Source organism: Myotis daubentonii, chromosome 16 (assembly GCF_963259705.1).
Source record: "Myotis daubentonii chromosome 16, mMyoDau2.1, whole genome shotgun sequence".
Classification (NCBI taxonomy): Eukaryota; Metazoa; Chordata; class Mammalia; order Chiroptera; family Vespertilionidae; genus Myotis; species Myotis daubentonii.
The window spans coordinates 23,110,336-23,354,128 of NC_081855.1; the positions used below are offsets into that span (position 1 = coordinate 23,110,336).

At 46.3% G+C, this 243,793-nt stretch overlaps 3 protein-coding genes across 5 annotated transcripts; 1 reads left to right on the forward strand and 2 right to left on the reverse strand.

Annotated features, from left to right (window-relative positions):
- The first annotated feature begins 48,615 nt into the window (after positions 1 to 48,615).
- Positions 48,616 to 51,762, forward strand: LIAT1 (ligand of ATE1). Its single transcript, XM_059668250.1, is given in 3 exon segments — positions 48,616 to 48,704; positions 48,706 to 48,917; positions 51,194 to 51,762. Coding segments are annotated over 3 exon segments (786 nt in total). The 3' UTR covers positions 51,679 to 51,762.
- Positions 51,763 to 63,616: 11,854 nt separating this feature from the next.
- Positions 63,617 to 70,164, reverse strand: RFLNB (refilin B). 3 transcript variants are annotated; one of them, XM_059669202.1, is made up of 4 exons: positions 69,829 to 70,164; positions 67,025 to 67,134; positions 64,254 to 64,624; positions 63,617 to 64,180 (listed from the first exon to the last, which is right to left on the reverse strand). In XM_059669202.1, exons 1-3 carry the CDS (start codon positions 70,042 to 70,044, stop codon positions 64,288 to 64,290), a joined length of 663 nt encoding a protein of 220 aa, XP_059525185.1. In that variant the 5' UTR covers positions 70,045 to 70,164; the 3' UTR covers positions 63,617 to 64,180; positions 64,254 to 64,287. The 3 variants fall into 3 exon arrangements, with proteins under 3 accessions (XP_059525185.1, XP_059525184.1, XP_059525183.1); XM_059669201.1 differs by having other exon boundaries at positions 63,617 to 64,204; XM_059669200.1 differs by having other exon boundaries at positions 63,617 to 64,624.
- Positions 70,165 to 83,584: 13,420 nt separating this feature from the next.
- VPS53 (VPS53 subunit of GARP complex) lies at positions 83,585 to 243,343 on the reverse strand. The gene is made up of 22 exons (XM_059669205.1): positions 243,106 to 243,343; positions 240,137 to 240,217; positions 231,484 to 231,533; positions 228,375 to 228,441; positions 196,285 to 196,371; positions 193,825 to 193,940; positions 191,443 to 191,562; positions 185,809 to 185,887; positions 182,787 to 182,930; positions 182,180 to 182,322; positions 179,552 to 179,693; positions 152,112 to 152,213; positions 145,767 to 145,861; positions 134,459 to 134,701; positions 129,959 to 130,106; positions 124,610 to 124,692; positions 123,079 to 123,157; positions 105,738 to 105,886; positions 101,277 to 101,346; positions 90,440 to 90,577; positions 88,095 to 88,199; positions 83,585 to 87,627 (listed from the first exon to the last, which is right to left on the reverse strand). Exons 1-22 carry the CDS (start codon positions 243,190 to 243,192, stop codon positions 87,457 to 87,459), a joined length of 2,499 nt encoding a protein of 832 aa, XP_059525188.1. The 5' UTR covers positions 243,193 to 243,343; the 3' UTR covers positions 83,585 to 87,456.
- Between the last annotated feature and the right edge of the window lie 450 nt (positions 243,344 to 243,793).

Genomic DNA, 243,793 nt, shown 5'->3' on the forward strand with positions numbered 1-243,793 from the left:
GCATCAGCCTGCGGACGGAAGGGTCCCAGGTTCGATTCCGGCCAAGGCCATGTACCTCGGTTGCGGGGATCCCAGGAGGGAGTATGCAGGAGGCAGCTGATCGATGTTTCTAACTCTCTCTCTCTCTCCCTTCCTATCTGTAAAAAAATCAATAAAATATATATTTAAAAAAATATCTAGTCCAAAATTAATACTGACCACCTCTAGAGAGGGGATTATACTAAGTAATTAACAATAAACATTTTTTTTTAAAAACAACACGTCTGTAGTAACTGTCACAGGCAAGATCCATGGCTGGATACTAAAATTAGGAGGCAAAAGTTTGAGGAGAAACAGGATAGGTGCACAGTCCCCAAGTATCTTCCCCAAGATATTTATTAAGTGCAAATGAAAACACAGAGCATCGCAGGGGAGAAACGGGCAGACATGACCTCAACCACGTGATCAAGACTCACATCAATCACCGGAGACACGATACATGGACACAGCGTACCTTCTGAGAAGGACACAGCATCGCTCCCACGGGATTCCTACCCGAAATGCCCAACCGCAGCCTAACCACGAGAAAATACCAGACAAACCCAAACGGAGGACACAGCATCGCTCCCACGGGATTCTTACCCAAAATGCCCAACTGCAACCTAACCACGCTGACCTGGGTTCAAGACAAGGGAAACAGAGTGTAGCAAAAGGTTAAAATAACTGGCCAGTACTGTTAGGAGCCAAGATCAACAGTAATTAATATAAATGCGAGGAGTCTGGTCAGAAGGCTGAATGGGGCTTTTGATAGTCACAGGGCTGAATATCTGCGTTTTATTACCTGCTGATGACTCAATGGCCTAAAGCAAACTCCCCCAACCTGATAATCTCACTGTTCACTAAACATCACCTTTGATATGCCTGTTTGCGTTCCTAAAAGGCAATTGTGTATTCTAGTAAATAAAAGCAGATGGGAACGGAGACTCAGTGGAACTTGGGCCCTTGTACCAAGCTCACAACTGGCTTCCCCCATAATTTCCAAATTTCCATTTCTTGTCTAGTGTATTAATTTGCGCGTCAGCCCTTTCTCCACATCTTTGAACCCGAGGCGTGGCTTCACACAGTCCTCTTCAAAAATGTGAAGGTTGCGAAAGATAAGGAAAAAAGAGGAGCGGTGTATTGTCTGTACCCCAGGTGGCCCTACCAAGGGGTTAACAGGGCAATAAGCAAGGGACAGGGTGGACAGGAACTCTGTACCATTTTTGCAGCTTTTACGTAAGTCTAAAATTATTTCAAAATAAAAAGCTTTTAAAGTTCTCATACTTTAAAAAACCTCTTTGTATTGAAGGTGTCTATTGTTTGGAACTGCTTATACCAGTGGTCGGCAAACTCATTAGTCAGCAGAGCCAAATATCAACAGTACAATGATTGAAATTTCTTTTGAGAGCCAAATTTTTTAAACTTAAACTATATAGGTAGGTACAATGTTATTACCTTCATTAGGGTGCTCCTAAGCTGGCCTTTGCTAAAAACGTCCTCAATCTGATTGAGGTATGTTCGCTGAGGTCGACCCCTTCCAACTCTCCCATCCACACTCGTCTTGCATCCTTGTTTCGTCTATCTCCTTTCGTTCATCCTCTCTGTATGTCCACCCCCACTTCTTCTAACGCCTCTTCTTCAAAATAGACTCGCCCAGGCCGAAAACCGACTTCTGCGCATGGGCCACGAAGTTTCCATTGCACTGTACGTGCGTGTCCGCACGTGGTATTTTGTGGAAGAGCCACACTCAAGGGGCCAAAGAGCCTCATGTGGCTCGCAAGCCGCGGTTTGCCGACCACTGGCTTATACCAAAGGCTATGTGATGTGATGTGGCTGATAGGATGGTGCCGGCGGGGGGAGCATCCTCTCCCTGCTGGAAACAGTGGCTGATTCCCACCCGGGAAAGGTGAGGGGGGACTCAAGATGTGACTGTGGGTGCCCCCACCCATGGCATCTGGGCTGGAGGGAGCTGGCATGCTGAGGAAGAGGTGAGCGTGTCTGCCAGGGTCTTTGCTTATTTCTGAGACGAGGGAAGGCTCCACGAAATGAAAAGAAAGAACAATCATGTAGAAGTTCACAGATGGGGCCTTCTTTGCGTCAAGCAATTGATATGACTCACTGTTTGAAACTACTGCATTTGTTATTGTTTCTATACTTTAAGATGGCATGGATTAAATATTGGATGACATTTTAAATAGCTTTCCAATCTACTTGGTAACTTATTTTAACTAGTTGTGCATTAAGAGTGAGTAGGATCATTCAGGACCCTTTGCCTCTCCCATCGCCCTGGTAATGCAGACCACCTCTGCCTCCTGGCCACTGCTGTTAATTTACTCTCTCATGGAGAATTTACGGTGAGCTCGTTGACCACCAGCCAGAGACCACGCTGACCTGGGCTCACGACAAGGGAAACAGAGTGTAGCAAAAGGTTAACAACAGACTCTAAGTGGTGGGTGGGTAGGCATTTACTGTAAAATTCTTTCAACTTTGCTTCATATTTAAAGTTTTTCATAATAAATTACTGTTGAAAAAAAGTCAAACTTCCAATGGGCATTTTGGGCATTCAACTCGCAAACGCAGATTCACAGCCTCGGTGGGAGAACACGGGCAACGAGCCTAGGAGGCCCCGTTTGCAGAAAACCTCGCCCACGCCTGTTCCAGCAGTGGGACGGCCTGTCGTGGCAAAGGCCTGGGGCCTGTGGAGACGGTCTCCACGTCAATACATTTTGGCTCTTCTGGTTCAAGCCAAGTCAGAACACGGGCAGCAGCCACTGTGTTTATTAGCTCCAAATGAATCTGGCGGTGGATGCCAGGGCTGACCAAGCAGCCCCAGCCCTGTCTGTACCCAGGTGGCTCTACCGAGGGTTGATGAATTCTCTTCTTCTGCCAAGTAGTAAAGGGCAGTGGCTACGGTCTGTCCTCTGGGCCACGGATCTGGGGTGTGCATTCTGGCTCTGTGAATTGGTAGTTCAGTGACCTTTGGGCAGCTTCATTTACTTCTCTGAGCTTCAGCTGCCTCCTCTGTACAATGAGTAGTTGGCTCCTGGGAAGAATACATTAGATTGGTGGTTCTGAGTTAGGGTGATTTTGCCCCCCAGGGGACATTGGGGGGGAAGGTGTGACTGGCTACAGCCCAGTGGGCAGAGGCCAAGATGCTGCTAAGCATTCTACAATGCACAGTACAGCCCCCTGCAACTGAAATTATCCAGCTGAAAAGGTCAAAGTGCCAAGTCTGAAAACCCTGACTTAGATGGTACAAGTGACACACCCAGCACAGGACCTGTAACACTGTGCAGTGCAGGTCTGCCGCCACCACCACCACCACCATTGTCATTGTCATTATCACCATCACCACCATCACCATCACCACCATCATCACCACCACCATCATCATCACCACCACCACCACCACCACCATCACCATCACCATCACCATCACCACCACCATCATCACCACCACCATCACCATCACCACCACCACCATCACCACCACCATCACCATCACCACCACCACCATCACGACTACCACTGTCATCATCATCACCACCACCGCCACCACCACCACCATCACCAACACCACCACTACCACCACTAACATCACTATCACCATCATCACCACCATCATCACCACCATCATCACCACCAACACCATCATCACTACCATCATCATCATCACCACCATCATCATCATCACCACCACGACCACCATCATCACCACCATTATCAACACCAGCATCACTTGTGGCAGAATGCACGGGAGAACGATCAGCCAGCACTCTGAGGGAGGAAAGTTTAACCTTTATTTCGCAGATCTGCTAGTCCAAGGGAATTCCGGATCCAAAGCCTGAACTGAACTCTGACCTATATCTCCTCCTGTGGCGGCCCCTGAGGGTCCCTGCAACTCTGCCCAAGTCGGCTGTGGCGGGCCCTGGGGTTCGGCTCTGCAGCTCTGCCCAAGTCAGACAGAGTGGGGAAGTAAGACACAGTTTTAACCAGATACTGAACTAGGTTGCAAGCCCCCCCCCCCATTTTCCTTTTCATCACCATCACCACCATCACCATCACCAACACCAACACCAACACCACCATCACCATCACTGTCATCATAACCATTGTCATCATCACCATCGTTGTCATCATCATATTGACCACCACCACCATCACCACCATCATCACCATCATTGTCATCATCACCATCGCTGTCATCATCATCAGCATCACCACCACCACCATCACCGTCACCATCACCATCACTATCACTGTCACTTAACCACTGTCATCATCACCAATGCTGTCATCATCATATTGACCACCATCACCATCACCGTCACTGTCATCATAACCACTGTCATCATCACCATGATCACTGTCATCAGTATTACTAGCCCTGGAATTCCCAGTACCCAGAAGAGCACAGGCAAGAGGCCCTCACAGGGGACACAGCCTCGTGCAGAAGACTGAAAGGTCAGTAATACCAGCTCTCGATCCTTTTTCTTCATCGCATGTATTATGATTGGAATATGTGCACTTATTTCTTTGTTGACTTGTTCACCACTGTAAGGTCCACGGGGACAGAGGCGCCCCCGTTTTCTTTGCTGTGTACACTCAGTGCAGGTTGCACATGAGTGGATGAATCCCGATGAACCAGACACTGGCTCTAATAAATGCCGGACTGTACAAGGAATAGCAAGTGCAGGTGCCGTTAAAATTCCTCTCTGAGGCAATCCCAGAGGGCCTCAAAGAAGAGAAGCGCCGGGTCGAGGGCTAAAGGGAAAAAGCAGGGACTTGGCAGGCATTGGGCAGGCATTCCAGGAAGAGAGCCATCCTGGAAAAGCTGCCAGAAAGGAAGAGGCCTCTCGGAATCTCAGAGCTGGAAAGTAACTCAGAGAACAGCTAGCTAAGGTCATGGGCGATTCGGACACCAAGCTCCCTGGCACCAACTTTGGGCGGTGAGATCAGGACCTGGGACCTCCTGGGAGCCCATGAAAATAGCAAAATGCACCTCGATTCTCAAGTTTTCATCTAAGTTAGGCTAATGACCGAGGAAAGTGAACATAGATTCCCCCAGCCCCTACACACACATCCCCCAACACCCAGGCACCAGGAGTGTGGCCACAGACAGCTGGCCCAAAGGCGCACTGTCTCTGACGTCATTCTATGCTGTATGTATTATTTTACAACAATGCTCTGCCCCACCTAAGTGATACCCTCCCAAAGTGTCGTCCAGTGAAACTGATGTTCAGAATGATGCAAACTCTAGCTTTATGCAACAACAGCAGTAACAGCCACTAACACGTGTACAGCACCTTGCCTGCACCGTAGCTCATGTAACCCCCACCAGAACGCTGTTGGGTGCTGTCGGTGCCCCCACCTTACAGAGGCACCCAGCACACTGCACGGTGCGGCCCCACACCTAGACAGGGGGAAACCGACCGTGAGTTATTTTCCCAAGTTGCAGTCTCACTCCTACCGTCAGTACCAGTGCGTGAGTTTGGAATCAGGCTCTGCTCATTCCAGCCGTACAATCTTGGCCCTGAATCCCCCCACATCCTATTTCCTCTTGTGTATAATGAAGGTAAGACAGTGATGGCGAACCTGTGACACGCGTGTCAGAGGTGACACGCGAACTCATTTTTTTGCTTGATTTTTCTTTGTTAAATGGCATTTAAATATATGAAATAAATATCAAGAATATAAATCTTTGTTTTACTATGGTTGCAAATATCAAAAAATTTCTGTATGTGACACAGCACCAGAGTTAAGTTAGGGTTTTTCAAAATGCTGACACGCCGAGCTCAAAAGGTTCGCCGTCACTGAGGTAAGAACACCTCCCTCCACAGGCTGTGTCCAAGGTGAACTCCGATGATAGAGTAAAAGTGCCCGACACAGTGCGGAGCACACAGTAGATCCTCCAAGGAAACCAGAAACACCCACCCTGTTTTTCAAACCAAGCCCGTCTCTGAACCCCTGGTGAACGTCTCTGCGCTGGAGGGAAGAAATGGAAGAGGGAAACAAAAAGATCCATGACCCAGATGACCGCAGGCCCGCTGGTGAATGAAATCTCGGCCGGGGGCCCTCAGCCAGGCTGCCTGGGTCAAACTGTAGGGCAGGAAACTGCGAGCTTCCTCCTCAGGAACTCTGCGCTCAGACAAGAGCTTCCTCCAGCTGACCCCACCCACTTCCCCCAGAACATTCCACACTGAGCCAGGAGCTCCAGGAAGAGGCCAAGGGGTCCGGCTGGGAAAGATGGGCACCTCCCTCCCAGGTCACCTCTGACCTGCCCCCCTGCTCAGCTCCCACTGCCTCCCCCCAGAGAGACCAAAGCTTGGCCCCTGCACCGCAGACCAGCCTCTCTCCAGTGTCTCTAAGCTGCTACTAGAGCCAGTGGGAGGCAGGCTGGGTGGCTGGACTGCTGATCCTCAGCCATGGCCCTAGTTTGGCCTCTTACACTCTTTCCTTTGACCCCTGGCTGGTCATCCTGCTTCTAGTCTGGGGGCCCGCTACAAACAAATGAGTCAGTTCAGATACCACTCCCCTCCTCAAGCGCCTGCCATGGCTCCCACTGCCCCTGAATTAAGGTCAGAGTCCATACCCTGAGATTCATGGTCTTCCACAGATAGTCCAAACCCACCCTCCAGTCCCCCCAGGACTCACAGGTTGGAGCCAAAATGGATTATGCCAAGATTTGCACACCCATTTCTGAGTCTGTAAGTAGGAATTCACCTCTCCCATCTCCACCTAGCTGGATCCTACGCCTCCCCCACTCCACCTGACTCTCCCACAAGCCCTTGCCTTCCTCGTCTCTGAATCCCTCCACCACACTGTCCCCACACTTCAGGTAAGGCCATGCCACCTGCCACCCCCCCCCCCATGGCCTCCGCACTGTTCTTTACTTACTATTTCCCTTTAAACCAACTCCCTCTTTTACATAAATTTATTTTCAAAGGAAAACTTATATCTCCACCATAAATAGAAAACCATATCATCTCCCATAGACAGAAGGCAAATGAAAAAAAGACGTATGTTCAAATATACAGGAAAATAAACACAGTCATTAAAATGTTTTAAACGCTTCTATTTGTAATAGACTTAATACTGCTGTACAATGATCTTCAAATCCTCTCACACTCTAAGAAATACTGCCCTTGTTTGTCTGGCCCTGTCTCACAGTTACCTGGGGACTTGTAACGGCTTTGTCCGGGTTGATCCCCAACAGCACTTGGGGCTCAGATCCTGCCGCCCCTCTCACAGTGCCTACACATAGCATGACACGCAATAAAAATATTTATGGAACAGAATGTTCCAATTTGCTCAGTCATATTAACACGGTCCCATTCTCTGCCGGGCCCTAAGCCCATCTGATGTCCAACTTTTTACCAAAATGCTATACACGCCCTCCGCGCGCTACCCCCAAGTCAACCCCTGACCACGGGGGTCTCTGGGAGCATGACACAGGACGTGTAGCAACGGTCAAGGCGGTGCCTGGGACGCTCCCAGATCTTCTCGGACCCCTGCTGCCTCTTCCTCTGAAGCAGCAGGACCCGACAACCAGGAAAAGCAAGCCTCCAGTCAACCATTAACCAACACTCCCCCAGCAGACACACACCCTCCCCGGAGCTAGCAACGTTCTGGGAAAACCCTGTATGAACTGGGCCCCTGGCTCCGGGAAATGCAAGTCACCTTCCTGTCCCCTCGGGGCCAGAGACCCCAAAACACCTACCAGGAACAGAGGGGGGCTTCTCCCGGGCCTGACCGGCCGGTGCCCCAGCCGGGAGGAGGCGGTCCCTCCCTCCCACCACACAGCTGGCAGGGGCGACCCTGATGAAGATCTGAATCACTCAGACTTAAGTCAGTAAGTGGCAGCCACCCGGGAAGGCCCAGCTGGAGCCAAACCAAGGCCTGGATTCTCCTGGGTGGACGGAAGCCTGGCCACGGCCGGCCACGGCCCATGGGCTGCAGACCGAGTGCCCTGCCAGCGCAGTCTTCTAACAGGGAACAGACACGGGATATTTCTTATCAGAGGGAGGGCTCTGTTGGGGGCGTTTGAATTCTTTCTGGTGTTACTGTTTTTTTGTCTGGCCACTTTTAAGACATTCAACGATATTTTTATTAGGGTGCATTGCATGGAAAGTCTCCACAATCTTTATCCCCAGCGGACACGCACGGGGCGGCAGCATCTCATCACTGCCTGAAGCCTCAGCGGCCGGGGGTGGGACACCGACCCAATTAGTCAGGTGTGGCTCCCCAGGAAGAAGGTAAACTGAGGCACGGATAATGTGACCAATGTCGTAAGCAGAACCTCCCAAATGCAGCTCAAGGGGGACAAGGGTGATGAAGCGAGCCTGTGCGGAGCTGGGGAGGGCCTGCTCCCCGACACCTGCCTAGGTGAGAAGGAAGAGGACACGGGGTCTCCATGCTGACCTCACAGTGCAAACAAGCTAATGACGGAAAAAATGTTGTAGTGACTAAAAAAAACAAACCAAAAACAAAAACCCCACCACATCCGGCAACCTGTCCCCCTTGGAGAACAAAAGCAGGTGCTACTGAGAGGGACAGATCAACACCCCTCCTCGATGTGAATGTGGCTGAAGTCGACCAAGTAGAATATCCCCGCCCTCCGGGCACAGGGACTGGCTGAGGGCTGAGCGAGTGGCCCAGGCCCAGCAGTACGGAGTCCTCCCTGGGCTCTCACCACAGTTACTGGAAAATGCCCTCTTTCCCTGCGAGAACCACGTTGGCCTGGGATGGCCCACGGCCACCTTGCCGTCTCTTGGAAACAGCCTGAAAATGGAGCCAAGCGGAGCTGAGGGGTGGAGGGCATAATCCCGATGGCACTGCCAACTGCTGGGTCCAGCCGCACCCGAACCACCACGTTGACTCCCAAGGGCATGCCCTTTTTGCCTGTGTTGGTTTGAGTTGGATCTTTGGGATGTGCAATCAAGGGTCCTACGTACGTCGGCTATTCAGAAACGGGGAGGAGTAGGGATGCACCACCCAGTGAGCCTGGCTTTAGTTATTTTCTTTTTTAATCTTCACCCGAGGACATGCTTAGAGAGAGGAAGGGAGAGAGAAACATAGACCGCTGCCTTCTGTATGCTCCCTGGCTGGGGATCAAACCAGCAACCCAGGTATGCGCCCTGACCAGGAATCGAGTCCAGGGGGCAAAGGCCGTGTGCTCCCCCCGGGCCGGCCCCCACCCCTCCGGGGCCACTCAGCTCTCCCCCTGCCTGCCTGGGCCCTCTCACCCCATCCCTGCTCCACTCACAAACCTGCTGCCTCTCCCTCTGCTTGCCCGTGGGCCAAGCCCCCACCTTTCCTGGTGCAGCTGCTCCTGCCCCCAGCCCCAGCCCTAAGGGCACCCCAAGCCATGCCGTCTTCTCTCACTCCAGCCCCGCCGCGCTGCTTCTGCTCCTGCCCCCCACCCCGGGCCCCAGATGTCCCTCACCTCCACCTCACCCTTCCGGACCCCCAAAGGGTGCTGTGCCATGAAGCCCTGACCTCCCCTTCCCTCTGGAAGCAGCGCCTCCTCCTCCGAGGTCCCCTGGCTCCCCACCTGTCCCCTCCCTTGGGCTCTGAGCATTCGCCGCCTGTGTTACGTTTATGTCTTTATCTTCTGCTGGGCAGTCTGCATCTGCTCCATGTTCATGCCCTGTTTATCCTTCCATTCATTCATTCATTCATTCATTCATTCCACAGACAGACATTGAGCACCAATGACATGCTGGACCCGGGCGAGGACTGAGGACACCATGAGGAGCACGCCAGGCGCTGTCCCTGCCACCCTGGAACCCAGTCTTGGGAGGGGGAACGCTAAACAAACAAACATAAGTAACTGCATCAGTACAGGCTGTGATACCGGCTGCAGAGAAAGGAGCGGGCACAGGACGCGGGAGTTCTGATGTGGAGGGAGAGGCAGGGAGGGCAACTCTGAGGAAGTCGTTAAACTGGGACCAGAGAGCTGAGCAGACTGGGTCAGGCGCCCCTTCTCGCTAAGTATCTGCGGGCAAGCGGGGGACTGTGGGGAGTCAGACGCCCCCCCGTGCGTCCCATGTCTCTGCAAGCTTACCCCCTCATCACCCTGACAGGTCACTCCAACTGGCACCTCGGTTGGGCGGGGGGGCGGGGGGTCCCAGCAAACACAGATCAACAGGACATTCCACGATGCCACCCTGCAGAGGTGGCCTGCGCACGGCTCCCAATATGGCACCACGCCCAGTGCTGAAAGGCAAGGGGGCTTCGTCCTGTGTGCCGACTCCAAGTCACGGCCATGGCTGCCTGGCACACCATGCTGGCACTGTGCGGCCTCCCGGGCCTCCGTGGGCACCGGCCGTGAGTGATCCGTGGGGTCCACACAGGAGCGGGAGCGGGAGCAGTGGCATATGTGCCACATATTTCCTCCCTCTCGGGGCCGCACAATGACCACCCAGGCAAGAAATTTCCTGCCGATTAATTGCCTGGAAAAGCACTGGGCCTCTGGCATCCTTTGCATTACGGGCCCCATGGACCGTGCACATAATATTTTTTTTTCCTGCTTGGATTGCTAATTAGCTCAGAGCTACATCTGTGGTTCAAATAGAGAAACGGCTCTGTGGCCTGAGGATGTATCTAACTCTTGCCCCGACTCTGACCTTCTAGCTCATCTGCATTTTTCCTCATCTTACTTTTATGGGTTTCTCTGTAATGACATACACATAGACATACGCAAACACATATAAAATAGCTATGTCTGGCTCTGGCATATAGTACCTATTTTATCTTCTTTTATAAAGACACTAGAGGTCCGGTGCACAAAAATTTGTGCACTCGGGGGGGAGGGGGGGTCCCTCAGCCCGGCCTGTGCCCTCTCGCAGTCTGGGACCCCTCGGGAGATAACGACCTGCTGGCTTAGGCCTGCTCCCGGGTGGCAGAGGGCAGGCCTAATCCCTAGGTGCAGCCCCTGCTTGGGCTCAGAGCAGGGCCAATTGGGGAATTGGGGCCCCGCCGCCTGTCATGCACAGAGCAGGGAGGATTGGGAGGTTGCGATGCCACCCTCAGTCACGCTCAGGGTAGGGCTGATTTGGGGGTTGGGGCGCCACCCCATCACACACAGAATAAAAAAGCTCTGAGGCCTCTGCTGCTGAAAAAAGGTATCTGGTTTGTTTTGGTTCTATAATCGAAACAATGTATAACTCCAGCTCTGAGATCCCAGCTCGCTGAAAGCTGGTTTCTGGGGTTTTGTTTAGCTTCTATATTTGTTACAATGTTTTTTAAACTGCAGGCTCAGAGGCTGGCAAGGCAGGTGGGGAACATTGGAGTTCCCGTCACACACAGAGCAGGGCCAATCAGGGGGTTGGGGCGCTGCCCCCTGTCACTCACAGAGCAGGGCCCATCAGGGGGGTTGGGGCTCCGTACCCTGTCACGCACAGAGCAGGGCCGATCAGGGGGTTGGGGAGCTCCCCCCTGTCACACACAGAGAAGGGCCAATCAGGGGGTTGGGGCGCTGCCCCCTGTCACTCACAGAGTAGGGCCGATAGGGGAGTTGGGGCACTGCCCCCTGTCACACACAGAGCAGGGCCGATGGGGAGGTTATGGCTCTACCCCATCACACACAGAGGAGGGCCTGGGGGGGCGGGGGTTGGGGCGCCGCCCTCTATCACCCACAGAGCAGGGCCGATCAGGGGGTTGGGGCGCCGCCACTCTCACACTCAGGGCAGGGCCGATGGGGAGGTTATGGCTCTACCCCATCACACACAGAGCAGGGCCCATGGGGTCGGGGGGGGTTGGGGCGCCGCACCCTGTCACACACAGAGCCGCAGGGCGATCAGGGGGTTGGGGAGCTCCCCTCTATCAGGCACAGAGCAGGGCCGATTAGGGGGTTGGGGTGCCTTCCCCTGTCAGGAACAGAGCAGGGCCGATAGGGAGGTTGTGGCCCTGCCCCCTGTCACACACACAGCTGCAGGGCGATCAGGGGGTTTGGGCGCTGCCCCCTGTCACGCTGATCCCAGTGCTGGGAGGCCTCGCGGCTCCACTGATCCCGGTGCTGGGAGGCATATTACCCTTTTACTATATAGGGTAGAGGCCTGGTGCATGGGTGGGGGCTGGCTGGTTTTCCCTGAAGGGTGTCCTGGATCAGGGTGGGGGTCCCCACTGGGGTGCCTGGCCAGTCTGGGTGAGGGGCTGAGGGCTGTTTTCAGGCTGGGACTGAAGCTCCCAACTGCTCCTTTTTTTCTTTTTTCTTTTTTTTATTCTGGGCCACCTTTAGCTCTGGCTCCAGCTCTGAGGCCTCTGCTGCTGAAAGAAGGTATATGGTTTGTTTAGGTTCTATAATCGAAACGATGTATAACTCCAGCTCTGAGATCCCAGCTCGCTGAAAGCTGGTTTCTGGGGTTTTGTTTAGCTTCTATATTTGTTACAATGTTTTTTAAACTGCAAGCTCAGAGGCCAGCAAGGCAGGCGGGGAACATTGGAGTCCTCCGTCACTGAAGCAAGCAAGCCTCATGTTAGTTTCAAGCTGCCTGGCTGCTGGCCGCCATCTTGGCTGGCAGTTAATTTGCATATCTCGCTGATTAGCCAATGGGAAGGGTAGCGGTCGTATGCCAATTACCATGTTTCTCTTTTATTAGATAGGATATTTCTGTGTTTCTTACATGTCCAAGCAATAGACAGCTCTCCTGTGGGCCTCTTGCCTCCTCTAAGGAACAAGGTGAGGGAATTAATGACTAGACGGATGGATGACAGACAGGAAAATCCAGGAAAAAGGAGACCGTCTCTGCCGGAAAGAATGCAGACCCTCACGGCTCTCGGTGTGAATAGAGTCTGGGATTAGCGATCGGAAGCCCAGCTTTCAGCCCCAGCTCTGACCAGCTACGTGACTGTGAGGGGAAACATTACTCACGCACACCCCTCCCCACGGCCGGGCAGCCTGAGGTTTCATCAAGTATTCGATGCGCTGGCAGCAATCTGCCCCACTCGCTTACTCGCTTACTCGGTTGTAACCGAGTGGAACAGAGAGGTAGTGACTGCTCATTGACGGTGAGGCGCCGGCGACGTGCCCGCCACCCACTGGGCTCTCCTCGGTCCTGGGAGCAGCGTGCTGGGCAAGCACACGGCTGTCCCCAAGAAGCCACCGAGCCACGCGGCCTCCCACACACGCCGCAGGGATTCAAAGAGAAATGAGCCTTCCGAGGCCGTATCTGCATGCGGCTTTCTTCCTCCTCCCCCGCTCTGATGTCTGAGAGCCCTGTGACCAACGGGCTTCAATTTCCTGCTTCTCACAGCAAGAGAAAGGGCCCCATCCGGATCAACCACACTGCTCAGGACTGGAAGTGGCTGCCCCTGCAGAGAGGGCGGGGGCTCCTGGTCCCCTCCACACCCTCCCCGCTCCCCCACTCCCACCCAGCAGTCTCCTTCCTGACCAGTGCCCCCTGCAGGAAAACAGAGCACACAGCACGCATTACCTGCAGACCAGCTGAGCGGGAATGTGCTGCGTGGACACAGCGGGGCTCTGTGAGGTCCCTGGCAGCCGACCCTCCCACCGGGGCTTCTCAGACGCCACCTGTCCCCTCCTGTCCCCAATCAGAGGCCCATTTATTCCACGATCCCCAGGGTTCCCAGGACCTGAATCAGCACCACTGAGTTTCACACAGCAGGTGAGAATGAGACAATGACAATAACCGGGGTCCTTTTCAACAAGTTTTTCAGCCGGGCATGGGAACTCACAGAGCTCACAGTCGCAGCGAGACTAATTCTACATCCCAGGCGGTTCCCTGCCCAGTCAGGGTCGAAAGTGGAGGCGACAGGGGAGGGGATGGACAGAGGGCTGTCTTTGTTCAAGTGACAAAATAAGGCCTCATGTAGTCTACCCCTCAGCGAACACGGACCCCAGGTGGTGAGTTAGCAAAGTGGGGGAGGGCCCTGGCCGGTTTGGTTCAGGGGACAGAGCGTCGGCCTGTGGACCAAAGGGTCCCGGGTTCGATTCTGGTCAAGGACATGTACCTCTCTGGCCCAGGCCCTGGTTGGGGTGCATGCGGGAGGCAACCAATCGATGTATTTCTCTCACATCGATGTTTCTCCCTATCTTTCCCTCTCTCTTCCACTCTCCCTACAAACCAATGGAAAAATATCCTCGGGTGAGGATTAACAACAACAACAAGGGAAAGCAAAGTGGGGGAGGGACTTTGACAAAAAGTGACAGGTAGCCCATCTGCTGTCCCCTCTTCTCCTGGCCGTACTGTGGCTGCTCAGTTGCCCAGAAGCCCCGAGTTCATACTGTGACCAGCCCCCCTGGGCCCAGCTGACTGTGCTAGGGGTGCACCCGGCCCAGGCTGGTGTGCCGAGGTCTCTCCCTTCACAATCTGGGAAAAGGGCTACGAGACCGAGTCTCGACTCAAGTGCCCTCTGGCACAGTTGGATGCAAACTTAGGAGCTGATGGAGGGGCACTTCCCCACTGGGAAATGCCATGGAAATGAAAGGTGGTCTCTGTGAGAGGAAGAAGAGGGGGAGCCAAAGGGGACTAACGCAAAGGCCAGGCGGCGAGAGGGCTCAGGGGTCCCCCCTGGTCCATGTGCTGAATTCAGCCCTTCCAGGGGCCTGGGCTTCTGCGGGATACTTCGTGTCCCGGCAATAAATCCCCATTTTTGTTCAATCTCTTTCCATAAGGCAAGAACCAGGCCTGCCTTGTTCAGCACTATATCCCCAGAGGCAGCATATGCCTGGCACACAGGAGCCTTTAAAAAAAGACTTACCGAGCGAATGAGTAAAGCTCAGCCTAAGGCAAGCTGAATGACTGGTGTCGATTCTTCACCCCTCGTAACAACATGAGATAGCCACGCTCTGGCACGGCCTCACGGTGGGCAGTGGACTCCCCTGCCCCTTGGCTTGAGAATGGTCGCATGGCTTGCTTTGGCCAAGGGGATGCTGATGGATATGATGCGAGCAAAGGTTTGAAATGGGCTTGTGTGCAACTGAGCTTGCTCTCTTGCACTCCTGCCTGTCACCATGACGCACATGTGCCTTGGTGGTCACCGGGCCAGTGGGATCACCGGTACATGGAACAGACCTAAACCCAACTTATAGCTCGAAACCAATCAAGTCCCACTGCCGCAGCCTAAGTCAGCCAAACTTCACCCAACCCACAGGTATGTGTGGGCAGATTAAATGCTTATTGCCATATGCCAATGGGTTTGGGGTGGCTTGTTATGAAGCAATATTGTGGCAATAGATGACGGAGACGTATGTCCTGGCAACTCTGAAGAATGGGACAAGTCCTGGGGTGGGTCTTACATCTTGTCCTCCATGTGGCCCACAGCTGAGTCCTCAAGGATTCTATGGATAGATCCACACCCCTCCTCCAGACTATGAGATAAACTTCCCAGAATTCCACAGTCCCACAGCTAGCCTCCTGGAGCAGTCCAAAGCGTACTGAGCACTTACACAGTGCCAGGCGCATAGTAGGTACTTGATGAGAGTTAGTTTTTGTCTTCCTCTCCCCACCCTCTCACCAATTCCATCACTAGGCCCCTGAAAGCACATCTTCAAAGGCAGAAAAACCTTCAGCTTTTTTCTTTGCAGAGGCTAGGGAGGAGGGTGCACCCTAACCCACCCTGGGGCCTCCCCCTCCTTACCGCCTCCACTAACCCCCCAAACGCAGGTACCGAGGAGGGGACAGGGACACAGGCAGGCAGAGCACGCCGCCTTACATTGTAACTATGATTCACTGTGTGATCTACATTATATTTTATTCATTCAAAATTTATAACTGTCTATTGCAAGGACAGCTTGAGGCAGCGTAGGGGCTGAAAGTAATAAAAAATAAACAACTTAAGGATCAAAGAGAATAGAGGCCAGGCCGAAAGCAGGAAGAGGAGATGTCACCATAAATCTGATGATTAAACTGAGCAACACATCTGACTCTCAGCTTCCCAGCAGCCGCCGACACAAGGCAACTACGTGGGATACAGAGTCAACATAAAAGCCAAGAGCGGTCCTCGCGTCGGCATGTGAGCCCCACTCACACGGAGCTCCAAGCCCAAAGGGTCAGGCCAACTAGGAGGACAGCAACCCTAACAGTAATAACCACATCCACGCGGCAAGCGCTGCTCTACCGCTTTCCCAAGACTTCTCATCGACACAGATCCCAGCATTCCTTCCATTTTACAGGTGAGGAAACCGAGGCCCACCGAGTGAGGAAATGGCGGAGCCAGGACGAAGAGCTGCAAGTCTGAACCCAGCCCTTAACCACGAAGCCACCCAGCTTCTGCTTTGTTCACGCTGGACCCCCTGCCCCCACCCCAGCCTGCGGACCCTGAGCACTGAGCCTCTACTCTTCCCTGCTGAGGTCTCATCCCCCTCAACTCTGAAGAGCTCCATCCCTAGACATCAGTCACAGGCTGACTCGCCTGTTTGTCAGGAACCATTACCTCCTGGTGAGCCCCCTGCAGATAGCCGGCCTGGAGTCCCGCCTCCAAGCTCTGGAGATGCATCCTCCCCCGATGACACCTGCACTCAGCGCATTCTGCCTGCCACCCACCCTCCTCTGAGCGCATCTCCCCCCAGCTCCTCCCAGTCCGCCTCCCTGTGCTATCCACCCGCCAGGCATGTCCCAGATTCCAACACTATCACCCAAAGACGCCACATTCTACATGGGTCAGCACAGCCACCACTGACAGTGATGGGCAGTGAATGACCTCTGAGGCAAGACCCCTGAAGTGCAACCCTTCACCCCCTACACGGCTGCTGTGCGAGCCCACACTCGAACGTCAGGTCCACAGAAGGCGAGGCCCGCCTACACTGAGTCCCGGCTACCCCCTTGGCCCGTCCTCTCTGCCTTGACCTCAGAGAGGGACTGGATGCAAAGTCTCAATTCTTTAAAATCAATTTAGATTCCACGTAGGACTTCCTCGCTTCCCAGATCACCCCTTTGCTGCACAAATGATCCCCATCACCCTGCCAGGGGCGACCCAGCTCACCGTCTGACACCCAGACCAGAAGACGGGCCGGTGGGACGTCTGAGGCCATCCCAGCCCTCCCGCCCGCCCCTTCACGGAGAAGCTTCTCGTCCACCTGTTTGAAACCAGCAGACCAAACTGATGATCCTACAAGATGCTCCGCATTCCTTTGCTAGAAAGTCTCCATCATGAGCCACACAAATCGCAGCCCTCTTCCACATGCTGCCCTCGCGTGACATTCAACCGCAAGCATGACCGGCAGACCAGCGTGTCCACGGGCACCTGCATCGCTGGCCAAGCAAGATCCCCAGAGCAGTTAGTTAGCTCCCTGCCCCGGGGTACCCTCAAGATGGGGAGACTTTATGGTAAAGAACCTGTTTCTGCTGAGCTCAAGTCAAAAGCCTACGCAGCCCAGAGTGTGCGAGAACGGTCTGGGCTGGGTCCTCAGACCCCAGGCTGTGGCTCCTGTGAACGAGGAAACCCCGCAGCAGGGCGGGGACTGGCGGACAGAGATCAGGAACGGGCTCTCGGGAAAGGCCAGGGAAGGACAGCCCGGGGAGACACAGACAGCCTGGCGGCTGCTCCGAGCCATCAGGGGTGAGAGAGCCTTTCCCATTCGCCCCTGACCTTTGCCGGGGGACTGCACCCGTGGCACCTTCCCCTGGATCAAACACGTTCCCAGACCCTGACGCTCACGAGGACAAGCGCTGTGACGACTCAGAGGCCTGTCGAATTGGGTCATTTCCTGTCACTAATCCTGGTGACGCGATGATATTAAAAAAGAAACAGGAGCGAATTCATTGCATTTTTTACTTTGGATTTTGTCTTTGGGTGGTGTTTATTTTAGACACCGGAAGAGCCGCTGGGTCCTTCCTTTTTTTACTTTTAAATGAGGCCCCACTTAGAGCAGAACAAGTGCGACGTTGAGACTTCTTAGGCAAATGGTCTCTGGGGTCTGGCCACTGTTTTCTGGTAACTGCGCCCAACACCCCTCATCTGACCCCCTGTGCTCCACACCAAGGAGCAGGAAACGTGAACCTGCTTTCCACAAATGGAGTCCAGAAAATTACATGCACGCCCACAGTTCACCTTCTAAATTAAGTCCATGTTCGCCATTAACTGTCCACAGGGGACTCACAGGAAATTGGTCCAAAAGTGGGAACTAAATTTAAAGTTAGGGGGGGGAAACCTTCATCAGGCCCAAATGTTTGACGTAGCTTTACCACAAGCTTTTAAAGTTAGATGTGAAGTGACTACCTGCTTGAGAGTTCACCCTGTGAGCCCAGGAAGCCAAGTGTTCTATGTGAAAACCCGGGGACCTGATTAAAGAGCTTCTGCCCTGAGTTTTAGCAATGTGAGCGTCACTCTCCACTGAGGAATGGAGGGAGGGAGGGAGACAGGGAGGGGAGATGGAGAGGGCGAGGAAAAGGCAGAGGGAAAGAGGGAGAGGGAGAGGGAGAGAGAGAGAGGAGAGAGAGACACTGATGTGAGAGAGACACATCAATTGGTTGCCTCCCGCATGTGCCCCAACCAGCGCAGGGATTGAACCTGCAACCCAGGTACGTACCCTTGACCGGAAATCGAACCTGTGACCCTTCCGTTTGCGGGCTGATCCTCTAATCCAGTGATGGCGAACCTTTTGAGCTCGGCATGTGAGCATTTTGAAAAACCCTAACTTAACTCTGGTGCCGTGTCACAGATAGACATTTTTTGATATTTGCAACCATAGTAAAACAAAGACTTATATTTTTGATTTTTATTTTATATATTTAAATGCCATTTAACAAAGAAAAATCAACCAAAAAAATGAGTTCGCGTGTCACCTCTGACACGCATGTCATAGGTTCGCCATCACTGCCCTAGTCACTGAGTAACACTGGCCAGGGCGTCCACTAAGTTTTTGATGCTAGTGGTTGGGAACACTGTAAACATCAGGACTTTTTGGTTGCAAACAACAGAAACCAGGTCTGGTTGATATAAACAGAAAGGAATTTTTTTTAACCCTCACCCAAGGATATTTTTTCCATTGATTTTTAGAGAGTGAAAGGGAGGGAGGAGTGGGGGAGAGAGAGAAACATCGATCTGACCGGGGTGGGATCATCCGAACCTGTAACTGAGATACACGCTCTTGACCGGGAATCAAGCCCGAGACCCTTCGGTGCGCGGGCCGACACTCCAACCGCTGAGCCAAACCTGCCAGGGCAAGCGGACAGGAATTGGCTGCAGGGATAGCCGGTAGCGCCGATGGATGAGAAGGCTGAAGGTCCTGATAGAGGAGGAAGCGAACCCTGGGGCTTGCAAGAGGCTCCAGTCTGATCAGCTGCCACTCTGGGAACAGGTAGCTCCAATATAGACCCTTCTTCCTTTGGCTCAAGTTTCAGATCCCAGAATGGACAGCCCAGCTGAGCAGCCCAGCTCGGGGCGAGGCCCGCCCCTTGACCTGGGTGATGGCTACATGGCTGTGTTCACGTTGTGAAAATTACTCAAGCAGGACACTGAGGATCTGTGCAGTTTCCTGAGTGAATATTATGCCTCAACAAAAGTTACACCTAACCTAGGACCCAGCAATCCCACTCCTAAAAGAAGGAAAACATGTAAGGGAACTAATATACTTAGGAGAAATAAAAACATGTCAACGAAAAGATGTATGGCCACTCCACGTACAACAGCCAAAACCTAAGAATAGCTCTATCAACGGGAGAATAAACAAACTGTACATATTCACACGATGGAATACTACTCAGCAATAAAAAAGAAGCAACTACTGATACACACAACAGGATGAACTCAAACATGATGTCAAGGGAGAGGGAAAGAAGGCCTTTATGAGAGAGTACATACTGTATCATTCCATTTATATGAAGTTCTAGCACAAGCAAAACTGACATGGTGGAAAATCAGAACAGTGGTCAATTCTGGGGGAGCAGGGGCAGAGGTTGCCTGTGAAAAGGCGTGAGGGAGCTTTCTGGGGTGACTGTCACGTACTCTTTCCTGACAGGGTTTGGGTTGCATAGGTATATGCATTTATATATCTGAGCTCCTTGAATGGAAAACCTAAGATTTTTGCATTTTGTTGTATGCACATCTTACCACAAAAGAAACAAACAAACAAAAATATTGGACTTTACTTAATGATAAGCTTGCTGACTTAAAGTTCTGACTGTTTCGTTCATCAAAAGATGCCATTAGGCCCAGGCCGGGTAGCTCCATTGGTTAGAGCGTAGTCCTGATATGCCAAGGTTGCAGGTTCAATTCCCTGATCAGGGCGCACACAAGAAGCAATCAATAAATGCATAATTAAGTGGAACAAAAAATCAACCTTTCTCTCCTTCTTTCTCCTTTCCTTGCTCTCTCTCTAAAATCAATCAATCAAATTGTTTCAAAGACACCATTAAGATAGTGGAAACACTAATACTTTTAACAATAAAGAATTTTTAAAAAGATAATGAAAAAGCAAGCCACAAACGGATAGAATTGCAACAGGTAATAAAAAAAGGATTAGTGCTAGAATGTGAATCTGAGAAGATCTGTTATGAAGCAGTTATAATCTAATATGAAAAAAGGGGTAAAACAGTACAGCTGTGTCAATGAGGAAACACACAGCGTCCATAACATGGCCAACCTAGAAGATGAAGGATTAAGAAGCACAAATTGGCAGTTACAAGATAGTCACAGGGATTAAAGCACAGCACAAGGAACACAGCCAACAAGCCCACAAATAAAAGGGTGACATGCAAATCGACCGAACGGCAGAATGACTGGAGCGCCCGCGGCCCCTCGCCCCGGCCACTCCCGATGGCCCCCACCATGCGGGCCGATTGGACCCCACCAGTGCACAGGTTCGTGCAACGGGCCTCTAGTATTGTAATAACTTTGTACGGTGCCAGGTGGGTACTTGAACTATTGGGATGATCACTTTGTAAATTATATAATTGTCTAATCATGATGATGTAGACCTGAAGCTAATATAAAATAATATTGACTGTCAACTCTAATTGAAAAACAACCACCATGTTCAACCTTAACAGTCAGTAACCACTAAAACTCCAATTTGAACCACAGTGAAATACCAGATCACACTCACCAGTTTGGCTAACACCGGTGAGGATGTACTAAGAATTGGTGAGGATGTACTAAGAATTGGTGAGGATGTAGACTGAGCACAAGCACTGACCAGGGCGGGAATAAAATACACATTGCCCTGGAGAATAACAAGAGGTGACCTTATCATTCAGCTCCCAAGTACACATCCTGGAGAAACTCACACACAGAAAGGAGGTTGATAAAAGTCAAGAAAAGTGGAGACAACCCAAATGCCCATCAGCAAATGGAAGGGATAAACAAACTGGGTATCTTTACACACAGCAGCAAAAAGAAGGAACTATAGCTACAGGCAGCGACAGGATGAATCACAACCACACACACACACACACAAATGTCTCTAGTCAAAATATGGAATATAGTGTGAGTCACTTGTAAAGGTTCAAAAGCATACAATACGTTGTTTAAGGATATAAATGAATATAGTCAAGCGATGAAGAACAATAGGTTAATGATGATAACAAATTCCATGGGGATGAGGAGAGAGGAAGAGCCACTTAAGGAGAGAAATAAAAATATTTTCTAAAGGGTTGCTGGTGCTCTCTTTCTTAAGTTAGCTGAGTAGATGACTGCTTTCTTCTTCTTTAAACTGAACATATGTGTTGTTGTTTTTTTAAATATATTTTATTGATTTTTTTACAGAGAGGAAGGGAGAGGGATAGAGAGTTAGAAACATCAATGAGAGAGAAACATCGGTCAGCTGCCTCCTGCACACCCCCCACTGGGAACGTGCCCACAGCCAAGGTACATGCCCTTGACCAGACTTTAACAGGGACCCTTCAGTCCACAGGCTGACAAACCGGTCATGGCAAGAACATATATGTTTTATATGTTCTTTTGTATATATGTTTCAGAATAACTTTTAAAAAACTCATTAACTTCCTTATATTCCAACATTTCACATAGAAGAATGAATAAATAGGCAAGCATAACCAAGGTTATTTTGAGAAAGAATTTGCACTGCCAGGTGTTAAAATATATAAAGTCACAACAAAAAAATGTGATAGTGGGAAAAGAGATAGATTAATAAAAAAGCAAAAACAGAAAGCCTGGAAGCTAGTATGTTTTCACACTATAAAAAAAGTTAGTCAGGGGAAGGGGGATGGAGAGCTAGTGTCTAAGACCAAAACCTATAACCTGGCAACACCCAGCTACTGACCCTGGGCGGCTAAGGGATAAGGGAGGAGGAGATCCTGTTTGCCTTTTATACTTTTTGAATTTTAAACAACATGATTGTAATGAATATTCAAAAATAAATTTAAAATACAGTTGGTGGGGAGAGAAATTATACTGAAAGAACTGGTCGACAATTTGGAAAGAAATAAAATCAGGATCTTATCTCACATCATAAACCAAAATAAACTTCAACTGGATTAGAGCTGAACATAAAAGAGAGCGCTGAGTGGAAAAGCTGAAACCAGATAAAGAACCAGAAGAAAATATAGGTGAATACTTACCTGACCTTGGGGTAGGAAAGATCTTTTAAACCCAGAGGCAAAGGAAGACATGGTAAAATGAAAGGGCTTAACCAGACGCTCAGGCTGCCATAACAAATACCGTAGAGGCTGGGTCACTGAAACAACAGACGTTTATCCCTCACAGTTCTGCAGGCTGGGAGTTCAAGATCAGGTGCCACGGATTTGCTGCTTGGTGTGGACTCTTCCTGGCTTGCAGAAAGTGGCCTTCTTGCTGTCACTGACATGGCCTTTCCTTGGTGCATGCACAGGAAAGAGTGAGAGAGCCAGCTCTGCTGTCTCTTCTTATTAAGGGCACTAATCCCATCATGAGGGCCCCACCCTCATGGCCTTACCTAACTCTACCTCCCGAAGGCCCCATCTCCAAAGATCATCACCTTGTGGGATAAAGCTTCAACATATGAATTATGGGAGAACACACACATTCAGTCCACACCACCATACATACATTAGAAACTTCTCTATGTTTTAAAATAATAAAGAGCCCTGGCCAGGTGGGTCAGTTGGTTGGAGTGTCATCCCGTACACCAAAAGGTTGCAGGTTCAATTCCTGGTCAGAGCACAGACCTTGATTTCAGGTTCCACCCCGAGTGGGGGCACGTATGGGAGGCAACCAATTGATGTTTCTCTCACATTGATGTCTCTCTCTCTCTCTCTCCCTCTCCCCCATCTCCCTCTCTTTCTGACTCCTCCTCCTCCTCCTTATCTTCCTCCTCCTCCTCTCTCTCTCTCTCTCTCTCTCTCTCTCTCTCTCTCTCTCTCTCAAAAAAAAAATCTATAGAAACATATCCTCAGGTGAGGATTGAAAATCCTATATAATAAAGATGTAATAGGCAAATGGTTGTTACATAACGTCCTACCTCGGAACGACCTGATCACGGATCAGCAGGAGGGTGGGGCAGAGAGCTACAGGAGGGGGCAGGGCAGCAAGCTATGTGGGGGGGGGGGGGCAGACGGGAGGGGGGGCAGGAGGAGCTACATTAGGGGGACAGGGGGAGCTACAGGAGGGCGGCAGCGAGCTACTGGCACACGGGTTCATGCGCAGGGCTACTAGTAGTAATAATAATAATAGAAAAACAAACACTGAACTGAGAAAAAATGTGTTTTATATATAAGTCAATCAATATTTGAGAGAGAGAGGAAGGGGGAGAGAGAGAGAAACATTGATTTGTTGTCCCACGTATTTATGCATTCATTGGTTGCTTCTTGTATGTGCCCTGATGGGGAAAGAACCTGCAACCGTGGCTTACTGGGATGACGCTCCAACCAAATGAGCCACCCAGCCAGGGCTCTAATCAACCATATTCCTATGGATAAGTAAGCACGTTAAATAAAATGCAGGTTATGAAATCGTTTATATAGAATGATCTCAATGTTTTAATAGCAAACAGTGGTTATCTCTATAGGTTGGGAATCACTGATTTTAATGTTCTTCTTTGTCCTTGTGTATTTTCTAAATTTTCCACAATGAACATGAGTTACTTTTCTAATTAAAAAAAGAAAGACCATTATTTTTAAGAAGTGTTATGTCATAGTCAAGCAACATCAGGGCAGAGAGTCCAATGCTGCCAAACTTTAAGGGTGGCTGGCAAGCCAGGTGCCCAGGCCGGAGTCTGGAATGCATGATCCATCTCAGCCCAGGAAGGAACCTGAAAGAGGCGAGTACTTCTTCCCCGAGGAGGCGGGCATGATGGGCACCTGGCACCAGTGAAAATCGTGCCCGTGGCAAAGGGGAGACTTACTTGAGGTGGCTCCAAAGGGACCGGATAGACTCAGAGGCAGAGCAACAAAGAGGCAGATATCATCAGTTCATGTAACTATTGTGCCACCGGTGACCCAAACTGTCACAGAGAATGTTCCAGAACCTCCCACCTGGGCACACATGCCAGCGTTTCTTTGGGGCAGATCCTCCTGAGAAGTAGAATCCCTGGGTCGTAGGGAAGATGCATTTTTCAATTCAACGAGTCCTGCCAAGCTGATCGTCAAGCCTCAGATCCCATGGCTTTATACATCTGATCCCTGCGAAACTTCTTCTTGTCAATTACAGCCTGGCATTTTGGCCTCCTGGCATCTTCCGAGCCTTGCTTTTGTTCCAGCCTTTTCCTTACTATTCAAATCATCGCCCAACAATGAGGTGGGCTGCCCTGGTCCCTGGCAGCATCCAAGCACAGGCCAGGCGACCGCCGCCCTGGCTACTCATTGAGGGGACTTTTGCGTGGGGAGGGGGCCTTTTTACCCCAAGATGGTGCATCTCTGTGAATCAGAGGATGAGGGAATGAGAAGGGGATGGAGGCTGAACAAGAGGAAACTTCACAAACCCGGCCATGAACTTCACCCCTTGGGTGGGCCAGACCCAACGATGAAAATGCGCCAACAGGTAAGTCAGGCAGGAGCGCAGCTGGGGGCCTCAGGCGGGGCTAGAGCCTCACAATGGTTCACCCCCCTCACCAGGTAACCCCCCCGCCAACTTCGGATTGATCCCACAAGGGCCACTGCAACACCCAACGGATGAACTGCCCGTGATTTCCTGAGTGCTTTTGCAGAAGGTGCTAAACCATCACTGAGCCCTTATGTAAGGCGCCCGGTATTTTTAGCAGCACACAGCTGCCCTGCGAAAGGGCCGCTCTCCCAACGATGCCACTTACTTCCCAGGCTGGCGCAGTCCTGCAAATGCGGCGTTGTGCAGGCAGCTCGCTGCTGTCGGCAGGTGGAGGGTGTCTGTGCGGATCTGTATTCTCTCCGCATTCTGCAGTGTCTCCAGGCCAATCTGACATCTCACAACAAGCAGAAGGCCATACACATCACCTCCCCCACCCCAGGCCTCACAGCAGCAAGAAAAGGTCGACCTCACAGACTGGGCAAAACCTCAGCCCAATGGAGTCAAAGAACGGAGTGGGGGGAGTGGGCATGGGGTTTGGGGGACAGGAGGAAACCAGAACTGACATGGCCCTGCTCCCACATCCTCGGAGCTGCCTCCTCCCAGAACCAGGTGTCCACCCTCATGTCACCTCCCGCCTCTCTCAAGCAATCTGAGATTCCAGGTCCAGTGAAGTCAGGAATGTGGCCCCCTGACGTGGCCGGTGTGGCTCAGTTGGTTGGACCTCCTCCCATGCACCAAAAGGCTGCTGGTTCAATTCCCGGTCAGGGCACATGCCCCAGTTGTGGGCTCAATCCCCAGTGCGGGGCGTGCTGGAGGCAGCCGATGGATGATTCTCTCTCGTTAATATTTCCCTCTCTCCTTCTCCCTTCCTCTCTGAAATCAATGAGAATATTTTTTAAAATCTTAGCTATTGTAAAGAACACTCCTATGAACATGGGGTGCACATATTCTTCCTGATGGGTGTTTCAGGATTCTTAGGCTATATTCCCAGAAAAGAAAGAAAAACATAATGTGGCCCGTACACAGGAATGCAGTGTCTAAATTCATGTCCCAGGTTTAGGGTCACTGCTGCCTTTTACCCCGTTGCAGTAAATTTGACTAAAGTGTGACACAGCCACACAGAGAAGTCCCTGTACCAAAATCGATGAATTTTGAGAATATAAACACACGTACTAGCCTATGACCAACACCCAGGTAAGGAAACCAAACACTGCCAGCCTCCCAGAGCCTCCCTGGTGCCTCCGGGAGCCCACGGCTCTGACGCCCAGCACCTCATGTTCATCTTGCCCGTGTGCCCGGGGCCGGAATGGAATCCTGCGGGGCGTGCTCCGCTCCGTCCGGCTGCTGTGCTCAGCGGCGTCTGGGGATTCACTGTGCTGTTCTGTGTGGCTGTACCTCGCTCACTCTCACTGTGTTAGAGTGTGCTGTTGTGTGCGCTCACCCCAATTTATTTGTTCACTCTACTGCCAATGGATGTTGGGTGATTTCCAGGTCTTGCCTATTACAAACAGTGCTGCTGTGAACATCCTAGCACATGCCTTTTCACTGCAGCCTTTTGCCCAGCAGAAGATATACAGAATTAAAAACTAGTTTTTTAAATTTATTGATTTTGGAGAGAAAGAGGAAAGCAGAGGGAGGGAGGGAGGAACTTCAATTTGTTGTTCCACTTATTGATACATTCATTGGTTGATTCTTGTATGTGCCCTGACCAGGGATCGAACCCTAGAACGTTGGCATATCAGAACAACGTTCTAACCAACTACCTGACCAGGGCGAAAAAGTTGAAAACTATTGCCTTAAGCCTCAAATCTTGAGAAAGCCAATCTGCCCCATCTCTTCAGCTAAACATAATCCTTCCAATAATGGAAAGCGCATGATTGGCCACAGGAGTCAGACTGCCTAAGACGAAAACCCTATTCTGCCACCTCGTCGCTGTGTGTCCTAGCGCCAGCCCTTAACCTCTCTGGGCATGCGTCCTTGCCTGTAATGGGGGAATAAAAATAGTACTTCTAAGTTCGTTTGGTTGAGGATTAAATATGGAAACAGCACCTGCACAGAGCAAGCACTCATCAATGTCAGTAGCTATGATCACTGCCAAGGACACTCAGTCTCTCCCAGCACCGGGGGCCCCCACCTTTGGGGGGGCCCTGTCAAAACAGCCGAGCAAGGCCCTCGCACAGGAGACCGGAACTGAAGACAAACCATTTCACCACCTCCAACTGAGGTGGAGCTGCCCCTCCAAGCCCCCCTGTCACAGCAGCTTACTCTGTCTCCCTCTGCCCCTGCGGCCATCGAGGGGGCCTGGCGGCCATGGCTCCTGTCCTTCTGCCCACAGGGCACTGGATTTCATTCCAAATGTGACCTCAACTAGGGGCACCGTTCCGGGGCCATTACTAATGGGGTGCCGCAGCCCACGACAGGCTGCTGGGGCACCGACAGAGCCCAGGAATTGCTGCCTGGAAAAACGAATGCTTCAAGTGTCTATGCAGAGGAGAGGGAAGTGGACTCGTTCATTTTTTTTCGGTGACAAAGATGGAAAAAGCCCCTTGAAGCATGCAGTGCAGGGACTTAAGAGCCAGAGACCAGCGCCTCACACGACTGGTTGCCATGGCAACTGTATTTCACAGCAGGAACTCATTTTCATATGACAGTGACCTGTGGAGGGAAGGGAAGGACAGCGCCTCCAGAAACTTAGGTGAACAGTAGGCTGGGGCGGGAGGGTGGGTTTTATTTACCAAAAGAAGCATTTGAAAGTTCCTTTTGAAAAGGGACAGAAATGACCTGAGGGCCCCTAGGGATTCTCTGTTCCACAACTCTTACTTAAGACAGACAGACAGACACACACACACACACACACACACACACACACACACACGCTCATGCATGAGGCTGGGCCTACGGGGCAAAGGTCACTGGTCCCACCATTAACCATCTGTGGCTGTCACAGCGTCCCGGAGTCACTGGTCTCAGCATTAACCATCTGCTCCGTGACAAAGTCCTCTCCTGGAGTCCAGCAGACTCCCAAGCAACCGGCTGACCAAACCACCAGGCTGTCCCACACACCTGGGCCAGGTGCCGAGAGGACCCGGAACACACTCACTCCTTGCCTTCCTGGAGAAACAGCAAATCCTAGTACTGAAAACAGCCTCAGGAGTCAGACTTGAGTTCCAGCCTCTGCTCTGCCACCTACAGGCTGCGTGGCTCAGGCAGGTGCCTGGACCCCCTGGGCCGCGTCCTCCTGGGCAGAATGAAGGCAGTAAGGACAGCTCCTACCCCTCTGGGCGCTGGGAGGATAACACGCCCGCCCGCAGGAGGGAACGCCTGGAAAATCAGCACACGCCCTACGCATAACGCATAACGACCACTCAGTAAACAGCTGCGGTAATTAAGAGCCAGCAAAGTAACTCACACCCACCATCTGATGGGAAGCTAATCGCGGGGAACAAGGTATTAACTTGGGGGGCCCCCACTGCAATGAAGCCATCAGTAAGCCCCGCAGGAGTGCAGACCGAGGGGACCTGGGAGGCTGGGACAGCCCAGCAGGGAGGTGGCGTTTGAACCACACTCTGAAGGGTGATGGGAGGTATTCTTGGAGGTTTGGGGGAGGAGGGAATTCCTAAATCAAGAGCCTACAGCAGGGGTGGGCAAACTTTTTGACTCGAGGGCCACGATGGGTTCTTCAACTGGACCGGAGGGCCGGAACAAAAGCATGGATGGAGTGTTTGTGTGAACTAATATAAATTCAAAGTAAACATCAACACTAATAAAAGAGAAAAATGGTAACTGGCGTACGAGCTACCCTTTTCATTGGCTAATCAGGGCTATATGCAAATTAACTGCCAACTAAGATTGACAGTTAACTGCCAACAAGATGGCGGTTAATTTGCATATGTAGGCACAATGCAGGGAGGGGAAAGGGAAAGCAGGAAGAAGCCCCCTGCCACTGACAGTGATTGGAAACCCAGGGGGGAGCTAAGAGCTGGGGGGCAGGGCAAAGGCGGCCCTGGGGCCGCCTTTGCCCTGCCCCCCAGCCATGATCGGAGAATCAGGCGCCTTTTCCGCCCTGGCCAGTGATAGCAGGAAGTAGGGGTGGAGCCAGCGATGGGAGCTGGGCACGGTCGAAGCTGGCAGTCCCAGGAGCTAGGGGTCCCTTGCCTGGGCCTAAAGCGAAGCCCACGATCGTGGGGCCGCTGCAGCTACGGGTCCCCGCTGCCCGGGCCGGACGCCTCAGCCAGAGGCGTCCTGCAGGGGCAGAGCCCGCCGATCGCGGCACCCCCCGCTGCCACTGCAGGTCCCCCCTGCTCGGGCCGGATGCCTAGGCCAGAGGCGTCAGGCCTGGGCAAGGGGCCAATCCTGCGATTGGAGGGTGATGGGGGTCAACGCCTGAGGGCTCCCAGTATGTGAGAGGGGGCAGGCTGGGCTGAGGGACACTCCCCTCCGCCACCCAGTGCACGAATTTCGTGCACCGGGCCCCTAGTCATTACATAAAAGGGTGCGGTCTTTTTTTTCAATAGTTTGATTCATTTCAAACGGGCCGGATCTGGCCCGCAGGCTGTAGTTTGCCCACGGCTGGCCTACAGGGTACCCATCCCAGGGAACCAGGAGGAAGGAAGAGGCCTTGGGGACACAAAGGGACCTGCGACTGGCAGGCAGGCCGACAGCTGTGAGGTGCCAGGTGGAGTGGGAAGGCCAAGGAGGGAGGGAAAATGGCCTCTGGGCTGGGTCCCAAAGGGTAAGGGCTGCAGCCCGGCCGTGGGAGGGGGGAAGCAGATGCAGAGCAGGAAATTGGCTCTGCAGAGGGAGGCCACCTGGGGCAGAGGATGAGCTGGCTTTGTGTGGGAGGAAACCCCAAGCTTATGAAAACTTCTTAGGGGAGAGGTTTCAGCGACAGTAGTCAAGGATCATGAGACTGGAGGCAACATGACAGAGGGATTGCGGGGGCTGGAGAGGATCCTCCAGCTGGGGGGCTCTGAACTCTGGCCTGCGACGTTCAAGGCCAGGCGCGGCAGCGGCACTCGGGGAAAAGTGTGCGTGACAGGGAGGAGGAAACCTACTGCTCAGTGAGGGCAGCTGCCCAGGAGGAGACGGCCAGCCTTGGACATGCTGAGTCTGGGGTGTCACCGGGCACCCAAGGAGCCAGGACTTCAGCGAACCTCAGAGGGGGAGCTCCCTGGGAAGCGAAACACAAGGCCTCACAAAAGGCCCCAGAAAAGAGGGAAGCGGGGTCAGAAGAGGAGAAGGAAAATGGAGACATAGGCAAAAAGCCAGGAGGGAGGGCTGTCCCAGACATCACAGCAGGGAAGGCTGCACAGAGGACGCGTGCACACGGGGTCTGCTTCCCAGGCAGCTGGGCAAGGCGGGCAGCAGTGTGAGAGACAAGCTGACTCTCGGGGAAGCAGTTTCAGCAAAGGGGTGGGGCCGGCATCCTGGCTGCGGAGGGTGAGGAGGGGCGGGTGGAGCCGAGGCAGCAGCAGGTGCGGAGCACTTGGTGGGGAAATGTGAGGAAGAGGAAAGGAAACCATGGCTCCCATGCATGTTTATTCCCCACCCCCCCACAAAGGATGGGAGGCCAGGGGATGTCAGAGGAGGACGGAGGGACATGGAGACCTGGGTAAGGGCACAATCTCTCACGGCGTGGGGGTGGGGAGGGGCAGAGGCTGGACTGCAGCCCTGGCTCTGCCAATGCTCTTAATGTTAGGGGCAGAAATAGAATATTGGGGACCAGCTCAATGCTAAGAAACATTAATCACGCTCTGTTAACCAGGATGGTGCTGTTCTGCTTAGAGAAAGCACGTTCTAACCTGGCTGAGAGCTGTACGCCCTGAGACCTGGGAGCTAACATCGGAATGCAGTCCATCCTCCAGTCCGAGAACTGCCTGTCATGATGGAAAGGTTTAGCACCTCGTGGCTGAAAGTCTAATCCTGAAGGCACCTGCTCTTTACGCCCCCACCATTACCTGTAATGTGGTCCCAGGGTGCCCAGAGGCAACCCCTCTACTCCCACCCCAACCTGCATGACTGGTAACCTGTGACGATTTCCCGTGCCTACCTCCCCATGTCTGTAATTCCTACTTCCCCACGTACTCTTTGTCCTTCTGCCCAATGTAAGCAGCTGGCTATGGAGGGGTGCAGAGCAGATTTCTGTGGATGACCTCCTGCTCTCCCATACTGCCGGCAGTTGGGGAATAAACGCTCATGTATGATTCAACCCTGTCTCTGCTGAATTGGCTGAAGAAGTGACAAGCAGCCCGGACCCCCTGGTTGTCTGGTTACAATACCAGGGTGGCCAGGGACACCCCCTGACTCCTCCAGACTGCTGGGAGGACCAAGGTTCCCACCGGTCTCAGAGGTAATCTGATCTTTTTATATATATATATATATATATATATATATATATATATATATATATATATATATATATGATTTTTTACAGAGAGGAAGGGAGAGGGATAGAGAGTTAGAAACATCCATGAGAGAGAAACATCAACCAGCTGCCTCCTGCACACCCACTACTGGGGATGTGCCCGCAACCAAGGTACGTGCCCTTGACCGGAATCGAACCTGGGACCTTTCAGTCCGCAGGCTGACGCTCCATCCACTGAGCCAAACCGGTTAGGGCAGTAATCTGATCTTTAACATGAACCCCCTCGGCCCTGGACCTCCCCCTTCCACATGACACCTCTCCTGGGGCAACCTCTGGGGTGGGGGTGGGGGGGCGTAACAGACCACCCCTGTGGGGAGATCTGATCCTCAGCCCCTGAGCAGCCAGGCAGCCGTGGTCAAATTCCCAGACTTCCCAGCAGAGCCCTCCTGGCAGCTTCCACTTAACAACGCAGGTGTCATGGGCACCATTGTGAGCCCAGAGCCTTCATGGCGAGGTGCACGGGGTGGGTTTCAGCATTACCTCCCAGCCTCCCGCCTGGAGGGACAGAGGTGGGCCTGACTGCTGGGAGGACGGGAAAACGAAGTCGGGCATGACTCTCGGGCTGCAAGAGGTAGGCAGGGTGACCGGAGGAATCCCGGCCAGCGAGAAACCCCTCCATCCCGCACGCACACACTCCCGGCACCTCACCATGGGCGGAAGTTCAAATGCCCGGGGCCCACCGCGGCGCCGGATGCCCATCCTCACCAAAGGCCAGGCCGCCGGGCACCACCCCGGGCTGCCTGCCCACGTGCGCCCCGGCGGCGCTGGGTAAACAGCGCACCTGTTGACTCGCTCGCCCGCGCGCTCAGCCCAGCGCCGCCTGGTGTCCGAGGCCGCCCTCGCCCGCCCTCCCCCCTCCCCCACTCGGCCACTCCCGCGGCTCCCACCTCGGGGCACCCGACGAGCTCCCCAGACGGCCCCGGCCGGGCTGCAGCCCAGACCCAACGCCCTAACCGTCCCGGGGCCCGGCCCCGGCGCCGCCCGCGCCCCGCCGCCCCGGGCTCGCCCCTTCCCCGGCGCAAAGAGCTCCTGTTCCGTCCACCGCGCCAGGGCCGCCCTGCGCGCCCGCCGGGCCCCCGCCGCGGAGCCAGACGCACTCCCCAGCCCTCGGAGACTGGGCCCCGAACGCGGAGGGGGTGGGGGGGGTGGCCCCACTTTAGCCAGACTTACCTGCGGGTTCGGCCCAGCCGCCTGGCGCGCTCCCTGGCTGCCCTCTGGCGGCGGCCGCGGGGACCCCAGCGCCCGTCCCGCCCCGCCCCGCCCTTCTCCCACCTGGAACCTGCTGCCAGGGCGGGAGAACCCGGCCTCGGGTCACCTGGTAGGCGGGGCCCCTCTGAATGGCTGTGCTGGGCAAGGACGGGTCTCGAAGGCCCCTTCTGGTTATTGGTTAACAAACACACGATCTTTTCCTTAAGCAGCTTCAAGCCCTTGCTTTCTAGCACTACCAGGTCCCCAAGCTCAATTTCCTGCCCGGTCCTAGAATCAGCCATTTCTCTGGACGGCCGTGCTTCCTCTCACTGGGGAATAGAGTCGGAAACAAGACCTGGGGTTAGGTGTGCTCTTTGCCACTGGACCCATTGCATGTTGTCATTAATAGCCTACAGCAGGCCAAGGGGCGTTAGACCTCCCTGTCCCGGGAAGTGTTCTTGTCTGCTTCTTCCCTGAGGCTTGGGGTCATAGCTGCAAAGACAGGCCCTGGACCCCAGGCCCTGGGAAGGAGGCGAGCACTGAGGAGGTGCTCTCAGTCCCCCGGCACAGGGGGGGGGGGGCCTCGGGGTGACCTGCAGGCCAAGGTGACGGTCTGGGTGCCGCAGAGCCAGCTGAGAAATGAACATGCAGCCGGCGATGGCTGCAAGGTTGCGGGGCCTAGAGATAAACGGGTCCATGAAAAATAAGTAGCATCAGGAGGCAGGGCCCAGTAGGCATGGTGACTGCGGGTTTCTTGGGCAAGAGGTCTTTACTGTGGGTGTCGGGCTGAGAAGGATTCTAGTTGTGTGTGTCTGTTTGAGAGATGTTTATACTTTTAAAAAATATTTTTAAAAATGTATTGATTTATTTTAGATAGAGAAGAAGGGGGGGGGGAGAGAGACATCCATTTGTTGTTCCACATTCTTATTCATTCATTGGTTGCTTCCTGTATGTGCCCTGACCCGGGATGGAACCCAAAACCTTGGGTCACTGGGAGGACACTTTGACCAACTGAGCAGCCGGCCAGCCAGGGGCCCTGATGTTTATCCTCTAAACCAGCTTCTCAAATGTGGCCTCGGGGCTCTGGTGTCAGAAGCACCTGAGGAATTATTCAGCATGCGGAGCCACAGGCCCTCGGATTGATTCTCGAGCTGGGGCCTGGCACCACATCAACACGTTCTCCCAGGGATTCTGATTCCCACCAAAGGTGGCCCTTGCCGTCCGCAGTCAGGGTGTCACGGGGGAGAGAATCTCCGTCTGTTCTCTTTCTCCAGACGCCAACCTGACCCCATGTTGCCTTTGGTTTCTTTTCTTTTTTGTCCACGTGTAGAACATTGGAACAAACCTATTGCTCCTCTTTGAGCCTCTAACAAACCTCATCAGAAATAGCCTCGCTGACGTTGCCTTCCTTTTGACAAAGATCCTCCTGGGCCACATTTCAGTGGGGTTTCTCTGAGCCCTCTCCTCCGCGAGGCTGCCACCTTGGCCCGTCGTAACTGCTGCTCGGCACAAACGATTCTGTCCGCCCCTCCACACGCAGAGGCTTGAACACACAGCCTAACACTGCTCCCAGCAGCCTCGGGCCGCGTGTCCCTGTGGTGACCCAGCCCCACCTCGAGCTCCTCTCTGAAAAACACTCAAAGCTTCCAAAAGAATGTCTCATTTGTCCCAGCCAAGATCTGCTGGTGGGCCCCTGACCCGCGTTTTCTTAGAGCATTTATTTTTTTAAAAAAACTTAATGTTGTAAATTCTTTCCCGGTGCCTTTGAGAGGTCCGTGTGTCACGGGACGGGGACCCGGGCCAAGGCTGCCTCGGGCCGGCGGTAGGGTGTGGGCTCCTGAGGTTGTGCAGGAGAGATTTCACAACACGAGTCCAGGTGACCTGGAGAGTGTTTATGAAAGCTGGGACGTGCGCGGTGAGGAGAAGAGGGTGGACGTGCCCCACGGCGTTCCCACAGGCAGCCTTTGTCCTGGGGGCTTCGTCTCTCTTTTGCAGACGAGAACACCAGGGGAGACCCCCGGGGAGGGTTTCAGCAGGACAGCCACCAGCTTTCCAGGTGTGTGCTCTTAAGCATGTGGACGAGCCAAAACGAGTGCGTGGAGGGAGCAGTCCTTTCCTGGTCAGCTTTGCCTCTCTCTTGCATTTGCTTGACTCTAATCGGATTTTTTATTATTTATTCCCCTGCCTTCATCCATCCTTGGGTTTGGCTGGTGCTAAGGGCACTAACTGGGTCTCTGTTGCCCATCTCGTGCCCAGGGCCATTTAAGCTATTGACTCTCAGGTTAGGGAGGAGAGGTGTGAACTATTAGCTCTCGGGTATCCTTGGTTAGGGAAGGTAAGATTGAGGATTCACTCGCTGACTTGCTTGGCTTGCTTGGCCCTGTTTGTCTCACTGTGGAAGGCAGTTAGACAGACAGGAGCAGAGCAGGGCCTGGTAGAGAAGGTCCGCAGGGGAGAAAGCCCCAGATGCCTGCCAATGGACGGCTGGAGGATGGGACCTCGTCCGAGGGTGTCCCTGTGATGACCCTAGCATGTGGAGGTTTGGAGCGCCTGACCTTTCCTCCTTAGAGATAACATCTAGGCTCCAGGCCCAGAAAAGAGCAAAACCAGACCAGTGACCCCACAGCTGCCCAGTGGCATTGAATAATGACTCCCTGCCCTGGTGCCGGCCAATCAATCAGTGGAGACCACAACCCTGAAAGGACACTCCTGGGAAACTGCTGAGTATCCTATTGCTCTTCCCCTGGGACCTCCCGAAAATCCCCACCCAAAACCCTTAGGACAGAGGACCCCAAAGCCCTGCCTTTTCCTTTCCCTTTCCCTCCCCTTCCCCCCTTCCAACCCCCAGGCCTGTTACCATTAGCTTCCTCACTCCCAAGCTCCAAGGAACCTTCCTTTAACTCTATAACTTATTTCCTAAACCCGTTTCTAATAGGAATTACTTTTTCTACCTCTGAGATTTTATAAATAAATGCTCTCTTACAGTTTGTATCTTGGCTCTGAATTCTTTCCTAGCCAGAACCCAAGTAGGGAGGTTGCTGAACCCAGGCTTGGTCTGACCCCACCGGTCAGGCACCAGGTGCCATTCCTGCCCCCTGCAGCATAACCATTCGCCTCAGTTTTCCTTTTTCCACTTGTCAAAAAAACAATTCTCCTAACATCTAACTAGCCGCCCAGCTGGTGTGGCTCAGTGGTTGAGCATTGGCCTATGAACCAGGAGGTCACGGTTTGATTCCCGGTCAGGGCACATGCCCAGGTTGCAGGCTAGAGCCCTAATGGGAGGCATGCAGAAGGCAGCCAATTAATGATTCAATGATTCTCTCTCATCATTGATGTTTCTATCGCTCTCTTCTTCTCCCTTCCTGTCTGAAATCAATAAAAATATATATTAAAAAACAAACAAACAAAACAACATCTAACTATCCTGCCTCCGTGTATCTCCCAGGACCCAGGGTGCATTCCTGAAGGCCCCGGGAGCCAAGCCTTCCGAGTGGAGTTGTCAGGAAGGACAGCACCCTGTGTCCCAGTCACTGTGGGAGGGGAGGAGCCTAACCTGGGTAAGCGCCAGTTACCGGACACAGACGGCCTAATCACATTGACATTAGCCACTTACAGTTTTTGTAATGTTTCACTTTCCTGACGACGCTGGAGCCCCTACTGCTTCCCTTTCCTACTCCCTCATTCTCTCTTTAAAAGGCCAAGTCACGTCCTAGTCGATTTGATTCAATAGATAGTCGGCCTACGGACTTGAGGGTCCCAGATTCCATTCCCGTCAAGGGCATGTACCTCGGTTGCAGGCTCGATCCCTGACCCTGATCGGGGCATGCGTGGGAAGCAACCAATCGATGAGTCTCTCTCACGTCGATGTTTCTCTCTGTCTCTACCTCTCCTTTCCAATCTCTCTAAAAATCAATGAAAATATATCCTCAGGTGAGGATAACAGCAACAACAAAAATGGCCAAGTCACCTCTACACAGTCAGAGTCAGGCTCAGTGCTGTACTACAGAAGCCTCTTGGCCCGGTAGCTCCGCTGGATAGAGCAGCATCCCCATACGCCAGGGTTGTGGGTTTGATCCCCCGTCAGGGCACATACAAGAAGAAACAGATGCATAAATAAGTGGAACAACAAATCAGTCTCTCTCTCATCAATTTTTTACAAAAGAAGTCTCTTTTTCCCACTGCTGCAGCAGTACTGAATAAACTCTGTCTTTCCCACCACTAACGAGTGTCCATCTCTGTTTTCCTTGAACACTTTCCAGGAATGCTCCTGGTGAGACGGAGTGTTGGAGTCCCCACCTCAGGACCAACAGCCTCGGACTCAAAGTGAAATAGCAGCCCCCAAAGGCGAGCATGAGGGCACTCGTTCAGCTGTCACCCAGCAAGGCCTGGATCCGGGCGTTGCCCTTGCTTAGGCAGGGAAACAGGAGCACAAAATAGCAAAAACTAAGACAGGAAGAAACTTCTATCTCTGAGTTCTGGAAAGAGCCTGGAAGTGTAGACACAGTCCATTAGCATTGAGAGGCCCAGCCTCCTCACCTGTGCAGCACCTACAGATGCTGTGAGGAAGGGGCTATGCAAACAGAATCTGAGGTGGGTGGGTCCCAGTTCCTGGGATTTGCAGTGTGAAGAGGCTGACAGAGATGGCCCAGACACGGATAGCAGATCATTACACTCAAGGAGCACACGGACCCTGTGTAGTCACTTTCTATGTACTATCTCGTGGGTACTGTTACTGTCCCCAATTCGCAGGCGAGGGAACCAGGGCTTGGAACAGCTAAGCTTACTTGCCAGGCTGTGGGGGCCTGAAGGAGGCCAAGGTTCTGGTGGGGGCTGTTCAGGGCTACCCGGTGAATGACAAGTGTCGTTTCAATGCCCCCAGAGAAACAGGAAGGGAAAATACTTCAGGAATAGCCAGGCCCCACCACTGGGCCAGCTGAGCTAGTCATGGGATCACTGCATTGCCAAGGCATTGTCCTGAGGGCTGGAGCAGGGCCCTGACCAGGTGTCACTCTCATGGGCTTTCGCAAAGTGCATAATGTGTTCTGAAATCCGTGTTTTCAAGGGACAGATGTCACCCTGTGAGATCAGCCAGGAGTTGAGAACGTCTCATCACTAACACTGTACCCAGGCCCTTTTGTCTGTTAGTTGGAAGTTCAAAACAAAATATGACATTAGATATGCACTAGGAACTATGCTAAATGCTTTTCAAATAATAATTCATTTAATCTTCTTAACAAGCCTACAATGGAGGCATGTATTATCATAACTATGTTGTTTTCTATTTATTTCAGAGAGAGAAAGGGAGAGGGAGAGATGGATGATAGAAACGTCAATGATGAGAGAGAATCATTGATCAGCTGCCTCTTGCATACCCCCTATTGGGGATCGAGCTGGCAACCCAAGCATGTGCCCTGATCAGGAATCAAACCATGATCTCCTGATCCATGGGTTGATACTCAACCACTGAGTCACACTGGCTGGGCTATCATGACTATTTATTTATTTATTGTTAATCCTCACCTGAGGATATTTTTCCATTGATATTTAGAGAGTGAAAGGGAAGGGGAGAGACAGAGAGAAACATCGATGTGAGAGAGACACATCGATTTGTTGCCTCCCACAAGCACCCTGACCAGGGCCAGGGATTGAGCCTGCGACCGAGGTATGTACCCATGACTGGAATTGAACCCGGAACCCTCAGTCCGCGGGCCAACGCTCTAGCCACTGTGCCAAACCGACTATTTAAAAGAAGAGAAAGTTGAGGCACAGAACGGTTAATAGCACGAGGTCACGCAGCAAATAAGCAGCAGGACTAGGAGTCAAACCCAAGCAGTCCGGTTCCAGAACCCATGCGGCTGTGTGGAAGGAAGACACCCTACCCCCAAGGTTCTTTCGGATGGTCTAGTAACCAGACAGACAGGAGACAGATCAACAGGAGCAAATAACCAAATTTAATACATACAAATGTACGGAAACCCCGCGTGCAGGAGAGAGTCAGAGAGCCCACAGGCAAGAGAGGTTCAAAGACAGAAAGAGACCCTGAGCAAGTAAGACATTCTGAGCCAGGGAGGAGCTCCGGGCCTCGGGCTCCTTGCAGGCGGGTAAGAGGAGCAGATGTTGGGTAAATGGAAGCTTGCCCTGAGGTACAGCTACGTCAGAAGAGGTCATCTCTGATCATCTGTTATTATGGGCAAGGTCCCTACTTCAAGTTCTAGAGCGTCAGGGAGGGGCAGATGTTTCTGTAGAGCCCGTGGCTAGAACTGCCTTTAGTTCAAACACTCCACATACCACAGAGGCACGCCTTGGGGCGTGAACCCAGCCAGGAGCTGAGAACGTCTCATCGCTGACACCGCACCCGGCCATTTTGCCTGTTCGTCTGAAGTTCAAAGCACAGCAAGTAAGCAGCAGAACCAGGAGTCAACCCCAAGCAGTCTGCTTCCGGAGCCCATGCGAATGCGGGGAAGGAAGGAACTTTCCTCTTTCCTCAAAGCGCTTTTGGCTGGAACCCCTGCCTTCAGAAGTGAGCCTCCACACAAGGAACCAGGGCGTGACACAGCCTGCCAGAGTAGGGGGTGAGGGGGGCAGCTGGGGGGCTTCCTCCCCTGTAGACCTTTGGTCAGCGGAAGGAGTGAGTTCTCTAAGCCCCTGGCATCTTCATTGTCAATTTCTCCCCCGGGCCCAGGAGCCAGGCCCAGGTCTGAAAGATTTCTGTCCAATGCTGAAGATGGAGGTAAAGGGACTGTCCCTCAGCCAATGGCACATCACTGGGCCCTCCTACCCTTCTCTGTGCTGCATCTGTCTGCTCTGGTAGCCAAACACACTAGATGAGGAGCCACCACAAGGTGGAGAATATAGGGTGTCCAAAAAAATGTAAACACACTCTGAAGAAGTATAAAGGCAGTGTTTATTAAAATACGTTTCATTGCCTGGGTGGCATGGTTCAGTAGTTGAGCATTGACCTATGAACCAGGAGGTCACGGCTCGATTCCTGGTCAGGGCACATGCCCAGGTTGCGGGCTCGATCCCTAGTGTGGGGCAGGCAGGAGGCAGCCCATCAATGATTCTCTCTCATCACTGATGTTTCTATCTCTCTCTCCCTCTCCCTTCCTCTTTGAAATCAACAAAAATACGTTTTAAAAATAATTAAATAAAATACATTTCATTTTCAAAATTGAGCTATCGGCTGTTTAAAGTGTGTATACATTTTGGGGGGGTTAGGACTTCACCATGTGAACTTGAGAGGGACACAGTCCAGCCCATAACAAGATCCCAAGGAAATGTACAGGCTGGAGTTGTGTGAGGTTTTGATTGCTAGGAGAAAATATGTTAGACACACTAAAAGCTATAAGGAATAATATAAACATACGACGTACCCACTGCTACACTGCTCAGCCTAAGAAATGAAGTGTTCCCAGTACAGGGAAGCCCCTTGTGAAACCTTTGCAGGCATGATCTCCTCCAAGCATTTCTCGGCTCCCACATTTCTGTATACTTTGACCACATGCCCATGCACCCTCAAATACATATAATACTGTTTTTGTGTGTGTGTCTTAAACTTTATGTGAATGGGAACATTCTCTCTGCTTTTTTTATTGGGAAGAAATTCACATAACATACAATTAACCATTTTAAAGTGTATGATTCAGTGGTATTTGGTGCATTCACAGTGTTGTGCAACCACCATCTCTGTCGTTTCAACATATTTTTATCGCTCTGTAGAAAACATCATATGCATTAAGTAATCCCTCCCTGTGGCCCCTCCTCCCACCCCTGGCAGCCACAAGTTTGCTTTCTGTCTGTGGACTTGCTTATTTGTTTTCTTCGGTAACTTACTTTTTTGCTCAGCCTTTGAGAAACACATCCTTGTGGTCCATAGTGTGAGAATAAGCGAGTAATCTTTTCTGTCCAAGAAGGGAGTTTAGGCAACTGCCATTTTGAAACAGCCAAGTAAACCTCTCCCTTTTTTCCTTTAAATTAGCCAATTGCACAAGAGTGTGAGCCTAAGCTCTGATCAATCAAGAGTAAGGGACAGCCCTGGCTGGTTTGGCTCAGTGGATAGAACATCGACCTGCGGACTGAAGAGTCCCAGGTTCGATTCCGGTCAAGGACATGTACCTTGGTTGTGGGCACACACCCAGTAGGGAGTGTGCAGGAGGCAGCTGATCGATGTTTCTCTCTCATCAGTGTTTCGAACTCTCTATCCCTCTCCCTTCCTCTCTGTAAAAAAAAAAAAAAAAATCAATAAAATAAAAAAAAATTTTAAAAAGAGTGAGCTCAACGGGACCACCCGCTCAGTGTGCGTGCTGCCAGACTCTGCGTTGGTGCACACCCTTCTGCAGAAGTAAAGATACTTGCCTTGCTCTCTGGCTCCCAAGTACCTTTGTGTTCTACCAGGACCCCTCAGTTTGGGGGCTCGCCTTATTTCTAAGACATTGTTGTTGTTTTTATTCCCACATAATAGTCCATCATGAAACTCAATTACACATTTTTAAAATTCTAACTTCAGTTGATGATTTATGGAACTTCTAAGTATTCATTTTAACGAACTATAGAAATGATCCCTGAAACTATAGTCTTTTAAGTATTCATTTTAAAATCAGTATTACATGCATGTAGTAACAAAGTCAGCGACCACAGAAGATTGAATGAAAACTGTCTTTCCCTCCTTCCAAAGAGACCACCACTTACCTGTGTCTCATGCGTCACGTTAGCACCATGCCAGGCAGCTCCATATACATGCATCTATGGCATATACATCTTTCACACATATGTTATTTAATAAGTATTTGTTAATCCTCACCCAAGGATTTTTTTTCCCCATTGATTTTTCAGACAGAGTGGAAGGGATGGGGAGAGACACACAGAGAGAGAAACATCAATGTGAAAGAGACACATCGATTGGCTGCCTCCCCCACATGCCTGACTGGGGCCTGGGATCGAGGTATGGGCCCTTGACTGGAATCGAACCCTTGGTCCTTCAGTTCCCAAGCTGATGCTCTAACCACTGAGCAATTGGCCAGGGCTTTGATAAGTATTTATTGAGTGCTTGTTGTATGCCAAGCACTACTGAGGTGTTGGAGGTACAGCAGTGGACAAAACAAAGTTTCCAGATAACACGTAAACGAACAACTAGATAGAAAAATAAAGGACACGAAGGGACATGGGCGTAATAGTCAGTGACGGCTTCTCTGATGAGATGACATTTGAATTGTAGGAGACCCTCCTGGGTTCAGTGGCTAGGGGCCTATGAATCAAACTGATAGAAGACAAAGTCACAAGAGAAAAAATTTTCATTACATACATAATGGAAACACAGTGTTCATGTACAAAAAAAAAATGTGGCTCAAGGAAGGGGCCAATGGAAACAACCTGAGAGCCAACTGGATAAAGACAATGTGGTACACACACACACACACACACACACACACACACACACACACACACACGAATACCACTCATCCATAAACAAGCTGAAATATTGCCATTGTTGACAACATAGATGGATCTCGAGAGTATTATGCTAAGTGAAATAAGTCAGATGAAAAGGATAAGAACAATATGATTTCACTTATATTTGGGATATAAAGCAGAAAGTGAGAAACAAATGCATAGATACGGACAACAGAATGGTACTTACTAGAGGAGAGAGTTGGGGAGGGCGAAGTGGGTAAAGGGGGTCAGATATATGGTAACAGGAGATGAGACTTCTGGTGGGGAGCACACAGACATCGAACTATAATCCTCAACACTGAAATTACATAGTTATTCAACAATATTACTGCAATATATTTAATTTTTTTAAGTTAAAACACACACACACACACACACACACACACACACACACACACACTGAGGCCTGATGATGAGGCTTATATACTATATGAGGCTAAACAAAGCTCGGAAGGGAGGCAAGTTATAGGAAGGTGACCAGAAAAAGTATGGTAAAGGAGGTTTGTTTTTCCAAAAATTATTGATTTTAGAGAAAGAAAGTAAGGAAGGGAAGAAGGAAGAGAGAGAGAGAACTTATTTTTCCCTTTACTTAGGTATGTATTTTTAATTTTCACCCGAGGATATTTTCCCACTGATTTTAGAGAGAGTAGAAGAGAGAGGATAAGACAGGGAGAAATATTGATATGAGAGAAACACATTGATTGGTTGCCTTCTGCAACATGCCCCAACCAGGGCCTAGGCCAGGGAGGAACCTACAACCAAGGTAGGTGCCCTCGACTGGAATCACCCAGACCCTTCGGTCCACAGCCCAACGCTCTATCCACTGAGCCAAACCGGCTACACAGCTCACCACCAACACTCTTGGTGTTGGTCCCGGATCAGCCTAAGTCAAGCTGCCTAATTCTGGTTTAGCAGCTCTTGGGTAGTCCACCATATGAACACAGTGCAATTTATTGAACTGGTTGTAGGTTTTTTCTTTTCCTTTTTTTTTTTTTCTAAAGTACCATGAGGTATGATGTGAAAATCAGAAAGTGGTTGGGATGGGTTTTAAAAGGAGGAAAAAACGAGCCTGGCCAACATGGCTCAGTGGTTGAGCGTCGACCTATCAACCTGGAGGTCAAAGTTCGATTCTCAGTCAGGGCACATGCCCGGGTTGTGGGCTCGATCCCCTGTGTGGGGCCTGCAGGAGGCAGCCCATCAGTGATTCTCTCTCATCATTGATGTGTCTACCAGTATCTCTCTCTCCCTCTCCCTTCCTCTCTGAAATCTATCTATATATATATATATATATATATATATATATATATATATATATATATATATATATATATATATTTTTTTTAAAGGAGAAAAAATGAGCAGCAGGCCTGTTCCAACAGTTGCAAAGCCCAGAGCAAGAGTAGAAGTGGAGACCCACATACCATATGTCTGAATAGTAAAAGTGATAAATTAAATTGACAGACTGTTAAATAAAACATGTACTATCTTCCTACCTTGAAAATAGACCATCCTAACAATCTGCAAGGCCAGATCTGAATTTTGAATTTCAGGCTCTTTGGGGTTCTGCGCCCAGCCCATGGCCTGCGCCCTCCTCCTCCCGCTCCTAGCTCCGTTCTGCACTGAGAAGAACTCAGACTGCACAGGTCTGGACACCGCGGCCAGCCTGATGAGTTTCCCCCCATGATGTCCTTAGCCTGGGTCTGCTCCCAGGATGGACTCAGGAAAGAAGCCCAGAAAGATCCAACTAGCAAGCTGGGGTGCTTTGAGCAAGACATTTCAAGGTGCCAGGTACTCGGACTGTGGGCTAGAAGTGGGGAGGTGGGAGATAGGGGCTGGTGGACAGGACCCCTTGATTCCGCAGACTGCCTGCCCCTTAGGAGGGGTACGGCTAGGGGAGAGTCCCGGCAGGGCTCTGTGACGCCCACGGTCCAGAGCAGGGTCCCCATTTGCCCGCGTCTGAGGCCGCTGCCGCTGAAGAGTAGACGCTACCTGTCTGAGCCGGCAGCAGGAAGGGACCAAGCTGTACGCTCTGCCCGAGGTGTGCCCATGTCTGCACTGGACTGAAGGGAAGACTTGCTCCGTATAGGGCAGGAAAGCTCAGCTTTTACCTGCTCGTAACAATAACATCCAATGTGACCACAAGCAGAAAGCGTACACGAGGAAGCTGCAACGAATAATGAAGATACGCCGAAACCGGTTTGGTTCAGCGGATAGAGCGTCGGCCTGTGCACTGAAGGGTCCCGGGTTCGATTCCGGTCAGGGGCATGTACCTTGGTTGCGGGCACATCCCCAGGAGGGGGTGTGCAGGAGGCAGCTGATCAATGTTTCTCTCTCATCGATGTTTCTGACTCTCTGTCTCTCTCCCTTCCTCTCTGTAAAAAATCAATAAAATATATTTTTTAAAAAAAATAATGAAGATACGATGCTCTCTCTGGTTGGCCAATGACCATCATTGTAAAGTCGACTGCTCGCCTGGCAAGATTTGTAGAACTGGGGATGTGGCTTCCGGGCCCGACGTGGTGGCTACTGAGCATTAAGAGGTTGAGCCAGTCACTTTGCAGTCTGTGTCCTCCTCTGTCCAATCAGGATGATTCTTGCTCAATCTCCTTCTACCTGCAAGGGGTTGGATTCCTTCACTGGATACGAATTTTCCCTTCCAAAGCTGACTGGCCAGCTCAACATAACCTCGCTGCACCCTTCACTAAAGTCGGGAAGAGAAATGGCCAAGCTGCCTCCTGCCAGAGGAGTGTCCAGGCCGGGGGACTGGCTGAGAGGGAAGACGGGCCGGCCTTTCTTGGAAACGGGGGCAGGGCAGCCAGCACCTGTCCGTCAGCACCAGGAGGAATGGGGCAGGGCATCTGGAGAGCAAACCCTATACCTCTCCGCCAGCAGGCGGCCACTTGCAGGGAGGACTTCTGTCATTTACATCTCACTTAGCTCCCAGGGACAAAAGCAGGCAGGCCAGGGGCAGCTTCCCAGCACTCGCTATATGTGGACTGTGCTGGGCGCATTAAGTTGGGGGCGTTGAGTCTGTAAGCCAACACTCTATCCACTGAGCCAAACCCGTCAGGGCTAGGTTGGGGGCGTTGAGAATGGCACCAGGTGTTAGACCAGACGGGTCAGACCAGACCTGGGTTCAGCAACCTCGGTACTTGGGTTCTGGCTAGGAAAGAATTCAGAGCCAATACTTAAGCTATAAGGGAACATTTACTTAGAAGATCACAGGGGTAGAAGAAATGGGCTTAGTGAATAAGTTATAGAGGCACGGGGAGGGCCCTTGGACTTAGAAGTGAGGAAGGTGAAGGTGATGCACTGGGGGGAGGGAGCGGGGGGAGCTTGGGGGGAAGAGTGTTGGCACCAGGGCAGGGGGTCTTTATTCAATGCAGCTGGTTCTGAGAGCACCCATGGTGTGGCTTGTCTGGTTTTGCTACCTTTCTGGGCCTGGAGCTGAAACACAACTGAGGCCTCGATGTTATCTCTAGGGAGGAAAGGTCAGGCGGTCTAAATGTAATGACCAGCGATATGCTGGGGGCGGAGCGGTCACCCTGGGGGCAGGTTCCACGCTACAACTGTCTGTTGCTAGGCACCTGGGCTTTCCACCCTGCTGACCTTCTGCTCCTGGCCCATCGTCCTTGCTCTGCTCACGTCTGTCTACCTGCCTCCCACGGTTAGTGGATGAGAGGGCTCAGGACACACAGAGCAGAGGAGTCCTTTACAAAGCAATGTGTCCACACCAGCCTGTGTATGGGCCCGTACTAATGACTGCAATTACTGAGTTTCAGAGTGCCAAACTTTATAGATTTGATGAAACCCCCATCAAAATCCCAGCGGACGATTTTGAAGAAATAGACAAGATTTTTTGAAAAATGTATATGGGAAAGCCAGTGTTCTAGAATAATCAAAACACTGGACAAAGTTGGAGAACTTACACTACTTTATATCAAGACTTCTTTTTTAAAAAATATGTTTTTATTGATTTCAGAGAGGAAGGGAGAGGGAGAGAGAGAGAGAGAGAGAAACATCAATGATGAAAGAGAATCATTGACTGGCTGCCTCCTGCATGCCCCGCACTGGGGAGCGAGCCCACAACCCGACATGTGCCCTTGGCTCTATCCATGGAGCCAAACCAGCTACAGCTATATCAAGACTTCTCATAGCCCTTGTCAGTGTGGCTCAGTTGGTTGGAGCGTCGAGTCCCATGCAGGTTTCGGGTTTGATTACCATTCAGGGCACATACCCAGGTTGTGAGGTCAATCCCCGGTTGGGGCATGTACCAATCGATGTTTCTCTCTCTCTCTCTCTCTCTTTCTCTCTGAAGACATACTAGTATCCTTGGGTGAGGATTTAAAAAAAAAAAAGACTTACTATAAAGCTACAATAACTAGGAGGTTGTGGTATTGAAACCAGAACAAAGCCCTGCTGCTGGTGGCTACTAGAGTCCATTAAGTAGAGATGGGGTTGAATCTTCGTGGTGCTGTTTATGATTCAGGTGGCGGCGGTCTGAGAGAGCAACAGGTGCAATGCCCTGAAAAGACCACTCTGACACTTCATTTCAAGCCAGCCCTTATGTAGGGTTAGGGGGTGAGGGGCAGGGGGGGGGGGCGGGGGACTAACACTAGTGAATTCCCACGGTCTGCTTTCTATCATCATCCTTGCAGAGATTAGCCCAGAACACGGTCTCTCCCTTCAGTTAGTCCTGTCCTTGACTCGCACTTAAAGTGTATCTTCTTTTCTGAGTAATGGACCCATCTGGGCTTGGAGGCCGCCTTATCTTTATGGCCCTGTTTTTCTTCTCGCAAAACATCCTCCAGTTTACCAGAGTCTATAAGAAAAAAACCCGTTTCTATTGTTAGTGTAGCGAATCGCTATTAACTATAATTCTGCTTCTATTACACGCCCTTCCCCTATCAGTACTGGTGTAAGGAGCGACAGATAGATCGAGGAAACAGAATCAAGTCCAGAGATAGATTCACACGTATACAATCAATTGGTTTTCTACAAAAGTGATGAGTAAGTGAATAGGGAAAGGGATGTTTTTCTAATGAAAGTTGCTGGAACAACTAGAAATCCACTTTGGCGCGGGGGCGGGGGGGGGGGGGAGGAGGAAATCTTGACCCCTATCTGACTTTATTCACAAAATGAATTTGAGGTGGATCATGGACCGAACCTAAGACCCCAGAACTGTACGGATTCTTGAAGAAAACGGAAGACCATCTTTGTGATGTAGGAGTAAGACAGATTTCCTTGGGCAAAATACAAAAAGAAAAAACTGAAAAAAAGTGTCTTCATCAGAATTTATCCAAAGACGCCATTAAGAAAATGAAACCAAAATCTGCACATCTGGAAAAAGATCTTTGCAGCTGAGAAAGGATTTTATATCCAAGACATATAAAGAATTCTTACAAATCAACAATAAAAAATATAAACATTCCCATTACAACATGGGAAAAGGCCTCCACAGACACTTTATAAAGGAAGACATTCAAATGGCCAATAAGCAGTTTTTAAAAAATGCTCAACCTCATTCGTCAGCAGGGAAACGGCACTTAAAACCACAGGGAAATACAACTCCACACACACTAGGATGGCAGAAATCAAAGATTGGTGCTCTGGTTCTCCAGTGCTGCACAACTTCATCACACGAAAATGTAGTAACTTCAATAACAACAACCATTTCATTATCCCTCACAATCCCTTTGAGTTAGGAATTCAGGAAGGGCTGGGGTAGGGCTGGCCTGGGGCCTGCAGTAGCTGGGGGCACCTCCCTTCACGTCCTAGGGTCTCTCCCTGTGGTCTTTTTGGGCTCCCTCCCGGTCTAGTGGCCTCAGGGTGCTCAGACTCCTTCCCAGGAGGCCGGGAGCAAGTCTTCCAATAATGAAGTGGATGCTGCATTACCTTTTATGACCTGGCCTAAGGAGTCACAGTGTCACTCCCACCACACACTGTTAGGAGTGAGCCAACCAGCCCACGCAGAAGGGGACTGGAGTTGACTGCCTCCTGATGTGGAAATGGCAGAATTCTAGAAGAGCGTGTGGGATGAGAGATGTTATTCCTGCCATTTTCGGGGATCTATCTATAATCTGTGGTGAATAAATCTGGAGAGAAACGCCGGGCTTTGTGAGCCACACTGAAGTTCAATCTCAGTATGAATTGTGAGGGGGCCCCATTGGAGGGTTTTAAGCAAGAGAGGGAAACTATCCGTCTTCAAAAATTAATTCTAGCAGCTGAGTAGATGAGGAATTCTTGGAGAGAGTTTGGAAGTAGAGATCATTTAGGAGGGGTGTCCGGACGTTAGATGTCCAAGTGCCAGACACTGCGGTCAGCCCCAGCCTAGGTGAGCGGGTCGGGGGAGGACCGCCAGGTGTCTGCTGGTCCAGCTGTTCTCTTCCCGGAGAGCAATGAAGTAAGTTTATTTTGCACATCTTGGGCTTAGAAAGCCAGGGTAGATGTATGAGACTGGAGCTTGGAGGACACACAGTGAGGCGAGAACAAACAGCATTGGAAAAGGTGCTGGAGTATACGAGTACTGACAACCTCCCACTCTTCCCCATTCTGCCAAGGGCTCAGACTGAAACGCGCATGCGCACACCTAGTCCGCGGGCGGCGCCCAGGCTGAAGCTTCCTGAATGCGCGCGCGCTGTGTGGCTGTCGCCATGGAGACGCGTGGGTCTGGTCAAGCCCTCAGCGCCTGGAGCCGCCGGCTGGGCTGCAGCGGGTCTTGGGCTGACCCACGCGCAGTTGGCGGCCCCGCAGGGGCGGATGGACGGCCTCCGTGGGGCCAGGGCGGCGAGGTATGGCGAGGGTGATGAGGATGAGGAAGAGGAGCTAGAGGGCGGCCCTGCGGCCACAAAGGAGTCCACACTGCCTCCCATCTCCAGCTGCGCCCCAGAGCCCAAACGGAAGGGGAAGAAGAAAAAGAAGAAGAGAAAGACTGAGAGGTCAGGCAAGGGAGACGGTAAGAGGAACAGCCAGCTCGGAAGCCTCAGCTCCTGTACCTGAGATTTCTCCCCCTAAACGCCCCCCCCCCCCCCCCGCCAGGTCACCCACCCGCGTCCCTCACAGAGACCCCCATCTACCTGGGGACCAGTTCAGACCAGAAGCAGACACTCACCCGTCCCAGATAGAGGTCCTCCCGCTCCCCACTTACCTGCACCGCGATGCCCCTCCCCTGCTCATAAAGACCATCCATGTGCACAGAAACCCTGCCCCAAAGAGCACAGAGATCTCAAATCCTGCATCGAGAATTCTCAACATCCATGGGGACACTCTACCCCAAACAAAGACACTCCCATACCCAACATTATTCCCAGTCTCCCAGCCCCACACAGCACCTCACCTTTACTAAACGCTCAGCTGAATTGCAATCCTAAACCTCCCTACCTTCCCCACAGAAATCTCAGCCCTCCTACAGAGATCGCCTCATCCTCACAGACTTCCCCCAAGCCAAAGCCACTAAGGCACTAGAGGCAGACACTCCTCACACACAGAAACACAGACTTCTGCCTTCTGTCTAGAGACCCTCCTTGCCTCCTCCTTCCTCAGGGGTAGCTGGCCTCTGGATGTCATGCAGACACCCAGTTAATGCATATGAAGTCGTATCCTCCCTGCACAGACGGTCATCCCCACCACCCGTCCACCAAGGCCAGCCTTCAACTGCACACACACCATCACATCCGTCACTGCTACATACTTTTATAATTCCAAACATCCTCAACAACACCCCTTTATGTCACTATAAGCACCAAATAAAACTAAAGCACAGATACCCCGTCAGGCACACACAGCCACAGCCTACACACACATACAGATACTGTTTCACACTCACATGCAGAGACCCCCCTCCCAAGCTGTTCCTGTACACATACAACTGTATGCATGCAGGCCTCACTCCAGTCTCTCTCAAGGACACATCAGATCCACACACCAGCCGCTGCCACACACCCACGGAACCCCTACATCTCCCTGAACTCTTCTCATAGGACCCCCTGATTTCTTGACAAAGGCACTGAGCACCTATTTTATGGAGAGAGAATAACTGATGTAAAACGCTATCTCCACTGTCACCTGGGTGGTCTCCCTCCAGGCTTTGGCTGTCTGGGGGGGCTCTCGCTGACCCTGGCTCAGCAGCCCTGACCTCTAGTGTGGCTAGTCTTGGGTCCAGTGTCTGTCCCTGGGCCTTTGTGTGCAGAGCTGGCACCCTGGCGAGCTGGAGGCAGAAGGAGTGGCAGCCGGCCCCATGTCAACCTGGAAGTTTGGGGAAGGAAACAATAGGAAGATCACAATTACTTCATCAGGTGGCATCGTAATAAAAAGGCACACAATCAATTCTGGAGGTTAGGTCAAAAAGCCCTCCTTTGGTTTTGTGTCTGCAAAACCAAATTAGGAAAACTTATTGTCTTTTTGGCTTAGCTTCTGACTCTAGAAATTAGAGTGGCACGTACTTCCTACTGTCAGCAGGGGACACCAAATAGTTCTGGGGGAGTAGAAAGGTACAGAAATGTCAAAAGAGCATTTTTTTCTCTTTTTTTTGGGGGGGGGGGAGATTTCCCTCCCCACCAAAAGGAAGGCTAAGCTGATGAAAGAACCACCGCTTATGTGTGTTATATAACTCAGGAATCTTATTCATGTAAAAAAAACAGTACAAGCCACACAGCAGAAGTATTTCCTGGCTTGGCATGATATTACTCTCCACAGTCAGATGCAGGAAGTTTTTCTGTTCTCCATTTCTCCATCATAAAGAAGTCTAGACGGAGGGCGGGGGGCAGAGTCATGGGCGCCTAGAACTGAATGAATCTGGGTGAGCATGTGGAGAGGTGAAGTGAGGGGCAGCATGGCAGAGGAGAGAACAGGGCACTGGGAGTCAGGCCTGCATTCAAAATCCTGGCGCTAAACATACACATGCACGCACGCACGCACGCACACACAAACACACATCCTGGCCCTCCCACCTGCTATATAACATTGGCAAGTTACTGAGACTTTCGGAGCCTGTTTCCTCACCTGGAAAACTGGGCTGATAGCCTGTATCCAGAGGACTGGCTCATAGTAGGTGCTCACCTAAAGCATATGGCAGTGGAGTGCGTCCCAGGCTGGTGGGCGTGGCCACTGAGCCCTCGGTAAGGAGGAGCCTGACTCCCCACCCCCTTACATCTTTGGTGAGCTTGGCATCCTTCCTGAGCAGGACGGGGCCGGCATCACCGCAAACGCTAACACTGCTCATCTGCTCTGCAGATAAACGCCAGAGCCGAAGCCTGAAGCAGCAGCAGCTGTCTTCATCTTTCCACGATGTCCTGAGTCCCGGCAAAGATCCTGGCCCGAGACCAGAACACAGGCAGGACAAAGAGCCAAACCAGCTCGTCCCTTCTTTCTCCTCCTCCGTCCATCTCCCCAACTTTGGCAAATTAGAAGAGAAACTCTCCAACAAGATCAACGAGAGTCTGCGTTGGGATGGAATTCTCGCCGACCCAGAGGCAGAAAAGGAGCGGATCCGCATATACAAACTCAACCGGAGGAAGCGGTACCGGATCTTGGCCCTCAAGGGCATCCACTCTGACCCCTGTGCCGAGGAGACGCCGGAGAACCCAGCCTGTCCCCCCCAGGACAGCACCAACAGCAGGCAGCTGGCGTTAAAAGTCGCCGGCCCTGACGACTTCCTGGGGGCAAGCCTGGCTCCGGGGCCCCCACACTGTGATCTGGCCACTACTCTGCCCGAGTGAAAACCCACCCGTGAGACTGACAAGCTTATCCTGTATCCTTACCGCAAGTTTATGTGTTAGAAAAAGGAGAAGAATAAAAGGAAATCAGACCTACCTCTGCAGGAAGCAGACCGCTGCTGTGTTGTTGATGAGGTCGACCCTCCTGCCACCGCGGTGCCCTCAGGGGCCCGGGACAGCCACCGCTCCTCCACGCACGCAATTTAGCGAACGAGGTCTTTTTCTGCATTTCCTTTTGCTCAGATAAGCTGGCATCTCTTTGTCCTTTCATTTCTCATCACAGTTAGATAACTTGCCGCCTCCCCCCTCCCCCCCCAAAAAAGGGAACGTGTATAGATTCTAGCAATTCTAACTCTTAAACGAATTTCGTGGGTAAAGCTCCAGACACAGCACCCTTCTGTGGGCTCCAGGAAAATGCTGCAAATATCCTGGAGACCTTTCCTATTCATTAAACGCGCTCCCTGCCCTCATGTGGTCTTCAGGACAAGTGAGGCCCAGACGCCATTCCTGGGAGGTTATGCTGAGACGTCGAAAGTGCATATTGCTTCTCTTACAAACACGATCCTCCCGAGTCCCCCCAAATGGCGTTGTAAGCAAAGTTTTGCAAAGGCTCTGCTATGCTACCTGTCCCCGGTTACCGTGCTTCCCTTCCACAAATACCGAGCGAGGGCCACTGCTCTCTTCGTTTGGGTTCCCCCAGAAGCGGACCCTGAGTCGAGGACTCGGGTGCAAGTAGATTATTTGGGAGGTGAAGGAAAGACCGACAGAAACAGGGAAGAAAAGGCAGCCACGCCCTGGCCGGCGTGGCTCAGTGGTTAGAGCATTGGCCCGCACATCGGAGGGTTTGAGGGTTTGATTCCAGGTCAACGGCACACAACTGGGTTGTAGGTCCAATTCCCGACCCCCGGTTGGGGTGTGTGCAGGAGGCAACCCATTGATGTTTCTCTCTCACATCGATGTTTCGCTCTGCCCCCTCTACCTGTTTCCCCCTCTCCCCTCCCTTCCACCCTCTCTCAAAATCAATGGCAAAAACATCCTCCGGTGAGGATTAACACACACACAAAAGACAGCCAATCCAGGGACACTATTTTTGTAAAATTAGTTATTGTTGAAAGTATTACATGTCCCCTTTATTCCATCATTGACCCTCTCCAGCCTGCCCCTCCCCACCCCCCCACCCCAGGCTCTTGCCACCCCATTTTCTGTGTCCATGGGCCAGTCCTTGGTTGATTACTTCCTACCCACCCACACTCCCCCGCCTTCCCTCCGAGTTTTCGCACCATGCTTCCACGTCTCTGGATCCACATATGAGTGCGATCATGTGATACTTGTCTTTCTCTGACGGACTTATTTCACGTAGCGTGATACTCTCCCTCCATGCTGTCTCAAAGGGTAAGAGATTCTTCTTTTTTCCCTGCTGCATAGTATTCCATCGTGTAAATGTACCACAGCTTTTTTATCCACTCATCTACGGATGGGCACTTGGGCTGTTTCCAGATCTTAGCTATTGTCAATTGTGCTGCTATGAACATAGGGGTGCATACATTCTTCCTGGTTGGTATTTTCGGGTTTTTAGGATATATTCCTAGAAGTGGGTTCACTGGGTCAAATGGAATTTCCATATTTAATTTTTTGAGGAAACTCCATACTGTCTTCCATAATGGCCGCACCAGTCCCCAGACACTATTAAACCAACTTCCATGCGGGACAACTGGGGCTTCATCTCACAGGGAAACACTGTCAGGATTAGCTGCCCGCCTTCCGGTAGCTGAGGGTTGGGCCTGGGGTGCTCCTTTCCTGGCCTCCAGCCTGCACACCTGTGGGCCCCTAGACGCTACCTCAGTTATGGGAGAATCACCCTCAGATACAGAGATGCAGACCGAAAGGACCAAGACACGGGGGTGGTCTCTGGGGTAGTATTGGCCACCTGTGTGCAACCCCATGCAGGGCCTGGGAGGGACAGAGTGGAGGCTTAAGACGAGGTCCCTGCCTGCCAAGGAGTTAAAGACATCCAGGATTCTAAACACACACACACACACACAAGACATGTAGGATTCTAAACACACACACACACACACACACACGCACACACGACATGCAGGATTCTAGGAGAGGTTGGAAGTCAATGCAAAACACCATGGACTGCTTACCTGACCTTTAGGCAAAAGTGCTTACCTTGGTCAACGCTGGCAGAGCAGCCCTATCCTCGCCCTTCCTTGAAAGGCCAGCGGCAGAGTTTTCACGTGTCGGCCTTTGTAACCTGGCAACAGACAGGGAAGGGACTTTGGGAAGAGCCCTGTCCTCCCCGGAAAGGAGGTCGGCAGCCACGCCCGCAGGGTCCCTGAAGCCGACGGGAGTGGCCCTCCCTGTGCGGAGGCCTGTGCCGAGCAGGTTGAGGAGGACCTGGGAACTCCAGGGATGAGGACCAGGGCTTGGCGTGGCTCCCTGAGGAAGAGAGAGGGGAGACGCGCACAGGGCCTCGCCCAGCGCCCCAGGCTCAAGGGAAAGACAGCCTGGACGAGACACCAGCTAAACTACCCCAGGTCCCTGACCTACGGCAACTGTGAGATGATGATAAAGTTGTCTTAAGCCACTATGTTTTGGGGTAATTCTGTTACACAGCAGCTAGCATGCCGCGGGCCACCTCCTTCACCTCAGTTGTGCCTCTCGGCCAGCTGCCTCGCCCTTGATCTGAAGAGTGGAAAACCCAAAGCCAACCTGATCGTAAGAAGCCACTTGTCACCAGGCACCACAGACACCCAGGGCCAGTGCTCCCAGGAGCGTTCATTATCTCCAGGAGCGATGCTGCGCCCTGCGCAGGGTGCGGGGGAGGAGCTGCGCCCTGCGGGGGAGGAGCTGCACCCTGCGCAGGGAGGAGCTGTGCCCTGGTGCGCCCTGCGCGGGGAGGAGCTGCACCCTGCGGGGGAGGAGCTGCACCCTGCGCAAGGAGGAGCTGTGCCCTGGTGCGCCCTGGAGGGGGGGGAGCCGTACCCTGTAGGGGGAGGAGCTGCACCCTGCGGCGGAGGAGCTGTGCCCTGGAGGGGGAGGAGCTGCGCCCTGCGGGGGAGGAGCTGTGCCCTGCGGGGGGAGGAGCTGTGCCCTTAGGAAGGAGGAGCTGCACCCTGTGCTGGGAGGAGCTGCACCCTGCGCGGGGAGGAGCTGCTGGCTGCCATGTGCTCGATGGGACCACGTGGTTTCTACTTGCCATGCCTCAGCCCAGAGCTGGACAGAGCTAGTCACATGTATTTTCATGGTATGCGATTTGTGTCCTGCCCCTACATTGTAATTACAATATTTTAGATCATCTCATAAAGTTCTTCTATCTCATTTGTTCCTCACTTGAGTTCCCTCAGAATTATCTCCATTTTATTTTCTTTCTTTTTAAAAAATATATTTTTAATGAATTCAGAGAGGAAGGGAAAGAGAGAGCGAGACATCAATGATAGAGAAGCATTGATGGACTGCCTCCTGTGCGCCCCATTCAGGGATCGAGTCCGCAACCTGGGCATATGCCCTGACGGGGAATCGAACCGTGACCTCGGGGTTCATAGGTCAATACTCAACCATTGAGCCACACCAGCTGGGCTATCTCCATTTTACAGTGTAGGCTTAGCGAGAAGAGGTGACTTACTCAAATCACACAACTTGTAAGAGATCTGCCTTAAGGTCACCAATTGTCCTTTTAGGAAATGTTTATCAAGCAACTGCTCAGTACGATAACGGAGTTCACCGACAGGCTCCGCCTGTCCCCACATGGTGTTAGGCGTTGAACATTCTCGATTCCCTTTCATCGCCACAACGTCTTCGAGGTGGGAGGGTGTGAGAGCCCATTCACACGGGAGGAAAGGGGCTCAGATGGGGGGACTTGCCCAGGGTCACCCAGAAGCTAAGGGCAATGGGTGACTATGCTGTGGCCCCTCCGACCGGCTCTCGCAATCTGCGCCCAGAGTTGAACCACAACAGGAAGAGACAAAGACAGCAACCGGGCTTGTGGCGGGTCAGTGGCTAAGGCAGGTGGGGTGGTGCTGGGAGGAAGAAGTGTTTCTGCGAACTGTGGGGGCAGAGAAGCTTCCTGGGGAGGCAGAAACCTCTCACACGTGGGCTCCAGAGGGCCCTGGGTGGTGGGAAAACACTTTCTCAGGCCTCCTGGCCACACTGTGTACTTGTTCATGGTCAAATCCAGCCTTTAGTAAACTTATCGACACCTCCCCCTCTGATCATCACCGGGAAGGGCTTAGGAAGGGTTCCACCTCCCTCCACATCCCCACTTAATCACAGCCCCCCGCCCAGCACTCTGGCCTGCGACCGCTGCCCAGGCCTCGGCACGGAGGGGCTGCCCAAGGCCTCGCTCAACGTGTGGGCCTGGGGCCAGCAGCACCGACGTGGCCTGGAGCTTGTTAGAAACTCTCCCGTGAGCCAACGCTCAGGCCCCACCCCAGACTTCCTGCATCAGACCCTGCAGTTTAACAAGATCCCTGGGTGACTCACATGCCCATTAACATTTGAGAAGCTGGGGTTGTGGGAGCCGGTTCCCCCCAGGTCTCCGGGTGTCTGTACATCTTGGGAGGGGAGCCACCGCTGGCCCGGGCGGTCTCCTGAGGGATGCCGGTCTGACGCACAGTCTTGGGAGACGGGAGTGCCCCAGAGCTCGGGGCGATTTGCTTACTGCTTGTTACAGAAGATTCCAGTTCTCGGCTCGGAGTTCCTCTGCGGTAACACAACCCCTGTGCCCGGTGCCACCTGGCCCTCTTCACGCCTCTCTCCGGGAGCCGAGGCTGGAACCCAGCACAAACGCCGATGAGACGCTAGCGATTGCTGTGATGAATAAACTGTCCTTTGTCTCTGACCCAAGAGTCTCGTATCTGTAGCAACAGCCACGGAAATGCGGCCGGCTACGCTGCTAAACTGCAAATAGCATCACAACCTGACTCTTCACTGTCCTCCGGCCTCATCCAAGGGACAGACAGACTCTGTTTCTCTACACTTACCTCACCAGAAAGCTGTGCACAGTTCCACACTCAGGTTTTACTTTTCAAGATAGACAGGAAATGTATACTTATCACAGACAAATCAGAAAACACAGATAAGCAAAAAGTATTTGAGAACATGTAATAGTCCCTCCAATCGGAGAGAGCTGTCCTCATCTATTTGGTGTCCAGACTTCTAGTCGTTTTCTTTTTATAATATACTAGAGGCCCAGTGCAAGAAATTCATGCATGAGGGGGGGGGCCTCAGCCCAGACTGCACCCTCTCCAATCTGGGACCCCTTGGGGGATGTCTGACTGCCCACAGGGATTGGGCCTAAACTGGCAGTTGGACATGCCTCTCAGAACCCAGGAACGCTAGCTCCTAACCGCTCGCCTGCCTGGTTGTCCCTAACCACCTCTGCTGGCCTGATCACCCCTAACCACCTCTGCCTGCCTGCCTGATCGCCCCTAACTGCTCCCCTGCCGGCCGGATCGCCCCTAACCACCTCTGCCTTGGCCCTGCAACCACTACCCAGGATTCCCTCCTCCGGCAGGCCGCAGGCACCCGGGATCCGGGCTTCTCTCCCTCTGGAAGGCTGCCGGCGCCTGGGACAGGACACAGGCAGCTTTTCCTTCTCCCGGGCCACAGCCACAGCCGCTAGCACTCAGGACTGCAGGCGGGTGGCTTCACCCGGGCCCGGCTTTGTCAGGAAGGACGTCCGGAAGACGTCCAGTCTAATTAGCATATTACCCTTTTATTAGTATAGTGGTTTTCTTTATCAATTTTAGAGAGGAATGGAGAGGGAGAGAGAGAGATAGAAAGATGATGAGAGAAGATCATTGACTGGCTGCCTCCTGCACTCCCCACACTGGGGATCATGCTTGCAACCGGGGCATGTGCCCTGACCGGGAATCAAACCACGATCGCCTGATTCATAGGTCGACGCTCAACCACTGAGCCATGCCGGCGAGGCACATATGTTGTCTTTTAATGGTTTTCTTGAAAAGACAGCATGGACATCTTTCCAAACCACTAAACAGACACCCACATCATGCTGGGTAATGCTTGCCTAGTGCTTCATTGTACAGACAGTTTATTCAGCCCCCACTTGTGGACATCTATTTGGTTTCCTATTTTTGGCTATTCTAAACAACTTTGCAAGGAACGTCCATATATGCACATTTCAGTGCAATTTTCCAGTGCTTTGGGTACATTCTTGGAATTGAAAATACAAAGCCAAAAGATAATTAAAACAATAAAACACTTACATAGCCTTTAAACTAATCCTGCTCTAAGCAGTTTGCATATATTAACTCATTTAATCCTCACAGCATTTCTATGGAGAAGCTAACTCGCTGCACCCATTGTACAGAGAATTTAAGGGACTCCATGCAAGGTCACCCAGCTAAGACAGGATGGAGCTAGTTTGAACCCAGGTGGTCTGATGCAAGGGGTCTGCCATATGCCACAGCAAAATATGCCACTTTGGCATAAGGATTCTTTTGAGCTGAAGGCGTTTGAGAATCAACAGATGTAGGAAAAGTTATTTGCTTCCCCCTGAATTGTATAAAAGCAGGACATGAATTTCCCTTTGTGAAGGGGGTACAGGTTCCCACCTCCCTCTCCTTGACCAGAATGAGGAGAGCAACTCTGACCACCAGGACAGAGAGCCAGTACCAAGATGAGTTTGCATAAACTGACCTTATTAAAATCACCCTTATCTTCCATTAGATCCCAAAGATGTTTCCTAGTTACTTTCCCACAATTCCTTGGCCCTAGACGCCCAAAACCCCTTTGCTTTGTCTCCTCACTTCCCAATTGATCACACCGTCGTCAAAGTGGTATGTAAGCTCCCAACTCTAACCACCTCTTTGGGTTTTTCCTTCTTTTCTGCGAGGCCCTCATGCACATAAAAATATTAACTTCGATAAAATTGTGTGCCTTTCCTCCTGTTGATGCCTCTTGTCAGTTTAACTCGTCCATAAAATGCTCATGGGTTCTCTGAGCCAACGTGTTTGGAAAATGTTACATACTAGGTTTCCCCGTTTGAAGATTCTTAATGCACATGAACATTAATTAAAGGCTATTTTCCAACAAATACCCAATTCTCCCCCATCCAAGGAGGGAAGGATGGTACCCTGTGCCAGTGATGTTAGGTTTGGTCAGGCAACTTGCTTTGGCCAGTAGAACGTGGGTGGAAGTTGACAGGGCACCAGTGTAGAACGTAAGAGGCATTGTATATTTCTACTTGCTTTTCGGGTATCATTTGAACTCTTCCTTGAGACGAATGTGCCCAGGCAACCTCCCTAGCCTGCTTCAGAGACCAGAGGGGCAAACCTGAACTCAACATCCAGCCTTGGGCGGAACTGCTCAATGGGACCCATGAACTTGTAAGCGAGAAATAACTGCTTACTGCTGTGTGCCACTGCGATTTGTGATGGTTGTCAGGCCACAAAAGCTGGTAATACAAGGGTTCCTAGAAGCCCTTCCATAAACATGATTAGCATTGTTCAACGTTTAACCTCCCCCAAGTCATTTGATCAGATGCCCTTATTTATTCCCTAGAAAGCACAACGGGACATAGTAATGTAAACAAACCACTTGGTGGTGATTATACGCTACAAGCATTAGGATTTTTAAAAAAGACTTTAAATTGATTTTTACAGAGAGAGGAACAGAGAGGGGGAGAGAGAAACATCGATGTGAGAGAAATACATTGATCGGCTGCCTCCTGCACTCCCCGCAACCGGGATCGAGTGGCAACCCAGGCATGTTGGGAATCAAACTGGCAACCTTTCGGAACATGGGACGATGCCCAACCAACTGAGCCACACCGGCCAGGGCTAAAAGTATTAGTATTTAATTTTGAAAAGAGGCATTTCTTGCCATAGGATTCATTACTTAATCCATAGAATCATTCACTTTTTAAATTTCTAGGAAGTATACCAAAAGCCTTCCTAAGATTTATCATTATTAATTACTATAGGCCTGGTTCACGAAATTTGTGCACAGGGTGGGAGGGTCCCTCAGCCCAGGCTGCACCCTCTCCAATCCAGGACCCCTTGGGGGCAGTCGGACATCCCTCTTGCAATCCGGGACCGCTGGCTCCTAACCGCTCTCCTGCATGCCTGCCTGATTACCCCTAACCACCACCTCTGCTGCCAGCCTGATTGCCCCTAACTGCTCTCCCTGCTGGCCTGACCGCCCCTAACTGCTCTCCCTGCCAACCTGATCACTCCTAACTACCTCTGCCTTGGCACCCGCTTTGTCTGGAAGAAATGTCCGGTTTAATTAGCATATTACCCTTTTAATAGTATAGATACCTACTACTTCTTCTCTTGAGGTCATCAGCTTAATCTGATATACTTAGAAAGGTATTTTTTTAAGGGAAAATTATATAAACTAACATTATTAGTTTCAATACACTTTTGCCTCTCTCTCTACACACACCACACCACATACAATTATTACGTTAATATCTTACACACAGTAAACATTTTTTCCAACAAAACCTTGAAACTGCTGATTAGCACTTTTGTTTTATGGAAAATTTACACCATATGTATAACCTAATTGGCAATATTAGGCCTCACTGTCATCCCAATCAGCCAAGTTAGACTTAATTTCTGTTAAAAAGAGATTGGCTTAAAAAAAAGTTATAGGATTTGTAATATGTATTCCTGGGACATCTTTCTTTCTTTCACATTATTTTATTTTTTTAAAAATTTATCTTTGTTGTTGAAAGTATTACAGACGTCCCCCTCTTTTCCCCTACTGACCCCCTCCACCCTACATTCAATGCCCTGGGACATATTTCTTTCTGAGTCGTAACTTAAAGACTGACAGATAAGGCACAGAGCCTTGCGATGAATGTGATGCTTGAATGAAATTAAGATGCCGTCACTTTCAGTATTTCTTATCGATCCTCTCTTTGCTTGGCCCCAAGGGACCTTCCCTCAGGGAGGACATTAGTCTGAGATTGGAGAGATGTGGGCATTACATGAAAAGCGTTACCACTCCAACTGCCGCCCTTCAGGAGAAATTGGAAGTGAGGGCTTCCCTTGCTTCTGCCACCATTCTTCATCCTTGACAAAATCATGGCAGGACGTTGGCAGACATGAATACCTACCGTGGGGTCCTGGTACCCAGACACGTAGGTTTGTACTGTTCTCTTGTCTAGTACCTACAGGTTTTACGATACCAGAGGATCACCCCAATAAAATTAAAGATGGTCGGCCTTGCTGGAATGGCTCAGAGGTTGAGCGTCGACCTATGAGCCAGGAGGTCAGGGTTCAGTTTCTGGTCCGGGCACATGCTTGGATTGTGGGCTTGATCTCCAGTAGGGGGCATGCAGGAGGCAGCCAATCAATGATTCTCTTTCATCATTGATGTTTCTATCTCTATCCCTCTCCCTTCTTCTCTGAAATCAATAAAAATATATATTTTTAAAAAGATGGTTAAACTAAGACATGTATTTCTTCTGCAAAGTAGGAGAAGGGCCATTTGAAAGGGGAGGTGGGAAGGGAGGACCGGCCTTCCATCATTCACAGCCACATTTTCAGGGCAGATGGGTCTTAGGAAAGAGTCTGGGAGCAAATTCCTCAAAACCATCCGTGCCCAGGGGCCCCTTGAGAATCTTGTAGCCCCAAGGAAGGAAAGGCATATTCCAGACAGAAATATTCTATTAAATTACAATAATCTCCTAAAAAATGTTAAAGACAAAGAGCTGTTTTTCTCATTTTTCTTAACCAAAACATTATAATTTTACTTTAAAAAGGAGAAGCGTCTCTAAGGTTTTTTTTAAAAGATAATTTATTGTTAAATGAAGAAGTCACCAAGCGAAATGGAGGGGGACAGAGGTCAAAGATAAATTTAAAAAACAGCTTCTGTCCAATGCTGCCCTGGGTTTCCTAAGGTTAGAAACAGGAAAGCGTCCAATGGCCAGGCCATCGCTCTTTCTTAAAAGGTCATGAAAATAAAACAACTTCTCTTCTGAAAACACCAATCATCCTTCTTACATGAAAGCCATCACTCAAGAGCCTGAGGAAAGACGTTGATTCATAAGGAAACGGCGTCTCCCAGGTGCACCCAGGAATGTTTGGTTTGAATGAGTGAGTTTTAGGAAGCGCTGCTTCCGCCTTGCAAACCAATGGGAATCCACCATCCACCGGCGTCATTCATCCGCCCGAGTGTCCCACTGCGTCTTCTCGTGATTGCTTTTCTGCTATGTTCAGCCAAGCAGGTTTGAAGGGAAAGGATTAGGAAGAACTCAAGTCGGTTCCCTAGTGAATAACTTAAAAGAAAACCTGCTTGTCCATTTGCATTACACATTCACAACCGCTCACTTCTACTTACTTTCCAGATATCATTCCGATTCTCTCCCCACCTAGAATGACTTGCCTGAACTTAACCCAATGCCCCTAAAACGAAATCCCACGTGGACATCTCGGCACGGGGCTGTGCCTACGGCCCTGCTCTCCAGCCCGTCTCTCCTGACGGGCTGCCCACGACGGCGTCCTGAGCTCACTCAAGTTGTCCCCATGGGGCTGGAGCAAAGCCTTGGGAATTCTCTTAACATAATTTAAAAATCACATTGACCATGTGTCTTACATGATAGGACTATGGAATTGGAGTGAAAAATCCACGCTTCTCATAAATGCCATGACATTTGCTTTTCCAAACACAGGAAGCATTTGTTGCTCGGCGTGACTAAGGAGACTGTAGGACCCCAGAGGGGACACCCCCCCTCCCCTGACCCCATCTTGGCAACCTCAAGAAGGTCCTGCCCCCTGCAGGCTCCACAGGCGAGGGGGCACGGGATGCTTGCAACCAGCTAGGAGCACCACCGACCACACATGGTTAAGCATGAAGAGGACACCAGACAATTTGGCTGGATAGGCCTCCCAGGACTTTAAATGGGTGTGATCATCATCTCACCCGCTCACACCTGCTCTCCTCAGAACAGAAGTCCCTGCTGTGGCTCCAGGTGCCCACACAGCTATCAATTCTGCTTGCAGGGCCGATGGACAAAGCCCTCAGCAGAGACAGCGGGAGCCCAAGCTAACAGAGCTCTGTAGCCCTCAGGCACTTGACAATTCGGATGTAGTCAGAGGAAATAGTCAGGGTTTGTTCTTTCCAGCACCGGGAGAGAAAAAGCCATCTGCCGCTTTCTTCGCTCAGAAACCTCAGGGATTGGCAGGAAGAAGGAAGGGTTGGGTGAGGCGGGGCGGGCAGGGGTGAAGGCAGAGGCAGCCTGGCCCCCTGCACCCTCCTGGCCCAGCCACCGCCCTTGCTTCTGAGGCCAGTTCAGCTGAATTCACCAAGTTTCTTCAGTTCACACTCAGTGCTGTGTCCCTTACACTAAAATGAACGCTTAAGGGAATGGAACCGTCACAACAGCACCCAGGCCCAGGTTTTGGAGTTGGACTTGGGGCATCAGGCCCTACTTTGACTTCACCTTTTGCTTCACAGGAGGCGGGGGGCGGTGGGGGTCGGAGGGGGTGTCCTTGCTTTCGGCTTAGACCTAAGGCACTGGCAGAATTCCTCTCCGATGTGGACACAGTGGAGGCCTAGAGCAGCTGACCCAGGGGCCCTGGGGGGGGGGGCGGGGGGGCACCCATCCTGATGGACCAGATCACCAGAAACATACATATCTGCCCCCAGGTGGGGTCAGGTCCTGGGTGAAGCCCCCTGGTGGAGTCCCCAAAAGCCTTTCTCCTAAGCACTCTTTTCAAATGCCGCTTCTCTCTGCTATGCTTTGCCTTGTGAAAAAATAGGGAAGTATTTGGGAGCCCCAAATACACAAGCCTGTGGCGACGTCACCAGATGCCAAGGGTGCGAGGCGCTTTGCCAGGGCCTGGGCTCAGGAGTGACCAGAGGGACCGGGGCGAAGCCCCTGCCTCCAGACTCCGCCATCGTCCACCTGGCCCAGCGGAGGAGGTGAACGCAGGACGAGCCTTCCCTTTCTTTTAAAAAAATTAATTCTTATTCTGCGGTTTGGGGCTTTTTGATGTCGTGAAAAAGACTGAGAGAATCCCAGGCTTTGGGGTTAGCAGGGAAGAGAAGTGGGAATGGAAAGAGAAAATGGCATGGACTCGGCTCGGCACAGATTGGGCCCACACGGGCGTCCCAGGCCCGGAGTGAGCGCCACTTCGCTTCGCCGCCGCGAGGGCCGGGGCTGAAACCCCTCCACACTCGCTGCTTCCATCCGAGGCCTTCTCCTCCTCTTTCTCAGACCCACAGTCCCCCGGAGAGGCGCGCCCCTCCCTGGTTCACACCGTCGCTCTAGTCGTCTCTCTATGTTCTCATCAGATTGAGACTCTGGGGGAAAATGCACAGCAGCAAACTAGAAAAGACACTCCTTTTCAAAACAAAGCATTTTAAAAAACCAAATTCTCTCGATCACTCTAAGATGCCGTGACACATTTTTTTCTTCCCCAGGCCGGGCTTAGAGGTGTCTCTAGGTTAGATTCCTCTGGGGGCACGAGTGAGACTGGAGGGCAGCGGGGCCGCGGAGACCAGGGCGGAGACCAGGGCGGTGACCAGGGCGGAGACCAGGGCGGTGACCAGGGCGGTGACCAGGGTGGAGACCAGGGCAGAGACCAGGGCAGCGGAGGAGCTGGCCCGCCCCGGCAGCCTGTTGAGTCAGCACTCGTCCGAGAGGTAATCCCCGCCGCCGCCCGGGAACTCGGAGGCCTCGAGCTCCACGCTGGACAGGAACCGCCTCAGCGTCTTGCGGCAGTTGTAATCCAGGGTGGTGGTGTAGACGGTTTTGGGGCACTTGGGGTAGACGATGGTGGTGCTGAGGAAGCGGGTGGCCTTGTGGCGGGGCTCGAAGCGCAGCTCGGCCTTGTAGCTGCGCCACGTGCAGTTGGGGATGCAGGTGACCGTCTGGCTGCAGGAGGCCACGGCCAGGCCCAGGGGCAGGCGGACGTCGTCGATGAAGTGCCGGTCTGAGTCGTACTTGACCGAGGAGGTGTACCTGGGCGGGAGACGGAAGGCAGCACGGTGAGCCCTCTGAGCTAGGGGCACTGGAGTCCCCGCTGAGACCGTGAACCTCCCGCAGGTGCACACCTTCAGATGTGGCTGCTCTAGCCAGAAGCATCAGAGTTAGTGCAGCACTTACTGTGCGGTGCTATGGGAAGCACTCTACTTCCAGGGTCTAATTTAATCGTCCCAACAGCCCTGGGAGAGGAAACGGACGTGCAGAGGTCAAGGTCACAGTGGGAGGAAGCAGTGGGGGCTGGTGTTTAAATGCAGGCGCAGGATTCCAGAGTTTACCGGGCACTCACTGCTTCTCGCTGTAGGCAGCGCCCCCTTCCTTAAGCCATGAGAGCTCGGTCACGTTACTGACCTGAACTTTTCCAAGGCTCAGTTACCTTTTTTCTGTACAAAGTACCCAATAAGAACTGGGCAGAATGTTAACACAGCAAGTGCTGCGGGTGGTAATCTATATATATAAAAGCCTAAGCAGCCTTTACCGCAGAACGACCGGAACGACCGGTCGCTATGACCCGCACTGAGCAGGCAGGCAGGCAAGGGGTTAGGAGCGAGCAGGCAGGCAGGCAAGCGGGTAGGAGCAAATGGTCCCAGATTGTGAGAGGGGTGTGTCCGACTGCCGATGTCCGACTGCAGGGATCAGGCCTAAACTGGCAGTCAGACATCCCCTGAGGGGTCCCAGATTGCAAGAGGGTGTAAGCTGGGCTGAGGGACACCCCCCCCCCACACACACACACACTTATGCATGAATTCGAGCACTGGGCCTCTAGTTACTACATAACAGCGTGAGTTCTACCGCTACACCACGGTGAACAGTTTTGCTACCCCCTAAAGTGATCAATTAGCTCTTTAGAGAGAGGATGAAGGAACCCAGAAATCTTAGATGCTGCTTTTGAATGCTTGCTGATACTAATACCTGTGCCCTTTAGCCTTCAAGCTGGCCAATTACAATCAAAGCCAATTACAATAGGTTTTTTTAAAAAAATATGTTTTTATTGATTTTATTTTAGAGAGAGAGGAAGGGAAAAGGAAAGAGAGAGGAACATCGATCAGTTGCCTCCCACACATATCTGACCAGGGATCGAACCTGAAACCTGAGTATGTGCCCTGACCAGGAATCGAACCTGCAAACTTTCGTTACATGGGGTGACGCTCAACCAACTGAGCATCGGCCAGGGCACCCATTACAATCTCGACTGCCATAAAATAAACAAACATCAATATTCCTCAGCAGCTACTTTATTTTTTCTTAAGTCTTTCTTTGGTAATTCGGGAGGTAAATCTTTTTTAATATAAGCGAAGCATGAGTTCATTTTCCTGTAGAATTTATTATAGCTTCATATGTACTGAAATATACATGAGCATCACACACAGACACATCTAACAGCATTGCGCGCCCCTTCCTTCGCCCTGTGTCAGGGAGTAAGAATCAGCATTCTTCCCAGTGAGCGGGAGGGACACGCCCATTCTCCCCGGGCGAGTAGGTAAGAGGCTGGTGAAAGCTAATGTCATGAAGTCATGTCCTCATTTTGTTCAAAATACAAGCTCTGCAGGAATAAAGGGCTGAACTGCTCACCTCCAAAGTGGTGAGCCTCCTTTGTTCCACGTCAAAGGGCCCTTTGTGTTAAGGCAACTGAAACTCTAGCTATAAAACCACCGGTTCCCAAAAGTAAAATTCCTTTCTCTAAAAAGACAGATCTTGAACAGAGCCTCTCAGTGAATCTGCCCCCAGATAATCCTGGATGAGATAAAGTCCCAAAGGGCGGGTGGTGCTGTCCCAGTGAAATTATAACCTAAAACAGGGCGACAGCACCTTGAAGCAGGGTTGGGAGGTGGGGGAGGGGGGGAGTGGGGACCAGCTCTTGGAAAGAGGAACTAGTTTATTAGAAAACTTTAAACCTCTGATGGCCATGACATATGAGGTTCAAAAAGCAAGTTGCAGGACTTTATGTGTAACATGATCGTGTTTTTACTTTAAAAAGTGTGTCCATATATTTAACTCGTTAGAATGCAGAAAAAAATCTGAAAGAGTGCCCACCAAACTATGACTAGTCTTTGTTTTGTTTTTTATAGAGAGGAAGGGGGGGGGGAGGGAGGGAGGGAGGGAGGGAGAGAGGGGGGGAGAGAAACATCGATATAAGAAGGGCACACAGATCGGCTGCCTCCTGCACATGCCCTGACCAGAGATGGAACCTGCAACCTGGGTATGTGCCCTGACCAGGAATTGAACCCACCACCTCTAGGTGTACAGGGCCATGTTCCAACCAACTGAGCCACATGGGCCAGGACTGATTAACTAATTTTTTAAAAAATAATCATTAATTTCTGGAATAAAAAGTGAAAAATTTAACAATGAATTGAACTCGGCGCCCGCTATATTTACCTTACTTCCGTCGGTGGTAAAGGGTCAAACTCCACTCCTTCGCCGAAGGACAGGGGGCAGAGCCTCGGTGCGCAGGCGGAGGCCGGAGGGGTGGGGAGCGAGGCCGGATTCTGGGAGGATGGAGAACACAGTCAGACCGCAGGCCAGGCTGATACACCCCCACAGCCGGTCCTGGCTCTGAGCCTGCAGCTGAGGGCCCAACTGTGCCTGTGTCCCCCCTCCTGGGAATGATGCCAGAGAAGGTCTGACTCAGCATGGAAAGAGCAATGGACATTTCAGACTTTTTTCCCTGCCAAGGGAGCCCAGAGGTCTGGGTTCGAGTCCCAGGTCTACCAGGAATGGCTGTGTGCCCCCACACGAGTCACACCACACGCCCTCTGAGACCTTATCTGCACACGACGGGGCGCCCCCTTCCACGCTGAGGTTCCGTGAAAGGCTGAAAAGAGGAACAGACCAGGGGCTGCCGCGCCGTCCCACAGCAAGGCGGTCAGGAAACCTCGGTCAACTGGGGCTCCGCTAACCAGAACCCTCAATTATGTGCCCCCAACCCTGTCATTGTCTCGGCAACACTTTAGAAAAGGCCAAAACAAAATCCTCCTACCAGGGGTTGTTTGCCCTGCAGATTCAGTACCACGTCCTCCACCTCCCTGCCCTGGGAGAGCCACACCCCACCAGATGGAGGACCTGCACCCTCCCTGGCCGATGAACGCCCCAAAGTTCTCTCTGTCACTGTCCACTCTCCAGACACTCAGAGAGCCAGAGCAAGCATGCCCGGAGGGTCCTGGCTTCCCGTCTGGTCAGAGCTTCGGACTTTCTGACTCATCGAGCAGCCTAGGAAGACAGTTCCATCCTAGACACAGGTGCCCGCCGCCACCGGACTTGACCGGGGCCCATGTTACCTGGGCAGCAGAGGGCAGCCCTTTGGGTTCCCGGGTTTACCGGGGAATCTGTCATTGTCTTTGCCTAATTTGAGAGAAGGATCCACACTGGCCGGGGTGTGGAGGAGGCAGCCCCAGCCCCACATCTTCCAGGGCAGAGAAGGAAGCAGACACGTCTGGAAGGTTGGCTCTAAGACACTGATCGCGTTACCAGGACAAGGTGTCACTGGACGTGTAGGTTGGAAATACAGAAGCCCAAGGGGTCAGGATAGGTCAGGGGGAGGGGCAGGCCCTGAGGGTCCGGCACCTGAACGTGGGTGGGAGTTAATGACCCCGCTGGGGAGGGAACCAAGTGGGCGGGGGGAGGGGGGCGTTGGCTGCTGCAGAGCTTTTGGATCCAGCCCCCAAGTCCTGACAGTGGGCCCTGCTCTGCCCCCAGCTCTCTGGCTGGCAGACATTCCCCAACCTCAGCGGCACCTTCCAGACAGTCCTGGGCTGCAGGACGACACAGCCACAGGAGCGGGCAGGTGACGCTCCAACACACACACACAGCCTGCTCTCAGCACTCAGTTCTCTTCCTCTGCCTTCTCTGCTCCCTCATCCCTGCCCACCCAACTCGCTGAGCACACACACCTTGCTCCAGGTGCAGGCTGGGGGTGGGCCAGGGCAGCGGGGGTTATAACAAACACATGGACAAGGTGCCACCAGGGACCGGGGACTAAGCCACACACTCCAGCATGAATCTGGGAAGCACCAAGGAAGACTTCCCAGAGGAGGTGACGAGTTGGGCATTGAAGGGGTGCCAGCAGGACTTTGACGGGTGGAAAAGCTGAGTGGGTGCTGAGAGCAGAAGAGGATGGGCTTGGAGAGAAAGGCAAGCCAAGTGGGGGGAGCAGCAGCAGAGGTGACAGGCTGAGGCCAGGGGATGGGGACGATGAGGCTAGGAGGGGCCAGATCTCGGGGCTTCCGAAGGCCACGCTGAAGCTAGTGCTGGCTTCGTATGGAGACCAGAGAATGCACTGGTGTCCATGGAGAGACAGGGTCAGCGGGTCTCGAATGCCATGCACTATCTAAGTGTGTGGCTACCACCCCCGGGGGTGTGGGTGGGGGGTGGGGAGGGCTGGGGTGAGAGCCGCTCTGAGCTTTGCCTGCAGGAGGATGTGGCCTCCCTGAGCCCTAGGTAAAGGCAATAACCACCACCACCTGAGCGACTGCTGGGGCAAGAGAGACTCCGTGTTTTTCTTTCAATAAAAAAAGTAAAAGAAAATAAAAGGACTCATTTTTTAAAGTTCCCTCCCACCTAAAGGCCTCCCACCCATCATGTGCCAGGCAAGGGCTGTTAGGTGGCAGGACAAGGGGGACCACAGGAGGCCAGAGGCTCGCGGGGTGACCCTTCTCAAAACGTCCCTCCAGGGCCAGGAACATTCCCCAAAGGCGGGCCCCACGTGCCCTGTGAATCGGGGAGCTGGGAGCCGGAGCACAGCCCTCTCCCCAAGACCAGCCGGAGGGGAAGACCCTTGGGAGCCAACGTCTGCAGCGGCAAAGCGGTCCGGCGAGACTGGGGTTCCCTCTCGGTGTCCCGGGACCCCCTCCAGCCCGGCTGGGGCAAGAACGCGGCCCACTCCCGCCCCAGCCGCAGCCAGGCAGCCTCGGGGGGCCGCCACCCCGAAGGGAGGAGGCGGCGGCTCGCCTCTCCCGGGGCTCCCGCGCCTCCCAGGCGATGACAATTTTCCAGCCACCGGCTCCAGCTGGCCGGGCGCTCGCAGCTCTCCCGCCCCGGCTCCCAGCTCTGGCCACGCCGTCCCGACGGGCGGGTGGCGGCGCCGACAGCGCGCCCCGAAAGGAGCCGCAGGACCGGCCGGTGGTCTCCTGGGGCCCGGCTGCGGGTGGGACGGGGAGGGAAAAGGCCCGAAGGGTGCCACTCACCGGGACCGCGGGGGTCGCCGCCACGTCGGGCTCCAGCGCTCCGGGCGCCGGGGCGCGCTCCCCGCCGCCGCCGCCGCCCCCGGCCGCCGCGAGCCCCCAGTGGCTGGGGCTGGGGCTGGGGGGCAGCCCCGAGTCCGGGCTGTCCAGGACGCCGTCGCCCTTCTTCTTCGTGTCCACGAGCTCGGGCACATCCTGCAGGTTCAGCCGGCCCACCATGGCTGTGCGCGCGGCGGCGCCCGGAGGGGCCGCGGACGAGCGAGGGGCGCAGACGCGGGCCGGGGCCGCTGCCCGCCCGCCGACCGGGTCTGGCCGTAGCCGCGCCCGGGCCCGCCTCCGCCCTCCGCCCCGCCCCGCCCCGCCCGCCGGGCCGCCCCGCACCGCGGAGCCGCGAGGCCGGGCGCCAGGGGCCGCTGCGCTCCCGCGGAGAGCCGCCCGCGCCCGCCGCCCGCCGCCCAGCCCGCCCCGAGCGCGGGTCCCAGCGCGGGGGCCCCGTCCGGCCCCACGACCCGGCCCCCGCGCCGCTGCAGGTGGACGCGAGACCCCACTGGCCCCGGGATCTCTCCCCTGACCCCTGTCCCCTCGCCCTGCCCCAGCGGGCCCGGCGGGAGCCGATGCCTCCAGCCAGGCGGTCTGGGGGAGCCGGAGCAGAGCCGCCTGCAGAGGCGCGGGGAGCCGCCGAACCCAGCGAGCAAACAACTGGAAATTATTAATAGTTAATGCACTTCGTATGGCTCTCGCCGCCTCTTGGCTCAGCAGGGCGGGCTCTGGGGCGTCTCTGGCTCTGGTTTCTGCCCCGCAGGAGAAGGGGGCCTGCTCCCTTGATCCTCGGGGGACGCCCGCGGGGACACATCACTCCCTGGCCGGACGCTCAGATGAACAAACGGTGGCCACACCTGGCGGCCTGGGACCTCCGTGGTGACCGAGCTCCGCAGGCTCCCCGGGAGCTGTTTGAGGGGCCGTGGGCTCTCTAGTGAGGCCCCAGCTCTTCACTCATAGGAGTTCCCCTCTAAAACCCAGCCGGGGCGGGGAGGGGGGTCTCCCCTCCTTTTTATTCAACAGAAAGACCCTATCTGAGTGGGCACTCGTTCCAGTAGCTGCCAGCTGTAGACCTGGCTGTCCTCAAACCCACTGCTGTTTCTCACAGAGACCTCCACGGCGAGCAGTAAGGATAGGAAGTCCCCACCCTCGCCGGCCCCACGCCCCCTAACCTGGGGTTTTGATGTGTGTTCAGCGCACAGCCTCAAGCTGGAGCTATGCCCAGACCTAGCCTGCAGGTGCCAACTCTAAAGAGAAGTCGCGCCCGGGGTTGGGGGACTTCCGGGCTAGATAAGAGGTGGGCTCTGTGCAGGCCCCACGTGGGCAGCCTCGTCTGTGGCCTGCAGAAACAAAGGGTGCTTGTCCTGCTTGCAGCCTGTTAAAGTTAGCCTTTGAGCAGGTAGATGTTGAGGTCTGTTGGCGAAGTGGGGCCCCCTACACTCCCCACTCGTCATTTTCAGGTAAGAAAACAGAGAAGGGACTTACTTGCTTTGCTCCAAATCATACAGTTGGTACAAGGCGGCTTGCCTCGGGTCATCCCCTCCGCAGAGATAAAACCTGGTACGTGCCTGTGTGCCGGCAGGCCGTTCCTTCATTTAGGGCCCGTGGGGATAGACTACAGAATCACAGTCCTGGATGAAACTGGCCTCCCTACCCCTATGGCTCCCACCATCTGGGCATCCGGAGCAATCAAGTGCTTCTGGGGTTATGGAAAGAGTGGGAGGACTGGAGGCCCTGGCAGGCACGTGCCCAGCAGCCGACCCTGAGAACTCTACCCTAAGCCTGGCCAGGTGGGAAAGGTATCCAGGAAGATGGTGATTGCTCCAAGGAGGTGGTGGCCTTCAAGGTCACCAGCCTGGAAGAGGGGGAGGAAGACTGAGGGAGGTCACCGTATGGGCCGGTTTCAGCCCCTCTCCGGTGTGGGTTCCCGGAGAGCTTGGGAGGGATCTCCACCTGGATTTGCTAACACGGCGCCCGGGGGTGAGGGGGCCTGGCAGCCTGGCCCTGCTACCTTCTAGGGGAGTTTTGAAGGGCTCAGAGCAGTGGTTCTCAACCTTCCTAATGCCGCGACCCTTTAATACAGTTCCTCATGTTGTGGTGACCCCCAACCATAAAATTATTATTTTTAAAATATATTTTATTGATTTTTTACAGAGAGGAAGGGAGAGGGATAGAGAGTTAGAAACATCGATGAGAGAGAAACATCGATCAGCTGCCTCCTGTACACTCCCCACTGGGGATGTGCCCACAACCCAGGTACATGCCCCTGACCGGAATCGAACCTGGGACCCTTGAGTCCGCATGCCGATGCTCTATCCACTGAGCCAAACCAGTTAGGGCCATAAAATTATTTTAGTTGCTACTTCACAACTGTAATTTTGCTACTGTTATGAATCGTAATGTAAATATCTGATATGCAGGATGTATTTTCATGGTTACAAATTGAACATAATTAAAGCATAGTGATGAATCACAAAAACAATATGTAATTATATATGTGTTTTCCGATGGTCTTAGGCGACCCCTGTGAAAGGGTGGTTTGACCCTCAAAGGGGTCGCGACCCACAGGTTGAGAACCGCTGGCTTAGACGATCCACTTCTGACAAAAGATCCAGAGACAGACATCACAGTTGCCAACATGAACAGGGGGGTGTGAAGCTGCAAGCGTTGGAGGGTCCGGGCAAATCAAAGGGGCATCTTTGAGGCGCCCCCTTTCTCCCTGGCACTGGGGCCATCCAGCAGCATGGGCACCTCGTCCCTCCCACTGGACCAGGACGCACCCACACACTGTCCTCCATCCCATGAAAGTTCTGTCTGATCCCCAAGAACACCCGCCCCCCAACTCCAGAGGGCACCTGGCAACCCCTTTGAAGAATGTCTTCAGAGAACATCGCCAGGCCTCAGCTCCTGCAGCAGAAAAGGATCACCTGCCGCCTCCTTCCTTAGGGGGCCCAGCACGGACACACAAGAAACTGGAGGGGCGTGAAGAGGAATCCAGGCCTGCGACCTGACCTGACAGAGAAGCAGAGGTGGGGCCGTGGGCCCCATGAACCCACTCAGGTGCCCCACCCCCAGTCACCTGCACCAAAGTCTGACCTCCACTGCTCCCAGAATTCTGTAAGCCAATCAAAAGCCAACAAGGAGCCTGGCCAGTGTGGCTCAGTGGTTGGCCATCGACCCATGCACCAAGAGGTCACCAGTCCCATTCTGGTCAGGCACATGCCCAGGTGTGGGGCTCAGTGCCCAGCAGGGGGTGGGGGTGTACAGGAGGCAGTTGATCGATATTGATGTTTCTCTCTCATCGATGTTTCTCTCTCTCCCTTCCTCTCTCTCTAAAATCAATAAAACACATTGTTAAAAAAGACAGTAAGGAGAAGCCCCCCAGGTTTGTTCCTTCTTGTCCAGACTGCAGTCGAAGAGCTCGGAAACCAGCCTGAACGGACTGAGGCTGCATGGGGACCGAAGGGAAGGTGGAAGCGCATTGGCCTGGCCAGGCGCCCTGCCTGCGCGGGCACCTCCACCACGCATGCACTCCTGGTGGAGGTGAGCAGAGGGTTCTCCACAGGAACCATCCAACTCCCACCTGCCCACGTGTCCTCTGGGTAGGACTTCCTTCGTAACTGCGTGGGAGGTGGGCTGTGTTTCTAGTCCTCGGCAATGAGCTCACTTCCCCTGCGGTCCCTGGGAGAGCCTATCACCTGGGCTCCTCACTGTCCTCCATCTTATTCCAGATCGCTTTCCAACAGAGGTATCTTTCACAAACTCTAACCATGCCCAGCCGGCGTGGCTCAGTGGTTGAGCGTCGACCTATGAACCCGGAGGTCACGGTTTGATTCCCGGTCGGGGTGCATGCCTGGGTTGCAGGCTCGATCCCCTGTGGGGGGCATGCAGGAGGCAGCCGATCAATGAGTCTCTCTCATCATTGATGTTTCTATCTCTCTCTCCCTCTCCCTTCCTCTCTGAAATCAATTTAAAAAAAAAAAAAAAAGAAAGGAAGAGTGTCCTCTTCTCCAAGCTGTGCTTTGAGAGCGGCCACTGTCCCCCGGCCTGGATCACAGCGACCGGTGTCCTATAGGACTCGGCTTCCGGCTTGAGGCCTTTCCCAGCAGGGTCTGAGGAGCACAAGATGCCTGACCGTGGATGCCAGGCCTGCCGTTTCCCTTCTCTGCACCAGGTTAAGCTGACGCCTAAACAGGCGTTGAGTCAGACAAGAACAGGGCAGGACCCCCACACGGCTGCTGCTTATTGTTTCAGAACAGCTTGCCTTCAGTCAACGCAGCCAGCCAGGGGGTTAAAACGCTGCCGCTCCGGCCTGCTGGCCGCCACGCAGCTGTGCCACGGCGCCTTGCGGGGCATTTGCCTCGGTGCTGAGTCAAGCCCCCTTTCCTTCCTATGCACCGTGTCACCCAAAACGCTCTGAGTAACTGCATTTTGTTTCCTTAAGCGTTTTAAGATTAAGGGTATAGCTTTCAAAGAGCATTGAAAGGGATCTACCATATTCAATAAAGAAAGGAACTGACTAGAAAAAATGTACTTGGCCAGGCCCGCATGACTCAGTGGTTGAGCATCGACCTATGAACCAGGAGCTCACGGGTCAATTCCCGGTCGGGGCCCATGCCCAGGTTGCAGGTTCAATCCCCAGGGTGGGGCGTGCAGGAGGCAGCGAATCAATGACTGTCATCATTGATGTTTCTCTCTCTTGCTTCCTCTCCCTTCCTCTCTGAAATCAATAAAATATATTGATTTTATAGAGCCAAGGGCTTGGCAGTTTCAGAGGGAAGTGGGCCTGGGAGAACAGGTCAGGGGCAGAGATGGGGTCTGGCCCAGCCCAGCTGGCGACACTGACCCAGATCCCTAATGCGGCAGCTTAGGGTGAAGTCAGGCCGATGTCCCCAGTGTGGGAGCCCCATGACCCCAAAAACAGGCTCCACCCTGGAGGCCTCCTATTTGTAAGCTGAGAGCTACTCTCCCACATGCTCCCTGGTTACACAGAAAAGGGCTTTGGCCTCTGCAAAATAAAACCCAGATGGGATTTTGCAAAGAGCTGGGGCACATGGCCTCCTTGGAACTGCATCCGTGCACTTGCACTCCTGGCTCCGTCCTGCATATTCACACTGCACGAGGACTCGCGGCCCAGAAAAATAGCCTTCAGTTGAGCAATTGAAGTTAAGACCCTTGGCTCCTGGGCTGAAAGGCGTGATAGAAGGGTGTGCTGTCGTTTCCCCGAGGAACAAGTGGCTGGTCTGCACGGCCACGCTCCAAAGGCAGCCTCGAGCCTCCGTGGTGTGGCAGGACCACCTGGGATTCGGGTCTGTGGGCCTGCGTGGGAAGGGATGGAGAATGGGAGCCGACTGCTCCACCGTGACTGTCTGCCCTGCCATGTCCTTCTGGGAGCCATGGCCCCTAAGCGCATTCCTCTCCTACCCCAAATTCAAAGCAGAAGACACGCAGGCAGGAGGCGGCTGTGGCTTGCCGCTCAGTGCCGTTGGGAACTCCTGGTCCTTGCCGAAGACATTTACATGGCTTGGGAAAATGTTTTTCAATTTTGAGTCTTTCCTGAAAATTCGCCAGGGGTGGGGAAAGAACTTGGGGTGAGCAGAGAGGTACCAAAGGAAAACTCTGTGTGTCTCATGTTTTTCCAGGCTGGGCTTGGGGGGATGGGGGTGAGGGGAGAGGGGGGAGGGGGGCTGTAATTTTATTGCCTCTTGCCCTGCACTTTTGCAGGATGACCGCAACCACTGACCAGTATTTCTGGAAATCTCTGAAGGTGTCGCACATAGGTTCATAAATAAATCTGCTCATGCACCAGGACGCCTGCTATTCATTTTCCTTCCCTTTCCCTGCCCCACTGCCCAGCTTCTGCTTCTGCTAAGTTGTATGGCAATGTCCCATCACGGCCCTGGGAGAGGCTGTCCTTGCTGAGACCACCGCCAGCCCCACCAGGCACCTAGGAGAGGCTGCAGCCTGCTGCTGCGGGCACCATGCCTGGCGCTGCCCCAAGCCCCGGCACTGCTGCCAACACTGGTGGTGGGGGAGGTGCCAAGCTGTGCTGCCGTCTGCAGCTACGTGCCTCTGGGCCCTCCTGGTTCTGTTTACAGGGTGGTCCTGAAGCAGTGTGGCTTCCTTTCGGCCTGCCTCCCACCCTAGGATTCAAAGGTGAATCCTGCTGGGAAAGGCCAAGAGATAAATAGTAAAACAAACAAAGTCCCCTTTGAATCCCCCCCCCCCCCCGCACCCCCCTTGGAGCCAGGCCTAACCTCCCCGCCTTGGGCCTTGGTAGTGGCGACAGGCTGTTAGTCCCTTTGTAGTTGGAAGGCTATTGCTTTGTGGCTGCGCTCTGGCAAGCAAGACGTGAATGCTCTTTCTATTCTTTTAACTGAACTCAAATTAGTCCGAAGGCCTCCAGTTGGTCTCAAACCTGGAAAACTGTCTTGCTAACTCTGTGGTTTCTTATCTCCTGGGCAAGAATGGTTTTGGGGTAATGACTACCCCGAGCCTTCCCTCTGCCCGGGTGGCATCGGGGGAGGCTTACGTTACATCGTTACATCGTGGCAGCAGGGAGGGCTGGTTGGGGGTGACGGTCCATGGCCGTCTTCCCGCCCACCGGGCCTCTCTGAGCGGCAGCTGGTTCTGTTTGGCGGGGGAGGCCATCCTTGGCTCTTGAGGACGACACGCCGAATGTTCTGCCTCCTAGTTGTCCCATCCTAAGGTCTCTCACAAGGAACTGGCACTTGCACTACTTGTGGGGGCTCAGGGACTTGGGGGCCACCACCTGCCCAACCGGGTGTGAGGGGCTCGGTGAGGTGCCCCCTCCCTGAGGCCTCTCTGGGTGGACAACCTTCTCAGACACTGTGGTGCCTCACTGTTGTGTGTTTTTAATCCTCACCTAGAGATTGACGTGAGAGAGACACATCGATTGGTTGCCCCCCACATGCGCCCCTACCGGGCATGGGAACCTGCAACCGAGGTATGTGCCCTTGATCAGGAATCGAACCTGTGACCCTTCGGTCTGCAGGTGGCTGCTCTACCTACTGAGCAAACCAGCCAAGGCTGTGGTGCTTTGTTGAACACGGGACTTCTCCATGGGGCCTGCAGTTTCCCATAGTAATTGCTGGAAGCCAGGCAAGGGCTTCTAGACCAGGATTCCCCTCAAAATTATGGGGGTTATCTCTTATCTTGGAATTCAGCCCAGAGTGGTGGGGTTCTAGATTTTTTTTCTCAGGGGCCTACCAGTTTCTAAACCAAGTCATATTGCCTGTGGTTTTTCCTAGTGGAAAAAAATGTTCAAGTCAAGATGCACTGTTCCTATGATGATGGTGTGGGTTGTAGCCAAAGTCCTCCTGAATTTTGGCTCTTCAAACTTAAAGGTACACTTTTAGGCCAAGGAACAAAAACAAAAGAAAACACCGTCTTGCATCGACAGCCATGGCGTTCAAGCCTTTCTTCTCTAGAACCACAGGTCTCTACAGGAGTTCAGAAGCTGAGAATTTAATCTTTGTAGCATCACCACCAGAGCACAGTGCACATGGGACGCGCTGCCTCCTGCTGGCTGATGGGGAAGAGGCAGAGGAGAAGAAGACAGGGAAAGAAGCCCAGTTTAACATCAAACTGTTACCTCTCTACGTGCACAAAGGATGCCACTGCGTTCACGAGCAAAACAACCAAGCGTGTGGCCCAGGAGCCCTGGCCGTGAGGGAAGCCACAGGTCTTTTGCTCAACAAGGAAGCTGTCTTGCAGCAAAACACAGCGCCGGTGGGGTCACGCTCGGTTTTGTGCAATGAAAACCAAAGGGGAACTTCTACAGACAGTGCTGCAACTCCATCCTCTCGATCAAGAAGCAGGAAGAAACATGTGGGGCAAGCGAGGATGCGAAGGGGGTACACACGCTACCGGTGCGCGTGTGCAGCAAGACAGCCTCTGTAGAGGGCGTTTGGGCAAGAGGTAGCCATATTTTAAATGTGCACATCCTTTCATCTTTCCAAATGGGAATGGGACAGTTCTCAGGGCGCAGCCTACAGAAAGGTGAGCACAATAAGCAAAGATACTCATTTATACACTAGAGGCCCGGTGCACAAAATTTGTGCAGGGGGGCGTCCCTCAGCCCTGCACCCTCTCGCAATCCAGGACCCCTCGGACATCCCTCTCACAATCCGGGACCACTGGCTCCTAACCACTCGCCTGCCTGCCTGATCTCTCCTAACCTCTCACCTGCCTGCCTGATTGCCCCTAACCATTCGCCTGCCTGCCAGATTACCCCTAACTGCCTGCCTGCCTGATCACTCCTAACTGCCTCTGCCTGCCTGCCTAATCGCCCCTAATGCTTGCCTACCTGCCTGATCACTCCTAACTGCCTCTGCCTCAGCCCCCACCCCCACATCTTCATCCGGAAGGATGTCCAGAATGACATCTGGAAGGTCGTTCAGCTGTCTGGTCTAATTAGCATATTATGCTTTTATTATTATAGATTGATAGAACTGCTAAATAAACGATCTTAACTGAGACCACTGTCAGCGGTCATTGAAAAGAATGAGTAGAGGGAGCAAGTGAAATCTTGTTCCCTGGCACATGTCATCAGTTTGGCTCAAATAAATGCTTATAAAATTCTCACACACGCGTACAAAGAATGAGTAGATCTATGTAGGCTGAGGAAAAAGATGTCCAAGATATATTGTTTAGCAGCAGAAATGTATGCAAATATGCTTAATATAATTTTGTTTGCAAAGTGCTCCTCCCCCACAGTATAGACACAAAGTCTGGAAGGAGAAGGGACCTTTGATATATTTCCATATTGGTTTAACTTATTAACATGAACATTCATATTGTACTTTAAAAATTAGTATTACTCCCTGATCGGTTTGGCTCATTGGATAGAGCGTCGGCCTGCAGACTCAGGGGTTCCAGGTTCAATTCCGGTCAAGGGCATGTACCTTGGTTGCGGGCACATCCCCAGTGGGGACTGTGCAGGAGGCAGCTGATCGATGTTTCTCTCTCATCAATTTTTCAACTCTCTATCCCTCTCCCTTCCTCTCTGTAAAAAAAATAAAATGTATTTTTAAAAAATTAGTATTACAATCGGCTGGTGTGGCTCAATGGTTGAGTGTCGCCCTATGACTGTTGTTTGTGTAATGATTAATAATTAAGAATTTTTATGATAAACTAGCCATATTGAGTGACAAAGAGAGTTGAGACTGAGGATCTAGGAAAGACAGGAATTCCAGGACGGGAGCTGAGCTTAGCGGGAGATGTCACCCAGGAGCTAACAATGGGACAAGTGGACTGGAGTCAAATGAAGGGGAAGGAAGAGACAAAACACCTGAGAATCTCAGAAGGCATGGCTGGTGTTTCCGCCTGTCGTGGCAGCTATATTCCCTGAAGGAGTCTGGAGTGAAAACCACAGGGGCCCTAGGACCTTGGTCAAGGCTCAGAAGGACAGGAAAGTCAGCGAGGGGACCAAGGAGTATTGCAGCCAAGAAAATAAGGTATCAGAGGTGTTAAGGGAGAATTCCTAAGGGTAAGGGAGACTCATCACATAACGGTGAGAGCAAAGGGAATAAAAGTTCAGCAAGAAGATCGTTGGTGACCTTCAAGAGAAGTTCCTGGAAGGTACTTGAGATGGATGCTGAATGCGAGGAAATGCACGGATGGGGGGAATGGTGGCGGCGGCTGTACACTTACTTTGAAATGGGAACAAAGGCCACAAGAGTGGTCACCTGGGCCGGGGAGCGTGGCAGGACCAGGGAAAGTGTGAAGGTCCCTGCTCTGGTCTGCGGACAGAGTAGGATGGGGGCAAGCTCTGAGGAACTTGCGGGCGGCGGGTGGACTCGGGGAAGGATAGCAGGGCAGAGTGGCATGGGGAGTGGAAAGTGGGATGGACAGGCTGGCTTCGATTCTGCCAGTCATCTTTCATCATCTTTCAGAGTAACGGGCCAGCAAGTGATGGAAACTCTCGGGGCCTCGTTTCCCTCTGCAAAATGAGGGAATTTGACTTAAGGTCTAAAACAAATAAACCAACCTACCACCCAACACTGACGCTCCAACTCAGAGCTTCTCACTTAGAGAGCTGGGCCACTGCTACAGTGCCCAGCAAATGCCCGGGGGTTGTGGGAGGTGCGGGTGCCCTGACCCCCACAGTCCCCAGGCGCGATGCCTCTGGCCCCAGCAGCCTCTGCAGTTGATTTGCCCAAGTGTGAGGCAATGGAACACAAGTGTTACGGTTTTCATGCCTCAGCCCTGAAAAGGCTGGGGGCATTGCACACAGACATGCAGGGACACAGGCTGAAGACTTGGGGCGTGCGGGGGTGTTGGAAGAAGGTTGGGCTTCCTTTCAAAGGTTACCCAAGCCCCCTCCGCCCGTCCGGTGCCCTGTTTTGTTCTTAGAACACAGCTGCCGTGCAGGGGGTGGGGGAGGGTTCCTTGCTTTCGGTTCTTCTGAAGGCAGCAAGGATGAACCCAGAGGTGGCCTTCAGGGCGATTGGAACAGGATTTGGGTGACCGTTCAGACGTGTTGTTGAATGGACAGTGAGCTTCAAATGAAATGGTGCCCTTTCCTGTACAAAGATCAGAAAACCATGCACAGAAGCTGTTCGTGACGGCAGCAGCTTCCTGCCAGGGCAGGGCTGTTCACGTCCAGGCCGACCTCAGGATGGAGTCCTTGTCACATCTGCATAACTGAAGAGTATGTGGGCTCGAAAGAAGGGCTGTTTAAATTTTTTTTTCTGTAATCTTAGAAAGAGAGAGAGAGAGAGAGAGAGAGAGAGAGAGAGAGAGAGAGAGAGAGAGAGAGAGAGAAACAGTGATAGGTTGCTTCCCGCACATGCCCCAACTGGGAACTGAACCGGCAACCTTTTGGTGCAATGGATGATGTTCCAACCAAGTCACCCGGCCAGAGCAGAAGGGCTGCTTAAAACAAACAAACAAACAAACAACAACTATTTGCAAATTCTTAGCTAAATTAAATCAAGTTTTCTCTATTCTATGCAACCAAAGCAAGACACAGAAAGAAACCGGATGCTCGGGTTGATAATATATAAGTCCATAAACATAGACTTAAAATGCTTTCTACTTACTGAAATAGTCTGTGTTCTCATGGATTTGCTTTGAAAGATATCTGAACTCATAACATATATTAATCAAATACTTTTATCAGTTTTGTAGAGCCAGAGTCCCACCTAACATTGTATCTCATAAACTTAAAACCACTGGTATAGTGTGAAGAGCATGGAGGATGCAATGAGACCCGGGCCGAATCCTGGCCCAGCCACTCAGTAGCCAGTGGCTTTGGGCATGTCACATGTCATCTGCCCTCCAGGCCTCCAGGTTGGTAGCTATAAAATGGAGTCAATCATGCCTACTTAACAGGGATTTTTATCTTATGAGAAATCATAATGAATGTAAGAGGCAATAAATATCAGTAACTAGTTCTCTCTCCCTACCCCACCCCTACTCCCAAAGTGTACAGGTAGCATTAAATGGTCCAGACCTCTCAGTCCCCCTCGCGAGCAAAGATATTATCCGCATGCCAGACAGTAGCTGGGCACTGGGCAGAGCTAAGGCCCAGGGCTAAACCACCTTGACCTTTACCATTAGCATCCTCCTGACAACAGAGCCAGCCGACACCTGGGATCCTTTAAGAGCAGTGCTAGCCACACAACAGGCATGGGGTGGGGGTATCTCTGCGTGTGAACTCATGTTTTCTTTATACAGTATCTGCTGTTTTCTCCACTCGCCTGCTATCGCTCTCCCGTGGCTGCTCCAATAGCCCAATCACAGTTACTGGAGTTGGTGAAGAATCCTGTGGAACGCGTCTCTTTAGCAGCTGGTCTGCCTCCCCGCTCCGAGGAGCGCCCTCCTTCTCCATCAGCACAAAGCAAGCAAGCGGGAGCTTGAGCTTCTTGCCACCTCACCTGGTGCCCCTGAAAGTTGCAGCCGCTTTGCAAATACGTTTCTTGGCCCCAGAGGTTGAGGGAGGTTTGTTGAGAAGCTGGCCTTCATTTCTCACTTGTTGGAAAATGACCCAAAGCAGGAGGAGGCCGGGCAATTGTGCAAATTCCATCTGCTTACTGAGCAGAAGCTACCAGAGCCCTCAGATGAAGTGATAAGCATTCCTGGGGGACACCGCGTTTAACAGTTTTCATTGTAACATTGCTCTGAGGCCCAGCATTCCTGCGCCACTAACCCGAAGGGGCCTGGGAGAGCCAGGCCAGTGCTCGCCAGCCGCTCGCGGGGATTCAGCTCTAGCCTTCTCTAAAGGGCAACCGTAAAGTAACCCCAATAGCTGGGGACCCTCAGCCTCCCAGCCTGTCCCAGGATAGTCCTGCTTAGAGTTCTTTGGGCATGGCAGGTTAAAAACAAAAAATAGTGCAGTCAAGAATTTTGTCCCTGCCAGGAATGGCCACTGGAAGTCTGGTCTGTGGACACCGGACACCAATTTTGAAAGATTTTTTTGGAAGGGAGCCTGCAGCAACTCTAATTTGCATTCGGAGGAAACGTGCCACATTTTCCACAGCGGGCAGCCCCGCCAACACCGCTGGGAGGGAGGAAGTTCTCTCTCAGTGTCCGCAGGTTTGTCCCTAAATGCTACGGAAATAACAGCTGCTAGGCAAGAGGAGCAGAGGATGGAGAGTCTTCAAACTCTCGAATAAGTTGGATATCACAGTCATGACCTAAAAAGGCAGAGACTGGCTATTCCGAGGCTCGCTGCGCATGCCGCCTGCACGCAGCAGCAGGGTATGTGGTCACTTGGCCATTGTGTTCAAGCCCGCCAGCCCCCGGCCTTAAACCCCAACCACCCAGGGCGGCCAGCTGCTTGTGGTTCAGGCTTGGCCGGTGACAATGGACACGTCACGCCTTACACTGCTGCACGGCTTACAGAGCATGTGCACACCACCCGGTCTTGTGTGCGCTTCGCAGCAACAGTGGTTATAATCGCCTTCACAGATCCTGAAAACTGAGGCTCAGAGGGTCGTCTGGAGCAACATCAAAGTGCCGGAACCAGACCTGGAGACCAGGTGTCCGCAGGCGTCTCCCATCCCAGGCTGCTTTTGCTTCCAATGGACACATGCTGCATGTCCCACCGCTTCCGCCCGGTGACGTGGGGGAGGAGGAAAGCTCGCAGGTAAATCACCTTGCATCGCTCTCCTAGGCGGCTCATCCGGAAGTGTTTCTCTTCCCACCCTACTGAACCCTGGCTCCCCTATTAAAGCGGGGGCTGCTGAAGAGCCAGGATGGAAACGAGGTAATGATCTCGAAGCCAAGCTAATGGAAGCGCTGCAAGACTTTCCACGGCTGGAAGAAACATAAGACTCCCCCAAAGTTAAGTGCCCACCCGGTTTTTAAGGAAGCGGGATTAGCTTGCTGCGCGCAGGGGAGAATTCCCGGGCAGGCCCATGGAAAGCGGCTGGGATTGGGACGGTAGGCGGCGGAGGGAGTCAACAGGAGAGAAACTGAGAGCGCAAGGTTTCCAAATCAGCAGCCGAGCGCTTTATACATCGTTACAGAGGTTTCCACCTCGGCGGGACGTGCCGGGACCTCGCCGAGGGACGCATGCTTCGTGCGCGGCTTCCCGAGGCATCAGGGAAGGGGCACAGCCTCACCGGGGAGAAGGGCAGACGCCGGGGGCGGGGGTGGGGGGACGGGGGAGCCCCAGGTTCCTGGGCTTGCTAATTCTTTCCTATAGTCCATTCTGTTTTCTGTCAACAGTAAGGAAATACATCCTAGCAAATGACAACCAGTAATGCTTTAATTAACTGCAGTATTTCATGCTCCAATATGCACCAAGAAATTACTTCCAGATGGGGAAAACGAAAGCTATTTGCACGAAACACCAATCTCTCCATTTTAAGGAAACTGGTATCGCGCACAGGTATAGAACTGTACAGAACGCCGAGGGCCCGGGGGCTGTCTGTCCTGACAGCCACTAGAATGAGCCTGGAGACGTCTATTTACGGTGTGAATGCAGCAGTACCCTCTGCAGCCAGTGTCGCCTGTGCCCGTGTCTCCCAGGCCTCGTTGATGTAAGTGGCCCGATGCAGCGCTGGCTCGTTTTATTTTTAGGGGCCTCACTGGGGCGCAGACAAGTGTGAGACACTCGCTTTCACCCCCAAGCAAGCGCGGCACTTTGATTTCTCCTCCTAGGCAGGGGGATTGCACTCCCAGCTGTGAGCTTTTGGCATTTTCCCGAACATTCCATAAACAGGGAGCTAATTTTCCTTGCCCGATGGCAGCTCAGGATGAGCCGGTGGAACCTCCCTTGGACCCTGGCATCGGGCTGCAGCCTCAGACCTGTCGCTCGCCCGGGAACTGTCACCGTGGTCGCTGGCAGTGCTCTCAGTCCTGTTTGGTTACCCTGAGGAGTCACCCTCGGCATGGGAGAGGGGGCACCCTTTTCTGGGAGGTGGGCAGGTCCTAGGACGGGTCCTTTGTCAGGAGGGGAGGAGTGCCGGCAGTCAGCCTCAATGCCACAGCTGAGCTCGGAGGTCAAAACAGCCCTGTCTGTTGTGGTTGTGTGTGACGACCAAACCGAACTTTCTCTAGCCTGGGCCTGGCCCAGCCAGCTCTCGGGAATTCTGTCCATAATAAGAGCAGCAGCGAACTTTTTTTCAATGACAAATTACTAACATTTATTTTAACCACCTAAAGTGACTTCAAAGTTTTTTTAAGGGGCTACAGAAAATCAAAGGAACGAACAGTATCTAAGTTTAGCTTAATAACAGAGTTAGCTACCGTTTTTACCAATGTCCACCCCCTTATATTTGGAAGTGACAGTAATAAATAAGCTTTCTTTTGGGGTTGGCTCATCAAAACAGGAAGGATCCGCATCAGGATGGGACAGCAGTTTCTGGCATGGCCCCTCCTGTCAACACAAGTGTCAATGACACCTACTGGCTCCAGCTAAGGATCTCCACCGTGTCGGCATCCGGTCAATTGCACAGGCATCTCACTTGCCTGGAGAGCCAGGAAAATCACACATTTATGAAAATGTGCCGCCGGAACCGTTCAGTAAAGCAAGTGTTTCTACTGCAGTGGTGTACACCCGTGGCCCCTCCACCGTTACTCATCGAGAACCTCCCGGCGTCTGTGTTTGTAACACGAGCCCCAGGGATTGGGGTGCATTCCCTCACCCCAGATACGTGCTCTGTCCCCACAGGACGCACACGCAGCACTCCGACCCCATCAACGAGACATTTACCACACACTCCTGCTGACATCCGGGGACTCCCTGGAGATCACCGACAGTGTAATAAATCAAGAAAGCAACTTCCCTGGCTGTGACCACCAGACGGCGGAACACAGGGCTTGACATCTCAGCGCCACTACGGAGACATCCAGAAAATGACTCCCCGTGAACGAACCAGCAAGAAGTGTGGATCTGCAGACACCGAGCGTGACAAGAACCAGGTGCAGCAGCTCCCCGGCTTCCCAGGTGGACGACAGACCGCTGAAGTGACTGCTGTCTGAGACGGGCCCGCTGCCCCTCCCTGCACACGCGGCAGAGAACGTGACCTCCATCAGTGCCGCCGTGGAGCTTCACCGGAGCAGCGGGCACTGCCAGACCCACCCACTGAGCCGCACTCTTCCTATCTAGCCATCTTTTTCTAGTTGAGCTCAGCAGAGGCCACACCTCTTTCCTCCATCACTGACTTCCTTCTCGGTGTTCTCGAGTCTGAGCTGCTCAGTACATGAAGAAGACGCACTAGCAACAACAGCTGGAAGCGGGTGAAGAAACGAGGCACAGGATGAAAGCTGGGCCACAGGGGGAGTCTGGGCGAGAGGCTGATGGAGGGGAAGGGCAGAGGCAGTGGTTACAGTGGGAAGACAGAAGGGGAGACAGAGTCAGGTTCTGGTCACATTTTCAAACCTTAACGTTTCCTATTGGACGGCTATCACAAGTTTTATGAATTTTTTTTTTTAAAAAAATGGACTTCAGAGAGGAAGAGAGAGAGAGAGAGAGAGAGAGAGAGAGAGAGAGAGAGAGAGAGAGAGAAACATTAACAATGAGAAAGAATCATTGATTGGCTGCCTCCTGCATGCCCCCCACTGGGGATCAAGCCCGCAACCTGGGCATGAGCCCTGACCGGGAATCGAACCGTGAGCTCCTGGTTCATAGGTCGAAGTTCAACCACTGAGCCAAGCCAGCCAGGCAGTTTCATGAATTTTTAGGAAACGTCCTCTCTCCTGAGTGCTATTTGCTGTCCCAGTTTTATCCTGGGGCCTGATGTGGACATCCTCTGTAAGAAGCTCCACTGTCCTCCTTCGCTCTCGCCCCCCCTGCCAACATCTCGTTCAGAATTCCTGAACAAACGCTGAGACGACGGGTCTCTGAGGCCATATCAGTGAGTCCCCGCTAAGCTCTGAGCCTCCGGCCGGCCGGCTGCACCTGCAACGGGAGGAACCAGGTGAACCTGGGCAACTCCATTACCCGTCCTCCTGACGCGGGGTGAGGGGCAGACTGAAACAGTCCTGTGGGGCGATTCTCTCCTGCAAGCTGCACTGGCCCAGAGCGTGGAGGGCAGGACGGTAGGGCCAGGTCAGGGGCGCCTGAGGTGGGGGTTAAGGTAAGTGTCCGCTCCTCAGGACCTGGGTCTTTCCGTTGGTCATAAAGTAACACATCACTCTGGCCCTGCGCATCGCCTCTGCTGTTTTCAGGCGATCCTGCAACGTACTTTGGATTTGGACATGGAGGGGCAGGAAAGGAATTAGAGGCCGCCTGGGCTGCCCCAGAGCTTCATCTAAGGAGAAAGCCTAGGACATTTTTCTAGGAAAAAGGCCACTCCTCCCCTCGAAGTCAGGCGTAGAGTAGGAATAAAGAAACGGAGGAAATAACCTTCTGTCAAGCAGTGAGTGCGCCCAGCCTGGAACTCTCTCCGTCAGACATGGGCCTGCCCCGCAGCCGGGCCAGGAGCCCAGGGCACAGAGGGCACCTGCTTCCAAGGCCGACATGTGCCGTCCTGGGTGAGAGACACAGGGGATCTTCTCGGATGCACATAGAGAGCGAACTGGAGATGCGTGAGAAATGAGAATACAGGGAGAACCTGGCCAATCGAAAAGTACCAGAAACAAAGTATGTACCCAAACTGGGGTTCACACGCAAGAGTGGTCCTGCTTCCATTTCCGTCATAAAGAAAGGCTGGTTTCCTACCCGGCACCTGCCATTTCATGAACTCGGGCCCTAGAGCCCCCTCAGACAGCAGCCGACGGAGGAAGGCGGAGACCCAGGCTTGGTCACCGAAGCTGCCTGGACGGGTGCATGTGAGGAAGAGGGCCCCTGGCCAGAGGGTGCGGCTGCAGAGGGAGGGAGGCTACGGAGTCTGTGACAACGGACCAGTGAGAACAGCCCAGAAACAACAGGGAAGGGCAAGGCCGCTCACCCAGCCTGCCTCTGCTGCAGGATCCAGAGCCACCGAGACTGCCTTCTGCTAACCGGGCCCTGACGGGGCTTTTCCGATTAGGACAGGAAGTAAGACAGGGCTTGGGAGACACACACTAGCAACCCAAAAGTCCCGGGAAGTTTCAAGATGGACATCTGAGAGTCAGGCTGAGCACGGGAGGGTGGGGCTCCCAGGAGCCGGGCGCTGCGGGCCGCTGGCCGGCGCCCTACAGTCTCTTTTTAATGAGCTTCTCCAGTTTGCGGATGCGAGAAGACTCCTGTTCTGGTGTGGGAGCCAGCAGGGACAGTGAGCTGGAGGCTTCGGGCCCTGCGGGCGGGGTGGGGAGCCGCTGGCGGAAGAGCTCCAGCATGCTGCTCTGCTCGCTCCTCTTCAGCCCCTGAGGTTGAAAGAGAAAGGAGGACAATGTGAGGGGGCCCAGGAAGGCCCGAGGGGCAAGCGTAGCATCCGGGATGCTCTTAGCCGAGGGCTGAAAACTCCAATTCCTGGGGGCTGAGGACTCACACTTTCTTCCTAGGCAGTAGCCAGGGAGAGAAGCAGGGGAACAAAAGCAGGTACTAGGGTAGGAGAAAGAAGAGGCTGAGAGAGAAGAAAGGACAGGTAGACAGGGAGGGGAGGTAATATCCCCCTTCAGTCCATTCCTTCCACTGAGCAGTAGTTCTCCATGGGCGTGGAGGCAATCAGGAAGGTCTTATGCCAGGATCCCTCTCCTTAAAGGGCTTCTGGGCATGTGATTTGCAGCGTGGGGCCAGGCACCGGCATTCTGAGAGAGCTCCCAGGGCCCAGTTAAGAACCACGGGGTGTGAGAAGGCTGTGCATGTGGACCAAACATGACCCCGAACTAACCTTCATGTCCAGTATCTTCTGGAAGGTTTCTGTGTTGCAGTCTGTAAGGAGTTTGATGTAGTTGTCAACAAACACCACCGAGGGTTCATGAGGGGCCATCACTACCTACGAGGGAGAGACAAGAGCAGGTTCTCAGGGAAAGCTCAGGCCAGAGGGCAAGTCTCACTTGCAAGCCGACCACAAAGTGGACTCTGCAAGATATCCTTACAGCAGCAGCAACCTTAATGCAGAAACATCCTGATGGCTTATTTCATCTCAACATGTTAGAGCCATGTTTCCTAAAGGTGCTGAATCATAAACACCTAGACTGTTCTTTTTAAAAAAATATATATTTTGTTAATTGATTTCAGAGAGGAAGGGAGAGGGAGAGGGAGAGAAACATCAATGATGAGAGAGAATCATTTATTGGCTGCTTCCTGCAAGTCCCACACTGGGGGATCAAGCCCAAAACCGGGCATGTGCCCAGACCGGGAATCGAGCCGTGATCTGGTTCACAGGCCGATGTTCAACCACGCCGACTTCAGAGAGAAAAGGAGAGGGAGTGAGAGATAGAAACATCAATGATGAGAGAGAATCACTGATCGGCTGCCTCCTGCACCCCCCTACTGGGAATCAAGCCCGCAACCTGGGCATGTGCTCTTGATCAGAATCCAACCCGGGACCCTTGAGTCTGCAGGCCGACGCTCTATTCACTGAGCCAAACCGACTAGGGCTAGACGGCTTTTTAAGTGCAGATCCCTAAGCCCCTCCTCTGAAGATTCGGAGGGCCGGGATTGGGTCCCAGATGATGTTTGTAAATGTCAGGACCATCTGGGAAACACTGTGTTAGAGGATCTCCTATTTGAGATAGTTTGTGGTTTTGTGGTACCTGCTCATGTTGTCTTGACATATCATTGTTCCTGAGGACTGGAAACAAAAGGCACTGACTTAAGTAGATTTTCTCAAAATCAAAAACCCCAAAGCTGCCTCACTCTTTTCAAGACTTAAAATCTGGAACTTCATTTAACTACATCCGAGTGATATACAAGCCGAAGGGAAGTAACGGCATCCCAGTCCTCGCATTCGTTTCCACTTGGTTTTGAAACGCAGTGTCTGGCTCTCTTCCTCCAGCAGACTGGCTTTGTTTTGAATTCCTGAGCATGGAACTCAGAGTGGCAAGTACTGAGTAGTTCACTCAGAAATTCTCTGCAGAAATGTCTAAATGTCATTCCTCCATTTCAAAGTACAAAATTCATGAAGCAAAGATAAAGTCACATTTTTTTAATAAACATGAAACTTGAATGACTCTCTTTTTTAGCCATTAAAATATACTCAAGATTGTTTTTCTGTCAGGGAATAAAATCACAATTGTTTCAGCATGTGTTCGCTCTCACGCTAATCTGGGGAAACTGGTGTTCATTATTTTATAAATATTTGTACCTAAGGTACAAATTCACTAAGGGTGATATTTTATTATACTTAGGAAACATGGAGAAAATATATGTTATTTGCAAAAAGCTAAAAAAATTAAAAGGAGAAAGAAATCCTCTGCAGATAATTTGCAAACTCTGCTCTGCCCCCTGGGAGTAAACTGGCTGCAGGAGACTGCTGATCAGGCTGTCTCCCATTTCCTCCGGCCAGAAGCTGCAGGTCCGTGCAGGACCCTCTCCTGGTCACCTCCTGTCTCAGGTCCCACTGCTCCTTTTCCTCCCGCTGTCATCCGAGTCATTCTGTTTGGGAGACAGACCTGGAGAGCCTGCAGGCCCTGGAATTTTAGGAGCATTCCCTGATAGTTCCATTTGTTCTATAGCTTTCTTCCCTCTCTTCTCAACAAGTACAGGTGAAAATCTGATGCAGATGCTTAAAGCTTCAGCCATTCACAACATCACCCCACATATAATATTTTGTTAAATGGGGCTTTAGAAAGCCCATTCGCTGATTAGTCAGTTACTGAAACATCTGTTCGGAGTTCTTGTCAAGTTGCAGAGTTTGGAAGCCAAAGGGCTTATGTGAAAGGGAGTAACTGAGAGTTGGGCTGGAAATTCCTGCTGAGCAGCAAAGAGACCCCTGACTTAGACACTGATTCTCAGACACCCACCTAACTTCCAATCTTGGCCAAATCTTACAACAAGGGAATCCCATTACAATGAAGAATTCATTTGTCAGGAAGATTTACTGACCCCCAAGGAACTGTCCACTGATTTTCAACAATGTCTGATGAGGCCAAATCCTAGTCCCGCCAAAGAATGTGGACAACCCTTTGGGACTGGCGGGGATAGGCGCTGATCCGTGCTTTCAAAACCAGTCCTCCTTGGAATAAGCAATCAGGCAACCAGCCCTCTTTGACAAGGAAACACAGGCCCTACCTTGAGGATCATCTCCGCCCGGGTCATGCCTTTCACAACAATCTTAGTGTAACTGGCAGGCGCTTTCCTCACCACCTGGGAGCCAATGGAAGGCAGATCGAGCAGGACCATCTTCAGGGAATGGGTGTCCAGCAGCAGCTGTGGGAGCAAAGCAGAGTATTACTAGTCACTTCCTATGGACAACAACATCCTGTGTACCCATGCTGATTAATAACATTGTCCTGATTTTAAATGTAATACATCCTCGCTGGAGAAAAGTTGGAAAATAAACAAATATAAAAGAAAACACATTAGTTATAACTCCCATTACCCAGGAAAAAAGTAACAAGAAGCCACAGTAACAATGTGGTATGATTCCTACCAGTCTGTATGGATGTATAAAAAAACTAAAATTACACTGTACATAGTTTTATGATGTTTTTTCCACTCAGTATATGAAGTTTTTGAATTCTATTTTCCCCATCTTAGCAGTCTTTAAATATCGTGATTTGTAATGGTTATAGAGTACTTTCTCTGTGTGTAACTTTAACATATTTAACCATTCCCCTATAATTTGTTTCTAGATTTTTATTATAAATAATGAATGCTGTGCTGAATGGCTTTTTACATAAAATTCCAGGTCTATCAATCGCATTTCCTTAGGCGAGAGTCTTTGGGACAGATCAAAGGACAAGAACATTTTTGAGGTTCTTGATACATATCTTGAACTGCTTTCCAAATGGAATGTACCTGTTTACATCTGCCAGTGGTGCAGACTCACCCTCCCTGGCACAGAAAACTCATAAAAATCTTGCTTATTCAACAGGCAAAAACGGTACTCAGTATTGCTGTATTTTGAATTTCTCTGAACGCTAGTGAGGATGTAGGAGACAAAGCCAAATTTAAATATTAGTCTCTTAGAACAATCTGCCCTTTGTTATTGTTGTTCTCCTTAATGCTAACTATTTGGAAGGAGGTCAACTTTCCTGATTGCCCACCAACTGCCAGGAAAGATGCTAGGAATGTCTTTATAAGACCCTGACCTGTAGGTATTTACTATTCCCATTTTATAGATAAGAAAATCAAAGGCCCAGAGGTTAAATAATTTGCTAAAAGTATCTCGAAGGATGGGTGGGGTCAGGTGACAGGTGGACAGGCTATAGCGCCCTCCCCAGCTGCTAGGTTAGGTGCCTCAGGGCAGCGTTGGCTTCGACCTCATACTGTTTCCCGTTTCCTGCTGATGGCGGGTGTACTGCTCACCTGCTGCTGCTCTTGACAACCAGGGGGCACTGGTATGGCTGAAGCCTAATACACTGTGGCCTGTTCAGATAGTCTAGGACAGTGGCCGGCAAACCACGACTCATGAGCCACATGCGGCTCTTTGGCCCCTTGAGTGTGGCTCTTCCTCAAAATACCACATGCGGGCGCGCACGTACAGTGCGATTGAAACTTTGTGGCCCGTGCGCAGAAGTTGGCATTTTGTGGAAGAGCCGGTATTTTGTGGAAGAACCACACTCAAGGGGCCAAAGAGCTGCATGTGGCTCGCGAGCCACGGTTTGCTGAGTTGCAGTTTGCTGACCACTGGTCTAGGAGAATGGAATCGCATGCCCACCAACCAGACAAGGTAGCAGTGGGGTGACAGTCCCGTCACCACCACCACAACTCTGATGGCCAATCTTATGTTCAGGACAAGGCTTGCTCTATCTGCACTGTCGGCGCCTCTAGGAAAGCCTTGCATAGCAATATCAAGCAGGGATGAAAAGGGACCCCTGGGCGTTAGGACACCCACAGGTGCTCATTCTCCCTGCATTTTCTTACAGACGGGAGAACTAATGACTAGAGGTAGACACTATGAATGGTCATGGTGATTATAATTTTGGTAATAGTATAAAATTTGGAGAACATATTAATGTTTTACTTGGAATAACTTAAATGGAAATATTACTCTCAAAATATGGTGATGTATTGACAAACTGATTCTGAAGTTTATATGGAGATACAAAAGACCCCAAAACCCAATACAATATTGAAGGAGAAGAACAAAGTTGGAGAACTGACATTACCCTGACTTCAAAACTTATTATAAACAGTAGTTAAGAGAGTATGTTATTGGTGCAAGAATAGACAAACACATCAACAGAGCAGAACAGAGACCCCAGAAACAGACCCCGCTAATGTAGTCAGCTAATCTCTCACAAAGGAGCAAAGCAAGACAATGGAGCAGACAGTCTTTCCAGCAAATGCTCCAGGAACAACTGGACAACTACATGCAAAAAATAAAAAATAAATAAAAAAGAAGAGATCTTACACCCTTCACAAAAATTAATTTACAGTGGATCACAGAGGAGAAAACCTAGATGACCTTGGGTATGGTGATGACTTTTTATTTTTTTTTAAATATATTTTATTGATTTTTTACAGAGAGGAAGGGAGAGAGAGAGAGTTAGAAACATCGATGAGAGAGAAACATCGATCAGCTGCCTCCTGCACATCTCCCACTGGGGATGTGCCTGCAACCCAGGTACATGCCCTTGACCAGAATCGAACCCGGGACCTTTCAGTCCGCAGGCCGACGTTCTATCCACTGAGCCAAACCGGTTTCAGCTGGTGATGACTTTTTAGATATAACCTCAAAGCCATGACCCATGAAAGAAATAACTGATAGGCTGGACTTCACTAAAATGAAGAAGTTATCCTCTGCAAAAGACACTGTCGAGGGCATGAGAAGGCGAGCTACGGACTGGGGACACATCTGCAAAAGGCACATCTGAAACAGGACTGCTATTCAGCGATCCTGCTCCTAGGGAGAGACTCAAAGGAGGGGAAAACTTATGTCCCCACAAAATCTGCACAGAGACTTTTAATAGCTTTATTCATAACTGCCAGAACCAAGATGTCCTTCAGTAGCTGAATGGATAGATTGTGGTACATCCAGAAAACAGAGTATTATTCTGCTCTTTAAAAAACAGTGCAGTCATGAAAAGACATGGAGGAATCTTAAATGCATGTTGCTAAATGAAAGAAGCCAGTCTGAAAAGGGTACATACTGTATGATTCCAACTATGATACCCTGGAAAAGGCAAAACTATGGAGACAGTAAAAAGATCAGTGGTTGCCAGGAGTTGGGGATGGTGGGTGAGACAAACAGGTGGAGCACAGAGGATTTTGAGAGCAGTGAAGCTACCCTACACGATGCTATAATAGTGGATACATCATTATACATTTGTCCAAACTCATAGAATGTACAACACTAAGTGTGGACCCTAATGTAAACTATAGACTCTGAGTTAATAATGATGTTTCAAGGTAGGCTCATCAATTGCAACAAATGCACCACTCTGTTGAGGACGCTGATAATGGAAGAGGCTATGTGAGCGCAGAGGGTAGACAGGAACTCTGTACCTGCCCCTCAATTTAGCTGTGAACCTTAAACTTCTGTAAAAAAAAAAAAAAAAAAAAAAAAAAGCATCAATTTTTAAAAATGGTGAGGAAGATACACTAAAGAAAGAGCAATTTCACGTAGTAATGTGGCCAATGCCCTAAACTCTGTAGGTCATTCAACTGCAGACCAGGAAAGTGCTAGGGCATTTGGATTTTTCTAGGTTTCCAGATACGGAAATTCTTACTTTCCTAGTATTTGCTTTTTGAAAAGGCCGTAGGCCCACAGAGAAAGGTACTCAAGTATGCAGAGGAGAGATGAGTGTAGGGTGACCGAGGCCCACACAAAGAGCTCAACATTAGAACACTTCCCAGAGCCACTCTCTTCTTCAGGGGTAACCCTGTACATGCCTCTAAAGAATGAGTAAGCCTGGCCAGCATGGGTCAGTGGTTGAGTGTCAATCTATGAACCAGGTCATGGTTTGATTCCCAGTCAGGGCACATGCCCAGGTTGCAGGCTCAATCCCCAGTGTGGGGCGTGCAGGAGGCAGCCAATCAATGATTCTCTCTCATCATTGATGTTTCTCTCTCTCTTCCTCTCTGAAATCAATAAAAATATACTAAAAAAGAAGAGAAAAGAATGAGTAAGCTAAATTCCAGGTAGATCAAGCACCCAGATATAAAAAGACAAACTTTAAGAAGAAAATAAAGATTATTTTTATTACTATGGGTAGAGAAGAATGTGAAACAAAGGAAAGACAGAAAAATCTACTTAAAATAAGTCTGTATCAAAATAAAGTAAAAGCAGAAACTGGGAGACAGTATCTGCAATACTGACAAAGAAATAATATTCAAGACACACACAGATTTTAGTAAACCCATAAAATATCAGCAAACCCCAAAGCAACAGTAACAACAATAATGGGACAAAGATCTGAAGAGACAATTCACAAAAACAGAAACTCAGGTGTTCACAAGGCATGTGAAATAATAGTTAACCTTATCAATAATCCAGTAAGTGCAAATTAAAACCACAATTGTATACCATTTCATACTCATCAGATAGGCAAAAGTAAAAGGTTGATAATACCAAGTGTTGGCATGGATATAGTATAAGAAAATTCATACTACAGTGAGAGTATAAATTAATTAAAGCACTTAGGGTAAAATTCAGTAATACACACACACAATTTGAAGTTGTGCATAACCCACAACACAGCACCCATATCCTTTAGAGAAATTCTTGCCCATGTTAAAAAATGTTTCCTGCATCCACTGTTTGTAAAAGCAAGAGACTGTAAATAACCTAAAAATATCCATCAACAGTAGAATGGATAAACAAATGGTGGCACATTCATGCAATGGAATGATACTGGAATTAAAATGAATGAACTCAAACAACATATATCAACATGGTTAAATCTCAAAAAACATTATGTTGGGCAAAACAAAGCAAGTGGGGAAATGATATACAAAGTACCATTTTTATAAAGTTCAAATATATGTAAAACAAAATTAAATATCATTTGTGAATATATATGTAACATATCAAAACACATATGGGAATGATAAAAATCAAAATCAGAAGAGTAGTTATCTCTGGGTATGCAGGGAGGGGAATGGCAGGATAGGGTCCCAGGGGGCTTCAGCAATAACTGTGGTGATTTTACTTTATATGAAACAAATCTAGAGCAAATGTGGAAGCGTATTAAGATTTGACTGAGTGGCGAGCTGGTATGCTTGACATTTTCTATACTTTTGTTAACTGAAAATATTTCTTTTGTTGATAGGAAAGAAAATCAATGATTATATTTAAAAACTTAATGGGAAACTTTCTATTTTTTCTATACTTTCTACTTCTCAGAGATATATACACAAAAAACTACATAGACTTATTTATGACAGAAAGCGTTTTGAATGAACCAGACATAATTTTCTACCATCTCCCATACCAGGAAATATGACATTTGCAATCCTTGGCCAACCAATAAAATTCTGTCCACACCAGACAGCTGAAGTGAGAGAAATCTTGGTCTTAGGTTTTACATAAAGCAATGCAGCCAGAAAAGGCAGGACCTAGTCTGACAGACTAGTTGTCTGTGGGAAGTGAAGGTGAAAGGCCCCATTTATCTTGAAAATCTGCTGATCGTTATATTTGAAAATAGCTAAGAGTTCATCTCCTTTGGCATGAGGCACTGGGCAAGAGGGGGCCATTGGCCAAATTTGTTGGAGTCTTAGAGATAATTTTGGGGGTAGTGGCTCATGTTTTTAAAGGGCTACTGGGGTACAGGGCTGGCCAGGGCTATGCTTGGGAAAGGTCATCATTACCCAGCAATGGAAAGCTTAGCGGGGTTTACTTCCTAATGCACCTCCTATTCTTGTGGGGACACTATAACTATTGGTAGTGATGAAAAGCTTGAGTAGATAAGATGAAGGCATACTCCTAGAAGCTAAAGAACCATATGTATTGCAAAGTTCTTCAATGAGGAAGCACAGAACAGACAGTGCAAGATATGATAAATGGATGGGCTAAGTTTTGAGGTAAAACTTACATACATTGAAATGCACAATTCTTTTTTTTTTTTAGAGTTTTTTTAAAAAAAAATGCCTTTAATGAAAAATGTAAAAATAGAATACTGCAATCCTTGAAATATGAATTGTATGTTCAGCAAGTCTTAAGAGATTCCCAATGTAAAATAATCCTGTGTTTACTATATGTGTATTTTATTTACCCACAATTCTTTTCTTTTCTTCCCAGCCCTATTCTCTCCCTCAGTCTCTTCTGGGCGCTCGAGGAACCAGTTGGACCAACCAGAAAAAGAACAGGGCGGGAAGGGTGGCAGCAGGGACCAGCAACCACATGACCACGCTCGTGCCTTACCCGTGGCTGCTTCCTTACCCCACAATTCTTAATTTTACAATCCTAACAAATGAATTTACCCATGTAATCCACACCCTCTCCTAAGATTTTTTTATTTTACCGTTTATCAGATTTAACAATTTCCTTGTGTCTCTAGTTTAAGATTTTTTAAATCTGTCGTGAATATGGGAATTAAATTTTATCAATCCATGTTTTGTTTTGTTAAAAGAGTGCTTAAAAACACTCTGCCACCTGGAGGTTTACTGAGAAGAACTGAACCTGAGAATAACCATCGTACTTGCTCATTTTTCCAGCTGCCATGTATACAATCACCTGATTCTCCTTTCTCTGTCCTTGGTACTTGGGCTTTTAAAAAATGTCTAAAATTTTCTCTAAACATATTTTTTACATATGGTTTTGAATTATGTGAATTTAAAAGTGAGTATGATCAAATGGAATATTATTCAGCCATAAAAAGAAAATTCTGAAACATATTACAACATGGATAAACCTTGATGACATGCTAAGTGAAATAAGCCAGACACCATAGGACACACATTATATGATTCTACTTATATGAGGTTCCTAGAGCAGTCACAGTCATAGAGACAGAAAGTAGAATGGTGTTTGCAAAGGAGGTGGGGGAGGGCAGAATGGGAGTCAGTGTTTAATGGGAATGGAGTTGCAGTCTGAGAAGATGAAAAGGTCTGGAGGTGGGGATGGTAAAACAACAATGTGAATATACTTAATACTACCGAACTGTACACTTAGAAATGGCTAAAATGGTAAATTGTATGTTTTACCACAATAAAAAGTCAATATAAGATATAAAGATAACACAAAGGAAAATGAGATAACTTTGCAGACATGCATAATGTTGCTTTAAATATTTAGACTCCATCTTATGACAGACTAGGAGGGCGTATGAGAGCGTCTGGTTCGGTGCTCTTATTTGAACACAAAGAAACTGAGCTCAAAGCAGAGAAGCAACTGCTTTGATCAAAGGGACCATTAACAGCAGAGGGAGCACTGGACCCCGTCTCAGGGCTCTCTTCCCTACACCATATAGTGCTGCTTCCTCTATGGTAAGTTTCGCGAATGGATTCCATTTCTGCTGTACACTCAGTCATAGATACCATGGCCATAAGACTAATTAATGACCCTGCGAATCCCACAAGATTCTCTGAAAATCACAGCTAGCAAGAAGCATCACAAATACCAGTATGGTTCAGTTCTACATGCCTTTGCAATTGCTCAAGAGGACTCTAGGGCCCCAGATAAAGAATTCACTTTCACAGTAATCAGGGAGAGAATGAAGAGGAGGGAAATGTCTCCGTCCCTATTTTCAGCACAAGCATTAAAGTAGAATCTAAATTTAGGGTGCAGTAGTACCTGTGTGGGGAAGCAGAGGCAGCTGAGACTGGGCTAAACCTTAGCTTTGCATTTCACAGTTTTTATTAAAGGTTGGATTCCAGCCACTACAAGACCTGAGGCAGAATGTGTTCAAAGACCTCAGCCTTTGACCATCTCTTTGTTAACTTCTTGATTCCTATGGTTCTGCTGCCTGAGTGATCAGACCTCTGGCTACACGACTGCTTGGATTTTTAAGCCCAGACATTCAGGGCCAGCATGGACCCAGTGAAACCTGAACTTTACACGGGACTCCTTTGAGGACCACGCTGCCCTTTCGTTCCCACCCATGCCCTCCCCCAGGCTGGGCCTGCTGAGGCCCAGGCTCCTTACCACCCACTCATATTTGTCTGAGAAAGTAAAACTCCACTTTCACAGATGGTTTTCTCATTCATATCTCAAAGCAGGAGTCAAGACTGGCTAAATTGATATTCTTCTGAAGATACGAGCTTTGAAACTGAGCTGATTATTTTAACATACTTTTTAAAGAAGAGAAAGTCTGGGGAAAATAGATATGATATTGGATTTATGTGACAATATGAAAATACCATGGTTATCGGACACTAAGTCAGCTAGTGAGGCCTGGGCAAAGCTGCACTCTCTGGAAACATGTTCCCAACGAGTCAAATGTGTCCCAGTGGCTTCATCATGTCTGGAGACAGAAACCCCGTAACTGAGAATGCTGAAGCCTCTTCCAGATACACCGATCTAATCGCCCAGCATCCTCTCTGATTACACACAACAGTGAGGTGAGCAGAATCAATTCCCAGTAACCATGAGCTAATGAACCATGTGCTAATGAGACAACATGTTGGGCCATTAGGCTGCTGTTTCTATTGGAGAGAATTAGTTCTATGCTTATGACACGCAAGAGTCACTGACACGCTACAGACACAGTGTCGGAATCCATGCAACCTCCTAGGACATTTTTCTGAGACATTACAGGGTGGGGCAAATGTAGGTTTACCGTTGTGAGTACATAAATGTGTTATTATTTATTAATTATTGTATTACAACTGTAAACCTTCTTTTGCCCACCCCTTTATTTTTGACTCTGGTCAAAGCTGGCCGGCCAAACAGCCAGCAAACATTGGCTAGATGCTATTCTGCAGGGAGGTGGGAAATGAAAGCAGAAACAAAGTCATTCCCTGGTCTGAGGAAGCTTAACTCAGTAAGAGCTGGCATGTGTTGAGGGCTTGTCCCATGCCAGACACTGGGCCAAGCACTTTAGGTGCATTATCTGTTTAATCCCTGTAACCACGCTGGGAGGCGGTACCAGGATTATCCCCATCTTATAGATGAGAACTCTAAAGTGCTGGGAGGTTAAGGAACTCGCCTAAGGACAAGCAGCTGCTACGCTACAGACAGGATTCAGCCTCAGACCTCTGTGATTCTGGAGCTCATGACCTTAATGCTCACACCATTCTGCCTTTTCATAACCTAGGAAGGCCACTCACTCACAAAGAATACAGAACTTATCAGATTCGAGAGATTCCTGATATTCACAGAGATCACATCTCCGGCTTTGATGCTTCATGAGACCCATGATGCACTGGGGCACATGCCAACTTGCCGTCTTCCTGAGGCATGCTGGACCAGCACAGCCAAGAGCCCAGTGTGAGGGCAAGTCACTGAGCTGGGAGAGGGCTGAGCCTCTACCAAGGTAACTAATTTGATGGAAGAGCAGGAGCTCTAGAAATGGCCTGAATTATAGAAACTTCTTACTTAAAAATGTAGTTTGAGTTCTTTCAAATATAAAGAAGTAACTGAAATAGGTTCACTAAGTATTGCTAGGTAGAGGCCTGGAGAGGATTTATTTCATTGAATATATGAGAATCATTTATGATCAGTATATGAATAGTATGCATCTAAGTAGATGTTTTTTAGAGAATTAGGGGCTGAATATTATTGTTTCTTTAACAGTAGCTTAAACTGCTCTCTGAACTCAAACTGCTCACACTTTGGGCAATCTGAGTAGGTGGGAGTTGAAAAGAGATGACTTTGCTGTAGCTTATAACTCAGTTCATTAGTGCTGAGCTGATATAGCCTATGAAGAGATGTCGTGAGGCACAGCATCCAGGTGAATGAAGTAGGCTAATCAAGGAAGGCTTCCTGGGGGAGGTGGACAGGGTTTCTCAGTACCAAAAAGATAAGCCTTTCTTTGCTACTCTCAAGTGGTCTCGGCCCCAGCACGGGATCCAAAATCATCCAAGCCTCTGCTGCTCCCTCCACCTGGACTTTGCCTCGTCCTTCTCAAGCCCCAGATATTCTTTCACATAACTTAGTTTTATACACTTTAGCATACTTACCTTCTAATTTCTTGTTAAACTGTACATTATCTGTCTTTTCTTACTAGAATGTAAATATCATAAAGGTGAGATCTTTTTTTTTTTAATTTTATTGATTTTTTACAGAGAGGAAAGGAGAGGGATAGAGTTAAAAACATCGATGAGAGAGAAACATCGATCAGCTGCCTCCTGCACACTCCCTAGTGGAGATGTGCCCGCAACCAAGGTACATGCCCTTGACGGGAATCGAACCTGGGACCCTTGAGTCTGCAGGCTGAAGCTCTATCCACTGAGCCAAACCAGTTAGGGTGATCTTTTCTGTCTTGTTCACTGTGGCATTAACCCTGTACCTAGAACAATGCCTGGGTACTTGGTAGGTGCTCAACAAAAAGCCTATATAATAAAGAGGTAATATGCAAATTGACCATCATGCCCTCACACAAGATGGCTGCCCCATGTGGTCACAATATGGCCATACCCATGTGGTCACAAGATGGCTGGCAGGGGAGGGCAGTTAGGGGAGACCAGGCCGGCAGGGAAGTGGTTAGGGGGTGATCAGGCTGGCAGGTAGAGGCAGTTAGGGGCAATCAGGCAGGTGAGTAGTTGGGAGCCAGCAGTCCCGGATTGTGAGAGGGATGTCCGACTGTGGGATCAGGCCTAAACCAGCAGTTGGACATCCCCCAAGGGGTCCCAGATTGGAGAGGGTGCAGGCTGGGCTGAGGGACAACCCCCCTCCAGTACACGAACTTCGTGCACTAGGCCTTTAGTTTTTAAAATAAACAGATGACTGAATTAAGCCATCAATGCCCAATTAGGGAAAATCAGCAATTTCATTTCTCCAGAGCAGATCTGTACTAGGAAGATATGTGTTGGATCTACGACCAAAGCCATAAAGAAAGACCCTACACCAATTTCATCTCACCTGTTCTGCTCCCACCATGCTAATTGGCTTGCACTTGAAGAGGTGGGTGATGAACTTGGGAATGAAGGAGCTGTGGATAAAAAAGAAGTGACAAATTAGGCTTATTCTGTCTTCTGTAAAAACTGTAGAAAAAAAATTCAAGGCACCACTTCTTCCATCAGGGAACTGAGAAACCAAGGAGACAAGTCTGTGGCCTACCAGCATCCACTGCTTTCTTCTTCTTCCCAGCCAAAGCCCTGGTTGTATTGAGGTACACATGGCCTTGGGATGCCAGGGGAAAGTTGGGCCCTCCTAAACTAGAGCTGAATTCTAGTGAGCCCCGTCAGTCAGAGTGTGGGATGCCCTTGGCAACTGTTGTTGGTCCTGAGATGGAAACATGCTCTAAGAGGCCCAATCAGACTGGAGGGAAGGGTTTTACTGCATGGCTGAGGCAAGACTCTCTCCTTCTTTAGGGTATTCTTGTATTTGTTTATGAAAGCAGCCATTTTGCCACCATTCTGAAGATGAAGCCAATCCCAAGGAGAGCAGAGTAGGGTAAAGAACCTGGTCCTTAATGACACTGCTGAACCACTGAACCGACCATCCTTGCATTTATATGGAATAGAAAGGTTACCTTCTGTATGCATCAGTTCGAGTCAGAGCTTCTATTACCAGTAACTGAAAACATCCTAACAGATATGAGAGTGACATATACATGAGGTAGTTATGAGCTCTTAAATATAAAAACAGGAAGTAATTGTTAGGGGAATAACTGTCAGATCAGGAATAGACTATATGATCTCCCCCAACTGACTGGGGATTGAAGGGCAACCTGGGTCAAGTGAACTAATAATGATGCTTGTTTGGGGAAAAAGACAATGAAACTTTAATAGGTCAGGGGGGCTTTTAAGAAAAAATTATAGAGGCCTGAGTAGGGAAAGCTGGTTGTGCTGGTACAGAATATAATCAAGGCCAGGTCCAGAGTGACAGAGCTGGAGGTGTCATAGGGCCCATGACCAAAGGAGGCCCAATGGCAACAAAGCAGGATTTGTAGGTCAAGACAAAGGCTGGCTAGCACCTCTCTTCTCACTCTTTAAATGCTGCTCTCAGACGTGTGACTTCCTTCCTCTCTGATCTCTCTGCATCTTTTCCTGTACGCTTGTGCCTGCTCTGGTATCTAATGACTTACCGGACATCCCACTGGAATGGCCCAGGGACACCTCAACCCCAGCACATCCACGACGCAGCCCCACCCCGGAATCCAGGCTCAGCAGACTGGATCTCATCTACCCACTCACCCAAGTCAGAAACCGAGAGCTACCGAGACAGCTCCCCTGCTCTCAACCCCAATATCCAATCAGCTACCAGCTCTTCCCAAAACTCCCACATCCACCCCTCCGACCACTCCCAATGCTGCTGCTCTTTCTCACTGGAGCTCTTTCCATTGTTTCCTAACTAGTCTCCCAGCCTTCAGCCTCATCCTTTCTAATCCACTTCTGCCAAAGGGATTTATTTCAAATGCAAATATTTTCAAGACCTTCCTCTGATCAAAACTCTTGTACGGTTGCAGACAAGGCCTTCCTAGTTGTCTAGACTCTCCGTCTCCAACCTCATCATGCTCAGCACCCTACGCTTCAACTGGCTGAACTACTTGCAGATCCCATGGTTCTGTGGGCTCCGTAATGCCTCTGTGCCGTTGCTTACACCATTCCCTCTGCCTGGAACGCTCTTCTCCACGGCCTTGTGGGTCAGTGCACATACGTCTCCTGGACTCTGCTCAAGGACATGTCTTTTATAAAGCCTTTCCTCAGTCACTATATTCTTCCTACCATATCTAGAGTCCACAGACCTCTCATCTAACATCTAACCTACTTTATTTGCTCACATGTCTGTTTCCCTCTACTTGACTGTAAGGCAAATGAAAATAGGGACGACGTCTATTAAGTCAAAGCACTTAATTCTGTGACTGAGTCATAGCAGGTACTTCACTGAATGCATGTTGAATAAATACTAAATAGTAATGATAGCAGCTACCACTTTTTGAATGTCAGCTTGGCACTAGCACTCTATCAGGAAGTTTACACCTGACTTCTTATTTCATCCTCCCAATGACTATAAAGAGATTTGTCTTATTATCTCCATAACTGAACAGAGGAGAATCAGCTTAGCGGACAAGAAGTCACTTAGTAGTTTCAATCAAGGGGGTGATCTTTCTTCTTCTTCTTCTTAATATATTTTTATTGATTTTAGAGAGAAAGGGAGAGGGAGAGAGAGATAGAAACATCAATGATGAGAGAGAATCATTGATCAGCTGCCTCCTGCACGCCCCCCACTGGGGATCGAGCCCTCAACCTAGCCATGTGCCCTTGGCCAGAATCGAACCTGGGACCCTTCAGTCTGCAGGCCAACGCTCTTATCCACTGAGCCAAACCAGCCAGGGCTTTTCTTCTTTTTTAAAAAAATACATTTTTATTGATTTCAGAGGAGAAGGGAGAGGGACAGAGTGATAGAAACATCAATGACTAGAGAGAATCATTGATTGGCTGCCTCCTGCATGTCCCCTACTGGGGATTGAGCCCACAACCCAGGCACATGCCCTTGTCCAGAACTGAACCTGGGACCCTTTCAGTCTGCAGGCCAACGCTCTAGCCACCGAGCCAAACCTAGGACTCAGGGGGGTGATCTCGATGTCTAACCAGGAAAGGCTGTTGCTGCAGAGACCAAATGGAGGCAAAAGAACATCATAGCTTTGCATTGATGGGAGAGGAAAGGAAGTTAAAGGGAAAGGAACTTAAACTCCAGAGATAGCTGATCAGGAGGGAGAATAGGGACTATTTAGAAGGGATTCTTCAAACCAGAGCCAGGCCAAATAAGAAAATGATACTGAATCCGTGACTAATTGCAATGGTACACGTAGTATATAACCTATGTCACTTTACACTAGAGCAGGCTTCAGCTGTACCCTTGAACTAGCTCTGTCTGCTAGTCTACTGGGTTGGGTGAGGAAAACAGGGAGACCAGGAACATATTTTTTAAGGAAAAGTACCAGCAATGGAGTGGGTAACTGCTAAGCACTTCTCCATCCCCTGGGGGGGTGGGGGGGGAGGTGAGGTGGCAGCTATTGCTCTTGGCTGGGGAAACCCTCACCTCTGAGATTTCTAATCTTCCACTGGGATTCTAGAAGGATGAGAGGGTACCACAGATTAAATCAGAAAGCCATTTTCTAGATCACAGGTTAAACTTTTCCAGATGTGAGAGATGGGCATCCTATTCCCAGCTCACCCAGGATGGGCTTAGTAATAAAATGAAAGGGCTCTGAGAGATTGTGAGGCTGGTGCCGGGACCAGCTGAGTAAATTCACTCAACGTTAGCTCAATCAGACCCCGTGCGACCACACTGGAGATTTTTGGCCACAGTAAATTTTCACAGATATACTGTTTCTACCAGGGGCTATGGGGAGTGTCACCATATGATTTATCAGCCATACTTTCAACACACAGTAATGAGCACCCAGAGAGCGAAGGCAATGTCAATCCCGGTCCGTCGCCATGCTGCAAACATTAACGCCTCCCTGGAGAGGCCACTCGATCTTTTCTTGACAAACTGGAAACTGAAGCTGACGCCACAGCCACTCCATAATTGTTGCTCCTTAGGGATTTATTTGTGAGGGAGAAGAAAAGCCTTAATTGAATACAAACAGGGAGATATTTGGGGAGGACAGAAACTTGGAGTCCTAAATCATCCTTCGGGACTTGGATGAGAACAACCCAAATACAGTAGCTTGGACTGGGCTGACCTTCCTGAAGCCCTTTCCTGAGGAGTTTGCCAAAGTGCTTGCTTGATAATTGGTCAGAGGAGGCACTGACCCTCTACATTATCTGGTCTCGGGGGAAATAGCGCTACAGCCAGACGCTGACTAAACTATTTCCCTGCTTCAACACACCAAGCCGAAATGGCCGCACCCCAGGATGCGGTAGGAAGACATCAGCTCAGTGCTTGCTCCCTGACTCTCCCGTCCTAATTTCTAGTACTTTCCCTGGACTCAAGGACATCCACAAGTGGATGAATTCTGGAGCCACAGTAATAGCTACTATGAGGGAGGAAGAGAAGAGTCAAAAGAAACAGAACTGATGGTTCCTACCCTTAAAAAGCTTATAATCTCATTGGGGAGACAAAATGTATATATGAAATCACTGAAAAAGAATTTTAATTATTCAAACCGGGGCTGGGGACATAGTTATTTCCACATAATTCCAAATAACAGGATCCCCTCATCGCATTTCTATTTGCCTTGACGTGGTTGGTGATCACATTGCTGTTCCTGTTATCTATGACTTCAGTGGATTTATTACTATGCTTCTTTTGGGTACAAAAAAATTAGTTTGCCTGCTGCAACCAGAATAAGCCCTGGCTGGAGGTGGGGACACCTGATCATGAGCATGGCCCCAAATAACCCAGTGATGAGAATGCTCCCGGACTTACTTTGCAAATTTAATGCAGAACTGAGTGAAGTATTTCCGTGTTGAAGCCAGGTTGTCACGGATGATGGGCACGTTCTGCTTAATGTGAAGAATGACAGAGGTGACATAGGGGCTCTGGTCACCAACGTGCTCCACGTTCTGCCACTGCATCTGAAAACAAAGACAGGACGGGACAAGCCTTTAGATGCCTCCCAGGAGGACAGCCTTACCTGTTCCCAGGGAAGGGGCCCCGGCAGTGGAAATGAGGCCACAGCTTGCTATCACGGCTGCCATTTTTTTTTTATAAATATATTTTATTGACTTTTTACAGAGAGGAAGGGAGAGAGATAGAGAGTCAGAAACATCGATGAGAGAGAAACATCGATCAGCCGCCTCCTGCACATCCCCCACCGGGGATGTGCCCGCAACCCAGGTACATGCCCTTGACCGGAATCGAACCTGGGACCCTTCAGTCCGCAGGCCGACGCTCTATCCACTGAGCCAAACCGGTTTCGGCAACGGCTGCCATTTTGTTTCGGGGAACATGTCTTACCAGGTTGGTAGCGGACTGTGAATCAAAACAAGTGCGCCCACCTTATCTTTGACAGCGAGGTGTGACTCAGGCATCTTTTCCATCCCTGTCCCCCTCATGCTTGAAGCAGCCTCCCTTCCCATCTAAGTGGCTAGAAACCTGCACCAGGCAGGTGGCCTGGATCCTGTTCTTCTGTCAGCTGTTCCACCAGAGGGGACTGTGGGAGGGAGGGGAGGTACATCCACCTCTGTGCAGACTGGGGGCCTGGGAGGCCAGAAAGGTGCTGGGATGAGAGTTAACTTATGCCTTTCTCTCAAACAAACTGGGAGGAGTTCTTAAAATTAACAGAGAGAGAGAGAGAGAGAGAGAGAGAGAGAGAGAGAGAGAGAGAGAGAGAGAAGAAATATCACATTGATTGGTTGCCTCCCATATGCACCCCAACTGGGGATCAAACCCACAAACTGGGTATGCACCCTGACTGAAAATCAAACCCACCACCTTTTGGTGCATGGGATGATGCTCAACCAACTGAGTGACACCAGTCGGACAGGAGTTTTTAAAAAAAGGAAAAACCAGAAATGATATGTGATGTGAGAATTGCTTCCAAATGACCTGGGGTTAGAAGGAGTAGATGAAACAAGATTGGTGAAGCTGGGTGATGGGTACACGAGGTTCAATATACTGTCTTCTCTACTACTGTGTATCAGAGACATTTTCCACAATAACACATCCAGATTCTTTCTCCTAAACCTTTGGGGTTATGCTGGGATTGCAACCAAAGAAAAGGAGAGGGCTCCCTGGCAACCCGAGAGCAGGTCAGAGGGCAAGACAGTGACGGGAACAGGCAGGAAAGGCCCAGGGCCTGTGTGGATAGCAAGGGCGGGAGAGAGGCGGTCACTGAGAGGACTGAGGTGGTCCTAATCAGGCTGTGGACAAAGTGAGACCTGCTCTGCTCAAGCTCCGACAACCTGAGGAGAAGCAGGGAAAACATCTACAATAAGATGGAAGAAGAGCCCTAGCTGGTTTGGCTCAGTGGATGGAGTACTGGCCTGCAGACTGAAGGGTCCCGGTTAGATTCCCATCAAGAGCACATGCCCGGGTTACAGGCTCGATCCCCCTAGGGCAGTGGTTCTCAACCTCCTGGCCCTTTAAATACAGTTCCTCATGTTGTGACCCCCAACCATAAAATTATTTTCATTGCTACTTCATCACTGTAATGTTGCTACTGTTATGAATCGTAATGTAAATATCTGTTATGCAGGATGGTCTTAGGCGACCCCCGTGAAAGGGTCATTCGACCGCCAAAGGGGTTGCGACCCACAGGTTGAGAAGCGCTGCTCTAGGGGGTGTGCAGGCGGAGCCGATCAATGATTCTCTCTCATCATTGATGTTTCTGTCTCTCTCCTTCTCCCTCTCCCTTCCTCTCTGAAATAAAATATAAATATATGTATATATATTTTAAATAAACAAAATGGAGAAGGAGGTGAGGCTGTAATGCCTCTTCCCCGTGGGTCCGCACAGGAGAAGAGAGGCAGCATCGCCTGCCCGGAGGCTGGCGGGGGTGGCCGCCAATCCCGACGACATTGGGAATGTGCCGGAGGAACTCTGCTGAGTCAGCCTCTCGGAATGGAGCTGGGCTGTCTGTGAAAAGATCCTAAGCCAAACGCAAACCATATAATGTGTTCATAGAAGGAGGGCAGTAGTTCTGAGGCCTTGATGTCTCTGGCAAGAAAGCACTGTTTTTAAAGAGCTCTTGGGGAGAGGAAAAATTCAATACGGAGCGAAAGTGTTTAAAGGAAGCGTACTGTACACAGATGATTCCCCAGCTCCTGGGAAGCTCAAGTGACTTGTTTTGTCTTAATGTTTCTTTAAATCAGCAGATGTTTACCTTCTAAAAGCTTCAGATACGTATAAACAAAGAACCATAAAAAAGCAGGAAGGAACCTCCACCTTCGTTTTACAGGTAAGAAAACCAAGGCCCAGAGACAATAGGTCTTGAATGAGCTTTCACAGTGAGGCTCTGGATATAGAAGGTTTCTAATTTTTTACTGGGGAGAAATTAGAAACAAACACTGGAGCAAAAATGGAAAGTCTAGTATGAACTGACTTTATATTCTAATGCGTTGGTTATGTGTAATATTTCCTTCATTCTCTTCGATCTTTCAAGAGGCTTCCTTTTCCATCTGATGTTGGAGATTCGATCCATCCCAACAATGGCATCCCAGGCGACTAAATGAGCTCATGGAGCGAGGCCAACTCTGACAGGAACTGTCCGTGTCTACACTTCACCTTGTTTCCCCAGCGCTGCAGGAACACCGGGAGCAGAACGCTCAGGTAAACATGGCAACTGGGAAAGGAGCCTGATACCCTCCAAGCGACATGAAGCGCTTCCATAGCAATGACTACTGTTTTCCAAGTTGGCAGCATTTTATATTTCAACATCCCAAAAAGTGAATAAACAATTGTCTAAACATTACGGTTCTCCATTAATAGAAGACCACAAAAGAAGGTGGTGACATGCCCTGTCATTGGTTTCAAAGCAACTCTGAAGCAAGACAGAGCCGGGGACATGGGATGTGGGACTTCAAGTTCCTGCTGGTGAACTAACTTCTCTCTTTTTAAAAATCTTTTTAAAAATATGTTTTATTGATTTTAGAGAGAAAGGGAGAGGGAGAGGGAGAGGGAAAAGGAGAGAGAGAGAGACAGACAGACACATCGATCAGTTGCTTCCCATACCCACCTCGACCAGGGATCAAACCCGCAACGTGGGTATGTTGCCCTAACCAGGGATCAAATGTGTGACAGGATGACGATGCTCAACCAACTGAGCCACACTGCCCAGGGCGAGCTAACTTCTCTTGATCACCACTGGCCATGTCAGTGTCTGCATTTGGAATACATGTGAAAAGTTCTAATTTGCTTTAATACTTTAGCCAGTTATGATGGCTAAAGTATTAAAGCAAATTAATACTGGTCAAGTTAACAGAAGTATTAGCAAAAGTCAAGTGGATTCATGATTTTAAATTTAAGTCAGCTTAATAATGAAGTACTGAAACACCCTAAAGTACTGGAGAACAAAGAAAGTTATCATCATGTTTTCTATTTTATTTTTATTTTTTAAAAAATATATTTTATTGATTCTTTACAGAGAAGAAGGGAGAGGGATAGAGAGTTAGAAACATCGATGAGAGAGAAACATCGATCAGCTGCCTCCTGCACGCCTCCTACTGGGGATGTGCCCACAACCAAGGTACATGCCCTTGACCGGAATCGAACCTGGGACCATTCAGTCCCCAGGCCGATGCTCCATCCACTGAGCCAAACCGGCCAGGGCCTATTTTATTTTTAAATTGCAAGATATAGTTCACAGTGATTCAGTCTAGTCATTGCCTCAGATGGTTAATGCTTACCATCATCCAGCCTGGAAGGCTTGGGTTTGGGGTTGTAACTTGAATGTCCCTTGGGACATTCCTGCATTAGACCTACTATGTGCAGGTCTTTGCCTGGCACTTTGTACACATCAATCATCTCATTTACTATTCATACATGATCTCATATAGCTCTCCTCACAATCTTATAAATGAGAAAACTCAAAGACGTTAGGCGACTTGCCCAAAGTTACACAGCCGGTAAATGGTGGGGACAACCCAGATCTGTCTAAAGACCAAGTACTACACCAGGGTGCTCCCTAGACACTTACTAAAAAGCAATTACAAATAAAATAAAACCATTTACTGGGCCTTAGTTCAAGGTAAGCCCAGTTTCTCAAAAAAAAACACCACAAAAAACTAATGAAATATATAGCGGTCAAGCAAAGTACTCTTTCAGAGAGAGAGAGAGAGAGAGAGAGAGAGAGAGAGAGAGAGAGAGAGAGAGAGAGAGAGAGAAGAGCAGCTTACATTGGAAGAACAAACATCATGAAAAGCCATCCATAGAAATAAGACTCCCAATTTTCCGGTGAATGTGGCACCTGACATTTAAATGTACCTCTGCATACTTAAAGCTTTCTTGTGTGTTTTTTTCTTATTAATCCTCACCCTAGGATATTTTTCCATTGATTTTTAGAGAGAGTGGAAGGGAGGGGGAGAGACACAGAGAGAAAGATCTATATGAGAGACACACTGATTGGTTGCCTCCTGCAGGCTCCCCAACCAGGGCTCGGGAGCTAGCTTGCAACCGAAGTATATGCCCTTGACCAGAATTGAACTCGGGACCCTTCAGTCTGCAGGCTGATGCTCTTTCTTTCCATTGAGCCAAACTGGCTAGGGCTCCTTTTGTGCTTTTTGTTAGGGTCTGGGGTGGCATAGAATACTACTGACACTATATAAACCACAAGGAAAACAGTTTGCAAAGAAGTAGAAACTAAGATGTAGGTTTGATAGAAACATAAGCAAGGAAACGACCAAGGTAACAATGCTAGAACCTTCAGGATCCCGCATGTAGCCACAGGGAGAGGTTGTGGAGCCCAGACATCACCGCTGCCCATGGTTTCTGCTGCTTGAGGAACGAGTATGTGGTTGATGCTGACACTTCACAGGTTGTCACAGGAAGGTTGGGGAGACAATCACTTCCTATTAAGAGCCTATGGTAGCAGAGAATTCTGACCAATCCACTCATTAGAGAACAGAGCTCCCAACTAGCTTATCATGAAGCTTTGCTTTCTCTATGGCTATATAAAGATTGGAAAGAGGTCTCCTCAACTGAGAGGTCTCCTCAAATATTATTCAACTTAAAATTCAAGTTTCCACCTATTCATTTTGATCACAGGACTAGAGACATAGAGAGCACAGACTCAGACATTTGGATTATGGGAACATTTCAGGCAATAGGAATCTAGTGTTAGAGTTTAGACACTGGCCCAAGCAACTGCCACACACAAACATGCACACACACACACACACACACACACACACGCACACTTTAGTGCTTGTCTGGGTTACTCTTACTCATACAACAAGCATCTGCTATATTTATAGGTGCCTTCTGCATGGACAGCAGTAGACCAAATACTATCCTATATAATAAAAGAATAATATACAAATCGACCGAATGGCGGAACGACCAGTTGCTATGATGCACACTGACCACCAGGGGGCAGACGCTCACCGCAGGAGCTGCCCCCTGGTGGTCAGTGCGTTCCCAGAGGGGGAGCACCGCTCAGTCAGAAGCTGGGCTCACGGCTGGTGAGCGCAGTGGCAGTGGTGGGAACCTCTCCCACCTCCGTGGCAGTCAGACATCCCCCAAGGGCTCCCAGACTGTGAGAGGGTACAGGCCAGGCTGAGGGCACTCCCCCCAATGCATGAATTTTGTGCACCAGGCCTCTAGTATGGGAAATAAAAAGGGAGAAGGAATATTTTCGACCACCTGTTACATACCAAGCATCATGACTGCCATTTTCACATGAACTTATTGCTTATAATAATGCAGCGAAGGAGGTATTACTCCTACTTTATAGATGATAAGATAGGCTAGAGGACAATAAATGACTTGCCTAATTAAGCATAACTGGGAAGTTAGCAGGGCTGAGATTAGAAATTGGTTTATCTAACTCCAAAGTCCATGTTCTTTCCATTTTACCATGTTGGTTTCCAAAAGAAGTGTGACCACCCTAAATGAACTTGGCATTAGCTGAAGGACCTGGAGCAAGCAAAATCTACATGTAGCAGGAGGTTGTACATATGTAGATGATGTGCAAGTGGTGATGGTGGAGCAGAGGATGAGGAAGGACTCTCACCTCTTTGGTCAAACTCCAAGGGACAAATAAAGACCCAGAAAGTGGAGTTACAAAACACACACACACACACACACTCTCTCTCTCTCTCTCTCTCTCTCTCTCTCTCTCTCTCTCTCTCTCTCTATATATATATATATATATATATATATATATATATATATATATATATAAATAATAAAAGCATAATATGCGAATTAGACCAGATATCCTTCTGGACAACCTTTCGGACAAAGCCGTGGCAACAGGGGCTGAGGCAGAGGCAGCCACCGCAGCGGGTGGGGGCCAAGGCAGCTGCCAGAGGCGGCGGGGGCTGAGCCCCTTTCACAAATTTTTTTTTAATTGATCTCAGAGAGGAAAGGAGAGGCAGAGAGAGAGAGGAACATCAATGATGACAGAAAATCATCGACTGGCTGGCTCCTGCACGCCCCATAGTGGGGATGGAGCCCACAACCCAGGGATGTGCCCTGACTGGGAATCAAACCATGACCTTCTGGTTCATAGGTCAACGCTCAACCACTGAGCAACACTGACCAGGCTATATATATTTCATTGGCCCACTGCTGGGCCGATGGAAAGGTGAATTCTTAAAAGCAATTTGAAAACACCTATCAAAAATCTTAGCATTTTACATAGCTTTGATTTCTACAATTCCCTTTAAGGGAATTAATCTGACAATAATAATTATGAATGTTTAGAAAAAAATACACACACATACATATACACAAGGTTGTCCATTGCCAGACTGTTTATACTGGTAAATGTGAAAAATTGAAAATAACTTAAAAACCTATCAAAAGCAAGTTAATTACATAGATTTTAAGGGAAGGAGTAGATCACAGCACTTAAAATGAGGAAATTCAAAGTCCGCCAGTCATGAGTTATATTGTCTGTGCAACCTGCTAAGTGTGTCTTTGGCAAGTTAACCTAACCTCTCTGAGCCTCAGTTTTCTCAGCTATAAAATTGGGATAATAATAATAATATCTAAAATCCATAGAGTTATTGAAAGATAATGCATGAAATGTTCTTAACATAGTGCTTGGCATGTATTAAACTCCATAGCAAACGTTAACTATTGTTATGGTTTTAACAATAAATACTCTGTACTATGGAATACTATGCAATAATATTAAAGTTCTAGATTAAATGACAAAAAAGTATTAAGACCTGTTAAATGAGAAAATCAGGTCATAAAATAGTATGTAAAGTATGAACTTATTTAAAAATTCCCTTCCTTTCTGTAAAAAATCAATAAAATATATATTAAAAAAAATATATATATATATATATATTTGTAAAAAAGACTAAAATATATCCACTAATTGGAATTATGGGTGATTTAAATCTTCTTCTTTTTAAAAATCTGTATTTTCTATAATGAAAGTGACTTGCTTTGGCCATAATGAAAAAACTCTCTCCTATGGAAAGGGAAGGTATGCCTGGATTGAGGGTGGAAAGTGAACTGGAGGATTTCTTAACCATGCGGTTCCGTGGGCCTCCTGAAATAGATCTGCATTTTAATGACTGAGGAAAAAAAGAACAGATTTGAGGACTGTTCTAGCTATTTCAGAATGTCTTTGGGGGATAGGAACACCACCTTCTAAATTAGTACATGTTCACAATCTTGAAATCTAATAGAAATTACATACTAGACTGTAAGAATATTTAATTTGTTCAGTTTCTTCTTTCTGGTTTTTTCTAAAACTACCACTAATGAGCAAAAAGCTAAGTGTGTCTGACTTTAGAGACTAGATTCTTTCAACCAATGATGTGTACAGCTCTAGGAAAAAGGACATAGTGAGGGGCCCAACGGTCCCTTTAAGCAGGGGTGGGGAACCATTTTTATGCCCAGGGCCATTTGGACATTTATAACATCATTCCCAGGCCACTCAAAATTATCAACTTAAACATTAGCCTGCTGTATTTGGTCAAACATCTATTTAACTCACCCCTAAAGCCTTGGCAGGGCCAGACCAAATGATTTCGTGGGCCTTATATGGCCCACGGGCTGAATGTTCCCCACCCCTGCTTTAGAGAAAGCCATAAATTAAAAAAAATAAAAATTCTACCTGTAAGGCCATATTTAGTCATACTGATTTCTAAAGATTTATGGAACTTACATTTAAAAAACAGAACTCTTCCTATTTCCACAAAACACTTCAAACAACTCCCCTTTTCAAGAATCAGGAGACTTGATTTTATTTCTTGCTTCACTATTATAAAGCTTTATGGCTTTGGGTATATTATGAAAAAAAAAACAAAAAAACAAAACAACTAAATAAACACACTCCATGATAATTACTCTTGAATCTTCAGGGAGAAACATACAAAGCAGACTGGGATACTTGGGTGGGCTGCTCAACCTGTTTTCTTCCCTGTAGGGAAGTCATGGTGTCAGACCAAGAAAAGCTGAAGACAAATATCTACCAGGATGCGTGGGAATTCTTGAAGAGCTCATAATCAAGGAAGCATGAACACTCCTGTGAACCTAGTAGTACTGGGCACACACTGACTTACTGCTCCTCCACTTTTGAGCAAATCACTTAAGCTGCCTTGCCTCAGTTTCCACATATTCCAAAATGACTTACTACTATTCTGTATGTATGATATGGTGCAATCCTGCAGAGAGACCTGAGTTTGAATCCTGGTTCTGCCACCTGCTGGCTAAGAGATCATGGACAAGTGACTTAACTTCCTATCATCTCACAGAGCTCATCTAAGAAAATAAAGCAATATGGGAGGGAAAAGAAGTCTGAAAAATAATTTTAACATCACTTTTCAGCAACACTACTATAATCTCAAAGTTACAATTTCAGAGGAACCACTAAACTCTCATATTTCACTTCCTCCCCATGGGCCTGGCCTGCTTAAGGCCATTTGTGCGTATGTTTTCTACTAACTTTGCCCCTCTGTGTTTTCCTCTCCTTTTCCAGCAGCAGGGCTCTTGCCCGCACCTGGGGGAGCGAATAGGTGGGTGTGGGCATTTCCTGATTTTGACCTTTCTTCAGTCAGCGCCAGATGCCACTTAATGAAGTAAGAAGCCCTGCTGTTAGCACCATTGAGGAGCATCACATCCTCCTCAACAGCACTCGTATGTATGCACCTAAAGACCCCAGGGCCCACGATCCTGACGCTTCCTATGACTCAAGTCTCCTGCTCTAGCCCACCAGCTCCACACAGCTCAATCTGTTCCGTACGGTTACCCATCTTTTCTGTTGTCGCCATCCTTTGGTCAAATGGGTGTCTACAAACTTTACTAGTAGTTCTTTCTTCTTCCTGCCTTCTTCAGCTTCAAAGTCATTCAGGGAGTACAGCAAGTCCTCAAAGAACATTGTGTCATTCGGTGTCGTTTTGTTATAATGCAGCGGGAACTTAACTCCTGTTTATATCAATTAGCTTATGTAAAATTCGTTTCATTATATGTCATTTCATTTAAAGTAGCAACATTAAGTGAGGACTTACTGTACTACTGTTAAGCAAGGACTATGCTATGCTATGTAGACCCAAAATAGAATAAGCTTCAAGTTGTTCAAAGCATAACAGGGGAGGCAGAAATGGAAAAATAGAGAGGTAGTCTATATACTGTGGTGTCTTGAGAGAGAAAGACACGCTGGTAAGACAAAACATGGTGACACTGCAAGAGACTTAAAAGAGCCAAAACAATCTCGAGAAGGAACAAAGGTAGAGGACTCACACTTCTGATTTCAAAGCTTTCTACAAAGCAGTATAGTACTGGCCTAAGGACAGACATATAGACCAAAGGGATAGACCTGACTGTCCAGAAGTAAACTCATATATCTATGGTCAACAGATTTTCAATAGGAGTGTCAAAAGGGTAAAGAAAAGTCTTTCAACAAATGGTACTGGGAAAGCTAGATGTATATATGCAAAAGAATGACGTTAAATCCTTGCCTCACACCATATACAAAAATTAACGCAAAGTGGATAGAAGTAAGAGCTGAAGCTATAAAATGCTTAGAAGAAAATATAATTTTGGATTATTATTTGGTGTCTTAGATGTGGCACCAAAAGCACAAGTATCAAAAGAATAAAATAGATAAATTGGACTTTGTCAAAATGAAAAACTTCAGTGCTTCAAAGGTCATGAACAAAAAAGTGAAAAGACAAGCCATAGGAAAAAAAAACATATTTGCTAATCATATTTCAATTAGTGGTCTAGTCTCAGACTATAAAAAAGAATTTTTACAACTCAACAATAGCAAACCATCTAATTTAAAAATGGGCAAAGTATCTCTCTCTCTCTTTATCTTTCTCCCCCTCCTTCTCTCTCAGTCCCTCTTACATCTGCTATGTCCCTATCTCTGTCTTTGTTTCTCTCTCCCTTCCTCCTTCTGTCTCTATCTGTCTCTGTCTCTCTCCCTCTGTGTTTCTCTTTTCCTTCCTCCCCTCCTACCCACTTCCGTGCTGTGTATCAGGCCAGAATCAGCCGAGGCAGCCATAAATAGCAATATACGCCTGCAGGGTGTGTATCCAGCTCTCACTAGTTCCTAGAAACCTCCCTCTGAGTTCCTTTGCACCCTACAGCCACCTGCCCATACCCTTGGCCATCTCTCACTTCTTGGCCTCTAGGGCACCCAGGTTTTGGGCTCCTGGCATTGGCAAGGTGTCAGAAGGTACTTCCCCTGCTTCACCTCCTCCCACCCCCTCCACTGAAGAAAAAAGCTGAATTAGAAAAGTATCCCAGATCATGTTAAAAAAAGAAAAAAAAATGGGCAAAGGATTTGAATAGACATTTCTTCAAAGAAGATATACAAATGGTCAATAAGTATATGAAAGATGCTCAACTTCTTAGTCATCAGGAAAATGCAAATACAAACTGAAAGCACAATGAGATACCACTTCACTATTATAATGGCTATAATTTAAAAAATAGTGTTGGTGAGGTTATGGAAAACTGAGAGCCCTCATACACTGCTGGTAGGAATGCAAAATGGTGCAGTCACTTTGGTAATACCTCCAAATGTTAAACATAGAGCCATCACATGACCCAGCAGTTTCACTCTTAGATATAATATATGCAAGAGAACTGGGAACATATATTCACACAAAAACTTATACATGAATATTCATAGCATTAGTCATAATAATTAAAATGTGGACACACCCAAATGTCCAGTGACTGATGAATGGATACACCAAATGTGGTATAATCACACAGTGGAATATTATTCAGCCACAAAAAGGTACGAAGTACTGATACATACTATCCCATGAATGAACATTGGAAACATTAGACCAAGTGAAGGAAGCCAGTCACAAAAGCCACATACTGTACGACTTCATTTATGTGAAATGTCCAGAATAGGCAAATCCATAGAGACAGAAAGCAGATTAGTGATTGTCAGGGAAACAGGGCATGACTGCTAATAGAAAAGGGTTTCCTTTGGTGTAGTAAAGACATTCTGGAATTAGACAGTGGTGGATGGATGGCCCTGTGAACACTGAATTATAGATTTTAAAAGGGTGAATTATACCTCAATTCTTAAAGTGGGGCAGACATTTCTTAAAGGACGTGCTCACTAGGCAGACAATAGTGGGAAGAGAATTCTAGAAAGAACAGAATGAGAAAAGGGATGGAAACCACAAAAAAACAATGCATTCAGGGACGTGAAAGTGGCCTGGAGACTGTATTTAGGTATATACACAGGAGTTGCAGGACTAACAAAGTAGGGAAGGGACAAATAATGAAAGCCCTACATGCTAACCAATGAGAAGGTCACAGGGTGCCTTCAATGAGAATCAGGTGTCCCCTCAGGAGAAGGACGTAACTAAATTGTTTGGCTCAATCCATCTTGTCAAACTCAGTATCATCCAACACCTCCACGCTACTTTGGTAAGCCCAAAACTCTCTTTCTTATCATTTATAAAATACATTTCTTTTACACTTAAAAATTTTTTATTTTATTTAAGAGAGAGAAACATCAATTTGTTGTTCACTTACTTATGCATTCATTGTTTGTTTCTTGTATGTATCCTGACTAGGGATCGAACCTGCAACCTTGGCATATTGGGACAATGCTCGAACCGACTGAGCTACCCAGCCAAGGCTTATAAAGTACATTTATTTACAGCACCAGTTATTCTAAGTACCCCCTCCCCTGAATATAAACTTCTTGAGGGCAGGTTTCCCTTGTAAGTGCAAGTACAGAGTACCCTGTGGAATTCTAAAGGTGTGTAACGAGAATGGCAATTTTGACAAAGTTCTGATTTTCCTCACTTTGCAAACCTTTGTTCATACTGTCACCCTGTTCAAATGCTCTCCTAATCACAAGTTAGTTCAAAACTGCACCATCCTTCATGGCCTATTTCAAATGCCACTTCCTTACAAAGGCTCTTATCTCCCCGTCGGGATATAAACTCTCCCGTCTTTGAAAGAGGGAACATTTTGTGCTTTTCTATGGTACTGATTTTTTTTACGGTACTGTATTGCAGTTATTTGGGCATCCCTCTCATCTCACACATCTCTTGCCCCACACCTTCTGGAATCTCAGAACCTTGAGATAACATCTACTAGTATATCCTTCCCAGCTTTGCAACTCCCAGCACCGTGCTGGGTAGAGTCTGATTTGAACTGTTCAATTAGCGGCAAAAATGATGGAATCAGAGATAGTAATAAGCATGATTACCAAACAAAAGTTTTTTAAAATCCTAGAAGAAACTACACAAAACAGGATGCAGGCACCAATAACAGGCTGTATGTTGAATCACTCTGACCACTTGGCTTGTTTATATCTAGTCATTTTCATCACATGGATTTCATTTTGCTAGAACTCCAGAAGACTCAGACAAAGAGCCATAGCCTCCCAGCCTCTGCGTTCCCAAGCCTGTGGTTTTCCTATGATATAAACAAAAGATTCGGGAGGTATGGTCTCTGTTAGCATTTGCTGGTGTGGGTCTGGGGGAGAAATGAGCGGTAGGGCTAGGGGCAGGGGGCTTGAGGGAAACCCACCTAGTGAACTGACAAGTTCATATAAGCAACACCTGGAGTGTTAAATCCCCTACAACTGTTGTTTTACTAAAAGAAAAAAAAAAATCCCCTCTTCTTTGGAAAATGTAAAAGTTCTTTCACCAGCTGCATTCCGATCTACAGTGTGTGGCAGTTCAGGAGAGATGGCAGCTGGAACGGATCATGCTCAGGATACAGTGAGTGTTCACCAGCAGCCAGGGATGAACCCACAAAATGGATCTTTAGAGCTACGTTCCTTTAAGAAAATGGGTGAGCCTCAACCTGCCTGCTCAGAGTTGTCTGCTTGTAAACACTGAGAATACTGGAAATGCACATTGCCAGGATTGGCGAGAGGATCCACCTTTTGAATAGAAAAGCTGTGACATCAGCTTTTCAGGACTCCCCACTTAGCTTCATAAAACCCTGAAGTCTAAGCTTCGGGTTTAATCCTATTTTTGTTAAATATTTACAATCTACTACAAAACCAAATTCAGACCAAATGTCTGCTAACAAAACCTCATGACACAGCCATTCCTCCTGACAAGAGGGAGAGAGGGCTAGCATCTGCTGGCACCGGGTCAGTCACTCCCTTTGTGCTCCATCCTCACAGCGCCGGAAGCAGATGCCTGACTTCTCATACAGAGAAGGTAACTTGGGCCCTGAGAGGTTAAGTCATTTGCTCAACCCGCCCCCCCCCCCCAGAGGAAAAATGAGGGGAGTTAGGCCTGTCTGACTCCAAAGCCAGTGTTCTTTCCACTGTGCTCAGTCTGCTACTGACCAGTATACCCCAGAGAAGTTCTTTCTCCAGAATCTGTAAGAATGCTACAAGAGTCTAAGACTAAAATAGGCATTGGCAAACTTTTTCTGTAAAGGGCCAGATTGTAAATATTTTAGGCTTTGCGAGCCATATGGTCTCAGTTGCAATTACTTAATTCTGCCCTTGTAGCCAAAAAGCAGCCACAGACAATATACAGGGTGGGGCAAGAGTAGGTTTGCCGTTGTATGTGAAACACAGAGTTTATTCTCCTCCCTTTGACTCCTTCTAGCCCACCCCCATCCTCACCTACACCCCAGGCCTTGGGTTATACATATATGCATACAAGTTCTTTGGCTGATCTCTTCTCACCCACCACCAGACTTTATTCTTGTATTATTATTTATTAATTACTGTATATTTTTCCAAACAAACAACTGTAAACCTAATTTTGGCCCACCCTGTATAGTTAGCTGAGTATGGCTATGTTCCAATAAAACTTTATGTACAGTGGGGCCTTGACTTACGAGTTTAATTTGTTCCGTGACAGAGCTCGTAACTCAAATTACTCGTATGTCAAGTCAAAAAGTGAATGAATCAGACATGTGATGCTGGGCTGATGTTGTGGCGTTCACTGTGACGTTCGCTGCGCCAACTAGCGGTGGGGTATCTGAAGCTGGCTCGTAATCCGAATTTTAGCTCACAACTCAAAGCAAAAAATCGGCCGAGAGACGGCTCGTATCTCGAAAAACTCGTTAGTCGGGACACTCGTAAGTCAAGGCCCCACTGTACACCTTTATTTAAGACTTTATTTGCACCTTTCGGCTCTTTGAGCAGCACCATGGCAATCGGCAAGAACAAGTGACTTACAAAAGGTGACAAAAAGGGAGCCAAGAAGAAAGTGGTTAATCCATTTTCTTTTTCTGTTAATCCTCATCCGAGGATATTTTCCCATTGAGTTTTAGAGAGAGTGGAAGGGAGGGGGAGAGAAAGAGAGAGAAACATCGATGTGAGAGAGACACTTCAATGTGAGAGAGACACATGGACTGGTTGCCTCCCGCACACGCCCCGACCAGGGCCAGGGATCACACCTGCAACTGAGGTATATGCCCTTGACCAGAACTGAACCTGGGACCCTTCAATGTATGGGCTGATGCTCTACCACTGAGCCAAATTGGCTAGCGAGGTCGACCCATTTTTCAAGCAAGATTGGTATGATGAGAAAGCACCAGCTATGTTCGGTATAAGAAATATTGGAAAAGTACTTGTCATGAGAGCTTAAGGAACAAAATTCTATCTAATGGTCTCAAGGGTTGTGTTTTTGAAGTGAGCCTATCTGAAACACAGAATGATGCAGTTCCATTTAGAAAATTCAAGCTAAGAATGTTCAGGACAAAAATTTGCCTAATTTCCTTGGCATGATCTTACCATGGACACTACATGTACTCCATGTCAAAGAACGGCAGACCAGCCCTGGCTGGGTGGCTCCGTTGGCTGGAGCATTGTCCTGTACCAAAAGGTTGTGGGTTCATACCTAAGGTTGTGGGTTCAATCCCTGTTCAGGGCTCATACGGGAGGCAACCGATTGATGTTTCTCACATCGATGTTTCTCTTTCTCCGATTCCTTTCTCTCTCAAATCAATAAAAACATATCCTCAGGTGAGGATTAAAAAAAAAGGTAGACCATGATTGAAGCTCATGTTGATGTCAAGACTACTGATGGTTATTTGCTTCATCTATTCTGTGTTGGTTTTACTAAAAAACGCAAGAATCAGATTTGGAAGGCCTCCTTGTGTTCAGCATGAACAGGCCCACCAAATCTGGAAGATGATGATGGAAATCATGACCCAAGAGGTGCAGACAAATGACTTGAAAGAAGTGGTCAATAAAGTGATTCCAGAGAACACTGGAAAAGTCTTGCCAGTTCATTAATCTGCTCCATGATGTCTTTGTTAGAAAAGTCAATCCTGAAGAAGCCCAAGTTTGAATTGGGGAAACTCATGGAGCTTCACGGTGAAGGTAGCAGTTCTGCAAACGCTACTGGGGATGGAGACAGGAAAGTTGAATGAGCTGATGGATTTGAGCCTCTAGTTCAAAAATCTGTTTAAAATTCGGACTTAATGGTGACAAATAAAAAATCCTATTTGTGATTACAAAAACAAACTTTATTTACAAAAACAGGCAGTGGGCCTAATTTGGCCCACAGGCTGCAGTTTGCTGACCCCAGCTCTAGAAGGTTCTACAGTGGATAGCTTAATGTTGACTTATAAATCAATAAAGAATTGCCTGTTCCAACTCAATTAATCAACAAACATGAGTCTTCTATGTTCTATATGGTCCATGCATTAAGGAATTTATATCCCTTTAGGAAGAAAGACACAGGTACATAAAAGCCAAATAGCAACACGAGGCAGCATGTGGTAGGTGTCAAAGGAGGGCTGAGAACTAACTGATGGGCAGCTAAGGTAACAGAACACCAGGGTCCACAACCTGATTAAACAATCCTGCATGGGCACCAGAGCTCAGAAAGAATGAGAAAATCCTCTCAGTGGGCAACAATGAAGATGAGCCAGAAGTTACTAACAAACCCATTCTGGTGAGACCACTTAAAGTTTTCATTAGCACGTGTCAGATGCTAACCAAAGTTAACTTCTCCTTTCGACTTACCAAACCCATCTGCTCCCCGTCTTGTTCTCAAAGGACAAGAGATGGGCCCTAGCTGGTTTGGCTCAGTGGATAGAGCATTGGCCTGCAAACTGAAGTGTCCCGGGTTTGATTCCCGCCAAGGGCACATGTCCAGGTTGCAGGCTCAATCCCCAGTAGGGGGCATGAAGGAGGCAGCCAATCAATGATTCTCTCTCATCACTGAAGTTTCTCTCTCTCTCTCTCTCTCTCTCTCTCTCTCTCTCTCTCTCCCCCCCCCCCCCCACCCATCTCCCTTCCTCTCTGAAATCAATAAAATATATATATATTTTAAAAAAGGACAAGAGATGGACCTAAGGTATAAGATAAAATGAGCGCTTTGGGAGACTCCTTGAGGTCCTCCATTCTCCTCCAGACTGATACTCTAAGCCAGGGGTCCTCAAACTACGGCCCGCGGGCCACATGCAAATACAAACATTGTATTTGTTCCCGTTTTGGTTTTTTACTTCAAAATAAGATATATGCAGTGTGCATAGGAATTTGTTCATAATTTTTTTTTAAACTATAGTCCAGCCCTCCAATGGTCTGAGGGACAGTGAACTGGCCCCCTGTTTAAAAAGTTTGAGGACCCCTGCTCTAAGCACTGAAGAGCTTGAAGATGTTCCAGGCAAGAGCTGATAGAAACCATCTGGGGTCACCCTTGGATGTCTGGGAAGCAACTTCCCAAACCCTTACCTTGCTCATGGCAGTCAGGGCCGGGTCACAGGCAGCATCCAGGTCCTGAACCAACAACTGGATGCTGTTCGAGATGACACTGCAAGTCAAACAAATTCGTAGGTCAGAACTTTCCAAAAGAGGTCTTTTTAAATGACACAGCCCTCCCAAATGTTTTAGGCACCCGTGTAAAATGAGATTCATCATTTCATCAGAAACTCAGTACACTCGAGTTTCATTTCAAAAGGGAATTAGTGACAACGAGGAACACTTGGCTCTTTCTTCATTCTTGCTGCATGTCCTGGTCTTATTTAGGTGTGTCCTCACTGAGGACACAAAATTCCACAAAATTCTATTTGCTGCACCCAGAATCTCTCTTCACTTCTACCTCCAAAAGTACAAAGGAGAGGAAACAACTTAAGAAAACTATAATTTTTCCTCAAAAAGTGATGATGAGAAAGCTCAGCCTATCCCAATCTCATGTAATGACCACGAAAAAAATACTGCTAAGAAACACCAGGGAAAGAACTACTTCGAGAAGGCTTTTCAGTTTGAACTTCTTGGACAGACACCCCACCTCCCCCAACCCAAACACACACACACACACACACAGCTAAAACCTGGCTGCTTACAGTGTATACCAGATATTTCCAATCAGTGTGCTACAGCACACTGGTGCGCTGCAAGATTTTTAAAACAGGGAATACCTGACTATTTAGCCAGGGACACTGACCTCTTTTCCCTTCGATTGGCAAATAAAAAAAAATGACAACAGCCAACACTAGCCTTCTGGTGCAATGAATCAAAATTATACCTACTTTTTTGTCAGATCAGGAAAAATATATATATTTATACTGTTTGGTGTGCTGTAAAAATTTAGTAATTAGTTTATGTGTGCCAGGAGATAAAAGGTTGAAAATCACTGTTTTATATTGTATTACAATTTTTTTTTTGTTTGTAATCCTCACCCGAGGATATTTTCCCGTTGGTTTTTTTAGAGAGAGTGGAGGGGGGTGGGAGGGAGAGACAGAAAAAGAGAAACATCAATGTGAGAGACACATCGATTGGTTGCCTCGTATGCGTCCAACCAGGGCCGAGGATGGAACCTGGAACCGAGGTAGCTGCCCTTTATGAGAACAGAACCTGGGACCCTTCAGTCCGCAGGCCGACACTCTGTCCCGAGCCAAACCGGCTGGGCGCTGCTTTATATTCTAAGACACTGGAGGCGGGGCTGGCCGCCTGTGGATTTAGGAGGCAGATAGGAGGCCTTGGATCTGACCTTCCCTCAGGGCTGTCCAAGGGGGCATTCTTTTTGCTATTCTAATAGTGAAACAATATAAACCTAGAAGCTAAAAACGGTTCTATCTGAGGAGACAGAATGGGACGCAGCCGCACCAGCTCCTCATGGTTCTTGGTGGCTGGTGGAGGAGGACCCCGATCCATCAGAAGGCCCTGGAAGCCTCGAAGGCTCTGCAGTGGCCTAAGGCCCCTAGCCTGAGACATGCCGCTCTGTGCAGGGCAGACCGTGAGCAAGTGAGTGCGAGGTACATACGTGCTGAATGTGTCCATTTCTCCAGTCAGATTGATTCGTTCAGTCAGACTTACATCAACTTTTTCTTTGAGTTTTTCTTCCAGCTGTTAGAAAAGAAAAACATGCTTAATGATTATCCAAATAAGAACCGTAATAAGAATACTTAACATGGACTGAGTTTGATGATTCAAGCATAATTCCAGGCCCTTTTCCTGCATTGACTCATTGCATTCGCACAACCCTAGGAGGAAGACTCTATTCCTATCCCCATGTTACAGATGAGGAAATGGAGGGCGACCCACCCAAGACAGTAAGCGGTGGGACCAGGAAATAAATCCTCTAGAACCTGTGCCCTTGAGCACTGGGTTGTAATTGTCTCTTATGACACTCTGACAATTTATTTCACTGATTATTTTTAATCCTCACGTGAGGATAAGTTCTTATTGATTTTAGAGAGAAAGGTAGGGAAAGAGAGAGAGAGAGGGAGGAAGGGAGAGAGGGAGGGAGAGAGGGGTGAGGGGAGGGGAGGGGAGAAAGAAAGAAAGAGAAAGAGATTGATTGGTTGCCTCTTGGATGCTAGATGCTCCCCAACTGGAAATTAAACCCGCAACCCGGGCATGTACCCTGACAGAATCAAACCCGTGATCCTTCGGTGCATGGGACAACGCTCCAACCAATTGAACCACACTGGCCAGAGCCATTTCACTAATTTGAAAAAAGACCCTGGTTTTTAGGATACTCACTACTCATCCTTTGCAGGCTCACTCCCCAACATTGGAAACCTCTGGTGGTGGGTGGCAACAAAATCAGTATTAAAGTCTTCACTGAGTGCTCCTACACACCACCCACAGGGTTAAGGTGTTGGGGATACTGAGGTGAAGCAGTCTACAGCCTAAGACAAAAACCCTGGCCATGCTCCCAGCTCCTCGAAGAAAAATATAACTGACCCGGAATTGTAAATATCTCCAACCATCCCAGAAACTGATTCACCGAGCACTCCCAGACCTATTTATTACACAAACTAACAAATGTGTTGCCTTAAATTTAAAAAATGCTCTTAGGGGTGCATAAATTAGTGTAATCTTTTTGGAAAGCAATTTATTTAAAAAGCAAAAAATTAAATATACACAGCCTTTAAACCAGCAATTTCAGATCTAGGAAAGTACTTTAATGAAATAATGAGGACAACGTACAGAGATATGCAAGTATTCTTTGCAGCATTCATGAACTCAACCAATATTTACTGAAAACTCATTTTGTACCAGGCTCTGTAAAAGAATAATGGAGTTACTCAATGAACAAAACAGTAAAATTCCGTTCTCATAAAGCTCACTTTCTAACGCTGTTTGTTATTGAAAAACTGGAAACAATGTACACGTATATTTACAAGGGACTGATAAAACAAATTATGGTGCAGGCTTACAATGCTTAAACTCGTCAGCAGCCTCTGCCTACCACACTGAAAATGAATCCAAACTTCTAACCCTGCTTTGGGTCCTGTCTCTCTCTCCTGCCACATCCAGCTTCCCCCCTTGCTGGCTTGGCTTCAGTTACATTGACCAGTTAAAGTTTTGGAAATGCCAAAGTCTGTCTGTCCGCCCCCCCCCCCCCCCCCCCCCGCCCAGCTTCTCACTGGGCAGTCTCCTTCCCAACCCTCAGGTCTCTGCTTCAATGTCACTCCTCAGAGAGGCCCTTCTCTATTTTAAATAAATATTTTTAGAGAAAGAGGAAGGGAGAGGAAAAGAGAAAGAGAAACATCGATATGAGAGTGGATGAGCTGCCTCCTGCACACCCCCTGCTGGGCACTGAGCCTGCAACCTGGGCATATGCTATGACCGGGAATCTAAGCAGCAACCTTTTGGTGTAGGGATGCTGCCCAGCCAGCTGCCCCAGAACAGGCCCTCTGTCCCCTCTACTTCTCTAGGCAGCTCCCTCACTAGCACTGCGGCACCTGTTTCCTTCTTAGCACTTAGCACAAAACTGAAGTTACATATTTATTACCTGGGGTCTTCCATCAGTTCTAAGTTCCACGACAGAAAGAAACTTAGCTACTTTGTTCACCACTGTTAATTAACATCAACCACAGCACCTGCTTCATAAAGATCTCTTGAATGAATGGATTAATGAATGAATGAAATACCCCATGCAAATATTAAGTGTAAAAGTGTAACAATTCATGAACCAATATTGATACATTATTGGCTTTTGTTGTTGTTAATCCTCACTGGAGGATATTTTTCCATTTTTTTTTTTTTATTGAGAGAGTGAAAGAGAGGGGAAGAGACAGAGAGAGAAACATTGATGTGAGAGAGAGACATCAATTGGTTGCCACCCACAAGCACCCTGATCAGGGCTGGGGATCAAGCTTGTAACCAAGATACGTGCCCTTGGCCAGAATTGAACCCAGGACCCTTTAGTCAGCAGGCCGATGCTCTATCCACTGAGCCAAACCGGCAAGGGCTTGGCATTGTTATAAAATTTTATTGCTCGGATTCCTTTTTTTCTTTTTATAGTCTTTTTAATTGATTTCAGAGAAAGAAAGGGAGAGGGAGAGAGGGATAGAAACATCAATGATGAGAGAATCATTGATTGGTTGCCTCCTGCATGCCTCCTAGCAGAGATCGAGCCTGCAACCCGGGCATGTGCCCTGACCGGGAATAGAACTGTGACCTCCTGGTTCATAGTTGAATGCTCCACCACTGAACTACACCAGCAGGGCAGATGCATGATGTGTGCCTGTCTCTCCTTTTGTAGTATCAGTAGCCATTGATGGTCAATGCCCAAATCCATTATTCCACTAGGAAGTATAAACAATGATATTCTAGCCCGGCCAGTGAGTATTGTCCCATGAACCAAAAGGTCAGTTTGATTACTGGTCAGGGCACATGCCTGGGTTTCAGGCTCGATCCCCAGTGAGGGTTGTACAGGAGGCAGCAGATCCATGTTTCTCTCATCAATGTTTCTTTTAAAAAAAATATTTTCATTGATTTCAGAGAGGAAGGGAGAGGGAGAGATAGAAACATCAATGATGAAAGAGAATCAATCATTGATCAGCTGCCTCCTGCATGCCCCCCACCAGGGATCGTGCCCAAAACCCTGGCATGTGCCCTTGACTGGGAATCGAACCCGGGACCCTTCAGTCCACAGGCCGACGCTCTATCCACTGAGCCAAACTGGCTAGTGCTCATCGATGTCTCTCTCTCTCTCCCTCTCCTTTCCTCTCTGAAATCAATAAAAACATTAAAAAAATTCTAATTCTATCTTTTCTTCTTCATTAACTAAAATTCAGCTATAAAGGGGTACTTCCCATTGTCCACTATTTGATTATCCTGAGGTACAAGTTAGCTAGGAAAGGCAGGACAAGAATGTCCCCTTTATTTGCCACTCTTTAATTTCATTCCCACGGTTTCTTAGGATCTTCATCAAATGTGAGAAACAAATTTTTAAAAAATCATTATAATCAAACGGATGGAATAATATTTGCTATTTCCATCCACTGTGGCTCATGTTCTCACCGATGTCCCATCTCTGACCAGCAGGACTTATCCAGGTTGGCTCCCCCATGAAAAGCCACTGGAACCTCTACCCTGCTGCCAGCTCAGCGGCCAGGCCTCCATCCCGATAGCTACGCTGTGGGCATGATCCGGCCAGGGAACACGTGAGAAGCAACCAATAGCTGCGTAAGTAAATGGAACAATAAATTAATGTTCCTCTCTCCCCCTCCCCCGACACCTTCCCCTCCCTCTCAAATCAATACATTTTTAAAAAGTTAAAAAGGAAATAATTAAAAAATAACACAACCCTCCAAATTGCTAATATGATTATTTGAGGGTGATGGGATCAAGGGTCATTATTTTTATAGCTTGTTTTTGTACCACAGTTATTTTACTTTTAAAATACCATTATTTATCTGTGTGTATTCTTTCTAATTCTGCACAGAATAGTTCACTAGTGCTTCTTCCTCAAAGAACTCTGGGACCACTTCCTTGGAGGTCCTCACAGATATTGGGAGTCCTGGGGGTTAAGTGTGTGAGAATAAACCAGTCGTCATTTCTGTCCAAGAGCAGTTTAGACAGCCACCATGTTGGACTGCGTGACTTGGCAGCTGCCATTTTGGCCGCATGGCTTGCAGCTCCCCTGGGGGCCAACATCTTGAAATGGCAAAGGCCAACCTCTCCCTTTCAATCAGCCAATCTCGAAAGACTGTGCACCTGAGCTCCAATCAAGAGCGCGGGACAGGTCACGTGCGCCAGGATCAAAAAGCCGAGCAGACCACGGGCTCAGTGCGCGTGCTCCCAGACCACGTGCTGCACACCCTCCTGCAGTAGTAGACATTTGCCTGCTGCCTGGCTCCCGAGTCTGCTTTGTGTTCTACCGGGACCCCTGAAGTTGGGGACTTGCCTTATTTCTAACAAGTGGATTGCTGTCTCCGGCTCCAAGGCCAAACCCTGACAGATCATCCCCTGTGTGACTCAATCTACCCACGTCCCCAGGCAGAGCATGCTACTGCCTGGCCTCTGACTGGCTTAACTCCACTGTGAAGTTTTAGGGGAAACACTGCTTATCTGGCTGTTCTGTATTCTTACTCTGGCTCACAGGGGTTCCAAGCTGTCCCGTCTGAACCATAGTTCATGACGGCCTTCCTATGTTCTAGACATGTATAAATAATAAACCCCCAAAAGGGGAAGAGCAGCACCTTCCCCAATTGTGTCCTTTCTTTGGCTTTAGGTGAATTCCAGAGCAAATGTGAAAAGGCACTTTTAATCCACATCAAGGCTGAATGGTAAATTATCTGGGTCTTCCTTCTTTTAATGAGGAACTCCAGTAGAGGCATCACCCTTTCCTGCCTCACAGTTCCTGAACGTCAACATCCAAACAATGGTTGGTTGTTTAGGCAGATTGAGACTGCTATGTAAATTCCAGGAGACACATAAAAGCCCAAAGGATTCTGCTTAGCCTAGTAAGACTTCTGAGAATGGAATAACTGCCATGACTCATCACCACCAGAGCCTGGGTCCTAGTACCCTTCAGTCTGTTCCTGCTTGTCTCATACAGGAGATGGGGCTACTGACCTACTTTTGGGAGGGCATGCCCTTTATGTAGCTTACATAACTCTGGGGAAGAGATCAGTCATACTTCCTTGCCTGGGATCCTTTAACAAGGCCCTTCTGTGATGGCCGTCTTCTGGCTGGACAGCCAGCAGTTTTCCTCTGTGGGAGGCCAACTAGTCTGCCCAAGGTTTTATGAGACCTTGTTAGGGCACATACTTTTTTTTCTTTCATTTTTAGGGCCCATACTCTTACCAACTGAGCTAAGGGGCCGAGATGGTCCTGGGAAAGGAGGTGGGGAGCGGGCGGCCAGGCGGCTCACCTGCTGGGTAGTGGCCAGACAGTACTCTGCTGTGCTCAGGATGCTGCAGATGAGGCAGAGCTCCTCCAGGGTGAACTTGGCTGCTTCGGAGCCCTCCTTTTCCTTGAGGAGGCTGCTGATGGTCAGCCCTCCACTGCTGCTTGTGGTTCTGAGGAAAGGGAACAGGAAGTAGTCAGGCTGGGACTTCTCATTTGCTTCCTGAACTGGAAACTGCACATTTTAAGAAAAGAAAGGGGGGAAGGAAAGGCTGGACATGGCCCAAATAAACCCACATACAACAAGTCCTTTCCTATTGACCTCACCTTGACTATCATCTGTTTAAATTCTCAGACCATCAGAAATAGGAAAAGATGTTTCCAACAGTGAGCCAGTAATCAGTCATATTTACTGTGAAGACTCTGATACAGAGGAGGCTGCTGAACACTGGCTGCTTAGCTTGGCATTTCCTGATCTGTTGAGCTCATTCAGGATCATCTGAAGCACAAGAGCTGGCTCCCCAATTGTTTCTCTCAGTCAAGCAAATTCTGCACAGGAATTTGCACGTGGTGGTGGAGGGGTACAAAAGTGCACGTTAAGAAATGGTTCCTGCCCAAACCCCCATTGTCTCAAGAAACCAGAAGACATCTCATCGCTTCCTACTGGGGTCTAATCACACGCTCACAAAATGTCAAAATGCAGTTATAAAACTTCCTGTTATTTCAACCATGAGTGTCTAATTTTTTTAAAAGTAGATAGAATTCAATGGCATTTATCTTAAAAATTAGCCCCAGCTGGTTTGGCTCAGTAGATACAGCGTCAACCTGTGAACCAGAGGGTCCCAGGTTTGATTCTGGTCAAGGGCACGTACCTTAATTGCAGGCTCCTCCCCAGCCCCAGCCCTGGTCAGGGCTTGTGTAGGAGGCAACCAATCAATGTGTTTCTCTCACACTCATGTTTCTCTGTCTTTGCCTCTCTTCCACTCTCTTTAAAAAAGTTTCAATGGAAAAATATCAAGTGAGAATTAACAACAAAAAAATTAAAGAGAAATTTCTTCTTTAAAAAACCTGCCCAGTTACTGATAATCAAAGGTATGAAAACACTTTAATTCCCAGGACATGTAAGAGTGGGAGGGCGCTGGCACTCCTGTCCACTATAGGTTAGGAGCGTCACACCGGACAACCCTTCTGGAGGTGTGTTTCAGGAGCTTATGAAAATGTCCAGGTGATTTAAGCCAGTAGTTCCACTTCTGTTCAAGAATGCTTTTCTGAGTGTTATTTAAAATACCAAAATAGTAAACCCAACCCAAATGACCAATTAAGAGAATGATCGATCATAATCCTAGAAGTTAACTGAGGTTCTCCCATATGTTTGACTGCCATGGCACCAGTAAACATGTTTTGATGAATATTTACTGTCAGGAGTGCCCATTATTCTCTGCTGGCCTCCCAGATCCATTTTCTGCTCTTCCCTTCTCTATGGCTCAGGAGACTGACTTCCACAGACTTATCATCATCCAGGTTCCTGAGCCCTCAGGCTTCCTCCTGTTGCGTTCAGCCAATGGGAGATGCAGCAGGAAGTCAGAGAGGTACAGGGGAGAGAAGTCTGAGCAATAACAGTCCTCCAACTCCCTCTGCTTCAGTGTGGTCCTGGCAGTGACTGGCCCTCTATGACTAGTTTCTGTGGGGCAGACCTTTGTCCTCAGCCCTACCTCTCAGTGAGTTTCAAAGTAGTAATAATCACCCACTACTATATGGATGCCTCGGAGTCCTCTGTTGGTTCCTTCTACCTTACCCTCGTTTCTGTGACTACTCAGCAGCCTCAATCCTAATAACATCCCAGCTGAGCACATCATTGGCTTCCTGCTGGGACACTGGCTAACACACATGAAAAAATGCTCCCAGGATGAAGTTAAGGGAAAGCAGCAAGGTATAGCCCTCACTGGTTTGGCTTAGTGGATAGAACATCAGCCTGTGAACTGAAGGGTCCTGGGTTGGATTCCAGGTCAGGGCACATGCCCGGGTTGCAGGCTCGATCCCCAGTCGGGGGCATGCAGGAGGCAGCCTATCAATGATTACCTCTTATCATTGATATGTCTATCTCTTTCTCCCTCTCCTTTCCTCTCTGAAATCAATAAAAATATATTTTTTTAAAAAAGAAAGAAAGCAGCAGGAAATAAAGCTATAATAAGCAGTACAGTTCCAATTCTGGTAAACAAACAAAGAAGAAACACAAACACACATATTATATCTACACTAATAAAAGAGAAAAATGGTAATTGGCGTACGATACCCTTTTCATTGGCTAATCAGGGCTATATGCAAATTAACTGCCAACTATGATTGGCAGTTAACTGCCAACAAGATGGCGGTTAATTTGCATATGTAGGCACAATGCAGGGAGGCGAAAGGGAAAGCAGGAAGAAGCCCCCTGCCACTGACAGTGATCGGAAACCCAGGGGGGAGCTAAGAGCTGGGGGGCAGGGCAAAGGCGGCCCTGGGGCCGCCTTTGCCCTGCCCCCCAGCCATGATCGGAGAATCAGGCGCCTTTGCTGCCCTGGCCAGTGATAGCAGGAAGTACGGGTGGAGCCAGCGATGGGAGCTGGGCACGGTCGAAGCTGGCAGTCCCAGGAGCTAGGGGTCCCTTGCCTGGGCCTAAAGCGGAGCCCACGATCGCGGGGCCGCTGCAGCTGTGGGTCCCCGCTGCCCGAGCCGGACGCCTCAGCCAGAGGCGTTAGGCCTGGGCAGGGGTGGAGCCTGCAACCGCGGGGAGCTGGGGGTCCCCTGCCCAGGCCTGACACCTCTGCCGGAGGCCTCAGGCCTGGTCAAGGGGCCGATCCGGTGATTGGTGATCGGAGGGTGATGAGGGTCAACTCCTCTGGCTGAGGAATCAGGCCTGGGCTGGGGGCAGAACCAGTGATGGGGGGAAATGAGGGTCCCCTGCCCAGGCCTGACACCTCTGTCAGAAGCGTCAGGCCTGGGCAAGGGGCCGATCCTGCGATTGGAGGGTGATGGGGGTCAACGCCTGAGGGCTCCCAGTATGTGAGAGGAGGCAGGCTGGGCTGAGGGACACTCCCCCCCTCCCCACACCCAGTGCACAAATTTCGTGCACCGGGCCCCTAGTATATAAATAAAGAATGGAAGAACATATACCAAAAAGTTAAACTCGTTTTCTCTGGGTGGTGAGATTATTGGTGATTTTTCTTTTCAATCTTAGTGCTTTTCTGTGTCTTCTATGAACTTCTATTATTACTTTGATCATCAGGACAAAAGTTACTAAAAACTTTTAAATGGTTTCTATCACAGTCAAAGAAATTCTCATTGGTAAACGTATCTGCTACTTCAAATGTCTTGTAGAGCACATGGATTTTGTTTTCTTTCCTCCAAATCAGTGGTTCTCAACCTTCCTAATGCTGCGACCCTTTAATACAGTTCCTCATATTGTGGTGACCCCCAACCATAAAATTATTTTCATTGCTACTTCATAACAGTAATTTTGCTACTGTTATGAATCGTAATGTAAATATCTGATATGCAGGATGTATTTTCATTGTTACAAATTGAACATAATTAAAGCATAGTGATTAATCACAAAAACAATATGCAATTATATATGTGTTTTCCGATGGTCTTAGGTGACCCCTGTGAAAGGGTCGTTCGACCCCCAAGGGGTCGCGACCCACAGGTTGGTGACTCACAGGTTGAGAACCGCTGCTCCAAATAATGTAAAACTCCCATGTAGGACATCTTTTAGTGACAACGACAGAAACTAATTCCATAATTGTTGAACTGAGCCACGGGGATGATTCATAATCACTAAATTTCAAAGCCTTACCTTAGATCATATTCTATAACAACTGAAATTGCTATAGTATAACCAGAACATCTAAAACCCTTGTGTAATGATTCATTTATTTCAAGCAATAACAATGTAACAACATTAGTGACTATGGTGAAGTCACTATAATTAGGAGCTGTGCTATGCAACTCCCTACCCCCAAATCTCACTACGTCTTTAAACATTAGACTCTATCCAGCATAACAAGCCACACATACCATAGGAGAGACTTGGGAATTTAATTAGACTAAGGGAAGGCAGACTCATGCCTCTTGTCTATTTATCATCCCAGGACATACCCTCATTGAATGGGGCCTGAGTGAAACTGCCCATGCTGTGTATAAGTTATCTCCACCACCACCTCACTTTTTTGGCCAAGTAGCCACCGCTGAATCCACGTAAATTAAATATACATATAATGGGCCGACTCCCTCGAGCCCACGGTGGTAAGATCTGACCTATCCTGGCAGCCAGCAAGGGCATTTCCTCTAACGGTCTTGAGAGCTGTGGAATCCCATTTAGAGAGGAAATAGTTTCAGGTCTTGTGAACTCAATCAGGGTGTTTTCTTCCTTGATCCTCTCAGCAGTTCAGGAAATAACTTCATAGTGGATTTCCTTAAAGATTCCCATATTTAGTTGTGTTTAGAAGCATACTTCCCCACTCGGACCAGGGAGAACAGGACTCACTTGGGCAGGTTGCCAGAGAGGATTTTCCAGGCATATTCTCGGAGGTACTTCTGGAAAATGGTGCTCAGAGCGATCATTGGCTCCCCGGTGCTGAGCTGAGAGCATTGCACCATGCACTTCTTGTAGTACACAAAGAGGTCAGCACAGCTGGGGAGCACGGCACCCCCTTCATCAGTGTTGGGCTTAGGTGGCCCCTGGGCTTTGAAATCCGCCACAAACCGATCTATCAGCTCCCCGAGGTTTCTAGGAAGAAGAAAACTTGAAATGTTATTCTATTTCAAGAAAGAGAAAGTAAATAAATGTGCTTGGCAGCCATGAGTAAATTATTCCTAATGCTTTTTACATTTAAAATTAGACCCATTTCTATCAGTATCATCACCACCCCCATCACTCCTATAGTAACAGCAGCAATAAAATGTGGCACTTGAGGCCCGGCCAGGTGTGGCTCAGGGGTTGAGCATCCACCTTGGAACCAAGAGGTCACTGGTTCGACTCCTGGTCAGAGCACAAGCCCGGGTTGTGGGCTCAATCACCAATAGGGGGCATGCAGGAGGCAGCCAATTAATCACGGATGTTTCCATCTCTTTGTCCCTCTCCTTTCTTCTCTAAAATCAATAAAAAAGTATTTTTTATAATGTGGCACTTGCCAACTGCTTTATACTTTCCAAAGCATTTCATGACCACATATGACCCCATCCCCTGTGAGGGAGATCAGGTCTAGTGAATGCTCTAAAAGATGAAAAAAGTAAGGCCAGAAAGTCTGTCATACTTAGTGGCAGAGTTGAGCCCAACATCCACCACTTAAGTGCATGCACTGGTCCTACTATCATATAAGACCATCTCCCTTTTCCACAAATGAAAACTCTAAATAATGGTAATGATCACTTTTGAACACTTGCACTATGTCTATATTTTATGTGTCATTTCAATGAACTTCACTAAATGTTCACAATAACCTTATGAAGTAGGAAACTATTACTAATCTTATTTTCAAAAAGCAAAGTGCAGGAAAATTAAGGACCTTGCCATACAGCAAGAGAGTGGGTGAGCCATAATTCAAAACCAAGCAGCCTGGCTCCAAGCCTCAAACCTTTAACCACTCTACCCTGCGACCCCCTAAAACACAAAAAGATTATGATGTCAGCAAATATTTAGGTATCATTAACTTACTTGTGCCCACAAAATAGATGCCTAAACAAAGACAAACTGTGAGGAAATATTCTAGCCTTGGCCAGTGTTGCTCAGTGGTTAGAATGTCGTGGGTCTGATTCCCATCAAGAGCACATACCTGGGATACAGGTTCAATCCCTGGCCTGGTCGGGGCGAGTGTAGGAGGCAACCAATCGATAATGTCTGTCTCACATTGATGTTTCTCTCTCACTCTCTCTCTCTCTTTGTTTCCCCTTCCCTCCTTCCCTCCCTCCAACTCTCTCTAAAAAAAAATCAATGGAAAAAAATATCCTGAGGTGAGGATTAACAACAACAAAAACCCACACAAAAACAAAAAAGAAATATTCTAATGCTTTCTTTCTCCTTTAATGCAGTTTTTCTTGGAACTACAGATGTAAAGGCATACTTCTTGGGAGAAGAGGGTCTGAGCAGCTCCAGGCTTGCCCCAGGTTGCGGTGGTGACAGCGGCTGCATTTTTTTTCCCATTTCCCATTCAAACACACTGACTTTGCTTCAGTTGCAGTGAGTCATCACAAGTTAGAACCCAGCAGGCCTCGGTTGTTCCCTGCACAGTTGTGCAGTGTGAAGAATGGGAGGAGGGGGTTCCCACCCCTCTTGACATTCTGCATCTTTGTAGGTGGCTGTCTAAGGCTACAGGAATCCAGCTGTGCTTTAAAAATGTATTTATATAACAGTCAGGAAGAAAAAGACAAGAACCACACACAGCATCAATTAGCAGGAACAGGAGAAAATTGACATTTTACTCCAGAGCCTTTGTTATTGAAAGTTTATTATATCCAGATGCCGCCATTCTGCCCTCAAAGAACTTCATGCCAAGGCTCGGGCTTTGTGATGATGGTCAGCAGCAGGGAAGGAACTCCAGCCTCCCCACCCCCATTCCTCACAGCCTCTTCTTGCCTAACCTTTCCATGTAATCTCCCACACCTCTCCTCCAGAGTGACCCCCAACCCCCTGCTCCAGCCAGACTCACCTCCACCACCCCTTGCTCCATCTCTATCCCTGACTCTGGGCCTTCGCCTAGATGCTTCCCTCCACCAAAATATACTCCCGACACTTCTCCCTTCAGCTCAGGGTGCACCTGACGATTAACAACAGCAAATTCTCTATCTTCACAACAATCCTCTATCTTCACTTCAACATCTGTCCTGTCACACACTGACACTTCTTTTTGTTTTGCTTTTTTGTTACTCCTCACCTGAGGATAGTCTTCCACTGCTTTTTTAGAGAGTGGAAGAGAGGGGAGAGACAGAGAGAAACATCGATGTGAGAGAGACACATCGATTGGTTGCCTTCTGTGTACACCCTGACCAGGGCCAGGGTTCAAGCCTGCAACCTAGGTACATGCCCTTGACCAGAATCGAACCCACAGACCAACACTCTACCCACTGGGCCAAATCAGCCAAGGTGACACTTCATTATTTTACACTTAAATATACACTACAAGGCTATGAAATATTCAGGAAGCATGTCGACTGCCTCCCATCCTGGGCTCACGGTGCAGTGCTCATCAATCATGGCAATCTTTTTCATGGGTCTTTGGTGTAATTTCAGAATCGTTCTGAGACAGCACTCTAGACAGCCATAAGAAGCTGAAGTTGGTACAAAAAGCAGAAGCTCCTTGCTGGAGAACAGTAGAATCTTCTCTGTTTCGTGTATGTTATGATAAACTCCGTGAGAGTAGGCATCATGTTTATGTTACTTCTGCTCCCCCTAGGCCCACCCCTCATGCTTATGTGCGAACCTCATCTCCCAATTATGTCGGCCCAGTACAAACTCAGCTGATCAACCTCCACACTTTGTTCCTAAGGGATGGGAATGAAAGGGTGGGAAGGATCCAATCCAGTCAAATGCTGACTGAGTACTTATGTTGACAGTCCACAGTGCAGAGCTCTGTGGGCTGTCAGTATAAGATATAAATGAATTCAACGATAATAACAAAAAAACAAAGGTTACCATTTTTTCCAAACACCGAACACTACCTGGAGTTTTGGCAAGATCATCTTGTAGGACTCCTGGAGAAAGGGATGTGTGGCACATCGACCAGTTTATTGACTGGAATCACTAGGAGGCGCCTTTTATCCCCTAAAGTACTTACAACCAAGTAAGAGAGTACAAAGGGTCAAGCCCTGGTCAGGGCGCAGCTCAGGCCGAGACACAGTGTCTGCCCATCAGAAGCTTTGATCTACTTGGGGAGACAGGACCCTCATGCGTATGATAGATTCCCAGACAGCAACAAAATGCTAATTTTGCAGTCTACACAAAACGAGCAATTGCTTTAGACAATGAAATACCAGAGGACACTAGAGAGAAAATGTCACAGCAGATTCAGGTGAGAGAATTGAGGCACGGAATCAGAAAGGAGCACAGAATATAATGGGAGGAAGACAGGGTGGGAAGGAGAGGGTTTGGCTGAGGTAGATGATACAAAGGAGAAAAGTCTGCTTGCAGTTTGATTTATACACTCCTCTGTATTTCCTCAGCAAATTATTCCTATCTTCATCCCTTTACGCTGTGCACCATAATCCTTCTTTGATCTCTTTTTCCCACTGCAGCTATAAGCCTATAAAGCATGTGCTGGGTGCATTATAAATATAATCTCATTTAATCCTCTAAGACCTGAGTAGAAGGCCTTATTATCCCCATTTTATAAATGAAGAAACTGAGGCTGAGGAAAATAATACAATTTTCCCTATAGAATTTATCAGAACTGGAATATGAACTTGGGTCTGTCTAACTCCAAAGTTAAGCTCTATCCACTCACTATACTATGCTTTGATTACAAAACTGTAAAGCACTAGACAGATATATGATATTTCGATTATTGCTGTTATTCACATTCTCTTCAGCTTGAAGAAACAGGTCATGGATGTAGATGGTGTCTTTTCCCCTCTTCACTGTAGCTTGAGCCTAAGAACTGTGTAACACTATTGGGAGTTCCACTGATAAATAAAATGACCTAGGAATAGAGACTTCTGCAGAGCAGTAGCACTAGAGGGGAATAGTAAACACAATGAGAAGAAAACCACATCGCAGACCAAGCTTATCTATGGATGACCAAGGCCGATTCTCCCGCTGGGCCTGTGCGCGGCATATGGAAACAATGTTCTCCTGGGAAGTAAAGGAGTGACGGCACTGGGAGAGGAAGATGACAGTCAGGAAGAGCTGGCAAGGAGGTAAGCATGGACAAACCCCCAAAAGGTCCCCAGGAAGTTACAGAACTCGTTAATTCAAGGGCACTCAAACTAGTTTGTACCCCCACCCCTTCTCCTTCCTTTTAGTTGGGACCAAGGATTTGGTTCTGGTATGGCTTGTGGGACTGGGGAGCCAAGGTTTAGCTTGAGCCTATCTGGGAGATGGGTTGCATATAGGTAAATGGAGCATAGAACTAAATATGGGGAGGACATTGGGAGCCAGGCTTCTTACTGCCATAGAAGGCAGTTCAGACATGTAAAGGAGGAAGCTAAAAAAATCCCTGTGGTTAGGTTAGAATTGGAGCTATCAGCATAAACACACAGGTTATAACATAGAAATGGGTATAAAAATAGATATAGAGGCCCTGGCCGGTGTGGCTTAATTGTTTGGAGTGTCATCCTGTACACCAAAAGGTTGTGGGTTTGAATTCCAGTCAGGGCACATACTTGAGTTGTGGGTTCGGTTCCCGGTCGGGGTGCATATAAGAGGCAAACAATTGATGTTTCTCTCCCTTCCTCTCTCTAAAATCAATAAACATATTCTTGGGTGAGGATTTAAAAGAACAGATATAGAGAAATGCATCTATACATATAATACATATAATACATATAATACATATAATACATATAGTTCTTAGCTACATGGACCTACAAGCATGACACCCAAGCATAATGACCATATCTGATGCCAAGAACTTAGTTTCCAAATATCATTCCTACCAAAGGAACAAGGGATCCTAAAAAATGAATGACTCTAGGGCTGAGGTAGGAAAGCACAAGATGAGCCTAGTATATTTTGTTATACCAGAAAAGTGCTAAAAAAAAAAAAAAAAAAGTGCAAATACGGTGAAAAATGAGTTTGAAGGGCCTATTTGAGCCTTAAAATAAATAATGATGGATCCTGGAAGTAAAAAAGAACATTAGTGAAAAAATTGGTGAAATCCAAGTTAGGTCTGTTGTTTAGTATAATACTGTACCAATGTTAACTTGCTGGCTTTGATAACTGTACTATGGTTATGTAGGATGTTAACATTAGAGGAACTTGAGAGAAGGGAATATGAAATCTGTATTATTTCTGAAATTTTTCTGTAAGTCTAAATTTATTCCAACATAAATTTAAAAAGAAAAAGATGGTAATGACTAGAACCCATTGAATAAAATAGAAATTTATGAGTCCATACAATATAAGTAGATGAGGGAGAAGATAAAGCTTTTGCTTAAAATATAGTGTCACCCGGCTGGCATGGCTTAGTGGTTGAGCATCGACCTATGAACCAGGAGGTCACAGTTTGATTCCAGGTCGGGGCACAGGCCTGGGTTGCAGGCTCAATCCCCAGTGTGGGGCATGCAGGAGGCAGTCAATCAATGATTCCCTCTCATCATTGATGTTTCTATATCTCTCTCCCTTTTCCTTCCTCTCTGAAATAAATAAAAATATAAAATATATATAATGCCAACTAACAAATGTAGAAGAAATGACAATTAGAAAAATCATCATTTGATAACGTTAGTAATAAATGATCCAGGCAAGTATCAATGAGTGATAAGTCAGTGAAAGATGAGAAAGGCTATACATATGGTTTCAAAATTTCTCCTGGCACTAATTAATTACTTATTTATAAATAGAGAAAAGTGGCAAACATCTAAACTGAGTAATAAAAATGAACACAAATCAAAGGACAAACTGACACTGGTGCCTCCTGACATGGATCACTGAGAACACAGCCCCACTTCTGCATAAATCATCCATCATGAGAAAAACACCAGACTGAAGGACATCCCACAAAGTATTGGCCTGTACGCTTCAAAAATTTCAAGGTCGTGAAAGATAAAGAAAGGATGAGTTATTTTTCTGGACTGAAGGAGACCAAAGAGATAAGTACATGCAACCCATAATCCTGGAATAGATTTTGGGTTATAACAAACATGACTGAAAGTAACTGACAGAGAAACGTAGGCTTGAGGAAGCCAGAAGAAGCAAGAGCTCCATTTCAACAGAAGTTATTAGAGGGGACTCAGGAGAACAGGCAGAGATGGTTCACTAATAGCTTCTCTGAACGAGATGTAACTGAATGAACAAAGTGCCTATGCAGAGAAATCTCTTCCTCAAGAGTTAGCAGCAGAAAAGCACTACATTCCCAAGAGTAGAAGACATACTAACTTCCTCCTTGAACGTAGACAAAAATTGAGAAAGCTGTTTCAAGCACAGAATGACAGCATAGCCTGACCTGTTAAAGAGGTGGCTTCGGGGACATCTCCACTTCCTGCCTCCTCCCAGGTCCTGGCTCTGCAGTACCGCTGCTGCTTGGCTTCTGGCTGGGGCAGGTGCTGCCAGAACTTTCCCTGGGCAGGTGGGAGGCTGGGGAGATGAGAGGATGGAAGCCAGGCCAGGCCCAGAAGAAAGCTGGCAACCCTGATCAGGCCACCCAACCGTTGCCTAGGAGTCCAGAACAAGATCACAGGGAGGGCAGGGCAGGCCCAGTTCCTGAGCACCATGTACTTATGCCAAGCAAGTACCCACATGTCACCTCATTTCACCCTCACCACTAGTCCTAGGAGGGGGGCATTACTAACTTCACTGCAGAGAGGGCAGAACAAACTCGGACAGGTTAAGTACCATGCTCGAGGTCCCCGGTGAGTGAGTGCAAAGTTCTGACTCAAATCCAGGTCTGTCTGGCATCCAGATCCACGTTTTTTCTGCTACACTGTGTTGGGTCTCTGTCATCTCGGAGCTTGGGAATGGTCTAAGATTGTCCTCCCTTGAAGATTTCTGAGTCAGAGCTACAAGAGTAGTCATTTGTACAAAATCAGTCCCCACCTGAGCTTCTCCCCCAGCCTTAGGATTCTTTGACTTAAGGGAAGAAGGGCTTTATAGAATCCCTTGAAATTTTACTCAAAAACTGTGCGTAGGTTCATGAAGATTTGTTTTGGCAAGAATGTCTCTGGCTTTCATCGGGTTCTCTAAAGGATCTATGACTCAAAAATAGTTAATAGCCACTGCGTTAAGCATTATTTGGTCTGATTCTCTCCTTTCACAGATGAGGAAATGGACTTCGTGAATTCTATTTTCTACTCAAGCTTTTGCTGCTTTTTCTGGAGCTACTACAGCACAACCTACGCAGTTCTCCCCCGAGCAGCTTCCGCCACTTCCTCGTGCTGTGGAAACATCCTAGTGGGGCCAAATGGCAGGGTGAGTGGCCAGCACTTCATTTTTCATAGAGAAATGGGGAGTCCCTACGGAAGGGAGGTCTGGCCCTCTGCCCAAAGTACCATGAACAATGAGTATTCTTTATATGAATCAAGGCCATGTGAAAAGAGTAGATACCAGAATTAGAATAATTCGGAAAAATGACTCTCCAGACCTGGTAGGTTTGGGGAAGAAAGTGTGTGGTTATCTTGTATGCACTTTAAACCCTGGATCCAATAGCTTTTAAGCCTCTTTAAAAAATAAAAATTTGAGTTGCTAAGAAGGGGCTTTGCCCAGTAACAGCCATCCAGGTGGGTTGCTTTAAAACCTGTTAATCTAGTTGGCAAATAGCTGATTCTTTCTCTGGCCCCCTCTGGATCTTACTAACTTCCTGAGAAAAACTTTCTGAGCGTAGAAGATGGAGCGCTTTTAAAGGACTAAGAGGCAGGAGCATTATCTCAATACATTTTGAGAATTTGCTCCCCTGCTATTGTTGACAGTTTTGCTCAAACAAACTCACAAAAATTCTTTACAGGTTTTAAATGTTTCTTACAAAGGGAAGTCCAGATTATTTGTACTAATTTCCAGTCTTTGTAGGAGGAATATAATTAAGTAAAAACTCCTCAAACCAGAAGAAAAAGGATCATAGGTCCCTCCAGTGACAAAATAGGAAGGCACATCTCTAAGTGTGTAAACTGTCAACTGTGCACAGAAGGTGGAGGCCCCAGACTCACTTCAGATTCTGACCCGGTGTCAGAATCCACTTGGGATAGACTGGACTAGGGGCCTGTGCTGGTTTTCCATCAATGTTTTCCCATCAAAAAAAAAAAAAAAAGTCAGGGATGAAAGAAAATAACAAAATACAAGAAGTTTAAAATAAGTAAATAAATAAAAATAAAGGACTAAGAGGCAATATAACTATTGCCCTCTGTGTGCCTTCAGGCATAAACCCAGTGGGTGGAAAGCAGGAAGAACACTGTGGCATTACAAGGCAAAAACTGTCTAGGCACCTTTTTTGGGTAGGGTGAGTAGGAGCAGCGAGGAGGTTTTTGTTAATGTAGAAATTCTTTTACAAAGTTCATTTTCTGGGATTTTAATCTGAAGCATTTAGTCACTGGGGAGGAAAAGAATAGAAGTTAGCTATAAAAATCAAGTAGGTGACACTTTTATTGGGGCAGAATGAGACAGTCCAAGAATGTAGATAGTGATTCATTCTCCATAAATGCTCATCTATTTATAGTGTGTTCATCCTGGAGTTATTTCTTTGTTTGCCTTCTTTCTTTTCGATTTTGATTGATGAGAGCCATGATATTTTGCTTTGATGTGTTTCTAAGTGTAGTTTCACACGGTTCAGTAAAAATGATGCAGCCATCAAGTACGCAATTATTGTAGTATATGGTCTGACTGTATGGCAGTGTTGTAGCAGCTTCCTAATTTCTCCTTTTCCCTCCCTTTTCCGAGTCCTCCTTCCAGTGTGGAAGGGTCTGCATATTCTGGCTGTGGGCAGAGGTTCAGGGACGAGAGGGGGTCTTCCAGCTTTGCATGAGCAGTGGACACAAAATCACGCATCCTCTTCTGGCTGTAAGGAAACTTGGCTACACTGGGATGTTCTCTTAAATCTTCAGTGGCTTTTTATTTTCTTCAGTCTTCAGTGATGAGAAATATTATGAAGACATTGCTATCTAATTCAGGGGTCCTCAAACTACGGCCCGCGGGCCACATGCAAATACAAATATTGTATTTGTTCCCGTTTTGTTTTTTTACTTCAAAATAAGATATGTGCAGTGTGCATAGGAATTTGTTCATAGTTTTTTTTAAACTATAGTCCCGCCCTCCAATGGTCTGAGGGACAGTGAACTGGCCCCCTGTTTAAAAAGTTTGAGGACCCCTGATAATTCCTAACCTTTTTCAATAAAAAATTCCTGTGTTCAGTAGCATGGTTAATGCTCTTGTTTAGCCTTCCCCTCCAAACTGTACATGGTGGCTTGGAATGTTCACAACTCGTGTGCATGGCAGCATAAGATAACTCCTATATTCTACATCGCTACTGTTTTGCATAAAATAAATTGGTAACGATTGACACTTAGAAAAAAAATTGGGTAGGTGAATAATAATAATGTTCCATGTAGTGATTCCACTTATATTCTCTTAATCTTATGATTTACCCCTAAAACACATTTGAAAACAAGAATTCACTAACCTATGACAGAATCATTAAAAAGGGGAAAAGGAAAAAAGGAAAAAAAAAGACTGGGTTTTTGTGCCTAAATGCTTTCCCAGAGAACTCCCCTCAGAACCTTTCACAGCCGCTGTTGTTCCCTCCATGTGAGCCACTGTCTGGTCCTCTTATGCGTGTTCTGCAGACTACCAGGCCTCCGCTTGGAGCCTGTCTCCACAGCTCGGCTGTTCCAGAAACCCACCCTTTTCCAAGTCCTCCTTCCAGTGTGGAAGGGCCTGCATATTCTGGTTGTGTGCAGAGGTTCAGGGACGAGAGGGGGTCTTCCTGCTTTGCATGAGCAGTGGACACGGGATCACGCATCCTCTTCTGGCTGTAAGGAAACTTGGCTACACTGGGCTGCTCTATAAATTTTCTGGAGCTCTTAAGTTTATAAGATGCATATATATATTAAATAAATGATAATCCATAAAAGAAGGTAAGAACCTATCCGTCCATACTGACAAATGGGGGAGAAGGGGGACTCTTCCTTACAGTAGCACTCCAATTAGTAAATATAGAAGAAGTGATGGAAACAGACGCTAACATCTGGCAAACACTACAGTAATAATCACGTTGGGCAGGAATCATTAAGGATGTCAAAATGAGTGGGCAAAGTGCGATGAGAAACAGGATATTTACATAGTCCCAAGATACTCATTAATTAGAAAACAGTAGCTTCACAGCACAGAATGCTGGCAGACACCGCTTAAAGCAAGTGGTCAAAGTCAGCATCACCAGCAATGGGACGAATCCACATGACATGTCTCCTGATATGATGCACTGAGGACACGACATGACCTCTGAGGCATTCTTGCCCAAATTCTTGCATAATCGGGATTTGAGAGACAACATCAGACAAACCAAAATTAAGGGAATTGTACAAAACAACTGCTCAATACTCTCTAAAAGTGTCAAGGTCATGAAGGTAACAAAAAGACTGAGGACCCATTCAAGATTGAAGGAAACTTAAGATCCTGACAACTAAATGCATAACTGGATCTTGAACCAGAAAAAGGGCATTCGTGGGACAATGTTACCCTCCTGATTTTGATAACTATGGTTATGAAAACTGTTAACATTCTCTGGGGGAAGGGTCTCTGAGAATTTTTTGTAACTTTTTTGTAAGTCTAAATGATTTCAAAATGAAAAGTTAAACAAATTATACTTGAATACTTATACATTAGAGATTAGGCTGTCTTTCTCTGTTTGCCAGCGCCTGACATTGTAAAGCCCATGGGTTGACACGTACAGCTATGTAAGGGCTTGGTGCCCAGGGGGAAGGAGATGTTGGGATCCATCTGGGACCTTATTAGAGTCAAAATCAGGCTTCTGAGATTTATAGACACAATAAATGATAACATTCAAGAGATATAAAAATATCCTTAACAGGTTTCCAGGGAGGGTCACAGGCATGCCAAATCCTTCCTTCTGCCTCAGGAAAGAGCTGTGTCCTTGGGAAGCCCAACCACAACCAGAGGAGGGGGAAACGCAATAGAAAATAGCAAAATGTTCATCACTCACTTGTCCTGGGACTCAATATACACGTAGAGATGAGGCTCAAAACACTTGGAAACAATGCCATGAAATGGATTGTCTGGGGCTTTAGGCTTCTTTGGCTGTAAAGAAAAAAAGACAAGAAGAAAAAAGAAACCCTATACTTGAGCTGTCTTTGAAAAATTTCAAGCAGTTTCAAAGTAAATATCCTCTCCATGTTCACTCCTAACTTATAGATAAGAAGCACTTAATGTAACTAAACTGGCTGTAGCTCGTTTGGCTCAGTGGATAGAGCGTTGGCCTGCGGACTGAAGGATTCCAGGTTCTAGTCCGGTCAAGGGCATGTACCTGGGTTGCAGGCTCGATCCCTGACCCCCGTCGGGGTGCATGCGGGAGGCAACCAATCTATGTGTCTATCTCACATCGATGTTTCTCTCTCTGTCTCTCCCCCTCCCTTCCCTCTAAGAATATCAATGGAAGAATATCCTCCGGTGAGGATTAACAACAACAAAAAAGTAACTAAACTGGGTCTATATCCTGCATTATAATTCATGCCAACTTGTGAACAATAAGCTGGCTTTGTTAGCAACATTTACTTGCTTGGTATGGTGAAAATTTACTGCTACTTTGATAACACATGCATTTTCAATTTGGAAGTGACTCATCATTTGACTGATGTTTTAAAAATTTAAATCCTAGCTAATAACAGCATCTTATATTTATAGTGCTTTAAAAGTTATAAAAGTGCTTTCACATGATCTAATTTTGATAGCCTCTTTTTACTGATGGTTATTATGAACCAGGCACTTTGATATGAAGTAATATCTCATCTACTCCTCACAACCCTCAATGTAGGAATTTTTACTATTAGTTATACCTAAAGAAAAGGAGTTCCACTGGCCAGGTGGCTTAGTGGTTGAGCATGGACCTATGAACCAGGAGGTCACAGTTTGATTCCTGGTCAGGGCACATGCCCGGGTTGCAGACTCAATCCCCAGTACAGGAGGCAGCCAATCAATGATTCCCTCTCACTGATGTTTCAGTCTCAGAGTTAGTGTCTCTCTCTCTCTCTCTCTCTCTCTCTCTCTCTCTCTCTCTCTCTCTCCCCCCTTTCTTCTCTGAAATCAATCTACACTAATAAAAGAGAAAAATGGTAATTGGCGTACGGCGATACCCTTTTCATTGGCTAATCAGGGCTATATGCAAATTAACTGCCAACTAAGATTGGCAGTTAACTGCCAACAAGATGGCGGTTAATTTGCATATGTAGGCACAATGCAGGGAGGCGAAAGGGAAAGCAGGAAGAAGCCCCCTGCCACTGACAGTGATCGGAAACCCAGGGGGGAGCTAAGAGCTGGGGGGCAGGGCAAAGGTGGCCCCGGGGCCGCCTTTGCCCTGCCCCCCAGCCATGATCGGAGAATCAGGTGCCTTTGCCGCCCTGGCCAGTGATAGCAGGAAGTAGGGGTGGAGCCAGCGATGGGAGCTGGGCACGGTCGAAGCTGGCAGTCCCAGGAGCTAGGGGTCCCTTGCCTGGGCCTAAAGTGAAGCCCACGATCGCGGGGCCGCTGCAGCTGTGGGTCCCCGCTGCCCGGGCTGGACGCCTAGGCCAGAGGTGTTAGGCCTGGGCAGGGGTGGAGCCTGCAACCGCGGGGAGCTGGGGGTCCCCTGCCCAGGCCTGACACCTCTGCCGGAGGCCTCAGGCCTGGTCAAGGGGCCGATTCGGTGATTGGTGATCGGAGGGTGATGAGGGTCAACTCCTCTGGCCGAGGCATCAGGCCTGGGCGGGGGCCAGAGCCAGTGATCGGGGGGAGATGGGGGTCCCCTGTCCAAGCCTGACACCTCTGGCGGAGGCGTCAGGCCTGGGCAAGGGGCAGAGCCAGCAATCGGAGGGGTCTGGGGGTCCCCTGCCCAGGCCTGACGCCTGGGCCAGAGGCATCAGGCCTGGGCTGGGGGCAGAACCAGTGATGGGGGGAAATGAGGGTCCCCTGCCCAGGCCTGACGCCTCTGGCCCAGGCGTCAGGCTGGGCAAAGGGCTGATCCTGCGATTGGAAGGTGATGGGGGTCAACGCCTGAGGGCTCCCAGTATGTGAGAGGGGGGAGGCTGGGCTGAGGGACACTCCCCCACACACACACCCAGTGCACGAATTTTGTGCACCAGGCCCCTAGTAAAAATATATTTTAAAAGAAAATTTCTGATTTTGAGCTGTGGTAATTTAAGTGGAAGTCCTTCTGCTTAAGAAATACATACTGAAATCTACAGAGGTAAAGGGCATGATATCTTCAAACTGAAAGAGAGATGGGGGGAGGAAGGAAGAGAGAAGGAGAGGAGGAGTGGGGAGGATGTGATCAAGGTAAATATTAACAACCAGTGAACCAAGGTGAAAGATTTTAAGAGTTCCTTGTAATATTCTTAAAAACTTTCTCTAAGTTTGACTTTTTTTTTTTAAAGTGAAATAAAATAGAAGACATGGGAGATGGGTGCCAAAGGCCTGGCAGGAAATCCCAGAGACAGTTGGGGAGCAGTCTTAAGGAATGGCACTCACCAACATTCTGGATAGTGCAGAGGACACTAACGTGTGGGAAAATACAGAAATCTATGCCTGAGCCAACAAGGGGTAAGATCAATTCCCCGGTTTTGATAATGCACTGGGTTAGCTGTCACCACTGGGGGAAGCTGGGAGGTGGGTACACAGGACCTCTGCTCTCTGCAACTTCTTGTGAATGTATATGTAATTATCCCCAAATAAAAAGTTTAAAAAGTGGTTCAGGAGAGAGAGGGAGAGATAGATGGACTCTGAATGCAAAGAAGTTTTAGGAATATCTTATCCTATTTTATTTTGCTTATGTGTTCCCTTTTATGCATGCATGAAAATGACATGATAAAAATCTCTAAGTCTGAAGAACCCATTCAGTATAAAATACAGATTTTTAAATGATGAAAGAAAATGGCTACATGACATTCCAGCACACTCATCCTGATCAGTCTTCCTCGGGCCCTGCGCTTGACGAGCCCCACAGCACACTCTGAACTTGGCACTTGGAGAACGGCATAATCAGACAGAGCAGGCCTCCCCACCCCGCCTGCAGGCGACTCTGCTCTGCCCAGCCTCTGCCCACTAATGCCGCTCCTGGCAGTGAGAACAGAGACCGGCCACCACAGCTCTCGGTCCTCTTGCAGGGCTTTCAGTGTGAGATGGAAGGAAGAGAACAATAGGAGAGATTGTCGGAACTTTCCTTTCTTTCCACAGGGCTGCCTCCTGCCTGTGACTGTGCTCATATCTGAATAATAGGTGCTGGAATTTCAGCTTAAGCTGGTGTCTCCCTTTGCACTGTCCAGCTCCCCAAAGGGTTGATTCTCAGCTCAAAGCATCTACTAAGTCATTTAGCAGTAGCATTCAGGCTGGCTTTCTGCGTGTGTGAATTCTGTCCAAAAGCTGCAGATGTGGAAGCTATTTCCTCCTGGAGCTTGATGGAATAATAAAGGTTACTGTTGTCACAGTGAGGAGGTCTGCAGCTGGCCCCGTTTCCTTTTATTACTATCCAATGTAAACAGATTAAGTCTTACTGCTCGGATCACCAGAAGGGGACATTTTTAACCAGAAATTCCTTATTTCTTCTGCCTCTTTCTTTTAGACTTTGAGTACCCGCATTCTCTTTTCACATGTCATTTTTTTTTTTTTAATCATTGGGAATATGCTGGCAACTGATTGTTCGAACTACTAGTAAATGCCTCTTTTCAAGTTCATTCTCCCTTCACCATAACCTAAACAGTGGTAGTGAGCGGGAATGAGCCTCACCATGAGGGCACACTGTCCACTGACTGCAGTGCCGCGGCGGGTTGGGTAACCCAGGGTAACCGCTGGGGGCCTTCCCCCACTACCTCTGGCTAAGCTCACCACAGCAAACTGTGGACTTCCTCCCCAGCACCCCACAGGGCTCCTGTGCACCCAACTGGAAGCCACAGTCAGTGGCTGGGAAGAGGAAGATCCTGGGGCTCCAACATAATCAATCACAAGCAAGACAAAGTGCTGGCGAGGCCTGCAAGGTCGGGGAAGGTATGCGAGGAGGCATTCGTCACTGGTGTGTAAGTTTTATTACTAAGAAGCAATAGGCTGTGAAACTGCAAGTGGATAATATAGTCCGGGGATTTTTTAGTACTTTATTTTTAAGCACATTAAACCCCTGGATCAAAAGAAATTTTACCTGGAAGTCCACGATAAAAGTGGCTCATAATCGGACTCCTCTGTTTGGAGGTAACTTGGTCTCCTCCCAACTCTCCACAGTGATTCCTGATGGGGCACTCAGGAATCAGTTTGAAAGCAATTAGTTCTTTGTAAAGATCAAGAAACCAAGGAAGTCTGGAGAAAGTAAAAATCTAACCCGGCCGGCATAGCTCAGTGGTTAAGCATTAACCTATGTACCAGGAGGTCATAGTTCGATTCCCAGTCAGGACACATGCCCGGATTGCAGGCTCCATCCCCAGTGAGGGGCGTGCAGGAGGCAGCCAGCCGATCAATGATTCTCTCTCATCATTGATGTATTTATCTCTCTCTCTCTCCCTCTCTGAAATCGATAAAAAAAATGTTTTTTTAAAAATCTAATAAAGGTCATATGGTCAGATAATGACAGACCAGACTGGCACTTTCCCTACCACATGACTGCTTTACCACATGAGTCTGTGTTCTCCGTCCTTAGAATGAGCAGGTCTTGGTCATTATAACAATAACCTTGAGCTTCCGGAATGAGTAAAAAGTTTCATAAGAAATAATAAAAATCGTATTTTACCTGGCAAAACTGATTTTGTAGGAAATGGGGAATTGTATCTAATCCAGTTTAATCACATCCAGAGATGACTAGCTAAAGGGGTAACTTTTCACGGCAGCACTACAGCATCTCAGTATTCGGCTACAGTTCTGGACATGACAACAGCAGTCACCAGCACTGGGAGACATGGCACGCAGGGTGGGTGGAGGATATACACCAGAAGAATGACCTCTACATACAGCTCCCTCCTTCCCATCTGGTCCTTCCTCCCAAAATGTTAGAAGAAATCTTTTTTTTTTCTCCCCACACTGGCTGATAGGATGGCTTTAAATCAATTACATTTAATCCTATAGATCTCTGGGATGCAGCCTGAAGGTACCCTTCAGTTTTATTCATTCACTTTTATTCATGGGAATAATTCCTATGTCCTCTACTTTTCATTGAGACATCACAGGGTAATGAGAGTGTCAAGAAAGGAATCCTAGTCTCTGACTTCTAGGCCTGGCTTCCAGTCCTAACTCCTCCACTTCCAGACTAGGTAACCCGGGCAAATCACTTAACCTTCCTGAGCAGGCATTGCAGCTCATATAAAATCCTATAAAATGAGAGACAGGCACTGTGAAGATGAAATGAAGTAAAGCATGTGAAAGACTTTTAAACTATAAAACACCATAAAAATGTGAGGTATCCATGTTATTATAATTATTTAATCAATGGACCAGACACATTTTATTGCATCACTTCAGAACTGCCCCTGGAAATTCTGCTCCCCTGGCTCCTGCCAGGATTGTACACCGCCCTCACCATGCTAGAAATACAGGGTGAGCTGCAGAGAGTGTGGCTAGGTTTCCCAGAGCTAGTCTTCCCAGCCAGCCTTCCTCTGGTGGTGTCTGGACCAAACCAATACTATAAAATAATTCTTTAGAAGCCAAATGTAGAAAATTAAAAGGAAGGATCACTAATCCAGACAGAAAAAGTTCTGATTTATTGCTCTAAACTCTTCTTGTCATAAAATGGCAGTGAAACAAAAACACAGTTCTTGTAGGATGGAGAGAGAGGAAATTTAGAGTTGGACCGAAAAATCCGAAGGAAATGAAAGTGCTAGTGTGCTGGGAAAAGTAACTCCAAATACGCCACTGGGTCACCCTGACGTTTCCAGGCCTCCCCAATGGCTTCCAGGCCTAAAACGATCAGCTTACACTGCGCAGAGGCCACCCCCAGCTGATGGTGCTAACTTCGCTGGGGACCTTTCAGCCTTTCATGTCATCACCGGACCAGATGAAAGTACAACCAAAAGCTAAGCCGACAAGTTCAGGAGATGATGACTGAGGCCGGGCAGAATTCTGCTGCCCCACCTCATGGGCTGATTAAACTTGTGTGTGTTGCTAATTCCGGTGGTGAGGCTTTTGGGAGCAGAGGCAGGCAGGAAGGGCTGCTGTTTCACTCTGTTTTCTAAATACACTTTCAGATAAAGGCTTTCTATAAAGACCACCAAAGTTGTAATCTCTGAATGTGGTCAACAGCCAAAGGATCATATTTAGAGCGAGCAGACCCATTTTCAGAACAAGCACTAGGTGGGATGCAAGTGGAAGTGCAAATGAGACTTACTTGATCTAAATCTCCTTTCTCCATCGCCAGTTCCTCCATCTCTGGTGTTGACTCATCTTCCAGGAAGGGATTGGTAGATGGGGGTGGAGACTCGAGTTTTTTCTGTTGAAACATAAGAGATAGGTATCTTCTGAGCTCTGCCCATTGCTTTTTCCAAGTCTCTCCAAGAGCTAAGTCATGAAATCTGACCTAATGAACAAGAACTGAGGCAACATGACCACATTCTCACCTCTAAGCCTTCACATTGTTTCCCCATCTTCTAGAAATCTTATTGCCCACCCAACCCCACCCCAATCCCAATCTGGCTAAAACTCTTACTTATCCTTCAGTATGCAAATTAAAAGTCCCGTCTGGGAAGCCTTCCCCATTGTCAAGTTTGGGTTAGATGTTCCTGTCACCATCCCACCGGTGCATCCCCTACCCAGGTATTTATTAAAATATTGCAACTGCCCATTTATTTGTCTCCTCCTAGATTCCATGACGGCAGGGATCACATCTGTCCTGTTCCCCATGCTATCTCTGGTGCCTGGCATGTAATAGGTGCTCCATAAATATGAAGGATGGGTCTGAATTCAAGAACAAACTATAGCAGGGCCTGGTGGTGCGCACTTGTAGTCCCAGCTACTCGGGAAGCTGAGGCAGGAAGATCACTTGAGCCCAGGAGTTCTGGGATGTAGCACGCTATGCCAATTGGGTGTCTGCACTAAGTTGGCCATCAATATGGTGACCTCCAGGAAGCAGGGGACCACCAGGTTGCCTAAGAAGTGAACTTCCCCAGGCTGGAAACGAAGCAGGTCAATCCTCCTGTGCTGATCAGTACTGGGATTGTGCCTGTGAATGCCACTGCATCCAGCCTGGGCAACACAGCAAGACCCCACTCTTTTAAACCCTCAGTAATGAATCTTGAACCCTCAAGAAACAAATGATACAGTGATACTACCCTTATTCATTGCCTGAACCTTAAAAAAACAAACAAACAAAAAATAGCCCAGCCGGCATGGCCAGTGGTTGAGCGTTGACCTATGAACCAGGAGGTCACCTCTCAATTCCTGGTCAGGGCACATGCCCAGGTTGCTGGCTCGATCCCCAGTGTAGGGCATGCAGGAGGCAGCCCATTAATGATTCTCTCTCATCATTGATGTGTTTTTTTCTCTCTCTCTCTCTCTCTTTCTCTACCTTCCTTTCTGATATCAATAAAATTATATTTAAAAAACAACAATAAACTATAAAGCTAATCTTATATGTTTTAGATTATAGACAAAAGTCCCTTCCCAAATAAGTCCCTTTACAACAACCACAACAAAATATCTTTGAGAAAAATTACTCCCCAGCTTCTGAATATGACCACTCTTCCAAAAATATATTGTTGAGTGGGACCACAGGCTGGTGGGAAAGCTGGAGGCGGGTGATGTAGGTTTTAGCTCCAACTCTTGGCCAAATCATCTGGCTCCTGTGAGCCACAACAGCCTCATCTGCTGAATGAGGATACCTCACAGGACACTCGAACGATCAAATGTGATAAAGTGTGCAAAGTCCTAGGAGAAGCACATAATACATATAAGAGACATTGATGATGATAATTCCAGTGCAACTACAGAATCAAGGCAGCTCTTCAGGATTTTGTACAAGTTTGACCTTGAGATGTTTATGCCAGGGAGCTGGGAGTTCTAGCAGAAAGGAAACTAAGTAGACAAGCAGGATAACGGAAATTGGTGGTGCTGGGGATGAGGAGAGGGCAGGGAATAGCTCTCTGGAGACAAGAAGCCAGGTACAGCCCCAGCTGTGTGGGTCGGCTGGTTGGAGCACTGTCCCGTACACCAAAAAGGTTTAGGCTCAGCATATACCTAGTTTGCAGGTTCTATCCCTCGTCAGTTGGAGACAACTGATCGATGTTCCTCTCTTCCTCCCTTCCTCTCTCTCTAAAATCAATAAACATATCCTCAGGTGAGGGTTAAAAAAAAAAAAAAAAAAAGCCAGGTGGAGAAGGAGTTTCCAATGTGACATTTTAGCATATATTAATGGAGAAACAAACAATTCCCTAAGTCAAGAGGGACAGCAGTTGGACTACAGTGTGAATGACTTTGTCAAGTGCCAGGATATCAGCTAAAGATATTATAAAAAAAAAAAAAAAAGAATTAGAAGAAGAAGAAGAAACCACACCTGTGTCTGTGTCTGGTTTAGACTTCAAGACAATTCTGCTTACACTCACATAAACTGCAGAATCCCTGGCCAAAACACTTGGATGCTATCGCACAGTTAGACAGAGCTTCAGCATATGAAGAAAGCCTTGTGATTAATGCATTAGCTCAAGGTAATCATTAGTAGAGTAATGACTTTTGTGGTATCCTGCTGAGAAACAATATGGTCTAACAACCAAGCAAATATTTCAAATGTATACAATCAGAACTCTGGCTTCCTTGCCTGATACAGAAAAAAAAAAAAAAAAGTCCTATAAACTTAAAGCTATTTAAGTTTCTTTTTAGAATTAGGCTATTTTTAGGAAGAAATGTTTCTCTGGAAACAATATTTCTAAGCTTTAGTTACCTCTGTAAGGGCTGTTAGTAGTGCAGGGAAAGAGGCATGGTGAGAAAGGAAATCCATGAAGCCTAGGCTTCCACAAGATAAATGAGGTGCTAGCGTTGGATTCCTGGTCCCACCGGCTCAACAGTGGGTTTGGGATCCTATTGTTGAGCTGAATCTTTATGCTGAGTCTTCTGGTCCTTTGGTCATGTGGAGAGTAAGTCAGTAACTGAAGTGAAACGCTTTGTTCAAAATCATTCAGTGATAGAACAAGGATTTGAATTTTTAACTAAACATTACTCACCTATTGTTAGGTCTACCAAGGTTGACAATAACAGATCAAAATTATACACAGGTGGGCCTCATTTTAAAAACACTGTGTTACTGAACTCATGACAAAAAGTGGACATCGGTGAAGTGAACCGAGGGTGTTCCTGGGCTCCACTCTCACTGGGAGAGTGTCTGTGCATAGATGTAAGAAGTAATACATAAAAGGCAGCATTGAAAAGGCATTTGGGGCAGTAGAGCACGGGCCACTTGCTCAGTGTTATGGGTCGGAAGAGTCCCAAGATTTCTTTCCTACCCCCACCGTCTCTATTAACATCCCGATGGGATTCCTGAGGGAGTCATAGGCACTAAGGAACTTCTTGCTCATTCATTTGGGGCGCAAATGTTTCATGTGTGGACCACGTTGATGCAAAAAAGTGATTCATTCCTTCATTCACCCACTAACAAGTGGATGTGCCATATGCCAGGAACCAGCTGCCCTCAGGAAGATTATGGTCAGGCGAGGAAGATGGACTATAATAAAATAATCACAAAAACGTGTGATGAGGACCATTCAGGAAAAGTACAGGTTTTTATGAAAGGATGCAACATAGGGTCACAGAACACTTCCCCAAGGAAATGATGTTGAAGCCAGAACTGAAGGATGCTCCAGAGTTAAATATGTGAAGGAGGTAGGAGGAGTGAGGTGGGTGTGGCCAGAGGTTTCCAGGCATAGAATAGCATCTGTATGCCATTCATTCAGCAGTTATGGACTAAGCATCTATCTACTCTGTTCCAGGTACTCTTCTAAACACTAGAAATACAACCCTGAATAAGATGGAAAAGGAAGGGAGGCAGTGATGGAAATAAAACTTAGGAACTGGGGTGGCCTGGGGTGATCAGAAAAGGTCTCTTTGAGGAGGAGATAGTTGAGCAGAGACCTGAATAAGAAGGAGCCAATCAGGCAAAGACCTGGGGAGGAGCATTCTCAGCCGGGGACCTGGTGCAGAGACTGGAAGGAGCTTGTTGAGTCTGCGAACAGGAAGGAAGGCAGGGCATGAGATAAGAGAGGCAGCAGGAGTTCAAGCACACAGCCTTTCCTGGGCCATGGTAAAGGTTAGATTTTTCTTATCGAAATTGGGCAGTCAGTGGGAGTTTTAAACAAGGAAATGATGGGATCTCATTTAATTTTTAAATGTCATTCCAACATCATGAACTGGAATGGAAGCAAGAAGAACAGCTTAAAAGGCTGCTGCAGTGTTCTAGACAAGGGCCCATGTGGGAGGAGACGAAGCTGGCATTGTGGAGACAAAAAAAAAAAAAAAAAGTGGCCAGATCTGGGACATATGTAGGAGATAAGGTCCAGAGGACTTGTTGAGAGAGTGGATGTGAGGGTGAAGGAAAGAAAGAAATCAAGGATCATTCACTTCTTGGCCTGAGCAACTGCGTGGCTGGTGTTACCATTAACTGAGTAATAAACCCTGGGTTTGAGTCCAAGCTCTATCACTTGGGTATGTTGCTTAACTTCTCCAAGCCTCAGTTCTTCTATAAGAAATGTGAAGGGATAGAAATATCCACTGCACAGACTGCCATGAGGACTAAAGGAGATACTGTATGTAAAGCATGAGCTATGCATATAAAGTTGCTTAACACATCGCCTGGTGCAAAGGGAAACCTCAGTAGGTGTTCATTAGCATTTCATAGGGGCGGGCAACTAAATAAGGCAGAACTGTGGTTATGTTTGTCTGGATGAAGCAACTCTCAGAAGAGGAAGAAATGGGAGCACAGCGCCAAGAAGTCTTGTAAAAAATGATTCCTTTTAATCATAAGTAAGATCCTGTCCCGACTGTTTTGTCTCTTTGAGATCTCTCCAGGAAATGAAAGCGATGGGCCCATCAAATTACAAGGCCCAGGACCACTGAGTTTCTCTCCTTCCCTGGTCTCCATCAAAGCCCCAGAGTACCGCGGGAACCACTACCCTGCTGGTAAATGTGACAGTACAAAGCCCTGGGGGCGGATACGGGCTCCTGCTATTTAGAACGCCACACTAGTGCTCAGACTAATTTGCTGTGATGAAGGAACAAGCCTTCGCAGAGAGCAATCAGCACACAACTCAGCCTTCTGTGCATGAGCCCTGTTGTCAGAGCCAACCAGACCACACTTCTCATTCTCGCTTTGCAGCTGCTGTAAACCATAGAGAATTACAAGTTTGGGTTTAGATTTTAAATAACTCAAATGACATATTCCATGAGCTCTGGTGCTGCTAAATGAAACCAAAAATTTGTCAAGAAATGAGTAATTTTCCAATTTTAAGAGAATTCATTCTTTTTTTCCCCCTTCTTTTCTTTGTCTCCCCCCTCCCCGTCCCCCCGCACCGCCTTCTGAATTCATTATTTTATGCTATGAGAGCTGATGTTAAGTCCACACAGGAAAGAAAAATTCTTCACATAGTAAGTGAATTCCTACTAATTAAACCACATGGGATTCCCAACACCTCCAAAACCACAAGGGCCACAGGACAGTCAAGTTGTCTAATTTACTGCTGGGAAGGCAGAACCTGGCTTTAGTCAGTCGTCTATCCATATCCGTGTCTGTCTGTACAAATCCCATTCTGAGGCCCAGGCTGGACACTTCAAATTATCAAAGAAGGAACTCTGAAATTTAAGACTAATCTGTTTCCTTTCCCTGGAGGAGAAAGCATTCAGTTATGAGAGTTCCAGGCCCTGGACCGGTAGCTCAGTTGGTTAGAGCATCACCCCTATACGCCATGGTTGTGGGTTCAATCCCCAGTCAGGGCACACACAAGAAGCAACCAATGAATGCAGAAATAAGTGCAACAACAAAATCGATGCTTCTATTTCTCTCTCTTTTTCTCCTTCTCTCTCTCTCTCAAATCAATAAATTAAAAAATAAAAGAAATAAAAGTTCCACAATTTCTGCATTTCTTATTTCATAAATATTTTACTCCAGCCCAAATCTTAATTTGTCCTTAAAGAGATGGTCTGGAGGCTTCAGCTGGTAGGGCTGTGAACACAGCACTATGCACACCTGGTTTAATATTGCTGGGGCTCCCCGCTTGGCTTCACCATGTTCGTATCTCATATTGAGACAGTTATGTATAGGTTTCTTTCTCCATAAGCATCTGTGATATTCAAATTTTCATCTTTTTCCAAGGCCCTCCACAAAGTGGGAGCTTGAAAAACATTTTGAATAAATTCTGATCAGATGTGAAATGCTTAATAAAATGTTCTTCAGACACCTTGGGGACATTTTCTACTTTCTGTAAACAAAGCAAAAAAAACCCTTATGTGTGTGTGCTTGTAATAAAGTCTCAAAAATATACCCCACACTATTAAACAGTGGACATTTCTCGACAGAGGGATTTAGAGTAATTGAGAAGGAAGAGATAAGTTCTTTTAAAATATTTTATTCTGTTTGAGCTTTAACAGCAATGTATTTCTCTCTCTCTCTCTCTCTCTCTCTCTCTCTCTCTCTCTCTCTCTCTCAGACAAATTATCTGGAGTGTGAAGATGATTTATAATTAAATCAAAGAGTATTTTCTAAAACCCTTAATATTTTTAAATTGCGATATAATTAATATACAATTCACCATTTTAAGATGATTTACAATTTAGTGGTTTTTAGTATATTCACAAGGTTATACCACCATCACCACTATCTAATTCCAGAACATTTTTCAGCCCAGAAGAAACCCCATATCCATTAGCTGTCACTTCCTGATCTCCTTCCCCTAATCCCTGGCAACTACTTATCTATCTTTATGGATTTGCCTATTCTGGACATTTCATATAAATGGAATCATATATGTGGCCTTTTATGTCTGGCTTCTTTCCCTTAATATAGTGTTTTTCAAGGTTTATCCATGTTGTACTACATGTCAGGCTGAATAATATTCCATTGTATGGATATACCACATTTTGTTTATCCATTTGTCCATTAAAAGACATCTGTGTTGTTTCTACCTTTTGGTTACTGTGAATAGCACTGCTATAAACATTCATGTACAAGTATTCGTATGAACGTATGAAAATCTTAAAGTCTCTTGGGTATACGCTTAGGAGTGGAAGCATGTATTATATTCTAACTAAAAAAACACCACCACATTTTTCAGATCACTTTGTCTTTTCTGGCAGAGTTATTAGCCCTTTATATTAAGCATCAGTACATGAGCACCATGCAACACACTAAAAGAGTGACTACTTTAAGTCTTTTTTTAAAAAAATCTTTATTGTTTAAAGTATTACGTAGGTCCTCCCCCCCCCCCCCCGAATTAACCTCTTCTAGCCTGTTCTACTTCTTCTGAATCTTAATAAACTATCACTGATATCAAGACTCAGCAATGGGAGAGACTATGCAGCTGCACTCAAAGGAGACAAGAAAACAGAAAGCAGTTTAAAACACAGGCTAGCTTAAACTTGAAAATGCTCCTAGCTTTTGATCCTATAATTCACTTGTACCATAAGAGAATAATCTGAAATGTGAACAGACTTGTTCACAAAAATGTTCATTGTGGCCTTATTTATAAAAGTGAAAAGCACCTAAGGGATAATTAGGGAAATTATGGACCATCTATACAGCAAAATATTGCATAGTGATTGAGAAAACATTTAAGATATAACACGAGGAAAAGTAGGATATAAAATTATACTTACATACCACGTATAAAAATTAACTTAAAATGGATTGAGATTTAAATGAAAGGAGCCAAAACTAAAAAACTCTTAGAAGGAAGCATAAGTAAATGTTTATGACCTTGGATTCCTAGAAGAAAACATAGGCAGTAAACTCTCTGACATCAGTTTTTAGCCACTATGGAAAACAGTAAGGAGCTTCTTCAAAAAAATAAAAAATAGAACTACCATATGACCCAGCAATTCCACTTATGGGTATCTATCCAAAGAAAATAAAGCACTATTTCAAGAAGATATATGCATCCTTATGTTCACTGCAGGATTATACACAACTAGAGGCCTGGTGCACGAAATTAATGCACTGGGGGCGGTGGGTCCCCTCAGCCCAGCCTGTGCCCTCTCGCAGTCCAGGACCCTTGCTCCTTACTGCTTGGCTTGCTGCTCCTTAGTGCTGCCGTGGAGGCGGGAGAGGCTCCTGCCACCACCGCTGCGCTCGCCAGCCGTGAGCCCAGCTTCTGGCTGAGCAGCGCTCTCCCTGTGGGAGTGCACTGACCACCAGGGGGCAGCTCCTGCCTCCTGGTGGTCAGTGTGCATCATAGCGACCTGTCGTTCTGGTCGTTCCGCCATAACGGTCACTTAGGCTTTTATTATATAGATAGTAAAAATATGGAAGCAAGTTAAGTACTCAATAATAGATAAATGGATAAAGAAGATGTAGTACATATATACAATGAAATATTCCCCAGCCATAAAAAGAGAATGAAATCTTGCCACTTGTAGCAATATGGATAGACTTAGAGGGTATTATGCTACATGAAATAAGTCAGACAGAGAAGGACAAATACTGTATGATCTTCCTTACATGTGGAATCTAAATAATAAAACAAATCAGAGCAGGAACAGATGCATAGAAAGAACAAGCTGATGGTTGTCAGAGGAAAAGGAAGCGGAGAGGAGGGTGAAAAAGGGAAAGGAGAATAAGAGGTACAAACTTCCAGTTGTAAAATCAACAAGTTATGTAGAATGTAATGTATAGTATAGGGAATATAGTTAATAATATAATAATAACCTTGTATGGTGTCAGGTGGCTACTAGACTTATTGTGATCACTTTATATTTTAATTAAAAGAGATAGAGGAAGACATAAACAGAGGGAAGAACATACCATGTTCATGGATTGGTAGAATCAACATCATCAAAATGTCCATACTACCCAAAGCAATCTATAGATTCAATGCAATCCCCATTAAATTACCAACGGCATATTTCACAGATCTAGAACGAATGTTCCAAAAATTCATCTGGATAAAAAAAGATCTCGAATAGCTGCAGCAATCCTGAGAAAGAAGAACAAAGTAGGTGGGATCTCAATACCAGATATCAAACTGTATTACAAAGCCACTGTTCTTAAAGCAGCTTGGTACTGGCACAAGAACAGACATATAGATCAATGGAATAGAATAGAGAACCCAGAAAATGACCCAAAGCACTATGCCCAATTAATATTCGACAAAGGAGGCAAGAGCATACAATGGAGTCAAGACAATCTCTTCAATAAATGGTGTTGGGAAAATTGGACAGATACATGCAAAAAGATGAAACTAAACCACCAACTCACACCATACACAAAGATAAACTCAAAATGGATAAAAGACTTAAACGTAAGACAGGAAACCATAAAAATACTAGAGGAATCCACAGGCAGCAAAATCGCAAACATATGCCGAAGGAATTTCTTCTCTGATAATGCTCCTAGGGCAATGGAAACTAAAGAGAAAATAAACCAATGGGACTACATCAAAATAAAAAGCTTTTGCATAGCAAAGGAAACCATCAACAAAACAACAAGAAGACCCACTGCATGGGAGAACATATTTGCCAATGATATCACCGATAAGGGTTTAATCTCCAACATTTATAGGGAACTCATGAAACTTAACAATAGGAAGATAAACAATCCAATCAAAAAATGGGCAACGGACCTAGATAGACACTTTTCTAAAGAGGACATACAGATGGCCGAAAGACATGAAAACATGCACTAACTATACGAGAGATGCAAATCAAACGACAATGCGGTATCATCTCACACCTGTCAGAATGGCTATCATCAACAAATCAACAAACAACAAGTGTTGGAGAGGATGTGAAGAAAAAGGAACCCTTCTGCACTGCTGGTGGGAATGCAGACTGGTGCAGCCACTGTGGAAGACAGTATGGAGTTTCCTCAAAAATCTAAAAATGGAACTCCCATTTGACCCAGTGATCCCACTTCTAGGAATACTAGGGGCCCGGTGCACGAAATTCGTGCACTGGGTGTGTGTGGGGGGGGGGGGGGGTGTCCCTCAGCCCAGCCTGCCCCCTCTCACATACTGGGAGCCCTCAGGCGTTGACCCCCATCACCCTCCAATCGCAGGATCGGCCCCTTGCCCAGGCCTGACGCCTCTGGCCTAGGCGTCCGTCCCGGGCAGCGGGGACCCGCAGCTGCAGCGGCCCCGCGATCGTGGGCTTCACTTTAGGCCCAGGCAAGGGACCCCTAGCTCCTGGGACTGCCAGCTTCGACCATGCCCAGCTCCCATCGCTGGCTCCACCCCTACTTCCTGCTATCACTGGCCAGGGCAGAAAAGGCACCTGATTCTCCGATCATGGCTGGGGGGCAGGGCAAAGGCGGCCCCGGGGCCGCCTTTGCCCTGCCCCCCAGCTCTTAGCTCCCCCCTGGGTTTCCGATCACTGTCAGTGGCAGGGGGCTTCTTCCTGCTTTCCCTTTCGCCTCCCTGCATTGTGCCTACATATGCAAATTAACCACCATCTTTTTGTCAGTTAACTGCCAATCTTAGTTGTCAGTTAACTGCCAATCTTGGTTGTCAGTTAACTGCCAATCTTAGTTGGCAGTTAACTGCCAATCTTAGTTGGCAGTTAATTTGCATATAGCCCTGATTAGCCAATGAAAAGGGTAGCTCGTACGCCAATTACCATTTTTCTCTTTTATTAGTGCTGATATCCCAAGAAGCCAGAAACACCAATCAGAAAGGATATAGGCACCCCTATGTTCATAGCAGCACAATTCACCATAGCTAAGATTTGGAAACAGCCTAAGTGCCCATCAGCAGATGAGTGGATTAAAAAACTGTGGTACATCTGCACAATGGAATACTACGCTACGGTAAAAAAGAAAGAACTCTTGCCTTTTGCAACAGCTTGGATGGAACTGGAGAGCATTATGCTAAGTGAAATAAGCCAGTCTGACAAAGATAAATACCACATGATCTCACTCATTTGTGGAATATAGAGAACATAGACTGATGAACAGGGTCAGATCCAAAGACAGAGAAACAGCGAACAGGCTATCAATCCCCAGAGGGAAAGTAGGGGAGGGTGGGGGTAAGGGGAAGAGATCAACCAAAGGACTTGTATGCATGCATATAAGCCAAACCAACGGACATGGACAACAGGGAGATGAGAGCATGAGTGGGGGGCGGGGGAGAGGATAGGGGTTAATGGGTGGGGATGATGACACATTTGTAATTCCTTAACTAACAAAGAATTTAAAGATAAAAATAAATAAATAAATAAATAAATAAGTAAAATAAATGCTGCCCCCCCCCCAAATGTTTATAACCTTGGATACGACACCAAAATTCAAATAACAAAAAGGAAAAATAAGGCCGTAGCTTGTTTGGCTCAGTGACTAGAACATTGACCTATGAATGAACGGTCCTGGGTTCGATTCTGGTCAAGGGCACATGCTTGGGTTGCGGGCTTGATCCCCAGTGGGGGTGTGCAGGAGGCAGCCAATCGATGTTTCTCTCTCATCATTGATGTTTCTAACCCTATCTCCCTTCCTCTCTGAAATCAATAAAAAAATATATTTTTCTTTTAAAAAAAAATAGGTAATTTGGCCCATCAAAATTGAAAACTTTTGTACATCAAACAACACTACCAAAAAAAAAAACCCACAGAATGGGAGAAAATATTTGCAAATCATATACCAGATACATGATGAAATATATGAAGAATACATAAAATATATCTAGAATATATTCAAAAACTCCTAAAACTCAATAATAAAAAACAATTTAAAAATGGGCAAAAATCTTACAACAGACACTTCTCTATAAAATATATACAAATGAGAGAACCAAGATGACGGCGATATAGGCAGACGTGTCCCAGGTCGTGTCCCGGAGCAAATGGAACGAGCAGCTGAAGCTAGTAACACTCACACCGAATTGGCGAAATTGCTCAGCTGGTGAGAGGGTTTGCAGCCGGGAAGAGCAGAACTCCCCTGGAAAGGTAAAAAAAACCAGGGATTTGGGCAGGAAAGTTTGCCAGACCTCTGAGCCCAGAGAGTCGGAGGGAGACCGCGTGGCAGACAGCCGCGTCCCTTGGGACAGGCACAGCCCCTGACAGGGGGGGGGGGGGGGGGGGGGAGAACCGCGGGATTCCTGGCGCCGCCAGGGAAATTGAGAGCTGGGTTCTGTGATCACGGAGGACTGAGCCTAAAGGGGGCAGCCTGAAGAGGTGACCTGACCATGCAGTCCCGGTAAGAGAAGAAGCTTACAGAAACCAAGCCTTCCCCGTTTCCGCGGCCGGCATTTGTTTGTTTGTTTTCACTGAATCCTGTTCATGGGACATTTCGGATACAGACACTCACCTGTGCTGAAGAGAGGGAGAGTGTGCTGGGGAGTGGAATCTGGGGAGAGACTGGGGAAAGAGGGGGAGCCGGGAGAGGTGGTAGTGAATTGAGTGCTGAGACACCCCAGAGCCCGGGACTGGGGCAGCCACCCGCTCCTGAGAGGGAGTCTCCTCCCCCCAGCCCCCAGGCAAGGAGCACAGCCACACCCAGATTCCACCCTGTACGAGATCAAGGATTAAGATAACCTGATCAGTCCCTGGGAGTTAACAGGGTCTGGCCTATAGGGGGATTTTCAATCCCAGCAACAACATAGCGCCGGTAATTAACTATTACGCAGTCAGCTCTGGGCAGTGAACTTCCACTGGACAGAGAGGCCCTATAGCCTCAGAGGCCAACCCCAGAACACTGCCACCCAGAGGCTGACCCACAAACTGACTCTTTGCTAAACACAAAATAAGGCAGTCTGGGAAATAAATGCGGCATGCTTTAAAATAAGGACTGTGGTTTACAACACAGAGGAACAGTATATCGCAGGGAAACTCAACACTCTCCTGAATACCTGGAAGGTCTAAGGCGAGCCACACTGAAGAATAGAAGAAACGAAGGACCTTCACTACTGCAATTTTTTTTTCTTTTTTCACTTTTTAACTAAGAAACCAATTTTTTTTTCATTCTTTTTTTTTCTGTTCTTTTTTCTTTTTTTCTTTCTTTCTTTTCTTCTTTTTCCATCACCTGATTTTACCCTTTTAATTACTACCTTCTTATTTTTAACCAGTATTATTACTGCTACCATTTTACCATTTTTTAAAGTGCCATTTTATTTTTTCTTTATTTTATTTTGGGATTAGTGTTCACCATTCTATTTTCATCGTTATATTATTGGTTGTTTCTAGTTTGCATTCATATCCAGGGAGCTGTTGCTGGAATTTGTTGGGATTAATGGCTGTTCTATAGGAGTATTCTCCTCATATAAAAAGTCTCTTCCCTCTTCCACTTCATTCTCTCTTTTCGCTCTTTTTTTTTTTTTTTTCCTTTTCTTTTCTCGCTTTTATTTTCCCCCTTCCTTTTTCCCAATTTCATTTTTGCACTCCCTTTTTTTGGTCCCTACTTTTCTTTTCCTTTTTCTCTTTTATCTTTTTCTCTTCCTTCTTCCTTATCCCCTAATTCTCTTAATTCAGGTGGTCACCTTTAATTGGGGTTATTAATATCGTGAATATATTTGTGTATAGTGCCTGGTACGTGGTGCCTTGTTGTGTTGTATTTTGTGCCTTTAAATCAACGCAGCAGATCCAAGCAACAGCAACCTCCTGAGCACCTCATCCTCTGCTGAGGAACAGCAGCTGTACGTGAAACCTCGCCCCACCAGCCGGAAGAGCCACCACAGCTGTGAACAGCACCCACCAGAGGAGCTGCTGCCAACTGAAGAGCAGCTGCTACCACAACCGCCCGAAGAGCAACCACAGACCAAGGAGTCACTGCCACCAAGGGAGCAACCACTGAACAACTCAACGTCTAGATATGTCAGTGAGATCAAACATGGGTAGACAAAGAAACCCCCAAAGGAAAGAGAAGGAGGACTCTCCAGAAAAGCAGCTAAGTAATACAGAGGCATGCAACATGACAGATAAAGAATTCAGAATAAGGATCCTAGAGTGCATAAACCGGATGGAGGAAAAAATCGACAACCTCTGCAAGAAGCAAGAAGACACAGATGAAAAAATCGATAACATATGGAAGAAGCTAGAAGAAACAGATGAAAAAATCGATAACATATGGAAGAAGCTAGAAGAAACAGATGAAAAAATCAACAACCTAAGTAAGACCGAAGAAGAAATGAAGAGTGATATAGCTGCAATGAAAAACTCCATTGAAAGTATCAACAGTAGACTAGGAGAAGCGGAGGACCGAATAAGTGAATTAGAAGACAAGGAAGCAAAACACACCCAAAATGTACTGCAATTGGAGAAAAAAATTAAAAGACAGGAGGAGAGCCTAAGGGAGCTTTGGGACAACATGAAACGAAACAACATACGAATAATAGGAGTACCAGAACAACAGAAAGATGAACAAGGATTAGAAAACCTACTCGAAGAAATAATATCAGAAAACTTTCCTGAGGTGGGGAAGAAAAAAGTCACACAAGCCCAGAGAGTCCCAAACAAGGTGAACCCGAAAAGACCCACACCAAGACACATCATAATCACCATGGCAAATGTTCAGGACAAAGAGAGAATCTTACAGGCTGCAAGAGAGAGACGGAAAGTTACATACAAGGGATCTCCCATTAGATTGTCAAATGACTTCTCAACAGAAACACATCAGGCCAGAAAAGAATGGACTGAAATTTACAAAGTGATGCAAAGCAAAGGACTGAATCCAAGAATACTCTATCCAGCAAGGCTATCATTCAAACTTGAAGGGGAAATAAGAAGCTTCACAGACAAAAAAAGACTAAGGGAGTTTGTCACCACCAAGCCAGCAATGCAAGGAATGCTAAAGGGACTGGTATAAAAAGAAGAAATAAAAAGCTCAGAAAGAAAACAGCCACACACACACACAAAAAGAAATGGCTACAAATAAGTACCTTTCAATAATAACTTTAAACGTAAATGGACTAAATGCTCCAACCAAAAGACATCGAGTGGCTGAATGGATAAAAAAACATGACCCATACATCTGCTGTCTACAAGAAACCCACCTCATTAGAAGGGACTCACACAGACTGAAAGTGAAAGGATGGAAAAATATCTTTCAGGCAAATGGAAAGGAAAAGAAAGCTGGGGTAGCAATACTTATATCGGACAAAATAGACCTCAAAGTGAAGGCCTTAAGAAGAGATAAGGAAGGCCACTTCATAATACTAAAGGGATCAATACAACAAGAAGATATAACCCTGGTAAACATATATGCACCCAATGTAGGAGCACCCAAATTCATAAAAAAACTCCTGGAAAATATCAAAGGAGAGATCGACAACAATACAATCATAGTAGGGGACTTTAATACACCATTGACAGCACTGGATAAGTCCTATAGACAAACAATCAGCAAAGATACAGCAATCCTAAATGACTCACTAGATCAGATGGACTTAATAGACATCTTCAGAACACTTCACCCCAAAGCCAGAGAATATACGTTCTTCTCAGGTGCTCATGGGACATATTCAAAAATAGACCACATATTGGGTCACAAGCAAAGTATCCCCAAATTCAAGAAGATTGAAATCATAAAAAGCGTCTTCGCAGACCACGATGGCATAATATTAGAAATAAACTACAATAAAAACAACCCAAAATACTCAAACACCTGGAAGCTGAATAGCATGCTATTAAATATTGATTGGGTTACCAATGAGATCAAAGAAGAAATTAAAAACATCCTGGAAACTAATGACAATGAAAACACAACAATCCAAAACCTATGGGACACATTGAAAGCAGTCCTGAGAGGGAAGTTTATAGCTCTACAGGCCTATCTCAAAAAACAAGAAAAAATGGTAGTAAATCATCTAACGCTACAACTCAAAGAATTAGAAAGAGAGCAACAAGAAAACCCCCGAGTGAGCAGAAGGAAGGAGATAATAAAGATTAGAGCAGAAATAAATGACATAGAGACCAAAAAAACAATACAGAAAATCAATGAAACCAAGAGCTGGTTCTTTGAAAGGATAAACAAGATTGATAAACCTCTAGCCAGACTCACCAAGAAGCAGAGAGAGAGGACCCAAATAAATAAAATCAGAAACGATAGAGGCGAAATAACAACAGACCCCACAGAAATACAAATGATTGTTAAAAAATACTATGAACAGCTTTACTCCAACAAACTAGACAACCTGGAGGAAATGGACAAATTCCTAGAAAAATACAGCATTCCAAAACTCAATCAGGAAGAATCTAAAAATCTCAACAGGCCAATAACTATGGAAGAAATTGAAGCAGTCATCAAAAAGCTTCCATCAAACAAAAGCCCAGGACCAGACGGCTTCACAGGGGAGTTTTACCAAACATTCAAGGAAGAACTAAAACCTATCCTCCTCAGACTACTACAAAAAATTCAAGAGGAAGGAACACTTCCAAGCTCATTCTATGAAGCCAGCATCACCCTAATACCAAAACCAGGTAAAGACAACACAATGAAAGAGAATTACAGGCCAATATCCCTCATGAACATAGATGCCAAAATCCTCAACAAAATCTTAGCAAATCGGATCCAGCAGTACATCAGAAAGATCATACACCATGACCAAGTAGGATTTATCCCAGGGATGCAAGGATGGTACAATATCCGCAAATCAATAAACGTGATACATCACATAAACAAATTGAAAGAAAAAAACCACATGGTCATATCAATTGATGCAGAAAAAGCATTTGACAAAATTCAACACCCATTTTTGATAAAAACTCTCAGCAAGGTGGGAGTAGAAGGATCATACCTCAACATAATAAAAGCCATATATGACAGGCCCACAGCCAACATCATACTTAACGGACAAAAACTAACACCATTTCCCCTAAGAACAGGAACAAGACAGGGATGCCCCCTCTCACCACTCCTGTTCAACATAGTACTGGAAGTGTTAGCCATTGCAATTCGGCAAGAAGAAGAAATAAAAGGCATCCAAATTGGAAAAGAGGAAGTACAACTGTCCTTATTTGCAGACGACATGATATTATACATACAAAACCCTAGAGATTCCATCAAAAAGCTACTAGACTTAATACATGAATTTGGCAATGTAGCAGGATACAAAATTAACCCCAAGAAATCTGAGGCATTTCTATACACCAATAGTGAACTTTCAGAAAGAGAGATTATAAAAACAATCCCGTTTACCATTGCACCGAAAAAACTAAGCTACCTAGGAATAAACTTAACTAAAGAGGTAAAAGACCTCTACTCAGAAAACTACAGGACGTTGAAAAAAGACATAGAGGAAGACATAAACAGATGGAAGAACATACCGTGTTCATGGATTGGTAGAATCAACATCATCAAAATGTCCATACTACCCAAAACAATCTATAAATTCAACGCACTTCCCATTAAAGTACCAACAGCATACTTCAGAGATCTAGAACGAACTTTCCAAAAATTCATCTGGAATAAAAAAAGACCCCGAATAGCTGCAGCAATCCTGAAAAAGAACAAAGTAGGTGGGATCTCGATACCAGATATCAAGTTGTATTACAAAGCCACTGTTCTCAAAACTGCCTGGTACTGGCACAAGAATAGGCATATAGATCAATGGAATAGAATAGAGAGCCCAGAAATCGGCCCGAACCAATATGCTCAATTAATATTTGACAAAGGAGGCAAGAACATACAATGGAGCCAAGATAGTCTCTTCAATAAATGGTGTTGGGAAAATTGGACAGATATATGCAAGAAAATGAAACTAGACCACCAACTTACACCATACACAAAAATAAACTCAAAATGGATAAAGGACTTAAATGTACGACAGGATACCATAAAAATTCTAGAAGAATCCAAAGGCAAGAAAATCTCAGACATATGCCGAAGCAATTTCTTCACTGATACAGCTCCTAGGGCACTTGAAACTAAAGAAAAAATGAACAAATGGGACTACATCAAAATAAAAAGCTTCTGCACAGCAAAAGAAACCATCAACAAAACAACGAGAAAACCCACTGTGTGGGAAAACATATTTGCCAATGACATATCTGATAAGGGCCTAATCTCCAAAATTTATAGGGAACTCATACAACTTAACAAAAGAAAGATAAACAATCCAATCAAAAAATGGGCAAAGGACCTAAATAGACACCTTTCAAAAGAGGACATTCAGAAAGCCAAGAGACATATGAAAACATGCTCAAAGTCACTAATCATCCGAGAGATGCAAATCAAAACAGCAATGAGGTACCATCTCACACCTGTCAGACTGGCTATCATCAACAAATCAACAAACGACAAGTGCTGGAGAGGATGTGGAGAAAAAGGAACACTTGTGCACTGCTGGTGGGAATGCAGACTGGTCCAGCCACTATGGAAGACAGTATGGAGTTTCCTTAAAAAACTGAAAATGGAACTCCCATTTGACCCTGTGATCCCACTTCTAGGAATATATCCCAAGAAACCAGAAACACCAATCAGAAAAGATATATGCACCCCTATGTTCATAGCAGCACAATTCACCATAGCTAAGATCTGGAAACAGCCTAAGTGCCCATCAGTAGATGAATGGATTAGAAAACTGTGGTACATCTACACGATGGAATACTATGCTGCTATAAAAAGGAAGGAACTCTTACCATTTGCAACGTCATGGATGGAACTGGAGAGCATTATGCTAAGTGAAATAAGCCAGTCAATAAAGGAAAAATAGCACATGATCTCACTCATTCGTGGACAATAGAGACCATTATAAACTTTTGAACAATAATAGATACAGAGGCAGAGCTGCCTCAAACAGATTGTCGAGCTGCAGCGGGAAGGCCGGGGAGCGTTGGGGGGCAGGAGGTAGGGGGGTAAGAGATCAACTAAAGGACTTGTATGCATGCATATAAGCATAACCAATGGACATAAGACACTGGGTGATAGGGGAGGCTAGGGGACTGTCTAGGGCGGGGGGATAAAATGGATACATATGTAATACCCTTTGTAATACTTTAAGCAATAAAAAATAAAATAAAATAAAATAAAATAAAATTAAAAAAAATATATATATACAAATGGCCAATAAGCACATGAAAAAAATGTTCAATATCATTAGTTATTAAGAAAATGCAAATCAAAACCACACTGAGATATTACTTTACACCATGAGGATAACTGTAATTAAAAAACAAACAAAACAGCAAACAGCAAATACTGGTGAAGATGTGGAAAAATCAAAACTCTTCTACATTGGTGTTGGGAATGCAAAATGGTGCAGCTGCTGTGGAAAACAATTTGGCAGTTCCTCAGAAGTTAAACACAGAGTTACCATGTAACCCAGCAATTCCACTCTCAGATATATTTCCGAGAGAACTGAAAACATATGTTCACACAAGAGCTAGTATACAAATCACAAATGTTCATAGCATTATAATAGCCAACAAGTAGAAACAACTCAAATGTCCATTAGCTGGCAAATGGCTAAACAAAATGTATATCCATATAATGGAATGTTATTCAGCCATAAAAAAGACTGAAGCACTGATATGTGCTACACAATGGATGAACCTTAAAAATACTATGCTAAGTGGAGGAAGCCAGGCACAGAGACCACAATTATGATTCCATTTATATGAAATGTCCAGAATAGACAAACCCATAAAGATGGAAAATAGATTAGTAGTTGGCTGGAGTTGGGGGGAAGGAGGAAATTGGAAGTGATTGCTTGGGGTGGGGTGTGTTCTTTTGGGGGCAATGAAAATGTCCTGGAATTGGATAGTTGGAATCGTGGCAAAATATTGTGAATATGCTAAAAAAAAAAAAAAAAGGAATTGTATACTTTTAATAATGAGATTTATATGAAATTTTGTTATCTGAATTATATTCAATCCTATGTAATAAAGAGGTAATATGCAAATTGCCCATCACTCCAATACACAAGATGGCCGATGGGGAAGGCAGTTGGGGGGACCAGGCCGGCAGGGTATGGCAGTTGGGAGGGACAAGGCCTGCAGGGGAGGGCAGTTGGGGGGGGACCAGGCCGGCAGGGGAGGGCAGTTGGGGGGGGCCAGCCCGACAGGGAGGGCATTTGGGAGGGACAAGGCCTGCAGGGGAGGGCAGTTGGGGGGCACCAGCCTGACAGGAAGGGCATTTGGGAGGGACAAGGCCTGCAGGGGAGGGCAGTTGGGGGGGGAACCAGGCCTGCAGGGGAGGGAAGTTGGGGGGACCAGGCCGGCAGGGGAGGGCAGTTGGGGGGGACCAGCCCGACAGGAAGGGCATTTGGGAGGGACAAGGCCTGCAGGGGAGGGCAGTTGGGGGGGGGACCAGGCCTGCAGGGGAGGGAAGTTGGGGGGAACCAGGCCTGCAGGAGAGGGCAGTTGGGGGCAACCAGGCCAGCAGGGGAGGGCAGTTAGAGGCAACCAGGCTGGCAAGGGAGGGCAGTTAGAGGTGACTGGGCCAGCAGAGTATGGCAGTTGGGGGTGACCAGGTGTGAAAGGGAGGGCAGTTAGGGGCACTTGGGCTGGCAGGGGAGGGCAGTTAGGGGCGACCTGTGGAGAGCAGCTACAGTATTTGGATAGGTTTAAGCCTCAGACTACTGAGAGGGTACAGTCCTCTCATGGCCAAATGCAAGTCCCAGCTTGGAGGGCAGAGCCCTCCCAGCACAATTATAGCCAACAGCTATAGTTGTAAGCTTGAACCTATGGTCCGAACACATGGCCCAACGTGTCTGAGTGATGTGGGCTTGATAGAGTTCAGGTGCATGTAATTGAGTAGGATCAAAACCCACGAGAATGTTATAAACATCTTGACCATGCCCTTACTTTGTCTCGTGGAATCTGGCTATAAAATAAAGACATGGCTTGTGGGCGCTGGCACTGTCTCTCCATCTGGGAGCAGCGTCCCACCCAGACCCAGCTTTTATTCTCTTGTCTATCTTTTCTCCATCCTTCACCACCCCCTCTCAGGGTCACTGAACCTGGCTGAGCTGGCATGGCACATAAGGCGCCCTGGGGCTGAGTATGCCATGGCCAGGCCAGCTCGTCACAGTGACCAGACTGGCAAGGGAGGGAAGGTAGGGGCAACCAGGCCTGCAGGGGAGGACAGTTAGGGGCAATCAGGCCTGCAGGGGAGGACAGTTAGGGGTGACCAGGCCTGCAGGGGAGGACAGTTAGGGGTGACCAAGCCAGCAGGGGAGGGAAGTTAGGGGTGATCAGGCCTGCAGGGGAAGGCAGTTAGGGGCAATCAGGCCGGCAGAGGAGCAGTTAGGCGTCGATTAGGCTGGCAGGGGAGTGGTTAGGGGATGATCAGGCTGGCAGGCAGAAGTGGTTAGGGGCAATCAGGCAGGCAGGCAGGCAGGCGAGCAATTGGGAGCCAGCAGTCCTGGATTGTGAGAGGGATGTCCGACCAGGATCAGGCCTAAACGGGCAGTCGGACATCTCTCGAGGGGTGTCAGATTGTAGAGGGTGTAGGCTGGGCTGAGGGACATACACATACCCCTGCACGAATTTTGTGCACCGGGCCTCTAGTTTTAAAAATAAAATAAGCAGAGAAAAAAATGTACTTAAAAAGTGCAATTTCAATTGTGTAAAATGTATAGAATGACCACACCCAAACTCTCATCTGGTTGATGGGAAAAGAAATGACATGTTGTCTGCCTTTTCATTCTTGCCTACAATTTCCAAATGTTCTCTCTTGACCAGGTGGTACTTTCTTCTCAGAAACAAACAGAAGTTAATTCCCCACTAGGATGTGATTCGCATGAAGAAAGGTATTCCTTTAGCAGCAAATAAAGCATTTATAAATGTTTTTGAAACACTAAAGGGAGCTCCCTGGATAAGGGAACACTATTTGCTCTTAGGCAGAACTGCTGAGCCCCTGCCCCCTCCTCCTCTCACACATGCTCCCTAATGCAGGTGTTCAGTTGTTGGAAGACTGAGCTGGAGGCTAAGTCACTCTGTGTGGGTTTTTATAAGTAGCGAACCTTTTGCAAATACTCTTATGCTCAAACAGCATGGTCAAAAATGACACCTACAGCTTCTATTATTTATAATGTAATTTTTAAAACTGGGCAAATATAAATGTATATTAAAATGACCCCTATAAGCCAAAGGACAATTCTATTTAGAAAGGCAGCTTATGCAATAGCCAAGAGAAGGAGAAATGCAGCTGCATTGTGGGAACATTTTTAATTAAAATTTTTTTTCCCAAATTCAGTGTGCCAATGGTAACAGCCCAATCTACTCTGCTGTTATGGAGGCTAAATATAAGGTTTATCTTGAATCTAATCATCAAGTCACTAATTATCATCAAGTCCCTAATAATCATCAAGTCACTAGTTAATTCACACCTAGACATTTGCTTTTAATTTCAAGGCTATTACAGACTATTCTGTATCCCTCCTCAAGGGTCAGGAGTTGAGGCAATTAGCAAAAAACAGTGGCAGCTCCCTTCTTCCAGGAACAGTGACAGCACAGGACATTATACTAGTAAACCTGTGAGGGCTAGAACAACAAAAACAAAACAAGCCCTGTCCTAAAGGTTTTTTCAGTCTGCATTTCTATCAGATGTCAAAGTCACATCTGTCCAAAAAGAGCAAAAGATGCATTATCACACTCATCTTAGAAGGTGCTCCTCTGTGGCAGATCTTTCCAGGTGAGCTCCTCACCCCTCAAACTCATCCTCATTGTTTCACTGTCAATCAATCAAGGATGGAGCGGGGTGGGCTTGGGAGCATCTCTGGTGAACTGGCTCCTTGGCTGACTTCTTACCTCCTCCATAACTTTCCAAGGAATTCACTAACATTCTACGATATTTGGCATATTAAAGGGTATCAAGATATACTCTGGTTCATTTTGTGGTTTATTCTGATACCCTGAAATAAAATGATGGCCACAAAAGATTTTTTTCATACAAAAATTAACGAACAAAAACCCCCACACATATGTCCCGGGAGCAAGGGAGCACGGGGAGGAGGTAAAGAGACCAGGAATGGCAGGTCTTCAGGTGGGGTGCCCACCAGCTAGACCAGGAGTCAGGCCACTAGGCTCAGCCCATGCTGGGCTCCTTCCAGCACTGTCTCTTGGGAGCATGGTCAGTGGCCCTGACTAATCCACCAGGGTCTCTGCCACAGGTGAAGGTGTCCCCCTACTTGGCCCATGGCAAGGTGATGGCAGGACCAAGCTCAAAGTGAACATTACCTACAGCAAAAAGCACTACCTTCACATCTTCCCACGGCAGGCTGCGGTGAACTGATTTTCCAAGACCTGGCCTGCCTTGCTGAAGAGCCCATAGGAGTTCTGTTGCCTTTCTAGAAACTAATATTTAAGGGAAAATCCTTGTAGGCTATGGAGCAGTCATTGTCAGGCCCTGGAATGCAGAATAACAACTAGAACAGAGATGATCAAGGGGAAGAGTTTGATTTAAAGAAGTTGAAGGATTTGGAGAAGTCTGTGGAGAAGCTAACCAACTGAGGGGTGAATAAAGAGCTCATAGTTGAGCAGGATTTTCTGGCCAAGGATTTGTAACCTGAAACTCTCTGCAAACTTGATAGGAGGGAAAACAACTGAACAACGAGGGGAATTTGTAAATCTATTATGCCAGAAAATTTCAAAAACAGAAGACCAACAAGGAAGAGATGGGTGAAAAAGATTCAAGTGCTCCTAGCTGACCCGGCCCCCCACCACAGAGCACAGCACTTGCCAGGACACGGAAGGCTGCAGTTTGGGACCTTGGCCCTGGCAGAGTGGGTGAATGTGGAGAGAGGCCCTCTCCTCCCTCCACAGGTGAAGAGTCAGCCAACTGCCACTTTGACATCCCTATACTGGTTTTCTACAAAAAAGCACTGTCTTCACAAACTTGCATACAGCTCCTGCCAGCTTCTCATGGTCTCTGTGTGTTTACTCTGTTCCGTATCCTCACCTTGTTTAGAGGGGCTTTTTCTGTCCACGTCACGCTGGCTCTTTTGACCTTTGGAATGTTTCCTAGCACAAGCGAGGCCTGAAATGTCCTGGGAGCACCCCAAGCTTACAGGCTATCCTGGTCATCTGATACAGCAGGGCCATTTGTTCCTCTGTAACCCTGTAGCTCCCTAAATGTAAAAGCAAAATCACTAGAAAGTAAGGTCTAGCCGAAGAAGGGGAAGAATAGCTGAAAACAGGTATCTGGCTCTAATGTTTTCAAGCATCCTTTGTTGGGACCTATTTCCTATGCAGTTAGCTAAATTACCTTATGCTGTACCAACCCCATCCAGTTGGAACCTGGGAGCTCAGGGGACACTCCCAGCTGGGACCTGTGCCCAATGATTAAATTTCTTTGCCCCCAAACAGATCTCCGTAGGGCTGAGCCCAGAGCTGCAGGAGTCTCTGCTTGAAACCAGGCCAGAAGCATGGCTTGGGGAGGGCAGAGAGGACAGCAAACAGGAGGACATCAAGGTGGTGTAGAAGTCAACCACCTACTTCTCAGGAGAGAGACAGGTTTCTTTCAATGTCATTGCTGTTACCCATTTCCTTCTGTGACTTGCATTTTCTTTAAGGGCATTTTCATCTGTTTTGTGGCCTACTTTTTCCATGATACTACAATTGCCTGAGGCGGGGCGGGCTATAAGGAGTCAATGGAAGAAAAAAGGGGACATATGTAATACTTTCAACAATAAAGATTTTTTAAATAAATAAAAAGAAATCAATTTTGAACGTGAGTTAACAATCAGAGAAGTGTGTATCTATATGTGTATATTACATACATATTTCTATTCTTAAGTATGGAAAGAATGCTTTGTGGTTCAGTTGTATCTTATTTTAATAAAGTCATAAGTGGCACTGAATAGGTAGAGTCTTATGGTCTTGCCTTAAAACTGAGAGCTGCTGCCTCCACTCTTTAAGCCCAGTGCCTTGAGGGACTAACTCCTGATGCACCTACTCTGAGGCAGGTCTTGGGGGTTGGGGGGAACAGAGGGAATCCCATTGAAGTCCCAGAATTTTAGGACTGGAAGGGTGGGGGCTACAGAAGACAGTAGAGGGGTAAACAAGTGAATGGGATTCCAGGCCCAATCTCTGCTCTTACTCTCCTTCTTCAAATACAGTAGCTCAGTTTTTCTGTATTTATATATACCGTAAGCTATGTGGTCTCAGGTAAGTTTCAAATGAGTATAGCACCTACCTCCTATAGTTGAGGAAGTAAAGTGAGTGACTTTAGGAAAATACACCTAGAACAGTGTGGGACACACAGTGGATGTTCAAAATAAGTTAGCTATTATTCTGTGTGGATTCCACATTAGAGTTTGTTAGAGAAAAAGTTTGGAAGTCTATTTTGGACCATTTCCCTCATTAAAAAAAAAACTGAAAAATAACTTTCTTAAAGTATGTAAATGCAAAAAATATGTTTAAAAAATATGTAAATCCATTTGTATAAGAAAAATTCAAGCAAAATACCAGAGTAGAACGAAAAAAAATTCTTTGCTTCTCCACCTACTCTCACTCCAACTTCCTTCCCCAGAGACATCCACTGTTATCATTTCCAGATCTTTTTCTTACACCCTTATATACATAAACATGTTGTTTTTTACATAAATGGCATTATACCATATGCATTGGCCTGCAAACTTACATTTTTCACTTAGCCATAACTGAGAAGTGTCTTTTTTTCCTGTGATAGCACATCTAGATCTATCTCCCATTCTACCACTTTTTTTTAAAATATATTTTATTGATTTTTTACAGAGAGGAAGGGAGAGAGATAGATAGTTAGAAACATCGATGGGAGAGAAACATCGATCAGCTGCCTCCTGCACATCTCCCACTGGGGATGTGCCCACAACCCAGGTACATGCCCTTGACCGGAATCGAACCTGGGACCTTTCAGTCCGCAGGCCGACGCTCTATCCACTGAGCCAAACCGGTTTCGGCCATTCTACCACTTTTTAACTGCTGTATGCTACTCCACAGGGCGGGTAGGGCAGAGAGGAGAGCCATTCTTTATTTAACCATTCTTTAAGGATAAACATTACAAAAATCTCCATTATATTTTTGTTGGTTTGTTGTTGTTTTTTGCTTTTAAGGCTGCAGTTCACCTTTTTCTTGGTATGGATTTTTCTTTATAGACTTCACAGTAGATGTGAAATTGTTGCCTCATAGTGCATGCACATTTAAATTTTCTTTTCTTTTTAGAGGAAGGGAGAGGGAGAGAGAGAGAGAAACATCAATGATGAAAGAGAATCATTGATCGGCTGCCTCCTGCACACCCAACCCTGGGGATTAAGCCCACAACCCAGGCATATGCCCTGACTGGGACTCGAACCATGATCACCTGGTTCATAGGTCAACACTCAACCACTGAGCCACTCCAGCTGGGCATGCACACTTAAGTTTTTTGGATACATAATGAAAATTTGCTCTCTAAAAAGGCGGTATCAATTTGTATACTAGTACTAACATCCTTTCTTGTTATTCTTATAATATTTTTTGCCAACCTGAAGTATGGAAATTAATATCTTGTATTTTTTCACATATTAGCCAACTGTTATTTCTTCAATGAATTTCTGCTTGACTCTGTACTCCTTTTTCTTGGGTTATCTTTTTCATATCAACTTGTAAGAATTCTTTATGTATGCTGGATATTAATCATTTGTCTTATATAGCTTAAACTGTTTTTTTCCTAGTTTGTGGTGTGTCCCTTAATTATGTTTGTGGTCTCTTTTTCCACAGAATTTCACTCTTTTTATGTTGTCAAATGTTTCAGTCCTTTTCTTTATGGCTTCTGGGTTTTATGTCTTGTTTAGTCCCCCTAGTACACCATTATTAAAAAAGAGTCTATTCTTTTCAATTAACTGAGAAGGCAGTACACTGAGTTACAGCAGAGTCAAAACTGGACCACAAGTCTCTCTTGGTTGCTGATCCAAGGATTTTCCTACCCAATCACATCGCTTCTCTGTTGTTACCAGCAGTTTCGTGTGTGTGTGTTTTTTTAAATCCAGTTTTAAAGGAAACTCAAGAGCAATAACTCTCTCAACTTTGACTTCTTCCTCCCTCCCTCCTCATTCCTGTCTGCCTGCACAAGGTCTGTGTGCTCTTTGCATGACTAGGAAGCAGAGATGAGTCAGCCATGATTCCTGCATTCAGGGAGCTCAAGTCTCTCTGTGTGTAATGTTGTAAACAAGAACTACCATAAAACATAATAATTTTGTTTCCCCATGGATGGGAAATCTGAAGAAAGTATATTATGTGTTAGCAGAGAACCTGGGTTTCCAAAAAAGAGGTTTTCAGAGAGACACTGTGGGCCTGGTCTTTGCTTACATGGAGAGTAAGTGATCTGAACCACCATAGTCCAGCTTTCCAGGGGAGGACAGCCCTCTGGCCTGTGTCCTTTGTGTTTCATCTTTTGGAATCTCTCTGACACGCAAGTCTGTACATGTGGCTTTGAAGTTTATAGAGACACCTTGACCTGGTTTGCTCACCAGAGACATTAAGAAGCCAAGCCTTGTAGTAAAAACATATCCTAATTATAATAAAATTCAATAGTTAATAAAGTAATAAGGTATTTGTGACTAATTCAGTGAGGTCTCTGTGACTCACAAAATTGTATCTGTAAAATGGGCCCATGCTTAGATAAAATGATAGGCCATTCTAAAAACATGGACTACTGTATAAGGGACAAACGAACCACCATACCACGAAAGCCTGGAATAAAGCCCAACCACCCAACCCACGGGTTTCATGCTCCAACCTTCCTCAGGGAGTTCTTACCAGGGCACCATCTGTCAGAGTGCAGCCAGAGAAGCGTTTTGCAAGAAATCCCTCAAAGTTAGTTGTTCTCTGAATAGCAAAAAGAAGCAATTTCACTTCAATTTCCTTAGCTCTGGTCCGCATAATCTTGGCAAGTTCTGTCCTTCAAAATAAAGAGATAAGAATATTGTCAAACAAATGGATCATTCGAGATAAGACAAAGTAAATGCTTTTTAAATATTTTTTAATTTTTTAAAAATTTATTGATTTGGGGGGGGGGGGAGAGAGACTGATTTGTTTTTCGACTTAGTTATACATTCACTGGTTGCTTCCTGTATGTGCCCTGACTGGGGATAGAACATGTAACCTTGGAGTATGGAGACAATCCCCTAACCAACTGAGCTATCCATCCAGGGCACAAAGTAAATGGTTTTAGCTTATATATACATTTATTAAAGTAGGTGGTCATTTCAAATCCTGAGATCTGTTAGCAACTCAGTTTAATGCCTGGGAAATAGAAATACATATCTATCTTCTATCTACATAAAAGGCTAATATGCAAAGTGTCCCCTTGAGAGTTCAACTGGGAGACCAGGAGTCCATCGCTCGCTATGACGTACACTGACCACCAGGGCGTGGTGTGGAATGAAGGAAGGCCCCAGCCAGCAGCAGGCAGCCGGGGAAGGGAGGCCCTGGCCGGCAGCCTGAAGGCCCCGGCCGGCAGCCTGAAGGCCCCAATCAGCCCTGATCACTGGCCAGGCCTAGGAACCATACCCATGCATGATTTTCGTGCACTGGGCCTCTAGTTCTAAATAAGAATTTTAAGGTGAAATTATCCACCAGTCCAAAAAAAAAAAATCAAGGATTATGGACACCAATTTGTTTACATTGTTACTACTATTTTTAAATATTTAAACCTTTCAATAGTTTGTTAATTATATATATGAAACAGTATTTTATAAAAAATGCATATTTTCTATGTAATTTCACAAGTCATTAATTACTGAATTACATAGCCCTCCATCTTCCAAAGAAATAACCTTCTCCTTAAACAGAGAGCAATAACCCTGGAAACACAGGTGAGAGACCAGACCCTCCATGTGAAAAGTGACACATATGTGTTTAGGTGGTTCCTGCCTGTCTATGTGCCTCTCATGTGCTCTGTTTCAGAATGTAAGTTGTCCGGGAGCAGTGACATAAGAGTTCTGAACTGAGCTATGATCATCACCCCCCCACAAATAAATGATAAAATCAAACAAGGTTTATCTGAGAATTATCTGAGAATTATCTGTAGGATTTTGAAACAGTGAAAGCTTAGTAGAAACACTGCCAGTAGCTGACACAATGGCAGGTTTGGTGTAGCATACACTTCCAGTCTCCTGCAGACTTCATTTTTCAGAGTTAGCTTGCAAGTCACTGAATTACCTACCAGTTTCTCGAAGAATTCATCTTTCTTTGCTAATCAGGGCTTAGGAAGTGACAACCACAACTGACCCTGACTCAATACTAAATCTATTATAGCAAATGTGTTTCTTAAAACAACAGCCACAAAGAATGTACAACATGAAGAGTAAACCCTAATGTAAACTATGGAGTCAGGGTGATAATAATGTGTCAGTGTAAGTTCATTGATTGCAACTAGTGCACCACTCTGGTGAGGGAATGTTGACAATGACGGAGGCAATATATGTGTGGGGCAAGGGTATATGGGAAATCTCTGTATCTTCCTGTCACTATTGCTGTGAACCTAAAATTGTTCTAAAAAAGAAATTCTATTAAAAAACCCAAACCACAAAACCAACAGCCAGTTTTCCTTCAAACATATCCCACACCACAATGTGCTTAAAGCTTGCAACTTAATTATAGTCTCTGTGATTTTAAGACAAATGACTATAATGAATTACTCTAAGGTGGCTGAGTTATGGTTAGATATAACAAATTTTTATTATCCCGGAATTAATGTAATTGTGAACTATTAAAAAGAAATACATAACTAATAAAACTCAGTTACCACCACTGCTATGGTACAGTTGCAAGTAAAAAATAAAATATTTTGACTCTAGCTCTAGCTTTATCATGGATATACTGATCAAACCTTCTTGAATATAAAGGACTAAGTGGCCCTGGGTTACACTCACGGACACAGAAGACAGGTCTCTGAAATGCTTAGAACACTCAGATGCCAATATTATTAACTACCCGAAGGCTATAAATACTGTAGAGTGGGAAATTTGTTCAACAAATATTTCCTGATGGTTTACTATGTCACTGAAGTAGGTACTACCCCTGTCCCTGTGGAACTAGCTATCTATCAAGTTAGAAAAGCAAAATGATAATGGGTATATACAACCACAAACTGATATATGTGATACAGACATAGAGGAAAATGTGGGGCAATGAATCACTACAGGTAAATTTGTTTGATGAATCTTGAGTTGGTGAAGCCAAGACGACAGGCTGTTCAGGCAAGGGTTAGGCAAAAGGAAGTCCTGGAAGCAGAGAGGGGGGCGATAATTGGATATGAGGGTGCCATCAATCATTTGGTGGGGTCAGGAAGTGATTCCAATCCACAAGACAACATGGATCCGCTAAAGACAGGAGGACTGATTTCAATTAACACCAAAACCAGCAGAGTGGGTGGGAATCTACCTTGTGACGTGGCAAAACTCTACTGCAATCCTCTCGGTCATGTACCACTCACGTGGAAACATTCGGCCGAATTTCTCCTCATAGTCCACAAGCTGGCGTTTTATCCAGGCATAGCGCCTGTCGATTTTGTCCAGCCAGGCAACCTGAGAAAATGAGGGAACAAAGTCCACCCCAGTATTAGACGTAGTATTGACAGTTTAAGGAAAGCAAAAACACAGAACCAAGAAAAACACAGCCAAACTCTACTTTCCATGGTTTTAAAGAATCTAGGCTATGTTTTTACTTGATCCAGAGACTTTTACCCTGAGGTCCATGAGTAGGCTTCAGAGGTCTATAAATGTTCTGAAACTGTATGCAAAGTTTTAGGCATAAGTGTCTTTTGCTGGAGAGAAGATCTGTAGCATTCATTAATTTCTCCAAAGGGCCAGTGACCCCAAAATGGTTAAGAACCACTGAACTATACAGTTAGCCCCTAGCATTCATGGTTCAACAACCAACTCTTTAAAACAGTAATAATAATAATAAAGTATAAATCAGGAGGCTTGAGAGCATTCAATTTTCAATACAATTCAAATGTCACATCTAATCTCATTTGGTCAATACTTACATCTTGATTTTCTTGAAAAAGGACTAGATACTCTGACAGATGCTGTTTAATAAACTTTTTAATGATTTCTTGTTTGATTCGGGGGTCCAAAATATTAGCAATCAGACATGCATCTCGTAGGACATTGCTGGGTCCTCCTGGCCTCTGTTAAAACAAACATACACCAATTCAGAAGCCAGAAACCACCTTTGAATCTCCTGGCCTCTGACATCTGCTACTTCCCGCTCCTCTCTTGAAGTTCTTACTGCTCTCACTCCCCTGACTCATTCTTCTGCTGTGGATGGATATTTTAGCTACTTGTTCCTCAATGAAAGAATCATTAAGCTAGAGTGCAGTAGCCAATATAAAAGCTACTCTGTCAATCAGCAATGAGACATTTTGAAAAACATGGCCTGTAATGATCACAGGAAACTTTGCTTTCCCAACACCAAAACTGAAACCGCCTATGGAAGAGCCCAGAAGGCAGGTGACCCCAGTCTCACTCCACCTGTGCCACTTTCCCTGATTCCAACCTCAGAATCCTATTCTTTTTAGACCGTGTCTCAGAACTATGATGCACTTGCAACAAAATTATTATTGTAATATAAGTACTTTTATTAGCTTTCAAAAAATACATTTAATTACTGTTATTTTTTTAAGGAGGTAGGAAGGGAATGTCATGAAGTAATCTTTCATTACAGAGCAGTAGTTTGGTTATTCTGACAAAAAGAATGACATATTTTCTCTTACTAGTATTCATTCACAAAAAGGATCTTTAAGAGTTAAATGGCCTCCATAAAAATGTTTCCTTGCTTCAGCTATGACATGGAGAGAGGTAAGATTCCTATTCTTAAGGTGCTATATTTCTGCCAAACAATACGGTAGCATTTAAAACCTAAAAGCAAGTTCCATCAGATTTGTTTTACAGATACTCAACCACTCAGACATGTAGCTAAGGTAAAATATTGTACTATCAGCCCTTTGACCTAAAAAGAACAGTAGAAGGACATGGAGGGGCTGTATCTACACACCACAACGGGAAGACCTGTGTCATTTGGGAAGGCCTTTGCCATTACCACCGAAGGCAATTCAATCTCGATGCACCTTTCTTTCTGGTGCCTCACTGCATGAACGTGGCTGGCTGAGTGGACCACAGTAAACAGAACACCTGGATCTACACTTGGCTTGGCTAAGTAGCCACGCAGCTTTGGCATAGTTACTGAACCTCATCTGAAAAATAATGGACTTTAACGAGGTGAATAATTAAGGTTCTTCCAAATCTTTGTGTTTTGTTTTATTTTTGTCAGTTCTGTCCAATTTACCCACCTGCACTGAAATTTATGTTTCATAAGTGTTACCTAAGCTGCCTCGGAGCTCTGTTGTTAAAATGCTGACTAGCCCCACACTGAGTGGCTGTTATGTCATCCTCTGCTCAACTCCTGCTTGTGGGTAAAAGCGTTTGATCTAATAGAGAAGCCATGGAAGCCAAACCCTGAGCTCATGGGTTCAGATTTTTTCATTTCAAAAGGACTTCATAGGTTACTTTGGATAATCAAAATATATATATATATATATATATATATATCGTGAGTTCCATTTGTGAAATAGAAGTAACAGCACAAGGTCTTTAAAAGAAGCAACAACCATTAAAAAGGACAAAAGAAAACTAAAAAACCCACTGTTACCCAGTCAGAGAAAAGGGAAGCAAGTTGTTAAAGAAAACCATTTTAACTTCATCTGCCTGGTGGGATCTGGGAGAAAGAGATACTATAGGTCACAGTTACTTTCTTCTAAGTAACCAAGCTGGGTTTCATCCACATCTTTCAGAAACGTCCTGAAACTGGGATGAACAGCAGATCCGACACTAACAAGAGTCTAGTGCTTATAATCTGTGAATTCCTTACCATCTCTATTCACAGAATGGCTTTCCAATATCCCCTTCCCAGAGTTACATCAAATGAATCAGGATATACAGTCCTCAAAGGAACAAGCTTTACAAATAAAATGTGTGGTTACCAAAAGACAGGCACAATATGGACAGATATTAAAATCAGGAGCAGGTTTCCTATAGAAAGTAGCAATCTACAAAGCTGGGGCAGCTACCCCCACCTACTTCTTAAGTTTCTTTTATGGAGCACACAAAAAAATGATTAAGATATTTCCAGTTATTGAATTATAACACAAATTCAGAAAATGTTCCTTGGCTCAGTAAATAAAAATATATCTACCATCTCCGCCCACCATGGGCAGTGAGGAATGCTGCCTGCCCGGGTGTACTTTGGCTCATATCTGCATTGAACAATTCTTTCTCTTGAAACAGCTCAAATAATAGAGGAAGAATAAAAGCTTCTGAATGCCCTTCCCTCCCTGACACATGCAAAGCATTAAGATCATGTCTACTACAGTTTAAAGGTAGAGCTAAAGGCAGTTCACCAAGCGCAATGCCAGCCAACTGAGGCAAAGTCTGTTACATGAGAAGTGTAACCCATAGCTCACAAACGCAATACTGCGGGCTACCCAGACACAACACAAACAGTATGCCACCAGCGAGAACGAAAGGGATTAATGCCAAAGAACAGGATTCTGATCGTTAAAAACGAGTCTCTGAACTGTGTCACTCCAAGTTACATAAGTCTGTGGACTGCCCTCCCAGTTGTCTTTTCACCAAACTGAAACCAATAAGTTATGTAACAATCCTAAAAAACGCTGCGGCTTGAAGATGTAAAAAAAAAAAAAAACACACATGAGAAAAAAGGAATTTACTGGGCAGACAAGACATTAGGTTTGACACACATTAAATTAAACCAAAACAAATCCTCACGCCTCACATTTTGATGCTGAAAGAACATAAATGAGGAATCAACATCGCTTTGGGATATCTGAAATCAAGAATGGTCTCATTATCCTGAACGTCTGGCAAATAGACTGATGGCTGCCAGCAAAGACTTTTGGGATGATAAATGGGAATGGTAACTGTAGTGAGTGTGAATTAGGTAAGAATGGTGGTAATATTAAAGACTGGAGAGAACATGCAAAACTATACCTTGGTACCCTGGGAAGGAAATGCTTCTTCAAAATCAGCCAGGATTTGCTGTCCTAACTCAGTCTGGGCAGCCTTCACTCTGTAGAGAAAATAAAACATATCACTGTCTGGAAATTTTCAAATATTCATAAGTAATTATGCAAAGATCTATAGAAGTCAGAACTAGTGGAGTCTTTAGAGACAGGAAGGGGGAAGGTGGCTAGATGAGAGGTCACACACTAGTTAGTAGCAGGTTTATGACCAGGATCCAGGTTTATCCAATTTAATCACAAAATTGGTTTTCTATATCCTTAGATTTCCTATATCCAAGTTCTTCTAGGCCAGCGGTTCTCAACCTGTGGGTCACGACCCCTTTGGGGGTCAAACGACCCTTTCACAGGGGTCGACTAAGACCATCGGAAAACACATATATAATTACATATTGTTTTTGTGATTAATCACTATGCTTTAATTATGTTCAATTTGTAACAATGAAATTGGGGGTCACCACAACATGAGGAACTGTATTAAAGGGTCATGGCATTAGGAAGGTTGAGAACCACTGTTCTAGGCCATGCCTCGCCTGTCATGAGGTAGTAGTTATACCATAGGGAAATGCTATATAATAAGGCCCAAATCAGATATAAATCCATTTTGAATTACCAGTATAACTGCTCACCTACTCCTTGGAGTAAAGAATGGGAGGAGAGCTCCATACTATTTCAGAGTCGTTGTTTTTTCCAACCAAGAAACCAAGATCAGGTTCATAAGTTTTAACAAATAAATAAAAAGAATGTTTTTTAGAGCAGAAATAATAAAGACTAAAATGATAAAGATGAACTGCTAATTGAGAGTGAAGCCAATGAATGAAGATTTACGTTCGCTCAGAAGATTGTGAATATCAGAACTGAGTGATGATGAAAATCAGTTAAAAATGGAGGGTCAGTACTTGACACAGTAGATTGCATGTACATTAGGGCACAAGTATTTTTCAGCTTAAATGAAAGGAGAAAGCAGCACAGCTGGGATGAGAAAGAAAGTTCATGTCATCGTGGTTCCCTGCAATGTTCATGTCCTCCACCAGCAGCCGGCCATGCCCCCGCCAGCCTCGGGAGCTGGGGTGGAGCGAGGCTTGGAGGCAGCTGCTAATATTTTATCTTTGTTAAAAGCACCATAAAAGAGTGTTCTTCCTTTCTTGGTCTCCACCCTGCTACTTTGGAATTAACTTTATGAAGTTTCTAGAAATAGTGAATAGCTCAAAACCACAATTTCTCTGGCCACTAGGCAGTGCCTAGCAACCTACTGAGATTTTTTTTTTTTTAATGAGGGGATAGGCAGGACCCAAAACAGTCTGATTTTTCTGTGGCATAGTCATAATTATGCTTTTATTTTAAATACTTACAGGATTTTTCCATGTTATCTTCAAAACCACTCTGATAGGTGGGTTTGCAGCCTTTTCAGTTAGTTTTCAAGGGGGCTAGAAATGACTGAGATAAGGCTATTCCTCACATGGCTCCCCAAATCAGAATCAAGGCCATCCATCCAGAATTGCCCAAAGTCAATGGGAAATATGTCTGACAGGAAAGAGAACCAGCTTTTGTAGAACTGCACCGTGGAGGTCTTGTGACTCCGCGTAACGGGCGGGGCAGGCAGACTCCCCTGGTGCCAGGTCACAAGACTGAGCTTCCAGAGTCTCAGTCCCCCTTCCTACTCTCCTCTTGGCAATCAATATCCAGAGAGCGCCATTCCCTCCTGAGCCACAGGGCCCCTTCCTGAGGGGGCACTCTGCCCATCTTCTCAGGGCTCCTGAGATCTCAGTGATTCCGATGGGCCCAGCTCTGCCTGTCACCCCATCACCCCTTAACTCCATCTTCTTACTGGATTTAAAACTGGGGTTGTCTGAAAAGACAACCAGAGGCTTGGTGCTTCCAGAGTACAGAAGAGAGGTGAAGTATCGGACTGTGATCTGTAGACCCCCTAGTCATCCTCAATCCATTTTTAGTCACCTCTTGAGATAGCCTAGACTCAGCTGTGCCACTAGTACGCCAGGCATAATCATAAGGAAGCCATTTCCCCTACACAGGCTACAGCTAAGAACAGTTGTGAAATAAGAGGGTGGGGATGGAGGCCTGTACCAGATGCCTTTCAGCGTCCTTTCTAGTACTGATTCTTCCACAACACCCCTCTTGCAGCACTAGCTGCCGACAGCATCCATGTTTACAGGAGACTACAAGTCAGATGCATAATTAACGTTGGAGCCGAAGAATAAGCTTCCACACATAAAGGTTTCCAACGTAGTTTTTGAAGTGTCTTATCAGTGATTCCAATGAAAGAGCAACCATTTCCTTTACTGACATTAATGATGGTGTCTGTAAACCCAAACCACGATTCCATGTAACATTAGGGGGAGATGTGAACAGCAGCCTTTACAATTAGTTGCCTAAACAGGATCCTAGGGGGAAAAATCACTTGAAAGAATCTATCTTCAACTTGACTCCTTTATTTATATTCCTTCCTCTTTTAACAATGAAAAGTAAATGCCTATGTAAAGAGAGGGAACAGCTGAGACTCTGTTAGCAGAGCACATAGAAGGGGTGAGCTACCAAGATTTCCTATTCACTCTTATGAAAACCAATCTACAACTGGTAGAGAACAGGGCAGTAAACAGTAATTCCTCCTGGCATCCAAATAAGTTCTGCCTGGTTGAGTGTTGATCACTCTTAGGAAATAAAAGATTTACTGTATTACCTAGAAAGAAAGGTCAACCAACTGGCTCCTAGCATCCTCCATGTCACGTGACTACGGTTGTTTAAAGGTGCCCTTTCCTAAATGTGTTATCAGTTTTCATAAAGGGTGGAAGCAAAGGGGCAGCAAATTAGGAAAATTATTTAGGCATTTGTAGATAAAGTAACCCTGATGCTTCCATTATCTTGTGAATGACGGTCCCAACGAAAATACAAAGGTTCACAATAAACTGACCTCCCAAATACTTGGTGTGTCCTGGACAGAATGGTTAATTAGCCACATTAGTCTGAGCTGCTCTATTTCCAAACAGAGAGACTCTACAATCTCAACCAAGAATCTTAGAGTGACTCAGTTGGATGCTTTTGAGGACATCAAGTACAACCCCTATACTTTTGAAACCCTTACACTTTTGAAACCCTTACTCTTTCGCAACTTACACTTTTGAAACTAAAGTTCTTTCAGCAGGAACCCTTGTCAAATACACACAGCTAGGCAGGCCTTTTCATTCTCTATTTTAGTTTCTTTCATCACTACATCATGTGATCGCAATTTGCCAGGTATCTCTCACATGTAAGAGATTAGAAATAGCCCTGAAAAATACTTTTAGTTCAAGGGTTTCAAGAGAATACAAGACTCTTCCATTCTTTCTCAGGAAATATTGACTGATTACTAGAAACATTTGCTTTCATGGACATTCTTAAGCCAGGAGGATTTGTAATATGAAGATGGTATTTTTTTAAAAATCTTTCCTTCAATGTTATATTAGTGTTTAAGCATTTTCCAGAGGGGAAGTTGGAAAAAAAATAACTGTATTCAAATCAAGATCCATGAATTTAATATTTCAAATGCACAGGCAAAGACTTCAGAATACAATCTTTTATATGATTTCTACAATTTATAGACAGCAAGCTATTAAATTAGAGAAGCTGAAGCAATGCATAGGGCATAACTTGCCTTCTCCCCTCCCCCCAAACAAATAGCTATTTCTATCATTTCCAGATGGTTCTACCATTGCTATGTAAACATCAGAGAGGAAAATCACCAGAAATGATGCTAAAAATAAGAAGTCTGGACTTTCCTCAAACTTTTAATACCTCTTGAAAAACAATTGTAGTCAAGCACTGAAAACAAGGTTTTTTCTCTTGTGTTATTTTTAGTGTTACTTAATAGTGCATGCTCTATATTAATCTACCATTTTTGCAAATAGAGGTTTTCCACTAAAAGAAAAGTAAATCCTCCTGAGTTTGCAGCAACCCTACATGATAATGAGTGTTTGCAGCACTGAAATATATTAATGAAGTGTTAGATTTTCTCTTTATAAGGGAAATGTCATTACAACAGTGATCACAACGTTCTTCAAATTTATAAAACCACCTTTCAAAAAAATGTTAGAAAGCAAAGAGTCCTAAAAGACATTTGCTTGTATGACTCTAAGTTGCTTTTTTATAAATAAAATTCAGTTCTGCTCCATTCCTGCCATTAACAATGCTCATCACAAACAACTAACCAGTTGGTAACCAACCTCTCAACACATCTCCTTGACCTCATGGCCATTATTTTGGTATAGTCCTTATCTTCTCTAGTCTAGAACATAGTCTAAACCCCCAGTGTCATGTACCTATAATCCACCAGACTTCCATAAAATACAAGTGAGATCATGCCCCTCCTGCTCAAAATCTTTCATTGCCCACCAAATAAATAAAAAGTTCTCTAGCAAGGCATATGAACTCTGACCTTGCCTACCTAGGCTTTCACTCTCTATCATCTCCAAAGTGACAGGATGCTCTCTCTCTCTTCTATTCTCCCACTCTCCTTTTTATCTTGATGGTAAAATCCTTCCCATTCTTTTAAAATCAGATTAAAATTGAATTCTTCTATAACCCCTACCCTTAGTCCCTGAAGGTTCATTCTATCAATTCCTTCTCTAAGATCCTGCCATGCCCTGTATAGCAAATACCAGTTTTGTTGTATCTGTGCTCTGCTGAAATTTTATATTAGTGTTTCTCTTCTCTACACAAAGATGAACTCCTCGAGTAGAGAGTGTGTATTGCTTATCTTGTGCCTGTGGTACTCCAGCACAGGGTCTAGGATATAGAAGGTGCACAGTAAATATCTATTAGGTAAATGAAGGGAAGAATAAATGAATGGGAAAAACAGATCAACTCCGGATCATTATGAGGATAGGGGGAGGAGTTACTGCCTCCTTCCCTTCTCCCCCATCAACTGAGAGCAAGTCTGCCTTCTCCATTCAAGCTTCCTTCCTTTTCGCAGCTCATAAAGCCCTATTTGCCCACTCTCTTAGCTGCTTTCCATCCCCAGTGTGGCATGGCGACCAGCCATCTCTAAGTGTGAAGGGGTTAGGAAGGATGAGGGGAAGGGTGGTGACTTCCCTAGTACTCTGCCAAGCTCTGTTCTGACATTCCTTTGTAGTTCTTTGGCATTTCCATTGCAAGAGGGTACACTGAGTGCATGTTGCGACCTCCCCTTCCTGCCCCAGAGCAGTAGAAATAATAAAAAGATTTTAATAAAAATCCAGAACCATACAAAAAAAGATGTGGTGAACTAGAAACTCTAAGTCGTGTGTGGTTTGTTACAAGGAAATAGACAACTGGGAGAGTTCCCCTCACTAATACAGACAACTGAGAGTTGTTGAGATATACAACTTGCCAGCTGCCACTGCAATGATGGAGGCCAGCAACTATGTGACATGGGCAGCTTTGGAAGACATGGTCAGGAGCTGGTAAGGGTACGGTGGATGGGAAGTCTGCGTCACAGAGTTAAATCAGATGCCATCTAAGGTTCCGTCTTACAATAGGATTGTATAAGGAGCATACGGAGCAAAGTGCTCCAGCACCACCCAGCACCATCTTTTCTTAAACGGGAAGATCATTTTCTCTGATGACACAGTACCTTTCGGAAAGCTGCCGGATCTGTGGAATTCCCATGTACTTGTGGAAGTGCTCCAGAACGTTCATCACACCCTGAAGAAGATTAGCCACTTCTCCATACTGCCTCCGCCTGGTCATGGCTCTGCAAGGAAGTAAGAAGTTGAGAACTCTAGAAATCCACTAAGGACACAAGAAACAGATGTGGAACAATCTGCTCTGAGCTCTAAAACAGACATCACTGGAGCAGAGGGCGAGAGTGGGCTAGAAGGCGTTGACGGGGAGGGAGGGGGGGAGGGAAATGGGGACATATGTAATATTTTCAACAATAAAGATTAAAAAAACAACAAATTATATAAATCCAAAAAATAAAACAGACATCAACTCGATTTAGTAAGTATTTGCTGAGCACTAAAAAAGTATGGTGCTATGCAGTGAGGGGAGACGTCTAAATCCTCAAGGCAACAACATTTAGTCAGGGAGAGGGCCAAATACACAGCTAACGAATACCAGATAGGATGAACTGAGTTCTAAACAGAAATACTAGGTATGTGCTATGGGAGATACAAAAGAATGTGTGAGTAATGGGTTCTCATTGTGTGGGGAAAGGGAAATCTGGGAAGACTATGAATTTTGGGTTTGAGTTGGGTTATGGGATTAGCAGGCTTTTGACAGAGAACATGGGTAAGGATGTTATTATCTGAGGGTTACAGTTTAGGGGCAAACCAAACACATCTTCCCAGGATACAACAAAGGGCATTTAGGTTCATTTACATGTTAACTCAGATCTGTACGTTTTAAGCCAATGTTAAGCAACTCTGTTTCCCTATTGCAAAGGTTAATGAAGCATAAAAGAGGATGCTGATAAAATCAAGTTACACATAGCAAGGAAGGACAAACCATTAGATCTAAATCTTTCATTAGGGTTGGGATTTTAAATTAAAAGTATATTTTATGACTTCCCTTAAGAGGCATTTACAAAGACAGGATCAAGTTCAAGCTAAGATGTGATGCTGCTGCCAGGTCAGATAGTTATGCATCTGGGGGAAGGGACAAGGAAATTGCTCTTCCAGTCTGCCACTGGCCTCTGACCTCTCTGATCACTACTTGCAGGAGAATGGACCAGGGTTCACTGAAACTCATGCAACATCTGGGAGAAATCAAGGAGCCAGTCCCCCGCCCCTAACTTTGGATACTGCATATAAATTTACGTGAAGATGCTCTTTCTCTGTCCACACATGAGATTACACTGAGGCTGGGGCAGGGGGAATTCAGCCTGAGATAGACCACAGAAGAGAACTGGCATGTCAGAATCTTGCTAATGAAGGAGGCCTTGACACTGCTTCTTTGTGGTAAATAACCAGCTCTTCCTTTTATTTTTATTTTTTCTAAATATATTTTATTGATTTTTTAAAAAAGATGAAGGGAGAGGGATATAGAGTTAGAAACATTGATGAGAGAGAAACATCGATCAGCTGCCTCCTGCATACCCCCTATTGGGGATTGTGACCGCAACCAAGGTACATGCCCTTGACTGGAATCAAACCTGGGACCCTTCAGTCCACAGGCTGACACTCTATCCACTGAGCCAAACCAGGTAGGGCCAGCTCTTTCTTTTAATACTATTTCTAATGTCCTCATGCATCATTCCCTATAGTTCCTCTATAAACCAACCAGGAAGCTACTGGATTTGAAAAACTGGGTTGAATGATAAATCAAAGATATGTTTTTATACGATACATTCAATGACAGTGTGACTCAGCCCATCACAAGCAGGAAAAGTTGCCAAGGTTAAGGCTGTGGGGAGGGACAATGGCCTCGAATCACCTTGTGGGCTTCAATGACAGAGATCTACCAGACCTACCTGTCAGGTTGTTTGTATTCTTGGAGTCGTTTCTCCACATGCTTCCGGGGCCCCTCAGATTCATTTGCATCTCATTTCAAAGTGTCAGGCTGTGCCCTGGCTGGTTTTGCTCAGTGTTTAGAGCATCAGTCTGCACACCGAAGGGTTGTGGGTTTGAGTCCCGATCAAGGGCACATACCTGAGTTGTAGGTTCAATCCCTGGCCCCAGTAGGGTCAAGTTCAGGAGGCAACTAATCCACGTGTTTCTTGCACATTGATGTTTCTCTCTCCCTATCCCTCCCTCCCTCTCTTCCACACTCTCTGAAAATCAATGGGAAAAATATCCTCGGGTGAGGATTAACAACAGCAAAAAGTGTCAGGTTGTTTGTTGGGTTTTGAACACCAGAGGGCAGAAAGTAAATCCGGTGACTGAACATTTGAGCCAGATTTGCAGAAAGTGGGGCAGGATGGTGAGACTTTACTGGCTGAGAAGTAAATAAACCTTTTCTCTATGTGACACATTCATTTCGTGTGGACCGAAAAGAGAAAGTTGACACTGCTTACTCGAGGGAATCGACGCCGCCTGCCAACATGTGCAGGTGGTTCAGCGTTGTGATTGAGGTGGTCAGGTGGCGTTTGGCATGATCTAACTGCTTAATATCACGGGTGATTTCTTTAACCTAAATATTGAAAACCACGGGAGAAAAAGGAAGAAGGTAAGAATGATGTGAATCCATCCGCAAGTAGCTCCACAAGAAAATAATGCAAATGAAGGAAGAAAAAAAAATCTCAGGTCATACCCGAAACTAATACAAAATAACATTGACTATAAACTGTAATTAAAAAATAAAATGTTAAAAAAAAAAACCTCTCAGGTTAGCCCTTGGAGAAAACACAGGCTTTTTCACAACAGATAATCAAATTCATTCCCAATCAGCCCATTTAAATTTAATTTGGCATTTATTCAACCGACTTTACCCAGGGTTATAAAATCCTCATTTGTGAGAATGAAATGAACTTTATTTCTCACCCCCAATGGAGTCTACCGGGCCCAGAAGCCAAGTACAGTGCATGTACTATTCTGACCTTTTTCTGACCTTAAACAAGGTCAGAAAAGCATGCCTTCTGCCACTAGGACTACTAGGTTCAGACTAAAAATGGATGGTATTAGTTGGCTAATTCTACTGAGATGGTCTTCACTCATGGAACTAGGGTTTACTGTCTTCAGAAAAGAAAGAATTTCTCTCAAATTTGAAGATTTTTAAGAATGTAAACCCCGTAACATAAGCTTAGCATGTTATGCCACAAGAGAAGAGGCAGTCTTCAGTGAGTGAGAAGGAAATCGGAGGAGTAAAATTCCAAGTGTTGATCTGCCAGGACCAAGAGAAGAAGTGCTGTATCTGGGAACACAAGTATATTTTAGTCACTAGAAAAGTACACTGGGTAGTGAAGTGGGGGCAATTTTCCAACTTTACCAACACCCAGGTAAAATCTCCCACTAACTGCCCGAGTTCACGTTGACCAAGAAGCTTCTGAAGAGCAACTTGCTTTCCCAGGTTCTCTGATGCCTGGAAGGGAGAGAGTGCCCGATACCAGGCACACATATCCTGGTTACTGGAAAGATATACCTCCCATTACAAGTGAAAAGCCTGGGCCCTGGCTGGTGGCTTAGTTGGTTGGAGCATTGTCCTATACACTGAAAGGCTATGGGTTCGATTCCTAGTCCAGGCACATACCTGGGTTTGCAGGCTCGATCCCCAGTTGGGATGCGTACAGGGAGTAACCAACTGCTCTCTTTCCCTCTCTCTCTCCGCGCCCCCCCCCCACCCCCCAAATCAGTTTAAAAAACACACTATGTCCTTAGGTGAGGATTAAAAAAATTTTTTAATAAAAAAAGTGAAAAACCTGGTAGTGAGTTAAGTTCATGTGACCTGATTTTCTAGTTGGATCACCCTGCATGAACTCATAAAGATTATGACCTGCACAGCTCAGTTTCACAATCACAAACTTGCAAGGTTTTTTGTAACCAGAAAGATTAGGGGGGGAAAATGATAGTAATAATGGTTTCCATTCACTGAGCAGCTAACACAAGTCTAAGACCATCTCAGTGCTCTTCATACATTCAATTCTTTTTTTTTATTTTATATTTTTTTAATATATTTTATTGATTTTTTACAGAGAGGAAGAGAGAGAGATAGAGAGCCAGAAACATCGATGAGAGAGAAACATCGATCAGCCGCCTCCTGCACATCTCCTACTGGGGATGTGCCCGCAACCCAGGTACATGCCCTTGACCGGAATCGAACCTGGGACCTTTCAGTCCGCAGGCTGATGCTCTATCCACTGAGCCAAACCGGTTTCGGCCATACATTCAATTCTTATAACGCTTTGAGCTAGATGTTGTTATTCTTATTTACAGTTGAAAAAACTGGAATTCAGAGACATGACATTATGTAGTCAGAATCTGAGCCCAGGAGTTGGCATTTCACAGCAGCTCCCACAGAGTACGAGTGGGTGAGGCTGGATTCTTGGTCAGCAGCGGGGCCTTCAGAGTACATCACCGGAGGACAGATGTGTAGAGGGAGAACTTAATCAAAACCATAAGCATGTATCATGGGCAGGCTACATCCACCTCCCAGATCCAGGAACCATTTTCATGTGATACCAAGTGACATATCGTATATCTTAATAATGGCTTCCATTCATTGAGCAACTAACACAAGCGTGTTAGTACTATGCGTGATATAAAATACATGATATAAACAAGTGCTAGAGAAAGGAATCCAGAATAACTAGAAAACTATTTAAACACAGGGCTGCAAATATCGGGCGGCAGGGAATGATCACTGCACCGCTAGCTCCTCCTCCTGAACTGATCTGGAGTGTACTCAGAGGGCTTGTTTTAGAGATGTGGGTGCTGTGGTTGGCAGCAAATGGGAGTATAAGTCCAATAACAAGTGTAAGTGGATGAGATGCAAACTTCCTCTCCTGGAGCAAAAAAATTAGGAAGAAACCTAAACTCACCATTTGCTCTGATTTTTCTGCTTTGTCTTTGATATCTTTGATTTTGCCGAAGAGTTGCTGAATCGCTTTCTGGGCCTCTTCAAGTGCCTAGAATAAGAGAAAAAGATGAAAAACTAGACGGCACCAGTCTCTACAATGTAATCAAGTCCAGCTTCAGAAGAAAATTAATAAAGTTCTCTTGATTCATTGCACTTATGCTGACTATTTTACTGGACCAAAGTAGAAGAGACAGAGTCCAGCATTTGGATACAGGCAAATACTCGGGATTCTTGCCAATATACATCATACAGTTTTAATTTAAAAATGAAACTATTTCCCTCTATCCCAGCGATTACTACACATATTGATGACAACAAATAAACAGGACATGCATATCTGTGTGTGCGTGCGTACGTATGCAGTAACCTTCAAAACCTGTAGAGAGACAGAGATGACTGAAGGGGGTAGGGGAAGCTCTGAATTTTGGAACTTCCAGATGACTGTGCCTTCAAAAACATCACAACTATCCATGGGAACTCCAGACTGCGGCAAACCTTAAAGACATTACAATACCCCACTTGGAAATCAAAGAAATGAAGTTAGAAAGGGACGCTTAAAGCTACAGGTGAGCCAAATGTTTCCCCTGAAATAAGAACCTACAAAGACGAATGCCACACATTAAAAATATTACAACCCACAGTAGCTTCTGTGAGGAGGGAAGCAATATTCAGGGATTTGGGAGGGTGCAAAAGCCACACATGTGCAGAACATGTGTATTTATAAAAGATGCAGCAGTCAAAGGACCCATGCTTCATTTCATCAAAAGCACTTTATTTAGTTTGGATTTAAGAGTGGCCTGTCCTAATTGGGTCTCACTAGCCCTTTATAAATGTAATGACAGGGCTAATGTAACCCTAGAGCTGTGTGTGGCCATCTTTGCTGACAGAGAAAAACAGACAGCCTTCGTGGGAAGGACACCCTCACAGAGGGGAGAGGAAAACAAAGCTGAGTTGGAGAAAGACAAAAGGCAGACAGAATGATCTGGACCTCTGCATCCAGCTGTACCCAATGGAAGAGCTACCTCTACACTAAGAATTCATACATATTCTTTTTTGCTTAAAAAAAAAAAAAATCCCCAAAAAGCAAACTTAAGTTGGCTTCCTCTGCAGGAAATATTTTCCTTGTTAGAGGGATCATATCTCCCTTTCCTTCCCAGGTTTCCTGAGCTGTCCGCTTCTCCTCATATTGGGAAGCCTTTTTAATCTTGAGCTCCCTGCCCTGCGTGCAGCTCACATCCAAACATGGCTTTCTTTTGATCTTCTTCCACCTCCTCTGGGGTCTGCAGGAGGTTTCACATGTGGGGACAAGGATGCTAAGCTAGTGCATGTGACTATGCGATGGCTTCCGCAGAGAAAGCCCTTAGCCCATTTGTTGCCAAGTCTGAGCTCACGATTCCAGCAGCTGCTCCACCACCTCCCTCCCTGGGTAGTGTGTGTTTGCTCTGCTGGATCAACTTATTTACGTCTACAGAGGTTTGTGAGCAAAGGAGCTTTCTACCTGTCATTTCTGCCACCTGGACACAGGTATTTTCATCATTGGAAAGTTTGGTTCTGGAGCTGGAAAGGGGGCAATGGAATGGAACTGGGTCACTCTAGGTGGCCCCTCTCCATCCCATCCCACCCGAGAAGGATGCCTCACTCAGCAACTCTTTCCTCGCAGCTTCCTACCATGCTGTCTTTCTGATTCCAGGACTTGGCATCCCTGAAACAGCTGTGGTGCCGCCCTGGCCAGGTGGCTCAGCTGACTGGAGCATCATCCCACGCACCAAAAGGTTTGGGTTCGATTCCCAGTCAGGGCATACACCTAGGTTTCAGGTTTGATCCCCAGTTGGGGAGAGTATGGGAGGCAACTGATTCATGTTTCTCACATCAATGTTTCTCTCTCTTTCTCCCTTCCTCTCTCTCTAAAAATCAAGAAAAATATATCCTCAGGTAAGAATTAAGAAAAAATAAATAAAGAAACAGCTGTGGTGTCATGAGACAACCCTCCATTTTTCAGTCAGAAGGCAGGAATATGAGGCCTCTCTCCACTGTCACATACTAGCTGTATATCTCGGGCATCAGTTTCCTTGTCTGAAAAGTGGTGATGATGGCACTTCCAGGGTTACTGGGAAAATTAAACGGCATAAGAAGTGTAAAAAGCTGCATGGATATTTTATTTATTTCCAGAACTTATGACCAACCTGAGCAAATGTATGTATGCATATATTTATAGGTAAATATACACATATATATGTAATGTTCTCCTCTGACGACACTTTTCTCTCTCACACACAACCTCTAGGCCCGCCTACTAGCTGACCCGTCCTATTTTTAGCCCCTCCCTGAGTGAATCCATGCCCACTCACTCCACCTCCCTACCCCTTCTCAACAGCTCTAATCATCAAGGAAATGCAAATCAAAACCACAATACATATCACCTCACACCTGTCAGATTGGCTATTATCAAAAAGACAACAAATAGTGCTAGTAGTGATGTGGAGAAAAGGGAACTCTAGTGCACTGTTAGTGGGATTGTAAATTGATGCAGCCACTGTAGAAAATAGTGTGGAGATTCTTTAAAATAAAAAATAGAACTACCATATGACCCAGTAATTCCACTTCTGGGTATCTATGCAAAGGAAACAAAAACACTACTTTGAAAAGATATATACACCTCTATGTTCACTGTAGCATTATTTACAATAATCACGATATGGAAGCAACCTAAGTGTCCACCAATAGATGAATGAATAAAGAAAGTGTGGTACAGCCCTAGCCGGTTTGGCTTAGTGGATAGAATACTGGCCTGTGGATGGAAGAGTCTCAGGTTTGATTCCGGTCAAGGGCACGTACCTCGGTTGCAGACTCCTTCCTGGCCAGGGCCCTAGTCAGGGCCCGTGCAGGAGGCAACCAACTGATGTGTTTCTCTGACATTGATATTTCTCTCTGTCTTTCCCTCTCGCCTCAACTATCTCTAAAAATTAATGGAAAAATATCCTTGGATGGGGATTAAAAAAAAAAATGTGGTACATTTATACAATGAAATATTATTCAGCCATAACAAAGAATGAAATCTTGCCATTTGCAACAACATGGATGGACCTAGAGCAGCCGTGGGCAAACTACGGCCCACGAGCCAGATACGGCCTGTTTGAAATGAATAAAACTAAAAAAAAAAAAAAAAAAGACCGTGCCCTTTTATGTAATGATGTTTACTTTGAATTTATATTAGTTCACACAAACACTCCATCCATGCTTTTGTTCCGGCCCTCCGGTCCAGTTTAAGAACCCATTGTGGCCCTCGAGTCAAAAAGTTTGCCCACCCCTGACCTAGAGGGTATTATGCCAAGTGAAATAAGTCAGACAGACAAATACTGTATATTTTCACTTATATGCAGAATCTAAAAAACAAAATAAACATACAGAACAAAACCAAAATAGGCTCATAGAAACAGAACTTATGGTTGCCATAGGGGAAGAAGGGTATGGTTGAAGAAGATTAAGAAGTACAAACTGCCAGTTATAAAATAAGTCATGATGGAGCAACCAAGATGGCGGCATAGGTAAATACCTGAACTTGCTGCTACGCACAATCACATTAAAACTACAGCTAAAAGACAAAACGAATATCATCCAGAAGCACGGGAAGGCTGGCTGAGTGGAAATTATACAACTAGAAGAAAAGACAAAAGCACACTGAATCCAGTAGGAGGTGCAGAGATGCAGAGGTGTGGAAGTATAGAGGTACGGAGGCGCGTGCGAAAGGGGCTGGCAGCTGGGTATGCTGTTGTCTTTTCAAACGGGAGGAAGATACAAGTTCCTGACTGCCCTGTACTCCAGCTCTGGGCGAGAATTGGGGGACCCAGACTCATACGAAGAGAAACTGGACTGTCTGCCATCGGGCCGAAAGGCAAGGGCGGCTTTCTCACAGAGGTGTTTGCAGCGTTCATTGTTCCTGCATAGGGCTGCGGGACACAGACCCGGGGAGCTTTCAGAGGCAAAGGAGACTGGCAGCAATTGAGGTTTGCTCCACCCAGGTGATTCCCTGAGACCCTGCCCCACCCAATTTACAACCCCACCCAAGCTGTGCACAGAGGCTTTTGCAGAGGCTTTTGCATATGAACGGCCTGGCCTTTCTCCGCCTAAAAACCTGTCACTGTAGCTGGGTCAGAGAACCCCAGAGCTTCCAAAAGAAGGCCAAAGGCTCATCAGCAGCCTGCATTACTTCACAGTTGGGCCTCATCTGGGTACCTCCGAACCCCAAACAAATAGGGAGGGATCTGCAGATCTCTCTGTAGCTCCTGCTGTGTGGCCTCAGGCAGTGGCTGACTTTGCACCTCTTTGGAGATCCAAGAGCCAGTGTACCCAGTGGTCAGAGTGAGACCATACAGATTACAACTCCTCAGATCCATAAGGGACACACTCAGGGCAGACTCAATGAGCACCAAAGCTCCACTGAAGCAAGTCCTCCCCCATAAGGGTGTCTCCAGCACAGAAGTTCTCCCATTATAGACACAACTGGTCCTCACAGCCAGTTGACCTGGAGGTCAATTCCTCCCAGTGATACCAACAGCAATCAAGGCTTAACTACAACAAGACTGTGCACACAGCCCACAAAGGGGTTTACCAAGAGTGTCCACCTCAGTTAATTAGGGAGGCTGAGCCATTGGGCCCTAGAGGACACCTAGCACACAAAGCCACTTTATCAACACAGGGAAGCAGCCAAAATGCGGAGACAAAGAAATAAATCACAAATAAAAGAAATGGAGGAAAGCAAACTACTGGATATAGAGTTCAAGTTATAAGGTTACTCAAGAATCTTCTAGAAACCTCTGAGAAATATAGTGAGACCCTCAAGGATATGAAAAAGGACCAACTAGAAATTAAGCATACACTGACTGAAATAAAGAATAATATACAGAGATCCAACAGCAGACTAGAGGATCCCAAGAATCAAGTCAAAGATTTAAAATACGAAGAAGCAAAACACACCCAACCAGAAAAGCAAAAGGAAAAAAGAATCCAAAAATATGAAGATAGTGCAAGGAGCTTCTGGGACAACTTCAAGCGTACCAACATCTGAATTATAGGGGTGCCAGAAGAAGAGAGCAAGATATTGAAAACCTATTTGAAGAAATAATGACAGAAAACTTCCCCACCTGGTGAAAGAAATAGACTTAAAAGTCTAGGGAGCGCAGAGAACCCCAAACAAAAGGAATCCAAAGTGGACCACACCAAGACACATCATAATTAAAATGCCAAGAGCAAAAGACAAAGAGAGAATATTAAAAGCAGCAAGAGAAAAACAGATAGTTACCTACAAGGGAGTACCCATACGACTGCCAGCTGATTTCTCAACAGAAACTATGAAGGCCAGAAGGGAGTGGCAAGAAATATTCAAAGTGATGAATAGCAAGTACCTGCAACCAAGATCACTCTACCCAGCAAAGCTATCATTTAGAATTGAAGGTTAGATAAAGAGCTTCCCACATAAGAAAAAGCTAAAGGAGTTCATCACCGCCAAACCAGTACTATATGAAATGCTGAAGGATATTGTTTAAGAAGAGGAAGAAGAAGAAAAAGGTAAAGGTAAAAATTATGAACAACAAAGTGACAACAAATACATATCTATCAACAAGTGAATCTAAAAATCAAGTGAATTAAAAATCTGACGAACAGAATAAACTGGTGAATAGAATAGAATCAGGGGCATAGAAAGGGAGTGGACTGACTATTCTCGAGGGGAAGCGAGTGTGGGAGTGCGGGAAGAGATTGGACAAAAATCGTACACCTATGGATGAGGACAGTGGGGGGGGGGGGGTAAGGACAAGGGGTGGGATGGGAACCGGATGGAGGGGAGCTATGGGGGGAAAAAGAGGAAGAACTGTAATAATCTGAACAATAAATATTTATTTTTAAAAAAATAAGTCATGATGATGTAAAATGCAGCATAGGGTATTTAGTCAATAGTATCATAATAATTATGTATGGTGGCAGATGGTTACTAAACTTATTGTGGTGATCACTTCATAAGATATATAAATGTCTAATCACTATATTGTACACCTGAGATTAATATATTAGTATGTCAACTACAACTTAAAATAAATTTTAAAAATTCCCCTCCCTGTTTCTAATATTCACCTCCTCAAAAGCAGGATACAAAATTCTTTTGATCATTGCTAACTGCTATACCACCCAACCACAGATTTCGTAAGATTATGACAAACCAAAATAAAGTTCTAACAATATAAAAATGATAAGGAATAAGTTATCAGATATCTAGTTATAACCAAAAGGAGGATGCTCAACACAGTTATTGATTGTGTGCAAATCTCTGTTGTCTCCCATGGCCTAGTTCAAGTGCAATTTCTTTCCATCCTTTCCCAACTTCCTCTTCCCTTCCAAACACCTTCTCTCACAAACATACACAAAGCACACAGTAGAATCCATTCGTTCTTCATCTGAGTGCCCATAGACCTTTATGTATAGTTAACATTTGTAATAATTTTTTGTGGGTCTATCTTTTGACTGGACTATGCAATCCTAGCGGGCAGAGAAATGTCTCACTCATTGTAACTCTCCCATACCTACGGCAATGACTAGGATAAAACAGTAGGTGTTCAACACATGTTTAATAAGTTGAATTTACATCCAATCAATCATAGTGTACACAAATACAGACACACACTCCCATCATTGCTCTCAGGTACTTATGGCTGTGCCAGCATTTCAACTGCATACCTTCTTTTAAGCAACATAATTCAGTTTTGCAATCTGCACATACTGAAAAAAATGTTGGGTTAAATAACCTAGGAAATTAGAAGAAAAATTTTTAACTTGCCATGACATCAAGTTTTGTAAAGTTGTAGCTATAATAGTAAATTATTATAAACTAGAGCAGTAATGGAGAACCTATGACACGCGTGTCAGAGGTGAGACGTGAACTCATTTCTTTGGTTGATTTTTCTTTGTTAAATGGCATTTAAATATATAAAATAAATATCAAAAATATAAATCTTGCCCTAACCGGTTTTGCTCAGTGGATAGAACGCCAGCCTGCGGACTGAAGGGTCCCAGGTTCGATTCCGGCCAAGGGCATGTACCTTGGTTGCAGGCACATCCCCAGTCGGGGGTATGCAAGAGGCAGCTGATCGATGTTTCTAACTCTCTATCCCTCTCCCTTCCTCTCTGTAAAAAATCAATAAAATATATTTTAAAATATATATATATATATATATATATATATATATATATATATATATATATAAATCTTTGTTTTACTATGGTTGCAAATATCAAAAAATTTCTATATGTGACATGGCACCAGAGTTAAGTTAGGGTTTTTCAAAATGCTGACATGCTGAGATCAAAAGGTTCGCCATCACTGAACTAGAGGCCCAATGAAATTCATGGATGGGGCTCGGCCCTCGCAGCCCTGGCTTCGTCCGGAAGGTTGTCTGGAAGGATGTCCAGAAGGTCATTCAGCTGTCTGGTCTAATTAGCATATTACGCTTTTATTATTATAGATTCATGTATATGTGTATGTATTTTCTTCAGAAGAACTTCATCTACCTCAAAAGCCCTCTTCATTTAAGAAAGACACCTTTTTTAAAAAATATTTTATTGATTTCTTACAGAGAGGAAGGGAGAGAGACAGAGTTAGAAACATCGATGAGAGAGACATCGACCAGCTGCCTCCTGCACACTCCCCACCGGGGATGTGCCCGCAACCAAGGTACTTGCCCTTGACTGGAATAGAACCTGGGACCCTTGAGTCCGCAGGCCGATGCTCTATCCACTGAGCCAAACCGGTTAGGGCGGAAAGACACTTTTTAATGATGGTCTTTTAATAAACTCTATGTTTTTAGATTATTTGAGATATTTCAGGTATTTTTAAACATTAGATTACAAATTTTCTTTCTGAAATAACTGCAAAATCATTTTTTCTTTTGGCTGTGTTCCTTAGAAACTAGAACTAATTTTAATATACACTTTATTTAAACAACAAACACTATACTGAAAATGCAGAGATAAAAAACAATTCCTGCTCTCAAGGAGTTTATAATCTAGCAAGGCAAAGAGACAGGCTAACAAACCATAAGAACACTGAGATGTGATAAAGACATGTATAATGTTGTGGGAACCCAGTAAGATCATCAGCAATACTGGCTTGTTTGTTTGGTAGGAAGAGAGAGATAAGGAAGGGAGGTCCAAGAAGTCACAACTTTACAACTTATTATTTGGGCCAGAGTGTTTTAAAATAATAGTTATAGGCCCATCCGGTGTGGCTCAGTAGTTGAGCGTCAACCTATGAACCAGGAGATCACCGTCTGATTCCTGGTCAGGGCACATGCTCGGGTTACAGGCTCGATCCCCAGTAGGGGGCGTGCCGGAGGCAGCCGATCAATGGTTCTCATCATTGATGTTTCTCTCTCCCTCTCCCTTCCTCTCAGAAATCAATAAAAATATATTTTTTTAAAAGTGTTTCTGGTGATAAATCATATTGTCATCTCATCTCTAGCATCTAACCAAAGCTAGAGCACAACTGAAACTCAATAAAAACATTTGCCAACTGATTAAAACTATCATGGGGCCCTGGCCAGTGGGGCTCGGTTGGTTGGTTCACTAAAAAGTGTCAGGCTCCATTCCCACTCAGGGCACATACCCAGGCTGCAGGTTCCATCCCCAGTCGGGGTGCTTATGGAAGGCAACTGATGGATGTTTCTCTCACACATCGTTCTCTCTCTCGCTTTCCCTTTCTCTCCCTCCCTCTCTTTTAAAAAATCAATAAAATTGTTTTAAAATAACAAATATCACGGGGCACTTCTAAGAGTAGCAGTGCTGAGACTACTGCTCTGAATGCTTTCCCTCACTTCGGGCACGACTATAAGTAGTGGTTCAAAAATAGCACCACACTCACAGACTCTGTTACCTACTTGCCTGATGTGGAGTCTAAAGCCCAGGATGATGCAAGAGGTCAGTAAATTCTAAAACGATTGGAACCTTCTAAAAAAATGCTGGGTCCTGATACAAAACAAACAAACACAACACACTACAGAGGCCTCTGCAGGCAACTGCCCACCAGAAATGACTTGCACAGAATTCTGTGTTATCATCGGTCATGTCATGTTCTGATGATGCTCTTACTGGGGTTGTAAGCACTGTCTTTTGTCAAACACCTGAAGACATATGACATTCAGCTAAGAGAGGCAAAAAGGGCCAAGCTAAGGTCTGAAGAAGTGTAGGATTCCTTCTCAGAGAAAGGGTTTCTATCTCTATTTCTCTTATTCTCAATCTGGCATCCCACCAGCACGCTCTCTGCTGAAGGTACCACTTTTTTGTTCCAGCAAACAAGTAAGACTCACACAATCTCACATTTCAGTCTTAAAGAAAGATAAACTGTCTGCCAGATTTTTTTCAGGCTGGAATGCTTTTGCTTGTTATAACAATGTACCAAAGTCAAGGAAATTTAATATAATTCATTTTCCAGAGTCAAAAGGGTTCTTGTGAAGCAGTCACTCCATCAAGCAAGTCCATTCTCAACACACACCCCAATATTTGAAACCTAATTTCTAGTAATCAGTTACACAGAAAGAAGAGCATTTTGTAACTGGAAGAATCCTAAGACCTAAAAAAGGTTAAGATTGTTAAAAAATACTTTTACTACCTGGCTAATCAGAAAATGTGCTGAAAGATAGATTCTGGCCCTAGACACTCTAAAATAAAATGGGGCTACTTTTCCTTTCCAAGCTGTATGTGGACTAAAAACAGAACTAATCGTCCCAAAATGTCTGCTTTCAATCTACCCTTACTGGAGTTTCCGAATTGAGCACTGGAGCGTGGCGGCAGCCTGCATCCAAGGTTGTTGTTAGGAGCAGTTGCTGTACTGGTCCTATTTAGTAACTCAATTTCTGCAATCGGGAGGTGCAAAGCAACCCACTGAGCCAGTGTAGAAGGCTCAGCAGAACCAATTACACTATCTCTGTATTTCTGAGCATCATTAACTGTAGCCATTATTCTTCATTCTCCTTGCCGCCTGAAGTAGGCTGCACAGGCTACTGAAGCCACACGAGGTCATGTGTGCGGAAGATAATCAGCATGGAACCTGGCACAGGCTCTACTGCTTTCTTCTTCTCTCATCTTTTTATTTTCTTTTATCCAGAACTATTGTCTGCCACCTGTGTAGACAGAGGGGATATGAGCCAATGGAAATGCGTTGAGAAATTAACATCCCCTCTGGTTCTTATATGCGTCTTTATCCTGTGAGTCCATAGGCAGTTTCTAAGAGACTTTTTTAAGTAAGCATTTTTTAAAATTTATTTTTATGGTTGACATATTACAGATGTTTCTCATAATCCACCCAGCTCCCGCCCAACCCTAGGCCTTCACCACATTATTGACTGTGTCCATGGGTTATACATATATGCATATAAATTATTTGGTTAATCTCTTTCTGCCTCCCCCCCCCTTTCCTCTGAGATCTGTCCATCTGTTCCATGCATCCATGTCTCTAGAGCTATTTTATTCATCAGTTTATTTTGTTTATTAGATTCCACATATGAGATCATGTGATATTTGTCTTTCTCTGGCTTATTTAGCCTAGCATAATAATCTTCAGGTCCATTCATGCTGTCTCTAAGGGTAAGAGGTCCTTTTTTTACAGCCGAATAGTATTCCATTGTGTAAAGTACCGCAGCTTTTTTATCCACTCATCTACTGATGAGCACTTGGGCTGTTTCTAGATCTTAGCTATCTATACTAATAAAAGGGTAATATGCTAATTAGACCCAATAGACCAGACATCTTCCAGACATCATTCCAGATGTCCTTCCTGACAAAACCGGGGGCGTGGCCAGCCTGCAAACCCCACTGCCCCTCACCCCGGCCGGCCCCACCCTTTAGGGGAACCCCACCCCGATCCAGGACCCTCTGCAGGGCAGGCCAGTCGGCCCCCACCCATGCACTAGGCCTCTATCCTATATAATAAAATGGTAATATGCAAATTGACCCTAATGGCAGAACGACCATTGGACCAGTCACTATGAGGCGCACTGACCACCGTTTGGTCCCTTTCCCCAGCCATCAGGCTCCAATCGCCTGATGGCCACCCAAGGCAGGTGCGGGGCTGGCGAGCGGGCGGGAACAGCTGACCTCTCGGTCCCTTCCCCCGCCATCAGACACTGATCACCTGATGACGAATGGGGAACCAGGGGTGGGTGGTGGCAGGGGGCGTGGCCCGCTGCAGGCAGCTGGGGAAGATGGCTCTGATCGCAGGCCAGGACTAGGGACCGTATCCACACACGAATTTCATGCACCGGGCTTCTCGTTGTAAATAACGCTGCTATGAACATAGGGGTGCATATTTTCTTTCTGATTGGTATTTCAGGATTCTTAGGATATATTCCCAGAAGTGGGATCACTGGGTCAAATGGCAGTTCCATATTTAATTTTGGGGGGAATCTCCATACTGTTTCCCACAGTGACTACACCAGTCTACATTCCCACCAGCAATGTACTTGGTTCCCCTTTCCCCACATTCCTGTTGTTTGTTGATTGATTTATGGTAGCCAGTCTGGCAGGTGTGACATGATACCTCATGTCGTTTTAAGTTGCATCTCTCTGACAATTAGTGACAATGAGCATTTTTTAAAAATATATTTTTATTGATTTCAGAAAGGAAGGGAGAAGAGAGAGAAACATTTCCTATATAATAAAAGGGTAATATGCAAATTGACCCTAACAGCAGAATGACCAGTCACCATGACACACACTGACCACCAGAGGGCAGACACTAAATGCAGGAGCTGCCTCCTGGTGGTCAGTGTGCTCCCACAGGGGAAGCTCCCCTCAGCCACAAGCCAGGGTGACAGCTGCGAGCTCAATGATGATGGCAGGAACCTCTCCCGCCTCCTCAGCAGTGCTAAGGATGTCCAACTGTGGCTTAGGCCCGCTCCCCGTGGGGTCCTGGACTGCGAGAGGGCGCAGGCCGGGCTTAGCGACTCCCCCAAGTGCACGAATTTTCATGCACCAGGCCTCTAGTCAATAATAAGAGAGAATCATTGATTGGCTGCCTCCTGCACACCTCCTCCTGGGGAACAAGCCCGCAAACCCAGGCATGTGGCCTTGACCAGAATCGAACCTGGGACCCTTAAGTCCACAGGCTGATGCTTTATCCACTGTGCCAAACCAGCCAGAGTGAACATTGTTTTCATATGTCTCTTGACAACCTGTATGTCCTCTTTAGAGAAGTGTCTACTCTCTCAATTTTTAATTGGATTATTTGTCTTCCATTAGTTGAATTGAATGAGTTCTTTACATATTTTGGAAATAACCCCTTTCAGATGTATCATTGGCAAATATGTTTTTCCATACAGTGGGTTCCCTTTTCATTTTGAGGATAGTTTATTTTGCTGTGCAGAAGCTTTTTGGTTTGATATAGTCCCATTTGTTTATTTTTTCCTTTGTTTCTCTTACCCTAGGAGATGTATCAGCAAAAATTCTGCTATGTGAGATGTCTAAGATTTTACTGCCTATGTTTTCTTCTAGGATTTTCACCGTTTTGTGACTAACATTTAAAATTTAAGTCTCTTATCCATTTTGAGTTTATTCTTGTATAGGGTGTAAGTTTCTTTTTTTGCATGTACCTGTCCAGTTTTCCCACCACCATTTATTGAAGAGACAGCCTTTACTCCATTGTATGCTCTTGCTTCCTATGTCAAATATTAATTGATCATAATGGCATGGATAAATTTTTGAGATATTTATTTCAGAGAGAGAGAGAAGGATAGAAACATCAACGTTCTGTTCTGCTCCATTGATCTATATGCTTGTCCATGTGCCAGTACCAGGCTGTCTCGATTACAATGGCTTTGCAGTATAGTTTTGTGATTCCCTCCAATTTTGTTCTTCTTTCTCAAGATTGCTGGGAAGAAAATTCTATTTTCCCACTTTTCTGCCATCATTTCTGCTGTCCAACTTTACAACTGTCTGCCTGTTCCCTGCCTACTGCTTGGAAAAGCAATGCATTCTATTAGTTAAAAGCAAGAGTTTTTTAACCAGCAGATGGATTTGACTGTTGGTCTTGCCAAATACTGTTGATCTCTGTCAAGCCACAGTACTTCTCAAGGACAGGAATAAGAGACCCTACCTCAAAAGCATTTTGTTACAAAAGAATACAGGGCTTCCTGGCCAGTGTGGCTCAGTGACTGAGCATCAACCCATGAACCAGGAAGTCATGGTTCGATTCATGGTCAGGACACATGCCCAGGTTTTGAGCTCGATTGGCATGCAGGAGGCAGCTGATCAATGATTCTCTCTCAACACAGATGTTTCTATCCCCCCCACCCCCCGCCCTCTGAAATCAATAAAAACATTTAAGGAAAACACAGGGCTTAGTAACGAGCACTGTGGAATTGTTTACCTGGTATCCCTCCTTCTTCCCAGGGCTCTTCCTTTCACCCTGTTACTATGGAATCTGTTGTCTCCCAGCCAGTACAGGCCCAAGATGGGTCAAATAGAGTTTTCCTGTGACTTTCCAGAATGAATCAGGAAAGAGTTCATCTCTCTCTGATGGTGGGAACCCCAAGATGTGAAATTGAGTTAGATTGTGGCAAGGTTCCTCGGTAAGGGGAGGGCTCTGGTCTCCAGAGAGAGATAATCCTGAGCATTTTTCCAATCCTGGGCTTTAGTTGTTTGACAAACCCAGCTGCAACACTACCCTTTCAACATTTAACTGTTCAACTTCTCCTTCAAAACAAGACATAAGAGCCTTCCAAATAATCTCCCTTTTTGCCTAGGACACTTTGAATTGGGAATTTGTCTTCTGCAAAGAGTCCTGATAGAGAACTCAGCTCATAAAAGGGACTCACTAAATGGTAACTATTAATATTATTCTCAGATCTCCCAGACAAAATGCTATATTTCAGATAAGAACCAAAGCTCTTGTAGAGCTTTGTAAGTAAGCTGATTAAGTTCAACATCTGCAGGAAGATGCATAAGAATGACTCATGGATCAGGGGGATGATCTCTTCAAACCATGTTGAAAACAAGACATTCTCCAGAAAAAAGTTTCCATCCTTAGTTCAATCCTTCAGTAAAAAGTAAGTGCCTACTATATGTACTGTGTTAGATATGAGAGAAAAAGATCACCAACTGGGCACACGTCTTTAAAGAGCTTGTAAGGAATACATGTAAGAAACAAATAAAACCGTCAGATAAGAATAATATAAATAGGTCTGAGTAATGAATGCCAAAATTATTTGGAAAGCAAGGGACTGACTGCTCAAGAGAGCAAAAATATTGCTGAGGGCTACCAGCTCTGATGAGCTCTCAACAGTGGCCCCTACTGTGACATCTACTGAAGGTAGATACCCAGGGGTAAGCAGATTCTATTTACAGAATGTTCCTTCTTTTGATACTGCTGGCCACCATGGTACCTCTAGAGCTGCTGCTATGGAAATAGGGCATCACCAGCTGGAGCAGAAGGGCTCTAAGAGGACTTAGCAATAATAACAATGCAGGCCATTCCCCTCCATGGTGCCAAACAGTAGTAGAGGCTACAGGAATCTCAGAGCTGTGGATGACTGCATGTGCACAGCCTCCTGCTTCCCTGTGTCCTCGAACACAACAGGTACCTTCTAGAACTGGTAGCCCTGGTCAAATGCCAGACGGGTGTCCATCAGACGGGAATCACTGGTGTTAATACTAACTCCTCCACAGCCCATTTTGAAACCCTGATTATAAAAGGCCTTTATTTAAAGCACAGGTTCTTTCCAAGTTTGTGAACCAAAAGAATGTAAAGAGCAAAAGTAGTAGTTCTCACCTTATTTGTTAAAATGCTCTGTTCCACCTAAATTACTTTTATTTATGATTTCTGCAGACCACATCCACTGAAAATGTGAACCAAAGAGTTCATTTTTATTGTTTTTGGGAGACAAGCCAGAAGTTAAAATCACAAGATGAGGCTGGCGCACAAATTCAGCAATGCCCAAACAAGACTAAACATTTACATTTTAAAGTTCTGCTTATATCTGTTATCACCCATAACTTAAAATATGTTAGTCCTGAAATAGGTGGGAGTGGTGAATGCATTCATGCACAGATTCCTTTGATGAAATGGAACCCATGAGGATGACTGTGTTTAAAGCAATAGCTCCAAATGGCAAAAGAGAAGAAAATGTTTAAGTAAAAGTCTCAGCTGCTTTTGCTGAATAAAACGTACGGGAAGTCAATACTTTAGGAAATGGGCACATTTAAAGGAACAATTTGTACAAGTTTAACAAAAAAACTACTTTCCCCAAATAGTAGGATTTCCCAGCTGCCAAGTTAAATTCTGATCCCCCATATCTTACTATATTATTTCTCACTTTAGTCACTTAGTAACTCTCATTTATATTATGGGTCTTCATTTAGAAAAGAACGTCCTTTTGTGGTGACAACTGGGTATTTCTTTTTTTAAAAACATATTTTATTGATTTTTTTACAGAGAGGAGGGGAGAGGGATAGAGAGTTAGAAACATCGATGAGAGAGAAACATCGATCAGCTGCCTCCTGCACACTCCCTACTGGGTATGTGCCCACAACCAAGGTACATGCCCTTGACTGGAATCGAACCTGGGACCCTTCAGCCCGCAGGGCGACGCTCCATCCACTGAGCCAAATCAGTTAGGGCCTGGGTATATCTTTACCTTATTTTTAGCAATGGCTTCTGAACCAAAAGCCCTCAGGCTATGGACACCCTTGAGGTTTCATCTAAGTGATTTTCTCCTCCTATTTCACTTAATTCTCTTCAGTACCTAAGGTGTGCAGTCAACACAGTTGTTGCCTTTCAGCACTGAGCTCTTTTTGGCTGTTTATACTGAGGGGGACCCAGCTGGTTAATGAGGTCATGGGTCACTGTCATTGCTAACATTCCCTTGTGAGCTAGTCAACTTTTCAGATTCTATAATGGAAAAAAGTAGCTCCCTCCCAAATCTGCTTTTTAAGTTTGCCACTGTTATAAAGAGAATTTGGTATGGACAAGTATGTAGCATACTATGCGTCAGAAATTTGGGGCAAGTCACAGAACCTATCTGAGCCTATTTCTTCATCTGCAAAATAGGGAGAATAACATCTACATGGCTGAATTCACATCTTTGTGAGTGCCGGGGTCCAACCCCAGCAGGTCCAGGGGTTCCCAAAGGCGTAGACGGAGTCGGTAAAGAAGGAAGGATACGGAGACAGTGTTCAGTTGATCAGCAGCCTAGCCAGGATCTCCAGCCAGGATCTCCAGCCAAGTTCTGGTCTGGATCTCCAGAGAGGTTTTGCTTAGGATCTCCAGCCAGGTTCTGGAGCCATGTTCTCTTGCTAGGTTCTCCAGGTTCTCCAGCCAGGTTCTGTAGCCATGTTCCCTCGCTAGGTTCTCCAGCCAGGTTCAGTCACCAGGTTCTAGTCAGGTTCTCTTGCAAATTTCTGTAGTCAGGTTCAGTCCAGGATCTTTTGCCATGTTCTCTCGCTAGGTTCTGTCTCTAGGTTCTGAGGCCAGTTTCTGTCCAGGATCTTTTGCCATGTTCTCTCCAGCGAAGTTCTTCTGTCTCTAGAGAACGTTCTGTGTAGGTTCTGTGCCTAGGTTCTGTCTCTCTTGGTTCTGTCTTCTAAGTTCTGTCTTCTAAGTTCTGTGTTCTAAGTTCTGTCTCTTGCTGTCTTGTTACATCTGTATTTATACCAGTTGATTCAATCCTATCAATCTCTATTCCAAAGGTTAGGGTGTTTCTTATCTCCATTCCAGGGAGTAAAGATTATGTAGCTTAAGCATGATTGTTCGTAGTTAAAGTGATTAATTACCCGCCTGGCACTTAGTTAAGAGGTTTTATTCCCTCCCTAACTTCAGGGGAAAATCCCTACCTGGGGAAACCACCTTTCTCAGAGACCTTGGTTAAAACACATAGTGCCAAGAAGGTGAGCAAACATATTAAGAACAGTATGCCATATATGCCAGGTCCCTTGAAACAGCAAGGATGGACCGGCTCCCGGCATGTGAGGATCAAGAAAAATAATATTTGCAATAATATTTTGTAGAATGTACATTTATATTGTAATAAAACATTAATTAGCATTATAGATTAAGACAGATGGCTCAAAATGTACCTTCTGCTTAAGAAACTCAAAATGTGTCTTTGCTTATAGTGAATCAATCAAGAAAGACATATTGGTCTTATAAGATTATGTTCTTAATTCTAGAGATCTGGATAACTCCTGGGTTGACAACTATACTGGAACCTGACCACAAGATGCTAAACCATTCACCAGAAATTTCCAAAAATCAGAATCTCCAAGTAGCCAATGAAAAAAAAAGTGTAGCCGTAACCGGTTTGGCTCAGTGGATAGAGCGTCGGCCTGTGGACTGAAGGGCCCCAGGTTCGATTCCAGTCAAGGGCATGTACCTTGGTTGCAGGCACATCCCCAGTGGGGGGGAGTGTAGGAGGCAGCTGATCGATGTTTCTCGCTCATCGATGGTTCTAACTCTCTATCCCTCTCCCTTCCTCTCTGTAAAAAAATCAATAAAATATATTTTTAAAAAAACAAGTGTAGTACTTGGCCTAGCAAAATGATATGAGTAACAGTCAGAGCTACCTCTCCCTCCTGTTCCAATATGATTGAGAACAAGAAAAGTTCAGAAGAATGACAAAGAGACCAGGGTGAGTCATTAGGTCTGAGGTGGGGTAAAGACCCCTCAATTTCCCTCATCTTCTGATTTATAAAAGACAGTACTTGGATCATCAAATACACTTGTCAGTATGTGTATCTCCAGAAGAAGTGTCCCCTTCCAGTTGGGGGCCATTCGAAGAGAAGCACTAGTATATTTTGCCTAACATCTATATTCTAGGTATCACATATGATACCTAGATGAACACAGCATCTATTCAGAGTGTCCACAAGGTAACATGGAGACAGAAATCAGGAGTCCTAGCATGTGATCCAATACAATACGAAGGACAGTGTCTTGCATATTTAATCAAGACTAGCGATTTTCAAATGGTGTGCCGCAAGGATTTTTAAAACATGCAATATCTGACTATTTAAAAAGGGGCACTGACCTCTTTTCCCTTAGATTGTTAAATAAAAATATGGCAACACAACTATAGCTGTCTGGTGTGAATGCCCTGTCTTGAACCATAAATAAATGGCTCAGAGAATAGAGTTGAATAGACTGGTCATGTCACATAATAAGGTTGCGTATGATTGGTTAATTCTTGGAACCAGAAATCCTTATATACAAATATAGGCACTTGATTTTTTTTTTTTTAAGTCATTTTGGAGCCCTGACTGGTTCGGCTCAGTGGATAGAGCATCGGTCTGCGGACTGAAGGGTCCCAGGTTTGATTCCAGTCAAGGGCATGTACCTTGGTTGCAGGCACATCCCCAACAGGGGGTGTGCAGGAGGCAGCTGATCGATGTTCCTCTCTCATCGATGTTTCTAACTCTCTATCCCTCTCCCTTCCTCTCTGTAAAAAAATCAATTTCATATATATATATGTTTTTGGGTTTTTTTTGGTAAATCAATCAACCAAAATTATTTTTGGGGGGTCAGGTTGGCAAAAATATATTTCTTGGTGTGGCACAGAATTTTAGTAATTAGTTTATGTGTGCCATGAAATGAAAAAGGTTGAAAATTACTGATCTAGATGACTATAGAACACCAAACCAAGTAGACTGAAAAAAAAAAAAAAAAGCATTATTTCTAGTTTTTGCAAAATTAATCTCCCTCCAGCGGAGATCTCAGAGTGCAAATTAGAGCAATGGAAATTTCATAGCTATGTTACAGGCTACTGAAAACAGATTTATAAATGGAAATGTTGAGAAACAACCACAGCACTGAATTCACGCTGTTCGAAATCCTGTATTTCCATGGATGAAAGAGAGAGGAGAGGGAAAAAAAGAGATCAAGTTCTTACATGAAGACAGTTTCAAATTCCCATCCATTGTTTAAACATATCCGAATGACTTCTTGTGTCAAGGGCCTGAAACCCAGGAAGCTTTGCCTTGTCAGCAGTAATACTGCAGTTTTTCTAACGTGCAACCTCAAACTAAGGACGGACTTTTCCTTCCAAAATTACTAACTACTAGCAGTTAAAAGCAAGAGTACGCTGGGTAACAGCCAGAGCAGTTACAGTAGTGATGAATGGTGTTTTCCTCTTTAGATGGAGAAGCTCTAGTTTAAACTTGTGACTGCCTTTAACATGGAAACAAGCAGATGGCAAAGTTATGTCTGCCCTTCTTTCTTGGCTCCTGAAGAGTGCCAATTTATATGGAGATGGCTCAGAAGAATAATAAACTTCAGTGTTCCTTCTTGGCACACTACTTTCCTAAAACCATTTTCAACAATCCCATTGCACACAAGTGCGACTTGGTATGTTTCTAAGGTCAGGAAGGAAATAGTCCAACTGCTGAACTTGCTAATGCAAAGAAATAATCATGGTAGTTTTCTTTTCTGGGGGGAGGCAGCATCACTACTATCAGGCACTTAACACAAAAACTTTAAGATTCTATAGCTAATCTGGAACACAGTCTGTATGGACTAAATGAAGACAAAATAGGAATAAATGCGTGTCTAGTGGAAAAATAAATCTATTAAAGCTCAGAACAATATGGAAAGAAAGTTTCCAAATAGATTAAATACTAAGATGATTAAAAATTACCATATGATCCAGCAAGTCTATGCACAGGTATATAATCAAAGAAATGGAAAGCAGGAACTCAAACAGACATTAGTATATCAATGTTCATTACAGTATTGTTCACAATAGCCAAAAGGTAGAAATAACTCAAGTGTCCATGAACAGATAGATGAATGGATAAACAAAGTGTGATATTTACATGCAATTCAGTCATCAAAAAGGAATTAAGTTTTTGAACATGAATGAATTTCCCAGATAAAAATACCAGAATTCAACAATACATTAAAAAGACAATCTGCCGAAACCAGGTTGGGTCAGTGGATAGAGCGTCGGCCTGCGGACTGAAAGGTCCCAAGTTTGATTCCGGTCAAGGGCATGTACCTGGGTTGCGGGCACATCCCCAGTGGGAAATGTGCAGGAGGCAGCTGATTGATGTTTCTCTCTCATCGATGTTTCTAACTCTCTATCTCTCTCCCTTCCTCTCTGTAAAAAATCAATAACATATATTTAAAATAAATAAATAAAAAGACAATCCACAATGACCCAGCAGTTATTTGAGGGTTAAATATTAAGAAATAAGAAGCTAATCAACAAAATGAAAAAGCCATATGATCATATTAGTAGAAGTTGAAAAAGCATATTATAGAATTCAGCATCTATTTTTTGGCAAACAGGCTTAGTGAGCCCAAATCATGAAGATTACTCAACAGTCAAAGAATCTGGAAACAAGAAAACATCACACTCAGTGTCAGCTCTAAAAGAAAGGGCTCTTTGGTTTGTGTACTGCATTATCCCCAATGCCTATAATAGTGTCCAACATACAAAGGGCACTCATTAAATATTTACTAAGTGAGTGAATGAACAAATATGCTAACTAGAGTCATGGTCATTAAAATCAAGAACAAATTGCCCGCCATCCTACTCACTTAACACTGAAATACTATTCAGAAAGAGCTTTTCTAAAACTTTTAACCTAAGGATTCTTTTATACTCTCGGAACTTATTGAAGGCTCCAAAGACATTTTATTTATGTGGGCTATATCTATTGATATATATCATATTGGAAATTAAAACTGAGAAGTTTAAAAATGTTTACCTATTAATCCATTTTAAAATAACAATAATAAACCCATTACATGTTCAGGTAAGTAACATATTTATGTGAATAATAACTACCTTCCCTCCCCCAAAAATAAATTTCTTGAGAAGACTGGCACTGTTTTGTGTCTCTCCAAACACCTTTAGAGTCTGTTTTGATAGATGCCAGCTGAACTCTCATATATGCTTTCTGTATTAAATCTGTTGTGATATGTGGTTTTGATTGAAAATAAGATGAAAATCTGGTTTCACACAGATACAGGGTAGGGTAAAAGTAGGTTTACAGTTGTTTGTTGGAAAACAATATGGTAGTTAATAAATAACACAAGAATAAATTCTGTGTTTCATGTACTCACAACTGTAAACCTACTTTTGCCCCATCCTATATACAGTCAGAAAAGATGGTCTTTGAAACCACACCAAAACGTGAAAAATGGCAGATTCTTAAACACTAGCAATATGGAATGTGAACTATGGAATCTGAAATCTTATTAATGAACTTGTACTCCGCTATATTAAAGTCCACTGCTCAGTTGTGCTTCTGGCTACAATGCAGAAAGCTGGAAAGAATGTTGCTGTTACATTAACAATGAAAAATAAATAAGTAAACTGCAAAATCACAGCTTTTCTTGAATCCATCAAAGAGCTGAAGGCAATCGCAGGTATCCTGAGATGGAAGGAAGGACAGGCTGCTGAAGGGTGGGAGCACCAAAGGAGGTCTCATATGACAGAATGTAAGATGAAGACAGGGATGCTATGCAAGCAGGCAAGAAGGAATCAACTATAAATTTTAATAAATTACCAGCAGCCAAGTGTGGGATTAGTGCAACGGTACAGAAGCGCTGAGACCTGCACACACATGGCAGTTTGCACCCACTCTCAGGATCTTTGCCAAGACCTCTACTAGGTGCTCATGAGAAAACCTGCAGGCAGAATGGAAGACCAGAAAGAACAACCTTTTGAGGCGCAGATGTGGAGATCAGTGGGCACTGTAGGAAAAACATGAAGACCTGATAACCCTCAGCCTTGCTCAAACCCACCTCTCAAGCCTCTGAGCGAGGGGCAGCCTTGGCTAGCATCTGATGCAGGTCTTGAGGACAAGACAAGAGAACAGAGCCTTTCACTGCCGCTGATGCAATAGCAAGTATTTTGGACACAGGGAAGCTGTGCTGCAATTTTCATTCAGAGAACAGCACACGGGACAGTAAGGAGGCTTTCAGATGAAGTAAACCTAGAGTTGCTTTAAAGCGGGGCAGTAGGGCCCTGGCTGGTGTTACTAAGTGGTTAGAGCATCTGCCCTTGGACCGAAGGGTCGAGGGTTTGATTCCCAGTCAAGGGCACGTACCTGGGTTGCAGGTTCGATCCCCGCTTCAGTCTGGATACGTGAGGGAGGCAATCAGTCAATATGTTTCTCTCACGTCAATGTTTCTCTCTCTCTTTCCCCTTCTAACCCCCTTCCACTCTCTCTAGAAATCAATGGGGGGAAAAAAATATCCTCAAGTGAGGATTTAAATAAATATATACATACATACAAATATTTAAAAAATAAATAAGCCGAAACCGGTTTGGCTCAGTGGATAGAGCGTCGGCCTGCGGACTGAAAGGTCCCAGGTTCGATTCCGGTCAGGGGCATGTACCTGGGTTGCGGGCATATCCCCAGTAGGAGATGTGCAGGAGGCAGCTGATCGATGTTTCTCTCTCATCGATGTTTCTGACTCTCTATCTCTCTCCCTTCCTCTCTGTGGAAAATCAATAAAATATATTAAAAAATAATAATAAATAAGTAAATAAATAAATAAAGCAGGGCTGTCGGGATGGAAAGGAGTGGAGCTGATGGAAAAGCCACAGGAACTGGACAAATGCTTGGATGCACAGAATTAGGAATCCTGACCTTTCCAGGGGGCTACACCATAATCAGCAGCAGCAGTATTACTGCCATGTACTGAGCACAACTGAGCCCAACATTGTGCTCTGTGCTTTGTTCTTTTCTAATCCTCACCCAAGGAGGTGTTTTTTATTGATTTTAGAGAGAAAGGAGAGGAGAGGGAGAGGGATTGAGGGAGGGGGAGAGGGAGAGAGAGAAACACTAACGTGAGAGAAGAACATTGACTAGTCACCTTCCGCATGCACCCTAACTGGGGATCAAACCTAAAACCCGGGTATATGCCTGACTGGGAATTGAACCTGAGACCTTTCGGTGTATGGGACAACGCTCTAACCAGCTGAGCTATTAACAGCTAGCGCTCGGTGTTTTTAAATAAACTCTAATCCCCACCACCCCAAAGTATGTATTATCTCCATGTCATAGATGAGGAATCTGAGGTTCAGAGAAATTAAGTAACTTGCCCAAGGTCATAGAGAGAGAGCATGACAGAGCCACAACTTAAATTCAAAGCCCAAGTTTTCACTTGACCAGGCTGCCACCCAATGTTACATTAGTGACACTGCCCAACTACCCCAATCCTTAGAGATGCAAATAAAATGCTCAGTGTTCTACATAGAGGGGAGGGAAGATAACTGTTTGGATTCCTTATAGGTTATCTAAAACGAAGAGATTTGGAGGACAAGTGGCAAAGGCTTCCGATATGCAGCAGATATGTCACTCTGCCAAAAAGTGCTTATCAAGGCTCATGTGCACTTAGCAGGCTGAGGCATGGTGACAAGACTGCACCCAGTCACTACAGTGCTAAATAATGGACACTCTAGAAGTCTTTGCCTCAGCTACAGTCAATATTGCACTAGAACTTTAGGCAAATTGAACATTCACTTGGATTTGACTTGTCAAATAACAGCATGCCAACCTTGACCTCTGCACCAGATGTAAGAAACCCTGGTTGGGGAACAGTGGAGAGCCCCAATCAGAACCAAGAACACCGTGCCATACCAAAGACTGAACTACAACTCAACTCCAGAACTACCCCACTGAATCCTCCTGCACTCCCAGGTCATTCTCAGGCCTTTGCAATTTCTGAAGTTTAATGTTATCTGCAGACATTCTGAAAAATAGAATTCAAAATAATTAAAAGGAAACAAAACTATCTAATCATTCTTGATCACTAATAGAAAAATTTGAGTCATACTTGAAAAGCTCAGTTGCTTTATTTATTTATTTTTATTACATTTATTTGGGTGACACTGGTTATCAACTGCGTTAGATTTAGTATGTTCCCAGAGGAAGCAAGTGCCAGTTGCCTTTTCCCCCTGAATTATTTATGGTCTCTTTAGTAATGATGCCATTTATTTTCTTCCATCAGTGGGCTTTGTTTTCCTCCCAGAGAAGATGAGAGAAAGGATAAATTTAAAGTGATGGAGGGAAAGACTTCAAGTCCTCCTGCCAGAGAGCTGACAATTACGGAGTCACAGTCGCACGTAATGAAGATTGATGCTGTGCTGTGAAGCCCTACCATCTACCTAGTGCAGCGTCTGGGAGAGCATAGTTATTTCTGTTCTAATGCCCAAAATAGATATGCTCATTTTGAGGATGAGAAACAGAAAACACTTTTTCCTTGGAAGGCAATGTGCTTTGCTGATTTAATTAATAAATCTTTTTTTAATATTTTCATTGTGGTGTTTTTTTGAGAGAGAGAGGGAGGGAGGGAAAGAGGGAGGGAGGGAGATAGGGAGAGAGAGAGAGAGAGAGAGAGAGAGAGAGAGAGAGAGAAGCATCAATTGGTTGCCTCCTGAATGCACCCCTACTGGGACCAACCCCGCAACCTGGAAATGTGCCCTGACCGAGAATTGAACCAGCGAACTTCTGGTGCACAGAAAGATGCTCAACCAACTGAGCCACACCGGCCAGAGCTAATTAATAAATCGTTATGATATCCTCGTGAAAAGAGAAGGCAAGTATGATGAGCCTCATTTTCTGAGGAAAGTGAAGACATGCAAAAATTAAGAAACAAATTAAGAAACATAGCCCTGGACAGATACTGACGACAGGAAGAAATTCTTTGTTTTCGGGCCTGGCATTTTGTATTAAATGAGGATTAGAAAGAGAAGAACGAGAAGTCTCTAATAGCATGCCATATGGCTCTGAACCCATCCTGTTCAACCTTTTCATCCACAACTTGAATGAAGACATAGAAGGCATGTCTGGAAAACCCAGTAATGAGAAAATGGGAAGGTTATCAAAGTTCTAAAAGGTCTCAATAGGCTGGAACAATCAGCAAGCTAGCAAGATGAAATCAAGTGTGAGTCACATAAAGTCCAGTACTTAATTTCAAAGAACCTCTTACAGAAGTAGAGAAGGGGAGAGCTGAAAAGCAGTTCCTAAGGCCTTGGGCCGATACTGCAAACTGTTGGCCCAGAGATGTGTTTTGTTTGGCCTTTACCGTATTTATAAAAACCCTAAGCCAACGTTTAAAACTTGGGAGAGTCACATAAAAATTGGATTTCTGGCTTCTCTTGAAACAATGATAGACCTGGAAACTCTAGGTTTGCATTCAGACATGACAACAATTCCACAGAGCTGAGTTGTGGCTGTCCCCTTCCGACAGGACAGTCACGCCAATGGATGCACGTTGGCCTGTGAAGCCACTTGTTAGCTCTGTGGGAATCTGTTCCCAACTCTTGACCTAGGAGTTTCAGATAACTGCCAATTCAACAGAAGCCAATGGTGTAATATGGCAGCCAAAAATTTCACCCAATCCAAAGAAATGGAAGAACAGCCCCTAAATCAATGGCCCTTAACTTCTAAAGAGTCACAGACTCCTTGGTGAATCTAGAAAAATCAATGAGTCTTCTCTCCAAAAATACGTCTATCATACAAACTTTGACAACTAATTTCAGTTGACAGACCCCCTGAACTTCCAGTCCCCAAGTTAACAAGCCCAGTCTAGAAATTGTCCCACTGTATATTCATGCATTATGTCTACTCCTGGCCAGGAATCTCATTTTAAGAGGCAGGTTGACAAATTGCAAGGCAACCAGGATAATAAAGGGTCTGGAAATCATATCATAAAGTTGAAGAAACTAAGAATGATTAGCCTAGAAAAAGGAACATTCAGTAAGGAACATAATATCCATTTTCAATTTTAGAAGCTGTAATACAGAAACGGGATTAGATTTACATCAGTTCAACTGGCAAAACTAAGATCAAAGAGAAATTACAATGAGGTGTATTTTACTATTTTAGTTCAGTCTAAGAAAGAAGTTTCTTACAATTAAACCTCTACAAAACCACAAGTGTCCAAGCAGAAGCAGGATAATGAAATGTCAGAGATGCCATAGAAAGGATTCCTGAACTGAGTGGAACACTGTATGCAATAACCTAACGCTACCTTCTTCCAAATCAAAGTTTCTGTGAGCAGAGCTGGAGATGGTGACACAGCAGTCCCCCCCTTACTTACAGTTTCGCTTTCCATGGTTTCAGTTACCTGCTGTCAACTAAAATCTGAAAATATTAAATGGAAAATTCCAGAAATAAACAATTTCTGGCATGGCTCAGTGGTTGAGCATCGAACTATGAACCAGGAGGCCAGGATTTGATTCCTGGTCAGGGCACATGCCCAGGTTTCGGGCTCAACCCCCAGTGGGGGGCGTGCAGGAGGCAGCCGATCAATGATTCTCTCTAATCATTGATGTTTCTAACTCTCTCTCTTCCATTCTCTCTGAAATCAATAAAAATATATTTAAAAATAACAATTCATAAGTTTTAAACTGCATGCCTTTCTGAGTAACATGACAAAATATCGCACCTGCCTGGTGTGTGAATCCTCTCTTTGTCCAGCATATTCACACTGTACGTGCTATCTCCGCTTTATTGACGGTGTATCGCAGTGCTTATGCTCAAGTAACCCTTATTTTACTTAACAGTGGCCCGAAAGAGGAGTGATGCTGGCAATTCAAATATGCCAAAAGAAGCAGTCAAGTGCTTCTTTTGAGTGAAAAGGGGCGAGTTCAGTATTATCTGTGTTTCAGGCATCCACTCGGGGTCTTGGAAAGTATCGCCCACAGATAGGGGGACTACTGTCCTAATTCTGTTCCCCTCCCAAACTAATTCATCTTGCTCTGATGCAACACTTACACTGGAGCCAAGCTCCACTGAAGAGACAGAAGCTCAGGGGCTGATCCTCTCTTGGTGATTCTCATCTTACTGGGAACTGGTCAAGGTTTGGCTACTCTTGAAATTTCACATGCCAACTTTTTCTTCTAACCCACTCCACTAGTCACCTCTCTTTCTACCTACTTCCAAGTTGTCCATTTTAATTCTTGGGAAGCTGGATAAGTTCCACTGCATATCAGATCAAGGACTTGCTGAATTGACTCATCCACAAAGTTTCAAACATGTGGGCATTTAATTAAAACTTTTGCCTGATGATTTCAACAGATAAAAATGGGGAGAATCCAGTGCTGTAATAACTGTGTGAGCATCACAGTCTGGTTAGAAGAGGTCACAGACTAGACCAGCACAAGTCCACCCACGCAGGAGGTGGCCAGCAATCCGAGGCTCTCCAAAATGTGCCGCAGAGGGCTAACCGGGCAGCTGGCACTTCAGAAATGTCAAGAAACTAAAGAAACTGCTTCACTGTGTCTTCAATTTCTAAATTACTCCCTTCCTACAAATAATTTTTGAGTCAGAAATACTGCTTTCTAAAAAGAATGTTTTCTGCTAAAAATGTCTTTTTAAGACACTATAAATGTAAAGTGAATACTTTCCCCTTATTTATACATCTGTTCTGACTGAACACAATCAAGATGAAATTTATTAAAGGAAAACTTCCTTTTGTCCATATTACTGCTCCCCTCCCGAGTGTTCCTCAGAAGCTTAGGAAATAAGTTCTGAAAGGAAACTTTTCCTCTGCCCCAGCAAAGGGGAAAACCTGGGGCCTCTTGACCTATAAAACTCAGTATTTTGGAACATCCGTAATTCTCCCCAGTCTGTGCCAGTCAAACAGAGTCTCCCTTTAGCAAACCACCCGGCAGCCAGGGCTGGACAGCGAGGCTTTCACCCTCAGGAGCTGACAAGGATAGGACTCAAGAGCTCCCTGAGAAAAAAGTCTCTAGTTCAACTTGCATTACAAACTGTTGGAAAAGACAGATGGAGGGGATGACAGGAAAAGCAATTACTTCTTCTGGGCTTCCTTTTTGTCTGGATTCTAAGGAGACGAATACAAAATTCCATCACAGATTGAAATGCTATCTAAACATTCTTGAAAATGTGGTCTTACTCTCTGAAATATGACCTGCTTTGCTCTACAGCAACCTGTAACCTATTAACATGTGAGGTGGGGAGGCCGACATTCCTGCAGGCTGTCTAATTCTGGCCGGACTCCCCAGCACTGCTAGTTTGTGACCAAGGTTAAAACATAACTAACTAAGAGATATGTATCTGCGTAGCATGACCCAACAAAAAGTCTTGATGAATCATTTACTTTACTTTCACAATATTGGAATTTTAAATACCTGAGACTCTCTTTTGTGTATTAAGGTTTCTAGTGAGCCATTCCAAATACAGGGTGAGTCACAATAAACAGTAGCATTATTATTTCAAAGAGTAGTAAGCTGCAACTAGTCATCTACAAATCAAGTTTTAAACAACAGTTAAATAAACTGTTATTACACATGGACTATGTGTTCTGAGAAGTATGAAGATGAGAAAGATGCAGTTCTTGCCTCAAGGAGCTTATAAACTAGTCAATGGGACAAGATGTGTTCACTAGCACGTCAAAGGAGACCAGGAAAGCCAAATGAAAAGTCCGAGCATGGGGCTGTGGGAGTCTGCAGGCAGAAAGGAATACATCTAATTAACTGAGGGGCACTGGGATCAATTTTCTCATCTGTAAAACGAGAGGAATGGAACAGACAAGTTCCAAATCCCTTCTAGTTCTAAAATTCTGATTCCTTTGGTTTGTCTAGTTAAGATAAACCAAAATTTCATGAAAGAAGGGGTATTTGAGCTGGGCCTTAGGAATAGGTAAGATTTTGAAATTAAGCTATTGGGAGAAAAAGAGGAGAGAGAGAATTTTAAGCAAAAGGAAAGACACATCTGCCTTGGCTGGTTTGGCTCAGTGGATAGTGTCAGCCTGCAGACTGAAGGGTCCCAGGTTCGATTCTAGTCAAGGGCACATGCCCGGGTTTCGGGCTCGATCCCCAGTGGGAGGCTTGCAGAAGGCAGCCATCAATGCTTCTCTCTTATCATTGATGTTTCTCTCTCTCTTTCCCTCTCCCTTTCTCTCTGAAATCAATAAAAATATATTTTTTTTTAAAAAAAAGGAAGGACACATCCTAAGTCCAGAAAATATTAAGTCTTCAGTATGGATGAAACACAGGCAACAGCATTGGAAAGGTAGACTGAGGCCCTGAATGCCAAGCAAAGGAATTTGGGCTTAATTTGGTAGACAGAGCCCACTGAGGTTTCTGAAGAGGTAGATGACATGATCAGATGACATGACATCTCTTACTATAAGGGCCCCGATTACATAAGCCTCACCTGCCAGAGAAGCAAAGCTTCATTGGAAAAACCTAAATAGATAAAGCAAAACAGCAAGGACGAAAAATCATGCAAGGACTAGGAAATAGGACCAGTTTTAGGAATTTAATATGTCTACACACAAATAGTGATGGTGACAACAAGGAAGAAGGTAGACTACTTACAAATGGATCAACGGAAGTTGATTATTAACAGGAAAAGAAAGTCACAGAATGTAAGAAAAATAGAGAAATGAATAAATTGAAAATATAAAAGAAAGAGACTCAACAGCTACTAGTAGAGAAAACAGGAATATAAGATGAGGAATTTCTACACAGGATTACAACTTCCACCCACCTTCCAAAAATCTGGGTAGCATAATTAACATTTTAAGAAATCATCTGTACTGACAGCTGTTGGAGGGGAGAAGGCTGGGGGGCTGGGTGAAATAGATGAAGGGGGATAAATGGTGACGGCAGACTTGACTTTGGGTGATGAACACACAATACAATATACAGATGATGCATTATAGAATTGTACACGAAAAACTTATATAATTTTATTAATCAATGTCATTCCCATTAAATTCAATACAAATTATTTAAAAAAAGGAATCAGCTGTACGAAAAAATGTCAAATGGGACAAATAACAGAATTGAAGCTATTATTACAAAGATACACACCCAACCTAACTGAATTAGTACTGGAAAGGGAGAACCAGACACCGTATGAGAAGACTAGGACAGACATGCACGTCATTGTTAGATAGCAATTTCTGAAAAATGCCTAAACAGAAAAATAAAATCCAAATGAAAAGGGAAATGTTAGTAGATAACATCTGGCCTCTGAATCATTGAAGAATACCTCCTCCCCATATACTTTTTCCCTTCATTCCCTTCCAACAGCCCTCCTTAGCTAGATCCTAAGGAAACGTAAAATTCCTGAAATCAATCTAGTTACTAGGCACGAGGAACTGTAGCTAGGTCACATTACTATTTTTTTGTAATATATGAATTTTATTTCCATCTTGATTTTTAAAATTTATTGTGTTAAAATACACATAAAATTTATCATCTTAATCATTTTTAATTGAATGTAATAAGTACATTCACATTCTTGTGCAGCCATCACCACCATCCATCCCATAATTCTTTTCAGCTTGTAAAACTGAAGCTCTATACCCATTAAACAGTAACTTTCCATTCTCCCCCAGCCCCTGACAACTATAATTATACTTTCTGTCTTTATGATTTTCACTATTCTAATTACTTCATATAAGTGGAATCATATAGTATTTTTTGTGACAAGACTATTTCATTTAGTATAATGTCTTCATGTTCATCCATATAGCATATGTCAGAATTTCTCTTTCTAAGGTTGAATAATATCCCATTGTATACATATCCCACATTTTGCTTACCTAGTCATCTGTCAATGGACACTTTGCGTCTACGTTTTACCTATTGTGAACAATGCTACTATAAAGTGGCTATACAAGTATCTCTTCAAGACCCTGCATTCAATTATTTTGGGTATATACCCAGAAGTGGAATTGCTAGGTCATATGGTAATTCTATATTTTAAATTTTTTGAGGAACTTCCATACTGTTTTACACACAGCTGTATCATCTTACACTCCACCAACAGTGCACAGGGGTTCCAATTTCTCCATATCCTAAAACTGGTCCTATTTCCTAGTCCTTGCATGATTTTTAGCCCTGTTGCTTTGCTGACACTTGTTGTTTCCTGTTTGTTTGTTTTTAAAGTATATTTTTATTGATTTCAGAGAGGAAGGCAGAGGGAAAGATAGAAACATCAATGATGACAGAGAATCATTGATCGGCTGTTTCCTGCACACCCCACACTGGGGGGTCAAGCCTGCAACCCTGGCATGTGGCCTGAGCAGGAATTGAACCGTGTTCTCCTGGTTCGTAAGTCAACGCTCAACCACTGAGCCACGCTGGCCAGGCGTTTTCTGGTTTTTTGATAGCAGCCATCCTACTGGGTGTGCTTTGCATTGTCCTAATAATTAGTGATGTTGAGCATCATGTACTTAGTGACTAATCTTGTATCTTCTTTGGAGAAATGTCTCTTCAAGTTCTTTGCCCACTGTTGGGCTGTTTGGTTTTTTGTTGTTGAATTTTAGGAGTTCTCAATATATTTTGGATATTAATCCCTTATCAGACATATGATTTGCATATATTTTCTCTCATTCTGTAGGTTGCCTTTTTATTCTGTTGACAGTGTCTTTTCTTAATATATTTTTATTAATTTCAGAGAGGAAGGGAGAGAGAGAGAGAGAGAGAGAGAGAGAGATAGAAACATCAATGATGAGAGAGAATCATTGACTGGCTGCCTCCTGCATGCCCCCTACCGGGGATTGAGCCCACAACCCAGGCATGTGCCCTTGACTGGAATCGAACCTGGGACCCTTCAGTCCACCGGCCAATGCTCCATCCACTGAGCCAAACCAGCTAGGGCTGTTGATAGTGTCTTTTGATGCATAGGTTACTGCCATCTTTTGCAGTAACAAAAGTAATACCAAAATCCCAACAACTTAGCTAGATAAGCTAGATAAAAGTAGCAACCACATTTAGACACAGCACACAAAAGATAAAGATAAGAAGATTTCTGTTTTCTCATTTCAGCTTGCATGTCCCAGCCTGGGTGAGATGTGCTGATATGCCCCTGGCTCAAGGAACACTGAGTGAGAGAGTTCATGGCTGGTCTGGGCAGCCTACCCCTATTACTAGTAGAACAAGTCGTGTACATTTCCTGCTGTGTATGGGACAGATCCATAAGAAAATGCTCTGTAAGGCGACAGTTCAACACTTTGGTCACGTGGTAGTTGGGTTCTGAAGAAATTAGGGGAGCACAATGAATAGGGAAGAATAAGTTACTTACTTGCCTGCCATCTTGTCCCACATTTGTTTGACCTCTTACAACAGTTCGAATATTGTCATCCAGTCTCCTGGTAAAAAAAGTTAAAGAATACAAATCATTAAAATAATCTCTATTCTGGGCTGATCACAAGAGCAAGAGTTAGTAATTTATCCAGCATCTTCTGCAGATTGTACCCACTTGTCCAGAAAATCAAACAAGTTTGAATGATCTAAGAAACACGGAGGCCTTGGGCCCAAGTGGAGCCTAACAGTAGTGTAAAAAGCCAAGCCCAGCATAGCCTGATGAGTTGCCTCTGTTTTTTTAAAAAGGGCTGTTTTCACTTAGTATTCAGAGTGACCAAAAGACCCATATAACTTTTAGTATTTTTCATGGAATAAACCAAAAATGAGAAAGTTGCTTAAACTTTATGGGAAGAAGCCAGAGAATTCAAATTACCCCACATAAATTCCTTCCTCAGAAACTTCCTCCAGAACCTTAAAAGGGAAAAGGAGCCAGGGTAATATACGAAATCAGTCCTTTACCTTCCGGGCCCTGATTGTGCAACCTATGCAGGAGACAGATTTGTAGCCTCTAGCTCCGCTTTCTCCAGTGGCTCAACAGGGGCCATTAATGATGTCTCAACCAGAGACATCTATTTTAGTCAATTCCATTTTTACTTGAAGAATCCATTAAAGGTATGTGAGCAGAAGGAAAATAACCGGCTCACAAGTGATTTCTGGATCATCAGAGAATTTCCATTACTTGTGCAAACCCTAGACAACTTAGTGGTCTCCACTAGAATTGTTATAGCAAAAGTCTACCAAAACGATGAACTGGCTTCTTTGCACTTCTTAAGGCATCCAATTCAACAAAACATTACCAATAGAGGTCTTCACCAAAAAAATCCAAAGGGGGAAAAATCTCCTGGATTCAAAATAAAGGCTTCTTCTCATCAAAAGTTAAAAAGCAAATCTACAGTTAATATGTTTAATTACAAATATATATAAATATATATATATGTGTGTGTGTGTGTGTGTATATATGTGTGTGTGTGTGTGTGTGTGTGTGTATCCTATATAATAAAAGGGTAATATGCAAGTTGACCCTAACAGCAGAGCGACTGGGAATCACTGGTCACTATGACACACACTGACCACCAGGGGGCAGACGCTCAATGCAGGAGCTGCCCCCTAGTGGTCAGTGTGCTCCCACAGGGGGAGCTCTGCTCAGCCACAAGCCAGGCTGACGGCTGCCAGTACAGCGGTGGTGGTGGGAGCCTCTCCCGCCTCCTCAGCAGCGCTAAGGATGTCCGACTGCAGCTAGGCCTGCTCCCCGCTGGCAAGTGAACATCCCCCGAGGCTTCCAGAGGGATGTCTGATTGCCAACTTAGGCCCAATCCCCCGGGGAGCGGGCCTAAGCCAGCAGGTGGTCTTTCCCCGAGGGGTCCCAGACTACAAGAGGGCTCAGGCCGGGCTGAGGGACCCCCCCACCCCCCGAGTACACAAATATATATACTAGAGGCCCATTGCAGGAAGATTCCTGCAAAAATAGGGCTTCCTGCAGCCAGAGTGAAGCAGAGAAGGGAGCGAAACCCACCGAAGTGGGCTTCGCTCCCGCCTCCGCCACCCCGCTTGCTTCCCTCCCATCTCTGCCAGCCCGCTTGCTTCGCAGCTTCGCTTCCTTCTGCAGCACTTGGCTCCCTTCTACGTTGTCTTCAGTCTTCACTTTGCGCCTGTATATGCAAATTAACTGCCATTTTTGTTGGGTTAATTTGCATACTCGTCTGACTGGCTGGTGGGCATAGCGGAGTAATACCAATTTGCATGTTTCTATTTTATTAGTGTAGATATATGTATATAAAAAAGGCTAAGTGACCATCTGACCGTCCAGTACAAATGATGCGCACTGACCACCAGGGGGCAGACACTCAAAACAGGTGCTGCCGAGCTGTGGTGACATGGCAGCTGCAGTTCTCGGGTGACGCACCCCGGAACCAGAGAGGAGGGAGCCTGATTCCTTGAGGGGCCGCACGATTCCACCTTTGGCTGTGGGTTGCTGGGGCACTGTCGGCCCCAAATCTGGTTTACTGCCGATAACATTTACTAATATACATTTTACTAATTTTCTTTCACCTTTGACACTTCTATTAGAGAAAGGGTGAATAGCAATATTAAAATATTTTTTCTAATTAATTTCCTTTCAATATGCATGAATCCGTGCACCGGGCCACTAGTTATGGCAATAATTATAATGAATAAATAAACACTGAGTATCTACCACATGTGAAAACTGGAAATTCAGATGTGGACAAACCAGAACAAGGCTATTGGGCACAAAGGACACTTGATGACCACCCTAGACAATCACATCCTAGATTAATCACGATGTTTAATCTTGGGCCACCACCCATACCAACCAGCAGATCTAACCTCATTGGTAACCGGTGGCCAATATATGTGTATACATGTATGTGTATACATAAATAAGCCCATATTCATATCTAAGCCTTAGGAATACACACACACACACAAAGTAAATCTACTAAGAAAATAAAGCCATTACAAATATAGTAGAAATGCTGCCCTGGCCAGTGTTGCTCAGTGGGTTAGAGCATCGTCCTGTACACCAAAAGGCCCAGCATTTGATTCCTGGTCAGGGCACATACCCAGGTTTTGGTTTGATCCCTGGTTAAGGTGTGTATGAGAGGCAACCGATCCTTGTTTCTCTCTAACATCAATGTTTCTCTCCCTCTCTCTCTTTCTAGACTCTCTCATTTCCTCTCCTTCTAAAATCAATTTTAATCAGTTAGCCGCCACGATATTTTGAATTTAATTAAAGAAGGTCTGCCATTTGCGTCTATAGGCACTTATGGCATACAAATGGTTAAAAAATATATAAAAATGCTTTTGCCTCCTTTTATAACAACTGTTTTGAATAGCCTGTTACAGTTTTCTTCCCTTTTAACAAATAATTGAAGACTGATCAAAGAATTGAGGTCTTTGCCACAGGCTTGTATGAAAACCCACATAAAAAGAATTATTTTTCTTTCAAATGACCATTTATAGCAAAAGTGAGATTTCAGATAATGAAGCATATTTTTCATTATTAATAATCATATAGTATTACTTACCTTATTTTCAGTCTAATCTTGTTCACAACTTCGTCTATGTTTGCCAGAGACTACAATAAAGAAGGAAAAGTGCCAGCTATTATTTCGCTTCCTGGAATTCCTCTTTTACAGGGAAATGATGAACTATAAAGGCTATTGATGACATCTCAGAAAATGTAATCAGAGAGTACAATTCAATTTTTACTTTTAAAAAAAAAAGTATAGTGGTAATTGGCAACGATTGCAAAATCCAGCCTGGTATCTATTTTTATAAATGAAGTTTTATTGGAACACAGCCATACCTATTCACTTACATATTATCTACAGTTGGCTTTGAACTACAAAGTTGAGTAATTGCAACAAAGATTGAATGGTCCACAAATCCTAAAATATTTATTATTTTGCCTGACCCCTGATATATAGAATCATAAAAAATTCATACAACAAATATAGCAATGAATGAACATACATACAACATGGATAAATCTTACTAATATAATGTTGCACACAAAAGAAAGCTCGACAACAAGAGTATATACAGTAGGATTCCATTTTTATAGTTTAAAAATGAGTGAAACTATTCTCTCGTTTTAGAAGCAAAGATAGTGGCTATCTTTGGAGGAGACAGTGACTATGAGCAGGCAAGACAGGGCCATCTAAAGATGTTTTATTTCTTCTTTTAGATAGATAGATAGATAGATAGATAGATAGATAGATTTTAGAGAGGAAGGGAGAGGGAGAGATAGAAACATCAATGATAAGAGAGAACCATTGATCGTCTGCCTCTTGCATGCCCCTTACTGGGGATCGAGCCCACAACCTGGGCACGTGCCCTTGACCAGAATTGAACCCAGGACCCTTCAGTCTGCAGGCTGACGCTCTATCCACTGAGCCAAACTTGCTAAGGCATGAAGATGTTTTATTTCTTGATCTGGGTGGTAGTTACATGGCTGAATTCATTTTGTGAAAATTCATCAAGCTATACACTTAAGATTTGTGTACTCTTCCACATTATGTTACTCTTTAATAAATAAATATATCTATTTTTTCTAAGTGTATAGATCCACTAGAAAATAGTCTGGAATGATAAATATTAGAACTTGTAATCTATATTAGTAGCTAGAATCTATGAAATCAGTAGCAGTAGCTGTAATCCAGGAAAAGGAAAGATTAAAAAAATTTTTTTGCCTAAGTATTTTCTAACTGCTCTATATTGACTATGCACTGCTATTGTAATTATAATACAGGTATTTCTGTTTTTAAGACAATGACAATAGAAACAAATGGACTAGTTCCAACATTAGGGAGCAAAAAATGTGAGGAAATGGTGCCCCCTAATGGAATAGAGATGGTACAACTTAATAGCACCTTTTTGGGGGGGGGGGGCGGGGGGGGGTGTTAATCCTCACCAGAGGATATTTTTTTCCATTGATTTAGAGAGAGTGGAAGGGAAGAAGGGAGAGGGAGAGGGAGAGGGAGAGGGAGAGGGAGAGAGAGAGAGAGAGAGAGAGAGAGAGAGAGAGAGAGAGAGAGATCAATTGGCTGCCTCCTGCACATGTCCCGAATGGGAACTTGACCAGGAATCAAACCCAAAATCCTTAGGTGTGAAGGCCAACACTCTTAACCACTTAGGCACCAGTCCTCTTTCTCTCTCTCTCTCTTTTACCAACAGATATTTTATCTGAGCAAGAACTGGGGGGGATGTAGGAACTGCTACCAGCAACCTGTGCTGGCAGGGGAAGACCAGGCTCCTGCTGGGAGCAGGGCTGGTAAGGAAATCAGGTCACAAGTGTTTGAGATGTCAGATGGGGCCATTCACATCTTGTCTACTGTTCCGACAAAGCCAATGGTTACTCTGAATTTCAGAAACCCAAGAACAGACTGAGGTAACAATAAATCTCAGAAAGGAGAGTTATTTTAATTGAGGAATCCTCTGTCAAGTTGTCATTGCAAAACCAGACTGAGTATAAATCACCACGGTGGTGACAGAACCTGAGTTGTCAGAGGACGTGGGTTTGGCAAATCTCTGCCACAAACAAATTTGCTGTATGTCTAGAGGGCAAGAGGTTTAACCTCTCTGAGTTTCTATTTCCTCATATGCAAAACAGGCATACTAGTTCTCACCTGGCTTATCTCTGGTGGAACCCATTCCTTTTTTAAAAAACAATTTTGGTACTTAAAAAAACTATTTAAAAAATGTTAACATTTGGGAAATTGGGGATGAAGGGTAGCCATGAATTCTTTCTGCTTTTTTGTTTGTTTTGTTAATACTCACCCAAAGATATTTTTCCATTAATTTTTAGAGCAAGTGGAAGGGAGGGGGAGAGACAGAGAGAAACATCGATGTTAGAGAGACACATGGATTGGTTGCCTCCCACACGTGCTGACCAGGGCTGGGGACAGGGCCTGCAACTGAAGTACATGCCCTTGACCCGATGGAACCCGCGGCCAGTCAGTTCCTGGCCCGATGCTCTATTCACTGAACCAAACCAGCTAGGACAGCCATGAATTCTTTGTACTATTCTTGCGTCTTTTCTACAAATACAAAATTATCTCAAAATTTAAAATTGTAATCTATTTAAACTGGTAAAACATGCAGAGGACCAAAAATTCAAACAGAAAAGGGCAGACAGTGGAAAGCAAGGCTTCTTTTCCCCTGTTCTGCCCATCCACCTCCCAGTTCTCCTCGCCAGAGGCAATGGCTCTGGGCCAGTTTCTTTGGCACATTAGAGATGTCTATGTATCTGAAGCAGATCCATAACTTATATCCCCTTCCTTACATAAATGCACATTGTCCTGTACCATGCTTTTTTCACTTAATATAACTTGAAGATCATTCCACATCAGCAAATATTGATGTTTGGTGGTACAGTAATTATTGCTTAAATTTAATACTCTGTAGACATGAAGGTCTTGCTTAAGTCATAACAATTTTCCCAAAAAGAATAATTCAAAATATATTATGCTTTCAGATGTTCAACTGCATTTATTTTAAAAAGCAAAAAACACCCTGGCCTGTGTGGCTCAGCTGGCTGGGCATCATCCCATGCACTGAGAGGTTGCTGGTTTGAATCCAGGTCAGGGAACATACCCAGGTTGCAGGCTCAATCCCCAGCAGAGGGTGTGTGGGAGGCTGCTCATGGATGTGATGTCACATTGCTGTTTCTCTCTCTCTCTCTCTTCCCCTCTCCCTTCTTCTCTCTCTGAAAATCAATTTTAAAATCTTTTAAAAAAATGCAAACCTGGTCAGCAAACCTGTTGAGCATGGACCAGTGAACCAGAAGGTCACATTTTCATTCTCAGTCAGGACACATGCCCAGGCTGTGGGCTCAGACTGCAGTGTGGGGCATGTAGAAGGCAGCTAATCAAATTTCTCTCATCATTGATGTTTCTATCTCTTTCCTCCTCTCCCTCCTCTCTGAAATCAATAAAAATATATATTTTTTAAAAACACACACACACAAAGGGAAGGGACACTGGGGCGGAGGGGGCTTGCCCGGGTGGGAATGGCTGGGGGAGGGGGACCAATTGGGGAAAAAGGAGACATATGTAAAACTTTAGACAATAAAAAAAGAAAAACAAACAAACAAACAAAAAGCACAGGGAATGACCTAAAGGGCCCTCAATAGAAAAGTTAAATAAATTAGGCCACATATATTTGATGGACTTTTGTCCCACCACTAAAGACACTGGCCAGGGAGACTCTGAAACAAATATCACTTAAGATAACAAGCTAATAATGGGGAAAACACGTAAAAATACCAAGTACCCCATGAATACAACTTTTAAAAGACAAGAAAATTATAACGACTGCACGTTAGGTGGACTACTTGCTCTTTATCGTCCAGATTTTCTACTGGGGAAGCAAAAGGGAGAAGGGTGCTAACATTTAATGTGGATCTGTTATGCAACACTCCTCTGAACATTTTACAAAAATGATTTCCCTTAATCTTCTTACCAGGCTCTTTTCCTCCTCAGTATAAAGAATGGACAATAGGCCCTGAAAGCATACTTTGTCCAAGGTCACGGAGGCTGGATTTGGTGGAGGTCTGACTCCTGGGTCTTCACTCTTTCTTACTCTACCATGCTACCTCTAATACAATGGTTCCTGACCTAGTTTTTCTGCACCCCAACACACCTGAGGGATATGACACACTCCCTGCTATCAGCTCAGTGCCTCTCGATAACAATGATTCTCACTGGGGTTGAGGCCTCTCTGGCAGTTGGGAAAACGCCCCAAAGGAATCCAGATTGGCTACCCTGGGTGGAGATGATACATCTACTCTTTGAGAATCATTCTTCTAGTTCTGTTGTAATGTGGCTGCACAGTGTTAATTCCATCGCTTAAAAATGTCTTAATTATTGAAAAATATTTCCTGACTTTAATGGTGATTCTTGTTGATTACAGAAAATACATAAAATCACACTCATCCCCAGCAGAGTATAATCACCATTAGCATTTTGGTATATTACCTTCTACTGCTCCTTCTATGCAAATACTATACGGCTTTTTAAAAAATTAAACTGAGCCGAAACCGGTTTGGCTCAGTGGATAGAGCGTCGGCTTGCGGACTGAAAGGTCCCAGGTTCGATTCCGGTCAGGGGCATGTACCTGGGTTGCCGGCACATCCCCAGTGGGAGATGTGCAGGAGGCAGCTGGCCGATGTTTCTCTCTCATCGATGTTTCTGACTCTCTATCTCTCTCCCTTCCTCTCTTTGAAAAGTCAATAAAATATATTTAAAAAAAAAAAAATTAAACTGAGATGATAAGCAATTTGACATCTTTTTTACTCTTAACCACACAGATGCATGCATTTTGAGGGAATCATTAAAAATTCTGTATAAACACAGCATGGATGGAACTGGAGAGCATTATGCTAAGTGAAATAAGCCAGTCAGAGAAAGATAAATACCACATGATCTCACTCATTTATGGATTATAGAGAACAACATAGACTGATGAAAAGGGACAGACCCAAAGACTGAGAAACAGCGATCAGGCTATCAATCCCCAGAGGGAAAGTAGGGGAGGGCGGGGGTAAGGGGAAGAGATCAACCAAAGGACTTGTATACATGTATATAAGCCAAACCAATGGACATGGACAACAGGGGGATGGGAGCATGAGTGTGCGGGGCGGGTTGGGGGTTAATGGGGGGGATGAGGACACATTTGTAATACCTTAACTAATAATAAAAAATAAAAAAATTCTGTATAAACAGCTCCATATAACTCTTTTTTTCAAAGTTCTTAATTTTATTTTTTACAGTATATTTTTATTGATTACAGAGAGGAAGGGAGAGGGAAAGAGAGAGAGAGAAAGAGAGACATCAATGATGACAGAGAATCATTGATCAGCTGCCTCCTGCATGCCCCCTACTGGGGATCGAGCCTGTAACCTGGGAATCGAACCATGACCTCCTGGTTCATAGGTCAATGCTCAATCACTGAGCCACGCCAGTCAGGCTTAATTCTATTTTTTAAAATAAATTTCATCTAGTTTCCCTAATGAAACCTCTAATGAAAATATGACAATTGTCATCTTCAGTTTTCTCCTAGGAGACTGGAAGCCCAGCTACTCTTCAGAACCACCCACGAAGCTCTGTTATATACAGAAACCCACGTTCCCCACACCTGGACCTGGTGAGTTAGAAACATCTGGGGGTCTGTTCCAGTCCACACAGACACGCAGTAGTTGCCACTGAATAGAGACACCTTCACACCCTCCTCCTCGGAGTGTGTGAATTTATTCTTGATACACTGACATACTTTAAATATTCTAAATTCATAATTCACAAGTATTTACTGCAGGTCCATGAGGCATAGAGATGGGTTTTGCCCAAGATATAGCAATAGCTGAAAGAAATTATAAATCATGCCACTACTTTTTATTACCTTTCCTTAAGGTCCATGGAAATCTGGGATAAATTGCTAAGTGTAAATCTGGGATTGGGGATATAAAGGTAATGCTGGGTCATAAATTTTCTGCGTCACCTAAGAAATTTCACAACACGTTATCGTGTACATGGGGACATAAGGCGCGACACATAACTAAATCTGGATGTCTTGTGCTCCCTACAGTAGTTTAAAAACAAGTATAACAACATGTCAGTAAGATGTAAGAACCTGGTGGTTTCCTATACAATTTTCAAATCTAACACATACTTTTGTTTTAGTGGGTCAGCAACCTTAATAGGGTGGGGTAAATGAAATATTTTCATGTTTAAAACTATCTCTATATCAGTTGTTCCCAAACTTCCATGTCCAGCTAATTCCCAGAATTCCTTTTTCGTAGAAAATGATGAGCTGTACGTCCTCCAGTACACGGAAACACGGAAAGGTGGTGGGTTCAATTCCCACCTACTGTCAGGGTGCTTACAGGAGGCAGCTGATTGATGTTTCTCTCTCTCTCTCTCTCTCTCTCTCAAAAAAAAAAAAATCAGTGAAAACATGTCCTCTGGTGAGGATTAAAAAACAACACTTTAATAAATTTCTGATATCATTTTTAAATAAAAAACAAAGCAAATGTGAGCGCTAAAGGCTATCTGTGAAATCTCAAAAGAGATAAATCACATAGTAGGATGCCATGCTTTCCAACTTTATTTTAAAAATTAACATGTCCATTAGAAAAAGCTGGTTTATGCCAAGATAGTAACAATTATGGGGATTATGAGCTTCAGATTCAAATACTACCCAACCACATATTTCTACCTGGATGCCCCAAATATGTTCCAAAATGAGCTCACCTTTACATCCTCCTACTAGCCTATTTGCCACTGAAACCTGTTTTTTCTTCCTACTCCCAATATAGGGTAAAGGTGCTAACGCCCACTTAGTCTGCCAGGCTAGAAATCAAAGTTCAAAATCCTTCATTTGGCTTATAACGCACAGCTTCAATGTCATTTCCTCATAGAAGCCCTTTTGGGTCCCTCAGCTGCATGCTCTGTTTTCACAGTAATGGAGCATGTTTCCTTCGTGGCAATTCTATCATATGTAGCCGGGCATTCTCTAACTCTCGGTGCCTCATTATTCTCATCGTAAAGCCTAGCCTGCAATCAGGGCCACCTCCGCTGCCCCACACTGCCCCTCACTGCCGCAGCCCTGTGACACCCTGCGATGCTCAACGCTCCCCTACGCTCAACACCGCTGCCGCCCCAAGACGCTCTGCAAAGCTCCCCGCCCCACGCTGCCCTGCAACGCTCGCCTCCCCGTGATGCTCACCGCCCCCACAACGCCCCGCAGCTTGCCACTGGACACTCACCACTGCTCGCCACCCAACAATGCCCAGTCCTCCTCCCCCACCCACCCCCGTTCGGGGTTCCCCATTCATCATGCTGTGATCAGAACCTGCAGGACGGGGAGGGACCGAGAGGTGGTCAATGCACCTCACAGCGACTGGCTGAGCAGTCGTTCCAGTCGTTATGCTTATGGTCCTGACCTTTTATATAGGATAGGATTGTTTTTAATGAGAGGAAGGAAGAGGGAGAGAAATATCAATGTGAGAAAGAAACATTGATTGGCTGCCTCCCATGCACACCCCGATGGGAGATCAAACCCGCAACCTGGGTATGTGCCCTGACCTTTTGGTGTATGTGATGACACTCCAACCAACTGAGCCACACTGGCCAGGGCCGGATAAAAAAACTTTTTAATACTCACCTGAGTATTGAGGCAGTGAGGAACTGTCTATCTCTAACATGAGGATATTTTTTATTGATCTTTAGAGAGAGTGGGAGGGAGGAAGGATGGGAAGACAAACATTGATGGGAGAGAGACACATTGACTGGGTGCCTCCTGCACGTGCTCCAACCAGGGCCGGAGATTGAACCTGCTACTGAGGTCCGCGCCCATGACCAGGAATCGAACCCAAGACCCTTCAAACTGAGGGCCAATGCTCTAACCATTGACCCAAATCGGCCAGGGTCAGATGGAATTTTTTAAATGTGAACCTGATCCAGTCATTACCATCAAGAATCCTTTTGCGTGCCAAAACCGGTTTGGCTCAGTGGATGGAGCGTCAGCCTGCAGACTGAAGGGTCCCAGGTTCGATTCCGGTCAAGGGCATGTACCTGGGTTGCAGGCACATCCCCAGTAGGAGATGTGCAGGAGGCAGCTAATCGATGTTTCCCTCTCACTGATGTTTCTAACTCTCTATCTCTCTCCCTTCCTCTCCATAAAAAATCAATAAAATATATTTTTTTTAAAAAAAGAATCCTTTTGTGAATACGCGGTGCCCAGAACAGCATCTCCAGAGGAGGGTGTGTGCATCCCCAAGGGGTTTGCCATAATACCCATTAGGGTGTGAGAAAAAAATATTAAAACCTTTATTTTTATCCTTTATTTATATAGCAAACACTACTAAAACCTAATTTATTTAAGACTGGTGCTAGGATATGTATGTAATATTTGGGGGGTAGAGGCTTAAGATTAGTCCAGCAAATATCAGTGTGTGGAAAATATTTAATGGTATAATTTCTAATAATATACTCACTCTACAAAGAATTCCACTTTAACAACAGTATTTGATATTAGCTACTCCCCTGGTTACAATGAAGTTTGATTTCAATTTAACATTCCTTCTTTATCACGGCTCCTTCGATTTTATAGAATAACACATCAATCATAACACTCAAGAAGAGCCAGAAGCCACTAAAATGAAGGAAACTGCATACTTACTTGCTCCGTGGGGAACAGGGTATTGATATACTCCACAGCATTGAAATCTGCTCGATCTAGAGGATCCTGGCTTGGAAATACCTATAAAAAGATAGGGGATTAGAAATGACCATCACCTTTCTGTCTTGTTTTATGTATTATTTCTTTCCTCTCTACTGGGTGGCAAAGGCAAAAATCAAATTTTTTTTTCATTTTATAAGGCTTAGATGCTCAATAAAATGTTAAAATAAGACAGAACTTGGCTGGAGATCCTGGCTAGAGAACCTGGCTAAGCTGCTGATCAACTGAAAACTGTCTCCATGTCATTCCTTCTTCGCCAACTCCGTCCCCACCTATGGGAACCCCTGGACCTGCTGGGGCTGGACCCCAAGAGTCAAGGCACAAGCAAATGTGTCAAGAGAAAAGTCAATCTGAGCCCTGAAGAGCAACAGTAATGATATTATAAATGCTGTTACAAAATTTAAAATGTACCAAAGAAAAAAAAATGTTAAAATAAAATCTTTAATTTTTACCAACACCTGTAATTTTAACATCTTAGGTCTTGGTGCAAATAACAGAATAGAATATGAAACAGTGAAAAGTTCCACAGATATCAACAAAATGCCAACAAGTGGGCATTGTGCAAATCAGATTAAGCCAGCTGATGACATGCTTGTATCTTTAAGGAAGTCTTGCCTGGCCGGGGCTGGTGTAGCTCAGTGTTTGAGCATCTGCCCCTGAACCAGGAGCTCACAGATCAATTCCCCCGTCAGGGCTCATGCCCGGGGTTGGTTACACGCTCCATCCCCAGTGTTGGGGTGTGCAGGAGACAGCCTATCCATGTTTCTCTCTCATCAATGTTTCTCTCTCTCTATCCCTCTCTCTAAAATCAATAAAACAATATATTTTAAAAGTCTTGATAGAAACAATATATTAAAACAACATATTAAAAAAGAGACATTGCCGAAACCGGTTTGGCTCAGTGGATAGAGCGTCGGCCTGCGGACTGAAAGGTCCCAGGTTCGATTCCGGTCAAGGGCATGTACCTGGGTTGCGGGCACTTCCCCAGTGGGGGATGTGCAGGAGGTGGCTGATCGATGTTTCTCTCCCATCGATGTTTCTAACTCTCTATCTCTCTCCCTTTCTCTCTGTAAAAAATCAATAAAATATATTTAAAAAAAAAAAAGAGAGACATAATGCACTATGTCTCAGCAATAGAATCTGCTATGCATTGAAGCGATTTTTATGGTTTACACAGTGTCAGGAAGTGAAGAGCTGGCAATGAGGAACTGTCTGCCTCTAAGAGGAAAAGGAATGCTGCCTTCTGAGAAACATGGCTAACTCCCTTCAAAAGTTGCAACTTGAAACAAGGTGGATTATAAAAGTAATCGAGTGATCCCCTGGTAGTGGATTTCACCAGCTCAGTATAGTTATTCTGGTTAGCAAACTTTTTTCTGATTATTAGATGAACCTGTGCTAAAACTCAATATTATTAATAGTAAAACTGTGTCTTAAAATCCTTGTCAAACAATAACTGACTGTTTGATTTGCTTCTTCTATTAGAGCCCACTAGGTTCAAAGATCAAACAAAATACTTTTTTTTTCTTTTTTCTTTTTTTTGCAAATGGAGGTGGGTGGGGAGCAGTGTGGCCTGAACACCAAAACCTGTGCTCAATGGGCTGGCACCCTCAGGATGAGCCAAGTGAGCTTTGTATGGGTTAGCCACCCACTCCAGGAAAAACACACCTAAAACTCTACTAAGAGACCTCTTCTCCTCTTACCAGGAGCAGTACCCTCTATAACAGCGGTTCTCAACCTGTGGGTCTCGACCCCTTTGGGGGTCGTGCGACCCTTTCACAGGGGTCGCCTAAGACCATCGGAAAACATATATAATTACATATTGTTTTTGTGATGAATCACTATGCTTTAATTATGTTCAATTTGTAACAATGAAAATACATCCTGCGTGCCGAAACCGGTTTGGCTCGGTGGATAGAGAGTCGGCCTGCGGACTGAAAGGTCCCAGGTTCGATTCCGGTCAAGGGCATGTACCTGGGTTGCGGGCACAGCCCCAGTGGGAGATGTGCAGGAGGCAGCTGGCCGATGTTTCTCTCTCATCGATGTTTCTAACTATCTCTCTCCCTTCCTCTCTGTAAAATATATTTTTAAAAAAATACATCAGATATTTACATGACGATTCATAACAGTAGCAAAATTACAGTGATGAAGTAGCAACGAAAATAATTTTATGGTTGGGGGTCACCACCACATGAGGAACTGTATTAAAGGGTCGCGGCATTAGGAAGGTTGAGAACCACCGCTCTGTAAGGATCTAAATGAGCGATTTTAACCTTTTCCTCTCATGGCACACCGGTTTAAAAAAAAAATCGCTGGTCTGAGTCACTATTTTTAATAGCAATACTCTTTTAACAACTCAATAGACTTGAAAAGAGAATCTGGGCAACTAGAGAGTCCCCACAGGGAAGGAAGGCCTCCTGCGAACAGTCTTCAACCTCATCCAACACAGCAACGGCAGGAGCTGTCAGCCAGGTAAGCCCGATAACGGGGTCCTGCTCCAACATGTCCCCTCTGCTCTTCGATCCGCTTCGGGAATCGAAGTTACGCTCTCCCGTCCATTCGGAGTCACGCCCCAGAGACCTGGGAGCCGCGGCACAGCAGCCTGGCGAATGCAGGGACAGCTCTACACCCCCAAACCCTGGGCTGCGGGCCAGGAGTCCACCTCCAGGTCCGTCCCTTCGGGAAGCACCGCTGCTTGGCCCAAACGCAGGAGGATGCCCCCTCCAAAGACAACCCAGGCCGAGGAAGGGCTCTCTCCCGCCCCTCGATCCAGAAACCCCTTCCTTCCCCCACCGCCCCCACACTTGTCCCTTCCCTTCTGTGCCTGGCTCCCACCTCGGGCCACCCCAGGTCCCACCCCCGCAGCGCCCCGTCCCCCGCACTCCCCTCCCCTCAGGGGGCGGAACGCTCACCTGCTCGATGGCGAGCTGCACGTCGGGCGTGAGCTGCAGCACCGCTTCCAGCTCCTCCACGAACTCCAGGTCCTCCTCCTCCATCATCCCGCCGCCCAGCTCCTCCGGACGCACACCCCGGCCCCGGGTCGGGCCTCCTGCGGTCACCCAAACCGCAGAACCATACCCCGCGGCGGGTAGCGCTGCAGCGAGCTCCGGCTCGGCCAGCTAGCCGGGAACTTCCGGGAAGGCGGCACTTCCGGGACGCGAGGCATTCTGGGATAGCGGAGGACTGACCTCCGGGTGCCCGGAGGAGGCGAGCCAGGCATGTTCCGGATTCTTCCCGGACAGCCCTGACCCGACGAGGAGGGGGCCGTCGTCCCCTCGCCGAAGGGCGAGGACACTGCAGGACCCCCCGGTGAGGATGTGCCCTCGCACCGTGGCGACCGACCGACCGACAGCCACCCCCTCGGGCCCCGAAGCCGGGGATCCTTCAGCTCCCAGGGCCCCCCCCCCCTTGGTCAATGGCAGTAGGTGTCCCTGCCATCGGGGGAGAAATGACCCCAGCTGGTAAGTGGCAATGTTGCCAAAGACAGCATGTCGGATGGGACAGTGTCCACGTTCAGAGTTAAGTTCCCCTGGTGTCAGGCCTGCAGGCAGAGATTTCGGGGGGAGTCTGCAGCTCCTTGGGGTGAGCGTGGGCAGGGGG

What these genes read in the sequence shown, in the direction of transcription:
- RFLNB (XM_059669202.1), bottom strand. Translation starts at nt 70,044, where the DNA reads ATGGTGGGCCGGCTGAACCTGCAGGATGTGCCCGAGCTCGTGGACACG. An exon ending in CGGCGACCCCCGCGGTCCCG is followed by an intron (nt 67,135 to 69,828) that starts GTGAGTGGCACC and finishes CCATCCTCCCAG; the next exon opens with AATCCGGCCTCGCTCCCCAC. An exon ending in TTACCACCGACGGAAGTAAG is followed by an intron (nt 64,625 to 67,024) that starts GTAAATATAGCG and finishes TCTCCCGCCCAG; the next exon opens with GTACACCTCCTCGGTCAAGT.
- VPS53 (XM_059669205.1), bottom strand. Translation starts at nt 243,192, where the DNA reads ATGATGGAGGAGGAGGACCTGGAGTTCGTGGAGGAGCTGGAAGCGGTG. An exon ending in TGCAGCTCGCCATCGAGCAG is followed by an intron (nt 240,218 to 243,105) that starts GTGAGCGTTCCG and finishes ATCTTTTTATAG; the next exon opens with GTATTTCCAAGCCAGGATCC. An exon ending in CTCTGACAGATGGTGCCCTG is followed by an intron (nt 152,214 to 179,551) that starts GTAAGAACTCCC and finishes ATGTTTCAACAG; the next exon opens with AAAAAACTCGAGTCTCCACC.